The following is a 288,358-nucleotide window of genomic DNA, read 5'->3' as shown; positions in this document are numbered from 1 at the left end:
GACACTTTTTGTCGTCAGTAACCCAGTTTAAATCTGCTGCGTGTGGCCAGGAAAAGGCTTTCCTAATTAAACAAAGGTTAAGAAAATATACTCGGGTCAAAATAATAAGCACCTTTGTGTACAGTCCTATAATATCAACTGGTAAAACTCATAATGTGTGTTTTTCTGCTCTGTGAGACAGAGTTGTTGACTTAATTGCTCTAACTGTTTGTTGTACTGATGTTTCTCAGGATCTGCTTGTGGCCGCTCCTCCTCCTTGCGAGTCTTTTTTAATTATCTTGGCATATGTTGCGGTGTTGTTGTTGTGTCATGTTTAATTTTTGCTGCACATCCGCAATCTCGATAAACGGTGGTTTTGAATAATCTTGAATAGATTGAAGGGAAACTTTTGGGCCTTGAGTGGGATTTTTTCAGCACACTTTCTCCTGGGTGTCAATGTGAGGTTTGAATTTCGCTATGGACGCCTGAAAAAACCTGTAACATCTATTTTAAACATGGCAAACACCAGCCACAGAGTCCATCTTCAAATCTTCACAACAGTTTTGTGCTCCATTTGTGCTCAAACTGGCTGTGGTTTGTGATTTTCTGTTATTTAATGCCCCCACTTTGTCTTAATTTTAGAGGAAGGCCGTGACTGGTGCCTCCCGGGTGCAGAGTCACTGTTCACAGACAGGCTCTACTTCAGTCTAATGTAATAACTGTCAGCAGACATTTTAACTCGGTTAGGAAGGACGTGATCTACATTCCTCCTTCCACACAAATCCGTCTGTGGTCCGATGTTAAATCCATCTGTGGACGGCGTTAAGGAGGACTGTTCACACCTGGAGTTATGATGTGTCTCCTGTGACCCTGTGACAGTCGGTGAATGTTAAAAGTCCGATTTTAGTCTGACTAAGACAGTAATTTGGTTTTCTTAACGTCATTTGAACACGTTAGTCCGAAATAGAGCAAGTCTTAGTTGGACTAACATACCTTGATAATGTGATTCATAGTCTGATTAATCCTGCATGTATACGCTTAGTCGGACTGGAGTCAGACTTGGCGTTCTGCACCAATATTTCCTCCCCGGTCTTTGACCCGGAGGCGACGTATAAACTGCAGTACTGTTGCCGGGAAATCATACGTGGCGGCGTCTTTGTTACACAGCAACCACAACCGTCCATCTCGCCGTTCGCTGTTTGTTTAACTGTGACGTAAAGGTCAATAGGAAACGGATTCAATAAGCACAAGCTTATAGAGGGATACAATTACAGATACTAGATACTAATTTAACAGCTTCAGGGTCATTATGATGGTTGAATGTCTTCTTGTGGGGAGATTGTGGGCTGTATCCACGCCTCCTACTGTCTGTTAGCAGAAAACCAGCCTTGTGAGTTCAGGACCCGGCATCCTCAGAATCAGGAGGTCTTGCAAGGTCTTGGTTCTCACGAGAAACACTTATTGCTTCATGGCACTGCACACACACACTAAGATCAAGGATAGCGTTATTTTAGACATTCATTGTGGCAGAGCTGGCAAAAAAGAAGCAGCGAAAGCGAGGAAGAGGAAATGTCCGTCACGAGTAAACATCAGACAAATGACGAGAAATGAAAAACACAGAATCATGCAAAATGGAAGAAAAGGATAACATCCACTGTGGATGACTTTAATAGCCTGTGTGTTGCGTTCACTGTCCTGTTGTAAATCGTGAACCCCGGTTCTAAACAAAAATACTTATCAGTTTGTACTTTTAAGTCACAAATGTTTTACTAGTTGTAACTGTTTATTAAATGTTTCCACCATATTTTTAATAAAGCAGTTGAATTCACCATTTAAATTCACTTTATTTTACTCAGTTTCACTAAAAGAACTTTAAATTCCGATGTTGCATGACTTGACCAAACCCAACCTCAGCCAGACGGGGTTTATGTGTTTTTGACTGTGAGACGAGAGTTCTCTGAATGCAGCGTTTTCATTCTCTAACGCTCTGTTTTTTTTTTTGAAGAAACTCTTTGGTCCAAGTTAATATTGTGTTTCATTTTCCTTTTTTTCCTTCCTGTGCAGTGGAACTTGGTTTGCAGCGACTACTGGAAAATCCCTTTGCAGCACATCTGTTTTATGATGGGATGGATTCTGGGATACATCCTCCTTGGTACATTGTGTGACTGGTAAGTAATTCATTCAAATTTTTTCCCCTCTGATTTCAGAGACGACGGCATGTGTCATGTGACGCTGTGTTTTCAGGTTGGGCCGTCGGCGCGGGTTCCTCGTGTCCATCAGTCTGTCCAGTGTGTTGGGGATCGCTGTGTGTTTGTCCAACAGCGCTGTGGTGTTTCTGCTGCTGCGTCTCTCTCAGGGCGCCATGCTCGCCGGAGTGTTTTTGTCCTCGTACATCGTCCGTGAGTATCCTGCAAACACATTTGAACTATGGTGGTTTGGAAAAGGAATCAGCTCACTTTCTCCAACACTCAATGATATTCTGACCGCCTGGATTTATTTTGATTTTATGGCTGTAGAATGTCCAAAAATCAATGAGCTTCTGCCCTTTTTCAAAATCGGGGTCAAAATTTCAGCACGTAACTTTGCGTCTTTCATCTGACAACAGGCTTGTCAAGCAATACTATCAGACCTGATAGGGGCTGCATCATCCCTATAGAGAATTGTTATGAGGACATCAAGTGCATTTTAATGCAAATGTCTCCTGTCTCTCTATCTTGGCCCCATAAATAAGTTTGGTTTGAAATTTGAATTTTAATATTGTCCAATATCAATATTGTGTATCGCTATTGTTAATCACTGTAACAAATTTCCCTGGAATATCATGATGTTATTTTAAGTTCACCCTCACTGTCCACATGTCCACAGTGCAGGACATGCTGCTGCTGCTGCTGCTGCTAAAGTCATTAGCACATTAGTCCTTTCACCTTATGTAAAAGTTAAATAACGTTAAAGCGATTCCCGGTGTATCGCGCTGGTTGTGTACATGAAGGTTATCAACGACTGCTCGTCCAGCAGGACCTTTGTTTTTTTTTGGGTTTTACCGTGATAAAACCACACAACATTCAGAGTGTGATTTAAATATTGATTATAAATGACTGACACAGGTCTCTCTTTACCTAACCTGCTGCTGAGTGATGTTATCAGGCGAAGATAAGAGAAATCCCAGTGTGTGCTTACAGAAGCAAGTTAGAAATCCACGCTTATCTTTGTTTTGACCTTATCTCGTCTTTACTCCAGTAGACATGAACGAATACATTCAGACTTTTGTAAATGCAGAAGAACTGAATAAATGTGGTTGAAGCAACCACATTTTTACCAGTGAAAGCTGAATCTATTGGCCTCCTTTGCATGACTTCTCCTTGTTTTATACAAAGTTTCATTATAAATGGGGCCTTAACGTCAGCGTCAACATTATTAATCCCATTTTTTAACATTTTAACAGATTATTTATCATGTTGGCTGTGATCTCTTGCCATCTTTTCCTCATGTGACCTTGTTTGTGTTTTTCCCCCGATTTTTTTATTACAAATTTGAGCCTTCATTAGAAAAAAGAAAATTAAATTAAAATCCTAAATAATATAAGTCGGATAAATGGCTAGTTTAATTATATTAAGGCTAAAAAAAAATTGTGTCGACCTCAAAACTGTTTTCGCATTTTAGATCCATTTTAATTAAACTTTTCTGCTAAATATTCTATAGTCTATCTTTTTAATTCTATAGTCTAGCTTTGCTAGTTGAAACCAGGAAGTAACAAATATATTGATTAGCCACCAGGGGGTGACAAAATAAGTCTGTTTAAATGGCAAATTTATAGTAAAATGAGCCTATTGCTCACTTGATTAATGGTCGTAATAGGATGTTGTGTACTTTTTGTCAATTATTTTCTTAAGAAGAAAATAGATGATAAAGTACGGCTACATATGAGTGGACACCAGTGTGATTGACAGGTGCTGTCGTCCAATAGGAGTCTGATTGAGGTGACGACCGTGAAGCTGGTGACAGGAACGTTTGCTACTTGACTTTAACTTCATTTAAAACAATCTCTACACCAACTACCACAACAATAAATGTGTGCGACTGCTTTAGTATTTTTAACCTCGTCTCGACCCCGAGACCTTGAATCAATGCCAACAGTGAGTTGATCTGATTGTCAGGCACAGAAACCACATCCTCCCCTGAGAGACATATTTTTAATTGTGGTAAAGCAGGAGGAAAGAGTTGGGGTCCCAACACCATGAGACATTAGCTTTTTCCTCAGCACAAGGAAATACTTCAGTCATTGGAGGGAATTGTTAGACGTTCAGTTGAAAACGACTGGTGTTTTGACCTCTTTGGTCTCATTGTTGTAGAATGAGGTCAATATTTATCAACACAGGAATAGTTGACCTCTGGTTCCATGAGATACGAGGGAGATGGAAGGAGAAATATGTGTGTGTTGAATACACCAGAAATAAAGTAAAAAAAAAAATTTTTAAATCATAATATTCTTTATTTCTTACAATACAACAATATTATTATTTCTTCACAGGAGAAAAAGAGGTGTAACTTAACTTCCCAACAACAAAAACACCAACAAGTGAAGAAAATAATCTTAAATGAGGAGCCAGGGGAAGGAAAATATTAATGCTAATTACATTTACATACATACAACTCATTATTTTTCAGTGTCATTGTCGGTGTTTGTGTGCAGATATGTAGTAAATAAAATGGAAGTGTAGGGCTCATTAGTCATGATGTTGCCAGAGTGTTTGTGACTGTGTTTGTGTGTGTGTGGGGATTTCAGCGGATGACTGTGATGAAGTGTGTGGTGCTGAGCTGTGACTGACAGCAGGCAGCTGCTTGGGGTTTGTTGTTACTCTCGCCCTGTCACATGTCTTCAACTAAACTGCTGCCCAGGCAATTTCAAACAAAATGGACCCAGCAGGCTCGAAAATGCCAAAGTAGCCCGTATGACAGGTGTGCCTTCATTCACATGTATTAATTTTTGAACAAAAACACAGTAATGTGGATGTGGCCATAGACTGCAAAGGCACAAATGGCGCTTTTCCACTAAACAGTACCAGCACGGCACGGCTTGACTCTACGCGGTTTGGTTTGGTTTCCATTACTTCATAGTACTTCCTCAACGTGGGCGGAGTCAAGGCGCCAATAGTCTCCACCCACGGTTCTCAAATTGTGGTACTTGTACCAGCTTCCTCTGCAGGAAAATCAGAAATACTGTTCTACTGTCTATACCAGGGTATGTGATCGGAGTGGAGCTTAGGTATTTTGATCGGACTGTGTAGAAATGAAAAACAAATAAGATAATAATAATAATAAATGAAATAATAATAATTAGAGTCACCTTATAAGATAAGATAAGATAGAACTTTATTAATCCCAAAGGAAATTCTTGTTCCAGGTTGCTCCAAAATTGCAAAAATTACAATAATAACAAAGTACAAAATAATAATACCAATATACGATTGCATGCACCAAAGTTGAAATATAAAATAAAGTGTCAAAAGAGTGGTGCAAATGGAAAGGCATGATGTAATCTAGAAATATTGCACATGATAGTCAACATAATAAAGCCAATAATATCTATTATCTCTCGCTCCATCTTAATCTAATGTCACTATACCTGTGTGTGAACTATATGTGAGGAGGAGGATGGTAATAAATCTGCCTCCTGTGAAAAGTCTGTAGCTGACTTAGCTTGGTCTATTTACACCACTGTATTTTAACGTTGTGATAATGGTGTTACTTCAAGAGGGCAATGTTTTCTCAGGTGGTATTTGGTATAAAACGTTTGAAATCCACTGCTCGTGACAGAAATGGAGACCTTTTGAAAACAAGGCAACAACTCAAAAACTCCATTCTAGGTGTCGTTTGACCTAATTGGCGCTCAAATAACAGAAATCCTTGCTCTTCTTCTTTTGTCCTTAATAGTACTTTCTGAAAACTATGCAAACATCAGCTTCCTCTTTACACCAGCACTCATTAAATAGCCACCAGGGGGCAACAAAATGGAATTTAAAAAGAGAAATAAGTTTAAATGGAAGTCTATGGAACACTTAACTTTTACTTCTCACACACGATGTCCATTTTCTTCTTCTAATAATAACTAGAGTTACTTACAGGTGTAATGTTGTCTTCCACAGTTCTTCTCATCCTATCTTCTTCATCTCATCCTCTTCTCATCCTTCATTCAATGCAGTTCCAATGTCAGTTTTGTAAATTATGGTTCCCATTGAGAGGAAAATGGACGATAAAGCATGGCACATATGAGTGGACACCAGTGTGACGGCTTATACGAGCAACCCTGGTTGCATTTGACATCTGTGAGTGAGTCGTTGTTTGTGCCCCCGCCTATCCACCTATGTCAGCTGAGACTGGCACAGCACCCCCGCGACCTCATGTGGAGGATAAAGTGGTAGAAGATGGATGGATGGTTTCAAACTTTCTTGGTGCCAGTTAAATGACAAATCTGAAGGCTTCTAAACAGTCCTTGGTCTGGATGTAGATCGTTTTTGTCTGGAAATGCTCTTTTTAAATGAAAATGGCTTACAGTAGTGTAGATGTGGTCTATGAGCAGATGCCTCAGGCTGGTACGGGGGACTTGGTGTTTCCCTATCGACTGTGTTATGTATTTTTTTCTAGAACTGTCTAAAACGAGAGTGAAGCAGGATGAGGAATGTAATTACATGAACATTGTTAAAATAGTGTACATTCCTGCGAGGGAGGAGGTAATACTAGGTAATAGAGTTACTGTGGTCCCATCTGGAACACACACACACACACACAGGCATGGACTGGCTCTGCTTTTAATATACGAACACACTCCCACATTCCTGTGAGGTCAGGGTTAGAGTGGGTCTTCATTTCTCTTTAGATTAGACTGAAGTGGAGCTGAGCTGGACGACAGCCTGACAGAAATGTCAGTGATGGTCCTGTCGGCGTCCGCTCGGCGTCCGCTTCTCCACAGAGACGAGAAAACAATAGCAGGACAGAAGCGAAGGCGAGGAAGTGAGCCGAAAGTAAAGCTGCTCATTTTCCAACTCCCCCTCCCAGTCGACAGGGAGGATGTGGAAACAGAATCCGAGCTGTTGCCGGGGCAGGAGGTCAAAGTTCTGGAGAAACTCTTTACGTCAGTGTGCCCTGAGGTTATCTTTGAGCTTGTCAAACTTTGCAGTTGTGTTTTTGAACATAGCGTGCAGAGTCCCTCTTTGATTTAACCCAGAAAATTGACTCTGACTGTGGGAGATTTTGGTTATCGTGTTTGCATGAGGGTCCAGCTGCAGATACATCAGGGGTTCCTGCATATACACACCTTCCCTCATTCTCCGTTCCTCCTCAGCCTCCCTCCTCTCCATACCTCCTGTCCGTCTGTCCACAAAGGGACTCAGGTCATTCAGCCGTTCTGCCCCCCCAACTCTGGAATACACTCCCACAACCCATCCGAACAATATCATCACTGTCCACCTTCAAATCCCATCTAAAAACTTACCTTTTCAGATTATCTTACCTTACATCATGACCATCCCCCCACTATCACCTTATTTTTGCATTTTAAATTCTACTGTGTTGATCTTGTCCGTTTTATGTCATCTTAACTTTTACCTTTAACTATTTATAATTAGTCTGCTTTATTTGTTCTTAACTTAACTGTGTGCTTGATGTATCGTCTCATTTAATATGTAAAGCGACCTTGAGTGTTAGAAATGCGCTTACAAATAAAATTTATTATTGTTATTATTATACATATGTATTGTTTATGTTCCCATTTAGTGGACACCAGTGTGACAGCTTCTTAAAGGCAGTTCTTCTCACTCTACCGTCTCCTCCTCCATCTCGTCCTCTTCTCATCCGTCTCCATTGCAGTTCAAGTGTCAATTTTTTAAATTATGTTTCCATTTAGAGACATAAAGCGTGTGAATGAGTGTCCGGTTGCATTTAGAAGACTGTGTCCATTTTCTATTTTATATTCAGTCTCTGGTTTGGACGCAGATCATTTTTGTCTGAAAATGCTGCCTTTGAATGAAAATGTTGCAGTGTGGATGTGGACTATGAGCAGATAAGGCTTTTAACATCAGTTTAAGTACTTTCTACTAACATGGTTAATAATTTTACTTTAAGTAAAAGTTAAAATCCAGAAAAACTATACAGGGCAAAATTGTCTTATTTGTAACTAGAGCCGAATAATTTGAATATCTAACCTACAGTAAGTGTGATTTCAATTTGATTTTCAGTTAAAAAAAATGGTTTCTAAGGCTTAAGTTTAATATTTACTGTGATATGGAGCCACTGTACTAATTTAATTTGAGAAATTTGAAGTTAGGAATTGTTTTTAACATACATATGTATATATTACATTTTTTTTTTAAATAAGCAACAGTTAAATTGCTGAAATTATGATTGTACTCACCAATAACAGAACAGGAACCTCATTTGAAATATATATTGAAACTAATGCACTGTTAAAGATGATGACTCATCTTTCTCATATGAAATAAATGCTGTATCATTAACCACAAAGCTTTAAATTCCTCCTGTGTTGATGTCATTTGTCATTTTCTCTCAGGGTTGGAGCTGTGCGATCCTCCCCACCGCCTCATGGTCGCCATGATCAGCGGCTTCTTTGCCGTGTTCGCAGAGCTGCTGTTGCCGGGTGTCGCGGTCCTGTGCCGTGATTGGCCCATCCTCCAGGCTGTGGTCACGTTGCCTCTGCTCCTGTTGCTTTCTTACTGGTGGTGAGTCAGCATTTCCATACCTGATACACTGTCACGTCACCTCATCACGTGCGTGTTTGCTGAAGCGTCAGGTGCTTGATATTGTGCTCTAACATCAACCTGACATTTTATACCAGCCACACCTGAATTCATGTGTAAACACAGTTATGGAGAAAATGCAAATTCCAAGATCTCTGACTCACAAAACAAAATGACAAAGACTGACTTTTGTGCAGATACAGAGTGTGTCATCCCATCTTAAGATATTTCAGCACAATCGGTCCCTGAATTTGAGGGAAATAGTTATGGAAAGTCCTTAAAAAGTCTGTGAATTTGATGTCAACCTAAGTGTGGGAGCCTTTACAATCATCTCTGAATATGGATCACCTCCAAAATCATTTCTACAATAGGCCACACCTAAATCCAACCTTTCCTTTCTTGTAATTATGCTGCTATACAGCAAAATATATGACCTCTCTTGCACAGGTAATAATTAACATTAAAGCAAGACAAGTTACTTTAGTCTCAGTTTACATGTTTGAACCAGTTTGAGAGATATTTAGTGAAAAATAATACAAATACAACTAGACAAAGTACTTGGAGAGAACAAACCCCTGCTCAGTTTCCAATATCCAATCCAACTTTATTTGTAAATCACGTTAAAACAACCACAGTGGACCAAAGTGCGGTACACAATAATAAATAAATACAAGGCGCAATAAATAAAAGGCATAGAAGCTCACGTGAGGTGATAGGATACATCTAAAACAACAAAAATAAATTAAAAGTAACATCCAAACAATAAACCACAATAAAAACAAATCAAAGGTCAAAGGTCACTGAAAGGAGAAGAGGCCTGTCTGATGTGCCAAGGCAGATCACAGAGCACTGTTTCAGGCCACTGGCCACTGACCCCCACATCACGTGCATTATTACAGTAATCCAGTCGAGAGGTGACAAAGGCGTGGATTACTGTTTCAAAGTGCTAGTGCGACAGAAGTGGCTTTATTTTGGCGGGCTGCCTCAATAGAAAAAAAAACAACCCTGATCTGACTGTCAATACACTCACCTACTTTTATTTCACCTATTTGAAAAAAATGTCACCGATCCAGTTCTGGATCACCACCAAAATCAACTCTTCCTTGTGAATATGTTCAATAAAGTAATGAAGAAAAGCCATTGGAATTCAGCCTGTTTTACTACGTGAGGGACCCAGGCAGAGCTGGAGCCAATCCCAGCTGACATAGGTTGAAAGGTTCGGGGGGGGGGGGGGGGGGTCACACCCTGGACAGGATTTGTATGAATGTGTGAACTCTGTATCTCACTGAGATTCTTTCCCTCAGTTTTGGCTCAGTGTTTCCTGAGTCTCCTCGCTGGCTGCTGGCCACGGCTCAGATCCCTCAGTTCAAGCAAAGCGTCCAGGGATTCTCCACCAGGAACGGAGTCTGTCGGCGTGATGAGATTTACCCTGGAGAAACTCTGCTGTCAGGTACTTACACATGAACCTGGAGTTTAATTTCCTGTCAGATAACTAAGCTTTAATCTAAATCAGAGCTTCTTAAATTTCTACCACCAGTCATTAATAAATAATCTTAATCTCAACATTGGTAAGCATACTTGTGATTACCATTTTGGCCATAACTAAGAATCCATAGGTTGTGTTTATATAAAAACACAGCTTATATCATAAATATGTGAATAACAAAATCATCAGACATCATATTTTTATTAATTTTTCCAGAATAAAGAATATTATGTTTTGATGAATTTGTTCATTTTCAATTTTTCACAATTTATGCATCCATCTAGGCCAACTTGCAATACCTCCATTGTCCACTAGTGGGCTGTGGCCCAAACTTTGAGATTTGGCATTGACCTGAATCATAAAACCTTTTATGTCTAGCAGGTTAAAAAGGAATTTCTCTGAAAATGCCTTTTTGAAATGTAAATGTAGTTTTTTTTATACGTCCTTTGTCTGTTTTCAGAGATCGACTCAGTGTACGGAGAAGACTGTCGCCCGAGTTATCACTCAGTCCTGGAGCTGCGTCAGACTCGTGTTATCTGGAAGAACTGCCTCATCCTCAGCTTCACTCTGTGAGTGAATGCACCTGAAAGCCACGGGCAGTTTAAGGCCTCGTCCACATGGAGACACAACTTTACCAACGCATGTTTTTCTTGGTCGTTTTTAAAATGGTATTGTTTCAAGAAATGTCTTCGTCCATCAGAACATAAGTACACATGCCCGAAACAAAGCTTTATTCAAATAAGTATACATTACAACCTAAACAATCACCGAAAGAGAGACAGAATGACACAAAACTAATGAAAGGAAATAAGTTGATAGGACCTGATGTCAGACTCCTAAGAATCTCCATTGGTGTCTTTCTTCTTGAGTGGGGCTAAAGCTCTGAGAGCTTAATACGATGGATAACATTTATTTATATCCTGGGCCAAATGTTAATCACTTAATTGGGGGTCATCAAGTGGGCACCCTCCTTTCATGGTGTTTCATTGATAGATCCATAACACATAAAGCAAATTGAGGCTTTAACCCGGGAGCTCTCAGTTGCACAATCTCATGGTGCAAAGGAAAAAACTTAAAAATCATAGTTGTGAAAACTCTTGCCAGCAGAAGAGGGGGCATGTGTGCATATATGTACAGCATATATGTGTATATGCATGCATATATGTTCATAAGAACATCTGCTTTCATCTGTAACAGATTATATATGTCGATTATGTTCTTTTTCTTTACAAACCATCACGTATGTATTTCTGTGTGTGCATATGTGTATGCATGGATATGTCTTTTTGTTGTCAACACTATAATGAACATAAATAAAAAAAAAATTTCATAAACAAAAAATTGACCAAATAATCTCCACAAACACAAAAGGTAGACGAGGTGGGACGATGACATCATCATTTTCCCAAAGTAGCGTAGTGGTTGTGTACAGGAAAATGCAAGGGTGGCATTTTTCCCACTCTGGGACCTGTTTTCCATAAATAGTGTTTCAATGTTCCCAAAATGCCGTTTCCATGTGGAGAAAATATGATAAAAAAAAATAAAACTTCAGCATATTCTCCTGTGTGCGGCCCCTAGAGAATGATTAACACACAGTCTCCGTCTCCAAACTCTGTCGCATGTTTCTCTGGTTTCACGGATGCTAAAGGTCCATTTTTCCTCCTGTGCAGGTTCATAGGAACAGGAATCCAGTACTGTTTCACCAGGAACCTCCACAGCTTCTCCACAAACTTCTACTTCAGCTACTTCCTCAGAGTGATCACTGGAGCGCTGGCCTGCGTCTTCATCTGCGTGACGGTCGAGCGCTTCGGTCGGCGCGGGATTCTCCTGCTCTCTGCCATCATCACTGGACTGTCGTCGCTGGTGCTGCTGGCCCTCACTCAGTGTAACCCTACATCTATATAACATATTTATTTATGCTCTATTTCACGACTTATTTTACTCCCTTTTTGATATTTATGCCTCAAAATAAGACAAAAAAAAGACAAAACTGTTGTTATAGGCGTCAGCAACTGGAGGCCCATGGGCCAAAACTGGCCCGCCAGCATTAACATTCGGCCCTGGATATAAATGCATTTTATCAGTTCTATTAAATTCTCAAAGCTTTACTTGAGACCGCAGCGCTTTAAGCTTAGAGTGACAAAAATCCCTTTATAAAATGTAACAGGCCATATTTACATTATGATCTGCATGAATATCAAAATAATAGCCACCTTTTCAGGATTTCTAGACTAAAACTCAAGTCATAATTTGATTTATATATACCCGTTTTATGTTTCACAACCTGAAGTTTGGTGAAACTAGCAAACATGAGAAACTAGTTGACATATTTTCCAGTAAATCAGTGACTTCAGGTCGTTTTCACTCTAAATAAATCAACATAGCTAAGCTGCAGCGGAGTTGTCGCAGCATCTCAACATGTTACATTTAAATTCATATCTGGATCAGATCAGATTGTCATATACATATTTTGTTCTAATCTCGTGGGTTTTGACAGATTCTAATCTAAATTTAATGAGGACATACTTTGGTGATCCCATCACAGCCAAATCAGGTCAAAAACTGTAAACAGGAAGTCGCTAAAGGGACAAATTTACAGATTAACCCACGCCGATGAAAACAGAATCTCCTTGTTGGAGGTAATGAAGGATTATAATCTGTAAAACAGTTTCTCTTGGGGTCAACATGGAGTCACTTGTTCACAGATAAATTGAAGATTGAAGTCTGGTTTGTTGGTCTTTCTGTGTGTCAGATCTGCGTGGAGGTCTGGTCCTGGTTCTCTCTGTCGTGGGTCTGCTGTCCTCTCAGGCTCTCGCGATGCTCAGTGTGTTCTTCGCCTGCGAGGTGATGCCAACTGTGGTCCGGTAAGTGTGAGGCGGTTTGTAAATCCATTACTGTGGAAACTTAGCGTTGTACTTCAGTGATTGTTTTTGTGTCAAAAGCTCTGTGAGTTGGTTTTGTGATCATATTCTTTTAGAACTGCTTCACATTGTTGAGTTAATCTTTAAAAAGACCAAAGATTGTTTTTTTTTGTTTGTTTAGAATTAATTTGAATGATATTTTTTATATTTAGACAAAGTAACTAATACAATCTTTTCTTACAAAAATATCATTATGGCAACAACAAGAACAACAAATAGCGTTGTCAGTATTAGTTTTAACATATTTTCATTAAGTGAAATGGTTTATAGTACATTATATTGCAAGGATAAATAACTTTGTTTTAACATCTCTGGTTTGACAAATATAAATGTTCCTCTTGGATTATACTGACTGGCCCTCGTTTTAAACCACCTCTGAATATCAATGAGCACAATGTTTTCCTGTTGGTTCTGGAAGCTACGGTGCTCAGGTGTTTTTGGATTTTTAATTAGTTTCAGTTTTTATTTAGTTTTGACTTTTTGTTTTTAATTAGTTTTTAGAGTTTTTCTTATTTTTAGTTTAGTTTTTATTCAGTTTAGTGTTCGTTTTTAGTTGTTTGTATATTAGCCAGGTGCTAGAATCAAAAAGGTGAAACAATAAACCCCATAAAAGACTGGAGGCTTGATTCACTTAGATGAACCAACTCAACCCAGTTAACTAGATAACAAATGTTATGTTTAATTTGCATAGCCTTATGTCGCATTGTAAACAAAAACAAATTAAATTTTTTTTATTATGATTGAATGAAATCGCTGTCTCAAATAAAACCTTTGCTGGCAGAGAAAAAAAAATCCCTTCATATGAACCCAAAAGGATAATATATGAATTTAATTTACAAAGATGAAAATTAAGCACATTTTTGCTACAAGTTTAGTCTTATTAACACACAATTCAGTTTCATTTAGTTATTGTTAACTATAATAACCGTGGTAGTGTCGGCTCATTCTACTTGTTGATGAAACTCTCTCTCTCTGTCAGAGGTGGATGCCTCGGCTTGGTGATGGCGGCGGGTTGCGTTGGCATGGCCGCTTCCTCCCTGATGGAGCTCCAGAACAACAGCGGCTATTTCCTCCACCACGTCATTTTCGCCTCCTTCGCCGTCCTCTCCGTCCTCTCCATAATGCTCCTGCCCGAGAGCAAGCGCAAGCCGCTCCCCGACTCTCTGAAGGACGGCGAGAACCAGCGGCGCCCGCCTCTCTTCCTGTCCCGGCCAGACAGGGTCAGCCTGCCTCTACTGTGCACCCGCCCCCCTTTGTCAGCGTACAACCCCGAAAACTACTCGCGCTTAGTTTCTGCCACAAGGAAGATGTTGACTAAAGAGAGTTTGCCTTACAGGATCTCTGCGCCGGCTCTTTCCCCTCTGCTGTCAGGCAGTGAAACACAGGAACAGGAGAATGAGACCCAGGATGGATACGTTCGAAGAACCTCCTCGTCCTCGTCCGTGACAAACTTGAATTATCCCTCTTCGGTCTTCTAGACAAACTGCATCTCTGACAGTTCACTACAATCTTAATTCAGTTACAGTCAGTGGCTGCTCATAACTCTGCTTGGACGCAGTGCACTTTAGAGCCAAGGCTCCAAGTCTGTCAGTCGTCAGGATTATTATTATTATTATTTTACACTTGAAACTGTAACCGTTTATTTTTTTTTATTTTTTTTTTGTCATCCAAAGCTTTGTGAAGGCTTGGAAAATCCCCTTTGTGTTGTGACGTCGCATGTTGTGTCTCGTGTCAAAACAAGCTTTAAACCCCGGGGCCATGACCTACGACCAGGCTCCTATTGGACGATACCAGCTGTCGATGCCACTGGTGTCCACTCACACAAGCCATGCTTTATCATCCATTTTCCTCTGAAAGGGAAGATCAATTATTGACACCATGTTCTGCTGGGGAAGAGTGGAAACTCATGGTTAAAGCCATTAACTCCTCAGGAAAATGTTATAAATCATGTAAAACATAGACTTCCATTCAAATGGAGTTCTTTCTGCGATCAGCGAGTTAATGGTCTCAGTCACTAGTTTCAGTTCTTCTTCGATATCACATTATGTCAATTTTGTAGATTATGTTCCCATCATAATGTGAAACTCAAATTCTTAACACTACACCCACTTTTTATATACAGTCCTTTATTCCCGTGGAAAATGGCCACACACACACACTCGTTTGGACGAATTCAAACCAAATTCTTTTTTAACGCTGGTTCCAGCTGCTGCTGCTGCTGGTTGGTCATGTGAGCAGCAGCCCCGTGTCCGTTCATTAGTAACTCGTGCACTTTTCATTACGTCTGTTGGTGTCAGTGCTGAGAAGAACCCAGTGACTCACACAGGTCTGGTTCATGGCGTTGTGTTGTGCCCGTCGCGCACACGTGAGGGCGCTAAATGAAGCACTGTCACACAGAGAAAACGCCATTCATGAGTGCTTAATGGTTGAACCACTTGCAAGAAATACTCAGGCTGTTAATCTGAATATTACACTTACGCACAACTGTTATTTACTAATTGTTTATTTTTTTTCATTTACAGTGTTCCAAATATGAGAAGCATCATGCAGACAAAAGGTCACAGCTTTGTGTCCTTGGAGAATTTGGATTTACCAACACAACAATTTATTCATTTTATTTGATTTTATTATTTAAAAAAAAAAAATGCTTTTATTACTTTAGAATTTAACAGAATCGGTGACGGAGGATGAGTGGTGGATATTTTCTTAAGTGCTTCAGCAGGATGTTGAAGTCTTCAAGGTTGTCTTTTGTGTGTGTGTGTGTGTGTGTGTGTGATAGATTTTTACTTTTGTTCATATGCTCTTTCTAACCTGCGTCTTATTTTTTATAATGTCATCAGTTAACAGAACCAAATCAACTTCTCAGATCTTAAAACACGTGATCAACAAACAACAACAACAGTGGCATTTTGAAAACAATCAAATCAAACGCACAACCCGTTCTGAACACTAGATGGAGCACTTCCACTTTGGAATAGGGAACACTTTGTGTGTCTTTGTTTATTCACATTACACTTGTGTGACTTTTATTTGTGTTAAAAACAAGATGACTCAAACCTTATCAAGCCAAACGTGACTGGACGTGATTATTTCTATTCCACTGACTTTATTGTTGTCTAAACTTTGTTACTAAACAGTGTTTACATGTAAAAGTCAATTAAAGTTAGATATGAATCAAGCTGTTAGATGTAAATCGAGGGTGTCTGACGGGGCTAGACATTTAAGACTGATTTTTTTCTTAAGTATTCATAAGCAAACTCTTGAGTTGCACATCGTCAGCCTATGAAGCGGCTACTGTGACGAGAACCTGCAGTAGCAGTGTGAGCAGCAGGGCCAGAGTGCTGAGGGAGTGGAAATGTCCAGCGTCCTTCACGTCGTACCCGTAGCTCGTCCTGCACTGGTTCTCCTTCACCTCCTCATATGGAATAGGAACATCATTTGGAGCCTTGTCTATCAGACTGTCACGGACCTGACACAGAATGAAGAAGACTGTGTGAGTCGAAGGTTTTCAGTACTGAAAATAGTTACTTGAGTACAAATGCAACCAGCTAACTGCTTTTGGTTCCCAGAACATTCTGGGAACGTTCCCTGAAGGTTCTCCTGTGGTTGACATGGAAAGTTTTTGGTTGCACATTTGGTTCCCCGAACGTTCCCCTAATGATCAACCTTCAGATACTTAATAGGAAATGACTTTGGTAGAAGTTGAAGTCACTTTACTTGAGTAAAAGTCTTCTGATATAAAATGTACTTAAGTTTTACAAGTAAAAGTAAAAGTTTTAAGAAAGTAAGGAGCTAGAATTGAGCGACGGTAGCTCAGTCTGCGGTCAAACTATATCTGACACTGAATTTTAACGCCTGCCCTCCAATGCATCAAGCTGATTTTGATGCACTGCGTTAGTAGTTCCTGTCTTCACTGCAACCATGCAAGAGAGATGCAAACAAGGGGCACAGGCAATAAAAATGTGAGTATTATTAATTATTATTATTTTATGATGTCTGCCACTTATCACGCATGGCATTACTTCAGCACAGACCTGGCTGTGGCCAAAAACGTTATCAGGGTTAAGTCGTTTCAAATCGGTCAATATCAACAATTATCGAAATTAAGTGTCACATCATTAAAGATTAAGTTTTGTTCCTGTGAGAAAGTTTAAGAAAACAGTGCAGAATAGAATTGAATGTTTGTTGTATTGACCTTTTATATAAATTGTTATTGAGTTAATGCCCCAGCTTTAAAGTGCAGCATCAGACCTTCCCTGTCTGGTCTATGTTCATATGTTTTACAAAACTTATTATCCTCAATATTATATTAGACTGTGTTGTAAATTGCAATATCTAAATGAAGATAACCCTCAAGGCCCCGTCTTGACAATCTGCACAGCTACAAATGGCAGCATGAAACTGTTCAAATTCTATCATCAGATCTTGATGTGTAAAACTAAAAATAAAGATGCAAAGATGTTTCTTTAAATGTTTTTTTATGGATGGACATGCAGTTTGGTTTGATTTAGGTTAGAATTGCTGTGTGAATGTCTGTTCTTTACCATCTCAGCCTCTTTCAGAACCCGGAGAAGATTATTTCCCAGAGCAGCTTTGACCTCCTCATCAGTCCATCCTCTTCTCAGCAGCTCAGCCACGAGGTTGGGCACCTTGGACACGTCCTCCAAACCCTCTGGTAGTCTTAGAGGATGACACACAGGAAGGATGATTTCACTTTCTAGGTCTAGGTAAATGGTTCTGTATTTATATTTATTTTGATGACCACTCAAAGCTGCTTTTATAGCACATTTCCTATCACTTATCTTTCATACCCATTCACACTCTGCCGGCACAGCTGTCAGGAGCAACGTGGGCTTACAGTAAGTGTCTTGCCCAAGGACACATCGGCATGTAGACTAGACCGTCCCCACGCTTACTAGTCTATAACTTTTTATCTCCTCTCTGAACGTTAAAGCTCTAGTGCATAAATTCTGTTGTCTCTTTTGTTTCTACGATACTTTTGGTAAGTTATGTATAGTATATTTGCCTCTTAATGGTAGCCTTACATGTCTAGACTGCGTCTAAGAAACCTGGAGCTGCATGGTGCAGGAACAGCAGCAGCAGTTGTTGGAGCATGTATTTTTAATATTGGAAAAATGGGGTTTATTATTGTCTAAACTTTGAAGAGAACTGCAGTAGCAGTGTGAGCAGCAGGGCCAGAGTGCTGAGGGAGGGGACACATCCAGCGTCCGTCACGTCCACATCGTACCCATAGCTTGTCCTGCACTGGTTCTCCTTCACCACCTCATATGTATATTTGTCTTTTAATGGTAGTGTTACTTGTCTAGACTGTGTCCAAGAAACTTGGAGCTGCATGGTGCAGGAACAGCAGCAGCAGTTGATGAAGCATGTATTTATAATATTGGAAAAATTGGGGTTCATGATTGTGTTTAAAATGCGACAGTGCAGCCGTACTAAACGGCTAAAGGTTTAACTTTTCATGGTTGCGTCTCTAACTGTATGCAGCTGTCATCCTTGAGAAGTGTTATGTAGCTGTTCTACTTCTTGGACTGTCAAAGTGTAACACACAAACACTGCTGTACCAACAAACACAGAACGTTGTGTCGAGCTGATTCATCACAGATCAACTAAAAGCGAGGATGAAAACACTAGAGCAAAGTTCTTAATAACCACAGCTTATCCAAATTAGTTATAAAATGTGCATGTTGGTGTCAGATGTTGCTCAGGGCTTTCAAAAAAGCTGAAAATAATCCTTTCAAGCTAGTGTTGGCACTGCTTATACTTGCCTGGTAACTCCGTCATAATCCCCGCCAAATCCGATGATATCAGCCCCAGCCACTTTCTTTATGTGGTCAAAGTGATCTACGGTGACAGCAGTAAACAGAGATTAAAGTGCATGAATATTGGGGTAGGTGTGTTGGTGCTGAGGAAATGATAACTGTCATGATCGTAGCAGTAATTTACCAGCGACGTCTGAAAGTTTTGCAGTGTGGCTGCAGGTCACATAGTCATTGTAGAAGTTCACCATGACGATCCCATTTTTTGCTTTCTGGAGAGACATGTTTAGGGTTGGTTAAGTGCTTGGTGTCCTTGAAAATGCTTGTGTTTTCAGTGTTTTTACAAAGCACTTAAAAACCCTTGAACCATAATAACTTTCACAACACAGATATTTGACTGAATAGTCTGTTCATAAGATGGAGGAATAAATGAAGCTTTGACGCAGCTCGTGCACTTGATCACGACTTATAGAACAATATTTTGGTCGTTCAGAGCACAATTGAAAGCTGCGAAGTTGCACGTCAAACGGCAACATGTGGTTATTACGGTAATGTCACTCGCGCTGTCGCAGGAAGCCGGCAAATCGGCAAATGTTACTTTAAAAATATTTCATACGGTTTAAATTTCAAATTCAACGCACAAAATCTGGTGTTCATGTACAACTACAGTTTTTAAATGAAACCTTTTTATTTCTCTTCATTTTAAATTGTTAATGCACTATTTTAACACGCAGAAAATTGTAAATAACTGCCCAATCACTCACCGGCCATTTTATGGTTATAAAAGTACTTGAATTTGACCTTGAAAAGGTTGTACGAACCCTGAATGTTGGTCAGAGAAAGTGAAGAATGAGATGTGATTGAGGCAGAATGACAGGACCTGAGCCAAGAGATGCGTTTATCCTCTCTATAATCTAAGGGTATTGACCTCTGTTATCTGTTGGCAGGCTCCTGGTTGGACTTTTGTTTATCTTGTTTATTTTACATTGCTGCACAATAACCTTTTTTTATTGCCCTGAACTGGGAAACTGTCATAATTATATAACGCGCAAGGCGACACAAGTCGCCGATTCACAGCTGCTTTTAAGCCCCTGGTGTCATAAAGACCACAGTTTTATCTTGTTATGTCAGTTTATCTGAGATAATATGCAGGAAACAAGTATCCAGGACCAGTAGTCAGTAACATTTGGTGACCCAGCACAGGGTTTCTCAATCCCACTGCCCTGCATGTTTTATAACTGTCCTCGCTCCAACACACCTGTTTCAAATTCTCAGGGCTGTGGGTCCCCAAACCCTCATCCAGCCTTCTGTTCTTGCGTAGAGATTTGAGTTATTCCTATTTATTCATAACTAGATTCCAACAGGAATTTTAATGGACCTACATCATTTGACACTCATAATCTGTTCGTTTTTCAGATTAAAAATTCACATTAAAATGTGAAAAATACTGTGTGTTTTTCTACATACCTAGTTTCTCCAAAAAGACGCTTTCAGTTTCATGTAACGAAACACAAAAAAATGATCAAATATTAGAGATAGTAAATGTAACTGAGGTTTAATATGGCTTTCGTTGGGAGTTAAGGATGAGTAGTTGATTTTGTTGTTAATAGAAACTTAAGATGCCCACATGTCCATATGTAGCGGGTGAGTTTGGAGTGACAGGTATAGTCAGGTATAGTCTGCATAGCGAGAAACCATGCAAGTGGATGATTAGTCTGCAAAGGTCCGCTAGGCTCTATGTGACGCATATTTCATCATCTGCCCATTTCTGTGGTGGTCTGTATGGACCCTTCACAAACAAACGTAAGCACACCTCCCGTTTGAGGCTCAGTTTGACTGTACGTACAGCACAACAACCCTTTCCAGGCACTCGTTTCGCTCAAAAGAGTCAATGACGAAGACACTAAGTGCTGAAAATTGCAGTTATATGAGGAAGTCTACTGCTATCCACACGTGTACTACTCAGGACAGACAGAAGAGGGTGAACCCGCTACTTGACTGCAATGTGAATCTCTCCTGCCAGAGAGTATGACCTTAGACGGACCTAAGTCTAAGATAGGAGTGACCCATAACTGGACATGTATAAACACCAACACACACATAAACTCACAACTTTCTTGAGAATGTCATCGGGGACGTTCCTCTTATGTGGACAGACACTGTAGGCGGAGGAGTGGCTGAAGATGACGGGAGCTTTGGACATGTCCAGCACCTGGTTCATGACCGCAACTGTCACATGAGCCAGGTCAATCAGCATCCCCATGCGGTTCATTTCCTCAATTAGTTGCTACTCGAATGAAGAGAGAATCATCAATGGAACATGAAAAATCAACACTAGGATGAACACAATAGACAGAGGCAAAATGCCATCACATGTTAATAATAGAAGTGGAGTAATTCTAGTGTTTCTAAGTGGCTTTAGTCTGTGATGCAAGTTTGTAAATGTTGCCTAATGCGGCTCATAGACAGACCTTGCCAAATGGAGAGAGGCCATTGTGTTGCGATGGCTCTGATTCTGTGTCAACAAGCCAGTTATCCGCCCTGACAAGAAAAAGGAAGAAAAAAAAACACAATAAAACACTGATAATGTCAAAGTCAAACTGATCAGTGGATGGAACTCTGGTTTGGACTCTTTTACAACAAGGTGTCACATTTCTACCTTGGGATTTCCATTGGGTGGCTCACCTGCAGGAAACCACCACACTCTCCACAACACAAGCTTAACGGAACGTGACACTGAGACACTTCATGGATGGAACTGAGCCAAACTGACAGTTTGAGGGTGAATAACGACAGAAAATCCCACAGATGTTTATGTTGAAATATTTATCTCTAGTACCTTTTCAAGTGTTGCACTCAAACATGCATTTTTCCTTACTTTCTTTTTAAAATAAAATAAAATAAAATAAATTACAGTGGCCACACAGCGAAGTAGTGCCTAGCACTTTGTGTGACTTTCAGACGATCAGCCTTTCTCTATGGAGTCTGCATGTTCTTCCCATGTGCTTGTTGGTTCTCCAGTTTCCTCTCACAGTCCAAAAATAGGCAGGTGTTTTTGGACTTTGAGAGCTTTAAAAGCGCTGTATAAATTAAATGTATTATTTATTTATTTTTATTTTTTAACCGGGCGTAACCCTTAAATTGATTGTAGGTTTGAATGTGTTTTGGGCCTGCGATGTGGTCTTCTACTACTGAGCTTTACAATATAGCATGATATGATATTTTACACATTTCTTATTATATCCTCAGTGTATGGAAGCACATTGCATTCACTTAAAATCATTTTTAAAAAGGCTCTGTTTTTTCCGAGATTTTTTTTCCGGGTATGTTTTTACGAGATCTTTTTTTGGGTCTGTTTTTGCAAGATTTTCTTTCAAGTCTGTTTTTGCAAGATTTTTTTTCAGAGCTGTTCTTACAAGACTTTTTTGCGGGTCTGTTTTTACAACAATTTTATGAGGGTATGTTTTTACAAGATTTTTTTTGGGTCTGATTTTACGAGATTTTTTTGGGTCTGTTTTTATGAGATTTTCTTTCAAGTCTGTTTTTGCAAGATTTTTTTTCCAGAGCTGTTTTTACAAGACTTTTTTGTTGAAGTGGAGAAAACTTTAAGGTGATGTATGGTTTGAAAAACTTAGTGTCAGGTATCTGGATAAGCTCACATGGTTGAGATGACTTCTCTATCCTGTCTTATGAAGGACACAGATATCTTAAAAATGTTCACTGCGTCAACCAAGAATGAGGTCAAACCTTAAAATGACATCTCTTATTCAAAAAAATAAATAAACCATAGGCAACAACAATTACTCAATTACACACACACAGGTTTGCACAGCTCTTCTTAGGAATCTGCGTTATTCCTGATCTTAACGATGACTAGTTAATGCTTAATCTTAACCTTGTGTGTGTGCACTTTTTTAGGACCCTTTTCTGTCATAAACACTGACCTTGTCAGGGCCAGTAGTCCTCACGGAGACCACAACCTGGTCCTAATGCGGCAGAACCTCATTTCTGAGGAACTGGTTAAGTTTAGGACTAAGACTGGAATTGCGGTTCAGGTTAAGGTTAGAGATGACACTTTGTAGCTGTGTACACCTGTGTGTGTGTTTTGTGGTATGAACTCTGACCGTGTGTGTGTGTGTGTGTGTGTGTTATTTCCTGTGCACATGTGCTGCTGGATCTTACCACGGTGTGTTGCAGGAGTGCGTGAGGGTGAGGTATCGAACCCCCAGATGGTACATGATGCGCAGGGTGGCCAGACTGCTGTCTATGGAGTGACCCCCCTCCACCCCAATTAGGCTGGCAGTCTTATTCTTGCGGAAGGCGTTCAGGATGTCTGTGTGGTGCAGACATGGGATGGCAGGTGATTCAGCTGCTATTGCAGACAGAGGCAAGTATGAAGTACTGAAGTCTGCAACATTACATCTGAACGTCTCACCTCCGCTACTGACGGCAAACTCGAAGAATTGCGGGTATTCTTTGCAGATCCTGTGAACCACTTCGATCTGCTCCAGTGTTTGTCTCACTGCGTCTTTGTACTGAGTGTCACAGGGAACATAGGCCGACCAGAACTGAGAGAGGAACAAGAGGGTGGATGAGTTGGGTTGGTAGACAGCGTGCTTTATCACTGAGCTTTACAAAGCAGCAATGATATTTTACACATTTATTTTTATATCTTCAATATACGGAATGTTTTGTATTCATGTAAAATTTTTAAAAAGGCTCTGTTTTTATGCGATTTTTTTCGGGTCTGTTCACGAATCTTTTTTTTTGGGGGGGGGGGGGGGGGTTCTGTTTTTATGAGATTTTTTTGGGTCTGTTTTACAAGATTTTTTTCACGAGATTTGTTTTTCAGGGTCTGTTTTTACAATACTTTTTTTTCGGGGTCTGTTTTTATGAGAGATTTTTAGGTCTGTTTTACAAGATTTGTTTTTCGGGGTCTGTTTTTACGACATTTGTTTTTCAGGGTCTGTTTTTGCAATACTTTTTTTTCGGGGTCTGTTTTTATGTGATTTTTTTGGGTCTGTTTTACAAGATTTTTTTTACGAGATTTGTTTTTCGGGGTCTGTTTTTATGAGATTTGTTTTTCGGGGTCTGTTTTTACAATATTTGTTTTTCAGGGTCTGTTTTTACAAGATTTGTTTTTCAGGGTCTGTTTTTACAATACTTTTTCTTCAGGGTCTGTTTTTATGAGAGATTTTTTTCGGGTCTGTTTTTACTTTTTCTCTGGTCTGTTTTATGGGATTTTTTTTGGGGTCTGTTTTTACGAGATTTTTTGCGTTACGCTTCCATAGAGGAGAAGCTCCAGGAGGATCATGTAGCCCACTATACCTCCTGCCCAGATGGCCTGCCTGACTGTGTTCTTTCCCTCTGACCGACTGCGCAACAACAAGTTGTGCAAAGTCAAAGTCGACAAACTAATAACAATCCAGTTTAAACAAACAGTTTAAACTGGTTTAAACTGAACAACTGGGACATCTTTGCTTTCAATTCAACGATCAAGATGGGAAGCTTCTCTGCTATCTCTTTCACTCAGAAAAACTCATTCCCACACATAAAATCTCGTTTAAACAGACCCTGAAAAAACGGCGTAGTCCTGAATCTGATATGCACATGTCAGATTAATGGAGGATTTGGGTTTACATGCTCAAATGTGGGTCACACGGTGGAGTAGTGGTTAGCCTTTCAACAAAAAGCCCTTTTTCTCCAGGTTCTCCAGTTTCCTCCCCCAGTCCAAAAACATGCAGAGATTAATTGAACATTCTAAATATAGAAAATGTAGTTGTGAATGAGAGAGTGGGAGTGAATAGTTTGTCTATGTGTTGGTCCTGCAATGCACAGGCGTGTCCTGTCCAGGGTGTGCCGCGGTAGAAGATGAATGAATGAATGAATGTTTGCAAAACATTTTTCTAAATTTAACATCTTTAAATATGACGCAGTTCCTTCTGCAATAGTATCTGTCAAGATAAGATCCCGTGCTCAGAAGTTAATGTATCATTGATAGTTCCCCTTTAATTATTAACTTCCCAGTCCATCGGTTCCATACCTGTGCTCCCAGTCGTCCATCCTTGATCTTAGGGATGTTGGTGTGTGTTGTGTTAAGGGTTTTAAGATCCACTTTGTTGAGCTGATTGTTGAATTGCTTTCGAAGTTGCCAAGGCAAGTCGTTGTGACTGAAAGATCACAGGGTAAAGGTCTCACACTGTAACAAAGCTCCCGTGACTCAAACAGGGAGGAAACCTACAGAGACGCATTTGTGTCTTTATTCAACACCATGGTTCTCAGTTAAAAGCATTGTTTCTTCTTCAAAACCCAGAAGAGCTCTGGTTTCTGCATAAATAGGATTTTGCCACCAGAGAGGAAAGAGTTGGAAAAATGCCTGTACATAGTTTCCATTATTTGGACATTGAGACAAAAGCTCAAACAGATGTTTTTATTAAATAGGTTTTATACTGTTCGCATTTCAAATTGAACACGTAGACTCTGGTGTTCATGTACAACTACAGTGTTTTTTCTCAATAAAACTCAATTGTTTTTCTTCATTTTAAATTGTTAATACACTATTTTAAGATGCAGTAAATTGTAAATAACTGCCAGATGTAGAAAGTTATTCTGGAAAAATGGGCAAAAGGACTTACTCACAGGAAATTTTCTGGCCCTTTTATGGTTAAAATAAACAAAATAAAACGTCCTTGTGGATGTTTATTTATTTAAATTCATTTTATTGAATTTATTTCTATACTAATTATTTATATCATCGATTTTTCTATTGACATTTTGTATAATTTTTACTTTTTACTTTCTTTATTATGGAGGAATGTTCTTTTCGGGAAGTAATTGTGGACAATAATGTCTGATTTGGTCATTTGATTAATTTTCTGCCCGTTACAAAAACGGGCAGATCATCAGATTCCCAAAATTCAGAATGCATATATTTAGTATAATTCCTCCACTTTCTATTTTCCTCTTAAACACAATATATTATCAATTAGTGCAATTAGTGTTATTGTAATCCTGTTCGGCCTTGAGACTGAGGGATAAATATTGAGACAATGAATGATGACTAATGTTGAATTTCTTTTCACCTGAGATAAACACATTTTGAAAACACTTATTTTTTTTATTGTAAAATGTATTTATTAGGACGAACCTCTTGACATTGACTACAGTGATTAAATAAGCCGTTACGCAGATGTGAAAAGCTGGGGAGGAATACAAAACAAATGAATTAGAGACTGAATCATAGCAGAGAAAGTGCCGTTGAAATGTCCAGATTCACCCCCCCACATCTGGTGTTTACGTGTTTCCCTGTAACTTTTAGTTTGGGCCTGTTTTTATATGGTGATGTGTGGGAAAAGTGCCGCACATAAACCTCTACTCCCTTTGAAGCTGCCGGTGCCAGACACTTCTGAGCAGGAGCAGAGCTTCTCAGCACACACGCAGACGCCATTACTCTCGAGTTTTGAAAGAAAACACACACAAAGCTTTTTGCCTGAGATCATGTTATAATTATAGTGCTGTCGTGCTGCAGCTACACCACCGTTAAAAGCGTCACACAGGCTCCACATTATCCATAGTACGCTCCACATTTCCACTTACCCGTCAATGAGCGGCGTCTCAGACATGAGCTTCAGAGCTCTGGTCATGTGTGGATCCTCAGCAGAGGTGAAGACACAGGAGCTGATCCACGCAGCAAAATGCACAGCCAAGAAAACCCTGTACAGCATTTTGTGACCCCTGCACTCGTAAGCTATGATTACAGCGTTTCTTCTCAACTTCTACAAAACACACATGTAAACAGAGTTCTCTCTGGTTGGCCGGTTTTTAAGAGTTTGTTTGTGTCTCCGTGCTATATCTGACTCTAATCGCCTCTTCTTTTCCCTTCCTAATGTGCCTTTAACCAAACATCAGCATGTTACTCCTCCTTGTGTCGGTTTTTCTTTACAGCATCAGCGCCAATAAAACCATCAGAGTAGCTCCAACACCCTTGAAATCTCCACAGTAGTTAACTAATAAATGCTGGTTAATGTATAATGTAAAATGTATGAAAAGCAAGTGCTTTTCTAAAGTTCACTTTATTATCGCCGAGTTTTTTCGTCCACTCGACCGTGAATCTTAAAGATATTTTCTCTCAATTTTAGCATTGTACAGTTAAAGTGCACATATTTACAATGTGTGTCTCTTTGTCGCTCATGCTGTTAAACATGTAACTGTCAAACGAGTTTGTACTGTGCATGTGCATGAGACCACAACGATTAGTCACACTGCTGCCCAAATATTTGCTTTTGCTTTACTGTCAAATGTGAAAAAAAGAGTATTAATCCACTACTGAAAATCATCTTTAGAAGAAATATCCGGGTGCCACACCCACACTGTGTCAAAATATGATTGTTATAATTCTTATTTTATACTATAATAATAATAGAAATTGACTTAGTAAGTCCGAAGTTGAAGTTAAATTGAGATTGTACATTTTGCCTGGATTTAAAAAGTTCCTGTTCATCACATTAAAAAGAGTCACTCTGACAGTTGCTTCACTACATTGTTAAAATAAACATTGCATGTTTTTCTCTCTCAGAAACACGTCCAATCAGCAGTTTCCTCACAAACTGTGGACTGTTTGCTGTGTGTATTGTGGGCTTATCCAAACAGAATTATCTGTCTTCTGCAGCTGGAAACAGTTCAGAACCAAAACAATACAATGTGGGGCTGCAGTGAGAGAAATACACAACTCCTTATATGGACATCCTGGGGATTGGGGTGTGTGTTTATAGGTCACACATTCTAACTTTAAAAAAAACAATGTGGTTATGAAAAGTTATAAATCATTTAATATTGCACTTTTAGTAGTAACGTAAAGTAGCAGTGACTGTGCAGAAATCACAAAAAAGATTTTCTTTTCTTTTTGTTCCAAGTGAACTTTGAACTGTGACGTATTTCCAAATTTCCCAATTTCAATCCGATTTTGAGCATTTTGAGGATGTTTTGCTCAGGTGTGAAAAAGAAAATGTTTCATCAGATTGTGTAAAAAAAGAAAGGATATAAGACACTCTATATTGCTATTCTTATAGCCTCTCTATATACTGTACGTTTTAACATAGTAATGGAAAAAAGCATGAGCACTAAGGGTTAATGAAGAACTCTGCTTGTGTTTTTTCTTTGAGTATTTTCCACTGTGTATTTTTTTCCCACCTGCATCTTGTTTCTCACTGTGTGAACCTTGATGACTTGGCACCTGAGCACCATCACTTGTTTTTATTCTCCCGAGGAGGTCATGGCAGAGCATTGAGACAGGTGTCGCAGTCAGCTCTAATGAATGTCAGCGCTGAGTAGAAAATAAAATCTAATCAGCATGTCTATAAATGATATCACCGTGCACCAGAATTAGTAAAAAGGTTAATTTGTTGCATCTGTGGAGAGAAACAACTCCCTTTAACAGGAAAATCTCGGACAGAACCGGACTCAAAGATGTGCGGCCATCTGCCAAGACAGGTTGTGGTGAAAGGAAAAATGGGGGACAGAGGTAGAGACAGAAGAAAGAGACCAAGAGCAGATACACTACAATTGTATTAAGTTATAGGTTTAGACAAAACAGTTCTGAGTCAGTGATGACATGTTTTACCTCTCTGAGCTTCTCCGTCCCTACGCTCCTGCTCGGTGTCTCAGGTCAGCTGACCAGCTGCTCCTGGAGGTACCGAGGTCTAAGCGGAAGCTCAGAGGGGAAAGAGCCTTTTCCATTGCCGGTCCCAAACTTTGGAACGTCCTCCCGCTCCACATCAGACAAGCCCCCTCACTGTCCATTTTTAAAACTCATCTTAAAACCCATTTTTATTCCTTGGCTTTCAACTCAGCATGAGACTCTGCTCTTGTTTTTAGTGTTTTATTGTTTTTATTCTCTTAATATCTTTATTGTTTTAACATTTTTGTTGTTTTTATTGTTTTAGTATTTTTATTGTTTTACTTTTTGTTTTATTTCTTTTCACTTTTTGTTTTATTTCTTTTCATGTACAGCACTTTGTCTCAGCTGCTTAAAGCGCTTTATAAATAAAGTTTATAGAAGAGAGGAGAGAGAGAGAGTGAGTGGACGGAAGGAAGGAAATACACAAACTAGGGCGGAAAGAACAAGGTTAATGACATATAATGAAGCCATGGGGTGGAGAGGTGGAGTGGCTCAGTGGTTAAGACCGGTACCCTGTGTGCGAAAGACAGCATGGTCGCAAGTTTGACTCCACCCCTGGCTGATTGTATTCAATTCCTTTGTAAGTCTGCTAAATGACATGTAATGTAATGTAAAAGTCATATTCATCCCTAGCATTCTAGCTAAGAGATGGTTCAGGTTTCCCTGAGCCAGCTCTAACTATAAGCTTTATCAAAAAGGAAGGTTTAAAGTCTAAATTTAAATACAGAGAGAGTGTCCGCCTCTCAAACTGTCACTGGGAGCTGGTTCCACCGGAGAGGAGCCTAGTAACTGAAGGCTCTGCGTCTTATTCTGCAAGTAAGCCCGTATGTTGGCACCAAAGTGATCTGTTAGGATGATAAGGTGATCCATTAATAATAGTGATAGACAGAAAACTATTTCTATATTTTTGATCTTGAAGAAGCAAAACAAACAACATAAATGTAGTTTTACTTGTATGAGTACAAGGTTAATACTAATACGGTGCATTAAAAGACAACTGTAAGTTCTCCTTACTTTTAGATTTGCAATAATATGTCGGTGTCATCAGCATAAGGATGCGACTATTCCAACCGTTCATTATTCCAGACGGAATAATGTCATAAATATAGTGAAAGGGACTGGGCCCACAATGGATCCGTGTGGCACACCCTTTGCTCAAACAATCACACTGAGCATCTCTCCACTTCACATGTTTTAAGATGACACTGCAAATCAAAGCTCTGTCAAAGTTTCCTTTCTGGTATTATCAACCTGTTGCTCTTTCCTCTATATAACTTTTGATATGATCAGTCCACTGTGGTTATATTTCCTGTGCAGCTCTCTGCACTCTGCCCTACTTAACGTGTGCTCTGCATAACTCCATCCTTTTTGCTACTGCTGTTCAAGAAGGCAACTACGTTCTGTCTGCTACTTCCTAAAAAAAAGACATTAACCAAAGTCAGTTAACATAAAAAGTGTATAACTCATGTATACTAATAATACTGGGTAACATACAGTTAATTTATGTATTAAAGAATATTACTTGTTGATCTTCCACTAAGTTGCAACACTTAGCAACACAATATTCCTAATTCAGAATAAACTCTTGATAATATAATAATATAACATAATAATATAAATAATATTGTACAACTGTCTTCCAGGATATATGAATTTCAATGTAGCTCCAAAGGCAGGGAACCTTCTTCTCAACCACATCTGATACATAAAGTACATAAGGATTATTATTATTATTATGGGGTTATGTATCTGCACACAAGCCATTTAAAGTGTAACACTCCACTCTTCTGTCACCAAAACGCTGCTAACATCAGATAACTCACTCTGCAGGTCACAGGCTAATTGCTAAATGATCCGTTGTTTCCGTTGTGCTCATTTCTACGATGATGCATGTGATGTTTAGCAAGCAGCATTGCAACAAACACATCCCACAGACTTACGAGCCACATTGTCATTTCCTCTTTAGGTGCAGCTGACGAGTGTCATGGTGTCATGACTTCATCCGCCCACAACTGACCACGGAGACATCGGTCAGAGAGACAGACACCAACAGGCAGAGGCACAGGAAGGTAGACAGAAAAACAACAGGAGGCTAAAACAGAGACAGACAGTAATACACTGTAAACTTATACTGAGGTTAGACATGGCCCGGTTGGATGTTCAGGAGACATTTCATGATATTTTATTTCCTGGACACCTGCACACACAGGAGTCGTTGCAACGTGCCGTCAGCTTTCTGTTTCAGGACACGGATATTCTCATCGTCTCTTATCCAAAGTCAGGTAACTATGGAGAGGAGAATTCATTCGACCGTCTGACACCTGCAGTGTTTTTGAGTGTAATACAATAATCCTCATGACTAATTTGCCGTCTAAATGTGTTGTTAAACTAGAACCTGACTAAGAACCTTTTTTTTGTGAATTATTTTAATGAGAGTTCGCTCACAGATGTTTCTGTTTTCCCTCAACAGGTACCACATGGATGCAGGGAATAGTGAGTCTCATGTCCCACAGAGGAGACGCGCACATTAACCAAACTGTGCCAAACTGGGCCAGGGCTCCCTGGCTGGAACAATTCTACAGTGCCGCCATACTAGAAGCCTCAACCAGCACACCGCGAGTGATCACCACACACCTGCCTCATCAGCTACTCGGCCCTGCCCTCCAGGGCTCCAAAGCTAAGGTCAGAATTATGTGTCGATGTGACTTTGGAACCACGGCGTTGTTGTCAGCACAGTTTTTTAATGTTACTATTCTGCCTCCGTTTGTTTTTTTGCGATGTAAATGAATTTGTATGCGGGAGCATTTGTGTGTACAGATGTGGCAGCACAGGGGTAGGCGGGGCAAGATGTTTAACCCATCAAATGATGGCGCTTTTCTAGCACTATTCGATTCCAGTCGACCAGGTACCAGGTTCTATCTCCAATGGAAAAGCAAGAAATAAGAGTTGAACCGAGTAGTGCTAGAACTGTATATTAGAAAAGTGGTTCATTACTGAACTACTAGTTTTTTTTAACCATACAAATAATCGTACTCCAAACTGTTTTCCTTCGTCTCGCTTTACTAGCACAATGTTGCAACAGAATGCTGCTGCACGCCTTTTGATAAGAACTGCCAGACATGACACTGGCGCCCAACGCACTAGAGGATCCATTTAAAGTTATTATTGTTTGTGTACACGCGTCAAAATGGCCCGCCTTACCTCTCTGACTTTACTCCAGCTGTAAACTTCTCACGGTCTCTGAGATCAGCTGATAAGCTTCACAAATTGTGAAATGGTTTGCCACTTATACACATATTTGAAAAGTCACTTCACTTCCTGTTTCTAAAACTCATCTCTTCTCTTTTTGGCTCTCACCTCTTGTGTGTGTTGTGACTCTTTTTGTGTTTTATGTTTGTAAATTAAAGTTTTACATAGTGTTTTAATTTTTTTTCCCTGTTTTGTCGTGTCTGTGATGTCAACCGCGGGACTTAATTGTGTTTGCCATGCAAACAACCTATTATGGCCCTTTAGTAGAGGCTGTGCGATGATATGGTGAAGTTATCATTCAAACTGACATTGTGGCTCTGTTTCATCTCACAGGTCATATATGTGAGCAGAAACCCTAAAGATGCTGTGGTTTCCTTTTACCACTTCCACAAAATGGCAAACTTCCTTCCTGAGGCTGGCACGTTTCCAGAGTTTCTAAATAAATTCCTCAAGGGCACGCGTGAGTCCATGAGGAAAATATAGTTTCCACCCCGTTTCCACCTCCTTAGTTAATTATTTGCAGCTGTAAGTGTAATTAGATCAAAATCACTTTTAAAACCTTTTTTCTTTCAGTCTCTTATGGGTCCTGGTTTGACCATATTAAGGGATGGACCAGTCACATGGCAGTTATGGACAACTTTCTTCACATCACCTATGAAGAGATGTTAATGGTACAAAACAAGTGATTTAACTTTTCTTGTCGCAGCATATGTCCACAAACTAACATTATTATGGTCTTCATTCTGCGCTCAGGACCTACCCGGCACCATAAGGAGGCTCAGCTCTTTCCTACAGTGCCCCCTAGCGGAGGACGAGGTCAAGAGTTGTGTGCAACACTGCAGCTTCAGCAGCATGAAGAATAACAAGATGGTCAACTACACTCTCATCTCTGAAAACATAATGGACCACAGCAAAGGCTCTTTCATGAGGAAGGGTGAGGCCTATGCAGATGAACCAAATTATGTCTCATAATGTCTAATTCAAATATATATAAAACAATTAAGATTAGAATGTGCTACTAACCTAAAAAGTACTGCAAGTCAGGGCTTTACAAGAGGAAATTTAACAGACTATTTGGTTGAAAATTGAAATTATACATTAGTTTATCCAATGTCCACCACTTTATGACTTTTTTGTGACGTCACCAGACTGCCAGCCACTAATTGGTCAGTGTCGTCACAAGAAGAGACGTCCGAATCAAGCCGAACAATGCCGAACTGAACTAAAAACCGTGGGTTAATCTCCAACAATTACCAGGGAAATGTCTTAAATCGTAATATTTAACAGAGGAGTCTGGCGTATTTAGCGACAGCACTGCTGACCCTAACCCTCTGTGCTCTGGTCATGGAAGAAGTACTGAACAAATCTTTTTAATGAACTGATTCTAATGATTCAGTGACACTGAGAACTTTATTCTGATATAATATCAGAATATATTCTTCGATGCGTTCACAGGTCACATTTACGGGAAAGCTTATTCATTCAGAATTCAGTGTGGCTGATCATATAAATCTGACCAAAAGGGGATCATTTCATTACTCTTGTTTTCAAGAACAGGGTTGGACACAGCTTTTGTTTCTTCTATTGTAATTAAATCAACTTTATTCATATAACACCTTCATTTTTTAAATCTTATGTCTAATGAAAGTTTGTCCCAAAGTTTCAGTGTTAAATACTTAAATATTATGGTCTACAGGGGTCTACTGGGACCATGGACCTTATATATCTGTGTCTGTTGAGCCCACATGTACTGATGATGAATACATTAATTCTATAGTTTTTATGTAAAGGAAACTGCTGGCTGTAGCTTCATAATAAATAATACAGGCATGACAGTAAAATCAATCATTTCATATAATGTATGGCAGGAAAATCTAAAATCTTGTTTATGATGTACAAATATGCAAAATCCAATAACGTAAATAATATTTAGACGTTCATATGTATTGATTGACATGTAGTGTTTCACTTCCTGTTTTCTTCCTCTGCAATTCAGGTAAGACTGGCGACTGGAAAAACATGTTCACAGAGGACCAGAATCAATATTTCGAGAGCGTCTTCAGGGCCAAGATGCAGGACTGCGCTTTAGAGTTTGTGTGGGAGCTGCAGGACGAAGAGGAGACGCCCGAACAAGAGCAAATCCCACAGAGGAGCACACTGGACTGTGAAAAAGGCTGTTCAGGCAAGGAAGTTTGAAGCCATGGTGAATGTCGTATGTGGATTTATTGAGTGTTAACAACAAATAATAGTATATAATAGTATGCAAATCAGAGTTTTTGGCCATGCAAATGTCACACTTGAATGACAGTACTCTTTATTAATGTCTCAGTGTGTGATAACGTGTCCAGTCCAGTATAATAAAGGTATAATCTGCCCTTTCATGGTTGACATTGAACAATGATATTCGATTCTTTGGTGCAGAACTGGTGGCATTTACTGTATGTATGTAACAGTCACTAGGGTGTGTGTGTGTGTGGGGGGGTCACCCTCATCGTCTAGTGACCATTTGGCACCTGACGCAGTACTACACTGCAAAAAAATAATAAATGAATAAACTTAATCAGATACTACAGCCTACTTTAAGCTTTAATTACCAGTAAAATGCTAAAGACCATGATTCTGTGTGTCTTTGTTGTGATAAGTGCAACTGTTTTCTGTCTACTGGGAAAAAAGTGGGAAAAACCAACAACATGAGCTTAAAATTATAGCACAATATTGTGCCATGATATCACAATAAACATAATCATGATCATATTCCACAGAATTTCAAAATAAAAGTCCTTGATTTGATATGGAACGATACAGTAATAACATATTTATTATGCTAAATAAATCTAGATGGATAGATAGATAGTGCACTTTTGTTACACAGCATGCATTGCAGTGCTTTAATTTTTTTCTGCTTTAAAACCCAACATATGGAACAGAGTGTACAGAACACATGGTGCTCTGTGACCTTTATGGTGGAGAACTGGGCGAAAACACTGTGATCAAATAAAGACTGATAAGAGTCTCTGCTTTTATGCTTTATGCTTTTGTGCTTTTTGATTGGGATTGAATTGGACCACAAATAGAGTTTATAGGTTATACACTTTGTCATCTTGGGGACTTTGTCTATTTACTTTGTTGCCAAATAATGCAAGTGGTCAATCATTTGAGATGTTTATGAAGAAACAGGATCTGATATTCATCGAGAATGACTTATTGTCTAGTTATAAATGTAATCTAACGTCACAAAAAAGAGGAAATAAAATAGGGGAAATGCTCATGGTGTCATCTGTGATGAAAATAAAGGCACATAAGCACATGTTAATCTGTAAAATACGACCCATGAGACATGATAACCTGATATGTTTGCTGTTAGAACAATAAACCTATGAATATATGTTTAATTAAACCTAATCTATGAATCCATCTTATACTGTACAAATAGTTCTTATAATTTATGTTGTTCTAACAATCATGTTATTACATGATACTGATCTGGTTTTATTTTAACTGTGCAAATCCTGATGGGTTTGCCAACCCGCCTTTTATCACAGTCTGAATGGTTATAAAAAAATTAAGTTAAACGAGTTATGACTGCGATCTTAAGGCTGAGCCTTGTAAAAACCAACATAAGACAAAACTGTTTTTGACAGCTGACTCAGCTCAACATACAACAATAGGCAATAAACATTTGCAGAAGTATAACTGGTTGGTTTTAATGGATAATTAGAGTTCAACTGTGACTGATGACACCACCTGAAGAAGGTTGAGATCTATTTACTTACTTACAACCACTGTCAATGGTAAATTTATCAGAACCTTAGACACCAAATGGGAACCTGGTCATGACCACAACCATACGAATCTGATTTTTACTGACTCCAAACCCGTGATTAAGACGATCAACTCAGCAGGAAAATATTTACATCATGTGGTAATTTGGCTTCCAGTCAAACAGACTACTCTTCACAACTCGAGGACTCGCCCCCTAGTGGCTACTCAATATATGTATACCTCTGCTTTGGTGTCCTTGGGAAAACCGAAAGACTGCATCCATTTTTTCATCCATGGTCTGTTGTTGAAAAAAAAATGTATGGACATTGTCTGTGGTTAGGATTCTCACTTTGCACCTGCACATCAGGGCTTTTTCTGCGTGACATTTTCTGTTCGACCCTGAGAGGGTTTTCTTCAGATACTTTGGAGACCAAAGACATGCAGGTTTGGTTGACTGGAGACATTAAACTGCCAGTAGGTGTGAAGAACGAGTGTGAATGTTTGTCTCTATATGTCAGCCTGCCCATTGTCAGCTGATGTTAGCTTTAGCCCTCCTGTCACCCTTCAAGGACAAGTGCCATCACTAATGCATGTTTTAAAAGGTCCAGTATGTGTGTATTTTTGAGTTGTTTTTTTTCAAAAAATTGAATATACTACACAAACGTGTGTTTGTCCCCACCAGTCCCCACAACAAACCGTATGCCCTTGCTTACCATAACAATCTAAGCCATTTATTGGCGAAAACAAGCACTTTTTATGGATATAACTCAGAATATCGCTATAAGATTGCACTGTGGGTTAGGGTTAGCGATCTACTGGACTGACTATTAAATTTAATGTTGTATGAAAGTACTATTCACGTACACACCCACATTTATAATCTTAGGACCCAGGTGGAAAAATACTGGAATACCCTCAAGAACCATGGCGCGGTTCCAAAAGAACGGCACGCAAAGATCGCGTAGGGTGCGCGTTGACAGCACGTAGGGTGCGCGTGGTCAACTAAATTTCCGCCTCAATGGTAGGTGGAGTATTAAGCCCTGTACACGCCCACATTTATAATCTTAGGACCCACGTGGAAAAATACTGGAATTCCCCAATGAAATAAAATTTTCATTACCTCAAGAACCAATGGCGCGGTTCCAAAAGAACGGCATGCAAAGATCGCGTAGGGTGCACGTTGACAGCACGTCGGGTGTGCGTCGTCAACTAAATTTCCGCCTCAATGGTAGGTGGAGTATTAAGCCCCGTACACACCCACATTTATAATCGTAGGACCCACGTGGAAAAATACTGGAATTCCCCAATGAAATAAAATTTTCATTACCTCAAGAACCAATGGCGCGGTTCCAAAAGAACGGCACGCAAAGATCGCGTAGGGTGCGCGTTGACACCACGTAGGGTGCGCGTGGTCAACTAAATTTCCGCCTCAATGGTAGGTGGAGTATTAAGCCCCGTACACACCCACATTTATAATCTTAGGACCCAGGTGGAAAAATACTGGCATTCCCCGATGAAATAAAATTTTCATTACCTCAAGAACTAATGGTGCGGTTCCAAAAGAACGGCACGCAAAGATCGCGTTGGTGCGCGTTGACAGCACGTCGGGTGTGCATGGTCAACTAAATTTCCGCCTCAATGGTAGGTGGAGTATTAAGCCCCGTACACACCCACATTTATAATCGTAGGACCCACGTGGAAAAATACTGGAATTCCCCAATGAAATAAAATTTTCATTACCTCAAGAACCAATGGCGCGGTTCCAAAAGAACGGCACGCAAAGATCGCGTAGGGTGCGCGTTGACACCACGTAGGGTGCGCGTGGTCAACTAAATTTCCGCCTCAATGGTAGGTGGAGTATTAAGCCCCGTACACACCCACATTTATAATCTTAGGACCCAGGTGGAAAAATACTGGAATTCCCCAATGAAATAAAATTTTCATTACCTCAAGAACCAATGGCGCGGTTCCAAAAGAACGGCGCGCAAAGATCGCGTAGGGTGCGCGTTGACACCACGTAGGGTGCGCGTGGTCAACTAAATTTCCGCCTCAATGGTAGGTGGAGTATTAAGCCCCGTACACACCCACATTTATAATCTTAGGACCCAGGTGGAAAAATACTGGCATTCCCCGATGAAATAAAATTTTCATTACCTCAAGAACTAATGGTGCGGTTCCAAAAGAACGGCACGCAAAGATCGCGTTGGTGCGCGTTGACAGCAAGTAGCGTGGTCAACTAAATTTCCGCCCGCTCATCAAGCAGAAGAAAAAAAAACATTTCGGGAGGGAGGGAGCTGTAGTATCGTTCTCTTCTTCTTTGGTAGGAATGCGTCCTATTCCCTGCGTCCAGACTTCTACCGCCACCCGATGGTGAAGTCAGATACTACAGGACCCCGACGTGTGAGTATACCAGGGTTATACCTGGGCCTTTAGAAAACACCTTTTACGTGTACTTTTGTAAGCATTGTTCTGTTTCTGTTTTTTGAAGCAGAAGTTTACCACACAAACGACAAGAACAAGAACATCCTTTGTGATTTGTGAAGGCCACACTTTTCCTGAAGCGCTTTGTCTCACCATGAGATATCACACATTTTAAAAAGAAGAGACACTCATGTATCCTTTTCTCGCTCAGTGTTTTGCCAAACAGCGACAGATTCAATTTGTCAATTTGAATACACTTCTTTCTCCTTCTCTTCATTCACATTTTGTCAACACACTCATTCAAGGCTCAGTGTGTGTGTGTGTGTGTGTGAGGAGTCACTTCACACCTCCCTATATATCAGACCCAGCTGAGGGGAAGGAAGTTCAAGGGTGATGCCGATGTCATGACTATTAATATGACTGTTGACTGCCACGAGTAAAAAAAAACTGCTCTAATTATTATTTGTAAAAATGACTCTCACTTTTACTGTTACTCAGGTTTCAGACATAGTTTTCACAGAGAACACAGCAGGAGGCGTTTCCTAAAATGTCTACTTCTGCACGGGGAGCTTGAAAGATAGAAAGTAAGAAAGAAAGAAAGAAAGGAAGATATATTTGTTTGTTTTGTGTGTTTCTGTAGCAGCACTATCCTCCCCATTTGTATTGGAATAGAAAAATAAGCATCCAGGTAATGAGGTAATGAGACCTGGATATAGTTGAAAGCAGCTGTGGCAGGCGGTTTTGCCCCGGACAAAAACAGGTGTGACAGTCGTGGCATTTACGTGACATTTAACGCCCGACGAGTTCTCTCTAGAACGCACACGACGTACACACAGGTCTGCAAATCCTATCCTTCTTAGGACACTGTATTTACTTCCATTCGTTTAGAACAAAGCTGAACCTTAACCTCTGAAATGAGGTTCTGCCTCATTGGGACCAGGTTTTGGTCTCCATTAGCCATAGCTACCATAGCTACCAGTTACCATAACTGGTCCTGACAAGTTGTGTATGCCACAAATAACAAATACAAAGGTAACTCCCCTTTAACAGTGAGGATCTGGATGAATCTGAGATTAGCAGATTGCGTTTTGGAAATTGCGAAATTCTCAATTATGTTTATGGCTAACGCACATAATTAAAGTGGTGGTGAATAACTGACCTGTCCTTGGAAATAGTGCCTGCTGCTGCAAGGCATACATCTCTTGTTATTCTTCAGCGCGTCTCTTCTTCTTCTTATTCCTCTTCCACCCAAAAGTTTGCTGCATAACGGGCCATGAGGGACTTGTACAAAAATCGGCCTCTGTGATATGTAGCCTCCATTAGCTCAGCTTGTAAAGAGCTAAAATTTGGAACATGATTCTTGTGTTTGAAACCAACCTGTGGTGATCAGAACTTTTATGCTTTTTCCACTCCTGCTCCTGGTTTACATTGACATTTAAAAATGATAATTGTGACAATGAAAATGTTATATTAATTAAACTGTGCATTCGTATGTAAAAGTTACTGATAAAAAAAGGTGTGAAGTGACCGTTGGCCCCCGAACATCTTCACAGATCAAATCGGGCCCTCGTTAAACAAACATTTGGACACCCCTGGTCTAAATACTTTAGTTTTAAAGGTTCAAAAAATCAGCACCAAGAAGCAGGCACGATCAAAATTTCGCCGCTGAATTTTCTAGTAGATGTTTGCTAGGGAGTTCTGACTAGAATGCCTTGCAAGAGCTGTCACTCAACTATGACTTCTTTGTCTCATTTTGGACGACATACGATATACTATGACGTTTTTGACTGATTTTGGACGACATATTATACTATGACATTTTGGACCGATTTTGGACGACATACTATACTATGACTGTTTGAATGATTTTGGACGACATACTATACTATGACGTTTTTGACAGATTTTGGACGACATACTATACTATGACTTTTTTGACCGTTTTTGGACGACATACTATACTATGACTTTTTTCACTGTTTTTGGACGACATACTATACTATGACATTTTTGACCGATTTTGGACGACCTACTATACTATGACTTTTTTGACCGATTTTGGACGACATACTATACTATGACGTTTTTGACCGATTTTGGACGACATACTATACTATGACGTTTTTGACCGATTTTGGACGACATACTATACTATGACGTTTTGGACCGATTTTGGACGACATACTATACTATGACTTTTTTGACTGATTTTGGACGACATACTATACTATGACTTTTCGACTGATTTTGAATGACATGCTATACTATGACGTTTTGGACCAATTTTGGACGACATACTGTACTATGACGTTTTTGACCGATTTTCAGACGACATACTATACAATGACATTTTGGACAGATTTTGGACCGATTTTGGACGACATACTATACTATGACATTTTCGACCGATTTTGGACGACATACGATACCATGACGTTTTGGACTGATTTCAGACGACATACTATACTATGACTGTTTCACTGATTTTGGACGACATACTATACTATGACGTTTTTGACCGATTTTGGACGACATACTATACTATGACGTTTTGGACCGATTTTGGACGACATACTATACTACGTTGTTTTGGACCGATTTTGGACGACATACTATACTATGACGTTTTTTACCGATTTTGGACGACATACTTTACTATGACATTTTTGACCGATTTTGGACGACATACTATACGATGACTTTTTTGACCGATTTCGGACGACATACTATACTATGACGTTTTGGACCGATTTTGGACGACATACGACTAAAAACGACTATGACTTTTTTCACTGTTTTTGGACGACATACTATACTATGACATTTTTGACCGATTTTGGACGACCTACTATACTATGACTTTTTTGACCGATTTTGGACGACATACTATACTATGACGTTTTTGACCGATTTTGGACGACATACTATACTATGACGTTTTTGACCGATTTTGGACGACATACTATACTATGACGTTTTGGACCGATTTTGGACGACATACTATACTATGACTTTTTTGACTGATTTTGGACGACATACTATACTATGACTTTTCGACTGATTTTGAATGACATGCTATACTATGACGTTTTGGACCAATTTTGGACGACATACTGTACTATGACGTTTTTGACCGATTTTCAGACGACATACTATACAATGACATTTTGGACAGATTTTGGACCGATTTTGGACGACATACTATACTATGACATTTTCGACCGATTTTGGACGACATACGATACCATGACGTTTTGGACTGATTTCAGACGACATACTATACTATGACTGTTTCACTGATTTTGGACGACATACTATACTATGACGTTTTTGACCGATTTTGGACGACATACTATACTATGACGTTTTGGACCGATTTTGGACGACATACTATACTACGTTGTTTTGGACCGATTTTGGACGACATACTATACTATGACGTTTTTTACCGATTTTGGACGACATACTTTACTATGACATTTTTGACCGATTTTGGACGACATACTATACGATGACTTTTTTGACCGATTTCGGACGACATACTATACTATGACGTTTTGGACCGATTTTGGACGACATACGACTAAAAACGACTATGACGTTTTTTACCGATTTTGGACGACATACTATACTATGACATTTTTGACCGATTTTGGACGACATACTATACTATGACTTATTTGACCGATTTTGGACGACATACTAAACTATGACGTTTTTGACCGATTTTGGACGACATACTATACTATGACGTTTTTGACCGATTTCGGACGACATACTACACTATGACGTTTTTGACCGATTTTGGACGACATACTACACTATGACGTTTTGGACCGATTTTGGACGACATACTATACTATGATGTTTTTGACCGATTTTCAGACGACATACTATACAATGACATTTTGGACAGATTTTGGACCGATTCTGGACGACATACTATACTATGACATTTTCGACCGATTTATGTCGTCCAATACTATAACGTTTTGGACCGATTTTGGACGACATACTATACTACGTTGTTTTGGACCGATTTTGGACGACATACTATACTATGACATTTTGGACAGATTTTGGACCGATTCTGGACGACATACTATACTATGACATTTTCGACCGATTTTGGACGACATACTATACCATGACGTTTTGGACCGATTTTAGACGACATACTATACTATGACGTTTTGGACCGATTTTGGACGACATACTATACTACGTTGTTTTGGACCGATTTTGGACGACATACTATACTATGATGTTTTTGACCGATTTTCAGACGACATACTATACAATGACATTTTGGACAGATTTTGGACCGATTCTGGACGACATACTATACTATGACATTTTCGACCGATTTATGTCGTCCAATACTATGACGTTTTGGACCGATTTTGGACGACATACTATACTACGTTGTTTTGGACCGATTTTGGACGACATACTATACTATGACATTTTGGACAGATTTTGGACCGATTCTGGACGACATACTATACTATGACATTTTCGACCGATTTTGGACGACATACTATACCATGACGTTTTGGACCGATTTTAGACGACATACTACACTACGTTGTTTTGGACCGATTTTGGACGGCATACTATACTATGAAGTTTTTGACCGATTTCGGACGAGATACTATACTATGACGTTTTGGACCGATTTTGGACGACATACTATACTATGACTTTTTTCACTGTTTTTGGACGACATACTATACTATGACGTTTTTGACCGATTTTGGAAGACATACTATACTATGACGTTTTTGACCGATTTTGGACGACATACTATACTACGTTGTTTTGGACCGATTTGGACGACATACTATACTATGACGTTTTTGACCGATTTTGGACGACATACTATACTATGACGTTTAGGACCGATTTTGGACGACATACTATACTACGTTGTTTTGGACCGATTTTGGACGACATACTATACTATGACGTTTTGGACCGATTTTGGAAGACATACTATACTATGACGTTTAGGACCGATTTTGGACGATATACTATACTATGACGTTTTGGACCGATTTTGGACGACATACTATACTATGACGTTTTGGACTGATTTCGGAAGACATACTATACTATGACGTTTTTGACCGATTTTGGACGACATAATATACTATGACGTTTTTGACCGATTTTGGACGACACATGATAGGATGATGATGTGATAACAAGTAGAACTTCAAGATTGGTGTAGTGGTTATCACTCACGCCTTTAATGCAGAAGATCGGGGTTCAAGACCTGGTTTAAGCAAAAAAACTGAGCAGTCAGGAGTTTACTTTTGGACGATATACTATGACTTTTTTGACCGATTTTGGACGACATACTATACTATGACGTTTTGGACCGATTTTGGACGACATACTATACTATGACATTTTTGACCGATTTGGGACGACATACTACACTATGACGTTTTTGACCGATTTTGGACGACATACTACACTATGACGTTTTTGACCGATTTTGGACGACATACTATACTATGACGTTTTGGACCGATTTTGGATGACATACTATACTTTGACTTTTTTCACTGTTTTTGGATGACATACTATACTATGACGTTTTTGACCAATTTTGGACGACATACTATACTATGACTTTTTTGACAGATTTCGGACGACATACTATACTATGACGTTTTTGACCGATTTCGGACGACATACTATACTATGACGTTTTTGACCGATTTCGGACGACATACTATACTGTGACGTTTTTGACCGATTTCGGACGACATACTATACTGTGACGTTTTTGACCGATTTCGGACGACATACTATACTGTGACGTTTTTGACCGATTTTGGACGACATACTATACTATGACGTTTTGGACCGATTTTGGATGACATACTATACTATGACTTTTTTCACTGTTTTTGGACGACATACTATACTATGACGTTTTTGACCGATTTTGGAAGACATAATATACTATGACGTTTTTGACCGATTTTGGACGACACACGATAGGATGATGATGTGATAACGAGTAGAACTTCAAGATTGGTGTAGTGGTTATCACTCATGCCTTTAATGCAGAAGATCGGGGTTCAAGACCTGGTTTAAGCAAAAAAACTCAGCAATCCTGAGTCAGGAGTTTTCTTTTAGACGACATACTATACTATGACGTTTTTGACCGATTTTGGACGACATACTATACTATGACTTTTTGGACCGATTTTGGACGACATACTATACTATGACTTTTTTCACTGTTTTTGGACGACATACTATACTATGACGTTTTTGACCGATTTTGGACGACATACTATACTATGACGTTTTTTACCGATTTTGGACGACATACTATACTATGACATTTTCAACCGATTTTGGACGACATACTATACTATGACGTTTTTGACCGATTTTGGACCGATTCTGGACGACATACTATACTATGACGTTTTGGACCGATTTTGGACGACATACTATACTATGACGTTTTGGACCGATTTTGGACGACATACTATACTATGACGTTTTTTGACCGATTTTGGACGACATGCCTTCTTTGACCGATTTTGGACAACATACTATACTATGACTTTTTTGGGTGATTTTGGACGACATCCTATGCTATAACTTTTTGACCGATTTTGGACGATGTACTATACTATGACGTTTTTTACCGATTTTGGACGACATACTATACTATGACATTTTCGACCGATTTTGGACGACATACTATACTATGAAGTTTTTGACCGATTTCGGACGACATACTATACTATGACGTTTTGGACCGATTTTGGACGACATACTATACTATGACTTTTTTCACTGTTTTTGGACGACATACTATACTATGACGTTTTTGACCGATTTTGGAAGACATACTATACTATGACGTTTTTGACCGATTTTGGACGACATACTATACTACGTTGTTTTGGACCGATTTTGGACGACATACTATACTATGACGTTTTTGACCGATTTTGGACGACATACTATACTATGACGTTTAGGACCGATTTTGGACGACATACTATACTACGTTGTTTTGGACCGATTTTGGACGACATACTATACTATGACGTTTTGGACCGATTTTGGAAGACATACTATACTATGACGTTTAGGACCGATTTTGGACGACATACTATACTATGACGTTTTTGACCGATTTTGGACGACACACGATAGGATGATGATGTGATAAAGAGTAGAACTTCAAGATTGGTGTAGTGGTTATCACTCATGCCTTTAATGCAGAAGATCGGGGTTCAAGACCTGGTTTAAGCAAAAAAACTCAGCAATCCTGAGTCAGGAGTATTCTTTTAGACGACATACTATACTATGACGTTTTTGACCGATTTTGGACGACATACTATACTATGACTTTTTGGACCGATTTTGGACGACATACTATACTATGACTTTTTTCACTGTTTTTGGACGACATACTATACTATGACGTTTTTGACCGATTTTGGACGACATACTATACTATGACGTTTTTTACCGATTTTGGACGACATACTATACTATGACATTTTCAACCGATTTTGGACGACATACTATACTATGACGTTTTTGACCGATTTTGGACCGATTCTGGACGACATACTATACTATGACGTTTTGGACCGATTTTGGACGACATACTATACTATGACGTTTTGGACCGATTTTGGACGACATACTATACTATGACGTTTTTTGACCGATTTTGGACGACATGCCTTCTTTGACCGATTTTGGACAACATACTATACTATGACTTTTTTGGGTGATTTTGGACGACATCCTATGCTATAACTTTTTGACCGATTTTGGACGATGTACTATACTATGACGTTTTTTACAGATTTTGGACAACATACTATACTATGACATTTTCGACCGATTTTGGACGACATACTATACTATGAAGTTTTTGACCGATTTCGGACGACATACTATACTATGACGTTTTGGACCGATTTTGGACGACATACTATACTATGACTTTTTTCACTGTTTTTGGACGACATACTATACTATGACGTTTTGGACCGATTTTGGACGACATACTATACTATGACTTTTTTCACTGTTTTTGGACGACATACTATACTATGACGTTTTTGACCGATTTTGGAAGACATACTATACTATGACGTTTTTGACCGATTTTGGACGACATACTATACTACGTTGTTTTGGACCGATTTTGGACGACATACTATACTATGACGTTTTTGACCGATTTTGGACGACATACTATACTATGACGTTTAGGACCGATTTTGGACGACATACTATACTACGTTGTTTTGGACCGATTTTGGACGACATACTATACTATGACGTTTTGGACCGATTTTGGAAGACATACTATACTATGACGTTTAGGACCGATTTTGGACGACATACTATACTATGACGTTTTTGACCGATTTTGGACGACACACGATAGGATGATGATGTGATAAAGAGTAGAACTTCAAGATTGGTGTAGTGGTTATCACTCATGCCTTTAATGCAGAAGATCGGGGTTCAAGACCTGGTTTAAGCAAAAAAACTCAGCAATCCTGAGTCAGGAGTTTTCTTTTAGACGACATACTATACTATGACGTTTTTGACCGATTTTGGACGACATACTATACTATGACTTTTTGGACCGATTTTGGACGACATACTATACTATGACTTTTTTCACTGTTTTTGGACGACATACTATACTATGACGTTTTTGACCGATTTTGGACGACATACTATACTATGACGTTTTTTACCGATTTTGGACGACATACTATACTATGACATTTTCAACCGATTTTGGACGACAAACTATACTATGACGTTTTTGACCGATTTTGGACCGATTCTGGACGACATACTATACTATGACGTTTTGGACAGATTTTGGACGACATACTATACTATGACGTTTTGGACCGATTTTGGACGACATACTATACTATGACGTTTTTTGACCGATTTTGGACGACATGCCTTCTTTGACCGATTTTGGACAACATACTATACTATGACTTTTTTGGGTGATTTTGGACGACATCCTATGCTATAACTTTTTGACCGATTTTGGACGATGTACTATACTATGACGTTTTTTACAGATTTTGGACGACATACTATACTATGACATTTTCGACCGATTTTGGACGACATACTATACTATGAAGTTTTTGACCGATTTCGGACGACATACTATACTATGACGTTTTGGACCGATTTTGGACGACATACTATACTATGACTTTTTTCACTGTTTTTGGACGACATACTATACTATGACTTTTTGACCGATTTTGGAAGACATACTATACTATGACGTTTTTGACCGATTTTGGACGACATACTATACTACGTTGTTTTGGACCGATTTTGGACGACATACTATACTATGACGTTTTTGACCGATTTTGGACGACATACTATACTATGACGTTTAGGACCGATTTTGGACGACATACTATACTACGTTGTTTTGGACCGATTTTGGACGACATACTATACTATGACGTTTTGGACCGATTTTGGAAGACATACTATACTATGACGTTTAGGACCGATTTTGGACGACATACTATACTATGACGTTTTGGACCGATTTTGGACGACATACTATACTATGACGTTTTGGACCGATTTTGGAAGACATACTATACTATGACGTTTTTGACCGATTTTGGACGACACACGATAGGATGATGATGTGATAACGAGTAGAACTTCAAGATTGGTGTAGTGGTTATCACTCATGCCTTTAATGCAGAAGATCGGGGTTCAAGACCTGGTTTAAGCAAAAAAACTCATCAATCCTGAGTCAGGAGTTTTCTTTTAGACGACATACTATACTATGACGTTTTTGACCGATTTTGGACGACATACTATACTATGACTTTTTGGACCAATTTTGGACGACATACTATACTATGACTTTTTTGACCGATTTAGGACAACATACTATACTATGACTTTTTTGACCGATTTCGGACGACATACTATACTATGACTTTTTTCACTGTTTTTGGACGACATACTATACTATGACGTTTTTTACCGATTTTGGACGACATACTATACTATGACGTTTTTTACCGATTTTGGACGACATACTATACTATGACGTTTTTTACCGATTTTGGACGACATACTGTACTATGACGTTTTTTACCGATTTTGGACGACATACTATACTATGACATTTTCAACCGATTTTGGACGACATACTATACTATGACGTTTTTGACCGATTTTGGACCGATTCTGGACGACATACTATACTATGACGTTTTGGACCGATTTTGGACGACATACTATACTATGACGTTTTTGACCGATTTTGGACGACATACTATACTATGACGTTTAGGACCGATTTTGGACGACATACTATACTACGTTGTTTTGGACCGATTTTGGACGACATACTATACTATGACGTTTTGGACCGATTTTGGAAGACATACTATACTATGACGTTTAGGACCGATTTTGGACGACATACTATACTATGACGTTTTTGACCGATTTTGGACGACACACGATAGGATGATGATGTGATAACAAGTAGAACTTCAAGATTGGTGTAGTGGTAATCACTCACGCCTTTAATGCAGAAGATCGGGGTTCAAGACCTGGTTTAAGCAAAAAAACTGAGCAGTCAGGAGTTTACTTTCGGACGACATACTATACTATGACGTTTTTGACCGATTTCGGACGACATACTATACTATGACGTTTTTGACCGATTTCGGACGACATACTATACTATGACGTTTTTGACCGATTTCGGACGACATACTATACTATGACGTTTTTGACCGATTTCGGACGACATACTATACTATGACTTTTTTGACCGATTTTGGACGACATACTATACTATGACGTTTTGGACCGATTTTGGATGACATACTATACTATGACTTTTTTCACTGTTTTTGGACGACATACTATACTATGACGTTTTTGACCGATTTTGGAAGACATAATATACTATGACGTTTTTGACCGATTTTGGACGACACAGGATAGGATGATGATGTGATAACGAGTAGAACTTCAAGATTGGTGTAGTGGTTATCACTCATGCCTTTAATGCAGAAGATCGGGGTTCAAGACCTGGTTTAAGCAAAAAAACTCAGCAATCCTGAGTCAGGAGTTTTCTTTTAGACGACATACTATACTATGACTTTTTGGACCGATTTTGGACGACATACTATACTATGACTTTTTTCACTGTTTTTGGACGAAATACTATACTATGACGTTTTTTACCGATTTTGGACGACATACTATACTATGACGTTTTTTACAGATTTTGGACGACATACTATACTATGACGTTTTTTACCGATTTTGGACGACATACTATACTATGACGTTTTTGACCGATTTTGGACGACATACTATACTACGTTGTTTTGGACCGATTTTGGACGACATACTATACTATGACGTTTTGGACCGATTTTGGATGACATACTATACTATGACTTTTTTCACTGTTTTTGGATGACATACTATACTATGACGTTTTTGACCAATTTTGGTCGACATACTATACTATGACTTTTTTCACTGTTTTTGGATGACATACTATACTATGACGTTTTTGACCAATTTTGGACGACATACTATACTATGACTTTTTTGACAGATTTCGGACGACATACTATACTATGACGTTTTTGACCGATTTCGGACGACATACTATACTATGACGTTTTTGACCGATTTCGGACGACATACTATACTATGACGTTTTTGACCGATTTCGGACGACATACTATACTATGACGTTTTTGACCGATTTCGGACGACATACTATACTATGACGTTTTGGACCGATTTTGGATGACATACTATACTATGACTTTTTTCACTGTTTTTGGACGACATACTATACTATGACGTTTTTGACCGATTTTGGAAGACATAATATACTATGACGTTTTTGACCAATTTTGGACGACACACGATAGGATGATGATGTGATAACGAGTAGAACTTCAAGATTGGTGTAGTGGTTATCACTCATGCCTTTAATGCAGAAGATCGGGGTTCAAGACCTGGTTTAAGCAAAAAAAACTCAGCAATCCTGAGTCAGGAGTTTTCTTTTAGACGACATACTATACTATGACGTTTTTGACCGATTTTGGACGACATACTATACTATGACTTTTTGGACCAATTTTGGACGACATACTATACTATGACTTTTTTGACCGATTTAGGACGACATACTATACTATGACTTTTTTGACTGATTTCGGACGACATACTATACTATGACTTTTTTCACTGATTTTGGACGACATACTATACTATGACATTTTCAACCGATTTTGGACGACATACTATACTATGACGTTTTTGACCGATTTTGGACCGATTCTGGACGACATACTATACTATGACGTTTTGGACCGATTTTGGACGACATACTATACTATGACGTTTTGGACCGATTTTGGACGACATACTATACTATGACTTTTTTGGGTGATTTTGGACGACATCCTATGCTATAACTTTTTGACCGATTTTGGACGATGTACTATACTATGACGTTTTTTACCGATTTTGGACGACATACTATACTATGACTTTTTTAACTGTTTTTGGACGACATACTATACTATGACGTTTTTGACCGATTTTGGACGACATACTATACTATGACTTTTTTGACCGATTTTGGACGACATACTATACTATGACGTTTTTGACCGATTTTGGACGACATACTACACTATGACGTTTTTGACCGATTTCGGACGACATACTACACTATGACGTTTTTGACCGATTTCGGACGACATACTACACTATGACGTTTTTGACCAATTTTGGACGACATACTACACTATGACGTTTTTGACCGATTTCGGACGACATACTATACTATGACTTTTTTGACCGATTTTGGACGACATACTATACAATGACATTTTGGACAGATTTTGGACCGATTCTGGACGACATACTATACTATTACATTTTCGACCGATTTTGGACGACATACTATACCATGACGTTTTGGACCGATTTTAGACGACATACTATACTATGACGTTTTGGACCGATTTCGGACGACATACTATACTATGACTGTTTCACTGATTTTGGACGACATACTATACTATGACGTTTTGGACCGATTTTGGACGACATACTATACTATGACGTTTTGGACCGATTTTGGACGACATACTATACTATGACTTTTTTGACTGATTTTGGACGACATGCCTTCTTTGACCGATTTTGGACAACATACTATACTATGACTTTTTTGGGTGATTTTGGACGACATCCTATGCTATAACTTTTTGACCGATTTTGGACTACATACTATATTATGACTTTATTTAGTTTAGTATGTCGTCTAAAAATTCACCAAAATCACGTAGTTTAGTCAGTCAAATGAGACAAAAATCACATAGTTTAGTATTTCGTCCAAAATGAGACAAAATATCTCATAGTTAGACCACTCATTTTAATTACAGTCCTTTTGTATAAAAGTTAGTGTTAAAAAAAAGGTGTGAAGTGACCATTGGCGCTAGAACATCTTCACATTATCAAATCTGGCCCTATCTAAAAAAAAGTTTGTACACTCCTGTTCTAAAAACTTCAAGTTTTAAAAGTTCAGTCCACCCAAAATCGGCAGCAAAAAGCAGGTACGATCAAAATTTCGTGGTGGAATTTTCTTGTTCTATATGAACATCTCTTCAATATCTGCTAATAAACAGATATCTTTGAGTAAGTCAAGCCACGATGATTAAAAGGCAGCATCAGCGGCGGAAAATGATGCATCAGCAATGATTCATCAGCTTATACAGTTCCATGAAAAGCTGTGTGTATGTGTGTGTGTGTGTGTGTGAGAGAGAGATAAGTACAGTAAATATGAGGGTGGGTGATGATGCTTACTGAGCTTCAGTTTCCACAGTTACACATGGAGACGAAGGACATGGCAGTTGTTTATACAGTACAATGTGTTTTCAGACTGCAGGAAGGGTTAGAAAGTACTGCTGATGTGTATCATTACTGATGCGACAGATGTTCAGGAGAAGACTGGCCTCATCACTGCATCTGTGTTTAATGCAAGACAGTCAATAGTGACTGCCATTTTGTCTGGATGGATGAACAGAGAGCGTCACATTTTATGGATCACAAAAAATTCCCTTCCTCTTCCTCCAGACAATGCAAAATAAATATATGATAAAGGTGTGGTGTGATATAAAAGTATGTATAATAGTAAATATCACTACGCCATTTCCCATTTACAGTATACTCCTGTTGCCTGCTGTTGTATTGTTTTGTAAAGTGTCCTTGAGTGTTCAAAAGGCGCTTATAAATAAAATGCATTATTATTATTATCACAACAAAACTGAGAAAAACTCATGATGGTGAAATTCACAAAATCTAATCATTTCTTCCTCAGGGGGAAAAGCTACTTACCAAGAAAATGGAATCTAAATCCACCCTTTACATTTTGAGTTATGCTAAATGCAGCCATGAACATAAACAGAAATCATTCTTCAGCTTGTATGTGTTGAGAAAACCCCGTAGGACGACATGCGACCTGAGATATGAGACAATATCTCATCCTCCGTGACATCTACAAATACACAACTCTCATCTCACAAAGTACTTCACACGCAGGCGGGTCTATCACTGCTTGAATCCACTGGAAGACAGCCAGACCTCAGTCAGTGTTCTGCAGGTGGGTGTGATGGAGTCAGAGAGCGTACACTCTGAGACTGGAGCACAGTAATGGTCTTTGACAGGGATATAAATATTTCAGAGGGCAAAGGAGAAACCCTGTGCACCCTGAAGCCGAGCTGCTTAAAAGTACCTCTCACTGACTGCTCCTACAGCCTCATCCTTCGTTGTGTTAAATGATGGGGATTAGAGTCCACAAAGGAGCAGTTAATCTGACTTAAAATCATTTTCGAACGTCAATACGATATCACTGATCATAAACAGAGACAACACAATATTTACGCGGTGGACCGTGATGGACTCATGACGTGCTTCTCTCAGATGAGAGGCGTTTGTGTAAAAGCAGCAAAGACTGACTGTTAAGAGCAGTGGTCAACAACTGGTGGCACGTGGGCCAAAACTGAGCCGCCAGCATTAATATCTGGCCCGGCAGATTCAAAAATACTTTGTTTATCACTTATCAAATTTAAGCTACTCTTTTCTCTTAAATTTGCCATTTTTGTACAATATTGGACAAATTAAATTAGAAGAAAAAACATTGTTTTTGACCAATTGCTTGGAAAAATGTTGGCTCTCGACAAATTTACTTGCCGAACCACTGGTTTAGAGTACTTGGGTTCAAACTGTCAAAACCGTAGATGAAATAAAAAGATAAATGAATGAATTAATAAATGCCTTTATTGTCAGTTGTAATAGAGTTATGGGATTTACACTTTGAGTTGTCACCTTGTGGGCACCTGTAGTAAGGAGTCGTGTCACTTTCCATAAATAAGACAAAAAAAAAAACAAGAAATAATCTAAAACAAGAGCTGCAAACATAGACTGTTGTTGCTAAAGGAACTCCCATTTTGAAGCATCAAAATTTGCATTTGGACAGTTTTTGAAACTGGAAAGTTACCTGCAACCAAGCTCTTATTGGATAATACCAGCTGTCAGACAAACTGGTGTTCACTCACATGTTTCTATTTTCCTCATAATTTACAAAGCTGACATCGTGTTTAGGGAGACCTGAAAATAAGAGAATATTTACAAATCAGGTGAGAAATAAGAGCTTCATTCAAATGCAGATCTTTTCAAGAGCAGCTGAGGCGCCCCCTGGTGATTAACTGCTACTTCACTCCTACTTATACAGACTATGATTGCACATGAGAGAATGACACATTAGAATAATTGCCCAGTTCGCTGATGACAAGATCCAGTGTATATGAATTCTAATGAGTTTGCTGGCGCTTCCCTTTGTTCACTTTGCACGGCTGAGGGCAACAGAGGCACGTTTGAAGACAGGGAAGCAAGTCATTTTGAAATGTAAGAACTGTCCATGATTAGCATTACTAAATTAAGTCAATGTATGGTGATGGTGGCTGTCAAACACATTGAGATGTAAATCGGAGGTCCGTACAATGACGTATAATTAACAGTGTAAGTTCTCCTGTCCTGTCTCAAAGCATCTGCATTCGTAATGTTCCTAAATTTTTTTTTGCCTCTCTGCCTGCCTGACATTTTTAAATATGGATGACATGACAGCACTTTTGCCTTTGCAGCAAGAAGACCTAGGTTTGCAACCCGGTTAGAAACAAGGGACTTCTCCCGGGTTTCATCCCACAGTCCAAAGACATGCAGATTTGGCGATTAGTCAAATTGGACACTCTAAATTGACCCAAGGGTGGATGGTTGTTTGTCTCTATGTGTCCCTGTGATGGACTAGCGACCTGTCCAAGGTGTATAAAGATTGGCACAGCTCCCCCCGCGACCCTCATGTGGAGGATAAAGCGGTAGAAGATGGATGAAGACATGACATCTTCTCAAATGGGAGAGCATTTCTGTTACCCCCTGTTACCCTGGTCCTCAGGGAACGCTGCCCTGCATGTTTCAGATGTTGCCCTGCTCCAACACACCTGATTCAAATGGTCAATGAGCTGTTCTTCTGAATCAGGTGTGTTGGAGCAGGGCAACATCTAAAACACTGGTATAAGTCATGCCACCTAAAATATGAATTAAAATGACACAGCATACTGTTACTTTAAGCAGTTCTTATTACACTGATGATAATTTATTATTAAATTTTACATTTAATAGGCCTTTAGAGGCTCAAAAAAGCTGGGGCGGAATGTCATGACATACGTTCCACACAATTTCTGACCAGTCACGAGTCAGAAGAATGACTCCTGATTGAATTGTTGGGACTTGATAACATGGTTCCTCTCTGCAGTCCCCTTTTCCACCATGGTCCCAGCTCGCCTCGCCTCGGCACGGCACGGTTTAGGTTAGTTTTCCACTACAGAATAGTACCTACTCAACGTGGGCGGAGTCATTGCTGCGCGGCTGCATGAAACTGCCGTGACTGTGTTTTCCATGCGACACACACAAACGAGTGACTAGTGACTTGTAAAGCAGTTGTTTTCAGTGTAACTGAATCATTAGAATCAGTTCATTAAACGCAAAATAATAATAATAAAGACTTTAAATTACAGCAACATCTGGGCTATTTTTGAACGCAGAGACATGCTATCCATCGCCATAATCTAAGGCCTAAAACATAAACAGATTTCCATGCTTGTCCATTTTCAGATGATTTAACATTGTTGTTTTTTAACAAGCACAATCTCATTCGCCTCTGCTTTGAAAGCTCAAGTAAGTGAAGGAAATCAAATGAAACGTACAGCACATGAGGGTCAGCGTAGGGGAAAATGCAGGAGACCATAATTTGATGTTGTCCAGGGAATCGGGATGCTTCATTTTAATTTATGGATTATATGAAAGCTGTCCGCAAAATCCTGATAATAGCTTGTATATATTATAATGTTCAGAATATTATATAATCTATTTTCTGTCCAGACATAAAAAAAAAAAAAAATCAAGAGCCTTGCACTTTGATTTTTCCTTCCGTCTTATCTCGTATCAGCTGGACAGACAGTTGTCGTCATCTCATTGATCCGGTGTGGAGAACAGAGTTTGTGATGGATGCAGGTGCATCCACTCTGCCACACACACCACTGCCTTTGAGGTTACAAAAAAAAAGAAGAAGCAACATTTGGATTTTCACATGATGAAATATTGAGTTAGAAACAGTAAAAGCAGCTTAATTCCTCCAAATTAAATAAGAAACTATATATTCTGGAGCCTCTGTTAGCAGGATAACATTTGTTGTGGCCTTCAGGACTATAAAAACACCTTAACCCTAAACCTAACCTGATTCCTACCTATTGTTTGCTTTTTATTATTGCTTCAAACAAGCACTTTGTAATCTTGTTTTATTGTGATACAAATTAAGTTTATTATGATAAGTTGATCATTACCAAACCATCATAATGTACCTGTGCAGTTCATTATGATAATGTTTTGTGTTTTTTTTTTTTTCCCATGTGATTCAGACCTCACGTAGTTTGCTGCACTCTCTCTCTCTCTCTACCTCTCCCTCCCCTCTGTCTTTTCCTCTCCACTCATCTCGACTCCCTCCATAGATAGTTTTTGCTACCATAGAAAATACCATTTATATTTGTCATTTTATGTCTAAAATGATGAGTTTGTTCAATAAATGTGAATTATTAATTGGGTCATTTTGTGCCGTTTGGTCTCCTATTGAGCCATGCTTATATTCTTTAATATAACAGCATTAAACTACATTTTCTTTTTCCGTAGCAGACAACTTTAGTAACCAATGGCCTTTAGAATGTATCCATATGTATTTTAGAAACAAATAAAGGAATTAAACTTGTTAAAAAAAAAAGTAGCTGGTTTTACAGCAATATAATATAATAAACCTCCTACTTATTGTTATAATTTCCATGGCTGTCAAATTGGACATATACAAATTTGCTAGATTTACTTTTTACTTTAGTCACACAACTTTAAAATTCGAGTGTGTGACATTTAGGAGAAAGTATTGACAGAAATTGAATATACTACCAGAATAAGCTTTTTAAATACGTTTTTTTTTTAGCTTTTTTAAGCAATAGACAAACTAGCCATTGTGAAGGTGAAACTTACGATGCAAACTAAGAACAACATCCTTTCAGGCCCCTGTAGCTTGGAAGAGGAAGGAATGAACAGGAACAGAGGAGTTTTCTGTTTGTTTCAGTCTGTAGTCTCAGTTATTGGTAACACAAATGATCACACACTGGACTTTCAGGGGCAAACAACAACTTTAGTTTAATTACATTTAAGACCCTTTTAAAAAGCCTGAAGCTCTACAGCTGCTGCTGCTGCCAGGAATACATTTTGGACATTGCACCAGTGCGCACAGCCAAGGATTTCTCTGTGTCTCCCCTGATGACACTGTGAATCCAGGGTAAATATGACGAGACCTTGGTGTAGACACCGTACTTGTGAGTGCCGCAGGCCTTGTCGTAGGAGAGGATCCCTGCAGCGTAAATGTCACCAGTTTCAGGGTGTTTGACCGCCAGAGCACCTCCCGCATCACCGAAACAAACGTTCTCCCTGTCCATTGCAGTTGCTGTGCAGAACATGTTGTCGTCCACATCTGGCGCGAAAGCGTTACGCTCGTATTCTGCTTTACATTCAGACTGATTGGCCAGAGGGAGTATGAGGTGTTTGAGTGATGCAGCGAGGCTGAGGTGGATGCCCCATCCCCAGCCGGCGATCGCCCCTAACCCGTCCGCGGTGTTGTCCAGGTCCTGTCCTCTCTCAGGCAGGGGGATGGGCGTCACTTTATTGCTCATAACCACGGGCTGCTTCAGCTGGATCAGAGCCAGGTCATTGTCCCAGTCGGAATGATTCTGGAAGCTTGGATGGAGAACAATCTGCAGGAGAGAGGAAGGTTAGTGTTAAATCTTTGGAATATTTTATATTCCCATATATCTTCTTCCTGTTTTCTTACCCATAGGTTTTAGATACATTACATTACATTAGTTCTTTGTTTCTGGTTTTCAGTTGTCCTCACGCCTTGTTAGTTACCTGTTTGTTGTGTTTTTTTGCTCTCACCCTCTCTACTGCGACCTCTTTGGCTGCATTTGCTTCTGGCCGCCCTGTGATTCCCAGGTACACTTTAGGCATCACGGGCTCTTTGCCCTGAATTTCCTGTCGACTCTTCCTGACAAACAGGTTCCTGCCAGCCGTCAGAACCCAGCGGTCAGAGACGAGAGCGCCGCCCGCGTAGCCACCGTCCAGCACGGAGTCAGAAATGTAGACCATGGCCTGCCAGGGGACATGAGGGGCCAGAGTGCCCCCAACCATTCGCCTGGAGCGCAGCGACGCTAACCTGGAGGCTGAAATATCATTCCTATTTTAATCACTTAGAAACACAAGTATACTGCGTATCTTTATACTTTTTTAAAAGGCTTCTATTTTGGATTGATTACAACCATCTACACGTGGATTAATATGGGATTTTTATTTAGCCAATTTCCTTTTTTCTGATAAGTTATAACTGTTTAATGATGACAAATGATTCATAAAAACTGCTTAACTTTCGTACACATGCATCGAACAACACTTTTAGTCTGACTTTCGTATGTAGATTTTTTAAACTAAATATTAACAACATGAAAAAAGTGATCAAAAAACTAAGAAAATTACACTGTTGGTTTTAGTGACTTAGCAAGAACAAAAATGTCTAATTAGTAATAAATGGTAATTATTATCAGATTTATCTATCTATCTCCATATCTGGTCTTTATGGTAAAAAGGTGTTCCACAGGGTTCTATAATAGTTCCCCTACTGTTTATAAAATATATACTGTATATAACCGTATATATAAAACATGGTAATATGATTTCCTCATTGAGCTCATTGTGAGATTGGCCCTTAAATGGAGCTCAGTTGTCAGAATTATCCTTAATAAAAATGTGCCTTGTTCAGTGGTTGAATACACAAATGGCTGATCGTTTTCAAGTGCAGTTAAATGAACAAAAGACAGGATATTATAACCTTACAACCCAATGAAGAACAATAACAGAAACATGCTGTAATAACTCAGGTCTCTGATCCAGTCTGTAGAGTTACCTTGTGAATACCAGCTCTCAGGGAGCTGAGTCAGTGCTAAACAGCAGCGGACATTTGAGAAATGGAGCCTGTGGTCACTTGGATCAATAGAATGTGTCCTGAATATAAATATAAATTGTCTAAAGTACGTTATCAGGTTCTACCCAGGATAAAACACAGCATTCCAGTTGCTGCCTGTCTATGCACTATAGCTGTAACATGATCAATTATTTGTAAATGATAAGAAAAGCATGTTTATCACCGCAGACATGTGTTTGTTTGTTACCTGCGACAGATGTTTCAGTGAGAGACACGTGCGTCTGTGCAGCCAGGCAGAGCAGAGCCAGAGAAAACCTTCAAACAACATAAGCCACATGATTTTTTTCTTTCTGTATTTGTTATTAGTTTAATTCTGTATTTTATTGTAATTTTTTCTATTTTGGGGGGGCTTCTATATTTTGTATAATGCATATTTTGAAGGTAATATTTGTGACATCTTACATTGACTAATGCACATATTCAACCCTTTATTTACTACCAAAACATCACTGCATAAGTATTCATTTTATTTGTTTTAATTGTAGAAGTAGGTAGTTATTAATAATGAACAAAAAAAAGATATATAAACTCACCACATTTTGTTGAAAAGGATCATTTTCTGTCAATAACCTTGAGTGTGTCGTATGTTGCGGAGCTGCAGGTGGAGTATTTATATTCGCTGCTCAGGGACTTGTTGCTCAAATGTTTATTCCTGGATTGTGAAATAAAATCACACTGGGTTCAGGACAAAGAGCATGATTCAAATTTGGGGTCTGTGGTTCCTTGCATGATAAATATTGAACATTTATGCATGTGTACAGCTCAGTCAGTGAGATCACTTAAAGAGAGTTTTTAATGTTTAAATACTTAGTTTTGCTAATCCTGTGTTGTTGTTTTTTTTTTACAGTTTCCTTTAGCTGTGGATCTTGTGTGAGTTATATTATAATTGGATGTTTTGCAGTAAAGTAATTATTTTTTTTCCCCAAGTTACTACATTTCAGAATTTGGCAAACACAACCGTGACTGAAAATGTATTCTGTTTTTTATTGCAACCTACAAAAAGACTTTACTAAACACCACTGACACACAGTATTTGTAAGGTTTTTTCTCTGATGGACGTGCAGTAATAGTACAAAATGTGCTGCTGAGTCACACGGTGTCTTCAGAGTGTTCTGCCGTGAAAACAAACACACATTTTCATCTAATTCCCAGCAGTAAATAGTTAAATGTGCAGCAGCAGTAGCAGCAGCAGCAATGAGTCAGGACTGTGCTGCAGAGATGAAAGTCCATGTGTTACTGCTGCTTATTTGGGTCACAGAAACATTAGAGGTTTGTGTGACCATGATGAGATGTTTAATTTGTTAACTTCGCCGCCTTGATTCAAGATGTTGCAAGTCTTCAAGTCTTATCCCTACAATTTCCAATGGTACATTCACTTGTGTTGTAAGACACAGTGAAGTGAACATGGTCTTAAATAAACAGTGCAAATGAACATCAAGTGTATGGATGATACAAAGGATTTCCAGTGCACGCCTGACACGTCTGCAGAGTGTAAATACTTTATCAGTGAAACATGAAACAAGCCCATATCTTAGACTTTCACTGAGGGGTAACCACATCAAATTGAAGTCATTTCATGGTGATTTGAGTCAAGTGCACCTGTGGAGACATTTGACACGTTTTGCTCAATGCTGCTCAAGTCTTAGTACTTCAGTGCAACAACTCGCTCTAACCGTCAACTGACGGCAACGGTGTTCTGAAAGCTACGAAGTTGCACTTCATCCATCCATCCATCCATGTTCTACTGCTATATCCTCCACAGGAGGGTGGCGGGGAGGGTGCTGTGCCAATCTCAGCTGATATACCACCAGTTCACCAGTCCATCGCACAAACAACCATCCACTCTCACACCTAGGGTCAATTTAGAGTGTCCAATTTACCTCATCCCCATGTTTTTGGACTGTGGTAGGAAGCCGGAGAACCCGGAGAAAACCAGCAGCCCAGCGGATCGTCATCTTTTTCAAATGTCAAATTTAAAGCCCACATAGACCGGAAGCTCCAATTAACGCTGCGTCTGTGTGTGTATCTGCGTCATTACCTCGTTTATGAAACCCTAAAGTTTCAGAACAAACAGTTCAGCCACTGCTGAGAAAATAGGGTTGTATTGTTTTCCTGGGCTCTGCGAAGCGGATCGGCACTTCCTTAATTTGATGTCGTCATCAGAAATCCTCATCACCGTAGCGCCTCCCGGTGCGGGCACTAGTCCGGGCACATCCGGTTGCGTACATTCAACCGCAGAAGAAGAAGAACTACTCTCGTTGTAGCTGCTGAGATGCAGAGCATCCACCGTGCCAGAGGGGGAGCTGTGTATCTGAGAGCTGGCCTATCTATTACGTCACTTCCAGGTACCTGGCCAATCACAGGACAGTGGGAAAGCTCTCGTTGGCTGGCCAATCACAACACAGTCCACATTCTGGGGGTGTGGTTTTGGTCTGAAACGAGAGCGTCAGTGAGGAGATATTTTGATCGGCTCGTTTGCAGCGATTAGAAGGTTTTTAATCATGAAAACAAGTTAATATATGTAAGTAGACCTCCATAACCAACATATATGTGTGATACAAGCATTCTATGTCGCCTTTAACACACAAAATCTGGTGTTCACGTACAACTACGGTCTTCTTTTTAAATGGTTAATACACTATCTCAACATGCAGTAAATTGTAAAGAACTCGCAGATATTGAAAGTTATCCTGGAAAACAGGACATTTTCTGGCCCTTTTATGGTTAAAATAAACAAAAAAGTCCAGTTTTAGCTGGAAACTGACGTTTGTAAACTGCTCTCACTCTTGCACCAAAGTTCATACTGTAGAATCAGGCAATAGTGTGATTTATTAACTAAGCCTCATCTAAAATCTTTAGGAAAATAAACGACTTTTAAATGATGAACAGGAACTGTCACCTTTAGAATCATTTATATAAGAATTATTTTATACATCTGACTGGAGCTTGTGACAAACTATTTGGCAGCAAAGAAACATGTGACACGTGACTGAAAAGTGCAATGAGCTGCAGAAAGGTCTGAAAATCTCCGAGTGGTCTCACACTATTGAATCCCCCTGTGAATGAAGTGACCTTTACTATAATAAAGTAATAATAAGAAAAGAAAATTCAGCAGGCTTACAAACCTCTTGAGCAGTGGAGGACAGAATCTGTCCTCCACTGCTCAAGGGTTTGTGTTGTGTACATATGTTATGTACACAACAAACATACGTACGTGTTTATTTTTGTTTATTTTATTTTTTTTAAGATTTTGGGCAGATGACTAGCCAATAAATAAATACATTTACATAAAATGACAGATAAATCAATGTGATGTGGTCAAACGGAGCAAGGTTATAATAGTTTTGTTCATGAATTTCTCATTAGATTAAGTTTTTATTTAGTTTTGACCCGGTTTGAGTGCGTTTTAATTAGTTTTTTAGAGCGGTTTTGCTAGTTTTTGTGGCTTTTTATTTTTTTGTAATATGGAGTATTTGCCAAAGATGTCATTTTAAAGGTTTATTGGGACACATGAACAATCATCCCTGAATCAAATATAATTATAATATATAATATATAATATACAGTCAGTGTGACAGATATAAATCAAATAGCCAAAAAAACACATGAATATAACATAAATAATAATAAATAACCCTCATGAGACACATCTAGCTTTCAAAACTGACAAATAAATACACTTAACATGAATTTAAAAGGATTATACAATGAAATAAGACGAATACTAAGCAGTTAGTTACTAACTCTAATTTTTATTTTAGGCAGTCTCCGCTGCCTGGGCCCAAGAGAGGGAACGTGACCTATGACACGGTCAAAGCTGGGAATGCTGGACGAAGTCATCAGTGGACAGAGAGGATGGATGCGTTCTAACCCCCTCCCTCCCTCCCCCCCCCTGCCTTTACTGTAATAGCCACCTCTCATTAGCACAGTCTCTACAGTGTGTCTCTGTGTGCGCCATCCAAAGCAACACGACTGAGTCCCAGTGACATAAGTAAAGGGAGATCAGTGTGTGTGTGTGTGTTTGTGATGGAGAGAGAGAGATGCTGGGAGAGGTGTGAGAAACCAGAGGGGGTGAAGATGAGTGGGGGTGTGTGGGGGGGGGGGGGCAAACGGGGAAAAGAAAGCGTGGGAGTGAAACGCTGCTGTGGACTTTACCTTGAAGCTCTAGGGAAGAGCGTGTGCATGCGATAATGACTGCAAGACACGCAGTGGGTGACGAGAGGACAGGAGAGGAGAGGAGAGAGGAGAGAGGAGAGGAGAGGAGTGCTGGAGGTTGAGCAATGCAAAGAATAAGAGAGAGAGAGAGAGAGAGGGGGGGGGGGGGGGGGGGGTGGGTGAATCACATGGATGCACAGAGTGGAGAGAATGTCAGTGTGCTTCAGAGGAAAGGAATGATGAGAGGACCCGCCGCTCCACTTTCTTCTTGGAGGACGTTACCCACACTTTACACTCACTAAGAACCACAACATTGACAATAGTGCTGGATTCTGTTGCCTTCATCTGCGCCTGTGTGCGTAAACTGCTCTCTGGTGCAAAGTAAGACCGTCGTTCCATTTCATTTTGTCTTGTGTTTGTGGGATGTGTAGTATTTAATACTACACATCAAATACCAGCCACACAAGGAGATAGAATGTTTCTATATTTGTTTCACTTTTATTGTCAAACTTCTGAGAATGGACGTCATTAATCTGCATATGAATAATTATGAATAATAGTTTACATTTATTCCAATTTAAGTAGTATTTATATTGGGAGTAAAATGATTATTGTTGCCTTGTTAAACCAGTTGAAAGACATTCGGTGACTCATAATTCTAACAATTATTTCCCAAGAGACAAAGTCATCTGCAGATTTGTGGCGATGTAACAGGAAAATATTACAGTGCCTGTAATAGATTATTTCTTATTTCTTGTTTGTACTGTTGAATTTGAATTGGGCTGGCAGTCGCCGCAGGTTAATCAGGAGGAATTATGTATAATGAATGAAGACGAGAGCTGAGCATCAGGTGTTTCTCACTAAGAGATGAAATAAATATAAATAAGACCTTTCAACCTCCGCTGGTTTTTTCTTACTTTCCCAAGCAAAGTCTTGCGAATGCACCTTCATAAATAAACATAAGCGATAAGAATGACAGTGCAGAGGGGGGGGATTCCCGCCCACTGTCTCATCCAGTCATGCAGCTGCTGTTGACTGAGTAAACGTGAAGTGGGTGTAACGTCCAGATTTATCCTGGGAGTTATTGGAGACAAACACACAGACAAGATTCAGGGAATAAAACAAAAAACGTTTTTGTTTCTAGTACAGCCCACAAGCTAAAATGCCATTATTTTGTACAGTTTTGTTCTAAATTAACTACATTTAAGTTTTTAAATTATAATTCCAGTGAGCAACAGAACAATCCCTGTAGCAAAATATGAGAAATTAGTATATAATAATTACATATTGGAATAATTATTGCTACTTATGAGTCTGCATGTGGAACTATAATAAGCACCGAGGAGGTTAACCCTTAGTGGTCACGCGGCACACATCTGTACCGCAGGTGCACCCATGGTAATTTGCCATGGGGATAATACACAACTCCTTATATGGACGTCCTGGGGGTGTGTGTGTGTCTATAGGTCCCAAATTCAGGCTTTAAAATGCTTTTTTTCAGTCAAAGTCATTTTTAGGAGTGATATACATTAAAGTAGTGATAATTGTGCATGTAAGTCACAAAATTAGACCGTTTTTTTCTTTTCTTTTTGTTCATAAAAACGAGCAAAGTGAACATTGAACTGTGACGTATTTCCAAGTTTCACAAATTCAACCTTCATTTTAAACATTTTGAGTACTTTTTGCACTCAGGTGTGTTTATATAGTTGAAAAATAAGAAATAAGAAAATGACACTCTATATATTATAGCCTCTGTATATACTGTTCCCCTGTTTAATGGCTAATTTTAACAACATTAGTATTTCTGTTTTCTTTCACTTGTACTTACCCAGTAACTGAGGGATTGTACATGTAATCTAAAATATAAGTATTTATTTTATTTATTGTGGTGAAATTGCGATATGAAAGCTGAGTTACAGCAAAGCCATTGTTAGCGGGTAAAGTAAAGCAGGAAGTCAAAGAAAGTAACGCTGGCTACATCCATGCATTTGGATTCCTGTGTATGAATTATGCGCAAATTCTGTGACAACCACAAGGGAAACAAACAGCGACAGAGTCAGAGTGACAAGAAGAAGTCGTCTTTCTGCTCATGTGCTGTGGCAGTCGGCCTCGGGCGGCCGCTCTGAGCCGGCCTGTCCCCGGTTATTGCACATGACCCCTCTGTGCATTGGGTGACCCCGGCCTGAGAGCTCCGACCAAGCCCCACGGTCTTCCCACATACGTCTGGCCTGTCACTCAGGGACGCAGCCCTGTCAAAGGAAATTCCCTGCGTGCACATACAAGAACGCACACATGTACGCAGCTATTCTTGTACAATGCTCTTGATGGCATCACTGCAGTTGCTTCAAGCAGTTGTTTGAGCGACCCATTGCACTACAGCATGACTAAAAACCAAATGACTCACACATATACAGCCCCAGGGCCAGATCTGGACTATGGTCTACCTTTATCTGGCCTGTCATCATTAAAATAAAACAAAATGGACCTCAAATGTCTCGTTTGGTCCACGAAGCAACAATATTGGGGTAAAGAAACAAGAAAATATTCATATTTAAGAAGCTGAAAAATAAGTGACCTTATCAAATTATATATATATGTATATATGAAAAACACTATTATATAAACCAGGACAATAAGCATTTTGTCACATCTCTTTTTTCAGTATAACCGGTAATTTACTTATCTCAAGGAAATCACTCTACTTCATCAGATAAGTAGAGTAATTTCAGATTATATTCAGATTATTTTATAAAACTGTTTTATCGCTTATCTTATCTTAAAAATTAGGTTCTGCTGCACTTTTTCTTTTCTCCAAGCCACAGGTGTGTATATTGAGTATATCGAGTTTCCTTTTAAATCTAACTAAAAGTAACACAATGCAATCGAGTGGGTCAAACACACTAAAGGAAATAATTACAGTAATTACAGGAAGTGCAGACTGTCCATTACTGCTATTTTTATGTAGCACAAAAGACTTGATATCAACATCTGTTCTGAGTGATCTGCACTCAATATACCACTTACTGTATATTCTTGGCTGTAGACCTGACGTGTTGCTGCAAGGGAATAATACAGTATTACAACTGGTTCTATGTCAAAAGCGAATGTAATCTGGCAGAAAAAAATGCTCCTTTAGAATTTTAATCCTTCAAAATCATAATTTTTTTGCTGAGTGACATGCGCATCCATACTTAAAATGAGTTACGCAGGCTTAAGCTCCTTTTTGGATCCCAAACGCTTTCTCTCCGTGTCGTCAAGAACCTCTCTTGAATCTCACACCGCTGACATCACAACTCAAGTTACTCACACGCTGTGAACCTCTTCACGTCAGGGGATGAAGAGACTGAATTGAGTTGGTTCTTTGTGCTCACTCCAAGGTCTCCTCCTGTGGATGGTTCTGAGCCTCGAGCATTTATTCACTTTAAATGATTGTGTCTCCTAAACATAAATGCCGTCAACTTTGCAACTTCCTCTTGAGCAGGGGTGTCAAACTCATTTTTGTTCAGGGGCCACATACAGCACAATTTGATCTCAAGGGGGCCGGACCAGTAAAACTAGTAAAATAATAGCATAATAACCTATGAACAACAAGAACTCCTTTGTTTTTTCTCCTTTGTTTTACATTTAATGAAGGATATTTTTACAAAACATGAAATTTCTTGCGAAATTTAAGTGCAATTTCAACAATATCATGCCTAAATGTACTATTTACACAGCACACTGGATCTATAAAGGCACAAACATTTAGTCACGGGTATCTGGAGCATTTGACATTATGTTTAGATTAGTGTGAAATTTTAACAAATTCATCCTGTGGGCCGGATTGGACCCTCTGGCGGGCCGGTTCTGGCCCCCGGGCCGTATGTTTGACACCCCTGCTCTTGAGTAAAGAGGAGACCTGCTGTCCCTGGCTGCACAGCGTTAGTGATCCAGACTCACTTCTATAAACATACAGAATACTGATGATTGTTACTGTTTCTCACAATCACATGTGAGAAGACACACACACAGGAGCTCAGGAGCTTAAATTAAAGTGTGTGTGTGTGTGTGTGTCAGCTGCTTATCTCATTTAGCCTGAGGTCTTGCCACAGGGTTCACTTCCACCTGTCATACTCACTCAAGGTAAAGGCATGAGAGCCCCTTAATGAGGTTCATCCAAAAAAACATTTCCTTTTCTTTCTTTCTTTTTTACCACACAAATAATAGCAAAGGATAACCTGTGTCTGACTCTTTTTTTCATCGCCTTTCTCTCCCACATTTCTCAAGTATTTTACAAGTTTCTTTTCGAGGTCGAATGGCCTCCGAGTTATAAAACCGTATTTTTCTTGCTGCAGCGGCGTCTGAATCACAGTTGTCAGGCTGTGCAAAGAAAAGCAGACTTCACCATGGCGGATTTTGTGAGGGAGCCTGAGACCTGGACACTCGCTGTCACTGATGACACTGTAGCTGTCAGATTGGGCAGGAAGGACAACTTCACTTCACAAAAAACTCTAAGTCTAAGTCTACAATTATCTTAAGACAGCCTTATCCAGCTAGAGACTGAAGTTTGTCATCCCCTCACTCTCCTGCACCAAAGTCCATACAGAAAATCAGCATTTTTAACAGAGGAGCTGCTGCTCTGCTGCTGCCTTGTTTGTTAAGTTTGAACTTAATGATGGCGGCAACAGTAGATCAACAACTGTTGTGTGCCGTGATTTAAAATAGCCGATTTTCTCCATGGGATTTGGTGTGGACTGAGGAAAACGTGGCAAAAATCTGTTTTTTTTGCAAAAAAAAAAAATTCATACAAATGACAATGTGAAAGACATCATGTGACTATGTGAAAGGAGTTTCCTAGTGTTGAACAAAGCCATTGTTTCAATGTCGAGCACCAACTTCACTGTGTGAGTTCAGGAGTTCAAGAAGGCCGACACCAAGTAGTTCACAGACACTTGCAACCAGACGCCTACTGGACTATATGTTCATGTTCTACTGTAAAAAACCTGATTTACTGATGTTGTAAAGTATAAAGGCTCATTTCCCCACCGCGTTTCATTCAAACGGAATTATTTTAAAACCAATGAAATCGCCCCCTTTGGTTATTTTTACTTCAGGATTGGCTTCAGGGAAGAACACAGAAGACTACATGATAGGGGGACAGTGGTTAGCATTGTTACATCACAGCAAGAGGGTCACCGGTTCAAGTTCCCGTTTCCATTTCTGTGTGGATGGGTTGTCTCTGGGTACCCCAGCTCCCTCTCACAGTCCAAAAACATGCAGAGAGGTTTGTTTCCCCCCCGAGGTTTGCTGGGATTGGCTCTCCCCTGGGATCCTCATGTGAAGGATAAAGCAGTAGAAACAGGACTAAAACTGCCCCAAACCACACGTTCATTTGGGAAAAGACAGGCTGGAAGGTCTTCAAGACAGTAGGGACCTGCTATGATGTATGGCATGGAGACAGTGGCAATGTCTCAAAGGCAGGAGCTGAAGCAGAGCTGAAGATGCTCAGATTCCCATTGGGAGCGACGAGGATGGACAGGATTGAACAGTTTGGAAATAAAAGAAAAGAAACAGGGTTGAGATGGGTTGTTTGTCTCTATGTGGCACAGCTTCCCCCGTGACCTTCATGAGGAGGATAAAGTGGTAGAAGATGGACGGATGGAAGGTTGAGATGCTTTGGTTAGTGGACAAAGGATGTTGACGACGGAGCTGCCGGGCAGGAGATGAAGAGGAAGACCACAGAGAAGGTTCGTGGATGTTATGACGGAGGACACAAGGGAGAGGACAAGATAGGAGGCTGACGTTCCGCTGTGGTGACCCCTAAAGGGAGAAGCCAAAAGAAGAGGAAAAAGATTATTGTCTTTATAACAACGAGATACACATATATATATATATATATATATATATATATATATATATATATATATATATATATATATGATGTATGTATATGGAGCCCTTTGGTATTTGACATGCACGATTACCACAGGAATCCAACACAACGGAGAAACCACACAGCACTTCTGAGGCAAAGATTGACAGGAAAGCCCTGGTTTCTAATCATTTAAATTATTTCATTATATACAATAAAAAATATCAAAATATCTTTAATTTAATGGGCAAAAAGAAATTAATCAGTGTCAAAAATATAGCTTAAAAACATTACATTTCAGTACAGTCACAATATGGTAATAGTATATATTTTTTAATATGGTATGTCATATAATTGTAATATTATTTAATTATTATAGTAATCACCAATCAATAGCTTGGTAATAAGAAGTGATTATTACACTGATAACTGGTAATAATAATAATAATAATAATAATAATGATCTATTTAATTTAAGTTTCAGAGCAGTCAAGGTCACATGATTAAAAGAGCAGTAAAAATAAATCAAATACAGGCAGTAAAAATACAATATTCAACGCTGAAACTCTCAAATCAATTAATTATAATGGTAACTCTCATTATATCGGAAACACTGTAACATTACTACAATATTATCTCCTTATTACCGCACTATTACTGTAGAAAAATAAGATGGAGTTAACATACTATTACCATGTTGTTTCTGTACATTATTACACTGTAAAAGTGTATGATGCAATATAACATAACATATGATTTTTTTTTTTTTATTAGCAGCAGATTTGAACTTTATGTGTGGAATAAAGAAGGGAATCTAGATTTAAAGGAACCATCTATATACAGAATTTCCCCCTTTGTCCAATTCCAAGTGTAAAGGTAAACCTTAATTGGCTGAGATGTAAAAACAAAACAACTCTCTCTCTCTATAGAGACGTTTTTTTGTCCTGTTTCTTCCGGGCTGTTGTCCAACACACTGCACATGAGTCCACCAAAGGCTAACAAATAAATAATTATTGTCTCCATACGCGATTGATATTCATGGAATTTTGTGCCTAGTAATAAACCTCAAAGAAACTTAATTACACTGATCTGGAACAACGTGCCGGTCACGAAGACGTGTTTTCCCTTCTTATTATTTCCGAGGAAGAAATTCAGTTAGAGGATTTAAACTGTGATGTTTCGTTGACTGTGTTTCAAGCTGCTGAGGACACTGGACTCGGGTTTTCGCGCTGGTCTGAATACGTCCAGTCCAGTTACTCTCCGTCGTCTCGGACGCACGTACCTTCCTGCTCTCCGGTCCAGTGAGCAGCTTAAATGATTGAAGGACCTGCGTATTTTGTTGTCAGCTGAGAGACGTTTAGTCCTGCACCCGCGCTACTGATAGCACCGAGGTGCTTCCAACAGTGTTAGGCCACAGAAGAAGCGCGTACTCTGTATTTGTATGTTACTAATCCTACCTGCTTTGAAAATGGCATGTATTTTGGTGGCCACGTGTCTTCACATAGTTATAGCCTTCCTTATTCTCACTGAGTGCTGTGACACAGTATTACACCAAAACAGCCGATTTTTCACAGTTTTCTTTTTAAATGGTCTATGTTTGCATTTATATGTTATGTCTTCTATGATATAAGCATGATATAGATGTAGAGGAGCAGTTTAAACAGCAGCTAAATGTATAATATAAGCTGCTGTGGAGGGTCGCACCACCCCTGGAGGTTGAAGCTGTATGAATGGTATGGGGTCACTACAGCAGACCACCTGCTTTTGGGCATTGGGGGGGTACACTGGATGTGGCTCACCCATTAAGAGTGTCCAATTAACCCAATTAATCCAATTGCCTTACTCCTTTACTTACTACCTGTCGGGATTTGATCCGGCAACCCTTTTCACTCAGCCATTGGCTCCCCAGGCATATACATGACTGACTCAATTTATCATTCATTCGCTCATCTTCTACCACATGAGGGTTGCGGAGGATGCTGGTGCCAATCCCAGCTGACATAAGGCGGACCAGACCAGGGCCTGACTGAATTTTTTAGTCATCCAAAACCTTGATTTGGTTTGTGGTACGACATTTTATGATGGAACAGAATTGAGAAGATTTGCAGCTTTTTGTGGATTGATCATATGAAGATGAAGCTTGATGACAAAGCAACATCTGCAATGACTCAAAAAACAACTGCAGCATGTCATCAGAGATTAAGCTACATTGAAATACTGGACTTCACTGATAACAATAAAGTAGTGGGTTTATTTGCAATTTAAAACGCCTGCAAATTCTGTTTATGGTCATATTATGGAAAACGTGGTGTAAGAGTAGCTCCTCATGGATTCTTCTTTCAGTTGGAGAAGAGGGAGGGACAGCAATACTCTCCAATGAATCGATTATTCATCGATTACTAAATGAATCGACAACTATTGTGATAATCGATTAATCGGTTCAAGGCTTTTTTCATGATTAAAACAAGATTTCCGATTGTTTAAGCTTCTTAAATGTGAGTATTTTCTTTTTCTTTTTTAAGGTTTTCTGATATTTTATGGACCATTGAACGATTAATCGAGAAAATAATGGACAGATTAATCGATTATGAAAATAATCATTAGTTGCAGCTCTACTATCCAATGTACCTGATTTAAACTTTAGTTACATATCCCTATAATGATGGCTTTGCTTGCACATTTCATTATACAGACTAAGTACCTGATTACTCTGACAGAATAACAATTGAATTGATATATTCTGTGTGATTTTTCTTTAATTTCTTTTAAGCAAAATGATTTAAATGTGTTTTATTCAACAGGACATGGTTTCCTGATCGGCTCTTCTACCACCACATCCACAAGGACACACCAGTCCGTCCTGGGCCATGACTGCTTTGCTTCACAACGTCAGTATCTCCAGCGGTGCAGCGGCGCAGCTGCCGATCACAGACAGACCATTGAACCTGACGGCAGCACCGGGGTCAGGACAGACCCTGGCCCCTCTCTGCACGCTCTGCTGCTGTGGTTTTGTCAATCGCACCCTGACCGTGGTGTTCATGGTCAGCCTGGCGTTTGCCATCGTGGTCGGAAATGTGGTCACGCTCACTGTTTTTGTGCAAACTAGGCAGTCGAGGACACCACAGGGATACCTGAAAGGTGAGTGATGGGAACTTTTTTACCATCCTTTTTTTTTTCCATTATCAGCAGTTGATTTGAATGAATGCAAATCGGTGCTTTTCTTTCCACTGTGACAGCAGACAGCATAAGCCTCCTTCTTTTGACACTCACATTAGATGAATTAATAAATGCAGAACATGCTAATTCTTCATGTTTGTAATTGGATTATGACTCACAGGAAAAAAGGAGTCGGCATCTAGATAAATAATAATACATTTGGAATTATCTAAAATGAATGCCGACATGTTGGGTGCACAATGACCAATATATGAATATATAAATATTGTAATGTCACCATGATTTCACTTCATTATCGTAGTTTTACAATGCTGTGATGCTCAGTGCCACTGAGTTTGAATGAGGGACTGAAGATACAAAATAGTTAATATGACTTTAAGTGTTTAACACCTAACTCTCAAAATGTTGCTTATTTTAACCATTAATAAATCAAAAATTAAATGAAAATTCCAGAATAACTTCCAATATCTGGCATTTATTCACAATTTACTGCATGTTAAAATACTGTTTTAACAATTTAAAATTAGAAAAACACTGCAGTTGTACATACATACACAGATTTTGCATGTTAAATATGGAATTTAAAACAGTATGAAACATATTTAACATAAAATGTATGTCTCTCAATGTGCAAAAACAGGGGGAAAACTATGTACAGGTGTTTTTCCCACTCCCTCCTCTTTGGTGACAGAGACACCGATTTGAGGGAAATTACCGTAATAACCACATGTCGGCTTTGGCGCGCAACTTCTCAGTTTTTCGAAACTGTTGCGTAACTACAGTAATGCAAAGTGCGCGTGTGCAAACGTGTCGTCAGCGATACACTCGGTTATAAAGGGTTAACATTGTCACTGAGCGCCGTTGTGTTGTTTTCTTCTTCCTCCAAATGACTGGCATCAGAAAAGGTGTCAGCTGTCACCAGAGGCTTAATAGTGCAGGAGGTAAATCAACGAGGAAAAAAAGCTTGACTGTTTCCCCTAAACTCTTTTCTTCTCCCCCTCTTTCGACAGTGTCTCTGGCCATAGCGGACATGATGGTCGGTGTCCTCGTGGTTCCTTTCTCCGTCTACACGGAAATATCGCTGATGGTGACGACCACTCCTCCCTCATGGTACCAGGGTAGTCCTACGTCCCCGGCATCCTCCTCCTCGGTTGGTGGACTCGTGAGTCCCTGGCAGCCGTGCATGCTGATCGGCCCCGTGTTCGCCGGCTGCACGTTTGTCTCCATCAGCACCATTTTCCTCATGACCCTGGAGCGAAGTGTCGCCATCCTGTGGCCTCTCCACAAAGACGTCCTGGTGACGCGCAAGCGGACCCTGCTCCTCATCCTGCTCTCCTGGGCCGCTAGCTTCCTGCTGGCTCTCGCGCCTCTCACCTTTAGCAGGAACTTCATTTTGGAGTACAACGAATGCAGTCGCATGTGCAACTACACGCCACTGTTGTTTGGGAGCCAGCCGCCACCCGACGCCTACATTTTGCTGTTATTCCCAGCATTTGACTTCACGCTGCTCGGTGGAACGCTGGCAGTCAACATCTTGTCTTTCACGAGTATCCGACGGTACTCGCGCAAACGCAAACTGCTCTCACAGGGGAGTCTGAGCGATGGCAGCAGTGTCGGAGGAGGCGGCTGCTCGCACAGACCCTCCTTTTCAGACATCAAGGCTGCCAAGACGATTGGCATCCTGACATTCGCCTTCACGGCGTCCTTCTCGCCCATCGCGGTCTTTGTGTTCGGGAACGTGGTGGGATACACCTGGTGTAACTTTTCCTTCATTGCCTTCTGGATCCTGACAGGAAACAGCTGCTGTAACGTGATCATCTACAGTGTCAGGGACCACCGCTTCAGGAAGGGCATGAGTCTGCTCTTTCAGCGAGAGCAGTCACCGCCGCACTGCGAGAAGTCTTGAGAGACGTACGGCACTGTTCTAGCACGGCTTAGCCCGACTCGGCTTGGTATCGGGCACGTCATTTTCCAGTCCTATAGCACCTCCTCAACGCAGGCGGCGATGGCTGCATGAAAGTGTCGTGATGAGCAAAAGCAGTTGTTTTTGGTGTACTGAATCATTAGAATCAGTTCATCAAAAGGAATCGTTCAGGACTTCCTGTGTGACTGGAGCACAGACTCCGTCTGAAACAGTCACTGAACTGAAATACGGATTTGGCTCAGGATCGCCGGCTTTCAGAGCTGTTGCTAAATACGCCAGACTTCTGTGTTAAATATTGAGATTTTAGAAATGTCGTCGCTAACTGTTGGAGATTAACGCACATTTTCAGGATTTTTAAGTCTTTTTTAACTGATCTACAGTTTGGCATTGTTGTGTTTGATTCTTGTGTCGCACGTCGCGAGCTCATGACTCCAGTGTCATCACATTTTCGAGCCGAGCTGAGTCATGCTAGAACTTGTTGCCCATGAGGAAATAAGCAAATCTCATTTGTCTACAGTAAATATGGCGCTGGAGTCTGTAGCTGCACGGCTAGCATGCCTTTGACCAAAAGCAAACCTTGTAAGCGCTGAGAGTTCCCGCTTATCGCCAACAGAGAATCGTCTGCTGTGCTTCAGATGCATGGTGTGAGTGAAACTGGAGCGAGACGGAGTGAGAAATAAGTTCATTTTCTACACTTATCTTTTCTTGGCTGAAGCTCCATATTTACTGTGCATCTGTGCGACGTTCGTCACCTTAGCTCGTTATTCTCGCTACCGAGTGATTTGTCTTTTTAATTAAAAGAGTAAACTCAATGCAAACGACAACAAAAAAAAGGTCTTTTAAATGCAAAAGGATTGCAGTACGTTACCTAAGAAGTGTAAATATAAACCAAGTGATTTTTGGACAGTGAAACCTGTGTCGATGCACTGCATGATTAAACAACAAAAACAAAACGCTTTCAGATTGGACCAAACGCACAAAACTGATGTTTCAGGAGCTGGACTATCTGAAAAAAAGAGAAACTGCAGGTCTTTTATAGCATCTCTTCTGCCACAACACACTCTCTCCTCATCTTGTCTCTTTGCAGAATCTTTATTAATGAGAAGGCTTTTATAATCCTCCAGAAGGCGCACTAACAACCATAATAACCACATGGTTCATCTGCTTGTTTTTTTCATGACTTTGTTATTTATTCATCTATAACCGGGGGTGTTTTCTTTGCGTGTTCAGAAACCCTGCTAATGTCTGCTCTTTTGACTAATGTGTTTTAGTTAAGGGAACATCCCATAGATGTGATTCTGTGGTGATACAAACACTTTTCAGCGGCGTCTACTTTTAGTGAAAACTGCCTCATGTTTCAGAAACGCACTTTATTCAGTTGAGCCATTTGCATTTTTGTTTTCAAAATGTTCTTTTTTGAGAGGTATTTTGTATCATTACTTATTTTAATTTGACTAAATGTTAATTAAAGAGAATGATCTAAACATTTGTGCAAATCCAAATATTTATTATATATATATATATATATATATATATATATATATATATATATATATATATATATATATATATATATATATAAAATAATTCAGACCATCATGCTGTGCATTTCAGGGTGTTGTGTGTTTATTTTAACATAAAATGATGTCATCGGTTTGTCAACTTTGAGTCTGGCGTAGTGTTAAAGTTTAATCCATGATAAATGCTTAGCTAACTGACAGGTCTTAAGGGTAATAATTCAGGAACGGCGTTAACAAAACAATGTTTTTCCTGCATATTTGCCTAGAATTGAATATATTTTAGATTTAATTTGTGAAAAAAACAACAATATCTAGTGTAGGTCAATCTACACCAAAAGCATAAATCCAAAAACTGTGAAAATGTGTCCATTGTCCTTTTTACCATAAAGTGCCAATTAAAGGAATACTTTGACATTTTGGAAAATGTGCTTATTGGCTTTGCCCGTTAAACACAAAGCTACAGCCAAGAGATCAACGGATAAGTGGCTTAACTTAGCACAGACACACATTTTAAGGATATTTCCCAAAGTGTCACATTATTCCCTTAATGCCAGCTGACTGACAATCCAGTACATGTTCATGAAAATGTTTTTTTTCTTTAATTAATATCAAGGGTGCTTACAAACATCAGGGATTTGAATGGTCAACATAAACAAAACAAATGCTATCTGGTTTAATATGTCACCTGGGAATGTCAGTGAATGCATTGATGGATATCTAATGTGTAGCATCTTATGTGTAACTTTGGTATTTTCCAAACAAAGAAAAAAAGTGTCACCGTCTGGAAAAAAGTTACAGGTTTGAAAAAGATTCAAGAGTGTTGTTGTGTCGAAATGCATCAGGTAGGTATAATTCAATAATGGCGATTGTGTCAGATTTGGTATTAATAAATGTTTTTTGGAAACAAGAAAAATTGACTCCATTTTCAGAATTGTTTGTGTGTCTTTGTTCTGGGGAAAAATATACAAAAATGTACAGTACGTCAAAAATGACTTGAAGAACGTAGTGCCTTAGGGCTTCTTTGTTATGGCCAGTAAATAATGAATATATTTAAATGTCCAAATTATCTGTTCATGTCAAAGCAGCAGATGTGGACCTCTGAAGGTTTGCAGGCATTTTAGGTGAATTCAAGCCTCATGTGAAGTTTTAGTAGTTGGATGCAACTGATTTGACCAAATGTGTCGTTTAGAGAGACACTCGGAACCCCAGTGATCCAAATTGTCATTTGAAAAGTGTCTAAATTTGCGATTTAGAGATACGAAAACAGTATTTAAAATGATTCCACAAGAGAATGATTGCCTTTTTCTGAGGTCCCTTTTGCCCCTTTCCAAACCGCATCAGGGAACTCTAGTGCATACTAGTACAAATGTTGTTCATCTTCATTTGCATATTAAGATTAAAGACAAATTAAGATTATTACGATTAAAAAGAGCTTATGAATACATTAAAAAAGAGTGAAGACAGCCATTGTAAACAACAGGCGAGTGCTTTTTATGAATAAACATTAATAAAGTGAAACATGTGTGTGAGTCATGCCACCTAATAAGTGCTCCTGCACAAAATGGATGCTTGCAAAATATTGCCACACAGCGCCCCCAGTGGTCAAAGACCTCCACAGGGTTATCACTATAGTAGATTGTACTGTAAATGAAAATGATAAAAGTAAACTAAAAGTGTAATTTCACATCTTAATTTATCAATACACCAGAGCACAGAACATTCAAATTAAAATTTAGAAATTGAGTGATCCAACTTGTGTTTGGAGGTATAACATACAAGATAATACACACGTTATTTTGTAATAAAATAAAAGAAGGATCTCCAGCCCGAGAAATCCAGCCATGCTGAATTTATTTGGCAAACAAATAAAGGTTGCCACAACCATGCCATGTGTGCAGGACTGTGTCATAACTGCGTGCGGAATATTGACGTTAACGTACACTCTTTGTGGAGTGGAGACATTTGTAGAACATCTGTTCAATATAATGCTGGGATTAAAAAAAAACACAACAAGAAAACCCAGTCCCTTAAACACGTTGACTGGACCATAAAGGTGAATTTGCAAGTAAACAAACAGGCGGACGCTGTTTATTTGTTAGTCAGAATCATTTAAATATGGAGTGAGTGTGCCGGAGTCACACTGCTCAACCATGGTTCGTAGAGCGAGAAATAAAATGAAGTGATGATAGTGGAATGAATGCAATGGCATGAAACAACACCTCACCACGCCCACTACAAACACACACACACACACACACACACAGTGGTGCCACCAGCAAGAGACACTGCAGAAAAAGCCATAGCAAGGTTATGTATTGTTGTCTGTCCTACATATCTTCTCCGTCCTCCCTCATTTCATTGTCCTAATGCATTTTTAATTATCTCTCAAAGCTCTTAGGGCAAGAGATGTGTGTCAGAACCGATAAAGCACAGAGACCACCTGTGGCTGGTGTCTGTTTTTGGCTCCAACAGAGGGAAAAGGGCAAAGGCAGAGATGGCTGAGAGGGGTGACGGGGAGGGGTTGTGTTTGGAAAAGAGACGGTGTATTCAACCACTGTCAACCACTGTCCACTCCAGGGTCACAGGAGTCCAAATAATCTGAGGGATGATACTGATTTACAGGGGATAGCTTTATCTAAATCCCCGTACATTTTTGCATTTACCTAATCAGAGATAATCCTTTCCCTGACAGTTCAGACCAGGATTAAGAAGGTGATGATAGCACTTGTGTTTTACAGCCGTGAAGTATTTTTTGTAAAATGTTCCAGTGTATTAATCTTAGGAGGGTTAATTGGCAGAACTTGAAGTATGTTTTCTTTGGTATATAACCTTCTTTTATAAAGCTTATAGTAAGGGCTGGTTCAAGTGAACTCTGAACCATCACTTTTACTTCTGCTGCCCCTTATCTGGCCTTCATCCGCTACGTGTCCTTTTTCTGAGCTGGAACCAATCCCAGATGGCGTTGGGGCAAGAGGCGTGATGTCACACCAATAATAGTGACGATGATGATAATTGTCATTAATAGAATTAATTTTTGAAAATGCTCCTGGTCTCTGTCTTCTTCTCTTTCCTCTTTTTGTAAATGTGATGTTTTCTTTATAACCTGCAGAACTTGTTTCTGTACGTGTGACTACTGTCTGTCCCGGAAGAGCCGTCCCATCCTCTGTGGTTTCTCCCATTGTCCCCCTGTACAAGGGTTTTTCCTCCCTCAGTGTAAGGGTCTAAGGACAGAGGGCGTACAGACTGTAAAGCCCTTGGAGGCACATTGTGTTTGTGACTTGACTTGACCTTAGAATAAGCCTTTTATTTGTATTTTGTTGCCTGCATTTCACGTTCTGAAGGAGAAACTTACCACACAAACAAAAGAAGAACGTCTCTGCCGACATAATCCATAGACCATAGTTGCCTGACATACACGGGTGAGCAGAGGAGTCATTTGTTGCAATCTGCAGTCACGCCGTTAGATGTCACTAAAGGGGGACTCGAATGTACATGGTGGTGGCATCAACGCCGTCCAATTTGAGCTCTAGGTTGACACTTTCCTGGTGCTTGTGTGGGACAAAGTTCACTAGACAAAGGCCGACATCTCATCACCACCAATTTAGCAACACTGGCAACTGTTGCTATGGACTTAACTAGGACAAACGCTGCTATGCTAAAGGCCCTGTTATACTTCCACACACATGCCGCGCACGCGGACCCTGGTATACTCACGTGTCAGGGTCCTGTAGTATCTGACTTCCCCATCGGGTGGCGGCACAAGTCTAGACAGGGAATAGGACGCATTCCTACCGAAGAAGGAGAGGATGATGCTACAGCTCCCTCGGACACTGAAAGGTCCGTCGGGCAGGGGAGTTCCGGCTCGAGGGTCGTTAGGTCGAGGCTCGGATGACTATCCTTGGTAGAGAGGCTTAATACTCCACCTACTGGTGGGGCGAAGTTCAGTTTATGTCATGCGCTGTCCATGCGTTGCGCGTTGATGGCACAAGTCGCACCATGCGCACGATGCGTGTTTGGTATACCAGGGCCTTTACTTACAGCATAAAGCCCGGCCCCCGACTGAGTCTTACACGTTTCACGTCCACAGAGAGCCGCTTTGCATTTCTGCATATGCGCACAAGTCTGTGGTTCCACAAGTGTCTGCGTCCGTCTAGTATTCCATGCATCCGTCTTCTATATTCCATCGCAGCAGCGGCAATCTCTCACCAGGAAATCGTCCTCATTTGGATGTCCTTGTCCTCTTTTGGCCCCGAGTTGTACACGTGTGGGTACTGGGTTGGCAAGTTTCCATGGTTACCATCTTCTTTATTGTGTCTTTGGACCAAAACAAGAGCTCGCCACCAATGGGACTGGAAAGTGTTGTGCTGTGGGAAGAACGGTGCAGTCCACACAGACTCAAACTGGAGGTGTGCTCCCATTTGTGCGTGTATAGTGTTTGCATGGACAGAAAATGGCAGATGATAACATTGACACCATGTGGACTCCAGCTGACTTCTGAGCCCCTCGTATTCAGAAAATATGACCCAGGCATAAGGCAACGTGTATGAGTCATCCCCTCCATTATTGCACACTGGACCTTTGCAGTTGTCATGAATTTATTAAGCATGCAGACCACAATTATGAATATATGAACTCAGATTAGAATCTCTCCATCTGTCGTCTAAACAGTATCTTCTGCAGAGAGAACTGCTTTTCTGTTTTCCTCTCGCGCTCATTAATATTACATCATGTAATTTCATTCTGCCGCTGAAGAGCTGTGCATTAAAAATTAGAAACGTGTGAGGCTTTCGTGATTAAAGCCCTCCCTCCGTTTGTCCAATATCTCGCCGCTCTTCGAGGACATAAAGGAAAAAGAGAGAATGCACAAAACGACCATCTGCCCGTGTTGTTCGGTCCCACATCTCACCGACACGTCAGTCAGATTATTCAGCCATAATCACAGCGAGGCCCCAGAGATGCCACCTGCCCGGCAGACTGAGCCTTTGTCGGGTTGGTGTCCAGATTCTCCGCTGACACTGTCCGCTATAAATACGCACGTCGTTCAGCCACAATAAACTCACGATTGCACTTAACTGAAGTGGTCCTGTCACTGCAGCCTGTCCTCGGGCAGAGACGTGGCTCTGTATTATTTATCAGCGGGGTTCCTCTGTATTTGAAGAGGGTGATATCGTAGGACAACAGCTATCACACTTTAAGTCATTGGTTTTCACAGAGTTTGCTTAAAAACAACAACTCCCTACTGACTAATGAGTACATGCTGTACGTAGTCTGTATATCTCTAAATCACATAAATGTATTTACTCTTTATGTTCTCATGATGTCAGACACACAGAGTTGGGTTTTGTGCATATAATCTGTATTGTGTGTGTATTTAGCGCGTGAATATGGCTGGGTAAACACCAGTAAACGGTAAAAGGCATGAAGTGTGACCACTTTCAGGGGCGGAATGACGGTTATCTCTAATGCCTTCTCAGCCTTCTTTCACGCCGCTGTGGGCTAATGAGAGTTAAAGTCGCACGTGGCTGAGGTTAGCGGTCGAGGGAGAGTGGGCGTTTGCTTACTTTATTAAAAAGTGTGAATTATGTAAAACCTCAAACAAGTATGAAAGGAATAAAAACTAGATCTGGGTCTGCATAACCTATAAAATGTCTATATTTTGACCATGGCCTAGTTCCCCAGAAAATTACTTGCAAATGAATCCTGTTCTTATTGTGTTATTTAGCTCCAAAACAGAAAAATAGACTTGCTTTTGTCCAGAAAAGCTTTTAGCATTTCTTGACCTTTACTGATTTGTACGGACTCCAGCCTTCACTGGGAAGAAAGTAATGCACCTAACCTTTCATGAGTTGTTTTTTTTTTGTGCTCACTCATTTTATCTTGTCCTTTTTTTCCACTTTGGAGTTATACAATTACAGACATTTTTGTAAGCGCTTTGATTCCCTTTTGAGTCCACGTTTAAGACTTTTGCTCTGAAGCAATAAGACAAAAGTAGGCGACAAAAACGAGGGCCCAAAACTCACCAGTCACCAATCACATTTTTAACTTCAACTGACAAGGCCTGCTTCAAAATGACACAACTTTGAAATTAAACACTTTAAAGTGAATAATTGTTATGGAAATGGATTTACAGTGACAAATCTATTTCCTGTAATAACACATATTTGAGTGTGGGCCTCATGGTGTGTGTCATTTATTGCTTTGTTTGCCTCCATCACACCTGTGGCCAGAGCCGGAGGCTGCAGGAAGTCACCCTGGCATTAACGTCGGCCCCCCGAGTGATCCAATCACGGGCAGGTCGTGCTAAGTTCAGGTCTCACATCAGGATGGGTTAGATCAGGGTTACCCGCATTAGGGAAAACTATATATCACTATATGATTCCTATTTTCTAATGGGTAAAATTTGATCTTGTGTTACAGCAGTGTGAGTAGCGCTTTAATTCACTCCGGCTTCTTTCGTTCTCATTGTCTGTTCTTAACAACACAACTGACATGAGAAGCATCCAGGATGAGAATTTGAGTTAATTGTTGGTTTAATTATAAAAAGTTACTGCAATTATTCGTAAAAAACACTCAAAAGGTACAAAAAATGTTTTATCAATTACTGCATTTATAAAAATAAATCTTCTCATGTGTGTTTGCAGAAGTGACTACATTTACGAGGTTTCTTGAATGCACCCTGAAGCTTCTCCTCCAAGTTCAACACACTGCAGACCTCGCAGAAGTGCTTCAATTTACCAGGTCTTTGAATGCATCTTGTTAGCTCAACATGCTGTACACCCAGCATGACTTGGGATGACCCATCCCGAGTTAAGACCAGGTTTAAAACGGGGCCTTCCTGTGTATCTTGAAACATGACTCCACTGAGGTCATCTCAGTGCCACCCAGCTCTTATTTGCATTAAGTTCAGTGACGTATAAATGTCAAAGAGGGCGTGGTCGCACTGTAGCTCACTGTGGGTTACAGTGTAAAAAAAAAAGAGAAAAGAAACACAACAAGGATGACTTTGTTTGTCGTATTAGCTCTCCCTTTAAATTTGAACAAACATACATTAATAAGCTAAAAATCTGTGTGTACTTGAGAATTTGAGGAAGCTTAGGAAGGAAGAGGAGGTAATATGTATGCATGTAGAAATCTGGCAATAAATTGATTGAGTTATAGTAAACAATAAACACTTTTCAAGATCCAACCATTGTTTACAGATTTATCCCCTACATGACGCTCACAGAGTCAATCCCAGCTGACACAGGGCGAAAGGTGGGGTCTCACCATCACCGACAGGTCACGAGACCATCGCGGGGCAAACACAGGGACAACAAGACATTCACTCTCACACCTATGATCCGTTTCGAGTGTCCTATTGACCTCTGCATGTTTTTGAACTGAGAGAGGAAACTGGAGAACCCAGAGAAAACCCAAGCGGGGAGAGAACTCCAAACTACATGCAAACTACATGCAGAAATGCCCTTGCTCCAACCTCTCATGGCAACAGCTAACCACTACCAAACCCTGCGTCACTCTGTCCAAGTTTATTGATGTAAATCCTTTTTATTGTGCTGTCATATGAAAAGCAAAACACACTCCTAACTTTCTTTTAAGAGTCTTTTAAGAGTCAATTTCACCTCCAAGGAACGTCTTTTGGGGGTAAAAACAACCATCAGGGTTCAGTTAGAGGATTTTTGCCTTCTAGGTTGACCTGACCTGATGTGCTCACAGCTGTCATTCCTCCTCCTCCTCCTCCGCCTCCTTACGGTAAACAAACACATCAGACGGCACCTGCAGCTCCACAACTTACATAATCACTGATCTGCCTGACATCACACAAACTCCACGTCGATATGTTTAACCCGTTTCTCAGAGAGTGACACGTTCGGGGCGCTCGCTTTCATCCCAGACCGGAACATCTCCGTAATGGCGTGCGTCATCGATATCGCACAGGCGTTTATAAAATTAGGCGCCACTAACGACTGGGGGGGCTGATAGTGTGTTTCCATGTTCACTCTGTGTCCTGCCGTGATTAGGGAATGTGGAAATGAGTATCAGCAGTTACATCTGCGTGTGCGCTCATGACGCCAAGTGTAGTAACAATGTTCTGCGCGTAGTCAAACAAACAGGATTCATGGATATCTACCAGTTCATTGCATTGTAATGTGTTGTTATTCCATGCCCATGTTCTTGAAATAAAAATTGACTACCTTCCTGGTTTTCAATAAGCCAGCACGACTATTTCTGGTAAGCCGTCGGCCAAAGACGTGCCGATGTTCTACAATTAGTGTCTGTAGACGTTACTGCACACAGAGGGATGCAGCAGTGCAATGTCTTTTCCATTTTAGGTCATGTTAAATCCCTCAGCGCTAACTACTATAACAACAGTCAATCCATATTGGAAGTTTTAATCCCTAATGTTACTTTTTCTGTAACATTAGGGAGAGAATGAATAAGAATATTCCCTATAAATATGTTAAACTTTTTTTTATAACTAGTGTTGTCAGTTAAACGAGTTAAGTGACTTTTTTTCCAATATAATTCTGTCTAATCCGTGCATCCTTTAATCAATATATATAATATTTACTTCATAATTCGGTGGATTTCACAAATGTAGAATAAATTTGATGATTATCAATGCAACAGCCTTTAAAACCATTAATATAGCTCAGTTAAAGTGTATAGTTAACTTTTGGTATGTGTACTGTTGCGGTTTCAGCTTTAGTTGTGTTAAAATATCGAAATGCATCTACATTGGTGCCGACAGGACTTTTTTTTTATAGCTTTAAAATAAACCTTTTATCCGTACCTTAGACGAGGGCCTTGCTTTACAGTAGCTGCCATAAAGAAGAAGCTTTCTACACAAACAAAGAAGAATGACAGAATTACATCTAGAGCTGCAACTAACGATTATTTTCATAATCGATTAATCGTTCACGTCTCATAAATGTGTGTGATTTTAACGGTTACGTAACTGTGAAAGAACTGAAATGAAAATCCTTCATCCTTGCTTATTCTTATTCTCTGTCATCTATGATCAGTTTTCCCCTCTCATCCTTGACTGGTGGTTTGGTAAATATGTCACATGGCAAAACATGTGACTGAAGGAATCTATACAGTTTGTCAAATCGCTACAAAAAAACCCCATGGAGCTTGAAATCACTGTGAAGGAGTGCCGTTATGGATGAATGAACAGAGAAATGAATGCAAATTTATATACTATTTCTCAATAGTTTATTTTAATTTTACTTAATTGAATCTACTATGTTATAGGTTCAATTATTTAGTTACAGGTCTCTGTTTGAAGCAAAACATGTTGGCTGCATCATCTACTGACTTATATTGGGGCGTATGTACGAGCTGCTCTCGGCAGACTCATTTGTATTCCCTAGGCTCATAAAGACTTTGGGATTTTCTCCGACTTCCACGCAGAATTGGTTCGGCTCTGTCAGGTTGGCTGGGTTTGCTCTGTGAGCAGCTAAATTCAAGCCATTTCTGCTGCTTTTCGACGTGATTCAGGTCGAAGAAGCTTTGGCATCTGGCAAACCGAGGGTCATGCATGCAGAAAGCCACTGAAAAACAAGATTCTTCACAAAGCTGTGAACATATTGAACACCCACCCCACACACAAGTCAAGGAAATTTACATGTGTAAGAATATTCCCTATAAATATGTTAAACTTTTTTATAACTAGTGTTGTCAGTTAAACGAGTTAAGTGACTTTTTTTCCAATATAATTCTGTCTAATCCGTGCATCCTTTAATCAATATATAATATTTACTTCATAATTCGGTGGATTTCACAAATGTAGAATAAATTTGATGATTATCAACGCAACAGCCTTTAAAACCATTAATATAGCTCAGTTAAAGTGTATAGTTAACTTTTGGTATGTGTACTGTTGCGGTTTCAGCTTTAGTTGTGTTAAAATATCGAAATGCATCTACATTGGTGCCGACAGGACTTTCATGGAGTTGTTATGAAGTTATTTCTTCATCAGAATTAACATAACCTCATCTTCTTTCACTGTAACGTTGATTAAACCTCCTCGACGATGCAGCCATCTGCACACTTCACAGTGCTAACGTCATTAGGTGGATAACGAGCTGTGTGCTCAGCTTTCACCGAAAATCTGCTCTGAACTGATAAAACCTCTTTTGAACAATTCCTCTATGGATTTTTTTTCCATTTGTTTTGTCAATTTCATGTTTTATTCATATACAAATGTTTAAGTCCACTGATGCACCAGTGTGAGTTACTGTATATACACATCCCTACATCTGCTCCCACTGCCAACAACAATGTTTGGTTACATACGTTTGTGGCTGTTTACATTTGAGTTCCATTGCATTTGTTATAATAAAAATCAAGCCTTTAAATTTGGAGTTGATGTAAATCAATAATAATAAAAACCATTTACTGCACCAGTCGTATTTGAAAAACAAGGATTTTTACATTTTCTACCTGTGCATCACTAAATCATTAACTCCAAGTCATTTGCATACAATTTATGGAGTTTTAGCTAAATGTCTGCATTTTTGTATTTTACAATATGTTAAGTCTCAATGAAATGCAAAAGAAATCATGCAAAATGCAATTGGAAGCATAACAGATTGAATATTCTTCAATTCTGCTTCATAAAAACAGTAATCAACAGAGAAGGAAGTCAGATTTTACCGTCTTCTTTCATCTTACTGACAAAATGACCCAAAAACCTTCAGCTGTGACATAAAATTCAGGGCTGATTAGTTTTCTGACCAATGACCAGAAAGACCAGAAGCCTAAAAAAGTCACCGAGTTGTAAGAAAAAGGGATTTATTGGCTTTGCTGCTCCATATTACAAATAATAATAATAATAATACAAGTGTCGCACCAATCAAAAGAGAAGGGAACAAAACAGCATGTTCTTGTGAACGTCACCAGTAAAAACACTCACCGCCTCAGAGTCTGAATGTCAAAACAAATGTTTGGACCTAGAACAGTGTGTCTTCTGAAAGGACTGACTCACCGCCCGCACTGACACACTGATTCCTGACACAATGACTCTCGTCTGCACATGTTTGACAGCTCTAATGACAAATAAAGAAATAACACACCGTGAGAGACAGACAATTGTTTCACACGCGAAACACAATATGAATCAATTAATTTGAGCCCTGAGAATTCACAACAGAGAGCAGTATTTGCTGTGTGATGAGTCAGTGAGGTAAAAAGCCGGGAAACACAAATCATCTGACGTCAGTCCGTTCACTTTTCCTCGTCTGTTCTTCTGCATTTGCATCGCTTTGAAAGCTAAATACAATAAATGTCTTTGTTGAACAAGAAATCGTGGTATTTGCTTTTTTTACAGGCATCACATAATTTGGCTTATGCGTTAAGTTACTCAGTGTAAAGTGCCCACAACACTGCAAAAACCGAGCACTTTCAATTGACTCAATTGTCTATATGGCTTAGCTTTTAACTTTCTCAAGGATCTTGAATTTTTCTTTTTAATTCACAAACTTCTCAGGATTTCAAGGACCCATGGGAACCCCGGAGTGTATATCAGGGGCGATTGTAGCTTAGTGGAAGAGCGAGTTGTCTTTCAACTGGGAATGTCTACTGTCTAATGTTTACCGTTTATATTGAATCGCCACTAGGGGGCGTTTAAATGGAAGTTAATGGGAAAATGAACCATCTTCTCACCTGATTTACAGCGTCAGTCAACATTTTCCTAATGAGTTAATGGCCAATCGTTAGTTTAAGCGCTTCCTCAACAGCACATGAAGACACGATGTTCCCATTTAAAGGAAAATAGTGTGATTGACAGGTGTTTTTGTCTAATAGGAGCCTGGTCGCGTCAAAAACAGACGTGGAGATTCTTAAGTCATGACTGGTCGCACCTTTAACCTCTTCCTCCGCTCTTAGCTTTCATAATGTAATGTAACGTAGCTCAGGCCAAACAAGGTTACATGAGGAGAGGATGCGTCTCAGTCGCTTTCGAGGTCAGACCTCGTCTTCATTACCATCCCCATATGGGAGACGAGCCAGTTTGGACCTGGCCTGAGGACAGTGGAAGGAGGCGCTTGGCAGCACACAGCTGATCCTCACAGGACTGCAGCATTCCCTCACGATGTCTAATAACTTGTTTATTCTGGCGTGGACAGTCTGTGCCGTTACTGCCTTGAAAAGCAATTGCAACGCGTCAATGACTAATTATAACAGCCTGCACCAAGGGGAAGCCATAATCACAACAGCTAATAAAAGGAAATTGGACTTGAAGGGCTTTAAAAATAATACAATCAACAAGAAAATTGAATTTAAAAGGTTCAGTGTGCCACACAGTGGGAGTTTGTGAGGTACTGAACTTAAGCTGTCCAGTGCAGTATACACAGTATAAACCTGCGCTGGGAAACTGGAGGCGATGTATGGTTATATACATCACGATGTATGGATGACCAGACACTGTTACACTTCTACGTCTTCTTACACCTTGCTATGTTTATATTACTTAAAACATGTTGTAATTTCTGGCTCCGTTTGCTAGTTTATTCTGTGTGAAAACCAAAAAAAACAGAGTTTATACTGTGAATAATGCATTACATATGTTTAAGATAACAAGAAAATGTGAGAAATTAGAGAATTTCTGTCAGACTTAAGCTGACTTTTTTCTGTTTTCAGAAACAGAAAAAAATGTGGGACTGTTTTCTTTGTAACTTACAACCGTTTTTAACTTCAAGTTCCCTATAAACGTCCCTGCTACTAAAACACCTTTACCTTGTTTGACTGGACTTTTGTACCGTATTATCTCTAATATTGTTGCAATGTGCTATTCATTTATGAATTATAAAATCGTTTATAGATCGGCAACAAATGCACATTTCAACTCATGATTTAGATCAATATTCACTTCATTATTTTAAAGTAAAGACAAAATCTGATGTCTTCACCACTTGTTCGCCTCACCGCCGATACTCAAAATATGATATTTAACAACAGCTATCACAAATACTAAACATCCATGTCAGTTCAGGACAGAGTAGTTGATTTCAGCTGAGCCTGGAGTTTATGTGTGCACGTGTGTCGCCTCTTTCAGCGGCTTCTGCTTACGGGTTCCCGCGTCCGCTCCTCTGTGATCCGCCCCCACTGCCTCGGAAACGCTGCTGAAACCTTCGTCTCTGTGAAAATCAATAGACGCACTGAGTTAGAAGCAGCAGCAACAACATAGTTGTTGTGATTTGTTTAAATGTGCCTGTTGGCTGGTGTGTGCCAGTCATTCACGGAGAGACGGAAATCTGGGATTTAATAGTGGGTGAAAGTCAGAGGAAGATGAGTTTTTACACAGCTGAGGACTGATGGAAACCGTCCTTTGAGAAACATGCTGTATGGAGCTACTTGAACGGTCTCATTCAATTTGGAGTCGCAACGTAACATTTTATTCCGCCGTACCTTTTTTGATTAATAGCTCCTCCTACTTTTTCACTCCATTTCAACATTAAACGGCGAGCTATGGTATAAAGTGAAAGGTCTTCATGCTTTTTGAAATATTGAGCTTTTGGCCAGAGCATGGAGTGGCATATTTATAAAAAAAAATTTTTTTTATCTCTCACTCTGTGCCACTTCAACTTCACTCACAGATCCAAGAGGAAGAGATAGTAATGAAAAACTAATGTACAAACAATTATAAGTTAGTGTCGAATTTACACCTGCGATGACTCATTCACACACTTCATTAAAGATTAATTTATAACCATAATCGCCTGTCGTACACGTGGTGTAGAGTGCGTGTGTAAAAAAACGAGCAGCGAAAACTGACTGGAGCGGTTAGCGTTGGAATTTGTTGCAAAGTCTTGCAAAACAGTGAAAGGAATCACAAAAATACTCAAATAGGCACTGACGTCCGGCAGAGTTTCATCCAAAAGAGTTCATTTCTTGTAAGAAAATAAACCCTATCCTGGGCACTGCACGTCTATATGCACTATAAATCCACTCCGCTTTCCATGCAAGTCATTGCCCGCCTTCAAAAATTGATGTCCCATAGGTCTTGGAAATATAAGATTCAGCAGTTTTTTTTCTTTTACCTTATCTTGGTGTCAGACTAGGTCTAATGGTGTGGAGTCCCATACATCCTGCATGTCCTAGGTCTGAACCCAATCAGCTGCCGTTTCTTTTTTTGTTATTATTGAAACCGCAGTGTGCTTTAATGTAATGACATGGATTGATGAGTATACGCTTTTACAGAGAATAGCTGGGCTGCATAACGTCACCAGCGGGACATTAAGGTGTCATGTGACCAAGAAATGGTTGCTAAATCTGATGGAATTTAATCTATTTGATTTCCCCGATAGCTCAAAACTAATTTCCTACCTATAAATAAAGTATTATTCAAAGCCTGTACTTACTTGAGAAGTTGCTCCAGTTCCCGCTTGACCTTTGTCACTACAGGTGGACCCTGATAGGTCAAAGCCGTGTACAGCTGAACCAACGAGGCACCAGCTCGGATCTTATCCATAGCATCCCGCCCACTGGCCACGCCGCCAATACCCACAATTGGAATTTTACCTGCAACCACATCAGAACGTTTCATTTATTTAAGAAGCTGGTGCGGGTGCTTGTTCAGCATGTTTTTAGACAATACCTTTGGTGAGAGAGTACATCTCTCGTACAGTGCTGGTAGCGAGGTCTTTGAGCGGCTGGCCACTCAGCCCGCCGACCTCAGACTTGTGTGGATCTTGGAGCGTCTCCGGTCTGGACACGGTGGTGTTAGTCACCATTAACCCGTCCACTCCCAGCTGTGGTACAGAACATACCACAAGGTGAGGACAGGAAGTGACACACAAACACGGGTTAAGTGAGGTAAAGATGACAGAAAAGCCTTTTGGACTATGACAAAGCTCTCATGTGAAGTGCCCAGTTACTAAGTGACAGGAAACACTTGATTTCTCTTTCCCTCCTTATTGTCTCTTCCATTCAGGTTTACCACCCGTTTGCTCTAACGAACACAAAAGCACTGCTCTAAAATAAGCCTGCTGATGTCACGATGACGTTACCTGAGACAGAGCAGAAGATAAGAGCTTTTTACAAGATCTAAAGTCTTTAAAACAACCTTTACCGTTTGCTGTTTAAAAAGGTGCAAAATACAAAATTGGGTGTCAAACCAAATCAAGCACAAACATAGGCCAAGCCTCCGGCCGGGCAATATATCAATATTAAATATAAATTATATTGTGATATGAGGCAAGTTATCGCTTTAGATTTTGATCATACCATAATAAGATGTACGTGATTACTTTTTTTTTTATATTGAATTATATTTTTATATATATTGAATAAATGTGTGAAATACACTAAATATTATAAATTAAATATTATTTATGTACTGATTAAAGAAATACTTGGAATGGAAAAATTTACATTCAAAAAAAGGTCACTTAATAACACTTTCATTTTAAGCTTGATTATTTTTTATTTTCATGGATTAATAAAAAAAGTGGATTAATGAATAAAATTCTTTAATGTTATTTTGTATTCTTTTCATATTTGTTTAACACCCTGCTAATTTATTTGCTTAATTACGTTCCACGTGGAGTCTTCAACCGTATTTGTCTGTTTGACTCATTTTGCGCAAGAAGGGTCAAAAACTAGAGGAGTGATTCGATGTCTAAAGACATTAAGATTAGGAGTTGTTTTTACTATATTCTTGCTGAGGCAGGAAAAGGTGATGAAACACTTAAAATACTTCGGATTGGAAATGAATTCAGAATGAGAAAGAAAATATCGAGTTCTCCCACAAAAAGGAATGCATTTCTATATGAATGAAACCTGGAGGTTATGAATATAACCAGTAATCCCGAGGGAAACGAGGGAAAACTCATCACTATGGGGATTGCGTCCTCGAGAGACCAACCTGAAGAAACTTCTTCAACACGCCTGTCAAGGCCAATGAAACTGCTGCAGGCAGGGCAAGACCCGCCTTCCCTTGGGGCTATAAATGATCCTGCACATGTTTCACCTCCTCAACCGAAACTGCACTTCACCGAGCCATAGGCGGTGAGGGGCTACATTGTGTTGTGCCTTGTTTCCTTCCCTCGGGGAACATTGGTTATATTCATAACCTCCAGTTCCCTGTGGGAGGGGGAAAAGAGGAACAACACATCCGTATGAAGATCTAGCCACATCACACCAAGTCTCCAACGCACGCCACTTTAGTGGTAACGGTTTCTTCAGGTTGGTCTCGCAAGGACTCAATCCCCATACTGATGTGTTTTACCGAGTGTACTGACCGAAAGGGAACAATACACTGCTAAAATGAATCAAATTTAACTAAAAGGAGGCTTGGAAATCAAATGAAAGGACACGACGGCTTCCAACCTCAGTGACGACATCAGCAATGTCTCGTTTGTCCTGCGCAGTGAGGTCGGGAGCAATCTTCACCAGGACAGGAGGCTTGTGTTGTCCCTGCAGGGCGTCGCGCTCCTTCAGCACCTGAGCAGATAGTGTGAGAATATTCTATAAGCTGTGACTACTGTACTATAAGGCTCATGATTATTCTTATTCTCCTTTAATCTGTTGGTTATTTGTGTCAATGGTGTTTCCAGAAGATTAATTTGATGATGTCTTCAAATGCTTGCTTGTGTTGTCAATTTTCCTTTAACAATCATTAATAAATGAGTAATCGTCGGACCCCGATTGTGCTTTTAAAAGCCTCTAAAGCCTCAGAAATGTGGAGTCTTGCAGTTTTATACTTGCGTGCCTACTTTCTTGTCTGTTGTGTTCAGTAGAAAAGTTCATTTTAATAAAAGCATGAATGACAGAATGAATGAATGCATGAATGAACTCCCGGTAAACTAAGTTTGACTGACAAAAAACATGAAAATCACAAACGTGCACAAATTTACACACAAACGTGAAGTCTAACACTTTTTTCCAGACTTTTTCCAAGATTTTCACTTAAAGTTCCAGGCTTTTCAAGGTCTGGAAACAGCATTTTCTCGCTCTACCGCTGAGCTATTGTCACCTTTACCTTTAAGTGTAAAAGAAGTATTTCAAACAATCACTTTGGTTTGTTTTTTAGACATCAGTAAGTCTTCCTTTACCTTGTTAAGCAGTTGGCGAGCTGATAAGGCTCGTCACCACCTAACGTCAGGTGACAGTTCTGAGGAAGGCGGCAGATACACGCCGAAACTTAGCGTTATAAGACATAATGAACTTGCTAAGCAAATCAGAACTCAATCAATTTGTTTCATTCATCTATAAAATACAAATATAAAAAAAACCCGTTTCAATTGCACCTAACACTTAGCCACAACCCCATGACATTGATTAACTGGCCCTGACTCATTTTTCTTGCTTAGTTGAAAAGAGAAAAACACATTTGATTGTCAGAGGGAGTGAAAAGCTTTGCAGGAAATAATGACAGTGGTGAGAAATCCATTTTTCTTAATCAGTGGAATTCAACAAAAAGAAAAAACCCCTGTAAGTGTGAAACATCAATGCCTGCTACAGACAAAGAAGACCATGCCAGTGGGTGACATGATTTAAGACCCTTTAAACCAAGTCTGAGGGACGCTTCCAGACTTCTGTGGGGCGGTCCTCTGGAATAAATGCTCGACTTTACTTGAGTCTTTTCTGCATAACACCGCTCAGGTGTTACGTTTCTTTGCAAGGAAATAAAAACTATATATTTCATTATTCGCCAACAACAAGCAACAGAGAATTCCCACAACAATTTGGTGTCAGAAGTGGAATCTCGCGAGTGATCGTCTGGGATGGAGCACGGACAGTGACAGGCAATATTTCCAGCCTCCAACCTCAGATTTTCTTCTGAGAAGGGAGGACTGACCGCTGACACCCCAGATCATCACCGCTGGGACTCCACAAACTCACGTCAGTGAAATTCATCTGGTGAGCATTGAAATATTGACATTCTAATCATTTGTCTTTTAAAATTTGGGTTCAACTTGATGTAACATTTCCATTTTCTGAGTCAGGGCTTTTTAGTGCTTGTAGCAGGGACGATACAGGGTCTGTATAGTCATTTTCATGCACAACCTCCACATCTGGACACACCCTCTTCCCTGCTGTATGCCTGTCAATGGAAATTGAAACAATTTGAGGTTTCAAAAGCAGGGAAGCCACGTTGCAACAAGACGGATGCAACAGACTATCTGAGACCGGAGGACCTGCACTGCGCCTCTCATGTGTCACCAGGGCCTGATGAGCCATACGAGGAAGGTCGGTTTGAGACCAGAAAATTGATGAACTTTCACTAACACAACACAGATATATCAGTGCAAAACACACATCAGATAATTGGACATGATTTGGGCCCATTTATGAATTCATATCAGCCTGCGGCCGATTGGCAAGTAACATTGGAGAGATCTGTTTTTATTCAAAGAGCAATCCAGCTGGTGCCTCAGAGCTGCAGCGATTTCCACTCTACAGGAAGTCCCTAAGACACTGTGGGCTGTTAGTAAGTATCATGTTGGCCTCATCAAAGACTGTGAGCCTGTTGTGATCGCTCCAAAATCAGACTTTAGACCTTGCATGGCTCAATATCCACTCAAACAAGAAGCCATCAATGGCATAACCCCAGTCAGCCTTTGAGTCTCTTAAAGCGGCAGGAGTAATTGTTCCCTGTGGAGACTCTCCAGTGTGCACACCTTTAGGTAAAGGTCAGCCAATAATATGGCGTTTTGTTCAGGATCTGCAAGGGGTAAATTATAAGTGGGTTGCTTTCCTCCAACAGGTTTGCTCCCCAAGACCAGACCTAAAATAAACGCCATTGACTAAACCTGATTTGGTTCTTTTTCCTTAGCTGCATCTGCTTCACACATTTTGCTCCCAAACTCAACCGCTCGCACCAACAGCACAGATTCTGTTTCTCAGGGAAATGCAAGAGCTGAGGCCGCTGCAAAAAACAATAACTTCATTACTAAATTAATCGTCAACTATTTTGATAATCGATTCATTGTTTTGAAGCTTTTTTTCCATGATTAAAACAAGATTTCTAAATGTGAATATACTCCTTCGCTCCTTTGCTCCATATAACAAAGAAATCATTAAACGTGAATCATTTTGGTTTGTGGACAAAACCAGACATTCGAGAACCTCATCCTTTCCAGGTTTGATGTTTAAGGCTTTCTTGCAGTCTTTTGCCACACCGCAGGAGAAAACGGTGTGGGTGGGAACACGACAACAAACCCCGCCTGCCAAAACATGTCTTCACTCACTTTGGAAGATTGACAAATGAGTTGGACCAGGTGAAATAAAAACTATTTCAAGTAACACAGCAAGCTGTAGAAACTGGATGGATGGATGGATGGATAGTAGAGATAAAGCGTCCAAGCGTGCAAAGTTCTGCCTTAATTAACATTCACACACTCTTACTATATTTAGGAGCTTGTGGAGCTCAGCTTTCCCCTGCAGATCTCGCAGACCGGGCGTATTAGGACTGCTGATGTTAATCACCAGGTAGTCCGCCAGTGGGCCCATCGTCCTCACCCCCTCCAAGTAATCTGCCCCCGCGTCCTGGGACAGCTTGTTCTTCCCCAGGTTGATGCCCAGGGGAAGGCCAGCTATAAACACACAGAAACAAACAAACATTCAGAGAAATACAGGCAGACGCTGTGTCATCAGACATGCAGTATGAGTCAGCTCGGGCAGAGGCTGCTCATGCGACACACGGATTCAGACACAAACGAATGTGAGACAATGACGGGTCAAGATCAGTAAAACAAAACAAACTGAACCAATTTGGGTCATGGCTTTGATACAAATTAGGTCACAAGTGAATAATACATGAAGCCAGACTTTGACTTCTTGTTATAATAAAAATAAGATGAAGTTTGTTTTTTTTCTTGCAATGAAAATCATATCAGAGATCAGATAGTAAAAGATTGTTTGTTGAAAGTAGAAGAAACAAGTAAATTGTGGTTTTAAACACTTGAAAGACAGAGAAACAGTTCAGATCACATCAGTTGATCCATTGCACATTTACATTAACCTCTACAGAATGCACCTTTACTTTGCTCTTGTTGCGTTTCTTCTCTCGTCTTCAGCCGCTGCCGTGCTTCTGCCAAACCACAGCTGTTGAATCCATATCTGGACACACACACACACACACACAAGAAACAGTTCAACTTCAACACTCATTAATCAACAAAAACTGAAAATCAAGTGCAATAAACACTGTAAACCTAATATGAAAATTACAATGAAACGTGAAATAATTGAGTTAAAACTGCCTCACGATGCTTTTAATGTACAGATAAATTGTTTGTTGAAAGAGCGCATGAAGATATTATTTAAAGTTTCATGTGTTGATCATATTTAAATCTGTATCACAAAGACAGCAATGAAAATGAGCCAATCCAACTTCGCTTTAAAAACAGCAGCTGAAACAATAGAGATACATACAATATAGAAACATAAGACCTAAAAACCAACAATAAAACAATAAAATCCTGTAGAAAAAATGAAAACAACACAAATAAGAACAAGTCATACAATAAAAACAGGTAAAAGCAATGTCTCATACTGGGTCAAAAGCCAAAGAGTAAAAATGGGTCTTAAGAGGCAGGAGTGAAAGGACGAAGCAGCTCAGAGAGGTAAGGCTGGGAAAGACATTTAATTGACACAAAGCACAAATCTAAGCGGAAAATGTGATAAGAGATAACTAACAACAGAACAAAAATTAAATGTGGGCATAATACAGGATAAATAATATAGGATAAATAATAATAATAAATAACGATATACAATTTATAATATTAACACTATAAAGTTGATCGACCCCATTTTTGGGGTTAGGTTTGAGTGTCTGCGGGTGGCGCTAAAACAAACTAAAGGACTATAGCTTTTAAACAAACAGAAATCAGTTGTCGTTTAGAAACCATACCTGTTAATGACGGCATGATCTGTAAGAAGTCGGAACACGCGTGGTTTGGGGTTCCCCTCCTGAGGTTTGGGAGTGATTGTGCCCACTTCAACAAAGCCAAAACCCATTTTGTACAAGCCGTCCACAGCCTCTCCGTGCTTGTCGAAGCCCGCTGCAATGCCAATAGGGTTTTTGAACTTTAATCCCAGAGTGTTTACTTCCTGTAAGAACACACAGACAAACAGAACAGCGTCTTCAAAGCCTGAGATTTTTCTGACGCAGAAACGAAGTGTGACGCTCCCTGAATGGGCTGTGAGGAAAACACGGGCTCACCAGTGATGCAGGGTCCTTGTAGCGATTTAGAGGAACCAGACCCAGACCGATCATCTTCACTGCCAACACATGTGCAGCCTCTGCTCCCACAATCCTCTGCAGCAGGGGCATCAGTTGGTTGGCATAGAAACGCTCATCCCCAACCACAGTCAGGTAGGAGGCAAACAGAAGGCCACCTGAGCCGAGGACCTTGACTGCATCTTTTAACTGCTTCTGTTAACAAGAATATCATAACAAAATGAATATATAACAGTGTTTTCGCAAAATGACTCAGTGTCCATTCACCGTGAACAGACTGGATGCCTTTTATAATCTTTGCAATGACCCACTTTCCACAATAACAAGAGTTTGCATCCATGGTTTGTCTAATAATGAGGTCAATATCCATACAGGACTTGACATTTTGCGTACACCTTTAAAAAAGAGACACAAAAGTGACAAAGCTGCAGAAAAGACACAAATATACACGAGGGTAGAGCTGGACAACACGGCCAAAAATGCTCTCGGGACAAAAAGATCACTCCGTCACAATCGTTTGATACTGATAATTATCACAACAGATGTCAGATAGTTGATTTCTACTGATTTCTGCTCTTGAGTGAAAGTTAAAAACAACAACTGTTAATTACGTCTTTACGGACAGAGAACACACACATTTCACAGGGTGTCTCAAAGTGTGTTTGCATAAATACAGTGACCTTTTACTATATTGCTTTTGAAGAAATACATACATATAAACAGACATACATACATACACATATATATATATATATATACACAGTATATACATACTGGCATCACAAAATAGCTGCCCAGTGCCCACAGAGGGACACAAAATGACAACAGAAATGATAATAAAAATCGTCTCTTGAAATACAACAATCAACACTGCACCCTCTTGAAAGGCAAACCATCACATCTGTCTTTATGGATGTTTTCAGTACAGAAACCGCCTGAAATGTAGACGTAAACCCCACCACTGAGGGAACGACAGGGACACTGAGGGAACGAGAGGACAAAAACCCTCTTCTTCGTCTCCTTTTGAATGACTTGTTAACAAAGTGTTCAACGTTACCTTCAGGTGAGCCGCCATGGACGCGACTCTGTCATTTCAGAGGACACACGACTGACTTTCTTTACATGTTACACAAACACATGTGAACACTACCGGTGTTTCTTCTTCTTTCGTTGGAGCGCGTGGCAGACGAGACTCAAATGCGTGGTGCTGCCCCCCTCAGGTCATTTGTAGACTTATCAATTCAATTCAAAAAATTCAATTCCAAAAACTTTATTGATCCCCAAGGGGAAATTCAAGAATATCACTCAGTGTTGCTGCTCGGAAAAAAAGTAAACCCTGCTTCTACGCCCAATGTTTTTGTCATTAATGTGTTATTTATTGCTATATTTTAAAACTATGGTTACATTTATGCTTTGTATTTCAACTCTTATATCTTTCTACATGTTATATCTTAATAGTTTGTGCCTTGTGCCTTGTGTCCTACATACTGTAGGCTAAGTCTCATTTTATATTAAAGGCTACATAGACCGGAAGCTCCAATTAACGCTGCGTTTGTGTGTGTGTATCTGCGTCATTACCTCGTTTATGAAACCCTAAAGTTTCAGAACAACAGTTCAGTTTGCAGCGATTAGGAGGTTTTTAACCATGAAAACAAGTTAATATATGTAAGTAGACCTCCATAACTAACATATATGTGTGATACAAGCATTCGATGTCGCCTTTAAACTATTGTAAACTGACAACTGTCACAATGATGCCATTTATTCATGTATTAAGGTGATTTAGCTGTTTTTTCCCTTTAAAATACTTTTTTTTTGCTGTATTTGACTGTAAAGAAAGAAATCACACCTGAAATTAGAGTGAGTCACACATCTGATCGTTTCACATTAAAACACAAAATTGAGGGACTATTATCAAAATTAAAGCCATCAAAATCCAGAATTTCCTAATTTACAGTTTATCTGTCTTTTTGACAATTAGAATTTCTGCTAATAAATTTGAAGTGGCCTCATTTTAAGCTTACATGTTGTGTGGAGGCGTCTTTCCCTGCACAATCTGAATCTGAGGCACGAACATTCCTACTGCTTTATGTTCATCATCAGAAGCCATCTGTGTACATTCTGCGACCAAATCTGTCCAATTGTTTTGAAGATGACTATTAATTTGTGTTAATAAAAATGTATGAGAGATCATCTATTATATTATAAACACCAACCACAAGGTATAAACAGGTTTATTCGACAAAGTTAGTGAGAACTAACACCAAATATCACTGAGAGTCAAATAATGAATCAAAAATGAACTTTTAAAATTATTGTTTAAAATCAAAATAGAATTGATGTTTAAATTGGATTACAAGGCACAATGTAAAGAAGGGGATCTTTAAATTTACACTACATATATACATATATATATAGCCCACTTTAGATCAGTTTGTTTCTCTGTGATGTTGTGTGGTCTACAGAAGAATCTTTTAACTGTACTTCCTGTGTTCTACTGCTTTTACTAAACTCCTCCTCCATACTTTGCACCCTGCATCTCTCAGTGCTCCTCCCGCAGACACAGATCAAGTATCACAGCTCAACAACTTGTTTTCTTTCTCCTTTGTTTAGTCTTTTTAGGTCCATTATGTTTCAGTATTCCCGGGGCAGCACAAGGGCAAACGGGAAGGAATTGTAACTGGAGGGTTGCTGGTTCAAATCCACACCAGGTCAATGTGTGGGTATACCCCTGAGCAAGGAACCCAATTCCAATGCTCCACAGCCAGCAGTCCCAAGCCTGGAAGAATGGGAGAGTTGAGTCAGGGAGGATATCGGGCGTAAAAGTCTCTGCCAAATGAAATTAAATACCAAAATGCCAAAATTTGTGTGACTATGAGAATATATTATATTATAATATACATGTTTTTATGTTTCCATTAAACATACAGATACAACCTAGGGTCACGTTCAGCAGAAGATGGAAGGTTTATCCTGTGTGACTTTTGGTGACATGAAGTGACTCCTTCACTTTGCATCTTGTTTGTGTGTCTGCACTGCTTTTCCTAATGTATTGAGAACATATGCAGTGTTTTCCTGGAGAAAGCTCCCTGATTTCCATAAGACGGGTGGAAGTGACTCTGCCCAGGCGATGTTCTTTAGCTCTGTTTGGTACAATAACCATGGACATGTTACTGCACACGTCTGTCTTTTTGTGGATTTCAGTCGGATTTTTACTTGCACCTCAAGGGTCAGGGGCCAACGCGCTGTCGTCCCAATGTGATCTTGTTTTCAGAAATGTCTGTTATGAGTTTGTGGAGGAATCGAGAAACTGGTCTCAGGCCAGGAGCGACTGTGAAAAGCGAGGAGGGGAACTCTTGAGGGTCATGAACAGCCCGGTCAAACTGTTCCTGAAGAACGCGACCAAACAGAGAAACACGAGCAATTGGACGTGGTGGCTGGGAGAGGGGGTCAAGGGGGAACCCAGCGGAGGTGAGTAAAATACACACCGTTTCATTTGTTGGTGTGTTTTGGTTTTTTTTCTAAATCAAGCAATGCCTGTTTGAAAGCCAGTAATACTTTCTCTACATGCACAGTGGTTCACAGTTAAAAGAAAAGTTACAGTTTGCTGTCTTGATTTATTTTGTGAATTGAGTCGCGATACTTTGTCATATTTAAAAAAAAGTAAGTCCTCATACTTAAAAAAAACAAAAAAAATATATATACAGTATATATATATGTATACTGATTAAGACTATATGAAGACTTAAGACTATATGAAGGAGAGATAGTCCCTTCACTCAGGAAACTGTGGTTACACAATCATGATTGTATCTTCTTTGATGAAATGATTGACAAAATGGATCAATGGTTGCACCTTGATTTCCTTTTTAAGCAAACAGTTTGAGGTAACTGTTCTCAAAGCAATATGTGTGTGTGTGTGTTTCAGAGCACAAATGCACATACATGACTCTGAATCCTCTTCGCCTCAACACAACATCAGACTGTAAACAGAGACGCAGCTTCCTCTGCACCCGCAGTACGTCACAACCGCACCCTAATCACTGCTTTATCGCCTTCCTTTTTTTGTCTTTTCTTTTCCTCTCCTCAGCAACTGACTGAAGTTGATCACTTTTCCTTTTTTTTTTTTAAGATTTGCCGTCTTCATCGAGCACTGTGGTAAGAGATCATTACAACACTGGCAGACGACCAAAGACTTGAAAATATCAAGTTGACATTGTCGTGTTATCTTTCTAGAACACAGCAGTGTCCGGTCATGCAAGCAGAGTTCGTAAGTTAGCCTGAAATATTACTATTTGTTATGTTTTACATTATTAATCAATTCAATTTGATTTGTGTAGCACCAAATATCAACATGCACTGTACATAGTAAGGCAGAGACCTTTAGAAAATGATAAAGCAGAGGTCTTCAACAGGGGTCTTTAAGGTGTTGCAGGGGGCGGGGCATTATCTGAATAGCTTAGTATTGAGTGCACAATAACAAGGTGCGTTTATACAGGGCACTAGGCCCAGTTTAATAAAAAAGGGGTCCCTACTCAACAGTTCACACAATGAGCAAGCATTAGGCATCAGTGGAGGGACAAAAAAAAACATTGATAGAACCAGACTGAAAGATGTGCAGCCATCTGCCTCGACCGATTGTGGTGAAAGGAAAAAATTGGGGACAGAAGAGAGGTGGGGGACAGAAAGGGGGGAGTAAAAAGGAAAGAAGGAGGCGAGGTAGAGACAGAAGAGAGAGACCAGGAGCAGATATATAACCCTTGCATTAAGTTATAGGTTTAAAAAGAACAGTTCTAATTCACTTATGACACATATTATGTGTTTATACTACTACGATGTCATTAATGCAAGCAGTAGCATAGATTTTTTTATATATATATATATATATATATATATACACAAATATAAATATAAGCTATTAATTTAATTAATTGAATCCTTGCAAAATAATGATGAAAATACTGCTACTGCTAATGATAATACCAATAATGATAATGATAGCCTCGCAACTGGATCTGGATCCTGCAGCCAAGGGGTCACTTGCTTGATGAGGACACAGAGAGAGACAGGGAGGGAGGGAGGGAGGGGACAGGAAGGAAAGGCACAAACTAGGGAGAGAAATAATAAGGTTAATGAAACGTAATAAAGTCATAGTCATACCCTGAGTGTGAGGAAGTGAGTTGTGGAACATTATGCATCCGTGTGTCTGTTTTCCTCTTCTTCTCAAACACACACTTTCAGGACCCAAAAGGTCGATGGCTTCATCTGTCTCAAACATTAACAAACTTCTTAGGGTGAGAGATGCCTCATACATTTTACATACACACAACAGCGTGAATCATGAAGACCATTTGACTGTGCAGTGGAAAAGTGTTGCTAAAAAGGTTATATGTGTACATGTTTTGAGACAGGAAGCAAAGGAAGAACTGTGGAGGATGGAAACGACAATAGGGGAGCCAACAAATCCATCAAGGGTGTGTTCCTTTACTTCTCTAGTCTAGCATTAACAGCATTGTTATTATAAAATCTCTTTATTCATGTCTATATGTCAGAGCATGTTAAAAGATGTCTGTTTCTCCCCCTCAAAGGACGACTTTGTTCGGTACTTGTTGGAAGGAACTAAAAGGCTAAAATTAGAGACTACTGTACCCAATAACAACACCATCTGGAACATTGTGAACTGTACCACTGGCATCTATTTCCTCGCACTTCGAAAATGTGACATCCAGACAAACCCAAACGCTGTAGTAAGTTCCAAAGCATGCGTGACTGTAGCACAGAAGCAATAACACGCCCTCGCTTGTTTTTACAGTAACCTTTTGCTGTCCAGTCTTTCTTTGAGCAGGTTTTTGAGATCTTCGTGGTTATCGCTGAAGTGCTACGTACATCGGAGAGCTTTGTCTTTTGGCACCGAACAGGCACCGTCTATCAACGCAGGTTGGCCTCTCACCTCGCTAATATCCCACCATCTCCCACAAAGAGAAAGGGAGATAAATGGAGGGGGAGCCTTGCAGTCTAGAACTGACATATAAATGGGAGCAAACACTTGGGAAGTGTTATATAACATTCTAGAATTGCAATATTGTAGAATTCTCAGATTACATTCCGGACCTGAATCTCTGAAATATAAATATGACATAAAATTCAGAATAATATAGCTGTCAGGACCAATTGGGGTAAAGGGAATATTTCACTGATTTGCATTTAGCTTTGTATTACTAAAATAGGGGTAATATTTTTGAAAAACTGTGCTTCCCAACCTCAGAAGTATAAATAGAAGAAGAAATATCTTCATTATTTTTTTTGTTGCGTGCCCACCAGTGACACTTGGTCCTGTTAGCGTAACTGTTAGCAAAGATGGCGGACACTGTTTACATTCTGGGAATGAGGTCCCGCCCCCAAGGCCTAAAAAGTGCGGAATTAGCGTGTGCAGTATCAAGCCTCGGACCAAGTGTCACTGGTGGGCAAGTAATCAAAAAAAGAATGAAGATATTTCTCGACTGAGGTTGGGAAGCACAATTTTTCAATTTGTACTACCCCTATTCTAGTAATACAAAGCTAAATGCAAATCAGTGAAGAATTCCTTTAATTGTCTTGCTAATTGTCTGCATGTGGAAATTGCCACCCAAACTTACATCCATTCTTCATTTCCCTCCCCCACAGTTTCAAACAGGATGAGATTGGTGATCAAATATTGGGTTCACAGGCGGCTAATGAGTTTGTCGTACTCCCTTCATATTCTGCACTCCGAGCGGACGTTGAAAACTACGACACAATCACCACTCAGGTGTGTCTCTGTGTGTGTTCTTGTAGGGGTGCCTTTGTGAGGACCAGAAAACTTGTAAACCATAGGGAATGGGGACATTTTGGGAAAGTTAAAGGAGCTTTTTGAGGGTTTAAACTTGGTTTTAGGGTAAGGGTAGGAAGTGTGTTTAAGTTAGGGTATGTCTATCAATTTCCTCACTACAAATGCTGCACAAACGTGTATGTGTCAGGACCAGTAGTCCCTTACAGAGACCAGAGAGAGAGAGGGAGATCATCATGTGAATTCAATTGTCTTGTCTTTTCTCTTTGTTAGATGATTACATTCAACGAGAATCCCCATCCCTATGATGAAATCACAGGAATTGTCTGCACTGTTATAATAAGCAATGGAGACGAAAGAATTAAGGTGGAAAACCTGCCAGAGATGATAGAGGTATAACCAACTTCAAACGGCAATACCAACATTAGGAGATTATTTTCTGATATCTGCTGACATTAAACACACCCTAATAACAAATATCATAAGTGCACATTTGGTATCATCCAAAATAAGTAAGAAATGATATCACATTTTCCATAATGTTATTGGCTAACCAGTGATATTTGATCTCCGTTCCATGTATAACCCTTCTTATAAAAAACATTGTTAAAAACACATATTTTATTTATTAAAGACTGATATTCTGTCTTTGTATCGTAACCCCTTTCCCTGTTTTCTCCAGATCTTTTTGCCGCGTACAGACGTTGCAGTTCTGATGAATAGCACCGCTGTGTTAGAGGAAAACACATTCTCACTGACCACAATCAACGTCACAGACCCTAATATGACCATTATCTTAAGCATGCAGCCAAATGTACAGGAGTCACTAATACTTAAACTGTCCCAAGGGTCACCTCCTACCAGCACATATTTCAACCACTCAACCATCCTGACCCCAGAAGGTAACCAACCATTTGAAAGTGTTGATCTACAACCTCTGAGTTTAATTACTTAAAAAGTCACCTTTTGCTGCTTTTTGTGACAGGAGCCTACCGCTGGTTGATAACCCCTGAGATGTTGCAGCAGACCTCTGGAGTCTGGTACATAGATGCCAGACACGTTAATAGCACATGGGACTCGAACATGACACTGGAAATAAATTCTTTTATGAGCAAGTGCCTTTTCTGGCACGTAGGGTGGGAGACGTGGACGACAGATGGCTGCGAAGTGAGTTCCTCCACTTTAATCATGCATGCGCAGAAATGTCCTGGTCCTCATATCAGACAGTGATGTGCTGTTGTTGTCTAAGGTTGGCGAGAAGACCACTCCTTATCTCACACATTGCCGCTGTAACCACCTCACTCTGTTCGGGGGCTCCTTTTTTGTGATGCCAAACCACGTGGACGTAAGTCGTACAGCGGAGCTGTTTGCCACCGTGGATGAGAACTATGTGGTGCTCGTACTCATGTGTGCCTTCTTCGCCCTCTACCTTCTCACCCTGGTGTGGGCTTGCTTTGCTGACCGCAGGTCACGCCTTAAGGTCAGTCTCACCGGATAATCATAATGATAATGCATATCTGATCTGGGGTCGCTTCAGTGGGTCAGGTCAAGGTTCAGCAATGTTATGGGCATAATCCAAGACAACATTGCCAGGATTTATCGTGCTCAAATTGTGAAATAATGGTTCAGGGAGCATCATTTTTACTCATGAAGAGGTCACCTCAGGGTCCAGACCTTAAAGCAGAGCTCCCCCTACAGTTTTGGAGTAAATATTTATTCAAAACAGTTGACAACGGTTTTCTATGCTCTGCCATGATGATCTTGTAGCCCGTACCTGGCTAACTCCGCAAGACTTTCTGATTCTGAGGACTTGTGGGTCGGTGGCTCTGATCTAGCAAGGCTGGTTTTCTGCTAACAGGCGGTAGGGGAAGTGGAGTCAGACCCCAAAATTCCTGCATAGTTCCCGCTTTAACCTCATTAAGAATCCTTGGGACGTGGTGGGGAAGACTTAATCAAGCTTAACACCTGCATTACTGTAATTATGTGACAGTTTGTGCTATAGGAAAAATTCAAAACCAACATGTGGTTATTTCGGGTAATTGCAGGAAGCCAGCAAATCAACGTCTTTGCCAAGACATTGAAAGTGGTTCTGGAAAAATGGGGAAAAAGCACTTACTCACAGACATTTTCTGGACATATTATGATTTAAATAAGCAAAAAAAAAAAATGTCCATTCAGACATTTTGAGGCTTAGGTGTTAAAGGGTTAATTAACAGAATGGTCTAACCCTCCAAAAAATGGATGCAACTGTTGAATCTGAAGAATCTGAAACCTAAATCCTGAGATTTGTGATATGGCCGAGGTTTTACAAATAGAAAATCACACTTTTTACAACAGTGGTGTCACCCCCTGGTGGCTGTTCATTAGTTCATTACTTTCTGGTGGGCTTTATTCAACACATGTAAACTCTCTCATATGTATGCCCTTTAAAGTGTGGATGTGGATTAGTGATAAAGCTGACCAGTGCTTAAATCCATGGCTCCACTAGGCCACTTCCTAATATGTGCTTGGGCAAGACGGCAAACACATTTGAATGTGTGTAGATGTAGACATGTGACATAAAAAGATCTACAGATGTACTGTATAAATGGGTTTGAATTGGTTTGAAGGCATACCTGTGGTGTAAAGTGCTTTCAGTAGTGTCCAAGACTAGAAAAGCACTTTATGTACACTAGACCATTTACCATTCTGTGACTTAAATGCAGAGAAAGATGACTCTGCTGGAGGACAACCACCCAGGTGCTCATTACAACTACCTGATCAGTGTTTACACTGGCAATCGCAAGAATTCTGGGACGACTGCCAATGTAAGTCATCTTTCCTCTCCTTTTTAAAAAAAAATAACTCACGTTATTCCACTTTCTCTAAGGTCACCATATACCATGGCCACTGTAAAGTACAAAAAATACATAAATTAAATACAGAGATAGTGGCTGAGAAAAAAAAAAAGGTTTGAGGTTGGATTTCTAATTTATCAATCTGGGCGTGATTTGGCTCTGATTTCAAGGAAATCTCAAGGATTATAATTTAAAGAAGTTCTTAAAGGGTCAATATGTAACATTTGGCTAAATTACTAATTGGTGTGTTTTTATAAGTGACAAAAATATGCAATTTGGGTTTTTAAGTATAAGCTTACTAGGCACCCAAAGAGGCACAACATCATTTCTGGTATGTGAAGGCCACCGTAGTTTCCTTCATGTTGTCACAATCTGCAGCCTCACCTCATGTAATAATGTTTTTATGCATCGGTTTAGAAAATGGGGGAATCAGCTTGTAATGACTGTGGAGTGGAATCCTCTACACACGATAACGTCACTGCTGTGAAATCTGCGCCTGTGCTTTTCTGTAGGTCACAGTGATGCTGACTGGCTCAGAGGGAGAGAGCGAGACACACAGTCTCGAAGATCCCGATAAGCCCGTGTTTGAGAGAGGAGGGGTCGATATGTTCCTGATGGCCACGCCTTTCCCACTGGGAGAAGTGCAAAGCGTCAGGCTGCAGCACGACAACTCCGGAGGTCAACCATCATGGTACCAGAGGCCGACACTAAAGCACACAGTAGCATTAAATTCTCTGCATTCTCAAACTCAAATAACCCAGGGGACAGTGAACTTCTAGTGTGGTCAGGACAACAACTCAACAAAAGTCACATTTCACAACATTTCAGGATAAATCAACAGTTCAGTAGTGATCATCCATTATTATATTGCGATAAAAATATTCAGGATGATATTGCGCCTCATTTCAAAATAGAAGCATTTGTTTTGGGATGTATGGAAGAGGATTAGGGGGAACAATTTGAGTTCTGACTCATTAAACTCAGAATTTCTGAATTTAAACTCAGAATTCTGAGAATAAAGTCCGAAATTCTGAATTTAAAGTCAGAAATTCTGAGAATAAAGTCAGAATTCTGAGTTTAAAGACAGACTTCTGACATTAAACTCAGAATTTCTGACTCTAAACTCAGAATTTTGGCTTTAGTCTACTCAGAATTCTGAGAATAAAGTCAGAAATTCTGAGAATAAAGTCAGAAATTCTGAATTTAAAGTCAGAAATTCTCAGAATAAAGTCAGAAATTCTGAGTTTAAAGACAGAAATTCTGAGAATAAAGTCAGAAATTCTGAATTTAAAGTCAGAAATTCTCAGAATAAAGTCAGAAATTCTGAGTTTAAAGACAGAAATTCTGAGTTTAAAGACAGACTTCTGACATTAAACTCAGAATTTCTGACTTTAAACTCAGAATTCAAATGTTTTTTTTTTCTGTTGCCCTAATCCTCTTCCGTAGGAATGAAATATAGTTTACAAAAAACATTTATGATGCAAAAGTCTTCCCTTTAAGGGTCGCTGTCAAGGCCGTTACTCACTCAAACACAGTGTGGACCCAAATGCACAAGGCGGAGGCAGAGATCTCAGCCCAAACAAAAAGACTATTTTAACAAAGCAAAGTCTTACTCTAGGTCAGGTAACACATCCAAACAGGGGTCAGACGAGAGCGAGCCAGGCACAGGGAACAAGACGAAGCAGACGTGGGAATCACACAAGATGCACTGGCACAAGACAGAGGGAGCGTGAGCTGTTTAACACCAGGTGCAGACAATCAGGGAATCAAAGACAAGACAGATGAAGTGCAGACAGGAAGACAGAAAAACCCTTCACCAAAATAAAACCAGGAGTACAACAGACGCAGACTTAACACGGGACATGAGAGTCTTTTGTGACACCAATTGTCCTCCATGAACTTTCTCTGTGCTCTTCTTCTTTTCCTCCTGGCCAGCAGCTCCATCTTCAACATCCTTTGTTCCTCCTCTGCACTCGACTCTCTTCCTTTACTTCCAAACCGTTGAACCTGAGCCGTCCCTGGATTATGTCCCTCATTCCTAATCCTGTCCATCCTGATCACGCCCAACAAAAATGTCAAAGCAAAATGAATCTATAAATTCAATATTCAGATGCAAAATGAATTTATAAAAACAACCAAACAGAAAACTTACTTCAATAATAACATTTAGACAATTGTAATTAAAAGACAAGATAAATAATAACCTGAATCTTCATGCCAATTGTTAACAAAACTACACCAGCTGTCAATCACATTGGTGTCCATTAGCTCCAAATGGAATCATAATTCACACATTTAATTTACAAATGAACTCCTCAGGAAAAGGTGAGGTCTGAAATTAAGCCGATAATGGGTTTCCACCTCACCCACGCGTGTGCTCTACTTTAATTTATTATTTTCCTCCGATGTTTTAATAATAAATGTGCGAATAAACCAAACCAAATCAAAAGGAGAATACACTCGTTCTCCCATTAACGTCCATTCATATTTTTTTCTTTTTCTGCAACCAGTGGAGCTGCAAGACGACATCGATTATTTATACAGTCTATAATTACTGCCTTCCTCAGTTACTTCTCTTTCCTTTCCATCTTGTCCCAAATTACTTCCGCTACTACCGCTTTTTTTGTCACCACTACTGAACAGAGTAATGTAAAAATAAGATATTAGAACATTAAGAATCCCAGACTGCTTCCAATCAGATGCTGAACCTCAAGTAGAAATTCTTTTGAGCATTTTCATTAGGTAATAATTTGATAGAGGTTCTTAAAATACTCATAATCAAACATCAAAACACCTTTCTTTCTTTCTTTTTGCCCGTTGCACACTTTTATTTTGTAGACAAATAGAATCTGCAAAATCTCCTTCCTCTCAAAGTCACTGCTGACACATGATGACCTTAAAGATTATCACTGATTATTATTATTGGTCAATATAAGGCACTGAAGTTCTTCCAATAATATGACCATACACATGGGTATAGGACTCTCTTCTGTTTCTATTTAGCTTATATGTGATGTTTGCTTTCCCCATAACCATGTGACCGTGTGAATGAATGTACGACTTTATGAAAGGTATGTCAACAAGGTGACGGTGCAAGACCTCCAGACACAGCACGTGTTTCACTACTTCTGCGACTGCTGGCTGAGTTCTGACCACGGAGACGGCACGACCAAGAAAACGTTCCACGCCGCGAGGACCGACGAGATTGCCAACTTCAGGTCAGAGAGGGTCCACTGCTCTACCATGCACCACAGCAGAAATCATGACACATTGATGTCCGTTTGCTTCAGGTACATCTTCAAGAACAGGACGTCGACGGGCTTCAGGGACGAACACATCTGGGTCTCCATCGTGGATCCTCCGTCGCGCACTCCGTTCACGCGCGTGCAGAGAGTCTCCTGCTGCATGTGCCTGCTCCTCTGCACCATGGCCATCAACATCGCCTTCTGGAACATTCCTGTGGACGAGAGCTCGCCAGTCATTTTAGTGATAGGTGAATGAGATGTTTCACCTGTGTCTAGGTTTTGCTCTCCAGAAGAGTTGAGTTTTACTCAGGAGGGGAAAAACTACACATTATGATAATTTCATCATTTGTTGTAAGCTGTTAATCTTCTTCTTTTCCTTTCGGCTGCTCCCTTCAGGGGTCGCCACAGCGAATCAACCTCCTCCATCTCACCCTGTTCTCTGTATCCATCTCTCTCACACCAACTAACTTCATGTCCTCTTTCACTACATCCATAAACCTTCTCTTTGGTCTTCTTCTGGACCTCCGGCCTGGCAGTTCCAACCCCAGCATCCCTCCTCTGTACATGACCAAACCATCTCCTTCTGGCCTCTCTGACCTTATCTCCAAAACATCTAACATGTGCTGTTCCTCTAATTGACTCATTCCTGATCGTATCCATCTTTGTCACTCCCAAAGAGAACCTCAACATCTTCATCTCTGCTACCTCCAGCTCTGCTTCCTGTCTTTTCCTCAGTGCCACTGTCTCTAGACCATACAGCATCGCTGGTCTCACCACTGTCTTGTATATCTTTCCTTTCATTCTGGCTGATACTCTTTTATCACACATTACCCCTGACACTTTTCTCCACCCATTCCAACCAGCTTGAACACGTTTCTTCACCTCTTTTCCACAATCTCCACTGCTCTGGACTGTTGACCCTCAATACATAAAATCCTCCACCTTCTTTATCTCCACTCCCTGTAGCCTCATGGTTCCACTTGGGTTCCTCTCATTCCCACACATATACTCTGTCTTGCTGCGACTAACCTTCATTCCTCTCCTTTCTAGAGCATATCTCCACCTCTCGAGCTTTTCCTCCACCTGGTCTCTGCTCTCACCACAGATCACAATGTCATCTGCAAACATCATAGTCCATGGAGATTCCTGTCTAACCTCATCTGTCAGTCTGTCCATCACCACCGCAAACAAGAAGGGACTCAGAGCCGAACCCTGATGTAGTCCCACCTCCACCTTGAACTTGAAGCTGTTAATAATTAGGTCTATTATATTCAAACCACTCCATGCAATATGGGGACCGACCCTCATGTGGAGGATAAAGTGGTAGAAGGTGGATGGATGGATGGATGTTTCTGTTCACCAAGACTGCAGCTGTGCTGTTTAGTCCCTGTCAGTGTAGAACAGCTCTGCACGGCCGTACAGAAGATGGTGTCGCCACCTGCAGGAAACAGAAAACAGAAAACAATTACACTGGGTTTAGGCTGTTTACTTTTGTGTTTGGATTTGAGGTAGCACATTTTACACACTGACAGCAAAATTAAATGTTACACTATTCATTCACCTCGTCACCAGGCCAAGTGGAAATTAATTTGTTTTCTAATGCTTTCATTCAATAATAATTCGCTTCAGACTGTGCTGTCACAAGACAAGTGTATGAATCAGCTGTGAAACTGAAATCCATCCATCTTCTACCACTGTATCCTCCACATGAGGGTCGCGGGGGGTCACAAACCTGGGTCTCCTTGCTGCAAAGGCAAGAGTTCTAACCACTACACCAACCGTGTGGCCCCCAAACATGAAATCACCCTATAAATTGATAAATTCCTTTAATTATTATAATTTCTTTTTTTTTTGTCTGTTGCACACTTTTATTTTGTAGACAAAATAAAATCTCGACTCTAGACTAGACGATCACTGACTGTTTAATTTTTGCATGTGCGCAGGTTCGTTGCAACTCACGTGGCAGAACGTCATGGTGGGGATTCAGAGCGGTCTCCTCATGTTCCCAATCAACATCCTCATCATCACCATCTTCAGAAGCATCCGACCCCGCAGCGTCGCAAAAAAGCCTAAAAGAGAGGAGCAGAAAATGGACGCCGTCACCGTGCCAACTGTCCTGAAGGTGAGAGGGACATGTTTGTGCATCACTGTCACACATTTGCTGCTTTCAGATGTGATGTTGCAGACAGTTTCTGTGTCTAATACGCACTCTGACCTCTCGTAGGACATAGGGGAGGTTGTTTCTTTGGCGAGCAAAAGTCCGAGGAACAAGATTTCAGAGACGCCGAGGCTGGAGTCCATCACTGACCTCTGCTCTACCTTGGACACGGTGCATGAATTCATCCAACTTATGCAAGGTGCTTTTTATTTTTGAATTCTGAATGAAGCATTTACAGAATAAGGATGTTGTATTTTAAAAAGAATTTCAGTAGTCAAGTGCATGCCACTGTGTTGCTTCTTGAAAGTGACGTTGACATAAAAATTCGACATTGTTCCTTTAAAGCACTCCTTCTTTCACTGACTTGGTTGGAATTCCAGCCTTTAACTTTAGAATTATTCAATAACATAATAATAAGATAAATGAATCTAGTTTGTAATATCTGTCTGGTTTCCTCCCACACCCGCTTAGGATAAAGATAAAGTAGTAGGCAATGAGTGAGTGAGTGATATTAGGTATGTTATAAATATTATTCTATAGTATATATTTAGTACAAATTGCCATAAATGGTACATTTTGCACAAGTATGTATTGCAGCACAGTGTCATCTATATAAAAAGTGTTCACAGCACACGTTTTTATGCACCTTTAATGACCTTTCTCTGACACATTAACCCTTAGAATACAGCAATTTTGCTTTTTTTTTTCCATTACTATGTTTCAACATATAAAGTATATATTAAAACTATACTATATAAACACACCTGAGCAAAAAGTACTGAAAATGTTTAAAATCGGATTGAATTTGTGAAATTTGGAAATACATCACAGTTCAACGTTCACTTGCCTTGTTTTTTACGAACAAAACGATATAAAATGACTCATAACTTTGACTCAACGACACAAAAGAAGCGTTTTTTAAAGCCTGAATATGTGACCTACAAACACCACAGGAAGAAACCTCATTGTGTGCGACACAAATGTAGTAAGACGCCTGGTCTATGTGTGATCCCGTCACAGGAGAGTGTGAGAGCGACCCGCACTGGGTGTACTGCAGCAAGTTCCTCCTGGCAGGTCTCTGCCACCTCCTCATGGACCTGGAAAAACTGGACGGAAGGAACGTGCCGTGTCCCCACGATTACCAGCAGGCCCTGAACGTCGCCAACGTCCTGGTCCGCAAGGCTGAGATGGTCTTCAGCTGCCACTTGGCCTCCTGGTCAGGAAACACACACACACACACACACACACACACGTCCGTGTAGAGTAGAAGCATCGGTGGTTTTATGGTATAATCTCTCATTCCTTCCCTCTTCTTCTTCTCGGCGCAGCCCGCCCACCGTGACGAAGCAGAAGAAGAGCACTGCGAGCTGCTGGCTTCCGTGGTGGTGTGTGTTCCTGGGCTGGTTCCTGCTGCTGTCCATCAGTGCCGTGTCCACTTATTTCACGCTGTTATACGGCTTTCAGTACGGCAGAGAAAAGTCCATCAAGTGGGTCATGTCCCTGGGCCTCTCGCTGTTCCAGAGCATCTTTATACTGCAGCCTCTCAAGGTCAGAAAAGATGGAAAAAAGCTTACGCATTTGTGCTGAATGTGTCAGGTAAACAAGACTGACTCTGGGTTCACGTTTTTGGTCACAGGTGATCGGCATCGCCGTGTTCTTCGCTCTGCTGCTCAGACCTGTGTCTGCGGAGGAGAGCGACGAAGTCAACCAAGTGCTCATGGGTAAGAAAACATGACACGGCGCCCCTCGTGTCCTCACTTGAAACTCAGGAAAGAGGACACTGAGAGGAAAAAAGGAAAGAGAAGGTACCACTTTGTTTTGATAGTCCTTTGATGACTCTCGTCTCGTAATCACCAGGCATTCAGCAGCATGTCAACAGATAATCCACTGTGTCCCCTTTAATTAGATGCTTCTGACACACATTTTCAGATGCAAGAGGCTTAAAACACAAACACTCTCTCAGTCAGGTCTGATAGTTTTGCCTGTCAGACTCATCATTTCTGTTCACTGAAAGCCACGCGCTGCAGCTTTAACGCGCCGACCGTACTCTTTATAAATGTTTCATCGCGCAGACGTATCTATGAAACTCTTGTTTCAGGTTCGACCACAGAGAGTACTATCAGAGCTTCCTTCTATCCTTCCTTCCTTCCTGTGACTCAATCTGTCCTCTCTGCTTCTTTCAACAGGGCAACGGGAGAAGTGTAAACGGTTCACTGGCAGGGAGACGCTGTGAGGAAGCTGCATTTCCCAGGACGCGCTCCATCACTTTTTGCACTTATTGGAAGTTTTGCTCTTTGAATGTAAAAATGCATCCCATATTCTGGTGTACAGAACGTTGCTCTAGGTAATTTACTATCCACTCACGTCGTATTGGGTCGCTTTAAACTTTAATTATTGGGGATTTTTTTTTTCTTCATATGTGAATCATTTCTTATGAAAATACACATTTATTGGATTCCACGAAGCAGGTTTTAAAAGTCGCAAAAATGAATCACAAGCTAAACGTGTCAAATTATTGACTGTCAAAAATATTCATTTAAGTACCTGTGTGTCATATTTATGGTGGACATTTAATGTAAATATGTTTGAATAAGTGCATGATCTCTTTTTAAAAGATAGGATAAGCCTTGCGTTACAATGTTTACGATAACTGCAAGTTACAATGTGCGGTCTCACCAGTAGATGTCACTAATTCTTACACATTGGACCCTTATATTGGACAACCATTCTCAAGTAGAGTAGGTTTTCACATCTCTGTATCTCCGAGTCGGGAATTGAAGCGACAACCTTCCAGTTGAAAGACAACGCGCTCGACCACTACCTACCGTGTGACTAATTCTGTGAGATTTACTTGTCGGAATCTCGTCAGCGTTCTGTGATTCCCGGCTGTTGACGTTACTAACGCGGCCTTTCACCCTCAGAGAGCTGCGTTTATGTAATTGCACTTACGGGAGGTCATTATTAATTGAGCAGTTTTTTGGGCATTTCACCATCACCATCAGTGTGATCCATGCTAAATGTGACTCAGTCACTTCCTCCCTCTCAGTGAGTCAATGATTATATAATAACGAGAGCACGATTACATAATAGACGTCACCATACTCATTTCCGTGCTCTTGGTTTGGGAATACGCGCAGTGCTTTTATTCTCTCTGAAATAATTGTGTGGGTTTTGTTTTTTTTTTTTCCATTTATTTATTAATTCTGTACGTATTTTAAAGAGTGCAGACATAGGCAACTGGAATTGCTTGAACTTCGTTGGACTAAATTTAATTCTAGTTAAATAGTTAATAAACTGATATGAGCTGCAATCGTGTGGAAAGTTCATGAGTCTGCACACCTGACAACATTAATTTATGTATATTATAAATTAAACAGGTGTTACATCAGGGGTCCCAACTCATATTAACTTAAAATGATGTCACGATATTCCATCATGATACAGCGATAACAACATTTTAACACATCATTTCCGCATAAAGGTGTTTGTTTTAAAGCGTAATGATACAATAATAATAAAAAAAATAAAACTCCTTATATGGACATCCTTTTACGTCGTCTTATGTGTTGTTGAGTCAAAGTTATGATTGATATAATTTTATATCACATCTTTCTAATAGAAAAAACCCGAATTGTTTTTATTTTTCTTCATATAAATGAACTTTGAACTGTGACGTATTTCCAAATTTCACAAATTCAATCCGTATTTTGGACACTCTAATATTGCACATTTTCATAGCCTCTGTGTATACGTTTTAACATAGTAATGGACAAAAATAAACGACAATAAAAGACAAGTTCAGTTAATCCTCGTGCAACCTTTAAGGGTTCCGATATTTAAAATGCAACCACTTAATTTTTAAGACAAAAAAGACATTTTATTATTTTTATTTTATTGTTTTGGAGGGAAAACCGAAACTATCAACCATACTGACTCTATATTTAGTTTTATTATCTGCTGTCACATATAAATAGCAAATAAACAACAGTTATTTTACCTTAAATTAGTTTACAGGCGAATATGAATAGTCCTCTACATGTGTAGTATGTTAATAACCTAATATAGAGCATATTTTATTATATATTTGCTGTGAATAGTCTGCAAAAATTTGTAATTTCTATATAATATAATAAAGATCGGGGTCCAAGAGAGAATATAATATAATGTTCAAGTCGTAGAATTAAATAAATTCTTATTTCTTCCAAACTGTATTTTGTCTGTTTGTACACATTACATGTTTGAATTAAATACATAACACAAAAACAGCTTTGATCTGATGAAGTCTTCAAAAAAGTACATGAGATTATTATGGATTACCATGAGAAATGAATTCAATCAACACCGTGGTCACTTCTGAATGTGCATCATTTGACCTAGTTTACCAGGTAATGTACGGCTCTAGTACACATAACTACCGCTAGCTGTGATTGGTGCCTTTGTAACCTTTAACCTTTGCAACAGACAGAGAATCTTAATCTTAACATTGCGAACATCTCTCCTGTTTCATAAGTCACCCTCGCTTTCTTCACTCCAAATTCCTTGGCCCACTTTCACGTAATCTCAGTCTCTCGTCTCCTAAAGAAGACGATGAAGATGCTGTTGTCAAGGTAACAATCAGCACTGCTTTTCGAGGTTGTCTGTTAATTATCGATGATGCAACAAAAGCAAAATATTTACATAGAATCTGTTAGAATCACTGTTCCACGCAGTTACTGCACATAAAGACTGTCATAAAATCTGTATTTTTATTTATTTTTATGAAGTTTAACATTTAGTCACAGGTATCTGGAAGTGAAAAATATAGTATTTCACATTACCATTAGATTCTAAATCATAACAAATTCATCCTGTGGGCCAGATTTTGGCCCGGGCCATGTGTTTGACACCCCTGCTCTAAGTATTCCAGGTTAGATTTTGGTTTGAACGTATTAAAAAACTTTTTTTTTACCATTTGTTTGATTTAATGTATACATTTTGCCTGCTAGTTTGTGCCATCTCATGCTGTGATTTGATCCTCGATTATGCAAATGAGCTGTGTGGTTCCCCCGCCTGTCATTGGACCAGGTGGGCGGAGTCTCCGTATGAGCGGGACAGCGATTGGTGCGGCGAGGACGTATTTCTTCGATTATTGTGCCACAATTTATTTTGAAATTAACGCATTTCTCTTCTTTTTTTGAATTCATTTTAACGAAATTAACATCACCACCTCAGTCACTGAATTCACTAAATAAGGCCTCTTTTTGAGCTAAAGAAAACATCATGATATATCTGTGTGATTGTACACTGAAAAAATATCACTATAATGATTTTATATTCAATTTCTGCCAAATGCTTTCACACTGGGCCTTTACAGAATCTGTCTTTCTAAGTGTAGTGTAGTGGGAGTGGGCAGGGTGGGAAGTGGCTGTTCAACTTGCCTAAGGGCTTATAGGATTGATCGAGTGTTTCATATTTTAACGATAGACTGAATATTGCAGGGATTCTAACTCAAAAAGACAACAGTGAAGCTGCCAATAACCCCCAAAGAAGAAGAATCCATTAAAAAAAGCTATGCGCCATTATTTACCTTTACACTGAGGACCTCTGCTGGTTACTGCTGGACATTACAGTGTTACACTACAGGGGACTTTTTGAGTGAGTGTAAGCGTAAAACCCTCGCCAGTGTTCACTTCTAAATAATCATTTAGTTACTATTTTACTACTCCTTATTGTGTGTCAAGTGTTTGCATTAAAAAGAACAGTTCTACTGTGTTCATTTCACATTATTCCATGTATGTCAAACACCCAGCTGGAAAAAAACATTTTTCCATGTAATTTCCAGAAGTTAGTGAATGTTTTTTTTAATTGAATTGAATTCCAGGCCACCACTAATTTGTCATTCATGCAAGCAGAGCTCAGTGAGGTAAGGTTACAGCGCGGTGTCACGTCTGCGTCCCGTCGCAGCAAGAAATTGGAACCTTTTGTGACACATGACATCCTAATTCAGTGACGTAATATTATGCAACACCATCTTATTTTAATACAATAGCCTATCATAAAAAATGAATAGTGCGGTAAAATAGACACAAAATTGTATGGTTATTAGAGAAAACTACCCACCACACAACTAAACATAAGGGTTACCTTTAATTAAAAGACTGTGTGAAACAATAAGTCAGGGAGGATTGATTTCTACTGGGTAAATATCCATGATCCCCAAGCATTTACATGTGAGGGTATTATGGGGATTTTAACCTTTATTATATACTTCTTATTATTTAACTTTGAGGGAAGGTGTTGCATAAACCCCCTAAAATGTCTTTTCCACCTCCTAATAAAAAAAGAGTGACACACAACTGATGTGTAAAGCAAAGCATAATCTTAAAAAACAGACTCAACAAAGGTAAAATATACAGTTTATAATGCTAGTGCAGACTGACAAGGCCTCTGATGAGAGTTAGTAACCAAGGCAAATGCAGTGGTGAACACACGGTTTGAGATATGGACACTGGAGAACACAGAAAAGCACTCACCACTACTCTGAGCTCAGTATTTCTATCTGTGTGACCTGTTCCTGCAAATTAAAGACCTGCTGGTTAGAAAAGTAAAGGTATCTGGTGAAACTGACATTAAAAGAGCAAAAAAAAGAACTTTATTGGAGATTTTCTTTTTCCCTCTGTACAGTTAAATCATTTGCATTAGTGGATCCATCTATATCATGTAAATGAACTATATTACAGATTTCCATACACTGTTTTATCACTTTACATATGTGCACCCTCCACTCCTGTAACAGATAAAACAGAATAGTGTGTCACCAGAAGCTTCTCATACAGGTTTGAGGCTACGTTCACTTTACCAGACACATTGCATGCGTCAGTGTGTTCCGTGTTGAAGTGGGAAACGCACTTGTATGTAAATTTGTAGGTAAGATGTAACTCTAGAGGAAGGCACTGTCGTCCATTTTTGTTTCGGCTTTGACGACAACACTCATTATGCATATAAATAGGCAAAAAGCTGCATGGGGTGGGGCCAATCCCAGCTGACATGGGGCGAAAGGCAAGATATACCCTGGACAGGTCGCCAGTCCGTCACAGGGCCACATATAGAGCGCATTTTTGGACTGTGAAACACGTGGGGAGGAACAACCGTCTGCCACATGGCGACATATTAGATAAATATCCAATCTAGGACCACATACTAAAGTCTGATTTGAATTTTGAGTTCTGTTTCCACACATTCCAGTAATAGGGTCACATTCAGCCTGGTAATGTGAACGTAGACTTAGAGGCTCAGTGACTGACTGAATGAGTAAGGAGTGTTTATTTAAATGCCTTCGCCTTGACAACACTGAAGGACTGCGTTAACCACTGAAAATAATGGATTCCGTCTGTCCTTTTGTGTTGGGTACTGTACCCATGCCTTGGAAACAATGCGTAGACTTCTGTTAAGTGTGACTGCCAGCTTCCCTCCTAACTGGGCTGGCCGGTCAGACTTGTCAGACCAGTCTGAGCTAATGACGGAGTGACGGTGGCAAAGATCACTGGGAAACAGTGTGTGCAAAAATAGATTCAAAGCAGGGGCATTAAATATCAGTCGAAGCCTCAAAACCCTGGGAAACGCTACAAATAAAATCTAACTTTGATTATACAGTGTATCACGCGGACACATAAAAAAGATAAAAGTCAGTGTGATCGTACATGAAATCAACATGATTGTAAGAATTTAGACCAGGAGTCGTAAAAGGCAGAAATTAAAGTGTATGGTTGTCACTGGTTCTCCCAGAAATCAGATATCTGATCACTGACGAGGCTCAATGATCAACCAAAGCTTGTCATATTTATATAAATGAGGTAAAAATACATGTATGTGTGATTACTGTGGAAGGGGGAGGAGAACTATTAAAATCTGATACACGGCCTTGAGCCATTTTCGATTTTCCTGTTCCGAGCTGATGAAACAGACCTGTGTGTGAGTGTAATTGTGTGTGTGTGTGTAAACCAAGAATATAGAATTTAAGTCTTCTTCTTCAGCTCCTCAAACCGCCGCGTTAGATCGTCAAAGTCGATGTCATCCGTGTTGGTGCTGACGCCGCCAAAGGAAGACGTGGGGAGCGTGTCAGGAACGGAGGGGAGCTCTGGGAGAGTGTCAAAGTGCCGAGGTGCAGCCCGAGGACCTGAAGAGTACATGAAGAATATAATATTACAATTATAATAATAATAATATGTTGTAAAACAAAAATAGCAATGGTCACGTTTCACATACGCTGTGGGAAATAAAGTATTTATAGGCAATTAACCCACAAAGTGACAGAATAAATAAATATCATTTGAATTATTAGCAGTTACGTCTCATGCTGAGGCAGATGTGTTGTTTAAAACCACATAAATAAGTCACAGATGACACTGGGTGACATGTGCATACATTACAAGTAATACACACACACACTCGAGTTAAATAGGAATTAGTATAGATCTATCTAATTAAAGCACCTATTATGCACATATGGGGAAACATATGATTATACTGCACATATGTGACCCATTCTTTAAGGGTTGTGTCTTCCAAATGAGCTTGAGGCTGAGAGTCACAGATATTGAAGGGAAATGGAAAACTACACATAATGTCATTGGTTGTAGTCTTTACATACAATCATATGAATCAGTCAGAAAATACACAAATACTGTACATCCCGAGTGTGCGTGTTGGTGACTGTGGGCTGAACTCACCTACAGCCTGGGAAGGAACAGAAGGCGTGTCAATTATGTCATCAATCTGAAACAAAGACAAAATGTGTAAAGGGCTTTGTCCTTCTCCTACTGAAATATAAAAGGTAAGGGTTTGTAAAAAAAGAATGAATCACATTCAAAAACGTAACGACAAAAACAAACAGTAAGAAAGGAATAATGGAAATCAGGAGGGGATTCTTGAAAAACCATCACCTTTAAAACTCAACTAGACTAAGCTTGCCCCAAAATGCAGTTAACCCACTTATCTGTTCATTTTAATCCCACCCACAGAAAGTCATGGTTAGTAGAGCCTTTTTAATGCTTCCCATATCCATGTGAGTGAAGCAAAAAACAAACGGTCCTATGCAGAGACATAGTGTAAAAGTGTTGACAGGGAAAAACTGCAAGGAAGCTGAATGAACTGCTCTTCCCTGATTGTTGCCCTGCAATGCCCTGTCCGTCTGTCCATCTGTGGGAACGGGGGGGGGGGCATGGATGGGAAGGGTTCAGTCACTTACGGACTCGTATGTGGGGGGAGAAGTGGGCAGCTGAGGGGGCTGCCCTCCTGCCATGGGGTGCTGGAAGTTGTCATAGGTTCCAACAGGAGCATGAAACGGTTCCTAGAGGGGGAAAAAAACAGTCAAGTACAAAAGTGACGGTGGTAGAGATGGTTATTGTTTAAATAGAATTTCTCTTCAGGGTTTGCCACAGTTTGAGTAAACAAAGAAAATGCTGCTGATTGTACTTAAAAGCTTTTTTGTGACTTAAGTGAAAGGCACTATATGAGGTTAGAAGAAAAAATATAATTTACTATTTAAATATATATTAAATCTCTCAAGTAAGATGTGTTCAAACCTAACAATAATTAGAATAAAAGTAATTGGTTTCCATTAGTATCCCGGAATGATAAATAAGAGCCTTTTCTCCATTTCCAGGAAGTCAGACTAACTAACAATTTAAGTGGATGCTGTTATATCTTGGTGGACCAATTTGTACAAGTCACATGATTTAGAGAGCTTGCAGCATTCGACAAAAATAACATTTTATCTCAGTGCAACGGCGTTATTCATTACAATGAATCTGCGCACATAAAAGACACTACACTTGAGCAGCGCCTAATGTCTTTATCATATCCATAATTTATGAAGAATAGGGTCTTTAAAAATAAGTACTTACGGCTCCTTTGGGAGGTGGATAGTTGAAAGCTGTCGGCATTGGCATTGGCATGGGCATGGGCATGGGCATATGCATAGCACCAGCGGGGGGGGCAGTGAAACCACCACCTCCTCCTCCTCCACCACCTCCTCCAGGCTTCCTGTCATGGTCCACGTCAATCAGGTCTGCCTCCTCTCCTGGACACACTTCAGGCTGTTCAAACACCACGGTGAAATAGTGATAAATAAAACAGAAAGCATGACGACATCTCGAAGGGAGTGATAAGAGATTCTTAAAATGCTCACCTGGACCATGGCGTCTGGTTCATAAGGCACATTATAGTTCTTAGCGATCTCTATCAGGTAGCGCTCCACCAAGATCTTGGGTGCGGCCTCTAAGCCCAGTTTGTGCATCAGCTGCAAACAACAAATAGTTGATGAAAACGTTTCTAGTGTGCAATCTTGAACACACTCGAGTCTCACAGTCAAGGGGGTAAAAAAAAAATCCCTACTCGGTCATTGACGGTGCCAATCTGGTTTGTCCTGCACAGCTTGCCATACTCCTTGCTGTATTTTGCACATAGCTGCTCAGACACCTGAAACAAACAACCGGAGATAAGACCGTCAAGATCTGTCCATGAAAAATAAAACACAAATATTGTGGCAATACTACTTTCACTGTGTTATATTTAAGAGTACTTGCAGTTTTTAGTTCATTCACTTCTGCCTGAAGACGAGGTGCTGCCCAAATTAATGTGGACACTGCTTCCTGTAAGCCTGGATCCAGTTCCCTACATTGCAGATACAGAATATGTATGCAGAGTACTGTGGAATAACTGTATAAAATAAGATGAGTTGATAATTTGTGTACACTGAACATGTCCGGTTCTTTGGGACTCACTTCATAGACTGAATGAGGCCAAAGCGAGCCAGCAGCAGGTCGCAGTAAAGCTCCAGGATCTCCATGGCTTCCACCAGATAGTCTTCTCTGATAATGTGCTCCACGCGAATCCGTGCACGCTCATCCTTTCCAGATGACAGGTAATCTGCGATCTCCTTCCTCGCCTTTTGAGCAAGTTCAGCTTTTGTTTGAAATTTGTGAATGAGATTGGGGGGGAAAAGATAAACTGTCATTAGAGGCAGGAGTGGAACAAGAAGAGTGAACAGCTGTACTCAGCCAATGACTCACTTTTCTTTTTCTCAAGAAGTTTGAGTCGGTTGATGACCAGCCGGAGATTCACTTTTAACTTGTCTGCTTTAAATCCTCCTCCTAGCATGATGATGATGATTGTGGTCGTCTACCTGTGAGCAGGAGAACACGCAAGAAGCGGAATTGTTCAATCGAAACCAACTTTAACAGCCCATCGAACGTCAAACCCCACCTCTGAACGAGTGACTCACGCAATCATGTGAGCGTGGTCAAACCCTCGCAACAGAGTGACTCCGCATATTTACTCCAAACAAATAGACAACAAATACTTAACAAAACATAAAACTGGGAAAACCCCAAGTTAGCCCACAACTATGTGGCCTTGTGACAGTTAGCGTTAGCCCGACACGACGGACAACTAAGGAGGCTACCGTTGCCGAGCTATGTCAAAGTTGGCCATATTTCCCAATGTATTTCTAACGCTAAAATCTATAGATTTAACTTAAGTATTGAGGGTATTTGCGCAAACGCAAAACATAGGTCTGAATAAACAAAAACCGCCTGTTAGCAACCCTGTGCTTTGTTAGCACTCATATCGAATGTCATGTTTGCTAGCTCAACGTCAGCAAAGTGAAAACAACTTGCGAATGAAATAACATGAGTAATTTACAAGTCATAATGTGAAACAAAACAACAACAACTTACAGGCAAATATAGATGAAGAACGCACAGCAACTTATTTGTTTGTCTGTTCCGACTCACCTCGTTCACTTCCGCGAACAGTATCGGCTACGTCATACGTGGGACGTTCCTATCGTGGGCGGGGCTTCATACGTCAACATTGGGCCCCGAAATTGTTTGTTTTTGAAGTAGTTGTGTATAAACGTTTCAGACGTTCTTGTTTTGATGTTTAATACAGCTGTATTTGCTGTTTTGCTTTAATAATCAATATCATATGCAATGTAGTATATTCAAACTAAATATTTACAAAAAACTGAAAAGAAAAAATGTGCCCCCACTTTGGTGCACATTAGTGCATCACCAGCTGGTAATTTTCATACTTGCTGATGTTCAGAATAATTGATGTTAAGATTTATTACTGTTCTTTTTTACCACCGTGTGCCGATTTTCCTTTCATCTTGTTTTTAAAAAAATGATCCAGACCATTAAATGAATGAATGCAGGCTCCCAATGGCTTAGCTAGTTGTTTGTAGTTTAACAGCAGTTAAGCAGTTAGTGAGCAGCCTAATTCAAACTGATTATCTTATGTGGATTTGATAATGGACAGTTGTTTCAGTACGAAGATATAAAACAATCAGTGTTTTCAATGTCCAGTGGACAGGCACTTCAGGGTACCAGAGGTGAGGAGGTTAAGGATATTCAGCAGCAACATGCAACTTCACCAAGAAATGTTGCTAAATTTAACATATTGTACCTTGAAAAGAATATACCCTAATATTTATTTTTTATTTGAATGTTTTAACACCTGGTGCTGTGCTTATTACATGCACATGTCGTGGGCACCTGCATTATCTTAATAAGAAATGGAAACACCTTACAAGGATCATCAGATTTAATACATATACTTCCGCTTCTTGAATAAAAAGAATCTGTACAATAACAACTTGATCTTACACAACAAAACCATCACAGTTATTACAATTTAAGTTTGGTGGCAGAGAATTCTTTTCGCTTCTTGTTCTTTGTAGACTGGTCCTTTGCACCTTTGATCTGACTTTTGACCTGGTCCTGCAGCTCAGAGAAGAAGGCTTGAGAAGACCGTACAGCTTTGTCTTTTCCCTCATCCTGAAAAAAGAGGAACAAAGGGTAAATTCGGTCACTTAATTATGTTCATGAGGGACTTAAATGTTATATAGCAGCAATGTTGTGCATCCTACTTTTCATCTATTTAAGCTTCACACATCTATAGAAAAATACGAGGAACAAAAACATCGGCCGACAGTTGGTTTGGGTGTAAAATTAGATTCATATTAATGACCGACTATGGCTGTCAAATACGGTAAAGCAAAAAGTACAAAGTTAACTCTGAAATCTACAAGTAAAAATTGAATAGGAGTGTGGACACTCACCTTAAGTAGAGTGGCTTTGCCTCCTTTTGTAAGTTTCTTCAGGTTTTCTGTGACTTCGGCCTTTGACGGCTTTTTATTCTCTCCACTTTTATTGGCCTCTTTCAGTTTCTGTCTCTGTTCTTTCTCCTTAATCTTGAGACGCTTCACCTTCTTCTTGTGGCGCCTATCGCGCTTCTTGTCTGTCGGCGTCTTTTCATCATCACCCAGTAAAGCTCCCGCTTTGTTCTTCTCCTGCGTTAGAAGGTCGTATTATTAGACATAGACAAAATGTACCGGGATCAAACAAAAATGCGTCAACTCGGATGGCAAACCTTGATTTCTTCTGGTGCGAGCAGAGTTGCATCACTAACACTGACTGGAGCCACCTCCTCCATGGAAATGGACGGTAAGTTCGACACCACTTTGACTTCAGGAACAGGCTGAAGAAGAGGGACAACATGAATGTGGTTTTCAGTGACTGCAATGGTTTGAGAGCATCTTTAAAAACACATCATTTGTCAGGGATACGTGCAACTTATCAATTTAGACCATGTTTATACATGTGCTTTATGTTGTTAGACATTTACATGTTTTTAAGTCTTTTTTATTATGTGTAGATTTGCATTTATTCAGGTCATAGTTATCCAAAATACAGTGAATCCGTACCAACTGGACAAGAAAACTACAAGTCCAGTTGCTAATGATTCACTTTTTTTTGGATGGTAACATCAACCACAAAAACAGTTAAATCTGGATTAAAAACCAAAACTAATCATTTTGCTAAATTAGCCTGCTATATAAGATGAATGCCGAGGCAAGTAAAGTCAGTCTCAGCATTTTAGTCATCTCTGGTGCCATCAGGTAAAACTCACTGGTTTAGGTGTGAAGTGGAAGTTGGACAGTGCGTCCAGTTTTAGGAAGAGCGTGTCCATAAGCTTCTGAATTTCTACGTGGGCAGGGTTTTCCACCTCCTCCGTCTTTTGCTAAAATTAAAATAAAAACATCAGTTGGTTACAGCAAAGGCTCATAGGTGTTGACACATCAGTGAAAACATTAATAAAAGTCAAACCTGAGTCTGTTTCAAGAATTCTTGCTCATAGATTTCTGCGAGGCTCTGCTTGCTCTTCTCATGGTCCAACGTTAGCCTCTTCTTGTACTCAAACACATTCTCTTTTGGTTTTTCCTTACGGACCACGTCATCAAAAGCCTAACAAAAGCAATACGTTATTATCGGTCAATGTTTTTTCCAGTAAATATTAAATACAAGTTTCTGCAACTGACCTGATCTTTGATTCTCTGTTTGATGATGTCTTCAAGCTGTAGTGTGGTTTCCTCAGTGATACCGGGGGCTGAAAAACACAGTACGAAATGTAATTGATAGCAGGGGAGAAAATAAAAACACAGCCTTTTGCTCACCTAAGAAGGTAAGAAACAGGCAGAGGAATCACTCACCCGCCCTGGACGTCTGCTCAAACTCCACATCTTCCTCGAGCATACTGTTCTCTGGACGAGTCTGTGCAGTCACCTCTCCAGATAACTGCCATGGCTTCTGTGCTAGAGCTGCTTCCTCCAACTCCCCGATCTTCTCTGACATCTGCAGGTCGGAACAACAGCAGGATGTGACAAAGGCCATCAGTGGGCATCAACCTAACTCATGAACAACACATGGGTTTATATTGGTGGTGGTGTCTCTCCTCAGGTGCCATGAGACATAAAACACTATGTCCCATTAATTACAAGTCCCATTTAAGCCGATTATAATACGTTTAAGCCTATTTCAGACATGCCATCACGGGTTGTCGCGGTTATTATCGTACCACAGTTGCACTGTGAGGTCACAATGACCAGAGTCAAAACACACAAACACGTTGACAAGGGAGATGATGGTATATCCAAGCACACAGTAAATAGCTGTTCTATTGTGATAATTGCATATAATTATTTTACATAATGGTATAGAATTGTTTTGCCGCCTTTGGGTAAAACCAGCTGCTGAGACTAAGATGTCTCTGCACTACACTTCTCCGTGATTCATATGGTCATGATTTAATCCCGCTCAGCTTTAAAGACGCTGCAGTGTTTATCACTTTCTGTTGTGCGTGACCAGAACCAGCTGATTACAGATGGAAGCGTACTTTCAAATTAGATTTGAGTCTGGTTGTCTATTGCATTTGCTGGGCTTTTTAGTGTATATCTATGTGTGTATTAAGCATAATTTACACCGAACATGCCTTTAATTAGGGAAAACAAGCAGTGGCCATGCAACAGTGATTCAGGGTCAACCTCTGAACAAAGCCTTCATCACAGACTGACTGGTTTACACTGACAAAGCAAACATTACAATAAAAATAATGCAATAAAATGTAAACGTATATAAATTATTTACTGAAACTAGTATATTGTTTTTTTTAAAGAACATAAAACAGACACTTATTACACAGAGAAATTATTCACTTATCTGAGGCAAAACATTTAAAAGTTATTGTGTGACTGTGAGTACAATCCATCAAAAAAAAAGCTGTTTGATCTTTCAAGATATTGTGTTTTTTGCTTTTTCGCATGAAGACAAATAAGAAGACGTGATTTTGTTGAACAGAATCACAGGTTACCTTTTCTTGCCGTTTCTCAAAGGACGACTTTGACTCAGATTTTGCTGCGCTTTGAGTTTTTCCTCCAAAAATGTCTTCCACGTCCTCTCCTTCACTGTCCTCATCCCCAGAGAGGTCAAAGGTCACTTTCTTTGCAGATGCTTTAAGGTGACTTCCCTCTTTGTCTCTGAAAAGGAGTGGTCACAAACATGGTTGAATAAACCTAGCATGCTCCTCCTGCACAGTTTGGGACACTGCATAATATTAAATCACACTTACTCATCATCACCGTCCTCTTCACCATCGTAATCATCTTCGTCATCTATTTGTTCTTCGGTTTCATCCATGTCGTCATCCTCACCATCTGACTGTCCATCTGTTTGAGCTGGTTCACCATCCACACCATCAAAGAAGTCCTTGTACTTGAGATTCCTGGAGGTGCTTACCTGTGAATATTCACAACATTTCATTTTTTAAATTCTTGTACCAACATGACACAATTAAATGAGTGAGAATAAGTGACAAAAGACATACAGTTTTTTTCTTTTGCTTTTTGGCAGAAAGTATTTGATCCAGACTGAGAGATTCATCCTCGTCAGAGGCCAAGTCCTGAAAATAGTCGACGCCATCCTCCTCCTGACCCTCCTTTCCCTCTCGCTTGTCCATATCATCAAGAAATGTCTCCATCTCTGACAGCTTGAAGAACTTATCATCAACTTCGGAGGGAACAATTTTTAGTTTGGAGCCTTTCCTTCCCATTTCCTTCTTCTGTTTTTCTCGGTTTTCCAGAGCATCCACATCGAAATCCAAATCAGAGTCCTCGTCTGTGTAATCCTCAGTCTCAGTTTTTTTCTTAGTCTGCCTTTGCAGTTCCTCCTCCACTTCCTCCTCTTCTTCTTCTCCCTCATCATCTTCATTGCCAATCTCTACCTCTGCTTCATTATCATCCTCTTCCTCCTCCTCTACGAGCACAGTTAACGAGCCATCTGACAATGCTTCATCGACGGCGCTTTTGAAACGTTTCAGGACAGCATCGTTCTGCAGCTCCAGCTCCTGCCAGATCTGCTCGTCATCAAAGTTCTCCACCACCAGCTCTGCCAGCGGGCTGCCTTTATACTCTGCAGGCTCCTCAGCTTTATGGAGATCATACAGGGTCTTAGTGAGAGAGGTGAAGTCTGTTGCTGCTTCATTCTGAAGGCTGCCAAAAGAAAAACACAATCAGTACAGAAAGTCTGAGATATTATTACAAGCATTTATTTGTATTTGGCCAGAAGTGGTTTGCCATCTTCATGGGCGATGTATGAACACTGACCTCCTAAACGCTACACAATGTAATACATTCACATAAAACTAGTACCAAGAATGGCTGTTTGGAATAAACAATGGAATAACAGATTCAGGATTGCTTCCCTGCAGTTGTTTATTATAGATTTGGTTTCTTTACTTTAAATCAATATTTTACCTTTGGTAAAAGCAATCGTATTAAAACATACAACAAAAGAGCAGCCTCTGGTAAGGGCCCGCTGTCACAGATGTCTTTTATTTAAATCCTGCACTCCGCCATTTCTCATTTCATGACTTCACATAATCGCAGCAGAACTGGTGTAGAAAACATTTTGAATTGTCATGTCATTATGATTCTCTTTTATGCTTCATTAAAGAGTCAACGAGGTTTTATTGGTGTTTCCTGGCATTCTACACTCTTGATGATGCAGCATTGTCTGTGTTATCCATTCAGAACAATGTCAGACCATTTATATCAAACTCTTGCAGACAGAAACATGCACAATTATAATGTTGACATAACACTGTAAAAGAACATTTAAAGGCCATTAGAAACATTACTTTCAGCTCTGTTAAAATCAAAGACATTCGTGCAGTAGACAACTAAGACATGACATGAAAAGTCACTGAATAAAAAATAAAGCTAGTAAGTGCGTATTGTACAATTTATTTTAAACTATGCTACCTTTCTTTACAGTACATGTTAGTTTATTTAAGTGGCTAAATACTTGTTCGTGTTAGCTGTAGCTAGCAATTGAGCTAACCGAGTCTCCTCGTTTCTAAAGTGCGTAAGCGGCGACGCAACAACATTTACGCTCTCTTTCACCAACAGCCGTACAGACAGCAGACACTTGCCTCAGAAAGTTCTCTAGTTGTGCTGTGTTGGTGATTAATTTCTTCTCACAATCCTCCAACACGTTCAACATTTCTCCACTCGCCATCTTCGTCTCCCCCACATGTGTGACGGACGCGGTCTGTGTGAGTGTCGCAGGTAAACATGCTCGCCGAGAAACTGTTGTTCCGTCGCTGCTTGGTTCCGACGTACGTACCAAAAATGGCGTCCGCAGCGCTGAAGGTTGCAGGTTGGTTTATGGACAATAATGTTGTCACAGTCACATGTTTTTTTGCTTTAACGTCACCGCGTTTTTATTTTTAACAGAGTAGAATTCCAAACAAGACTGTAGCCTTGTTGTACATGCACTGTTTGTTTGCTGCTCCGATCTTAGTTTGAGAACACGTTGAGGTTACATCATGAATTCTCTATGCAGCGTTAACTCTTCGCGTTTGTTTGTAAAAAAAATTAATTATAAAACTTCTTTTATATGGCGACATGGCACAATAACTGCACAAATAGTTTATATAGTCCGTTCTTTTATGTACCACTGATGTATTTTTAAATAATCCTAAATATGTAAGATTAAGTGTTGGGACTCAGGTGAGGGATGCACATTAGCCTTACATTGATAACTGGCAACGTGAAGGCCAAAGCAAGATGATTCAAATTATCTTTGTCTTCTTAAAATCTTCATTTACTTTCTGTTTTCATCCTGTGAACAAAAACACCCCACCCACCTCAGTCTCAGGGGATAGTACATGGAAAATGGTTTGTCATACTGCTGATAAAGTTAGACAGTATGGACAAAGGTGATTTAAGTCTAATGTTCCAACTTGAGCTGCAACTCTCGATTATTTTCACAGTTGATTAATCTGTAGATTATTTCCTTGTGTAATCGAGTTTTGTCCACGAACCAAAATGATTGTGTTTTAATGATTTCTACTGTGTTTCTTCAGTGGCAGGTCTCTCCAGATGTTCTCGCCTGTCTCTGCTGAGGACACACTCAACAACGGCAAACCTCGGGCAGGGCGTTCCTGGATCACTGTGGAAGCTGGGGAGGTTGAACCACATTGCCATCGCTGTTCCTGACATGGAGAAGGCCACAGCTCTGTATCGGGACGTGCTGGGGGCCACGGTGAGCGACATGGTGCCCCTGCCCGAGCACGGCGTCTACACCGTGTTTGTGGAGCTTGGCAACACCAAGCTGGAGCTGCTCCATCCTCTCGGGGAGAAGAGCCCAATCGCTGGGTTCTTGCAAAAGAACAAGTCCGGAGGAATGCACCACATTTGTATTGAGGTGAGACAACATCTTCTAGACCTGGCCAAGAAGATAGTAAAATAAAATAAGCCTTAATTTGTCCCACAAAGGGAAAATTAGCATTGTTACTGCAGCCAAGACAGTCAGGTTAATAAATAATAAACATGCATTTTCACATCTATGAATATACAATGCAGAAAAAAATATTTACTGATAAGATACCAAAAATGTAGTATAACGTTTGCAGTATAGACAGTGAGTTAGCAGAATATATACAGCATGTACAGTGTGTATTTACAGTGTAAACATTGCACATGCGATATTGCACTTAAATTAGACAAAGGCGGCATATCAACATTAAAATGGCACAAACAAACACAAATACTGAACCCTGGAAAGACATAAAACAAAAGAAGATAAAGATAAAAGAAGGCATGATATTAAGAACAAGTACAAAAAACATTTGCATTGTCCAAAAGTGCACATTTTTAAAATAAAAATTCTCCCAAATTGCAGTTTTAATGGAGTAGACATGTTTTTTTTGTCAGAGCAGAAAAAGCACAATGGGCTTTTTCTCTAGTGAAAACATTTAGACTTGCAATACTAGGAAAAGCATTGGTGTTAAATAGGTTTAACTAAAAAATAAATGAACGAAAGGATCCGCACAGGTGAGTTTGGTGACATTCAACACAAGGAGAGCACAGGTGTGAATAAAACATGAATGACGGGTGAGATTTTTTCCAATGGAGAGTAAGTGGAACAGCGTTGTCCATGAGGTCCAGTGTTACAGCTTTGGATTTAATCAATCCAAAAAAACACAAAACAGTTTTACACCAAACTCTGAGGACAAGCTCCTTTGTTGGTTTATCAATAAACATCGCTAGTAAATCCAAGATGTAACGTGCCAGATTAAAGCAAAAATGGTACTTTACATCTGCAGTTTTAGGGGAAGGTAATTAAATAAATATACTGACATAATGCATAAAAACGAACAAAACAAATAAAAAAAGGAGACTTACATTAACTAAAATGTATTCTATGTATCAGATCCCATTATTAAAATATATTTTATATATAATCTAAATAATCTAGTATTAGCTTGTTAAAGACCGTGCATGAGTAACAACCCTTGAAGATGTCAAAAGAAGATGTTGTTTATACGCAATAACACAGTTTGTCCACTAGAGAGTGTCCAACTGCTCTCTTTTGTTTATTCTTGTAACAAAGTGGCTTGTGCTTTGTGTGCTGTGTGTATGTACACGCATTTATATCTGTGTGAAGTCCAAAAGGTCCTTGTGGGGACATTTTGACTGGGCCCCACAACTTTAAAGGGCCTTAAGACCTGGTTTTAGGATTAGAATTGGTTTAAAGGTTAAGCACTTGTCACGATTAAGGTTAGTTTATGAGTAGTGTCTATGACAATGTCATCATTTGACATATGACATCATTTGTGTATGCTTTCTTGCAAATACAACACAAACAGTAGTTGTTTTTTAATGTTGTAGGTGGACAACATCAACGCCGCAATAGCCGACCTGAAAGCGAAGAGCATCAGAACTCTGTCAGCAGAGCCCAGAATAGGTGCTCACGGGAAACCTGTGATGTTTCTTCACCCTAAAGACTGTGATGGCGTCCTGGTGGAGCTTGAAGAAGCGTGAAACGTGTGCTGTCAATTCACATTTTCGACACTAATATTGTTCCTTAGCTCACTTTTGTTCAGAAAAGGTGCCTCAAAGGTGTTTCACATTGAATAAATTCCACTGTGGTGTGTTCATCAAGTGTACAGTTCATCAAGGAAAATGTTATTGGCAGACATTGAATATTCTACCCACAAATATATTCATATAGGTGTAAAATCCATTAAAACAATGTTTTTGTTTGTCTGTAGCTTTAGAATAAGCCTTTTTATATGTACTTTAAGCAAGGGCATTGCTTTGCTGCTCACTGCTTGTGTATGTGTTTACTACTGGTGTGTAATCAGGATGGGTTAAATGCAGAGGTCAAATTCAATACCACTCATTTGTGTGTGTGTGAAAATAACTAATTGTAGTTCCCCGATGGCCTGGCTTGGGAATGATGTGGCCAATTGAGACACGTTGAACCTTTAAGTGTCCCATGACACACCTGTAGTACAACGGAGGAAAGATGGAGTAAAATAAGACTTGTTTAAAGTTTTTGTAATCATGTTTGATACAATTTACCCTGACTGATCTATATTTGTTCAAATTTCAAAATGAAGGGCTAATTTAGACAACGATTATGTCATCTTTTGGATATATTATTCCTGTATATGTTTGAAAATAGGATTTACTCAAAGAAAAATGTTAATAAACTAGATCTAAAAGGTGCAACACACAAGCAGACTTGAATTTGGAGTTATTAAATCCCTGACTCCTCCTCATCTGATGTAAATCACATGTACTTATGGTTTAGACATAAAAGTCCCCTTTTTTGTTGTAATTACAGACCGTTTTAAAACCTTTTCAGAGCACGGCGACATTTTATAATCATTGTTGACCGCAGACACCGCAACAACAACCTTTAACCCAGATACAGGAAATAAATCATTGCCAAACAGGGTATTGTGAGGTGACGCATGTTCAATTATACATCCAGCAAAACATGTCTAATTTTGAAATCCTGTACATCCTCCAGATATTCAACATAAAAAACTAAAAGATACGATCTATCCAGTAATTAAAAAATTCATTGGAAATATTTAATCCCTAAAGAATACAGTCATTGTGGTCTTCTCCTTCAGATAAAAATAGCTGTTATTTTCGTGATTACCCGTCTTTTGGAGTTTCTGTTCTGTAGAAATCGTTTAAGTTCCGTTTTCCCTGGCAAATGGAAGTGAAACAGCTCATTTTCAATGCCTGTTTTGTAGTCGAGATTCTATTCAAATTGACTTCTGCTTTCTTTTCCCCCCCAGGTGTGACATCAAACGAGACGAATCAGAATCCAGAGGGTTCGGTTTATTTGATACGAGTGACAGCTCCTGGTTTTAAACACAGCAAAAACATAGCAAAAACAGGAACGTAGCCGATAGAGTATGCTAGGTGCAGTAATGGGATATTAATATAAAAGCTCTTGGGGTTTTCTAGTAGAATTTGGAGAGAATGGCAATGACATGAGCAATAGTAGCTCAAATGACAACTACAACAACTACCATGCAGATGGCTTTAGAGTTTTAAAATATTTCCAAGCGAGAAACGAATATACAAATGAAGAAGCTTTAGTGCTCATGGGGCGGATTTAGCTGCTTTCTTTGCCCAGGGTGTGCTTGTCAAACAAGTACTCGGCCATGCCGTTGGAAGGAGCACCCATGCGGCGCAGGTTGGTCACCCAGTCTGCCAGTTCTTTGATGGACTTCACCTGCTCGTCCAGGTAGTGCGTCTCGATGAAGTCGCACAACTGAAACAAAAAGGAATTCCATCAAACTTGAGCTGAAATTCAAATGAAAAGGATGTAAAATAATTTAGAGCAATGCAAATAAATAAAAAAGACACACAAAAACTACAGAGGAATGATGTACCAAACCAGGTTTAAACAGTACGGACCGATGTGGGTCATGTTTTTAGATTCTGAACAGCTGTCTTCCTGCTGTATATAAAAAGACTACAAACACATAAGTGACGTGGGGAATGATGCGGTGAAACCAGGCTTAATTGAGGTCAGTTTTATGTCTACAGGTCACCTGCCGATCATAACTGGATTTGGAGTGATGAGGTGCGATTTGCCAAAACTCATCAGCAAGCAGATTATCAGGCTGAAAATCTTGTAGCGTGAAGACAAAAAAAACGTGCAACCGTGGCTTAGTACTTACATGTGGGTCATTGTGGGTGGAGGCGAGCTTGTGCATGTCCAGCAGTGACTGGTTCACACTCTTCTCAAGCTGCAGGGCAGATTCAAGAGCCTCGACCCCACTGCCCCACTCATCTCTCTCTGGCTTCTGCAATTTAAAAAAAAAAAAAAAAAAAGGCAGATTGAGAGACCAACGACACACTGACTCAGCAAATCAGAGGTAGAAGGCCAATAATGAGCGGCAAAGTGGGTTTGTGTAACGTTTAACTCCAGCTTGTTTGCATGTCCAAGAAAGATAACCCCCAAAGCACACTCACACCCTCACTATCTCTGTGGCCTCCTGTTACCCTCCCAACATTAGAGATAAGGACAACCAGGGAGAAGAAATCTTTCACAAGATTGTCAAGTTCAAACACACATTCGATCAAGCATGAGCTCAACGTACCCTGACGTCTTGCAGGAAGATCCTTCCTCCCCTCTGGTTCTGCACTTTCATCAACTTCTCAGCGTGCTCACGCTCCTCCTGTGACTGGTGACTGAAGAACTTGGCGAAGTTGTGCAATGCCTGGTCATCCCGATCGAAGTAGAAACTCTGCCAGGAGGAAATGGGGGGGGTTGTTTCATGTGTTTTCATGTGTTTTCAATGTTTCATGTTCAAGTGAAACAAACAAAACATGGAGCGGTGCCTGAACGATCACCTGGCAGATACAGTTGTGATGCAACCTATAAACAACCATGTGGGGAGGGTGTTTTTATGATGTTAGTGATAAAATAAAACAATGTCAATGCGTTCATGAACGTTTCAGTCCAGTCCAATATGGAGCCACATCTTAGAGTTGCTTCACACTTTCCATTTTATTCTGATCCTTTTTAGAGCAGGCACATACAGGTGCAGGTATAAAAAGTGTTTAAGATCGATAATTCAAAAGGCACAGGGAACACAGTCTGCATTTTCTTTGTACATTCTATAATCTCAAAACGAACATCGACCTTCGTTTAAGTACTAAGTCACACAACATTAACTTCTCGGGATACGGACAACTGAAAACATGTTTGCCGATTTAAGTTGAATAAACCACTGTTTGTTTATTCAAACAACCTCCGACGTGCTTTTATGTCCATCTAAAACCAGCTCACTCCTAACATTTGGTGGGTACGTGCACAGCAGTTAAATAACCACAGAAAAAAAAAAACAGTAAATCAAAATTAAGTCTCCGTAACAATAAGCATAAGTGGTAAACAGTTTCCCTGTACTCTGACCACAACTACCTGTATTTTCAACTGTGTCAGCTCAGTTGTTTTTGTCATGTCGAAAAAGCATCACGCTATCCATCACCCACACTCACACACACACACACACTCACTCACTCACCATGGACAGGTAGACGTAGGAGGCATACAGCTCCAGGTTGATCTGCCTGTTGATTGCAGCCTCGCACTCCTGGTTGAAGTTCTGTCTCACTTGGGAAGCCATGGTTCTGAAACACAAACAAACAAAATCCTGACTAGATAAACAAACACATATCACAACTACTAACACATACTGTGCATGGTTAGTATTAATCTTAACTGACAAAAAAAAAAAGTATTGATTAGTTAATGATCAGTCACAATAGTCAAGCCCTTCAAACGAAATTATTTTTTAATAAAAATTATTTGACATCACCTTGGGCTCTGGAAAAAAAAATGGGATTAATAAATTATCATCGAACTAATCCAAAATAAACACACTATGATCCGTCCCGATTACATTGGGGAAAAGCATGCATGGACATTGAAGTACAACATGTTTATCTTTTAATCTTTGTAAAAGGGTCAGTGACAGAAGGTGATGTCATCAAGTTGGAATATTACTTTGAAGTTCTGTGTGGCAATGATTTATCAAATTAATGTATGTGCTTAAATCACAGAAAATCCATATATAAATCTGTGGAATAAAGTGGAATGTTTCATAATCATAGATGTGAATAGTATGTACGTCATTGCAACACACGCATGGTGCAATGGGATCAGGTTTCCCAGATGTCCTTGGAACAATTTGATGAAATACGGTACAATAATTTGCATAACTGTGTGCGTGATTGCACTGTTTTGAGGTTAATGAACTTGTGTTTGCTTCTAATATTACATTTAAATGTTGGTTATTTTCATGGAAGCAAAATTCAAACAAGAAACAGACGGACAATGACAAACAAAATGGTGGTAAACACAAATGAGAATCCGGGACAATGTATTTTTGTTTGTTTATTTCAAATATATATAAAAAAAAGATAGTTAATTGACATAGTTCTGACAAAACTATGATAGTTAGTTGTCTGCTCATATTAGTAAACAGACCAAAGTTGCACTCTAAAATAGCAACCAGTAAATTATTAACTCAAGGTGTGTTTGTGTGTTGTTTTTTGAACCAAGCCCAACATAATGGCACGGTTGTACCAAACGTCGAATTAATGCACAAAGGGACTATTACAATTGCGAACATACACGACACACATGAGCAAAGGTGGTGCTTTACAACGACGGACTGGCGACCGACGTCACATTTGCGCCCCAGCAGCACAACAACGCCTACGCAGGCCAGTCGAAGGTGTTGGTCCGTGTGCGACGTGTAAACACACACATGTCCGTAAATACACATACAGAATATATCTAGAATAAACCATTACACAAAAAGAAGACAAATGTGTTCTTACCAAATGTCAGTGGCGGGTCTTTTCTCGCGAGGAGGCCGAAAAACGGTGGCTTGTGTTGGCAAAACAGTTCGCTAGCTGTCAAGCTAAACGTGTTTACGTTGCAGGCTGGCGCTTGAAGGAGCGTTGTTTTTCAAAAGTGATGAGATGTTTCTGGATGGAATTGAGATAAGATCGGTTGGTCCCGTCCTGTTGTGTTCGGAGACAGTTAGAAAGGTTGCCGTTCAAGCACTGTTGAAGCAGGTAACCTTCACCGTCCGCTTACGAGGTGATCGACTGAATCCTCTGTGTCAACGTCCACGAGTTAACTAGTGGTACGAGCCGTGACGTCACAGGGCGCGCAGAGGTGGGGCCGGGGAACAAAGGCTACGTACAGAGGCTGCGCAGTGAGCGATTTCAGGCGGTTTTGTTTACAGCGCCACTAGTTGAACACGGAAAACACGGAAAACAACGCCTGATAATATTATTCTAATTACACAGATTGCCCACAACTCATACATTTATCATTAATATTATTATTATTATTATTGTTATTATTAGCATTTGGCTGGAATAAACCTTTAGAACTAAGTAGTTAGCCAAAGGTGTTATTTGGTTCTTTTTGTTACTATAATTTGGGTTCTTTTTGTATATATTTTTAGTTTTTTTTGCTTTTTTTTTCAATTCATCCAAATCATTAGGTGGCGCTGTTAAGGAAACGTGTGGCTGCCTGAGACTACTGTTTCCGGTACTGCAGAGACTGTTGCGCATGGAAGGAAAAACATTGATTTTTAGGCTTCCATTTTCCAAGGATCCTTCCTAATATACTCAACATCTATGAAGTATATACTTACAGTGTGATTTACAGATATACAGTCAGTGTCACTATCAGAGGTTATTGAAGAAAGGTTGTAAATCACATTTGAAAGCAATTGGGCTACAACGAGGAAGTGTCTTCAAAAATGTGTATTTTCTTAAAAAAGAAAGTGTTTTTCCTGCTTCAAATATGAAATGTGTTTTCAACCAGCCTACACAGTAACACAGACACATATAAGGTACAACATAAATACAATTGCATACATTTTTTAACTGTTTGACTGAGAACAACCTTATTACGCATGACGTAGAATTGTTCGTGTATTATTCTTTATTTTCTTTTATTCGGAATCAGGTTCATGTATTCAGGTCTCCACCAAATTTGATTTGAACATTTTTTTTCTTTGGGCCACAAACTGCATCTCCAAATTCTACATTAAAAAAAGGAAAAACAAAATCAAGTATGACACAGGATTCAGACAAATCTAATGACATCATAACACCATGTATTTCCTTTTGGACAGCTCAGCATGATGGTAAGACTTACTTAATATTGTCTCACAACTTCCTCATTTAACTGGACCTTAGAAGCAATTCTCAAAACTCCGTTTCTGCATAAACTCAAAAACCCTCAAGTGTCTTAGTCATAAGTTGAAAGACATGCGTCACATACATTGTTGCAACACCACACCACGAAAATGAATACAAATGTCCTCCTTCATCGCCTGTTCAGAGCAATTAAATGTCCTTTATACTAAAAAAAAAACCCAGTGTTTCCCAAACCTTTTTTATTATGATCCACTTTTTAAAGATAGCAAGGTGTCGGGAACCAAATCACAATATTTTACAAGTTTGTGCATAAAGTAATAACTAATTTAAAGCCAGAGGTGAATTGATAAAGTAAATATTTCCAAGAGATGTTTGAATGTAAAGGCATTACAATATATACAATATATAACATAAATCTTAAAAATTTGGTATAATTCAGCAAATTTGTTTGGGGACACCAAAAACAGTCTCCTGCGACCCATCTATCAGCTTTGAACCTGTGTTTGGGAACCACTGCTGCAAATTACTGACTGAGCACTATATAATATAAAACTAGATAATATAATCAGAGCTGTTTTATTCAGTCTGGGACATTTTGTAACACACTGTGCGACGTGACACTGTATCGTTCGGTTGTTGTGGGCAGACCGTCAGCGTTAACACTCTGTACTGAGATCAAAAGTTATATGCTGATGTTGCAACGGCTGTGAAATATTGGAAGATTATAAAGACTCATATAAAGACTGAGGTCAGTTCTGTGTTGTTCGCTGATAACGGCAAGCACCACAAGGTGACCTTTGAACCTGAATTCTGAGGAATTACCATGAGCTTTGAAGATTTGTCCTCAGTTTTTATTGGTTTCGGTTATTTATTTAATGATAGTTCACATTAAAAACCACAGACACGAATGATTCATTAAACGGCTGTTTTGTAAAGAATTGTTTTATTAGGCCCTTCATAATTCTGGTCAGTCACTGTAACCGGATTTTTGTAAACCAACATTAAAAATGTTGCTTTTCACTCAAATAGTTTACTTCACTCTGCCTGGAATTAACTGTGTTTGGTTTCAGCATTCCCTTCTGATGAGCTTAACTCAAAAAGTCAAGAACAGATTTAGATTTAATTTTCTGGTCCAAGGAAATAATTATTAGATTCTGGAGTGTTTGACACTGTGGGTACCTGATCAGTCACGCTGTGCTGTCTCTTCTACTTGTCACAGGAAACTTGTTATGTGTTAAGCAATTTCACTGCAGAACCTTGAGATTCATTCAAGAAAATGTGATTTTTATTTGATTTAGGTTATATTTTTACCAGCCTTTTGTTTTTGGGTAGCACAACTCGAAAAGGTAAGTATACATTTGAGATATTTTCTGGGGATTTGGGGAAGAAATGGATACATTTTGGTAGCGATATGTGATCAGAATTTTATTAAGACCTGTATTAGCACTTTGGGAACCAGATAATCTTTGATGGAGGTTTAGACTGATTACCAGCTTTCAACAAGCCATCACTATTCGTCATCTATGATTCAAGGATTCAGTGCATGCTATGAGCATGATTTAAAAACACACAGAACATAATGAGGGAGCTTCTGCTCCCAGTGTACCATAAAGGAATTAGCAGCACCACCTTTCGTACAAACCACTCAATTACATGATGAATGGGCCAACACTGAGTTCAGAGCTGAACTATGTCACGTGGCAGGATTAACATTGTTTAAATGTTTTTCACTTTCACATTTAAAAATAGTGAAGTAACTGAAATTCTTCTATCTATTAAATAAGTGTTGAGTTGCCACAACCAGAAATCTGAAAATTAAAATACCATTTCTCTTTTCTTTTTTAGAAACTTTATTGTTAGGAAAGATTTAGTCGAAGAGACCGAATCCCATGTCGTCATCGGACTCCTCAGACTCTTCTTTCTTCTCTTCCTTCTTCTCCTCAGCTGCTAAAAAAGGACAAATTGATATTAGTTGCTGCTTCATGTGAGGTCACCGTGGACCATTAAAATACCAATTACATATTCTCCAAACTAGCCACACTAAACAACAAATGGAGGAAAACAACTTAAGCGGGTAAGACCTTAACTCTGTCTACTTTGATGTAGATTTGCCAAATGTAATTATTTGGGAAAAACAACTTATTCTGACTGAAGAATTTAACCTCATGTTATTGTACTAACATACAAGGTGAATACAAAGGCACTGCGTGCCAAGTGTTACTGGTGCTGACTAATGAGGTGCTAAGCAGTAATGCTCACCTGCAGCAGGAGCTGCGGCTCCACCTGAGCCACCAGCTGCAGAGCTGGCAACGGCCACGGCGCCACCTGCTGGCATGCTGGCCAACTTACTGTAACCTGAGGAGAGACAGATTGGCAGACATTAAGCAGGTGATGGCATCAACACTCGGTAGCCCAGAACAAGACAGAGCTCAGTGTCAGTATGTGCACATCACAAGATTCAACACAGAAATTGTACTGCAACAATATTTGCCTAATATTCTCTTTGTTGTTACAATAGCTGGACTTATTTTTTGCAGCATTGGTCAACTGAACACAGCCTCTGACAGCTTTACATTTATAGTAATAACTACAGTCAAAAGACATGATATTTAACAGTCAGTGTAATCTGGCTTGAACAGACTCCATTCAGATACTCTTTGAAAAATTAAGGAGCAGGATATCTCCCTAATCGATTAGCAAATTATAATGGTGAACATTATCAGATTCGTAGACTGATTAAATAATTCACAACAGCATCATGTGTTAATTACCTAAAATGTAAAGCCATTAATGCAGCCCAATTCACAAAAAGCAAAAATTATAGCTGCTAGTCTTCAATGAAATTCTGAGATATGGTTAATAAATCAAATTCAACCTGGTGTTCCTTTAACTGAGAGTCACTGGGATCTATCAAATTCATCACTGAACACAGTTAAACTTACCTGTTGCAATCACGTCATTCACATTCTTGCCCTTGAGCTCAGCGATGACCTGTAGAAAGAAAGGCCAAATTACATGTGTATCATAAGGGCAATGACCAGCTGCAAGTGCAACTGAGGCCACAGACAATGCACTGCAGGCAGTTTTTGTACCTTGTCCAAGCGTGTGCTATCGGCCTCAATGCCAACACTGTCCAGGATCTTCTTGATTTCCTTGGCCCCAGGGTTGTCATTGCCACTCAGGGCAGCGAGCAGGTAAGCAGCAACGTAACGCATCCTGAAAAAAAACCAAGGGGATGATTTTTAGCGTCAATTGCTGTGTTCAACTCGACACAGCATAAATAAGGCCTTATGCTGATGAACAGGCAATTGCATTTTTGGCACCTCAATCTGTACATCAAAATACAGAAAATCAAAACGTACAGAAAATGTGATATACTATTCAACCACTTTCTGGTTTCATTGCACCTTAAATGAATAGCTTTGATTTAATGGCATATTAATGACTTATATTGAAATTTGGGAAAAATCAAATAACATTTTGTGGACCACACAACCTTTATCAATTAACAGCTTAATCTATTAAGAAAATGGTCGTTAGGTTAAAACCCTTTTTAAGACAATTAGCAGTTGTATATATTTTTTAAAATTGACAATCATAGTTGGCTAACTAAAGCTAAAGCTTAAAACACATTTGTTTGGTATAACTTTAATGATGAAGCAACGTTAAAACGTTGAGTCGAATTTTCGCTAACATAACATTACAGTGACCATGACTTTTCTCGATGTCTAAATGATGAGTGGCGGCTGTTCAGTACAAGATTTAAGCTCGTGTTTACTTAAGTCCCGAGTGTCACTAAACACTTTGTTGTTCAGCCTCAGGTTCAGTCAAGTGTTACCAAACTGTATAAACTCGGACAAACGTATTTAAAACGGTACAAGACCAACGACACAGCTGCAGCTTTAACGCCCATGTGGCGGCGTGTGCTTCGGTCCTGGTGACGTTAGCTAACGTTGGCTACACGGTGAGGAAAAAAATGATAAATACGCCCTAAAATGTCGCTTTTAGTGTCTTTAAGTGAACGGGACCGTGACTTTACTTTCTTATTTCGCCAATAAGGGTGTTTCTCCACATATTACTGCGTTAATTACATTACAAAAAAGCGACTCACTTGAGCTATACAGGCGAACGCGTGTTCTCTCCGAGGTTAGCGGGCTGAAAAGGAAGCACCGCTGTCAAACGGAAACGGAAGAAGCCTCTTCGTCTTCGGTGACGACCACGGCGACAATACACACAAGCGCCACCTGCTGGTTAATTACTGAACATCTATTTTTCCAGGAAAAATACAGCTTCTTAGTGTTTTGACTTCTTATCCTACTGAAAAAGAAGTTTATCCAAGACAAAATTAAGACAGTTTGCTAATTTGTGTTATTGTATTCAGCAGTAAAATGTGTTTTTATGTATGCCGATTGTTTTAATTTTATGATTATACAATATTACTGTTCTTCTTACATTCACTTCTGTGGATGTGAGAACATTTTGAGGGCGCACCTCCTGCATGACCTTTCCCCTCTCTAGTGGAGGAATCCACATCGTTATTTACTGGAGGATTTGTGTTGTTTTGTACACATATTGTCAGATTAACTGAGACTGCCTCTGACATTGTTTGTGGTCGGTCCCTTTTCCAGAAGCAAAACTCAAAGCAGACATTGTCACTGCACTTTAATCGTCCCAGATGGGAAAACTGGCCCGCAGTCAGACGAAGTAAAACAAAACACAAACATTCTGATACTGAAATTACAAAAACAACTGACTACCACAAAAACAAAAACAAATAAAACATAAAATAAACACTAAAACTACCATAATACTAAAACAAAATCTACCCGTGGTTACACCAGCACTCACGATTATACTGTGGAGCAAATGACTCTTGGTCATTATCTCTTGTTTTGTGTGTTTCAGCATTAAAATCTGTTTCTAAATTCTGTTCGGTTGAGTTTCCACTGCTGTTTTTCATTGTAAAAATATTTGACAATACTTTCACAATAAATGACTGGTTACTAGTTGTATCACGTACCTTATGGGTATATTTACAGTAAATAACCCTGTCTGTAGGTTAATGAATGAATCATTTCATGGTAAATTACTGCAAACTGACAGCTGTAAATGTCACAGTGACCTTTAGAAATACTGTATTTCACTGGACCTTCACAGCAGTTACATCATACAGTACATAACTGTGATTTAGTGGTATTTTCCTGCAGAAATACTCACAAATAACTGTTTATATAGCCACAATAATAATAAATAAAATAATAAAATAAAATAAGTATGGTATTATATTGTGAATTGTCAGATAAAGCCTATGGAATTAGAATAAGGTAATGCATTGTGACATTTACAGCTAAATCTGGTTAAATCCTGGAAATAAGAATTAGATAATTTAATGTTTATTTTGCATAAAATAAGAGTGTGATTCGTTTACCAAACATTTGCAAGGTCATTTAATAAGGTTGCAATGGTGTGTTGACGTATAAAAAGTTAGGAAAACACTGGGATTAGAGTTCCTCTTCCTCCTCGTCAGCTCCTTCTGCTGATTTCCGTGCTTCGTCCTCAGTCTCTGTCCTTGTTTTTTTTGCTCCTGGCTGTGATTGATCTCGGTCGCCAGAAATGACAGTGAAGTCAACCTCCCGCACACGACGAGTCTCTGGAGTGGATCCGACCCGCACCACGAGGAACCTGCAGCTGTTGCTCTCTGGTCTCCAGCTGTAAGTGTGAACAAGCAAAACCTCTGTCGAGCCTTCGTCTACCACTGCCTGATTTCTAAGAAATCAGCATCAGTGATTATTAAGTAATCACATGTAGATTTAACTTTGCATATTTGTATTCACAGAACCTTTATTTGTCTGTTGCTTTGCCTTGCTTGGGATGTGTGGCAGAATTTGAGTTAATTAAATCACGTTTATCTCTTTAGCTCGAACACTAATAGCCCCAAACTGAGCTCTCAGATAAGTCAGCTTTGTTTATGTAAACAGCCTGCTGATAGTATTGCTTGACAGAGCCTGTTTTCAAGATGGACTGACCACACGAACCTATTACATCATGTTTATCCTCCACATGAGGGTCACAAGGGGCGCTGTTGCCAATCAAGGTTATAATAGTTTTGGATTTTTCATTCATTTTAGCTTTTATTTAGTTTGGACTTTTTTTGTTTTTAAATGAGTTCATTTTTAGAGCAGGTTTTCTAGTTTTTATTAGTTTTAGTTTTTTTGTAATATGGAGTATTTGCCAGATGCAAAATGCAAAAAGGTCATCATAAATATTCAGTCATAAAAAGTGCAAAATGTGCACCGTACAGTGTCAGGTAAAAATCGAATAGCCGACACACTAAAGACACACATGACACATAATGTAAATAATAATAAATAACCCTCATGAGACACATTTAACTTGCATAGCCTTATGTCACACATTGTAAACAAAAATTCATCAAAAACTAGCTTTTAATACAAGCTTTCAAAATTGCCACACTTCAATTTTCAATTTTCAATTTCACACTTCATATGAACTCAAAAGGATTATTTATGAAATTAATTTACAAAAAGTAAGCACAACAACTCTAGTTTTTATTTTTATTTCAGTTAATGAACAATTTTAAATTAACTTAAATTAAAATATTAAATTGTTATATTTTGACAGATGGATGTAAAAAAAAAAAAAGCCCAAAAATGTGTATTATATTTTAAGCAATCAGCTTCACTGATTTCTATAACAGCATCAGAAGATGAGTCTGAGGTGGCAGAAGTTCAAACTGTGATTGAGATCTTGGACTGTGGGGGGCAGCGTTGCACCTCTCAGTGTACAACCTGCTGGAGATTTACTGGAAGAAGAAGAAGAAGAAGAACATCTTGGTTGCCTCACAGAATCCCACAAAAGATAAAGTGATTGAGCCGCTTAAAATCACAAGCCGACAGGCATGATAATAATGATCTTTAATGTTTTTCCGTGAAATCTTCGTCTTTCCTGGTACGAAGAGACACAGACAATGAGTCGTGTTCAAGGATATTAAACTGGTCTGGAGTTCTTTTGATTTTTGATGTGTTTTTTTGATTCCGTAGCAGCGTGGCCAAAGTGTTATTGAATTTTAAAAGCAATAAATGAGAATGAGGTTTCAGTTGGCGTTCAAACAGAAGCATGAGCGAACTCGGATTATGTCTCCGCGATGTTTGACTCATGACTCGTGTGACTCGAATGTTCAAAAAGGCCAAAAAAACTTTGACCGTCAAAATATAATCGGCTCATCCTCCAGTTTCCACTAAATGTCAAATTTGAATGAATTTCTTCAAGATGTTCCAGATATATCTCGTATATGAAAAAAATAAAAATAAAAAACTATGGCATAAAAAGGAGGAAATGACTCTGACACTGGCAGGTGCTGCTGGGTGTAAATCTGAATGTCTCCACCTACTTGAGGACACATTGTTTTTGACCATGAAATTGTGGGTTTAAGAGAAACACTTGAACTTAAGTCACTGCCAAGTCTCTGTCAGCGCCCTTTTTTCTCTCTGCTGAAACATTTTTCTCGATGGAGCCACACACACACACACGTAACACATCGGCATGGCAGACAAGTCAGAAATAACAACTCTCTCAAAAGCCCGAGCGTGAGGGGTTCACACCAGGTTCGTCCAGCAAACATGTTTTTCGTCCACTTCAAAAGGAGACGTGTCTGTGCACCGCGGCCATGTTCTCAGTGTCCATAAAACGTGTGCCATATGTGACAGTTACTGTGAAGCGGGGGAGAGACGGTTATGAAACTGTTCGACATGATAAGAGGGACACGCCCGTAAACATCTTGTGTGGATTATTAAGGAATGGGATTAGACTATTCCCGCTCATGTTTTTCAGCCTCAAACTGCTGCGTGAAAGAAATGACACCAAGCACACCGAAGTGTCACCAGTGGCACCTGTAGATCATCATCAAGGATTGAAATGTTGTGTTCTTTCTTTTTTTTTACATAGAAACAGTGTAGAAACAGGCTCTGTCGAGCAATACTATCAGACCTGACCAAGGGAGCGTTTGTGTGTATATAGCAGCAGCACAAAGAACTTCAAAAAGGACAAATCAATTCGACCCAACCATGTAATAAAGTTCAAAAACACCAACAAAAGTCACCTGTTTTTAGCAATATTTATTTATCCTCCAGTCTGATCATGGTTCTACATCACATTTTACATTCCACATCAATGAAACACGGTAAATTAGATAACACAAGATAACACGACAAGGTCTACAGATATTAATCCGGAAACAAGCACCGACTAAAAGATTTCAAAACGTCCACAAATGTTGCAAGTTTGGTTTTACTGTACTAAAAAGAAAAGATAAATCGGTTCGGGTCTCGGAAAAGAACATGCTCACCGAGGACATTATTATTATTCACACGTTCTACATCAGTGCAGCTTCTCAGAGAGGCTCCGCTGATACGGCCCTGGTACACCAGTACCTATTATTATTATTACTAGTATTATTATTATTACTATTATTAATCCTGGTATTTGACTAGGAAAAAAACACTTATAAAAATTGAGAAAAATATCAAAACAAAACTATTATAAAAAATATTTTTATAGACCATTCCAATATATAGAAAATGAAAACTGGTAGAAAGTTGAGGAGTACTTCACAAAATGATGAGCAGTGACATTCAGTGTGAGTCTCATTACATTTCTTTTCCTGGAATTACTATACATGAGCGGTGAAGATAAATATCTACTATTGGATAAAAACAATCTACAAACAAGGGGCAAACTATACATTATATTAAGACATTTCAACTTCTATGTACATACCCACTTTATTCTGCCTCAACGTAATGGTACGCTCAAAGAAAAGCTATGGCGTCGTCTACTGCTAATCACACTTTCACAGAAGCCTGTTCTTCCACATGCATCCGCACAATCATGAATTAAGAGAGAAAGGCTGAAATCAAACGGCGACGGCGATCAAAATGAGCACGCTGCGACGACGGACACTGAAAATGCCTCGTCGTGCATCGTGTAACTCCTATATTTCATAACATTCTCGAGGAAAAACAATCGGGTTTTTTTGCACCAAAACAAGAGATTTTCAAAGTTTTTTAGATGATCTTGCATAGATAGTTGATCTGCTTCGGACAATTCAGCAATTTTTTACAAGATTAAAATGGTTTAAAGGGGAGCACACCGAATTTATCCGCTATTTTTTTTGCAATATTTAATTTGCTGGCATGTTATTTTGTGAACATAGTAAAAAAAAAAAATCCGACTCAGTAGCTATGTTTACATGGACACAAGTGGCCGGTGACTTCCTGGTTTGGTGACATATTTCCTTTTTGCTACTGCGGGAAAAGGGAAGAAAATTCAGACGCGGAAGGAAGAAGAGGGGAAAATGAGGCGGATAGCGGACAGTGAAGGGACGAGCGGACACGTGCAACAACGGGGGAACGAAGCTGTAAATGCCAGTCGGAAAATAATCCATATGGAATGCAGACATTTTCCACATGTAAACATAACTAGTGATAATAAACAGCCACCAGTTAATGTATGTTGACTATAACAGAGAAAAATAAGACAACTTTTTGCTGTACTGACACAAAAATGACTGACTAATCGTCTTGTGGGGGGAAAAAAAATTCAACGCACTGATAATAATAATAATAATCGTGAAACAACATTTTCGATAAGATAGTGGGAAAAAAACGACCAAAATGAAAACAAAGAATAAAAAGCTCTGGAGTAACTACAACACAAAGTCAAATGGAAAGCATTAAGTGGACCTACTTTCAGATGTCTGGGTCACGACAACTGTACAGCCGTTTATGGTCATTATATCACGTCGGGTTGAACAAAACACTTGCAAAGTGACACACTCGACTGGATATGATCCATTTAACAATATACTGCATTCAAAGAAAAAAAAAACATCAGAGGACATGTGAGCAGGAAACTCAAAGACAGACTGAAGAGTTTTAGTTTTACAAAGAAATTGTGTTTTTCTCCACCGCTGATTTAAATTCCTCACCAGTTAGATAAATAATTGTTACCACCTTCCTTTGTTGATCCTGAGACTGGACAATAGTATGGCTTACATACTGTAGCTAAAGCCTAGTGTATGTGCTATATACAAGATACTGCATCTACCATGGAAACTATACATTAAAAAAAAAAAACGCTCTTCCCAAACACTGGAAGACTGAACGAGGAGGGGCTTCAACACACAATCATTACACTGAAATGGAAAAGCAAGAAAAGCAATCATTAAATATCGTAGAGAAATCCGTGTCCATGCTGAGGTGAGTGAAATACATGGAATATCAATACAATATCAATTAATTCTGCAAACGCACATAAAACTTTGTTTACATGCTGTTACGTGGGATTGTGATACAGTATTATTGAGGGTTATTGACACAGGTTTGGCATCATATCAGCACTGCTAATGACAGTGGCAGTATTCAGTAATAAAATATCACGTGTCATTATCGCGATTATCTTAATGCTATTGTGTGCTTTCTGTGTAATAAATGTGGAGTTACAGGACAATCAGTGGTTCTCTGGGGTAAAATTCATTCATTAAATGCCTTCATTGTTTCTTTAAATTACTTTACACTTGAACAATTTATCACCAAATTACTCTAATTCTAAATCATAAGGTGGTCCCTGGAATTGTTTTTAATCTTAGATAGGAAAATAATGCTCCACTAAATCAATGAAATGTAGCCTTAGTTTCGTCTTTAAATCTTAATGCTTACACAAGGTCTGGTCTGATGGGTGCAATTATTACTCGTTAATAGTATATTAATGATTCCAGGATATAAAAGTACCAAAAGCTTCATAGGTTGCATGTTTTATTTTGAGTAAGACGTGGAGTAACAAAATGGCAGATTTACAATGCGATGCCCTAAAAACGCCACTTCATTCAGTAAAGCTTTCATCCAAGTCACGAGATACGACGCATGTCTTACTTTGCTCTGCACTAAATGATGCGAATAATATGAACAAGCAGTTTTTCTTTTCTTTCTTTTTTTTTAGCAAAGAAACTGACTTGTCCAAAGTACCGTTGCAATAACGGAGCGGTAATTCCTGATCTGTGTCAAGACAAATAAATCATAAAGGTTTACGACTTCCACAAACGTAAACATGCGAGTGACTGACGGCAGGAATTAAGTCGACAGTTAGCTGAGACATTAGTGTTAGCACCTGCTGAATTCTTTCATAGTGTGAAAACTTTGCCAGATACAAACCTTACAGACAATCCACGTCCTTTGATTTAGAGTGACCTTACAGTGGTTTCCCTTATTAAACATATTTCTTTTGGACAATTCAACATCAGCTCCTCCAAAGCTCTCAGCTACTCTGTATCTGCATGTGCAGTGGCCATAAAAATGACAATATTACTTGAGAGAAATCATGTAGTAATCCCTGCCACAGCCATTTAATAACCGGCATTTGACTTTAAACCATTAAAACAACACACAGAAGATAAATGTGTTTGCCCTGAGGCACTTGGTAGTGTCTGTGTTTTTTGTTTTTTTACAAACACTACCGTTCCAGTCACAGGAGCTCTGCAGATGGCCTCAGAGTTGCATTCAAACTGTCCAATTCAAAAATAATGCACATGTGTGAGAGACCGCCTACACTGGCAACCATCATCAATGATCCTAGTGCTCATGGAGAGTCCTAGTGTCTAGTATGGTAACAATGGTGAATATTAAAAAGGCTACAAAGATGAGCAGAGGCATAATGTACAGAATGTGTGAGCGGCAACTACTGTTTGAACTTACATGTGCTGTGGTTTCGGGCGGGGGGGGGTTAAAAAAAAAAAAGAGAGGTGGGGAGCCGGCCACCGATGGGGACAAATCCTACTTGGGGAAGTTGTTCTGTTGCCGACGCTTTGCCGACCTCATTTTCTCGAAGCGTGACTCCATTTCCTCCAGGACTCTGGGCGTGTACCTCACGACCAGCTTGACCGTGCCCTGAGCTGCTTTGAGGAGTTCCACCGCTTTCTCGTGGTGCTCACCTTCGACGCTCTAAGAAACACAGAACGTACAGTAACATTTTTGGTTACAATCAAACAGCCGTTTATCTAGAGAAACTCAAGGCTACGTTCGATATGTAGTGTCTTCAGAAGAAACAATGAACCCAGTGTTTTACAGGAACTGGAATGAACGCGGTAGCAGCTTAACCCTGCTTAAAAAAACACCATATAAAGCATTTTCATTTGGCCATTTTAATGAGAACAACAATAAAGCAATAACCAAAGTCAATTGGATGATTACGTGCGGCTGATCTCGAATCTTTTTTTAACAATCTCTGCAGAACAGAGAGAAACTGCTGAAGCCTGTGACTAATGTGAAAGAGCCTGAAAGATGCCCTGCAGGGTATTTTTAAAACCTTGAGGCCTATTAAATGTGATGAACGCATTTCCGTTCTCATAAAAGATTTCCAGAGTTAATGTCCAGGCACACCAGAGGCCTACATTGTTTAAATCCACATGTGCCTGCGAGCAGCCTCCGTCTGGATGCTAGAATGTCAACATTCATGTTTAGAACAAGCAAAGACAATGACTCATGCTGGTGTCCTTATCTGTCCTAAGTTTTCCTTCCAACCAGTCTTTTCCATTACACGCAGCACAAATGCTGCACTTCTTTGAGACTGGATACAGGCTAGCTTTCATTTCATCTTGTTTCTGCAAACAATGAGAATGTTGAATGTAAACTTTCAGAAAAGCAAGTTCTTTGCTAAAAATACTGGAGGCGTATGATGTCAAGTAACATGAAAAGAGGAATTGCTGTAACAAGTCTTCAAGAGGAAATATAAAGAGTCTCAAGCCAGTAATATGAAAAGGCACGACCTCCCAATCTGATGGACACGATTGCGTTTTTTTTTTCAAACATTGCAGATGGTTTTAATGTTCTCCTCCATAAACAAAATAATTAGTAGCATACAGACGGGTGTCAGGGTTATAAATCCTCGGGACCTGGCGGCTGCAGTTACTTTTGTCGAGAACGTTGTGATTGTGTGATTTTAACATACCACCCCATTAACAGAGAGAAGCTGGTCGCCTCTCTTCAGGCCTCCGTGGCGGTCAGCGATGCCTCCTGGGATGATCCGCGAGATGTAAATCGGGGAGTTTTGCTCCTTTCCGCCCATTATGTTGAATCCCAGGCCTTCTTCTGTCTTGGGCAGTTCCACAACACGTGGATGTGAGTGTCCCTCACTCGCTGCAAAAGCTGCCACAGTAGCCTACAAATCAAAAGAGGGTGATCTTAAACTGCTGTGTATCATTTAATTTACTGGATTACACGTGTAAATTTACATGAATGTAAGAATAAGTAATCTGATTATGACACGTGTATCAAGCGTTAAATCAGAATAAACGGTTTTGACATGTGCAGGGTTGTCCCATTGTCTTGAAATAGAAGACGATTTACGTGCACTAGGGCTGCAGCAATAATATCTGGATTAATCAATTAGTAGTTTGGTCCATTAACAGGTCAAAAAAGTTGATAAATGTTGATTAGTTATTCCAAACCTCAAAATAATGATGTTCTCTTGCTTTGTCCATAAACCAAAATGATTGAGTTTTAATAATTTCTTTGTTATGCAAGGCAAATAATGCAGAAAATATTCACATTTAATCAGATAAACACTAGAAAACATTAATCAATTCAGTAATCAATCAATCGTTGCAGACCAACTGTGCAATTGCCCATCGCATTTGTCATTTTTGTTTATTTTTTTTAAAATGGACCAACATCATGTTATTCAAACAACACTTTTGTTTCTTCAGTTCACTATAATGAAGCTACAAGATCAGCAGTTCATACCGCTAATGTGGTTGATGAACAGAGAGAGAGAGGGCACAAGGACATTTACATCAATCCAAGTGCACTTAAGTTACTGCCCCACAATCCAAAATTCTAAGGAAGTCTCTAATTAGAAAACTGTGGCGGCTCCAGACCATTTATTTATTTTGTGCTCTTGCTATGTATCTATCCATTTCCAGCAACATCAAAGGGAGAAATATGTCCCAATTAAGCAGCGCAGACACATGATAATACAAACCAGAATGATCGCAGTAACAGTGGAACACAAAAACTCTTGATGGGAGTAAAATTTCTTTCAGACAACTTGTACATGCGTGTTTACATTAATCAATGATTATTTGTGTCCATGTAAACATGGCTAATGTGAAAAGTTCAAGTAGAGCACATTTAAAAACTCAGAGTGGAAAACAAAGATGTGTGCGTGAGTGAAATGTTAAAGCTTTTGATGACTTGGGCTTACCTTAGCTGTGGCATTGGCCCTGACCTCCGGACTGCTATTGATGTCCACTGTTTCATACACGTGCTCATAAACCTGAAAAGACATTGTTGGACAATATGTACATTTTTCAAAAGATGAGCAGACAGTAATGTCACACATCAGAGGAGAATAATAATGACTTTACGATATGCTTTAAGAAATCTCACTTCTCTGACAGCGTTACAGAATTCACTCTGTAAGACCCTCTGCAGTGCCTGCAGCTTCTGAGGAGGCACCTCTCCTGTCCTCTGGAGCTTATCAAGCAGTTCAATAGCACGGTTTATGTCTGCCAACAAGAACAAATATGACACCATCAAGCTTTATTTGTAATGATATCTGCAAAAACATACATTAACACTGGCAATAACTTATGTGAATGTCAACTATCACTGATATAAATCTAAAAAACAAACACACACCTGGTGTTACCACTTGAAAAATGCATACATTAATTGAGCTGAAATCATAATAAACCTGCTGCTTATTAAAAAGTTTTTAATTTGTCTGAGACTGTATTTACCTTCCCTTGCACTGCATTTGTTTTCATTATAAATGCTAGTATGGAAGCATGATCATTATCTAATGATAAACAAACATTGTTATGAATCTACATAACTCAATTTGGCATCCTTTAATATATCATGCTTCAAAACAAGCCAAGGTGGTAAATGATACGCTGCAACTAAAGTCAATTTTAGTGCTGTTATATAATTACTTCCTCGTTACCTCTGCAAAAGGAGGTTATGTTTGCCGGCGTGTCTGTGAGCAACATAACAAGTTTTTCCGTGATTTTTTCTAAAAATGCAGGTTATAAGCAAAGGAGTGACTAGATTTTGGTATTCATACTTTTATAGATCTGGAAATATTAGGTTTGACACACGATATTTGTCATTTTCTGTTTTAAAAACATTCCTTTCCTTAATTTCAATGTTTATGTCATGAATAAACTTTGATTACATCCAGGTGCTAGTAGATCACTCACAGAAACATAAAAAACAAGATCAAATGCAAAAAAAAACCACACACTGAACTGACTCTTCTTACTTTTATTTGTGAACAAACTAAGTCATAAAACTCTGAAAATGGCTTCAATATGCAGTGGTTTATTAACTTATGACCCCAAAATGTGGGTTCCTTTTGTTCCCACCTGTGCAACGGTTTCTGTCAGCTCAAGTCAATACTCTTCAAGCTGTTTTAGGACTGTTGTAAACATATTTACCAACTTGAGGCATCAGTTAGTGATTTAATTTTGGTTCTGTCCAACATCACAATCAGCACTGTTAATGCTGTCCCAGCTGTGGAGACACTGGAACAGATGCCTCCTTTTAAGAATGAAGACATATATATATTTATTAGATACTGGATACTATTATAAACTAATTTGAGGTCTTGGACTTCATTTATGTGTTGAGTAGCTATTCCATATGCCACTTTTATTATTTCACAAGAACAGGAGTCCTTGAAGAAGTCTGAAACTGATTGAATTATACTATGCACATACTATGCGATAGTTTGAAAGAAAGATAACAACTACAGAAAGGCCACTGCACCTTTACTCTGAAGACCTTCATCATGCATATCAGTAAACCCAACAAAGAGGAGACTGTACATTTGTCGAAGTATAAATCAGTTATATTCTCTTCTGTCCCGTCGCAGTGTGTTAGCAGGCGGTAATGTCTGCGTTTTAATAGAACAAAATATTAATGTTGAATAAAGTATGTAATGTAAACTATTCTTCCTGTTCAACCCTATATATAGTCTATATAGCAAAGTGTACACAGGAGTGTTTTTCTGCTGATAAAAATGAAACCTTTATCAAAGCAGCTCCATCACTCCCTGTTGTAACCATGGTTCTAACTCATATTACCCTGTAAGCTAGTGCCCTAGGTTAACCAGTGTAGCCATAAACACCTTTGTTTATTTAGCTCGGCGACAGAAACATATACACAATTATTGGAGAATAAACAAAAACTATCCACACTTTATTGTTAGTATGACATTACCCAACTACAGAAGAAAGCTAGAAGCCCAAAACTACAATCACAGCTGTGGTGAGCTAATGCTATCTAAGCTAGGCTAACGCTTCCCTGGGACCACAACAAATATTTCTAAGCTAACGTTAGCTAGCCAATTAACTTTACCTCTTTCCAGTCGCACGGGCTCCCCAAGCGATGCCATTTTTGTGCGGAGTGGTTGTTCGGCGTCAGGTAGATAGTGTGTTAAACGCTGGATGTGGAAAACTGAAATTTGATAATCCTGGCTCACGTTACGTGTGCTTAACTCAGGCGATAAATCAGATTAGCAAAAGTTAGCCGGCTAGGCTAGCTGCCAGTGTCATGGTGCGTTCACGAACCCTTGTAGAGGTGGGAAAACCCACCCAGCACAGCGCGTTCTTTTCCTATTCTTTTCCTCTGAAAATTGTCGTCCGTGAATGCGTCTTTTCTAACTACACCTTGAATTACAAGGCGATTTCAATTATTTTTCTATCATATGAATTCCAACTGCAAACTATAACAAATAGAACTAATCAAATATCTCTTTAATACTATAAGCACTTCTCTAATCCTACAAATGTTTCTCTACATGTTATGCTATATCAGAATGTTGTAAATTGCACAGTAGTAGATACACATGTCTCTCAAAAATGTAAATACTGCTGTGGCTGAGATTTAACTCTAAATTAAGACAGTGTTTACTGGTGACTTGGATTATTCTGAATGTGAGGTGCTCATATTGGGCCTTGTGTGTGCTACCTGATCCCATCTCCATGGTACTGATAAATAATAAAATAAGAGCAATACAACGTGGGCTATTCAATTATCATACACCCAACATGGATGTTCATAAATCCAGGAGTTGTTACGTGATGTGCTGCGGTGCAACTGGAGCAGGAAAAGTGTGTTTGCTGACACCTGGGAAGGATGAGACTCTCTACTGTCCTCTACTGGCCGGCTGCTGCAGCGCGTCTTGTGACTCCCATACATGATCCTGCAGGGAAACTGCTGCAGACTGCTCTCTCTCTCTCCCCCTCTCTCTGAACATTCAGACAAGACTCACTTTTGCTCTGACCACACCCAAGTGGTGATGGCACTGTCTGCCCTTCGACAGATGATGAAACCTGCCCTCTGTGTGGCATCGCTGTTTGGAGTCTGACCTGAAGAAGCAGCAATTCCTGGCTCTTTTTAAGTGAACAATGAGCCCATTTTCCCTCCTCTGTCTTCTTGTTTCATGCATTAAAGCTTGAAAAGTGTTAAATCATTGTTAAAAAAGTACAGCATTACTATCTGGTGAGAGAAAAAAAAGTGAATGTGGGCACTTTGCACCGACTGCTGAATTGGGATGTGCTACCATTCATACCTTTATGAATGTACTTGCTATTTTGGGGGTTTAGCACTCGGCTGAGAAGCCCATTGTGGAAGCGCGACCTCCTTTTTCATTGTGAAATCATACTGTAAGACTTACCAACATGCATGATTTATGATCGCCCAAGCACAATGTGGGCCGGCCTGTGAACATACAGTACAGTAGATGTAGCCCCGGCGTAAACCCAGCTGGTGATTTCAGAGAAACTAGGTTCATTGCTTTAATTTAATTGGAAGACGGAAGTTTTCTCTCGCTTAAGCTTTGCTTAACAAAAATAGCTCGAGGTGTCCGCTCGTGATAAATGGTGCAGTTCAGATAACTTGTACACACATCCCAGAGGGTTTGATTCATTGTTCTGCATTCTGCGCGGGGGGAAAAAAGTGCAATACAACTGCTTTTCCTCCCAAAGGATGAAATGACTTAGGGTAATAAATGAATTCATTGTGACTTGGCTTGTTAGGTCATAATGAGAAAGCTCAGTTTTGGATGACAGGTGATTTATGCTATGCTTGTCTTAGACTCTCTTTTTAATCCTCAACTTGCTCTCTCTCTCTCTCTTTTTTTTCTCTTTCTTTTTCTTACATATAAAAAAGTAACTCACAGCATCTTCATCAAGCTTCTCTGGAGGATCCAAGCCGAGAAGAAAGTGGAGCATCTTTTCTCTGCTCACAGAAAAAAAAAGTTTTTTCCTCGATTCAGCAATTTGTTTCTCCAAATCTCAACATGCCATTTCTGGTTCTCCGCAGAGGTCACACTTACCTTCAGGCGGATGAAGACGCAGTAAAATGAGGTGGTTTGATGCAAACAAACGTGTATTCGAAGCTTTGGGGTGAAGTTTTTTTTCATCCTGTATATATAGAAGTGTCTCATCCATCCGAAATGTGTTTTTCAGATTTTATTATCTCGCTATAACCTTGAACAATGGCAGCCAGACTCGGTGAGTGAAAGGTAATTCAATGCAGTGAATTATCGCCTGTCGGAGGGAATGTTGACATGGAGCCGCGGCAGCCGTTTAACCCGGGCACCGCGAGGCTTCACCTTGTGATCACAGCTGCATATAATCTGCAATGATTGCTCTTTTGTTGTAGATTTCAAGACGGGATTACCGTGCACCAACAGGAGCATGCTGGCTGTCATGTTTTTTATGTACACAAATGTTTGTGTGTGTGGGTGAATCCAGCCACTGTCATGCAACTGTGGCGTACTTACACTTGTCTGCACTTGTGTGTGTTTTTTAAACTCGTGATGCTAAATCCTTGTCATCGCGATGTTTCACATGTGCATTCATGGGAGAACGAAAAACATCAAAAGCACAGTCGTTTGAACAAAGTGTTCAAATGAATGTGCTGAAGCAGGAAGTGGTTTATAAATGATATAATTCTCCTCCCCCCCCCCCCCCAATATAACACTGAGTAACACCCAGAGCTGGTAAATATACGTGGTCTCCACCCAGAACGCTGTCTTACTGCTGTTCCAATGCACTGGAAAATAAATGATTTCATTACAGCCTGTAAAAATGTATAACAACTCCATTCTTTGTTTTTATGGAGCAGTGTGTGTGTGTGTGTGTGTTTGTTTGTATTTCCTCTTGAGGACCTTGTGTCAGGACCAGTAAAACCTGGTCCCTACTGAGGCAGAATCTCACTTGGACTGGGGTTGAGATTTGGATTGGCTGTTCAAATGGATGGAGGTCAAGGAGAGTCCTTAAAAGAACCTCTTTGTGTGTGTGTGTGTGTGTGTGCGTCTGGTTTTCCTCATGTTTTGGGGACCTAAATCTGTTTCCACAGTCACATTATGGGGACTTGTCTTCCTTATGGGGACAAAAATCCCCATAATGTAAATGAGTACATTTTAAGGTGAAGACATGTTATGCTGAGGTCAGGGTTAGGTTAAGGTTAGAGGTCAGGGGTCAGGGTTAGGATTAGGCCTATAGTAGTTATGGTTAAGGTTCGAGTAAGTCCCCAGGAAATGAATGTAAGTCAATGCAATGACCTCTGAAGTCATGAAAACCAGTGTGTGTGTGTGTGTGTGTGTGTGTGTGTGTGTGTGTGTCTGGCGTCCTCCCTGCCTGCCTGTATAATAAAGTTTATCTGGGCCTAGAAATGCACTGTTGAAACTTTATCGACATTGGTTTTGCTTTTCATTTGCCTATAGTCATTTTTATTTCTTCAAATATTTCAGTTTAATATTGCAAACAACTTCACAACATACAAAATGAATAATATTAACCCAGAAACATGTCAATGAATATATGTATATATGTATATATACATATACATATGTATATGCATATCTATATATATACTTTCTTTTTATATATATATATATATATCTTGTCCTCTGGTGGGGATAAAAAAATAAACAGCAAAGCTTTGACAACAGCACCTTGACATAGTATGTAATTTCAACATTACCTTGAGAAGTTTAGAACAGTAAACAGATAAATTACTTGAGAGGAAAGTTGTTTTCTGCTGAGAATGTAAACGGAATGTTTTTTTTTTATTGTTTTTTTTTGGTCAGCATCATATCCTTTTTTTTTTGTTAGTGGAGGATTTCTCAATTCACAATTGAAGCAGCATGCAAGCCTTTGACGATGGAACTGTCCTCTCTCTCGCTCTTTTCCTTGCCTGGTTTTTTTTTCTCTCCCTTCTCTTCCTTGTCTCTCTCTCTTTTTTTTTTGTCTAATTCTTGGCAACGTAAACAAATCACAATGTCTTGAGGAATGTGATATAGTAATTTAAACTGGGCGCAAATGACTGATCAGATTTTTTTTAATTGTTTACAAGGTCATGAATATGTTCAATAAATAGACTGTAGTATCACTTTTACTGTATAAACTTCATCTTTTTTTACATGCAGTCCATAAAATTTTCATTTGACGGAATAATTTACCCTGTTATGTATATATACAAATAGATATTTTCTCTTTATTCTCTTTTTTAAACTCTTCAATAAAATCTATACATTTTATACACTATCTCCCTCTTTTAATGGTCAATGTGCATACACATGAAGTGTCTATCCTTATAAACCGCCAGCCAATCTTCTTTTTGCTATCCATGGTAAGCGCTCGCACGTAGGACTGGGTTGTCCTGCATTGGGAATTATAATGCCGCTTGTCTATTCCTCTGCAGCCGTCCTTCGTGTACCCCATGGGGTTGCATTTGGTCTCATAAAAGTATTGCTTCAGTTGGCCATTGGGGACAGGGACCTTTTCCATGACGGTAACTGTCTGCCCAGACATGTCTATTGCCGTCTTTTTATCCACAGCTGTCACCCACTGGCTAATACTGTCACACACGCTGAGCTCTCCGCGCCGTGAGGGATCGGAGTGTCGCCGCACCCTCATGGACATATTAGCGGCATCCAGATAGTTTTTGTATTCCTCCAGGAGAAAGAGCAAGGGCGGCTCCAAAGGCACTTGGTTGCTGATCATCACCCGCGAGTCGTACAGGTTGACATCCTTGTTCTCTGCGGTGACCGCAGAGGAAGGGCCCCCGCCTCCCTGGCTCATATCAGCCCCCTGTCCCAGCTGCGCCGCCTCCCCCTCCACCTCCAGCAGCTCCTCGATCACTTGCTCGAACGTGTCTGTGAGCGAGGGCAGTTCCCCGCGCTGGCCGGGCCCACTGCCGCCCTGTGGAGTCCCGTGGCCTCGTGCGGCCGTCGCTGCGGCAGCGGCGGCGGCGGCGGCAGCGCCCAAGTAGCCTTCCGTCCGGTGGCCCCGCATGCCCGGGGCGTCTCTCAGGGGCGCAGCTCTCATGCAACTGAAGTATGAAATAACCATAGTAAGGAACAGGATGGTCATCACTCTTCTAACCTGGTGGAACTGGAGGGGGGAGACAAAAGGGAGGAGACAGAGAGGGGAGGAGAGAGAACAAGACAGTTAGTCATTTTCAATCCACGTTTCTTCTCAACATCTCGTCTCATTTAAGCGCACTGCTCTTCCTTGGAGAGAGAGGGAGAGCTTGAAATAATCACAGACTCTCTTTTATTAAACTGATATTGGCACGGCGTCGCCCGTGTTTGCAAACTGTAATCGTTCTGTGTCGATGTGAAGTCTGGCGTCGCTTTTTATTGTTGTTGGCAGCGACGCACAAAAGCTGTGTTCCCGCGGCGTCAGAGAGATTGTTTATTACTAAAGATAAAAGAGCACAAATAGATGTCACTACATCCTCACGGGCTTGCTATCATTTACAAGCCTCTTCTTGTTTGTTTTGTTTTTTTTTACTCGTGTGTTAAAGTGTAAACAGTTTATCTCGGCAGGATGTTACAACGGCCACTCATTTACAACCACCGAGTTGTGAAGCTCATGTGTTCCCCACGTTTTATGAACTTGGTTTGTTGACACGCTGAATGTTTCTATCAGAGGCCGACCGATGCCCAAACATGACAGAACAGGAGTTCCTATTCTGCCTCTTTAATCTGACTCTGTGTCCAAAACCACATGAAACAGAAGCCTAAACTTTGTTTTCTGAGTTTCTGAGAACAAAAATGTTCTAATTATTATATTCTTACACGTTGTGTGTGGGTAAAGGCCTTACAGGCAATCGTTTTAGATGCATAATAAAAGTGACAGGTGGCAGATAATGGGCCTTGTGAGCCAGGTGAGCAGTGAGCTGACAGCATTCAGAGAGGCGCTGTGTTTACATAAGGACTGTTCCTCTGTTTGTTTTGTTTGTTTGAAGAGCTCATGTATTATAATTTGACTATAAAAAAAAAAGGTCACTATAGCAACACCCATGCACCCATGGGAAATGCCGTGTCTGTGTCACCACTGACAGTATTATGGTCTGGTGCTGGTGAATCACATCGGATATGAGACCCCTGCACTCATGAATGGGAGGAAGGAGTTTGTTGAGGGACGCCGTTTGTCTTTGGCAGGCGGACGGCGGAGGGTGACACTAACCGGACGTCACGAAAAACAAGACTCAATGACAGAAAGATGCGTCACACTGTGCTCCCCGAAGCGCTGAGGCTCAAGGCTCCGGAGAGCGGCGGCACCACGCTCGTCCTTCCACCGGCAAATCAACCTGCCTGAGTGCACACACACACACACACACACACGCATCCCTTACCTTTGAGAAGCGCTCAGATTCGCAGCAGTCAGTGAGACATGGGTCGGCATCCAACAGCCACAGACACACAAGCAAGCATCATGAGAAGGAAACCTGGATCTTGCCTTCCACTGGGGCTCATTTAAAAATAGCCGGACCGAGGCTTTAACAGCACGCCGCATGTCCCGACCTGATACAGGAAAACACACCCGAGCAAACACGCTCACTGCCCCCACTCTGGACGGACATGAGGAGGACCTCTCCGACGGGGAGGAGCAAAAAACCCCACCTTAAAAGCATTTGTTTCATTCTTAATTGGTATCTGGGGCCGTGGCTGCAATTAACCGACACCACGGCGACTGCCATAGAGGTATCTGGGCTAAAAATAGATGTGCTGGGAGTCTCACAGGCTCTATTCAAAATATCACATCCTTCTTCTTAATGAGCCGCTCATTCCCCAAGCTCTGTGACGTGCTCCCTCCACAGTGAGTGTGAGTGTACGTGTTACATGGGGGGGGGAGGAGGGCGTGGGGAGAGGCAGCTTCTATGTGTTTGCAGGGAGAGATGGGTGGGGGGGGGGTATTTTTCCTCTCATCAACTAAAACAACAATGAGGAACAAAGCCAAGAACAAGGAGTTAATAATTACCACTGTCAATAAGGCATCACAGGCATTAACCCTACAATGGTGGGTTCCAAGAAGAAGAATCTTCTGTGAGGCTTCCCAGCACAGAAAATCCTGTAGGTTTACGGGACAGAGGCCCAGTCATGAGCTTTATGTGTAGGATGCATTTAGGCTGATATTATTATCAGCATCGAGCTCAAATGGTTCCACTTCCACATGAGGGAAATGACGGCAGAGAGCTGATTACTGTTAGGCGTCAAACTTCATGCTGGAAATGGTGCAGACGAAGAGTGCTGCATCTTCCGTAACAGACCACAGGGGTAATATTGCAGTAGCAGGGGGTGGAGAGAGTGCCGGCGTCATTTCGCAGCATAACAACCACAGATGACGTCTCTTCCAGGTCTCCATAGGGGAGAGAATGGAGGGGAGGAGGTTGCTGGGGGTAATGCCACTCAACAGTGTGCAATTGCATGCCGTTCCCCCGGGTATCCTCACACCGGGAACAACAAATGATTTTATTTCTATCTCTGTGATTTCCTGTTTCCATCAGGACAATCAATATGGCTTATGCTCTCAATCAACATCCTGTTAAAATGCGATAAAGCCAATGAATCATTTAATTGCTATGGGACTGGTGGAGAAGCTCTGGCTTGTATCAACCAGAGGCTAAATGTGACAACTGATTGGTTTTGCTCTGGTTTTATACATCCAGTGAACGAAGGATTTTTTTATGAGGATTTCGCAGTTAATAAAAAACGCGGCCTGTGAGTTAACAATAATGAGCATGAATAATAAACCAAGAGAGGAGCTTCGTCTACTTTTTTTTTTTCCTGCAGAATCCATCGTCGCCATCGCAAGGGTTTTTCCTCTACCTTCATTATACACTTCTAAAATGGAATACACGGGGTCATGTGAGTGTAATATGATCAAAGCCGTAAGTCACTCCCGCGATGAGTATACTGAGCTAATAACGCGGAGTGGAGATGAATAAAGCCTGCTGCAATAACTGCTTTTCAAACACGGCTTTATGCACACGCCCGGAGCATGAAACACCCAGGACAATAGGGGCAGGTGAGTGCGTGGCGCACTGTTTGGCTTCGGCATCTCCAGATGACCACCTGTTCGTCTGCTTTGAGAGGCGCAGCGCCGTGTGACAGCGATATGTAACTTAGCCCCTCGCGCGGTTATTCTCCGCGCCAGGTGGGGATTAAAGTGATAAATGTCTCCTTTGACAGACGCTTGAAAAGTGCCTCCAAAGCATGAAAGGGCTAGCATGACTCGTATTATTGCACGGCCCGTAATGTGCCCCCAGTCTCCCCCCCCCCCCCCGCGCACATGTCAACACACTTTATGGCTTCATCTCCGCTAACGGCGCGCGAGACGTCGCGGGGAAACCGTTAGGAGGGCGAAAACAAGCAGGTGAACGAGGGGAATGTGCCCCGCTACATTTGAATAGAAATGTGTGACCTATAACAACATTTCTTTCCCTTGCTCCCTCGTGGGCACCTGTCTTTGTTCAGAGCTGTGTCAGGCCTGCGCGAGCTATTTACCCCGCGACATGTTTTGTCATGTTCGCCATGTAAAGAAACAGATGCAGCACAATTTTTTTTTTTAACCCGAGGACCCCGTTCTGCAGCAATGGCTGACACATGTGGAAGCTTGCTTCTCCTTCCAGATCTGTTTTTCACGCAGACACAGTTTGAGTAAGAGACGAGCATTACTGGAGGATTATACCTGCAGCCCGGGAGCCCGACCGCAGCCACTGCCACAGAAAGCCCCGGCATTCAGAAAGCTGCTGAATGATCCCACTCACACACACACACACAATAATCACATTTAAAGCCCCAAACATCGTTGATATGCAACAGTTTTTAAGTCAGTCACACGTGTGTTGTCTTAGCAAAAGAAAAAAAGATGGTAAAAAAATCAACGTATGACTCCTTTAAACCTGAAAACTAACCAACAAACACCAACAGACCTGCAGGTTCAAAGTGACAGCGCTGCAATACCAGAGTCTGTGCACTAGAGGGCGTGTGAGACCGTGATATAATAAGGGCTCCTTTTTTTTTTCTCTCCCTTCCTCCCATCTCTTCTTTCTGTCTCCTTCAGTCAGACAGACAGACAGACAGACAGACAGATAAAACAAAGTCAACTCCTTTCCCCAGGACGCACGGACCACCTTCTTCTTCCCTCGTGCGTAATTGTAAATAGGTTGTAAACTTCACTTGTATGGCATTCAGTCACAACCTCCGAGCAGGAATTTGGCTCCACTTTGGCATTTTTCGGAAAGAACATCACTAACTCATCATGACACCATCATCCATTCATCCCAAACTCGTGTGCAGCGAGATATGCTCACATGAAAGAAAGCTGTTTTGTTTTCAGCCGCGCGCCCCGGCTGTAAATGAGACTTTTTTTTGTTTTTGTTTTTTTTAATCCGTGCTCATTCTGTCCAGGAGTTCTTCAACAGTGTGTGTTGGCCGGCCGACGCTGGGCGTTTAGGTCTCGAGTTTCCTATAAAGTCTTAATGAGTTCATCAAAGTTTTTTTCTTCTTCTTCTTCTTCTCCCCACCTTTGCTCCAACCAACAACCATACAAAAACTGCGTGTGTGTGTGTGTGTGTGTGGTCACAGGGTGTGAGGTCAGATGAGCAAACACAGCAACAGAAAAGAGAAGGGGGGGTGGGGGGTGAAAAAAGAAAAAGTTTTCGGTTGAGCTGTTTATGAGCGTGGAGTCGCACTTATTAAAACGCACAAACGTGGCTGACGCATGAAGTGCAGAGGCACGCTGGATTCTCTCCAGTCCCAACAACACACACACACACACACACACAAAAATTCTAATAACCAGTCACATTGCTCAGACTGCTGCTCTCATCATGATGAAACAACATGCTCTCTCTCTCTCCCCCTCTCTCTCTCTCTCCAGATTACATCTGCTGAGCCTGTGTTCTCTCCACTGGAAACCCAATCAACATAATAACTCCCGTTTTTTTATTAATGAACGCCAGGATAAGGTTACGCATATCGGGCTGAGGCGCTGTCTGCGCGCAGGACGACCGGACTGGATCACGGTACTTGTTTTCCTTTTTAGACATACACATACAAAACTTGCTCATAATAATAACACCGACAATGGTTGTTATTATAATAACAATAATAATAATAATAGACATACCTTTCACTGCCCAGTCGTAAAACAGACCATTCAACAGGACAGCAGTGTCATCTGGGATGAGTTGTCGGACAACTCCCTGAGTAATTGACTTAAATGCGGGTATATTTCCCCTCTCTGTTCTCTCCCGACAAGCTTCACGATATCTCTGTCTTCAGCTTTGGAGCAAATAGATTAAATTATTGATGGTGGAAATTGCATGGCTGAGGTAATGCACTCCCATGGCTGCTGCACCGCGGCTCCTTTGGAGAGATCGTCTGAAACTGAAGTTGTCGCATGCTGAAGAAGCGCCACAGCGGCACAGCACCACTGGATGAGAGAGAGAGACACCGAGCGAGAGGGAGGGAGGGAGGGAGAGAGAGAGAGAGAGAGAGCGAGAGAGAGAGAGAGAGAGAGAGCTCTGGAACTGAAATGAGGAGCCTCTTCGCAATACAGTAACTTTACTACACAATGACGCTGCAACATGTGACCTGCCGCTGGCTGACTGGTCGCCACCAAACTCCAGCTCCAACAGCCCCGAGGCGGAACTACATTCATGCGCATCCCCCCCCCCCGCCTCCCACCCCTCTGTTTGCCCGCATACGAACGGCGCAGCCTGCACCAACGCCGCGCACACTCACGTCTAAGCAGCAAAAAGCTACAAGTCAAGCCAAGTCCGTCCTCTTCCGTATTGGAAGCCCAGAGAGGTGTCATGCACTGTGTTTCAGTTTCAGACTCCAGGTTCTGAGTCGTGATGCACACATGGGGCCTATTTTAGTCAAACAAGGGTGGAAAAAAAACGCATTTCTTGCACCAGTGCTGCATATAAATAGGAGTCTGGGTGTTTTTTTATGTCAAACACATCTTCAGGAATGAAGGTATTTGAGTCTTAAACTATGCACCTCTGTTACAGTGTGTCAGTTCAGTCCTAAAAGTGAGCTAAGATGAGGGTTTTTTGTTATTTTTGCTGCTGTGAAGACATCCGGGTGCCACCAGAGTCTAACAAAGATGTGATCTTCTTGGAAAACGCTTGTGCAATTCTGCAAGTGAGCCGTCTCCACATAACAGATGGACGACATCCCCCTGCAAAGTTGCTCTGCGGTGTAAAATAACCCTACAGCTTTCTCAGGTTATAAATGTTACCAAATGTCAGCTACACAGGAGGAAAAAAAAAAAGCATCTGAATATCCAGAGATCCAAGCATGCTTTGCTCTGTTTTCCACAACAAACTGGGAACAATGAATCCCCCTTTTTCTACTGTCGAATTCAAATAAAGATGTCAGTGGAGCCGCAACCTTTCAACGGGTGATGAACGCTTTGGAAACTCCACCTCTGATGAACACAAGAGTGAGCAATAATGGGGGAAATAGCAGCTCATTATCCCACCGTGACTTGGCCCGGGTCCAGAGCAAAGATTTATTGTGATGTGTTTGCTATATTGCCACCATGATTCTTCCCCCTGCACGAGCTCGTGGAGCCGGAGCGAGCTCTTGTTTGGCATGTAGCAGTATATGGGAGGTGGATGCAACACACCTGCTTAATGAGTCACTCCCACCTCCAACACACCCGGGGACACACAGAGATAGATATAGCCCTCCCCGAAGGCTCACAGGAGGTGAGGGCAAACTCTGGATGACAAAGAGTTGCATCAGCAATCACTGAGCGACATGACTCCAAAGAGGATAAAAAAAAAAAAATGCACACAGCACATGGGGGCTGTTCCAAACAAGTAATTCATAAATAAATCACTTGGCATCTCATTAGAGGAGCAAAAACAACAACATGGTCCCTCTCATTTCTGCAAATACAGCACAGCTCAAGGGGGGGGGGGGAGGCCTGCAGTGAATGAAGTTGTGAATGAAATTGGTGAAAGCAGAGAGGGAGCTGTGACAGTTCAGGGTCTTCGGGGTCAAACACGAGCACGACAGCAGCGGCCTTGGCTGCCGACTCCAGAGTCCACCCCGAAAAGTGCTGGAGCACCATATGTCATTGGAACTGAGGTGTAAGATTTCTTTAGGTTTAAGATTTCTCCATACGACGCCAGTGGCAGCGACTTCCGCCGGTGTTGGTTGAAAGCGCTCGTCTTTGCCATGTTCTGTGGCAGATTCCTGCAGGTTTTAATCACCTCGTCGGTGGCTACACATGTGATTCACAGTAACAGTTGGGAAGTTCTCTTCTCACATTCTCACATCACAACATTTTCTCTCTTTTTTTGGTTGGTTGGGGGCTGGGCTGGGTGCTGTTTGTGCAGCAGAGAGAAGAAACAGCCACACACAGCAGCTGACAACACGACACACTTGTATAACCTTTCAAGGCTCCTCTTGCCAAAGGCAGCACGACGCTGACAGGTCGGCACCGACGAAAGCTGCACTTAACAAGTGGAGTTATGCCTCCTTGTGCAAGAGAGGAACCCGTGTAGACACGGACGAAATGACATTTTGTGAAATGTCATTTTGGCTGGGGACAAAGGGAGGTGATGCGGGGATTCTGATGAAAGGGAAATTGCATTCCTCCTTGAGCAATAAAGGAGAAGGAGCGCGTCAGCTGAGGGAACATCTCGTATGAGGTCTGGTGACGTCAAACTGGGGGGATGAGGCTGAGCTTGGACGGGAGCTGAGAAAACTCCAGGCTGATGAGTTTAAACTCGGTGCAGGTCGCTCATAATCAGACGCCGGTGTGAGGAGTTAATGCCATCCCTCCTGTGATGACAATAACCTTTATTGTAATCATCAGGCAGACACAGAAGACCAGGCTGCTAAGCTCCAAATATACGCTCCCTCCTTTTCACATCCTCATACATATCTATAGTGGCACAGACTGAGAATCACTCCACAGGCTATTAATCCTCCCTCTGTCTCTGTCTGTCTGTCTTTTTTCCTTGGCTTATACCCTCCTCTCCTCTCCTCCTCTCCTCCCCTCCCTCCATCCTCACAATCCAATATCAGCACAGCATCAATAACCTTTTGCGTGGTTATTGAATGCTGCTGAATGAAAACACACCAATCACACACACACACACACACACCACAGAACACAGCCCACATGCAAATGTCCAAATATGTCCTGCAAGCAAAATCAAAAAAACACCCATTTTTACCCCATTATACACGTTTCCAATAACATATACTATATATATGATGTATATATAGATATATAGTATATATCTATATATAGATATATATACATATGACGCACGCACCCCCACGTATACGCACGCAGCCCAGAGCACATCATCATCATCATCATGAATCCCTGTAGTCCCGCAGTGGTCCGACATATAAGACAAAAAGTCCTCACACTCAGATCAACTATTTCCACACACGCGCACTGATTATTAATAACGTGTCGTGGGCATCGTCACTGTGAAAAAAAACACAACACACACACAAACCTACCCCACATCCACGCCACTGTGACGAATAACTGATAATTAAAGAGTGGTGGGGGGGGGGAGACACGAGAAAGAAAAGAAAGATTCCTGCCAGAACTTGTTTAAACAAGCCTGTTAATTGGATGAAGGTGTTGAAGATGATGAAGAGGAGGAGGAGGAGGAGGAGGACGGTGGTGGTGGTGGTGACTAAAGCAGCAGCAGCAGCAGCACTGGTGGTGAATGGCGGCGGTGGCGGCGGCGCGCGACGTATATCCTAATCATGATTAAGGTGATTAATTCAGGCTGTGACGTCCACCTACAGGCGCGCGAGACTCGATTTCCGCCATCGATAAAGCACCAAAAATAATCAATCGAAACCTATTTATAATTGACACGCACACACACACACACACACAGAGACCAGCGTGGGTAAATAAGACATTTCATGAATGAAAAAACGTTGAGGTAAAGTGGGCCAGCACAATCCGAAATACACATTTATTATTATTATTATTATAAAACACACACACACGCGCGCGCGCGCGCACCCACACACACACGCGCACACAAATACCTGTTCTTTTAAAGAAATGAAATGAGGTGAAAATGTAAACGCTCTTAATCTGAAAACCCCAAATCCGTGTAGTCCCTAAAGTGCAGAGGAATTGATCGCAGCGGAGGAAACAAAAAAGAAAAAGAAGAAGAAGAAGAAGACACACAAAGGCCAACGTGAAAAAACAGAAAAAACACATTTAGCTGAATGAAAAAAATCTACAATATCATTATTATTCTCTCTCTTTTTTTATTATTATTATTGTTATTATCATTATTACTCCCTTTTCCCCATGAAATAAAACAGGCCTACCGAAAGAATTTCATCTGATTTTTGCAGAGAAACCTACCATCAGGTTTGTTATTGACGCCCACCCCAACTCTGCAGAGCTGAGAGTGCAGACACACACACACACACACTCACTCACTCACTCACAGAGATGGAGGGAGAGAGAGAGAGAGAGAGAGAGAGGGGAGATTCTCGGTAAAGATAACACACGCGGAGACGCACGCACACAGGCGCGCGCGCGGGCGGACGCACGCCCGCACACAAGCGCACGCAGCCCCATTTATGGAGTGATCCGCTGACGTACATTGCAGAAAAGTGCTATAAAAAAACCTTCATACATACAAAGTGTGTCGTGCCACCCCACAGACCCCTCCTAAACCGCCTCCGCTCATCCCTCCTCCTCCACCCGACGCGCCCACGCCCACACCATAATCCCACGTCTCAGTATGGAGGGGGAAAAAAAAAGCATCATAATAATAATAAAAAATACCAGAAAACAGGCATTTTGCAGGGGAAATGCAACATTTGTGACGGAATTAAAACACACTGCAGCAAACAAAGCGCACACAATAAAAAGGCCATTCTTTCTCCCTGTTTCTGTTTTAAATACACGCACATTTTTGTGATGTGAAAATCCTTCACTGTTTTTTTGTTAGATCACTCACTGATTGGCTTTCATTGTTGCGTATATGAGCCTGGGAAACGTGCGTTTGCGACGCAGCGTTTATTCAAGGATCGTTTTTTTTTTATGAATGTCGGGCAGCCCATAATGAGGAATATGATCTATTTTGGTTTCACTGTCATATAAAAATGAGGAGTAATGGGGCTGTAATGTGTAGAAATTGATCTACAAAAAAAAAGGGAAAAAGCAAAGGAGGGGAAATAGGAAAGGAGCCAGCGGGGGGAAGTCTGTATAATTCATGAATTGGGATTTTTTTTTTTCACCTTTTCGTTTTGGGAGAATTTATTTGAAAAATGCAGCCGATGCAAGAGAGGACTCGGCTGAAACAGTGGGCGTTAGGGGCTTTTCTCTTCCAGTTTTACGCGATGTGAAATATCTGATGGAAGAAAGGGGAAAAAAAAGAAGAGGAGAGATGGAGACAGGGTGGGAAAGGAGGAGAGGAAATAGAACAACATCCACCGCTCCTGCATCGGAGCGACGTGCGATTTCTTTTTGGAGGCAGCAATAACGCACACACACACACACACACGCACAATCAAATCACCCCAATCACCAAAAATCATCACATCATACACAGACAGCACTCCTGTGTCACCTCGATCATCGCAATCTGACGGGCGTCACGTGACACCGCCGGCTTCACGCGCGTTCCCACACCACGGGCGCAAAAAAAATCAAAAAAAATAAATAAAGAAAGAAAGACGCCGAACAAGTGCATATCAAATCAACGCACACGCGCACACTTATGTGTCAGTGGAGGCACTTTGACCACGCCCATCTTTATTGTAATATTTCAACACGGGAATAATGTAATGCTGTGAGAGAGAGGAGGCTGAAATTTAAACACAATCAAGTCATAATGGCCTTGTTTTACATATATATATCTATATATGCATATATGGATATATATATCTATATATATAGTCTGCATTTGATACAGAGCCGTGTAGAGGGGTGGGGGGTGGAGGGGGGGGCAGAGAGGCAGGTGAAGTGAAAAGCACCTTATGAATGAAACCGTGGAGCGGTCGCGTAGTAAAAACACAAGTGATTTGATGGCGATGACGGGGAATGGGGGGGTGAAAGAGGGATGGAGGGGGTTGGAGGGGGGGTAAAAGAGTATGGGGCTATTTTTGGTCGATAACAAAATCCAAGGGGATATCAAACGATCAGAGAAGAGATGGATAGATAGATAGATAGATAGATAGATAGATAGATAGATAGATAGATAGATAGATGGAGCAGGTGCAGGCTGTGAGGGGGAAAAGGATCACTGCAGCGTCTTTAAGTCCCATATTGGGAGCATGATGAGGCACAACGCAACGATTACGCAAATCGTGTTGCAGCAGTGACAGCGTTCGGAAACTCCACAGAAAAAAAAAAAAGCAAAGCAAAAAAAAAAAAGAAGCTTATTAAAAAAAACAAAAACAAACAAAAAAACCAACAATCCCCAAAAGCAACGACAACGAGTCCCCAGTTTTACACGTCGCACAAGAGCACAGCACGAATACCCACGCAGATGTCGCCCGTTTTAAATGAAAAACAAACGGTTAACTTCAATCTTGCAGGGACAAATGAAGCAATAATTCAAGAATAATGAAGAGGATGATGGTGACTTGGATCCGGCTTCATGTTCGGAGTTATTTCGGTCTCTGATGCCGACACTAAAACACTATGAATAAGACCAACTTCATATATATATATATATGAAGTTCCTGTATCTATCTATACATATAGATAGATATAAGAAAAGGGGGGCAGTAGCAGAAGAAGAAGCGCCTTAAGAAAAAGAGTGACATGAACAATAGCTCTTACCTTTCTTTTTATTTTTTTTTAACAAGGTGTTGGAAACCACTGAGTGCGTGGTCAGATCTCCGCGGCGAACACTTGCATGTCCAAAAGTTTAAACGCAGTGTGGGGGGGCTTACGTGTTAACCGACAATCGACCAGACGCCCTAACGTGGAAAACTTTCGCGCTGCTCTGTACGAACCAAAAAAAAAACCCAAAACATCTACATCTTAAAGCGCACGGCTGTTTTTTTTATTTCCTGTCCTGTGCCTTAGAATATTTCTTTCCAACCTCTTTAAAATCCCGTCAATTGTGTCAGATCACACGGGGGGGGGGCTCCGGGAGAATGAGCTTACCAAAAGTTGGAAAAAAAAACCAGTCCCAGTTTGGTCACATAGAGGAAGAGAGGAGGAAGAAGAAGGAGAAGGAGAAGAAGGAGAAGAGTTGGCGTCCACTTGTGCGGTTTTTTTTTTTTAGTCCATGCACGACTCCAGTGTCTCTGTCCAACGTGCTGAAAGCTCAACACAACCAAGGCTTGGAAGTGAGAGAGACCAACAACACATCTGCTACTGTAGATCAGCTACTTTTCTGTCTGTGCCCACTTTGAAATGTTTTTTTTTTTTTTTTTTTTTTGCTCCTCTCTCCTCTCTTCAACTTGTCACGTGTATTATTTTGCCCACACCATGCAGTCCTGTTAATATATGATGACATGTAAGTCGGACATTTCCTTCCACATAACAGCACCTTATAGCCTCATCACCACCATCATCACCCTCAGCAGCAGGAATAACAATAATAATAATGATAATAATAATAATAATAACGCCGGTCCAATTCAGTGCATAGTCGCACCCCCCCCCCCTAAAAAAACAGAAGAGAGGCTTCACTCTCGTGTCAAATGACAACCAGCATGAAGGCTGATACGGATCCCCATTGTTCTTATGACAAGTGTCACAGACAAGAGGCACATGTTGCTGCTGCTTTTTTTTCTTTCTCATTATTAAACACGAGCACTTCAAAAAACAGAACATACATCCCCACACACACACATACACAGAGAGACTGTATCCACACATTTGCGCACAGACACAATGTAACATTTCCTTACCTCTCTCCTCCTCTCACTGTACCGGCATATCCTTCTATCAGCCACGAAAAGCCACACAATCTTTTCCTTCCTCACACCAGCTTTGTGTCAACAGCAGCCTCAGCAGACATTTGCTCTCGATACACTGAGTTTCTCAAGTGTAGCCACTGAGTCCAACCCTTTCCTTTCCTTTCCTTCCTTCCAGCAGCAGTAGCAGCAGCAGCAGCAGCAGCAGCAACGCCGTGCAGACAGACCACATCAGCAAAGCACTGACTATTTACCGGTAATCATCCCCCTTATTATGCTGCGTGTTTTCCAATTGCAATCTCACTTACCATTTTGCCCTACGCTCTTCCTGGAGACAGAAGTGTCTTAATATCCACTCACTCCAACAGATGCTGGTAGGTAATGTGTCTTGTTTGAAGTCATCATATGAGAACTTCTGCTGTGCTCAGTAGATCGCCCACCACTTCGCTGACTTGTATGAATCTAATAACCCTTTGCAATGTCGGGCAGGCGTGCTTAAACTCTCGCAGGCAACAACAACAACAACACCTTTTTGGTGGGAGATGGTGATGGTGGTGGTGATGGTGGTGGCTCTCTCTCCACAGTCAAGACAAATATCAACAAGGCTGCGTTGTCAGAAAGAGCTTGAACAGATATGCGTAACACCCGCGGTCGGACAACGCCATTAGGGGGTCTTACGTGATTGAAATAAGCGACGGCGGTCCAAGTTTATGGAGAGGGACACACACACACACACACACACTCTCACACACACACATTATAGTTCCTGACTAATCTTTACATCCAATGATGGAGACATTAAATAAAAGAAAGAGAGGGGAAAAAACCAAAAAAAACTTCACACACAAATCCACTTGTTTGTGTTGACTCCCTCTTTGGCGCAGGGCCACAAAGGCTTATTACGCATTTACGCACAACTGCATGGGCATTTAAATGCAATTTCATCACACACACAAACACACATATGCACACACGCACGACACCAATATCACATGAACAGCAGCCATGCATGTGTCAAGTTGTTGGCGGAACTTGTTGCTGCTCAAAATGCCCCCCCCCCCCATACCCCCCTTTCTTTAATCCTCCACCCCACACACACACACACACACACGCACATTAAATACTTACATTGTCAAATTATGTCAAGGAGTGTGTGGTGTCTGTTTCGGACAGATGAGAAATAACAATATCTATTATAATAATAATAATAATGATAATACTACTACTACTACTACCAATAACAATAATAATAATAATAATAAAGGGTAATCCACCTTCCTCCAGAGTCGTAACTACACTGCCAGGAGCGTGTGAAGCAAAACAAAAAAAAGGAGAATAGAAAAAAAAAAAGAGCTACTTTTCGTTGGAGGATATACGCGCAAGTTCAAAGGCGAAAGTCTTGTTTTCAGTAAAATTCCATCAGTTGCTCTGCTGCCAAACACTCAGCCATCTGATTGTTATGCAGTGACGACGCGCTGTGCTTGCAAGTGAAGCCCCAAATGTACTAAGTAACATGAGTAATAGGTGATATTTGTCTGACTGTTTGCCAGCGCACCAAAAACTTTCCAAAGTGGCATTCTCTTAGTATAAATTTTTTTTTTTTGTCATAGTTTATGGAAATCACGCAGCGTGGGCAGTGCGTTATTGGAACCTTGGAGAGGCGTGCGTCTGCGAGGAGACAATGTGGAGGGGAAAAAAAAGGATAAAATAAAGTGTTTTTTTGGGGGGGGTAGAACTTAAAGCTGCTGCTGCTGCAGCTGCAGTGGAGGATTTTTAATACATTTAATCAATTGAACTTTCTGTATCATCATTCAACCCATGTATGACGTCAAAGAGGCTGCACATCATTACATTATAATGTGTCAAAGTTAAAAACACAGGAATTTGAGTTGGAGAGGGGGGAGGCACAGAAACATCTGCTTCTCCATGACACCTTGTTGGTTCTATAGTCACACTCCCATGAATTAGTCCTTATCCAAAGTTTTGTGAAGATGCATGATGGGGCAGGAAATACAGCTGAGAGGGCTAAACCCCCAGCTCATCTGTGGCCTGTGAGGCACTGATTTAACTGTTCTGCTGCTTTATGGCTGCAGGAAGAGAGAGACAGTGAGAGAGAGGCAAAAAGATGTAAGTATAGCCTTGTTGTCAGTGTCACTTGTCAATATTGCAGCAAAAGCATCTCACACATTCAAAAAAAAAAAAAAAAAAAAGAGGAGCCTTTCTTGGCAAATACAGTTGATTCTAATTTGGTCTGACTACGCATGTACTCTGTCATCTCGCTTGTAGAGGCGGCGGCCAGGAAAACTTCTTCTCCTGCAGTTTGACTCAATACATTTCTGTGCTAAAGACACAAGATGGCATAATCAGATAAAATTAGGATGATTTATCAGCGGTGGTCGTCACCATTTGTCCAAGAAGGATGTACTTTTTTCCCTTTTCTTTCACTCTTTTTTTTGTTAATGTGCCATATAGCCAGCACATGCTGGACGGGGAGTCACACATGGCTTATTAGCCTTGAAATCGCTCCCTTCTAAATGTAGGCTGGTCGCACAATGGCTACTCATAGCAGGCGACAAATGAAAAGGAGTGACGTAAAGAGAGAGGTAACACATATGAGCTCGGCGTGGACAGCATGCTGTGGATGAACAATCCCTCCTTCATTTGCTTGACATGATTAAACGGTCAGGATATACACTATGTGTCCCATCACCTCTCTGGCTCCTACCATCATCCTACTCTCAGTCCTTTTTGCTTCCTGACGTGGTAACTTGACTTTCTCCTACTTGTGATGTTGTTAACACTTCCTCTGCTCCCACAGCTTTTTCGCAGACTCTGTTACTGACTCATGCTCGTCCCTTTTCCACTATCCGTGCCCTCCCCCGCACTCTTCACCACAATATCTTATGGCAGAGTCCGAGGTCGCAGATCATACAGTTCATCCCCTGGGGTTGCGTATGATTGCATGGCATTTTGCTCTGGGGTCTGCCAAGATACTTCACCGCTTTCGAGCTCACTCCTGGAACTTCGAATGTGTTGAGTGGACGGTATTTTGGTCCAACCGCTGCTACTCAAATGTGGAGCCAATGGTTTGCAATATGGGTATAGAATTCGCGGATGAATGGATCTGGCTAGCACCGTTGCCTCACAGCGAGAAGGTCAACGGCGCGGATGCCAGTTTGCCCGAGGGTCCTTGTGTGTGGAGTTTGCATGTCATGGGTTAAATTGGCTCTAAATTGACTGTAGGTGAGAATGTGAGAGTGAATGGTTGTGCATCTCTGTGTTTTTGCCCTGTGATGGACTGGCGACCTGTACCCCCAATGTCAGCCAACCCTATGGGATGGGATCGGGATACGGCAATAGCGAGGTACACCCTGGACAGTTCTCCAGTCCATCATAGGGCCACATATAGACAATCACAATCATGGTCAATTTAGAGTTTCCAATTTACCCAATTTTGCATGTTTTTGGACTGTGGGAGAAAACTGGAAAGCAGGGTCTTCTTGCTGCAAAGGCAAGAGTGCTAAACACTACACCAACTACACCAATAGTACTACATTTCTGTATTCCAAAGGTGGACTAACACACCCAGACAATTACTGTTCAACTGGACCGAGGAAGACACGACAGGCACAGTTTTGGACTGATATAGAGACTGAATTTAATAATTACCCAAATTGAAGTTCTTGGATGGATGGTGGAAAGACACGGAACGGCACTCAACATGTTAGCGACTCGCTGCCTGCTAAAGTTATCAGAAGTTGTGAGACAAGCGGTCAACTTGAGAACCCCTAGTGTCGTGGAGTCGGAAACACTTTGTCCCGTCAAAGGGAACTTGACTTGTAACCGGAGGGTCGCAGGTTCAAATCCCCACCTGGCCAAAAAGGGCTGGGGTACCCCCGAGCAAGGTACCCAACCCCCAATGCTCCCCGGGCGCTACTCAGTGTGGCAGCCCACTGCTCCTAATTCTAGGATGGGTCAAATACAGAGGAATACTTTCCCTAAGGGGATTAATAAAAAAATTAAACTTTAATCTCTGCTAGCGCTCAAATACTGCGACAAAGACGGTCGTCCAATTAAATAGCACAGTTTTACGTCACTTACGCTACAAGACTTAGGTGTACTATTTTCCTTTTTCAGTTCATGCATCGCGTTTAGGTGGCTTGAGTTTTGAGGCTCATGCTTCAAAACATGAACCACGTTGTGTTGCTGTAGAAACATGGCAGCAGAAGATGGCGGACTTTGTCAAAGCATGACCCGAGCCTAACACTCATATAAGATGCTTATGCTAAGGCTCTGAAAGCCAAAAGCTCTTGTGATTACACACTTCTACGAACATACGTATAGGTTAATATAAATGTTCAACACTAGACCTTTAAAACGGGATCCTGTGTGATTTAAATCAACCATTCCTGTGAATGACAATTGTACAGAATCACTGAGATCACAAAGTAAAGTATTTTTTAAAGCCATTTCAGCACTGAATCAACATACTTGAATGCTGCTAATCACATCAGGGCCGTGACCGGTCTCTGAAATCATTACTAAAATGTTGAGAGCCAGCCTAAAATTCTGAGTCTATCAGCACTCCCCCCTTCCCCCCTTCCCCCCCCCTCGCTATAATGACAACTATTAAGCAAGGATGGATCCAGTCGAGGCTGTGTGTATCATTACTCTGTCTTAATCTTTGTTCCATAAATATTGATAACAAGAGCCCCACGTCATGTGTTACTAGCACCTGCAGTTAAAAATAGAAGGCCCGACTGATAGCAGGTTTTCTCTTACTGTCAGATCCCAGCACATCTTCCCCTCTCTACCTCTTGTATCTACAGGAAGTTGAGCTCGGGGATAAACAAAGAGCAGACAGAAAACAACAAATACTCTGATTACACAGCAGTAAATCAAACGGCTGGTGTCTTTTGCACCATTTTTCTAACCTGCAAACAAAGATAAGCTGGTAAAAAAAGTCAGAAAATGAAATGGCAACCTATATAGAAGCTGTTTACATATATATAGATATAGAAAAGTAGATAAACATGTATATCTACTTATGTATTGTATCTGTTATTTGTACTTTTTTGTAGTATTCTTTTGAAACATTAGTAACATAGTATTTACCATTACAACATTTTGTAACATATTTTGGTAATTGTCCACGTATTTTTCTATTATATGTTATAATATATATATATATATATATATATATACACATATGTATATATATGTATATACAGTATATACTTAGGTTTATTATTAGATTTATTTGTTTTTGTAATTTGTTTTGTTAGCATTTATTTGTCCATGTATTTTGCTATTATATGTTATAATATATACAGTATATATACAGTATATATACATATACACACATATATATGTATATACAGTATATACTTAGGTTTATTATTAGATTTATTTGTTTTTGTAATTTGTTTTGTTAGCATTTATTTGTCCATGTATTTTTCTATTATATGTTATAATATATATATATATATCTTTTTGGTGACGTTTCTTTGGGAATATATAAAGATAAATTGATCGTTTTCTCTGTGGCTTTCAGAAAATGTCTATATCCCTTTTGGCAAATGCACAAACAAATGGAGGTAAATTGTGTGCAAAAGTCTCTGCTTATATTTAAGTATATAAATCATAATTCTTGCAACAATTATTATTGCTGCAGTAAAAACATACCAAGCTAATACCAGTATATTACTACATGTAACCTAATATCATCTGCTCATATTATAAGGAGTAATATTACCAAGCCGGGAATTGCATTAGAAATAAGACAGTATTACTGTAATATTACAAAAATAATTATAATGTTACTTTACTGTAAAGCGTTACCAATTATTTTGGTCAGGATAATAGCGCCAGGAAATGTCCATGCCTACATGATTCATTTACATAAAAACACAATTTTCTTCAAAACAAATCCTGTCTTATATGAGGGCGTCACAACAGTTAATCCAGTTACTCTGTTGACAATGTGCTTCATGCTGTACATCTGTCATTCTGTCGCGCAGCTTCATAATATTTCTGTGGAGAGTGGAATTAATTATCAGGTTCAGTCGGTGACTCAGAGCTCAGGTCTTCAGAGAGTAATGCGGCCCGTAAATAATCGCCCCACTGCCACCATATTTCATGATGATGGCAAGCGCTGCATTTGTGCTAATTTTGCTGTTCTATCTATAGAGTGACGGACAGTGTCAGGATGGATGATATTTGGGTTGCCCCAGTGGCTTAGCAGGCTGAAATTGAAGGTGGTGTGATATTGAGGGTTTTCTATCTGCTCCCGCATCAGCCGTCTTTTACCAGTGAAACACAGGGTGACTATGTAAACTCTGTCTTTAGTGCCTGAGGGGAGGAATGTAGAGCTCTGGGTGTGACATATAAGTGCATTGATCTCCTAACTCTGACTAACCTCCGTCTGCTCGACGGCCCAGAGTGGCGGATGCTGCGTGTCTGCCATTAGCTTTATGACTGCCTGGGTGAGACAGGTAATCTGGGCCTGCCACTGCACTGCCAAACAACAGTGAGCAACACAAGGCGAGCCAACGTCAAGATTTCACATCCACTTGTGTTAAAATACAGTAGCAAGTTTCGTTACTTAGGCTAAAACAATACACAAACACAGAGATATGGATCCAACGTTGGCTTGGATCAAATGTGCTCCCAGGACAGAGACTTATTCATGATTAAAATGACCGTACATGTTTTGATTCTGCAGCAGCAGTGCACTGAGATTAGACTGTGGCGCTGAGTCTTCCTGTAAGCTCAAATGTGTATGGAGTGGATGCGAATTTGAATAGACGTATTTGCATCTTGTTGCTTAGCCAAAGGCATTATTGGTTCCCAGAGGTAGTGACCTGAAATTTTGCATGCGTGGCAACTCTGCACATGGTCGCCCCTTCATGATCGGCCAAACATTGCGCAGCAGAGGTACGAGGCACTGACCTTCAATGCAGCACATACATGTAACACACGCCGACAGAGATGTTCACATTGCATGGTTGTCTCGTCGTCCCAGATTCTCAGCTGATCTCTGTGGAGAGAAGGGAAACAATAAAAATGTATTAAAGTCAGTCTCGCAGCTTGGTCACACCCGTGATGCTTGCATGCACACTTTAATGGACAACTTTACTTGTACCAGTATACGAGCACTGTGTCCAACACTAGTAATCAATTCACCTCCGATACACTAGGTGGCGATATGCCCTCTACTGAGCTTGTTAGTATTAGGTCATTCCCAGTTTAGCTAGCAGTTAGTTGTCCTGAGACTGTTCTGAGTTTTCCTACCATCTATGAACTTAAAAATAATAAATTCGGTCCCATCATCAAAAATGTTTGTCGCTGTTGTCTTCTTCTTCTTCTTCTGTGTCCCAGGAAATTGTAGGACATGTGCAAAGGGACTAAGCCAGCTAGTCTGATTGAAGGTCGCATTATCTGGTTGTGCTAATCCGACTTTAAGAAATGTGATGTAGTACAATGTCAGTGCGACTACCATGTTTACACGCATTTTAAAGGACCTGCTGTACATCCATCGTCTCCTACACTAAGTCCGACTCCAGTCTGACTAAGAGTATACATACAGGAGTAATCGGACTATGAATCGCATTATCCAGATATGTTAGTCCAACTAAGTCTAGCTCGAGTTTAGTTGGACAAATGTGTTTACATGACATTAAAAAAATCAAATTATTGCCTTAGTCTGACTAAAATCAGACTTTTAACATACATGTAAATGCACTGACTGACTTATTGCAATATTGGACTTTGAGCCAACAACCCTAAAGCTAAGCTACATCTTATTGTGAAGTTGGACAGAATATTCAGTCAGGGTAGGTAGTTTCAAATTTTTTCTAAGTTTGGTCGCATTCTCTGGGCTGTGGGTTGTTTTTGTGAAGGTTACAGTTCCAATATCCATCGCACATGTTCAACAACAAGTGTCACACTAGAGCAAGAGGAATAAAATGTAAGTAAGAATCTATATTTCAACATTATTATACATTATTATACATTAATCACAGGAAATGTCAGGAGTGGAGTCTGGTCTGTTCTTCTGCTGCTGAAGCTAATCCGCATCGAAGTTCACCATGTTTGTGCGTTCATAGATGATGTTCCATATGTTCAGTATATTCTCTGTAAACACTAGAGACGGTTGTGTGTGTGAAAATGCCAGTAGATCAGCAGTTTGTCTGGCATGAACAACCATGTCACGTTCAAAGTCACTTAAATCTCCTTTATTCTGCATTCTGATGCTTGGTTTGAGCTTCAGCAGCTCATCTTCAGTTGCTGCCATGTTTAATATGTATAATAACCGTATTTAACAACAACATATAAATACTAAACTCAATTCTACAATAGCATTACAAAACATGCAAGAAATTAAAGCTGCAGGGCTTAAATTTTGGCCTGTTTGATCTTGAAAATAAGCCATATTACATTATTTGTATGCTGTGTCATTCAATTGAAGACAGGCTCTGTCAAGCAATACTATCAGAGCAGCAGAATTCACTTCTCAAACTTTTTTGTGGGCGCCTTTTTTAGCCATTCTATTGCGTGGAACAGTACGGTACGTATTTTTCAATGGGAATAGTACCAAAATAATCTCCCTACCGTTCCATTTTTTGGGAACCCTTCCCTGACTGCTTCCCACAAACCAAGCAGTCGTCATGCTACATATCTAAAAGTAAAGGTACTGTTCTCAGTCGATACGCAAGCCTGACCCAGGGCTTTACCACCCCGAAACGTACCAAACCAAACCGTACCATGCTAGAAACACATCAAACGTGTTTTCAGTCCCTCCAACCTGTTTGCATTACTAGCACAATATTGCTGTTGCCTCTGTTTTGCCTCTTTTGACATAACGCCGCTATACTGAGAAACACAGAAGAGAGTCTGACTGTGTGAACTTATTTGACACTGGTTTGAATGTAAAGAACATATTTAAAATAATGCACCACAGGTTAGAAAATAACTATGACCTTGCAAATGATAACAATGTCAGTCAGTTAGTCATCATCTGCCGCTTTATCCTCCACCAGAGGGTCGCGGGGGGTGCTGTGCCAATCTCAGCTACATGGGGCGATAGGCAGGGTACACCCTGGACAGTTCATGATAACAATGTATTCCTGGAAATAAGGTTACACAACCACCAACCATTGTAAATACATTGCTGTCAAATCCAGTCTAAGCAGTCTAGGTCAACAACCCCACCAAACTCATATCGTCATTGCCAAGGCTTTAGAACATAACTGTTTTTTTTTTCCCAATGTTTTTATGTAAAAGCCCTGTTTTCTGACCCCCATAAAAGTCACCAGGTGATTACAATAATCTTTATCTGCTTAAGCACTTGTGGGCACCCAGGAATGGACAGGTCAAGAGTTTTAGCTGTTTTAGCGTTATCTGATATAAAAAAAACAGCAGCCGCCGCTGCCGCCGCCTGCAGAAGAGGTGGAGGCTCGTGACTTGGAAGACGGCAGTCGAAAATCTGTCTGCGCTCTGTCTCAACAGCAACTGTCAAAGTGCTGTGGCACCGATTCACTAAAGTCCCACCTGCTCGACAACAACAGCATGAGACCGTGACAGTACACTGGGCAGCTCCCAGACACGTGAACTTCCTCTTCACCTTGTCTGGTTAAATTATTGATTTTAATCAAGTTTATGTTCGGAATTACAGTCAGGGTTGATAGTTTGCTGATCAAACAGGAAGCAGTGTGTGTGGGGGAGTTTGGAATGAATATTTTAATCTTCATGTAAAACCTACTCACACATCATTCTGTCATTCTGAAAGTCAAACTTCTATCAAGTTCAAAGTTTATCCATGACCTTGGAAACAGACTGTGGAAACAACCTCAACATGAGATTAATTTAGTAGCTGTTTCAAGTGCTTTTGATGACATCATATGACCTTCATTGGCAAATGGAGTTTGCCCAGAGCTTATGGAGAACAAAGTGAGTCACGAACGCACCAGCACAGCTACTAATTGGACCTTTTGGACGTTTTCTAAACCCATTGTTTTTTTTTATTCATTACAAATATAGTAAATGAACCACATTATATTTTGTAAATTTCTAATAAATGAATCCTAATAGTCTTCAGCACCATTTTGAAACAGACATAAAGCAAGAAAATGGATGGGATTGTGCACTGTAAACCTGTGACATGTGAGACTATTCTAAACTGTGCCACCACTACGTTGCTTGTCATGGGTATTGATAGGTTGAAATTGACAACCTGTTATCTTAAACGGTGTTTAAACATAATGGAAGCAGAAAATTGAACTGAATTAACATTTATATTGATCCCCTATACACTTTGCTGTTATTCTCTTGGCCACTTGGGGGGGGGTTTCCAGGACTTGACTTTTACGGCACAGAGGAATTGCACTATTCTGTGTTCAAACCAATGAAGACCAAAGCATTCGCCGTGTTTCTAAAATGCTTCTCACCCTGGGGTGCTTATTATGACATTAAACTGGCTCTGAGGAAAAGGGCCGGTGTCCTTACCTGCGTCATGCTTCTGTTACGTCTTTGCGACAGTGATTACACAGGAGCCCAGAGGGACACAGAAGTTGTTGGTTGCCAATTTAAAACCAGAAATCCCTTTGGTGCCCCCACCACCCCCCCATTGTTATGGGTCTATGTAATAAAAGGCCTGATATTGATTATTGGAGTTTTTCGCAGACAGTGAGTAAGATTAAAGGTGTGTTCACACCTAAGTATGCAGGTGTTGCCCTCACCTTCTAGCAGTGGGTCGACACCTTTGCCGTGCTCCAGGGCAATGTGGCTAGCAGGGGTAAATGTGCTAGCGTAAGTGTGGAAGAGGAATCGAAGAGTTGGGATGGTCCGTACACAGAGTCCTCAGTTCTGACTAACAGCAGTTCTCCTCCCACTTCTCACGTCTCCTCACTAAGGGATGTGGATGAAAACACCAAGGCTGTAGCTGCTCCACCACATCCACCCACAGCCACCTGCTGGCCTTCAGGGCCGCTGCTTCAGGGCTTCCTGCACATCATCAACAGAGCTGCCTCCAGCACCTCCACGGCCAACGACTGAATGGCATCAACATGCACATGACTTAGCCTGTGTGAAGTCTGGCTCTCTACCAAACCAGATGACAAATAACATAATATATCCACCTTTCATCAGGCGCACACCAATTAAGCAGATGACTAGGTGTGAAAATAAGTAAACATACACACCTTTCCGTCTAATTAAAACATTTTTTTTTCTGTATGCTAAACTAAGCTGAGCAAGGCTAGGCTATGCTAACTAGTTGAATTCACAGATTTTGGTACACTGCTAACCGCTAATAGCACTTCTGCTATATTAGTTTTACAACAAATCAGCCGCACGTGTACTGTCTCATTTTTAATCTGAAGACATGTTGCTACACCAAGGGTCTTAAACTCAAACAACTTGGAGGCCCCATGAATTTCTGGTAAGGAGGGGGCCAATTAAGTAAAAAAAAAAAAAGTCACAAAAACAACTGTCCAGTCGGGGACATTATTTTAAAATGATATCATTATATTCCATCGTGATATAGCAAAAACAAGACTTGTGATGATATTTTTACATCATAATAAAAATTAAAGTGTTTGTTTTGATTCGTAACGATGTGTAATTCACAATAAATATTATGCAAAATTCGTCTATAAATATCAAAAACTAACATTTAGGTGGCGGGCCGCTAGTTTGAGACCTCTGTGCTACATGGTTTTTGAACGTCACTCCCAATTTCCGACGCAGCTCCAAATTTAAAATGGAAGGTGGATTAAAACAGGAGTGAATCGAGCCTTTTCAAACATTTATTTTCTGTAGGCCAAGCTAAGCTATGCTAAGCTGTGATTTCAGAGTAGTACTGGTCTTATCTAACTCTCAGCAACAAAGGAATTGTGTGTATTCAGCCTCTGAATGTACCTTTAAAATGTAAGCTGCAATAAAACTGGGATGAATCACCTGAAGAAGACTTTCCAAAGCTTTTACGAACCTTTCTTTTCAGTACGGTAAACTAGGCCAAGCTACGGTAAGCTAGATAGTTACTAAATAAGATAATTAGCTGAATAGCTGCCACTTGGAGTTTACAGGTTTTAGAGTGGTACTGGTCTAAGGCTCCAATGTCTATTCACAGCTCCGAGGGTGAAACTGGGGTGAATCATCTCCTGAAGAGGATTTTTTATAACACCTCCATTAAAGCTTAATAACAGGCCTAATAGACCATATGGAAAGATTGATTGCACTGTTTTTCGATTTCACAACAACCCGATATCAAAGGTATGGACGTCAAACGTGGTCAATTACTTAGGAGACGCTTTTCATATCTGAAACTGCGTGACCCCAACCTGTCCCCCGCCCTCACCTGGCACAATAAAGTCAAACGAGAATCCCCATTACAGTTGACAGACAGACAGTAGGCACAAAGTTTGAAATAAAGGTCTTAAAGGGAATAAAAGCTTTGCAGTTGAATGGTGAGGGAATTGTTAAGGATAATACAAAGGAGTGGGATTTCTTGTGCGTTTGTCTGCGAGGGATAACCCAGCCAAAGTTTCTCTATACATCAAAGGGCCGCCGCAAATAAAAGCACACTTGTCAGGGGCGAACAAACTGCCTCCTTTGTGCCTTCTACCAGCCAAATTCAGACGCACAAAGCCTTCGGATGTACGACACTGCAAAGAAGACATACTATTCACATGACATGCTTTGCTCTCTGGTGGTTTGCTGTGTGCTTTTGTCTCCTCAGACCAGAACAGATATATAATATCACTGGATCAAAATCCTTTCAGTGCCTTTTACTCCCTGTTAAAGACTCCCGTTACACTCCCTCCCCCATTTACGCTCTTCCACTATTCTTTCTTTCCTTAAACAAAGTAAACTTGATGCAGCCAGATAACACTTGCAGCCCTCAGGCCTAATGTCCAAAAATGAGTCTCAGGTTCACTCAGTTTCTTTTTTTTTGTTGTGGTCAGACAGACTGGACACGTTTTACTGTTGCTTCAGGAAATCTTTGTCCTCTTTGGTTTCCCCGTTTCTTTAAACATCTGTCGCTTGCATCTTTTACATGCCTGTGAAATAAATCACTATCACGGGGGAAGTTTTCTGTTTTTTTTTCCACGCCAAAGCAGAAATGCAGAGAAAGAAGTCTTACTGCCCACACACTGACATGACTCACAATTACACACACACACACACACACACACATGCACAGGTTCCCTCTGTGAAATATTATCAATATCAACTATTTTTCAATTTGAATGATTTGGGGAATGGTTATTTCAAAATTAGGAAATCTTTATGATTGTTTTTTTTTCAGTTATTAGTTCAAGGAGAATACATTTAGCATCATTTGTGTAAAAAAATAAAATAAATCTGTGTCAGTTTATTGTAGCACAAATTGATGTAATCAGAATAATTTTGTTTAATTAAGGATCCAGAACGGAAAAACTTCTTCACGTGATATTTGGCCATTTTGGATGTATTATTACAGTGGTATAAATGTAATGTTTTCCCTTATTTATTTTATTAAATGTTATTGGCAAACAGCACAAAAGGGTCTCAAAAATAAACAACATAAAGCTCTTGTTTTCAAACTTGTTTCTTTTACTTGACATTTCTGGATGTTTTACTGATTCGGGACACCACAGATTATTCAAAAATAATCTAATCTTGTTTGAAGCATGGTTGAGTTTTATGTTATGTTAACAGCTGATGATCCGTTTGTTTTTGTTTAAATATCATATGCCGTGAAAAGGTATAATGGTTTCCACTGACAGCATAATCAGTATCCCAGAGTTCTATTATTCTTCCTGCCACTCTTCATTATTGACTCTTTTGGTGATAATGACACATTTACCTAATTTCTGTGGAATACCGGATTATTGATTGACTGGAAATAATATATAAAGCCTAGCATGCACACAGTGTGTGAGACTAACAAAGAATGGCTTGATTCGACTGGACTTAGGTACTATTTTTACTCCGTTTTGTTCTTTTTTATTTGAGAGAAACGCCAATTGAACACCTGAGGCACCGTGGCGAGAACCACTGCATCACTTTGCCTTAAGAGATTTCAGTGTGTGGAATAAAGCAAGTCTCTGAGTGAATGCAATGACTCATCACCAGGGTCATTTGCCTTTCACTGCAAATGAGTGTGGGTGTCTGACTAACTTCTAGTTATAAGCTGGATATTGTTTTTTAATCATTGGAGATAGAGAGTGAGCGATGGCGAGGGGGGGGGGGGGACGAGAATGGGTGACAGAGAGAACTTGTGTCGTGTTCAGGACATGTGTGTGTGTGTGTGTCAGAGAAACAAAGAGTGAGGGTCATTCTGAGTCTTTCTCAGATGCCCGCAGCCACGGTATCAAGCCAACGCTTCAGCCTGGAAGTGCAGTTTCCTGTCATCTGGCAGAGAAGCCCTCTGTGTGTCAGCAGTGAGGTATGCCTCGCTCCCACATGCGTGTGAGGGAGAAGCGTGCACAAAGTGGGAGGAGATATTATAAGTGTGGTTATTTGTGCATCTCATGACTGAGTTCTCAAAGTTAAACTTCACAGTTGTTAAAGTGTTTAAATCATCGCAGCCAGATCCAGAATTAGACGGGTATCCTGTGATACCCGTCAAGAAGTGGAGAATCTGGTGTTTCATAAATGACAAATAATTGAATTCTGATCATTTCACCTGCCACTCACTGACCGGCCTACCTGCGTGATTCATTATGACAATGCTCAGTGTTCTCTCACAGGTGATTCAGATTCATGATGTCGTCAGCATCAGTGAAGCCATCTTCACAGCCCTCTCTCTCCTCCACTCTCCTCCAGGCAGTGCGTGCTCTTGTTTTGAGGAGAATTGGCGGGACAGGAGGGGGCGGGACGTAGTGGTTGCAGTGTAACCTTTTTCAGATGTGGACAACACTACATTTTTTTTCCAATTTTTTTCATCCCAAAAACAGTTTCGTTTATCGATGGCTATAAGGGTGTGGAAAAGAGTTCCAAAAAACGGCATAAAAAGCAAGCCACATGGCGGAGTAGTGGCTAGGACTGTTGCCTTAAGGCAAAAAGGACCTAGGTTCCCAACCCGGTTCGAACGAGGGCCTTTCTGTATGAAGTTTACATATTCTCATGTACATGTACACACCAGAAGTTGCAAATTTCGCCGGCTGGGCCATGGGCAGTCCATTGTTACAGCATTTGAGTTGAAAATGTCCAACTTTGGCAACGCTATGATGATGCAACTACGCGACGCTGGATGATGGAACGGTGCCCAATCAGCAGTGAGATCGTCCGGACGACATCCCGTACTTGCTGGCGGTCAGACTCTTATCAAAATGGAGGAAAACATTTCTTGTGTGGACAACACAAGGCACGGCAAACGGTTAGCGAAGAAGTCGATAACGCTGGTGTCTCAAGCTCGGGCCAGCCGGCCATTGATGTGAAATGGTTTGAAATAAATTGCAAACCAGTCTTGAGGGTGTTAAAAGTGCAAAAACAGTTGCAAAAAGACTGACTGAAAGTGGTTTTGTTGTCTAAATCGACACTTAATAAGAGACGTCACTAAGTTTGTCTATTCCTGGGATTAAGGAGTAGCCTACAACTGTGTATGTAAAACTGAGACCACTCAGTTTCCCACAATTTCAATAAAACATTCATATCATGCAAGATTGACAAAAACAAATATGGCTCTGGTTTGTCTTCCTTGGGCCAAAACCTACACCTGGATTTTGATCAAAATCCATTCTTAACTTTCCGAGTTATAAGCATCTCAGTGGACGTAAATAAAGTTGCATCAAAGCTTTTCTGGCTTCAGAGTGACCTCCATGAAGTCTGATGTTGTTGCCAGTGAGTCAGCACCACTTGAGTCAGCGTCACTTGAATGTGAAGATGACACATCTGAAAATGACAAAAATCTGGCGGCGCTCGAAAGACGTGAGCTCCTCAGACCTCTGCAGCCAGCTCTTCATCTGTGAGTGAAGCCACATTAGCTGCTCGTAGCATCATACACACACACTAAGCATCAAGTGCACGGATAGTGGCCGTGTTGCATCGTGGGTAATGTAGGCACCGCATTTTAAAGACACTTTTGAAAGTCCTTTTAAACAGTTGAGATAATTGAGACATGTCCCCATCAATTTTTTTTTTTTTTATTTCCCACAGTTGCCTTGGCGACATGGCTAATTTGAATGTTTTAGCATAGAACAGGAAGCATAATTTACAATGTCCAATCTTGCCCAAACTTTATGTTTGACATATTTCAGTCCAGGGAATCTCCTCCCTGAAATGGTTTGACTAAACGCCAAGTGTGTGGTCCTGCGTCTCGACTGGATCGCCTCGTCTGTGCTTTCTCGGGATTAAAACATTGAAAATCGGTGACAGAGTTCGTGTGTCTGTGGCCTCCCACGTTTTTATAATCAAGTTTAAAACCCTCTAGTGTGGGGCAGGCTTAAGAGCCCTGGCCTCAAGACATTTACAAGCCAATAGTCATAGCGCCACCTCCTGACAACATAAATGAAATCCTTTAATTCAAATGTGAGTTTCATGGCGTGATCTACACTTTCTACGCTGCAAAATGAGACAGGGTTAGTGTGCGTTCTTCACATGCGAGGAAGTGAGAACTACAGTACGTTAGTTAGCATCCTGCCACAACCCTTGATTTGCATGAGGGGGGGAGGGAGTCAATGCAGTCGATGCTTATGGATCAGTGTTGCGTCTGCGACTGGTGCTGCTGTGAATCTCGCTGTGAATGAGTGTACACAGGTTCCAGGGCGAGTAGAGGGCCAACATTTTACATGTGGTCAATTTACAATCTTGATGGGTCATATTGGTAAGCTAGTAAGCAACAGCAACATCAATATATTATAAAGTGCTTAATTTATTGAAACTTTGGTGGCTGTTAAAATTGATATCTTACTGTATTGTCTGGCTTTTGAACTAAGTATTATTTAAAAATGTATAATCACTTCACATTGTCAACTCAGTACCCTAAAACTTTACAATCATAATATCATCACACCATGACACTTTTACTTTTTAAACGTGATTTGAAACATGTCTATCTAGAGCCATGGCTTTCAAAACTGTGGTACGTGTACCACCAGTGGTACGCGAGCTTCCTCTGGTGGTACTTGGAGGAAAATCACAAGTACTCTTCTACTGTATATAGGATATACGCCCACTGCTCCGTTTGACCCCCAGAGAAGCTGAGCTTCCCTGTAAGTTTTTGCAGCATTTGTCCAATCAGCTCACCGCAGTGAAAATAATATATTCTAGAGAAAAGTGGAAGATGAGTTTCAAGTGGTTTTAATGCAGAGGCTGCTACGGGAATACGTTAGTGTAAAGTATTGAAATTATACACACTGTGATATAAATTGGCATATCTGGCCTCTATGGTCAAACACCAGCTACTGCATTCACTTTCGTCACCCTGTTGTCCAACCAGCACAAGGCTTGTTGTCCCAGACTCCTCCCCCTTTAATTTCGCTTTGTCACAGGGTGCAAGGTCGTCATTACCAGACCATGCCCCCTACACTTAGCTCTCAGCCCACTTCCTGGCATATTTCAAAATCAGACATTGGTTAGTTAGCTTCAGAAGAGGGGGTTTAGTTACCATTTAAGGGTTCTACACATCGCCCTGATGCCATCCAATGATGAGAGACACCACTGTGACTGGCTATTTATCTCCAGCCAATCAGAAGATGAGAAGATGAGGAAATGATTAGGCAAGCAAATGACTGCTGGTATACTGTATATGAACCACAAGTTCCACCAAACTATCTGTTCATCTGTGTAATGACAAGAAAAACACACACTGCAGTTAACTTAAACAGGTCTTCCAGTTTCTTCTTTTTTTAAATCACAAATACAGACTATCGCCACCAGCTGGTAAAGGAAGTATTGTATTTTCCCCTCGTACATACTGACTGCTCACTGATAGTGAATGTGAGTGCATGTAAGTGCAACTTCATTCACCAACACATGCCAGTCTGAGGCAGTATCATGGTTGGCTGTCGTCCCAGGCCTTAATCAATCAACTCCTTGTTTCTAGGTCAGTTCTGGACGACATTGCTCTAAACTTGCTGCAGCTCTTTTTCACATCTAACTCGCTGAATGACTGTATTCACAAACACCAGACATTCATTCACAAGAGACAGAAAGCAACAATAAGGATTTCTAAGACGGGAATATGATTAGTAAAATGAATTGCAATGAAATCAGTAGCAGAGGTTGATTGCTCAAAGACGGAAAATATCATAAAATACAGTAAATGGTCCAGTGGAAGCCTTTTTCACTGTGGTGAGCACTGATTGGAAAGATGCTGCAAAATCGTCACTTCCAGGGAAGCTTGGCGTCTCTGGGAGTCAATGTGGCTATGTAGCTGATGCATGATGATTGGAGGAACTGTCTGAGAGGCGGAACCAACCGCGTTGTAGAAATATACACAATCCCTGAGCCTTTTCTATCTAAGTAAAGTTATAAAAAGCAGCCGGTTGTGTGCCATTTATGGACGATATAGCCCATTTACATTTGTCAATAAAAACACCTTCATAGCATTTAACTATATATTTAAAACATATAAATAACCGGGCCTAAAATGAGCCACCACTGGTCCAAAGCAGAGAAATGACTGGGTCGAGATAACAAAAGATTTGTTGGAAATTCTCGATGGGGGTAAAAATACTAAGGCAACATACAGCGTTCTTCCACCCTGTGACCAAAGGATTTGTGTGTATTACTAAGAACAGCAGAGGTGTGAAGTTGTACTCGCGGAGCAGGCACAACAACAGCAGCAGCAGCAGCAGCAGCGACGTGAGAGAGTGATGCAGATGTGAAGCACGGTCTACACAGTCCACACCCACACAGTCCTGAGAGGAGGTCTAATCAGGCCAAACAAGTGAAAACACCCGTGTGGGTGTAACGAGGATGAGTAGTGACTCCGGCAGAAGAGACAAGGTCTGAATTAAAAGTTGTCAAGAGGAATAAAGAGTCAAAAGTGCCAAATATTTGTCTTTATGTTTACTTTTTGATATTTTTTCTTCTAATACTAAGCCTCTGAAAAACAAGAGGTTTGGACGACTGTAGATCAGTGGTAGAGCGAGTCGCCGTTTAACTTGAGAGATGTGGGTTCGAATCCCAGCTCAAATAATCTACATGCAGACGTGTCCTTGGGCAAGACACTTCTGACAGCATGTGAATGGGTATGAATGGGTGAAAGGCAAAACTGTAGTGTAAAACAGCTTTGAGAGGTCAAGTGCCATTTAAATGTAGTGTGTACATTTTAAATATCAACAAATATCCATTAAATACCCATACCCACAACTCTTTCTGTATTTCTTAGTACAGCGGTGTTTGCGTCTCGTGTCACCCGGCGACATTCCGGCACTGCACACAGGAAGTGATTTGTTTCACGTCAAAGTCAACAGATGGAGGCAACAGCAACATTGCGCTAGTAAAGTGGAGTACGACTGAAAACGCATCCAAGAAATGACTCAAAATTCAATTCTACTGCCTCTGTATACACACAAACACTCCCTCAGTCAGGTCTGATAGTATTGCCTGAGAGAGCCGGATTTCAGATGGACACAGCAAACAAATACTATGACATTGTTTCTTTTCATGAAGATAACAACAAGTTAACAAAGATAACAAAGTTACAGACTACAGCTTTAAGCAACCTTTGGTTTTCAGTGCCATTGTGATGGACGTAGCTTTTTTTTAAAGGGTAAAAATGTTTACAAAAACACAGCTCTAACAGCGTGGCTCATTTAAATCTAATCACTGTAGACGTTCAGTAACACTCAGAGATTCATCACCGCAGCTCCGCCGTCGCTGCGCGGAGAATCCGCCCATCGGTGACAGACTTAGGAGATGAACAAAACTCTGAGACAACAGGATGCTGCAAAGTGAATGAACAATCGGGGAGCGTTTACGGCGCGTTGAAAAGGAACAGGTGTGACGAGCTCCTGGGAAAGAGAGATCATTTGAATGTCTGCCTATTCCCTAACCATCCTAAAGAGATGGAGTCATCCATCCACTCAGTGTGCAGTGTTTCCTGGAAGTTGCGGTAAAGGGTAATGAGTATACACTCATGCACTGTAACACCAGTAGGTGTGGGACTTAACCCTGTCTCCATGGCGATTGCTGCAATGATGACAAATTTGCTGTTTCAATAACATTAACACGGGAGGATATTTTACAGTGTGTGCCATGCAGACGGAGGAAAACAGAAGTGGCTTGTCAGAGTTTGTGTTTGCAGTCTGCGGCTTCAGACTTTAAGTCAGCAAAGTACTTCAGTGCACTCTGCAAATCGTGAAATGTTTATTTGCAAGGCTACCTGCGCCGTGCAGCTCATTCTCCTGAGGATGAGTCATCCGCCGGCTACATACGCTACGTTTGAGGTGGGCTTTGGATAAGCTCCTGGAGGAGAATGTAGAGGGGGCAAAGAACACTGCTGAGCCATCACAGCTGTACTGATTTTCTGTCACATTGTTTCACAACTGGAGACATTACCTGGTAAAGGAAACTGTAAATCTCTCACACACCATCCCACCCCCCCACCCCCTCTGTAACCACTGCACATGGTCCTGTCATCAGTCAGCTGCTGATAAAAGAGAGCCGGGTATTTGCTGCCACATTGTCTTCCTACAACAACAAAAAAAAGAATGTGTTTGCTGAGCAAAACGCAGAGGGAGCGGGTCGTATTTATTGTAAGATCAAATTCGAAAAATACTGGTCCGACTGATGTCTCTTCTCTCCTGTATGTGACAGACTGTATATAAGTGCACGGAACGTCCTTGAGGACTGACGTTTGAGTTGACCTCGCTCCTTAACCTCTCCTTTTTATGTTTGTATTCCATAAAAAAGTGGATGAAAAAAGGAGTTTGTGTAAAGCTGCTTTTATAAAATCAAAATCTTTATTATTAATCTGCCCAGTTGGTTTTAGCCCATATAATTATTAAAAAAAGTAATATTTTAATTTTCCTGATTAATCAAGTGATCAATAATGTTGAAAGTGAAGTTCTCAAATGTCTCGTTTTGGTCTACAAACCAAAAAATGATTCAGTTTTAATGATTTTTTTGTTAAATGGAGCAAAGAAACCCTAAAAAAAAAAAATCACATTTAAGAAGCTAAAAACTTGTTTTAATTCTTTAAAAAAACAACAACACTCATCCATCATGCCACTCTAACCCTTTTAAAAAGCAGCACATGCGCTTCTCTGCCGACGACTTATCATTTCAGGGCTTAAAGACAAGATACGACGGCCTACCTTCTCCAGAATTACAGCTTCCTCGCCTCTCGAGCTGTAAGTAATCTCCCCAAACGTGCTCCAAATCGCCCGCTTTTTATTTCTCAAGTCGTGTGTCGTCTATTCCTTTTGCTCCCCCGCAGTGGGACTCACTGGACACAAATGTATGTGGTGTAAACAACAATCTACGCGGCCCTGCTTTACATACCGAACCCAGTGTGCATCCCAGGAATTTCCATAACCCCCATATAAACAATTTGCATCGAGCATCACGGGACGGGACACTGTGCAGAGGCGGCGATCTCGTGCCTCTCGTACGAAGCGGACGCTCGGAACTTGGAAAACTTAAAAAAATAACAGATTTTTTTTGAAAAAATTAATTAGAATTTTCCTCCGACTCCACCGCATAAAAAAGAATAGACACCTAAGGAGAATTAATTGTCATTTTCTAGCATGTTCGCGCCGACACAGTGAGAGTGCACACCTACATTCAGGTGACATTTACATATCATTTTTAGGCGAACAGAGGTGAAAGTAAAAGCCAACTAGCAACACCATTAGTGGCAAAAGGACAGACAGTACTGGAGGTCAGCTTCTCCACGAGTCATTCCACTGTGACATATTGCTTTAAGATATCAGGTCATCTAATTAGACAGGGGACGAGAAGTTCACAGCTGTGACGCGCTGCCTTGTGGGAGTCGGGAACATTGTAGGAGGAATCATATGCTTTTATTCGTATGTCACAGTCTGGGTCTCTGTTCGTGGCCATGAACGTATAAATAGAAAAAAAGAGAAAAGGCTCTTTTCAAAAGCTGCTTTCATGAAGAAGAAACGCTGCAAATTCCATTTAGGTCAACGCTTGTGGTTTCTTGAATCCCAATCATAAGACGGGATTCTAATTAATTGCATTAGTGCTTCGCCTGAGTGTGTTAATGTGATTGATCGTGTGATGTGTGGCAGAGTAAATGTTGTAAAATGTGTTTTTAGCAGTGTTGTCTGTTTGTCAGTGTTCATTACCACTCATCTCTCTGTCTCTGTGTGTGTGTGTGTGTGTGTGTGTGAGATTCAATAAAAGATATTTTGTCCTGTAATCAGGAGCAGAAACAATAAAAGTGTTCAGTCAAAACCCCCTTGACAGCCACATGTAGTCAAATATAGACGATACCTTCAAAGCAGCTCTGTCTTGAGGGCAAAATGCCATTAAAGTCAGTGTGATCTCTGTTTAACAATAAAGAAAATGGAGTTAACAACTTTGTGACGCATTAACACCGAGGCTGTTTTTTTTTTCTTCTCTCTCTCTCTTTTTTTTTTTTTTTTTAACGAACAAATCACAACACATAGCATGTAATGTCTCTCATGGAGGCAAGATAAAACAATGGGTCCGACATGATCTGAGATTCTACCTGCAGTTGCTAAGCAACACCCACCTCCAACCTCTCAATCTGTCCCATTGGTCAGCAGGAAAAACGCACACGGCGCCCCATTGGCTGAGAGAAAGTTAATAAACTTTAGCCAAGACCTGCCTCCCTGTGTGCGCACACACACACACACACACAAACACACACACACACGCACCCCACCCGCCCCTCCCTTCTCTCTCACACACGCACACAATGAAGAGATTCTTGTGAATGAGAGCATGAGAGGGTGTCAGTGCTTGCGCAGTACAGTGCTGATATATGCATTGAGCTCCTGAGCTAAAAATAAAGATCACTGAAACGCTGTGCCACTGAAAGTTGCAAGACTGAATTCAAAGTGACAAGTCTAGTTCTCTCCAGACGGAGCAGCCAGGTCCCACCCTCATCATAGACGCATGCAGGAGGGATTCTTTTATTTATTTTTTTTGGTACAAAGCTTTTTTTAGGAGAGAGAGCGAGAGACAGTTCTAATAAAAGCTTCTTTTTTTTCCCACCCATTATTCACATTTATAATCAGGAGGAACAAAAAAAAAAAAAGCATAAAAATAAAAATAGTTCAGAGACACAGTTCAAATGTGGTGTTTGTCAGTGGTTCCCACCGTTTTTTTTTTAGCCGAAGCATCAGCATGTGGCAGGTATTGTCTTCATGCTGTGAGTCTGTGTGTGTGTGTGTGTGTGTGTGTGATGCTGGACCTGCTGGAACAGGAAGTACCTCAGAGGCGGACAACAGCCGAGACACGTGTCCTCTGTGCGTGCGGGTGTTGGTCTGTGGACAGACTGGACAGGGACACGCAGACACAAAAGTTCAACACAGGTTCGTTGAAGTCAGGGGTCACGGTGAAGTGAGAGCCCGTGAATATTAAACATTCATGTAATAATAAATAATACATTAATACGTTATTTGACACTTTTTGATTATGTCTTACTGTCTAATCGCTAAAAACTATACAGTTTTGTGATTTTGAAAGGACAAGAATGAAAATTTGGGGGCCACACGGGGGCGTAGCGGTTGGCAAGAAGATCCGGGTTTGCGATCCTGTTGGAACAACCTTGGGTTTTGTCTGGTTTCCTCCCACAGTCTAAAAACCTGCAATATTTTTTTAGATACTTTATTAATCCCCTTAGGGAAATTATTCTCTGCATTTTGACCCATCCTAGAATTAGGAGCAATGGGGATTGGGTACCTTGCTCAGGGGTACCCCAGCCCTTTCGACCTGGTGGGGACTTGAACTGGCGACCTTCCGGTTACAAGCCAAGTTCCCTTTCCACTTGGCCACAGGCTGCCAATATGAGGATTAGGTAAATTGGACACTGTAGATCAGAGGTGTCAAACTGGCGGTCTGCAGGCCACATGTGGCCCCCCAAATTGATTACCTGCGGCCCAAACATGGCCCATGAAAACACTCTCCTTTAAACATAGTTGGCTGAGGTGATATAGAATAAAGACTATAAAAATAAATGTGCTTAATTTGTCATTAAATGTATTACAGCCAACATTAATGTACATATATATCAGCTCGTATGGTTGTCCATTTTATTATTTACTCCATTTTAGATTTATTACTCTGTTTTTGTAATTATAACAGATTTATTTTGCGTCATAAATATGTTATTAATCGAAACAAGAACTTTTACTTTGAAAAGCTGTGAAATATCATCATGAACATCTTCATGACGAACACTTGCTTTTTCCCATTTTTTTTCCCCCATAGACCGGCCCCCTCATGACCAGTCTAGACACTCATGGCCCCCAAGTCGTTTGGGTTTCACACCCCTGCTCTAGATTGCCCTGAATGGTTGTTTGTCTCTTTATATGTGGCTCTGTAATGGACTGGTGATCTGAGATTGACACCGGCGACCCCTGCGACCCATGTGTAGGATATGTTGTTGGATGGATGCACAAAAAAAAAATCCCATTTGCATTGTAAAACTAAATTGACACATTATTCTATGTCCTTGTTCCGTTGTATTGGAGCAAGAGTTAAATGATGACCAATAATTGCAAATGAGGGCTTTTGAATTATACTCTGCTTATCTCATTCCATCTCACAACTCATTTAGTTCTGGTTTTATAGCCAACATATATATATATTTAGAGCAGAATAAGTTGCAAACAACATGTTTTGTCTTAATTATTGCAAAAGAAACGTATGCGTATTATAACATATCGCACAACGTCAAGCTCACTTCACATTTCAGTGACGTTGAAGCTACAGAATATCTATCCCCTCCTGCAAATGAATCATTATTATCTTTAATGTGGCTTAAAAATCTATTCAGCACATTTCAAATACAGTAGATGTCTAATTCTTTATTATTATTTTTTATTCTTTATCTAATTTTTTTTTTTTTTTACCTCTGCCAAGGACGTTATGGTTTTGTTTGTGAGCAGCATAACTCAAAAAAATAAAGGTGGTATATTGAGTGAATTTCCTGTGGATATAGGTTACGGCCTATAGAAAGAAATACTTTGCGAGACAGAGGACTGAGGACAGAGAAAAAAAACACCAGTATTGCTTTAAATCAGAAATGTAACGGCACTTAATACGTCTGTGTTAGTGTAGTTTGGTCCAAATCCTGATTGTGATCCGGATTGTGGAGCTGCAGGAATTTGAGCAGCTCTGCTTTCAAAACAGGACAGAAAACTTTGCACATCCACTTCTCAGGACACATGCGTAGAGAGAAAATAATAAATTAATCATCGAGTCGCGAGTAGACTCTCACACGCTGTCTGAACTTGCAAAAATGCTTTCATTACTGCAGCGTTCCGGTATTAGACCTTCTTATTTTCATCAGGTTTGTCTGACGGAGGTTCAGACAGTGTGCGAGAGTCTACTCACTACTTGTTTCTCTTTTAAAAGCTAAATTTGCATATTAATTTTATCCAAATATCTTAAGATTTTGCAAACTCCCCAACCCCCACAGAGCTCGGCCAATTTTAGTTGCTGTGGGTAGAATATTTATATATTTTTTTTAATCAGAAATCTATTTAAATTTTATTTTCGACAGGTCTCGGCCCGCAGATCTGGCAACCCTGTGTGCAGTGGACATATTTACACTTTACACAAGCTTTTTATACCAAGAGAAAAATATCGAGCTGACAAGGTAATGCTATTAACGTTAAAAAACACTGCCATGTACCACTGGTGGTACACGCTCCACAGTTTGAGAACAATGGTTATAGATTGTCAGAAAATGCTCTAAACACTGTAGCAGAAGTTCTTTTGAAAAGTTTTCTGTGCAAAAAGAAACAGGTGGATAAAAACCCACACTCTCATGAAACGTAAAGGACTAATTAGCTATTTTCTTTCTCTTTTTTTTGGATTGCAGATGACGCATCACTCAAACCTGGAGGTGGAGTTTGTCTTCTTTCTCTTTCCCTTCCAATTTTCACCTTCCCCGAGACTGTTCGACATCACATTTTGTCCTCAGAACTTAATTAAAAAAAACACATTCACGCTCACTGTAACGCCAATAAAACCCAGAAGGAAATCCATTTTTTTGATTCGGTTACAAAGAGTTTTCATTATGAAACCTCTACAACCGCATGTTGTCAACTGTACAAGAGGAAAGGATTGAATTAAAAACACAAACTGCTGTTTTCAACAGATCCAATCTCTCCTGCAGCCATAGCTCCGGCACGTCCCTGATAATAGCTGCCACAGGAAACACGGTCAACGACCACACTGACCACCGCTCTGAAGAAAAACTGCAGGACATAATTCAAGCACACGACACCGAGAATCCACAGGAAACGTTTTATTTCTCAGCATTTGTTTTGAAGAATTTAAAAAACATTTTAAAATCTAAAAGTGGTTTAAAAATGATACAGATTAGTCCAACTGTCAACACAATCGTCTAAAGAGATAAACCATAATTATATACAATATTTACAGTATAAACAGTCAGGTAAGATTTTACTGCATTGTGCTGCTGCATTAAAAGAGCATAAGACAACAACTTAGACATTAGATTTATTTCTACTGGGGTTAAAACTGACAACTGAACAAATGATTAAAACAATGAAGAGTTTGGACGGAGGGGCCATGTTTTTGTGTCAAGGCCTCGGGTGTGAACTTGATGCTTCACATGCGCTTGGCCGCATTTTTGATCCGCTGAGATGTCTTATAAAAAATGGACCTGGACTTCTGAGGTTCCAGGAGGCTGAGGTTCCCTTCGGAAACGCTCCTCACGACTCGACGGGGCCTGTTCTCCTCGGAACCTGAGGGACAGACACCGAACAGAGGAATCTTATCAAGAATGAAGAGAACGCAGACGTACAATATACACAGAAACGGTGACTTACAGACATTCTTCAACCCATAAAACCAACCATAACTTCTATTTCACACTAAACTTTTCATTTTTAAGGCTCGATTTAATACTTTCTGCATCAGTGAGTCCACAGAGTTCCATGTTGGTATGTATGGATCGTAAGCGTAGGTGTACGCAAGTAAACCGACATCTTAAAACCATGTGGACCATACTGTAAAAGCTGCAAATTAAGTGATTGTTTAATGACAACTTTCATATCTTTGAGTTCTCATCCTTGCATTAAATATTATAGTAGTTTTGATGTTATCTCATGGGCTAAAATCACAACTTCAAGACACTCAGGCTCCATGTAGCACAACACGTTTTGGTCGGAGGACAATGACAACAAAGAAGATGATAACCCAATGCTCAAAGAATAGACAAAAAAAAAAAAAAAAAAAAAAAAAAAAAGAATAGGCCAATTTTCCACCACTGGACAGCAACGCGAGCTTGTGTACACATGCATATAATACTACCCTGTCGCAAACCCTCATTTCAGTATGAATGGAGCCGTGTACGTGCAGGTGGACATGTAATATGACATGTGATATGACTCTCTGTGGACACATGACAAGGAAAGCGTGGAGGGAACCTTCCCAGTCCATCCATCCACACTTGGTATCCCATAACAACAAAAATGAATACATTAAACACATGTCTGTATATGTATTTAAAAAAAACTAACTAACAAACAAAGAACTTAAACCTGACAAAAAATATTCACACCCTTATTTCAGGACTTTGCAGAATCCGCTCTGGCACTAATAACAGCTTAGATTCTTCAGGGATTAAGTCTCTACAAGATTTGCATACCTGAATTTGGTATGGACCTGCAGTTTATCTCATTCTTCCTGGCAGCCTCTGTGCTTCTTCAGAATGGATGGGGAACATCTGTGAACTTCAGGTCTCGTCACAGATGTTCTATGGGATTTAAGTGTGGGGCTTGGGTTTGGCACACTCGAGCACAGGCAGACTGTCGACGCCAGTGTGGTCTTCTGGTCATTGTCGCACTGAGAAGGAACCAGTGAGTGCACTGGAGCAGCTTTTCTTCAGGGACCTCTCTGTATTTGGCTGAGCAGTGCCATCACAGCATCATGCTACCATCTCCATACTTCACTATAATGAAGGGATTAGGTGATGAGCAGTGCCTTCAGAAATTTGTCTAAAGGGGTGATTTTTTTTTCTCTCCTTTTGTCTCATAGCGATACTGATACTGCTGACTGATATATATCGGTACTAATCGATACGTGTTGTGGTGAGCCGTGAGGAAGAGTGTACTTCATACGCACCACAAGAGGCGAGGCCTTCTTTTTAAACTAATGGACTCCTCTGCAGTGAAAAGACTTTAACTCTTTTACAGTAAATGGGACAACAGCCCTGTGACATCAGCTGTTTTTTCCCCCTGAGTCATGTTCCCTCGCTTTGACCAACTTCTGTGGCTGTTACTTATGATGCCGTCGATGGAATTATTTAGCACAAAAATGCTGAGTTCTTAAAAAAACGATGCCAACAGTGTCTGTAGTAACTATGTAGTTAACGAGAACATGCCTTTCCCTCTGCCTTCTATTAGAGTCAAAGCTGGCGAGCTGCAGTTCTGTTAGTAGCAGCCACATGTGGGCTTTGCTAAAGCAGTCGCACGGTGCACTGCCTGATATTTATACTGTTGTATTTGTTTGTCATGTGGATGAAGGGGTGAATTACATTTTTACACAATAAAAGTCAAAATTTCTCACAAAATCCTGCAAAGTGAGCCCAACATTTTGAGCCAAGTAAACGGCGCAGCTTGGGGTCACATGGAATCACCCGACAGTGGCAGCTTCATTATTACACGATGGTTGGAAAGCAGCAATTTCTGATTTCTAAAGAAATTGGCATCATCGGCAAGATATCCATATCAGTACCAGATACGGCTGATGACTAAAAACAATAGGCTGAATAGACAAAGCAGGTGATTTGCTGTGGTGACCCCAAGAGGGGAAGAAGCCAAACAAAACTAAGTATTGGTTTTTGGTTATCAGTCCAACTTCTTCTGAGATATATCGGCATATCGCAAAAAGTCCAGTATTCTGCACCCCTATTGGTAGCAACATCACATTTTAGGTTATAGATCTTTTCTTTCTGCCACTGAGTGTTTGTAAATGACTGGTTCCCTTCCAACTCTTCAGAACACATTAACTTCATGCTTTCATAGTCCTAGTTGCTAATTAACACAAATTCCAAGGTCTGTCATGTCGCTTACACAAAGCATCATCTGATTAGCCTGGAATGCTGCGCGGCAGAGGACTTCTGAAGCTCTGTAGCAGTAACTGCTGGGTTCTCCGTCACCTCCCTGACTGACACTTCTCAGTTTGGCAAGACCAAAAGCTCCATCAAACAACCAATGAGTCCTCCATGCTCCAGGGAACAAAAAGCTTTGGAAATAGCTTTACACACTTGTCCTCTCTGCCCTACCACACATCTACAGCAAGTCCCTTGGACTCACAATCACACAGGTTCAGTTCAGTTCGCCAGAGGTGAACTCCGATTAAGTTGTTAACACGTGAATAAATAAAGCAGTGGTTTGCAAATGATTCAGCCTCTGGGACCCACATTTTTCCTGAGTCAAGTCACAACCTAAACTTTTGAACTGCTTCTATTTATTCCTCAAAAATAGTACAGTAATAAACAATGCCTTCATTTACTGTTAAAAAAAAAAAGTAAACTAAAGAGCAGAATGCAAAAAAGTGCTCATGAGGCTAAAACCCATTGATCTCCAACTCCTGAGATGATGGACACTGCTGTCATGACAATGATGAACGATCAGCGTGCGATCAAACGGTCATGAGAAATAATGTTTTTTTCACCCACACAATGCTCCACCTTTGAGTCACGTGCCATCCTTTCAGAGAGACAGCATTAAAGGTCCAGTGTGTAAGACATTGTGACAATTACCAGTGAGAGAACGGAGGACTCTTTCGCTCACCCCTACCTTTACAGAGATCAGGGAACTACAGTGGCCTTGGCCGCGCAGAAAGGATGTAAATATGCCATCACACTTCTTCTTTGTCAGTGTGTGCATCAGGTTTGTGCGTGGTGGAGCCATTCTTGGTTTTTCAAGACATGAAAGGCAAGTCCATTTGGACTGCTGTAGAAACATGGTGGCCTCAGAAAAGCAGACCCTTTGGATAAAATAGATTCTACGGCTTCTACAAGAACCAAAGGATTTGTTTTCATTATTATAAAACATTGATACTCTTGTAAACATATTTCTGGGTAGTAGCATATTCACTTCTTGCCAATAAACCCTCCTGAAAAGGTCCAGTGTGTAACTTAAAGCCAAAGAAGTACACATTATATGCACCCTGCTTGTTGCAGGATCATGCCGAGAAAAAGCGAATTCCTGATGTCATGTCAAATTCTGCAGAGGACAGGAAACAGCTCATGTATGTTTTAACAGTCCGCCAGTCTGCCTATGATGGACAGGTCAATGTTTGTGTGAGAGTGTGTGGGTGAGAGGGAGCAAGTGGGAGAGGCTACTGCAAATTGCTCTACACTAATAGCTTGGGTGAACCAAGCCGATTCTGCCATTGATTTGCTTTCGCTCTGTAGAGGCGTCTGGCGAGGACGCTATTTTTTTCCAACAATGGAATCTCCCAAAAAAAGGGGGGAAGCAATCCCAAGTGCCACAAGTGATGACACTCTCTGTGGTCTCACATTTTAGTAACAGCTCAGCTCGCTTGGTACCTCGCCAGAGCAGGTGCCCAAAAAAGCAACAGGTACCAGGTGAGTTGAGTCGTGCCATTTGATCTACGTCTGTTGTTACACCCTTTCAAGACATACATTAAATGAGAGTAAAATGCAGTCCGACATCAGCCAGGCTACCACACGATAACAATGTCACAAAAAAACCCACTCCAATTTGTTTATCATAAGAATATGGTGGGCTTCCACAGCGAAGAGATTCAATTTATGGAATTGAATAAAACCACAAACATTACTAAAAGCATCTTTTCAAAAATAGCTACTTCATCATTTTGTCTCAACAGATAATACTTGTGATACTTTGTGATCTACCATTTCCTTCCAAGATATTTTTCACATGGGTCAAAAATAAAATGCAACAAGCTTTTTTTTTTTTTATCTCACAAAACCAAATCACTTATGTTGCACAAATGATAGTCATTATAAGGTAAGGTGTTTTTCCTCTTAAGTGTGTATGTGGATGTCTGTCTGTCTCTGCTGCTGACACTTACCGGCAAAGCGATGCACTCTGAGTGGTCTCGGGGCCGCGGAAGGGTCTTTCTTTATACGCTTTGGTGCAGGGAGACCATGTGTTATCTCTTCTCTGATGCTGCTTCAATGAGTAAAGAGGGGGAAATAGAACAAGTAATCACACACCAACCATTATGTCAAAGGTTCTTCATTATCTGTAACAGAATTCCTTCATAAAATACTTCCTTATACAAGTCGCTCACATTTTAAGTCATGAATGTATCTGAGCACAATCATTTAATCCCCTGCCAGTATATTAAATGATGTACATGTCAATGAACATTAAAAAAAAAAAAGAGTCAGTGAAACAGTACCGGTTAAATGCACGCTTCCCTTGTGCAGCAGATGTCATTTGCATGTAGGTCGGCTTGGCTCTTCTCGTTTCTTGTAAAGTCTGAATCTGTTGCCTACAGAGCAAAGGTTCATGTTACAACGACATTTCCCTCGTCAATCAAAATCAGCTTATAAGTGTAACAATTTGCAAAAACTATGTGAATACTGATCTAAAACCTTTACATTTAAAACCTTCATCAGCACTCTCGCCTTGCAGCGAGAAGACCCGGGTTCGAGCCCCGGTTGGAACAAGGGCCTTTCTGCATGGAGTTTGCATGTTCTCCCCGTGTGTGCGTGGGTTCTCTCCGGGTTCTCCGGCTTCCTCCCACAGTCCAAAAACATGCAATGTGGGGATAGGTAAATTGAACACTCTAAATTGACCATAGGAGTGAGTGTGAGAGTGAATGGTTGTTCGTCTCTATCTGTGTGTGGCCCTGCGATGGACTGGCGAACTGTCCAGGGTGTACCCCGCCTATCGCCGATGTAGCTGAGATTGGCACAGCACCCCCCGCGACCCTCTGGTGGAGGATAAAGCGGTAGATGATGACTGACTTTACAATTTTGACCATTTCCAGCTAATGTGGCAGTGCACATGGCAGTAAGTTGTCTTTTGGCATCTCCCTGAACAATCAGTTTGTAGTTTAAAATCCATTAGCAGGTTCATGATAGTTCAGTTAATTCAAATTAACAAGCATAAGAAGTGCACGAGTTAAGCGATAAAAGTCAGAGTCTAATGCACCAAAGTCACATGGCACAGACATTTCAGACGGATAAAAAAAAAGGACAAATCAGGACAAGAGCAACTTTCGTGCATCATGAAGCGACTAATCGACAGCCATATCTGCAACACTTAATATAACACCTTATATTTCAGCAGTTACGGCAAAGAATTTTGATTTTGAGATAAGACTGTGGCAATTTCTTTTATCCACAAAAATAAAAATGATACCCTCTCAACATTTAAAATGAAGACTTCTCTGCTGGGACCATCGTCGCCAACACAAACTCTTTTTTTTGCTGTTATAGCTTAAAATGTTCCCCCATTTTGTTTCAACTTCCAGCTGAAAATAGCCAAGAGCTGCTCAGCTGACTTAAGCCTCTTGAGTGTTCCAGTCTGGAAACATGTCCCCATCTCCGTCTTGTTTTGAATAAAGTTTAGAGGATTTACCACTTTTGAAAGGTTTAGTCACAATCCAGATTTTAATGCTGAATTCGTTGGGTGCTGTGAAAGCTTCTCCTGAGCAACCAGAGAGATCGTTTGAGAATACCTGTCTATGTTCCTTTTGATTGAATAATGATTTGTTTTCTTGTAATTGAATAAACGCAATGTCCTTCATACTAGGGCTTCAGATCACAGGAGGTGAAAATTACCAAAAACGTTCAGTTATGCTTTCAAAAGGCAATGTTTCATTAAAATGTGTGGTCCAAAAAGCCGTGAATATTAAGCCAAATTCAAAAAATCACACGTTCGTGAAGAGTTTGTGATTTAACCAAGATTAGTACATTAAACAGCAGGAAGAATGCGTGCAGATGTCCCTGACGTTTTTAAAATCCATTGAGAGACTAAATGTTACTGAAAGCTTAAACTCAAAGATTCCAGGTGCAGGAATAAATGAAACACTCCTCCTTGTTAGTTGTGACAAAGTAAAAGCAGCTTAATCCATTTACTTAAACATACTCGTATAAATCTCTGCCAATTAAACGCACAGAGCCAAAGACTTTGTAAAGGATTTTATGCTCTTTTTTTTTTTTTCCTTGCCACCATAGCTTTTGTGTCTTATTCACTTGTCTGGACACGTGCAGCCCAGGTGAAAGGATAGAAACCTAGGTGTGTGTGTGCTACATTAAATAGCAATTAATGTTTGTGAAAAACATAAATACATACACATTCTTTGGTAAACAAGAAAGTTAAATAATTGGTTCTCAAGTATTGTTTTCACCTACACTTTTTTAGCAGTCTCTTTTCACTTACACTACAGCTCAATTTAGGCTTCCGTAGTTCATAGTGGTGCAGCCCTGCAGCCCCAACCCCCGGTTTGCTCAGAGAGACGAAAAATATAGCTGCGAGCGGTGAAGAGTCTGTTCCTAAAAATTCCTCAGCGGCATGGAACTGGTTTGGTTTTGCAGTGTCAGAGATCGAGCAAACCGCTGCCCCCTGCTTAAATGCCATTGCAACTAAAGGCAGCAGGCAGGTTTGTGTTCATTTTTTATTCTCTTTTAAAGTTTAACAGTTAAAATTAATGCAATCTTGTTTTGAATAGTTTCTTTGTTGTTCGTATATGTCAAAAACAAGTAGTTTAATAGTAAAGCATGAGTTTTTTCTCACCTTTTGGTGGGAACCTGCTTCCCCTCGTTGGCCTTGAGAGGACGGTGTAATTGGCTGTGACCTGATGATAAAGCTGCAGGCTCCAGTGCTTGACAGGGACTCCCGCTGCTTATTATGACGGTGGCATTACTCGTTTTCTGATCATCACTGTCCACAATTTCAAAAGTCATGTTGGGATCCATGGCAGTGGACGAGGAGAGCGGCAGGACTTGAACAGGTTTCTGAGCGGGCTCTGGAGTGTGCTGGAGAGGGAACACTCCCTCCTCAAACACTTGGACCTTGGCGACACTCTGTGGGCTTTGTGGCGGCAGTGACGCAGACAGATTCCTCTTGATGGGCCTTCGGGGACGTGATTCTGCCTGGCTTCCTTCACCTAAAAATCCAAACCATCAGTGAAACATGAATATAAGCAACAATAAAAAAAAAAAAATGAACAACATAATCACAACACAATCAATTAATTCATTGACATATACCAGGGTTCCCACACATTTTCGCCAGTTCATTTTCAAAAACCTTCTACACTATTTTGACCAACTTCCATGACTGAATTTATTCATTCAACAAAGGTAGGCTCCTATAGTGACCATAGGGCACAGTAATGAGGCTCTTACTTCTATGTGCTAACCCTATCGCAGGCTTTGAAGAAAAAATATAAGTTTGGATAAGATCTCTTTTGAGCCGGGTCTTATATTTGACATTCGATCACACTTGCCTGGCTGTTCTGCCAACTAGCATCGCAGTAGAGCTTGCCGACTTCACTTGAACATAATGCGTACTATGAGGATCATGCAACTTAAGTTGCAGCTTGCAGTCCTTTCCCAAATGTTCACTTAATTCCAAACCGCCTGGAAAACTGTTCTTTTTAATTACAAAACTTTTCCAGGAATTTCATAACCATGGAAACCCTGATATACATAAACATTGAATGTCTGCCACATGTAAATACTGGACCTTTAAGTGACCAAAAGTATATTAACATTTAAAAAGGTTTAAGCAGAAATTGAAGATGCAACCCATGAAAATAGTTGTGTATAATCGCCTTAAAATAAACATTTTAGGTTTTTGTAGTCTTAGAATAAGACTTTTACATGTACTTCTTTGTGCTGCCGTGTTTCTACAACATTCTGAATGGACAAAGCAGCGAGCGCATGTTACACCTTTGAACATATAAACAAGGAACAACAACATATTTCCTTCCATTTTCTACTCCAGCTTCCTCCCACAGTCCAAAAAACATGCAGATTGGGGTTTTCGCTAATTGTATACTGCAAGTAGACAGTAGCAGTTGGTGTTAGCCTTTCACAATCACCTCGGATTGACTCCGGCCGCCCCCGTGACCCTCATGCTGAGGATAAAGTGATAGACGAGTGAGTGAATGTCTAACAATTTAAAATATTTAGGGGCTAGAGCACCGTGTGTGAACTCAGTCGAGCCTGCCAGCGATTTCATTCCACTCTGCTGACATGTCTGGCAAGGATGCCATGATGGTCCACTTCAGAATCGCCTAAAAAAAGGGAGCCAATCACAAACCCCTGGTGTGCTACAGGCGGGCTTTACACAACGATGGCGACAGAGAAGTGGCATCCGACAGCTTTTTTATACATCCAGCATGGCAGCCACTGAAGAGCAGCAAACTAGCACTTGTTGACACGCTCTCCGTCGCTCTGCATACGTTATTCGGATCATTGGTCTGATTGGTTGTAGGTCTATCCAATTCCACACAGAGACATTTTTCATCTACTTCCTTTGGTCATGCCTCTTGAAAGTGGGAGGCGGCTACACCCTTTCCAGACTCATACAAATGAGATACAGATGCAGTCTGGTGTTCGCTACATGGCAGAAGGAACTGTTTAAGCAAAACCTCTTCTTCATCAGAACACTTTGTATTCCACATGCCGTTTCTTGTATGTATGGTCTTACATATAATATAATCCCTCTGCAAACAGATTTGCGTTTATGGAGCCACATATTGTGTATGCATTGTTTGCTTTTCAAAATGTCACAGGATATTGTGGCCAGGAAGTGGTATGACAACAGTGTTACTATGATAAGGAACACAATCGCTAACTAAATAAGCCTTAAATAATCATGATGTCTGGTTGTTAGAAGTGTCAACAAACCATTTGATCCATTGTCAGGCTACACACAAGCCTTTGACTTTTCCCTTTGGTCGCCGAAAAGTAATTAACACAGCGTTATGTTATATAATTTCAAGCCTTGTTTTCAGTTGTCAGCATCTGGAACAAGCCATCATTGAAAAGTGTTTATTAATTCATTGTTTATAACCGAGGGCCTTGAAAGCGAAAGCAAATCAAAGCACTTTATAAAGTAAGCAGTGCAACATCGGTCCCTAAATGATGCCGTCCTCCGTATTTCATCAATAATCAGTGGTAAGTGCTGAAGTGCCAGCCTTAGGCTAAACAATGCAATTTAAAAAATGTCATAACAGAAAAATGAGATGGATCGCACCCTTAAGTTACACAGTGTGATCAGCACTGTTGGAGATATTGTATTTGGCAAAAATTATAGAGCCTTGATTGCGCATATAAACATAAATTTTACAAAGCCAGACTGAAACTGACAAAAGCGTAGTTTCTGTGACATGCACTCCATTTTATGAATGGAACAGAACAGAAGATTTTTTTTTTTTAATTATTATTTATTTATTATTGTCTAATGTTATTGTACTGGTTATTATTCTATTCTTTTTTTTATAAAAAAAACCCCAGATGAAAACAAGATGCTCAAACACACGACTGTAAAGTTTAATTTATGTGGTAATATTAGCCATAAGTTCTATATCGAGTTGCATGAGACTCAATACTTCAAGTATCTTGCGTGTCCCCATTTGTGGTACTCGTACAGGTAATTGGATTTTCTTGTTTATGTCCGATATCTGATGCGGTGATTCTGACCAGTATTGGACCGATACCGATACCAAGTATCAGATCGACTCATCCCTAAATTCAGCTGACTGATTTTCCAGTCACATAGTATCGACTACTGACTGCTAACGTGAGAAGAAAGCAGATAAATCCAAAGAGATAATTTTCTTGGACCTTAATTGGTTGAATTAATCACAGCAAACATTACATTATCATAGCAAGACATTTGTAATCCAAAGGCAAAGTGAAGTTTGCTTGCGGTTGAAATGATAATAAATCCATGTGGAATTACTAAAATGGAAAGAACAAATTACATAGTATAATACATAGAAATGATATGTACTGGTTGATATGTGAGACTATATCCACCAAGTTCTTTTTCCTCGTGATTTTTCATTTAAAAATGCCAGCAACAAATAAATTGCACAGACTGCAGAGCAGAATGAGGTTAAATCACGGTGTCTGCATCATGATTGGAACCATTAGGAATGGCATTTCCCGCAGAGGTGTGGGGGTTTATATGAAAAATGCCAGCACATAAAGCAAGTGAGAACACTTAATTCAAAAGTGAATGACTAATTTAAACATGACCCCAAATGTGCAAAATGCAGTTTTTAGAAAATGTGTGTTAAATATGTGATAAATATCCCTGTGGCAGAGGACTTGTCCGTTGCAATATATGGCAGCAGACTGAGCAGAGTTCCTTCAATCACATATTTTTGGCTTGTAGGGGATTAATACATGCATGAGTTGCTATTTCTGGTGGAGGCTGCACTGAATTAGGGTCGCCTGGTTGCTGCTGCCTGTTTTTTTATAGCGCGCCTTTTCTGGTTGGTGGAGCAGGGGAGTTTACGTCTGTTGACGTTTTTTCCTGCCCTGCTGTGGATCTGCATTTTCATGAATGAAGCTCAAGAGGGATTGGGAGGGTTAGATGCTAGACAGACAGGAGGAAGGGAGGGAAAGAGAAAAGGAAAAAGCCAGACACACAGACGACTGAAGCAAAAAGGGAAAGGCAAAAATCGGGAGAGGAAAAAATAGAAAAGAGAGAGGTGAGGAGCAGAGGATCAAACAGGAATATAAAAAGAACAGCAAAGAAGGGAAGAGAGGGGGAAAAAGCTGAATGAAAAACCTGGAGCTATTTATAGATGCTTGTGTGGACACGTTATCAACACAGAGTTGTGAAATGCTTAAATGTTCCATTAAAGCGATCACTTTTTGTGTGGCTTGCTATTATTAAACAGTCCACGAAGAGTTAACGCTCCTTCACAACCCCAGCCCTCTCTAAAACCGATGAAATTTGATTGGCTTTGCGAGCTGCAGGGTGGTGCCATTTCTCATAACATGCTGCAGTGACTACCATTAAGAGCAGGGGAAGCAGTAAGGGACTGACAAACAGCATCAGGATAAGATCAGAGCAGTTTGTCCAAATGCAAAGTTAAACACCACACTGAAATGAAAACAAATGTTTGATTACAACTATATAGAATTACAAGTAAATAACCAAACAATCAGCATTGCTGATAGTGCTGCACAACAACTACAACACTGTCCTAAAATTAAAATGGACAGGGTGGTTTTCAGTGATGCAGGTGTGAGTCAGTGAATGCATAATAGAGGAGGATGCACAGTTATGTTTTTTTTAGAGAGGTTAGTCTGTGGCTGCAGAATCCTAATAATGGAAAAATAGCGATGCAAACAAAGTTATAATACAAATTTCATGCACGTTGCACGGTGCTGATGCAGGATGAGTGCTAATAAAATTTATATATGTAGCCATTACTGTCATTAGCAAAGGGTGACAGCGGCACAAAATAATATCCTGATATTTTTAGGATTTTGACAATAATGATAATTAGTTGATATTTAAAATGTTTTGATTTTAATTATCCAAGTCATTGTTGCTTAAGGATTATATCAATGGATGCAATGTTTCAGAAAACAACTCTTATTTTATCTAACCTTATAGCTTATAGCCAGGGCTGCAATGATTATTGGATTATGCATATATATAAATATATAATTTGCATATCTTTAAAACAGCAATTACAGCATTATCTTAGAAATCTCGTATTATATCGATAGATATTATATGTCATAATGTCAAAATGTCAAAAAGATATACCAAAATATTGTACACATGATGTCCAATACCAGAGACGGTACACTGTTACTTTAAGTATTTAAAATTCATAGTTTATCAAAGGGTTTGGATTAATTCAGTATTTTTATGCCCTTCATCATTTCTTGTTTTACATAATTAGAACAATAATCAAACAAGAGTAATCAAGGTACTCTTCAATGAGAGGGGAAATATTATTTTTCTGATAACTGATTTTTATCAAACAAATAAACAAATCGTACACGACACTCATAACTGGAGTGAGTGTAAGTTGTGATCATGGTAAAATGCTGCTTTTATTCTGACAACAAAACAAAAAATTTGTCTTGATTTGTCTAAAAATGGCTCAGACAAAATGTAGGAGTCTTTTTTTAAAATCACGAACGAATCAAGAACTTTCAAAAGGTACTAAATACTAAACACAAACATCAATGTCGACTTATTATCCTCAGCAATGAGGATATGTAATAGCAGTGGTGACAAACTTTGTGGCGCTTTCATATTTAATTTCCATTCCAGGGATTCTCGTCATCTGGAAGAAGTATTTACTTCAAAAGTTTAAATTTCCCACAATGCGCTTCAGTGAAATGTAGACCACCTGGAGTAAATATCATTACAGCCAATTTGAACTGCAATATTTCACAAAGGCTTTTGTATTATATTTCCCCAAAGGTTCCCCAAGCACAGTTTTCCCTCTATTAAACCGGTTGTGAGTATTCACATTATTTTATTATTCAAGTTTTGGCCGGGACAGAATGTCTGCAGCACGACTATAAATCAAATTATATTACATGTCTGATTTTTATTGTGTATATGACTACTCTGAACAAGTCATTTTAGCTCAAATGCTACAAAGGTGTTCAGCAAATAAAAAGCAACACGGCGAGGAGAGAATTTAGTCTTATGCAGAACCATTTCAAATTTATGTAGCTCATTAAAAAACAAATCTGATGTGCGCGTTCTGTTTCAATAAAACGAAGCACTGTCTCCTGAAGTGTGTTAGTGTAAGTGTGATGAATTGAGTGAAAGGTGACAAGGAGAGAGCAAATAAGTGAATGATTGAGGGCTGGAAGGGATTTACGTATGGAGGGGTTTTAGATTAATGACTCCAGCATGGCTGTAAGACAGAGGAGAGAACAGTACATTTACCTTTTGGGGATGGAGCAGCTTTGCACAACGACGTTCTTTTTTTCTTCCCCTCTGCACCTGACAAATAAAAAAATGATATTCAAGGAAAAGCAACATCAACACATAACCAATAAAACACAACGGAGCTAGAAAAAATTTCTATGGACCCGATGGTTGCTTTAACATGAAACATTTTGTTATTTCTTTTCGTTACTTGTCGGGTTGTAAATATCAAAAAGTGAACCTGGAGGGTTCTGGGGTTTTATACAAACAATTCTTTTAAACTGGAAACTGACACTAAAACGTAAAAATCGTTTTAAAATAATGGAGGAAAGGGACAGATGTGGTTTACTATGTGAGAAATGACAGACACCATCATTGCACTGCTGGCGAGTGAGGTTTTTTTTCATGCTCCACTGTCCGTCATGGCTTATATGTCACAAGGGACTGGTGCTGCTAGGTCATGCAGAGATGACAGTTAAAAATGAACCGTGCATTGTTCGACCTCCTGGGATCCACAATACACACTAGACCTGGACTAAAGCCAAATACACAGGGCCCTCATTAAACTAGCTTAGAGAACACCTGACTAGTATTTCAAACTAGTGTAGCATTAATCTTGAATGCAGGTGTCACATGTGTGTACTTTAATCTCATATTTTAGGCCTGTCAGAGATCAAATGGGGGAAAAGGGGTCAGGAAATCTAAAGGGTGACAAAGTTACATATCGGCACACACACTTTCAATTTGCTATAATGGTGTAATTTTCATTTTATATGCAAAACATTCCCGGAGAAGTGCTCAAAAAAACAATTATATCATTAGTGTTTCAAAAGCAGCACCATGTGCTTAATGGGATACTATTCACATATGACACAGACTTCATATAAAAGGTCCGCTGTGATTAATCAATGACGCTGACCCTGGAGAAAAAAAAGGCAGAATGGTCTGGCTGCACTTATTACCAATTTGCTATTGTGGGGAAAAACTCTATTCTTGGCTTGTTTGTGTTTCTTTGAACCAATCACAGTTTTGTCAGAACTAAGCAAATGATGCAGAACCTGTTTTGGTGAAGAGTTTCGTTTGTAGGGGAGGGATTTATGTAATTAAAATTGGATTGAATTCTGATTAAAGTAAAAGCCACAAAAAAATAGTTAACAATACATCTATATACATATACGTGACTATGTGAACATGTGATCAAAATCACGTACAGGTCAGTGTGTTGATTGCTGTATGTTACTATTTTTTCTTGTAATGTTTTCTTCCTGAATGGGTTCAAAAAAGGATTCATTCACTGTGAAACGTGTCTTTGATACAATCGTCAAGTGGGAGGGCTGAGCCTGTCACATGAGGGAAAAAAAATTATAATTAGTATGTTATGATTAAGGCTGTCTACTGTGGTTAGGTTTTCCTGTATTTATCAAATCAACTAGCCATTGACCAATCTAATAATTGAGAGTAAATATTGCCACAATTTAAGCTTTCAATTGTTTTATGAATGAAAAATACCATAACATTCCCTTGGATCGCAAATGGGACCATTACCCAAGTCATAGACTATCCATCTGACAAAATAGGCAGTTTCAGGACATCAAAGTGGATGCAAGGACAGTGTGACCTAAATTTGCAAGCATTCACTGGTTTTGTAATTAATCCCATACAAATCTCATCTATATGCATGCTGAATAAACAACAGAATTATTAATAGAAAGAGTATGATAACTTACTGCAGGGGCTACTCTGGTGGTAAAGCACATGTGAAAAAGACAGGAGAGGTGCCAACTCGCTGTGGAGCCCAGTGCTTCCCACCTCATTTGTCTTCTGAGATTCCACTCCAGTCCCTTCACCTTTCAGCTGCTGTCCCACCCCCTCCTGGTCTGCCCAGACCACGCCTCTCTCCCTCAACACAAGGTGCTCTAGTTCATAGTTTTCCATTTCATCTGCAGCAGAGATCAGGCCAGCTCCATGCAACGACGACAGCTGCCGGCTGTATGCTGGCAACAAGATATCCACCATTCTGAAATGTGACAAAATTATAGTGAGCTTTTTTTCCCCCCACCCTTCTCCAGAAAGTGAGGCAAAGTGCAGTTTATTCAGCTGCAAAACAGTAACAGTTAACCTAATGGGAATTCACAGTGGGCATCTTCAACCTACTTCTGTACGCGCTTGTTCTCCTGGTCCTGCAGTGTAGTGAGAACAACCATCTGCTTGATTTGTTGCTGGAGATCACTGACCTGCAGCTCCAGTCTGCGGCTGTGTAGTTCCTTCTCCAACACCTGAGCAAATTGACGACGGTTGGTCAGAGAGGAGAAATGACAAAGCAGTTACCTCGAACATATCAACACCTCGGATAAGGACTCAGCGTGGCAGAATTATAAGTAACAAAAGAATTGTTGGGGGTCAGGTTCGTAGAGGTAAGATACTAAATTCTGTTTTCATCACACCTGCCATGTACTGGTGGGTAAGGGAGGGAGGGGAAAAAAACAAACTCTGACGTAAAGAAACAACAGCAGAGAGAACATTTGACCAGTGGATGCGTCATAGTTCTGGGTCAGTTCCTGGAAGAAAGGATAAAGAAGGAAAAAAAAAAATAACATGGACATGGTTTTAGGTAACTGGCTGCTGTGTGAAGGATGAGTAAATGGTATTGATTTATTCTCTTCAGTGATCCATGAGTGAGCTGGAGAAATAAAATGAGCACGGTTCTAATTACTGGGAGAACAGATGGGAAGAAAACAAAGACAGTCACGACACCAGTGGAGACATGGCCTAATTTACAAAATAAACAAACAAACAAAAAAAAAGAGGGACATTAGTTTTGATGTGACATTATTAAATGATTCTTTATATCAAGACAATCGTTTGTCTTCTTACATGAAGCCAAGCTGTTTCTTGCTGTTAATTTATGTAATTAGTATATAGTTGAACTCACTGTTCACCTCTCCTGATATATTATACCGACACAAAATTTGGCGACAACAATTATAATTAGGTAATACTAACAGAAATGACAGTTTCATTTGAAACAGCTTTTACATGCAGTTTTTTTTTACAGTTAGACAAAAACGAGAAGAGTTAACGTTAAGGGTTAATATGTTCTTCTTACCTCTAACGTCTGACCGTTCAATTTCAGCAACTTCATCTCGTTCTCGACGCGATGAAGCCAGCCGTCGTTTTCCTGGAAACGTGCTTCGGCGTCCTTCAGACGTTTGCAAATGTGTTGCTGCTGAGTGCGCAGGCTGGCAATCTTCCGCTCGTGCTTACAAGTGGCCTATTGAAAATAATATTGTTAGTAATGAAACTTGAAAAATAATTATAGACAAAAGCAGCAATGTAGCAGCCAGAGTGAAGTCCAGCAAAATACATGAAAAGCTTCAGTGTTAGGAATTATTTGTAGAGCTGTAAATCTGGAAGGAGCGTGAAGATTTTAGGTACATTCAAAATGCAAGCGTCGCTTTTAAGAAAAATGTTAATTTAAGAGGAGTGAAGTGTTGTGCAAAGTTTGTACTGGAAGTAAACTTTTCATGTGGCGCATTTGGCAAAGTTTGGTAGGAAAAAAAAGTAACTTTCTGTTCTTCAAGTGGCATTGGGAGTGGGACTAACACTCAAATAGGAGAGTATAGTCAGGACCTGGGGAGCAGTGACCCTGTCCCTGCAGTGGCGTAAATGAGAGGCTACGACGACTATAGAGCACAGGGAAGTGAAATGATGAGTCAGCAGCTGTTTTTCTGCGGGGATGGTGGAATCTGTGGATAACAGCGGAAGCATCAGCTACCTTCTCACTCTTCTCTTTGGCACAGAAATATTGGACCTGCAGGTTGTCCTCTTCGCTGTAGTGTTGGCGCAGCTCATTCTCCTTCAGTTGTCTCTCCAGATCCAGCTGTTCTCTCCTGATCTGGGTCCGACTCAAGAAGATTTGCTGCAGAGCGTCTGACCCCCTAAAGGGACAAAGAGATAGATTGTGTTTGCATATTACAGTCTAAAAAGGGCAGCATTAAGAAAGAACGCCAATGACTTAGTGATTTAAACTGTCTAGACCTCACTATATATGACATAACAAATTCAAAGGGTAGCATATTGTGGTCCAAACTTTCTTGCTATTAAAGGGACCATCTGTTTATTAAGGTCTGTGACTAAAGGGTAACAAGGAGAATCAAACTTTTAAAATGTGCATTGAATTTTTATGGTTAAATGTTTTAAGTATCTAAAAAGGCACAGTTTGATGCAACTAGGGCTGCAACTAACAATTGTTTTCATAATCGATTAATCTGTCTATTTCCTCCTTGATGCTCCACTGTGGCCTTTGTATTATAACATACTGGAATGTGTTTTTATTTGTTGTTATGTCCTCTCTGATTCAGATAAATGAGGTGGAAAGAATATTAGAAACATCCCAGTTAATGGTTTCTAATAAAACATCACCACAGGGAATCAAGCCAGATGTGATTAGAAGGTCCTTTGCCACAATTAAGGAGCAAATTTAATTTATTACTGTGCCAAGAGCTCTTGGTTCAAGCACAAGTATTTAACACATCCTAAAAAGATTATGGGATTCACTATTTTGTCAACACATTTAACTAGTTTAAAACACATCAGACGTACTACTATTAACTATGTATAAATTATTTTCATCAAATGTTTGCATGATTGATTTTATTTTACACAATTAATGATGCTTGTAGTATCATCTTTAAAAAAAAGTCTGTTCAGTATTTAATATAATATAAAGCTTCCACAAGTCTGTTGGACACTCAGATGCACAGTCTCACAAGACTGAGCTAAAAAGATATTCTTAGCTCGGTATATGATGTATACGTGTTATTTTTAGAACAGAGTTAAGGAAACGAACGCAAGTGGCTGTCTTGTTGGATTAAAGCAGGAGGAGAGGCAGGAGGGAAATGCAGGTAAATAAGACTGGAGAGCTGTCTCTGAAATGTGACTGCACTCTTCAATGCAACTCCAGTGACGTAGGAGTCGTTGTAGCCCTGCTAGACTGCTGAATTTTTAATAGCGTGAGAAGCGTGCAGTCTCTATTTAGAGCCTCTCACTGTGCAAGTTGTGAATTCTGATGCCAGTGAATGAAATGTGTGGGAGCGAGACTCATTCAGCTTTTCCGTGTGTCCCCCCGCCCCAACCGTAATACCCCCACAGATGCCACCATACACATATACACTGTATATAAACAAGCAGGGCCATGTCACCTTTAGACAAAAAAGTCAGAGATTAGTTGTGGTTGGTGTTTTTTTGTTAAGTGTCTAAAAACGGCTCTGGGGACATGGTGAAGGGTTCAAACAATCAGAAATAGACTGGAGTTTGAACTCTTGCTCTTTTATGTTGAAAGGAGCCAGTTGAGAAAGATGTAGTGTCCGATTAAGATGCACCAGGACGTCTCCCTGTAGAGGTATTTCAGGCATGTTCAGCTGGGAGGAGACCCAGAGGCAGACCCGGAAAACAGTGGAGGAATGACATATTCCATCTGGACTGGGAGTGCCTTAGGAATCCTCCAGGACGGGATGATGGACAAAGTGTGGAGAGAGTCATAATTTTGTCAGTGATAAGTAAATTTAGTCTTCTTCTTAAGATAAAGTCAAACACCCTTGACCTATGACTTACACAAGTCTGTTAAAATATTGTCAGATACTAAAGTATTTTTAGGGATGCACGATATTGGACATTTGCTGATAACCGATGTTGATATGTAGGTTTTTTATTCTCTTCTGCAGTGAAAATTAAATTATATTTTGCATACTTGGTATAACATTTCACCATGATGTCTTGTACATTTTAATAATCGGTAGATGTTTATTTAAAAGTCAACAACTTCTGAAATGTGTACAACAATAAAGTTTTATGTGGTTTAACATGGACAGCCTGTTGAAACGCTGTAATAGCACTTGTATTTTCAGCCCATATATGGTTTGTTTGAATGGGTAGGATGTGTGTATAATGCAATGCAGTACAATTTTGTTGGTGCAACGATACAGGCACACAGTATACCGTGCGATGACACAGGCACACTGTATATCGTGCAACTACCTATGAGCTTGTTTAAGAGCAACATGATTTTGAAGTCAAGTACATTGTGTTTCTTTATTAATTGTAGAAGTATGCATTTTTAATTGCACACTGTAGGCACTTGTTGGGTAATACAGTTATTTTTAAGCACTAGTTGAGAGGACAAAGGAAAATAAATCTGAAAAAGGCTCACTGCTGTAAGTTAAGTTTAAGTTTTAACTAGAAAGAGCAATAAATAAATAAAACAATAAAAGAGACTATTTGGATACAGCTCTTGATTCCTGTATCTCAAAGCTATACCACCACACCTAATTAAATCTCTCACTGCTAGATCCACTTCATTATAAAATGTAATGAATCTAAAGCCAACAGAACCACTTGCAAAACCACAAGTCCCATGCAACACAATATTACAGGCAATTATGGACCATGAGCTCTTCCTGACTTCTGTCAGTGGTGGTATTATAATTACAATGTTTATATCGCATAAAAACAGCTGCTTTAGGTCTGTGGCTATATTGCGAATGGCTTATGTTCTTGCTTACCTTTTGAACTCTGCTTGTTGCTTGGATGAGATCATGTTAGAAGTGCCAGGCACGGTGTTCTTCTCCTCATAGTCTCTTAGTTTCTGCTTCAACTGTAGAATCTATAGAAATGCACATGAAGATTGAAATACATCAGAAAACGGTTTCATGTATGATTACTTTACAGGAGATTTTCTGGACACATTGGATGTTTCGTGTTACCTCTTGCCGTTGCTTCTCACATATGACGGCATACTGGCCAATGTGACTGTCGAGGCTTACAACATTACTCTTCAGCTGAAAGGAAGAAAGCAAAAATGATTCAAGAAGAATTCTATATTTACATTCAATAATGTACAGCAGTGATATCACAGTTAATAGTAGAAAACAAAAGCAACAGTTTACACTGACCGTCGACTTAATCTCCTTGGCTCGGTTGGCATATTTAAGTGTGTTGTGGATGTCGTCATACGAATTGGATGATGGGCTAACGTTAGCAATCATGACTGTCCTGCAGTTGCCACCCAAGGAGTCCTTAAGAATCCGCGTCAGCTTGCTGTCCCTGTATGGTATATGAGCTTTCTTACTCTGAAACCAATGAGAACAGGGCAGATTAGTCAAAGCTGCAATAGAATGTTGACTATTTGGTTTAATTTCAAGTGAAAACAACCATGCAACTAAGAAAATAGTTGAATTTTAAACAAGAAATAAAAGGTTAGTCTATAGCACTGTTCTGGCATCTCTGTGCAGTCAATCTGTGAGAACAGCTTGGTCTATGATGATAGCATTAGATCAAATACAGCTGCTTAGGTGAGTCACAGGTTGTGAGTTTCACGCCCACACAGTTGTCATTTTCCTGTCCGGTGTCCACGTTGTTGTAATGAAAAACACAATAGTGTGCATCTGAGTGTCTGTCGGCTGTGAAGGTTTAAATGTTGTGGTGGTCACACGACACCTGCGAGTCTATCTTGATGCACTAGCAGGCAATTAAATCTTTAACTAGAGGTTGACCGATATTGGTTTTGCTATGACAAATGCAGATCTTTAGAAGTCAGGGCAGCCAACATGATGCCAATATTTTGGTCGATAGGTTTTGCTACATGTAGAATATGCAAAAAATTAATAGGGGATCTGCAAAACACATTTTGGGGTTGTTCCTGGACATTGCCAGATATGTTGAGGATCAAATCCTGCACACACCAAAGGCTGAATCTACGAAGAGCCACACTTATTCCCCTTTTCCACAGCATAAACATAAACACAATTAGTAGGCTGTACATAAAATTTAAACACTGGCTGTACCATTGTTGGCTGTGAAACCAGTATTTCAAATTAACAAATTAACTGATGACATATTACGGTCCTTTTATGACTCCGTACAATAAACATTTATTGAGCACTCTGATCTGCATTTAATATCTGCACTCCAATGTCCTTAAATTCTGAATAAAACAATGCATAAACTCTGATTAATCACTTCGAATTACATTGGGATGTAAACATTTTATTAGTTATCTGCATTTATCATGATTCTGAGAACAAATGTGAAAACTTACATCAATAAGTAATAGTCTGCTGATGTAATCCATAACATTTGGTTGTTCACATTTATTTAAATAATGGCAATAACAGATTAATCTGTTTATCTCAACTATTAGGAAAATTGGCCTGAATACAATATCGCAGTCTTTTACTGTTGTTTCAGGGGAACTTTATCAAGATAGTAACATGAACCTACATAGGTAGGTTGCTACACACACACAAACACAGAGGGTCTGCTTGTCCACAGAGTGTCGATGTTTTCTTCAACACCCTTGAAAATTGATTGTTACAATTATTAGTTTCATTACATGCCATTATATTGTTAATTGGCCAAGTGCGAGCAAAACTGGGATTTAAAAGCAATGGGAGATAGCACTCTGATTAATATGCCTGAAAACTCACCCAAGACTAATAGAGTACACACAGCCCTTTTGAACCATGTTTGGCACAGCAACCCATTTTCCCTGCTCCTACACTAGCACAAGTGGACTTGGACACACCCTAAGTGCTCTTGTGCTATATACTTTACACTATGTGCTTAGATCATTAATATAAATCCCACAATCTCTTGGGAATTGAGATGGCAGAAAGTCAAATTCAAAAGTTAAAAATAACAAGTGTAAAATGATCTCTTTTAGCATTTGAAGCTCCCTGAAAAAAAATGCCAAAGAAAGTCCTACATCTAGATATAAAAAACACTTGCTGTGGATGTCAGAAACATTTAGTTTTTAGGATATGTGCCAATAAAATATAGAAGTCAACTCTATCAACAGTCAGGCAACGTAAATGTGAATAAATGTGGCATTTATGTTCCATATGCAACAAAATATTAATAAAAACCTTTCCTCAGTGCTTCACAAAGTATGCTCCCATGGGCCTCTCTGTAGACGGACGGATACAAGTTTACAGAGACTGGGAATATTAAATGTATCTACTGTAAAGAACCAAAAGAAATATTCAGAAAGCCCCATTTTTGTGTGTGGGAAGAACGGACCTAGTGTGGATGGAAGGCCAGAAGAGAGAGAAAGGATGCGTTGTAAAATGTATCTGCATTAGCTTGGCCATTGCCTCAGGCAAACAACTTTCAACAAAAACCTCAGTGCAGCATAGCATGAAGATGACATACTGAGAAGAGCAAACAGAAGCGGCAGACATTCTTCTCAACTCAAACGAAAGGCATGTAAGCCCAGACACAAGTGGGGACTTTTTTTCCCCTGTAAACAATGGTCACAACGTGAATTCCTCCTCTGCCGGCATTGTACACTGGACCACCAATAATCATGTGGATAGGGTGGAGAAGAAGTGGGATTAGTGACGGGCGTTGGCGCCTTGGCAGATTAAACTATGCCAGAGTTTATGACTGCAAGAATTCAGTGTAAACAGGGAATATTATTAACAAGACAGTGGGCCCATGAAAGAACAGTTTTACCTAAAGAATGAAGTAACCTGTTGAAGGAGGATCACATTTCAACATGGCTGTGGTACATTTGCAAAGCACTTTGGAAATGCATGCGGCCTGCTTGCGCCTCATCCCTTGAGACTGTGTGTAAAATGAGAAGACTGCTTGACAGGTTAATGTATGCAACTAGAATGAAATAATACCCAAATACTGCGACTGAGACTCTACTCTCCAGGCTTTCTGTTTTATATGGAGGCTAGTGATTCATTTTACCTACCTGTAACCACAATTATCTTAAGAGCATAGTTCGGGCTACAACTATTAATCGACTGTTCACAGATTACTAAATTAACCGTCGACTATTTTGATAATCAGCAAATCTGTCGATCTGTTTAGGCCACAAAATGTTGAAAAATGGAAATGATGTTGAAATGTTCTCAAATGTCTTCATTTGTTCAAAAACGAAATTATCTTTAATTATTTCTTTATTGGTTATGGTGAGCAATGAAACCAAAAAATATTCATATTTAGGAAGCTGAAAAATAAGGGAGCTTGTTTTATTAAAAACAATCAAATCGATTATGAAAATAGTTGACAATTAATTGATTGCCAATTCAATTATGTGGAGAAAAACATTCAGAACCATATAACTTAAAAAAAAAACACTCAAACCAATTAATCGTTCAACAAAAAAGTTGCCAATTAATTTGGTAATCGTATAATTGTAATAATCGATTAATCATTGTAGCCTTACACCAGACATCTCAGTACCAGTTTTTTACACCGGTTGATCACAGCCAAGTTTTTGGATTTATCTAAGAATTAATCTATTAGAAGCCCATTAATCATTTTGCGAGATTTACCCGCAACAGTACAACATTTTAGAAACTACTTGAACTTTGTCGATACCTCCATGAATCGCATACGTGATTGCTTTAAGGCTTTCTCCCACCATGCGTTTGTTATCTAGAGTATGTATAAGAAAGTACAGGTTGCTATACACTCACCTTTGGGTCAGCGAGGGCATTGATAACATTTCCTAGGGCGAGGAGCGAGCGATTGATGTTAGCACCTTCCCGCAAGCGGGCCCCTTTGGCGTTGGTGGCACTGGCTCTTTCTGAGCCTGCCAGATCGATCAGGCTCAATTTGGCAACACAGGCATTGGGATTGAGGCTGGCCGTTTTGTCCTGCTGTCGTAAATATATCTGGAAAAAGAACACAAAATATTTCAATATGATTTAAATTGAATTTTTCTATAAAATAATACTAGTCATTGCACCAAACAGTACGACGTAATTTGCTGTGCGACACCCAAGAAAGCACCATACATGAACATTCACACACATCTAATAACAAATGTAGAAAAATAAACACAACATTTAAGACATCAAGAATACTGGGTTCCCAGAAACACTTACAAATCTAATTCAAGCATTTCCAAAAAAAAAAAAAAGACTTTCAATGGCCCCACTCTTCACATTAATGAACCACCGTGGCATAAATTGAGACAGAAATTAAGGTGAATTGCAGGGATTTTTTATGAGAGCTACAGGCTTTGCAGGGATTTAAAGACAACAATTAAAAAGAGAGACTTGAATGTGTGAACACGTCACAATCGAACTGTGTTCATGATGAAAAAATGTGTGGTTTCCAGACTATTTAAATAAGTCAAAAGTATAAAGTTTAAAGGGAACTTATTCATGTTTTAAAAGGCGAGATATGTCAGCAAATAGACTGCTAACCAACTTTTAGAAAAGAATATATTGAAAGAACTTCAAGTTTTTACTTTAGATTAAGCACAGCTTTTCATAACAACATATTCACAATAATTTCAAGGTCCTGTGAAAATACCTCTACGATGTTGGTGACTGCATCATAGAAATAATGGAGTGAATACGATCTGTAGTTAAGCTTTTGCTTTTTGTTTCTTTATAGCTTGAAGTCATAAGATCATGCCTTCACAAAATTGTCAATAATGATTGCTGAGAAGACTGAAGTACCTGAAACACAGCATGGGACCGGGAAGAGGTGGCATTCATATCAGTTGGGTGCTGTGTTCTGTTTCGATTGCCAGAATCCAAAGCCTCTAGAATGTGCTCTGCAGATTTGGGCTGACAAATAAAAAGACATGGATGGTGTGTCAGCGAGCCAGTAAAAGGAACCCATTAGACACAACAGCAACAGGCAGCACAACACAAAGGTTTTTCCATTTGAAATCTATTTATACAACACATGAATTCAATAATACTTAATGACTTCAGTAGCAAATTTGCTATTTACTTGAAAAAACTCTCTCTACTGTATGTAATCTGTATAATTGATGACAACTACAGTACAAAATCTACACATAAGCTTTATTAACAGAATGAAAATTGTCCGTCTTGTATTGTTCTTTTCTACAGACTTTAACTATGTTGTAGGTAAAAACAATCTCCATAATGTATCGTAAAACAAGTGAGGGAAAACTGATTTAAACCATCAACCTTTTCGTGAGGTGCAATGTGTGTGACATATGTAGCTACCAACCTTATGCAATGTGAGGCCCTGAATAACCACTCCTTTAGAACTGTCCTCTCTCACTGCAAGAGGGCCAATGTTAGCCAACAAGTCTCTGATCTGTTCATTGTAAACCTGTAAACAAACAACAAAGAGCAGCAAATACATTACAATTACCCCAAGAAATCAGACAAGACTAAACTGTATGGTGAACTTATGGGTCTCTAAGACATTAATAAGACTCTCGACAAAAAAGCAATGTGGTTTTACAAAAGAATACAACAAAGACCGACAATGATTTCAACACAAAAATACACTAATATATGACAAAACAACAAAAGGGGAAAATAACAATAAAGACTTTAATACTAACCTCAAGGTAAGAGAATGCCACAGCAAACTCTTTCTCCTCTTTAGCATCTTCCATGCGGTTGAACAGCTCTTTCATGGTACGGTACATGACCCCCGGGTCATTTTGGGAACCCAACATGGTGTGGGTCTTTCCTGCACCAGTAGCACCATAGGCAAACACTGGAAGTGAAACACATTTCAATTAACACAACAACGACATTGAACTTGCTTTGAGTAGAACATGACCAAAACCTAATGCAAAAATCTGGCATGTAAACATTTGAACTTATTTAATGCATTTAAATAGCATTTCAAAGCTTCAAACTCGCACCACTAGTATACACTTGTTTTCTAGTTTATGCAAGCTAAAACTAATGCAGACAAGCAATGAATCCTACTTTTGTCAAGGTCCTCATATCACTGATGGTTGGCTAAATTACAGTGAGATAAAGAACTAGCTTGTTAACCTCGCTCTCAACACTGTGTTGAGGACTGCTGTGATCATGACTGTAGCCACAGGATGATATATGCAGAGATGTTTCGTGAGCAGGGAAATGACATGGTTGTCCTGGCTGAGGGCTGTAATGAAACTGGTGTGTTCTCCTTAACTCCCGTTGTGTGTAATGGTAACACGTCCGTCTTGTGTGATAGAAATGGGGTGCATTCAAATCCTGTGGGGCTTAACAATGCTTTCTTGGTTGTTGTAATAACAAAACAGTAAAGCAGTGGTCACAAATCTGCTACTGCAGCAAGGTTTGCAGCACTGTCAGTCGAAGGAATGTCCATATCACAACCACAGGATCAACAATCACAGTCATATAGGAGTAGATGCAGTCAGTGTGGTATGGAAGAAGAGTAATGAGCAATACATAACATCCATAATATACAGAATTACATAATCTTCTCTTTCAGTTTTTTATAAGAGTATTTATTTAAATTGTTTCCACCATGGATAAGGAGGAAAGCAAAAGCACTGTGGTAGAATGAAACATTAAATGCGAGGTATCACAAAAAAAGTAAAGCAAAGTGAGATAAATCAAGGTGACATTAAAGTACTTTGAGGGGGGAAAAATCCCCCATAACCCTTTTGAGTGATCTATGCTTAGTAAAATATGAAAGAGAACCATAAAACTGGAAGTGTGATTTATGTTGTGTTCTCTAAAGAGTAATTCAGATGTTAAATGTAAGGTAATTTTTTTACAAGGGCTGTATATCATAGCCGTTTTATTAAATCCTCTAATAACAGACTGTTTGGGGCAGGTGGATGCAGTGGAAACATGTCGTCAGTTCATGTATTACCTGTGCAGTTAAACCCGTTCATTACGCCATCCAACACTCCTTTAGTGGTGCTCTCAAAGATGTCGACTTGAGTGGAGTTCTCGCCAAAGACATGGTCAAAAACAAACTTAAGGTCCTTGTTAGCCCGCCTGTTGATGTTTCGGTTTCGTACTCTTTGAGACCCAAAACATGATGTGTCCTCCTCTTTTGGGTCAAATATGAGCATGTGGTTATCAACGACCTGGACCACATTACGACAGTTTTCTCGCTTCTCTTTGTCATTGGTTGGCCTAACCCGGATGACAACCTTCACATGGCTGCACACATCATTTGCCATTGTGGTCAACCTGCTTCACCTTAAGTATAGCTATAAAAAAAGAGAGAATACATAAAAGGTTAAATAAATTGTGTTTTTTTCCCCTCACAGCCTATACAAAGTCACAAAACATTTTAGGGATGAGCAGATACAATACTCAGTATCAATACTGGCCAAAATCACTGAACTGTATATCACAGAAAAACAAAAGTAAGATGTCCAGTATCAACATCATGTGAACAGGACATGAGCATAAATATAGTGAATTACTATTACGATATAATTTACAAGAGATCCCTAAATTATTTTATATTAGCTTGTTGGCAGATTTGACATATCATTTTTATGTTCTGTTATATAAAAATGTATAGGCTTTTAGTAAAAAGAACGTAACAATTTGACAACTGTGTACACACAAAATCACACTGACAGTGTTTGATATCTGCACTTTCTGTGATGCAAAATATGATCCCCCTGCTTTAACATTACACAAGCTTGAGGGCAGTTTCTTTCCTGTTAAAATTCTACCTTGGAAACAACAGCATTACAAACTGATATTTCATAACAGTAAATGACAACTAACTTGGGTGTCATTTTAGATGTGAACATTCGGTAAATATTTGAATTTAAGCACACGTTGCAATATCCCTGTAACCCAAAAATCAAACAAACCAATAATAACAGACTGTATTATGGCAACACAGAGAATAATCGCAAACTGCATTTGAACTTTTGGGGTATGAGATTTATGTCAAAATGGGACCAACAAAGGTTGCTTTTGGAGTGAAAACCTTGGCTTAAGCGAGCTTAAATGATAAGCGGTACAGTCTGATCTGCCTACTATTGAATGTGGGTTTACTTTTAACAGCGCCTAAATGACAAGCTTCAAATTCAGATTTTAAACACAATTTAGTGACATAATACATCTGGCATAATCTCAGTTGCCAGTTTATTGGGTTCACCCACCTAAAGCTAGTGTGGTCAGGCAATAATCGCCTACTTGGTCAGGGTCTATTTATATACATTACAACCACATAGACTTTTTTGTGTTAATAACCAACGAACTGGCTGATTCTGACACGTGTATTTTGAGGTAGTTGAATTCAGGCACACAATGCAAGGCTTGAACTGAATGAATAAAGAGCCAAGCTTCCTGACTTTCATTCCTTCTTGTTGTGCAGGTTGACATAGTTGACCCTCTCTTAACATATCACAATTTCTAGCCAAAATAAACACACCAACAATGACAAGCAGTGCTGCTTTACGACAATACAAAGGGAAACTAAATTAGCACGTAACAAGTATTGTGTTTGAATGCACCATGTGAATAAATATGATGGCAAACTAGAAGTTTCCGAAAACCATACTTACTATAGGATATGGCGGTGTCAAACTACGTTAACATATTACATACTAAAAAAGTTAAATGTGAAAAAAGGGCTAGGGGTCTGTGTTAGCACGGTTGGCTAACGCCTACTAGCTAGTTCATGCGTACGGTTTCCAACGGTAGGTTAGCATTGTTATTCTTGTCGGTTACATGAGGTGGAGGTTATTTAAGGCTTACCTTTGTATCAACAACCGTTAGGGCACGTTTCATAACCGCGACAATGTTATAAGCAAAAAAAAACTACTTCACATTCGTAAATGCGATGCAATGGAGAGAAAGTCTCATAGAAGGTCGTGGCTAGCTAACTGACTAGCACAACAAGCGCCAATAATTTGAAAAACAAGTCTTCTTCCTCTTCCGCAGCAGATTGGATGTGAGCCGCTGGTCACGGGGCGTACCGCAGTGACGTACGGCAGTGACGCAACAGGCATGCTGCCCTCGGAGGAGGGGCTATGAGCTGGTGCGCTACGGTAAGCTACTGTTAAATCTTCCCTGATGTGAGCACACGGTTGTCTGGTGGTTATCCAGAGCGAAACCTTTTTAAACCCATCATGTCGTTCCACTGTTGTTGTGTTCTAACTATATGAGTGTTCTATTGCATAAGTGAGTTGCTAACAGTGCGTGGTCCTCAAACATGTCAGTTTTGAAATGCCCAGTCACTGCGTTCTGTCAATGTCACAGCGAGTACACGTTTATTTAACAAGAAAGGGTAGATTAAAAGGCGAGATAACGCGTATTAAAAGTGGACTGTGTGTGTGAAACTGCACCGAATCACACCTGTAACCCACAGCCATTCATTCACCCAATGCTAGCTCTGTCTTAGCAAGGTAGCACAACTAGTGTGTGCTTTGCTTGGCTCAACAAACATGTCAACAAAGCAGCATGACAGGCCTTTGGTTAAATTGAATGAAGTAATTTTTCAACAGCTATCAACGACTTAGTGCTGTTGAGTTGTGCTATTATGTCAATTAATGTAGCAACTAACAATTATATCCGTTATCAATTAATCTGTCTGTTAGTGTCTCGATTAATCGGTTGGTTGTTGTCCATAGACTAAAGGTATTCAGTTTACAGTCAGAGATGCAACGAAAACAGAATGTGTTCATATTTAAGAAGCTGAAATTACAGTGATTATTTTTCTATCATGAATCTTTTAAAAATAGCTCTTTAAATTAAATACTATTTCTGGGATTCTTATGAACTTATTATCCTGCAGAGGCGTTTTAATTGAATCATTCAACGTATAGAGACGCACAACTATTCACTCTCACATTCACACCTGCAGTCAATAAATAGTCAATACCTCCTTTTAGATGTAGCAATTGACTGTCCCATAGTCTGTAATGTCACGCTGACATGCCAGTTTATTAGGTAACTGCTTGCCAATCGTGTCAGCAACGCAATGCATCAAAACTTGGCAATACATGGCAACAAAAAGCTGCTTAAGTTCAGGAAAAGTGATTTAAATGACAGACTGGTGGACAAGTTTTTCAGAAACTCTCAATTTACTGGGCATGTCACACTCAACTGTCTCCAGGGTTTACAGAGAATGACCAAAAAAAGAGGAAATATCTAGTGTGCGAAAATTCCTTGTTGACCCCAATATGGTCAGATTGGAAATCAAAGAAAAGACAACAGTAACTCACACAGCCACAAGATTAGGTTTGCTGTTTTGCTTCCTGTGTGCCTAATAAAGTGGCTGATGAGTGTACACTCTAATATCAGGAATGATACACACAATGTCACTTTTACAGCTCGTTCTTACAGCATATACAGTATATATAAACACTTCTAGGCCAGCAAATGTTATTCATATGTCAAAAACTTTGATTTGAATTCCTATATTGCAGGTATGACCCACCATTTGACAGCAGTCACGCATCCTCACTCAGTGCATTAATTGCCACCTCTTCAAAAAACATTCCACGATGCAACTATCATCAATGTGGCACGCAAATGCTCTCAGCTCTTGACCATATGTCTATTCTATTAGAATCAGGCATCATTAACTGAGTTCTAATTTTCAGTACATGTTGTTGCCAGGAAACACCCAAATACCTTTTTAACCATGAGGCTCACTTTGGTGCCGGGAGTGGGTGGTATTGTTCATGTAAAATGTCAAAATGTTTAACTTATCAGCCAATGATGTCCTTACTCCTCCAGTTGGTGATTCAGTATACGAACTACAAACATGTTTTTTGAAGGGTTTGATCCTATAGAGTGTTTTCATCTAACTTTAAATTTGATTGGGCCTCCCTGCTCATTGGAAATCAGGTGCTTAATTCAAGTCAATTATAAAATAATTTAAACCATACTTAGGGGCCTTATACTTGGCAACTAACAGCGCAGTAACAACAACTTATAATCAGTTATTTTAAAATCAGAAATTACATCTCATCCCCCTTAAACCTCCAAACTATACAGCAGTATTACAAAACCTACTTCATTGAATGGCGTGAACACTTAATAATCCTGCTTTTATGTTCTTCACAGATAATTGAAGGGATCATGTTCTGGCACTCCAAACCAATGTTGCGGAAAAGCGGCCTGACTGTGTGGAGATTATGGAGGTCATGGAAATTAAGCCTGAACTGGTCTGCAGTGAGAGCATCCTCTGGTCCTGGTGCCTCAGACAGATCTGAAGAGATGTCACCTGTTTCAACTGAAAAGCCTCCTCACATACCTGTCATGCTCAAAGAGGTGCTTCATTATTTAGACCTCCAGCCTGGTCAGGTATGTTTGCATCTTTGCTATTTATAATAGCTTTGCTATATCGTCCTGTGTGTAAATTTCTTTTATTTTTTTTGGCAGACATTGAATAAATAGGGTTAACATTGGAAACTTTCCAAGGGAATTAACAGGGTTAAACTGCACATTTACAAACTTGAACTTAAATGTATGGTAAATAACATACTATAGCACATACTCTCGATTCAAACAAAGCAAATAATACAGTTGAATATCAATGCTATTCCTCAATCACAGGCACATGGCACACTCAGTGCTAAACTAAATTTCTCTTGTAAAAGTTTCTGGAAATGCCCTGCGATGGACTGGCGAACTGACCGGGGTGTACCCCGCCTATTGCCCTATGTCAGCTGAGATTGGCACAGCAACCCCTCAACCCTCCAGTGGAGGATACAGCTGTAGATAATGGATGGCTGGAAATTTACTGGGAATTTTCCTCCTCTTTGCAACCCTAGTTTGTATAGTGTTTGTAGCCATAGACTAAGCTTTTAATATGTTTTTTAAGCAAGGGACAAACCACACAAACAGAGCATGTGTATCAAATTTTGGAGCATACGCTTATTACGAAAATGAAGAAGAACAACATCCTTTTTTTGTTAATCCAGGCCACCGTAGTTGTCCTGACTTTCTTGGGAAAGGGTGTAGTGATAGGGGCAGTTTTACGTTTGTTACTGCAGACTCACCATTAGATGTCACTACTTCTTACACGCCGGACCTTTAAGACAGCTGATATCTGTTAATGTGGTCGTGGATATGTAATCAGTGTCATGTGAAGGCATTTAACCAAAAAAAAAGAAAAAGTTCAATCTTACCTCTCCCTTAGATGTACTATTTATAATCAAATGTTTTAGTCAAATTTAAGTGTTCAGACAGGCAACTCTGAAGTGTGACTAAAATTAATCTCTTCTGTCCACACTGATATTTGCAGTTGGGTGATGAGTTTGTATTTGTATTTTTATTTTCAGTCACTATTTTCTGGCTGGTTGCTGTGGCAATGGCATAGGCATGCAAACTCATACTTAGAGGATTCTGCAAGAGAACTGCAATCAGAAATCTATAGCAGAAATGAGGTTTGCGATAATTCATGGCCTACTAAATGAATCCCCAATTATTTTGATAATTGAGTGTTTATTTAAGTAATTAAAAAAAAGTTTCTTTCTTTGCTCCAGATAACAAGGAAATCATGAAAACATGGAATAATTTTCTTTTATGAACAAAACATCTAACTGATTAATTGAGTCACTAATAAGTAGGTTAATAGATTATGAAAACAATTGGCATTTGTTTTGTACTGCGTGCATTAAATAAAATAATGCCAGTGTTTGAAATCTAAAGGTAGTAATTATCTCCACACACTGCATATCATGCATCGAAATGAACAGTGTGCCAGTATCTTGGCCTTCGTTTAATGTATGTACTACCGGGGACAGATGGACATGAGTCAAAAGCCTTCTGCCGTTGCAAGCAGCAAAGGAGGACAAGTAATGCTTTCCCCTCCCCAAATAAAATGCACGGTCAAGACAGGTGGGTGCCACGGGTCAACAAGTTAGTCAGGAATTGCGCCACTGTAAGGCTGTTGGCAGGACAGAGGGTGCTTCATCGCTCCTTCCTGAACTTTAGCACCTCGAAACTCCTCCGCTGTCCGCCCATTTGCCAACTGTCCCAAGACAGCTTGCCAATCAGAATCTATTAAAAACACGTTGATAGATTTTTTTTTTTTTGTACAGTACATGCTGTAGACCTCAGATATTTGATATTTTCTTGGAAATGTGGCATGGCTACTTACAGAATATGTGTTGTTTCACTGCAGATGTTTTTTTTTTATTTATGAGATGGCGAGTAATGTGGCAGTTTCACTGGTTATATTATAACCACAGCAACATGGCAGATGTATTATGTTGCTTGCTTGTCATATTACACACTCGTATGGTTAGTTTGTAAATCTGCGGTGACGGCCTCATGTTCTGTCACTCAATCGGCAATCAGAATTCTATTAGAACCGACTGTCAGAGCTGCCGTCGAAGCGGACGAATCTGTGGCGGCCACTTGATGCTGTCACTGACAGATCAGTCGCTTCACAGAGGAAACCTTACACTTCATTTCAGACAAATGTCCACTAAAATCACAGACTGCGGTGAAATATATAAATAATATGAATGGCTAAAATAATCGCTAAAACGTAATTGCACTTGTCAGCTGAAGCGGTATGTGTGAATGAAGTACTTAGCGAATGATGGGTCTCAGAGCAAATACTGCAGTTAAACCAGTGTGTAAATGGAGCCTTTTAGTGCCATGCTGTCTCCCACACAGGACATTTGGCTGTGAATGTGTATGCAGTGAGGGAAAATGGCCATCGCACATGTTGGATCTGACTCGATGCTTTGTCATATGTTTTCCACGGTTTAATGCGTTTCTATATAAAGCAGCTTCGAGGAACGCCACTCCCAACCAAGCAGCGCGGCTACAAATGTCTGAGTTTAATGGGCTGTCATTCTGTCGGCTGTCTGTGAAACACAAAAGGAAAGTATTTTTTTTCAGTGGGTAAAAACATGTCAAGTCAGTAGCTATATGTGTACAAGTGGAACGGTACAGTGCGGTATGTCTTTTTTTGCCTTTCCACGAGGAATAGTACCAAAACAACTAGCACCAACCGTTCTATTCTTTGGCACCCTTTCTGTGGGGTAATCAGTCAGCTGATTGGGCAACAGGAAACCACCACTCCCTTGCGATTGGTGTTCATATCCCATGGACGTCGAGGCAAACACCTGCAGTTTTGTTGCCGCTAGTATTTAGCAGAACCAGCTGTTAGCCGCTCAGCGGTTAGCCGCAGATTTTGGCTCCAAGTGCACTTAAAACACATCTGGGCTCTGGTCTCCGGGGTTTCTGGTCTCCTGTTTTCAGGTTTCTGTTGTACACACCGGACGCCGGGTTTCAGCTATCAGCTGTCAGCTGAGCAGCCAACTGGTGAGCTTGCGAGCTAACCGGTTTTGTTCAAAATATCGTTATAATATCGTATATCACCATTTGAACAAAAAATATCGCGATATCAGTTTTGGTCCATATCTTTCAGCCCTACTGTACTGTGCCGAATCATACCATGATCGAAACACAGCAATAGAGTCAAGTAATTGGAATAAAATATGTCATGTAAGCATGTTATGACTTCCTGGTTTGGTGCCACCACGTGGATATATTGAACCAATAATCTCTGGAATTGGCTCCAGTGGCCCCTTGACCCTCGTGGATCGAGGATAAAGCGCTAGACAATGAATGAATTTTTAAAAAAAAGGTTATAAATTTGGTTTCTACACTTTGCTTTTTTGGGTTAATTCCTGTAAAGCAAAAAAGTAATTGATTCACAGTTCCTGGGTTGAGTTTTTCTGCGTGATAATATTTCCATGAAGACTCTTGAACTCGGTAATACTCGCACTCAGGATGAAGCATGAGGAATCCTCGACTGGTGCAGGCTGCTTGAGCAGTGGACCTCCTCTAGAAAAGATTAATGAGCCATCAGCTGTTAGTCCAGGGGAGAAACCCTGTGCTGCTGTCGAAAGAGAAACCCGCTGCCTACTCTTACATTTTAGTCTCACCACACTCCCCCTTGTGGAATTAATGGGGCCATATAAATGTTAAACCTACTTTTTATTAAAGCACTATTAGTTTTTCAACTATATTTTGAACTACTGTTTATTAGATTATTTGGAGAGTTACATATTACACTCTGTACTTTTTGGTTGATCAATCAATGCATATGTCATTTGCTGATGCAAAAGCAGATTTCTAATTCATTAAAAAAAGTCAGGCGATGCGGTAGTGCTACAATAAAGTTTTTAATGATGTACATTAGAGCTGAAACAATGAATCCATTATTAATCGATTACTATATTGTTTTATTATTTTATGGACCAAATGATTCATCGAGAAAATAATCGACAGATTAATCGATTATGAAAATAATCGGTAGTTGCAGCTCTAATGCCACTAGGCCAGACTATACCCTGCTTGTGTAAAGAGGTTTTCATTGTATTTACACATTGAATTTACATTGAATTACTTAATTGTTCAACATTTTATCAGGGTTTCAGCTGTGTCATGTAAGTGAGAAAGCTAACTGACTTAAATCTTGAAATAAGACCACAGCCTTGAACACATAGACGTTTATTACTTCAACCATGAATGCCCCTATCAGTAAAAATAAAAGATTACTACCACAGTTCTCAGTAGTGTTTACACATTAAAATAAAAGCCCAGGCTCAAAACAGCAAAATGCAATTGTAACATAATTTTCAATCAACTTCACTGTTCATAATATGATAAAAGTCAAAATATCCTGAAACTTCAACTTCTAAGACTAGCAAATCCTTGCTACAATATAAATATAATATTAGTGATTATACTGTGTAAATACAATCAAAATCTCTTTACACAAGAGGGGTATAATCTGGCCTATACCCCAGGTATAGTTTGGCCTAGGACAGTTTATTTCCTGGGTATAATCTGGCCTGGTCTATACTATACCCAGTTTTATTCTGGGCAGGGGTTCATTTGGTCCTTTTACACTTGTAGGCCAATGATCTGGTCAAAAGGGGGCCGGTCTAATAGAAAAAAGGGGGTGGTCAATATGAGTGTAAAATTATAACACAACAAGCCATCAGGATATTGAGATAAATATATTCATGATGATATTTCACCGAATTTCAAAGTAAAAGTCCTTGTTTTTATATGGAATCATGTTTACTTAACTTCATGATGTTTACTTTACTTTACTTAACAGTTAAGAAGCCAAATAAATCTGCGAAAAACAGAGAGGTAAATCTCAAATTAGGTTAATAACAACACGGACAACTGTAATTAAAAGCTTATGTAGTTGAATGTAATAACCAAAAATCTTAATATTACTATTTTACTACTATTTTGTTATATTCTGTCTGTATTCTATCATCTTGCTGGCAGCTGTGCCTCAGCCTCACATGATGTGTAGGAAGAGGAGGTCGCGGGCCATGTTTTCATATTATTTCATAATACGATATAAAGTGGTGGGCCGCATGCGATCGGTTGGGGGAGCCACATGTGCCCGTTTGACACCTCCGCTCTATGGTATACAATTATTTTTTAAAACGCGGACACATCATGTGACGCCGAAGGCAACATAAGAGTTGAGAAACCAAAAAAAAAAAAATGTGTAAACAGTTATTTTTAACCACCAAACAGCTGTAATTTTAACACCGGGGCCATCATGAAACTCATCAGAATTAATGCCATGTGCTTATGCTCAGTGCAGGTGGCCTGCCTGTGCGCGGCTTGCACATCATAAATAGCATGAGCTTGACGCATTGTTACAATGGGAATCTTAGCGCAAGAAATACAGCAGGGCAGACGAACCGCAATTCACAGGTGTTGCGGCTTGTGAAAGGCCCCCCGAAACATGGCAGACTCGCACTTTCGCTGTTATTTGGGTTTATTTGGCTCCGGACTTATGAAGAGGCTCACTCAACCAGCTGCTGCATCTCAGCGTTTCTTCTTTTTTAGATTTCAGATGGAACATGGAGTAGGACAGCTGCAAAGTCGCTCATTTTTACAGTAAATTGTGCAGCGGCGGAGAGCACACATGTTTTTTTTTTGTGTAATGCAATTTGTATCGGAGGTTACTGCATCAGTGTCAGTGCGGGATCATTACTCCAGATACTGAGGGTAACAGCTTGTGAAGACGAGAAGAGATAGGGTTAACATGATGTTATCGGTTTTTAATTAGAAGTAATTAGTTTAAGGTCAGCTGGATTTTGGGCCAGTTGAGGTGAGAAATGTCTCTGTTTACACTACAGGGAGTGTTGTGTACTTAAGTGTGTCTACAGAAATTCAATTTTGAAAGCAGAGATGCACACTTTTTCTTTGTTGTGTGCAAATGTGCAGGATTTCAGCTCGTGTGGTTTTCTATCGTCATCTTTTTCTCCCTTACATTCCCAGCTCCAACCAGGTGAAGCGCTGCTGTCAATGCAAGCACAGGGGGGGTAACATGATCTCGTCCCTTCAAATTAGTTAAAAAGCCCTTGCACTTGCTGAATGGAACGCACAACTAAAGTCAAGAAACAGCTTTGCCGGCAGAGGAAGTGCAGGGAGTCACAGGCCTCGAGGTGTTACTTTACATCCTTTGTTAAGAATTTTGTAACACGGATAAGACAGTTTAACTGTTCACTGTTACTCATTTAAATCTACTTTTGCTGCTGTTTCCTCGTAAAAAAGGTTCTATTTTAATTTACCGCGTCAGTTATGTATGAGTTAAATGTGATATGGAAACTTTTAAAAGCTCATTTTATTTTATGTTCATCTCATAATACCGGCTTAGCTCATCCGTCGTAGTGCAAAGAATAAACGGCGTCTATTATTTTTAATTTTCTCTGTACTAAATTTGCCTCACAGCAACTTCTCCTGGGTCTTGCCAATTTTTTCTTTTTTTTTTTTTCTTTACACTCCTTTTTTGGGAGCACTGAGTAGTGAAAGAGGAGGCTGGTAAATAATTGATCCTTGTAATTAAACACTCCAGCCAGGGATGCTGGGGCTGATTGACGGCCAGATATTAGGCCCTTGTCTCGTAAGGTTGCAAGTTTAGTCTGAGGTTATCAGTGGCCAGAAGAGTCGTTCTCCCTCCCTGCCTCATTACTTTCATGAGTAGGACATTTCATAGTGGAGCGGTGGGGTGGGGGGTGTGGTGTGAAGACAGTCTGGGACTTCATTAGCCAAATGGGGTGCCTCAGTCTACAGAGCACCAAATCGTTCAGCCTTGCTGGGCAGACAACCCCTTTGCGGGTGCTGCGGCACACTGTCCCGGGGAGTCGCTTCAGCCCTTTAAGCTTCACAACCTAAAAAAATACAGTATAGAGAGTTTTCCCCCGCGCTTACCTGTCGATGGTGTTTGCCAAAACTTTGGTCAGGTAACCTCACGACCCCCCCCCCCCTTCTCTCAAACTGATCTTACTGACTGTTCAGTTCAAGTGAATTTACAGTAAATAACTCCAACACAGAAGTACATATAATGAACTGTAAAAATATAGACAGTCAAAATGAATCAAAATACAGTATAGTAAAAAAAAACCACATTAAAACATGTCAGAATCAGATTAGGGATTAGCGATTACTAAATTAATTTTAAATTAAAGTTTCTTGTCAATAATTAAAATGAGCTTTCGGATTTTTCGGCTTCCTAAATGTGAATGTGAAACTGAATCATTTTGCCGATGCAAAAGCAGATTTATAATTCAACATATTCTGATATTTTACAGATGTAAAAATGTATGGTACTCATTGCCAAGTCTATTTATAGCCATGTCTTAAAACAATCTGCACTTTTACACTATTAATGTGTCATTTTATAGAATTGCTAGGTTTAATAGCATCACTGTCATGTGTGTGCGTGTGAGAGACTTCTCTTTATCTCTTTTACTATCTATTATGTATGCAAATGTAACTTCCACGAGTAAAGAGGCTGAGCAGACAGTGGAGAATGTGCAAATGTGCCCTGTGCACAGCAGCCATTTTGACAGGTCACAGTGGGAACGGCGCAGGTGTAAATAATCACATGAATGACGGCCGCGTTCCATTGAGCGTCCTCAGTTTCAGGGCGCATGCCGGGCTCGCTGTCACGCGCTCCTGAGTTACAGGAGTTGGACGGCGCCCCTTCGTCAATGTGACGCGCAACACCTGTGACTCTGCTGCCACGGCACGTCAAAATGGCTGCGGCGGCGGCGACAGGTGCGCCTCCAGTTTCTGTGTTTTTACGGGGGCTTGATTCGATCCACGTGTCAGACACCAAACAGATCAGAAACGCAGAATTACATCATTCCAATTAGGGCTACAACGGTTAATTGAAACTATTCTGGTAATTGATTAGCTCAGTTTGAGTGGGCTTTTTAATAATTAAAACAACCTCTCTGAGTTTTCAGCTCCTTAAATGTGTAACTATTGTAGTTTTATTGCTCCATGTAACATTTGTGTTTATTATGTTTTGTTTTATGGACAAAATTATTCAAGACGGCAATCGACAGATTACTTGAAAAACGAAAAAATTGCTCTGATCTGAAACAATTACTCGATTCATTTATTAATCGAGTACTAAATGAATCGTCAACTATTTTGATCATCGATTAATCGGTTTGGAGCTTTTTTCATTATTAAAACAAGATTATTGATCGTTGAAGCTTCTTCAATGTGAATATTTTATTAATTTCTTTGCTCCAGATAACAAAGAATTCATTAAAAGTGAACAATTTTGGTTTGTGGACAAAACAAAACATTTGAGAACATCATCATTTCCAGGTTTTCTGACATTTTATGGACCAAACGATGACTTGATTAATCGTGAAAATAATCGACCGATTCATCGATTATGAAAATAATCGTTGGTTGCAGCTCTAAAATAATCCATACCTTTTTAACCTGCTGGGATTAGAAAAGTCATAGGGAAAAAAAGGCCTTCTGTGATTTTTCTAATTCCAGAAGGTTATTAAAAAAACAAATAGTTATGTATAGCTTGTTAAATATACGAGTATGTTGTTGAAAAAATGCTAATGTGCTTTCTTTCTGATCTGGCTGGTGTCTTGGCCTGCAGACAGCTGGCTCCATGTGTCTTATCAAACCCCCAGATCATTTTGGTGAGACTCATTATCCATGATTTTTTTTTTTACGAGAAATATTTAAGTTCACGACCATCGCTACAGAGTAAAAGTTCTTTTTGTAAAGACGCAGCTCAGTTCTTGTGTAGTGCATCTAGATTTCAAGCAACATTATGCAACTGATATCAGCAAAAAATCACATTTTTGACCTCCTGCGACGCTTGACTAACAAATCAATAGATCAGTAAAAGAAATGCAAAATCCGGATTATCATATTCAGTGAATAAAGTTTTAAAATATCAAACATTTTAAAAGATATTTGGCATGTTGCGGTTGGGGATGATGATCAATATATACTGTTTGGATGCACTCGTAACACTTCACTTGCAAATCATAGGCTCTGTTTCTGCTCTGAGCAAAAGGAAATCACCACTTGTGGCTGTAGAAAAGGATGGAGCTCAGCTCAAGTCAACATTACGTTGCTTCAGGTGCTGACTCTATGTTAACATGCATGCATTGTTAGTTAAATATGTTGAAACCGTTCGTTTATGATCAATTGATAAAGCAATACTGGAGGTTTAATTACAATATTTACATCTGTTTGTGGTGTATCGCTCTCTCTCTCTCTCTGGGTGTGTGTGTGTGGTGTGTGTGTGTGTGTGTGGTTATGCTAATCAGTCAAATGCCCTGTGGACAGCTGGATGGAGATGACTCATTCCTGCAACACATTATTTGGGTGGTCTTTCTTTTAAATATGTTCAGGTCAGTTATGTAACAAAACATCTCTCCTTTTTGTCTAATTACTATTATTTACTTTGACAGTTTAGGTGCCTTTTGTTTTTTCCCCCCCCCTACATGTTACATTTATACTGTTTATTTCCTCATTTTTCATGACTATAAAAAAAGAAAACAAAACGCCTTTCCTTTCACTTCACACTTGCATAAAAGGGCATTTTCAGAACACTTCAATTACAAGTACTGCAGTTCCCTTTTGATGCCATAAATGGTGTAATACATGGACAGACTTGCTCTCTCATTCGTCTAATGGATTATGTGTTGCTGTGTTTTACAGAGCCGGGCTTTAGTAACATGTGTTACTGTAGATTTTCACACCAGCACGTGTGGTGATGATTACGGACGAAAACAACGGCAAGCTTGTTTGTCTGTGTAGTGTCAGCGCGTGTCCACAAACCGCTATCTACAAAAGTGACTTGTGAACGCGCAGTTAAACAACTGAAATTGTACTTTTTACTCCGATGCAGTATGTGCTCGCTCTGATCTTCCCCCAGTATGAGCGTGTGCCCCTGAATAAGTTTTATGAAGCCGGTGTTGCACCGTCACTGATAAAAGTAAGTTGCACTGACCTTATCTGTGTACCTGACTATATTCCCAGCAGCAGCAGCAGCAGCAGCTTCCAGATGAAGTGCTCAGCTGGGTTGCTCCCACTCCTTGCCTAGTCTGTTTCCAGATTAATTTGGCAGGGGCAGAGCATGTCTGCTCGACACTGGCACTACTGACCTTAACAAGTAACAGAGGTTTCCTCGCTTCCCTCACACAGTGTCTACCTCCTGTTAATCGGAGTGACCCTGCTCAGGCTTATAGGTTTTATATAAACTATAGCTCACAGAACACACATTTTGACGAACATTGTATCAATTCTTAATAAATCTTATGTTTTTGCCCCTTTTAAAGGCCTGCAAAATTACCATAAAGGCTATAGTCCACAGCAAAGCAACAATCGCTCTCCCCGATGCATCGTTTGCATTCCTGGCTTGTTTTCTGTAAAGTGTGTACACCATCTATTAACGTGCAACATAGTTTGGGCTCGAGTTGCTTTGGGGCGGAACGGATGCCAATCCAGCTGTGTTTTTCAGCTGATCAGAAAAAACCCGGGTGGGCCAGCTGTCCAATCAGAGCGCGCTTGGCAATTCAGGAGCCGAGCCAAGACCTGAAACGCAGCGTTTCAGACTGGGGGCAATAGGAGGAACGTTAGCAATGTACATTTTGAGTGTGAACGTATTCCAGTAAATTAAATGGCACTTCAATGCATTGGATACAATTTTTTTTTTAGTAGAAGAAATTGTAATGCCATGTGTGAATGGGATATATGGCTTCTGAGAATTGCTATTTCCAAGGCAAAAAAAAAAAATACATATTTATAACCAGGAGCTGCCTGGTGGTCATTTGTCCCAGTGGCAACTCAAAGCCCCACCTTCCCTCATTTATGCAACTACTTTTCTCAACTACAGTCTCTGCTCTTGTGCCTTGAGCCAAGGGAGGGGCAACATACATGACAATAGAAAAGTCACATTAGTTGCTATAAATAATACATTATAAAGAACCCTGATCAATTGCTCCTTTTCTGTCTTGATACTAAAGATTTTTTAAAAGTCAACCATTGCATTTATTCATTTATTAAAGCATATTTATAATGAGATACTATAGTTTATTAGCATCTAAAGATCTTTTCTAGTGTGTCCTCGTATTATAATGTTGCCGCTCTTGCATTTTACTTACAGTTTGTGCAAAATGTCTGTCGAGCAGGAGTAGATTTTATGAGGTCAGCCTTTTGTTAAGTGGCTGAAATCTGTTTTCCCTTCCCTCCCTGCTGGCAGCCTTGTTACGAGTATCAGTGAGCGTGAGTGGTCGGGGCTCCAAGGCTAGTTCGCGCGAGGGGCGGCACACTTGGAGTTGATAATGTGTCAATACCTAATACACACACACACACACACACACACATAAACTGAACTATCCATTTAAGGAAAAAAAACAATACAATTCATGCTGGTGTTTAACTGCCCTGAAATGTGTGGCCTTTACACCTCTGCCTCGTTTTAACAGGTACAATAAATACAACACGTTTATGGACAGATGATGCCCATCATGGAAAGGCTCAGGGCAACTTAATCAAAAAATCAGCACATAACACTGTACTACAAAGACGACCCCTCCTTCCCCTAAGACATCTCCAAGGTTTCCACCCCATTCCCTAGTTCCTTTCATTTCATATTGTATTGTCAACCCAGGCTTCAAACTCCAAGAAGCATCGTCTTAAATGCCTCTAGATGTCTTCCCCCTATTACCATGGCTTCCACCACAAGGCCTTCATTTAGCTTGACTTCTCTTTGCACTCCCTAATGGACTTGGCCCTGTTCTTCTTTTGTCTTCTTTTCGTGCCACGGAATTCACCTTCGGGAGAGAAAAACCCATCTTTTTTGATGCTTCTTTACATTTTATGAATATAGTTAGATGACTCCAGCCGCCCCCCACTCCCCCGTCTGCCGCCTTCTCTCGGGCTTTATATAGTTTGCATTGTTTCCCTGGTGCACTGTATTGACGTTAATGTCACACTTAACAGAGATCTTTCAGAGCAGGCTCCAATGAAGCGCGTAATCGTCTTGAGTAGATCCACTGCATCATATTTGACCCCGTTTTCTTGTTTCCTGTTAAAACAAAGAAATATCCATTGGGCTTTTTTTCTGTTACACTGCCATCTAGTGGAGTAAGCGGCATGTTTGTTAGCATGTCACAATAAAAACACACATGATTCTATACCGATGGGAAAGATTGCAGATTATGGACTATCATATTGTGTTATTGGTAAGTCAAAACTAATGTGCATTTATCCATAATGTCCATCAATACTCCTTCTTTTACTATACTTTACCTGGGGAAAAAAAAACAAAACGTGTCAACAAACGTGGTTGTTGGCTACGTAGTAATGACGTCAAGTGGCTTTTGCCCGGGGGCAGCTGCTTAAAATGGAAGCAACAGCCAGGTCGCCATGTTGGATGTATACAAAAGCTAGAGGTTGTGTTAAACCGGCCTGTAGTGCACCAGGGGTGTGCGATTGGTTTCCTTTATTAGGAGATTTCTGAAGTTGGCCAAAACTGTGTCCTGAGTATTATATTTCTTGGAATAATATTTTGTCTCTGATCCCCCAATTCTGAAACTCATTCAACTGCTGGACACATTATGTCTTAGTTAAGTTAATTCTCAGTCTGTGTGCATGGGGTCCAATTTATGTCCCTGCATCCCATTTGTTGTAAGTTGTCTCCTGACTTCCACAGGAGCTGTAACGTCACAAACACACACACACACACACACGATTTAAAGTGAGCACAGAGCAATGTTTTGCCTTCAGCAGATGAATGAAAAAAAAAAGAAAAACACTCTTCTAGCGCCAAGCTCTGCACATGCATCATTCTGCATAGTGAAGGTCAAACACATAAGTAAAGTGAAAATAAGCAAAACACATTTTAGCGAATGGAACTCCAGTATTGCAGCAGTCATTTTGCCAAAGTTTATTTTAGTCTTACAACTGTGAGAAAAAAATAGGTCTGTATTAAAACATAATTCCAAATAATATTAAAAAAAAAAAGGATCTTGCTCTTAAATACCATCTCACATGAGGCAATTGTAAATTGAATGGACTAATCAAACATAACGAGGAGGGTTTTCACTCACAGTAAACCTCTTACCATTGTTTTCACCCCTAAATTAACCCGCGAGACAGTGGAAAACATTAATTTAATTATCATGAATGGTTGCCTCCCAAAGCTACAGAGCAGAAATTAGAGTAGGTTGATTTACGGATCCGACAGCCACTAGAAGTATGACAAGAATCAGTTTAGTAGATTGGGTACGTGCAATTTTTCATACATTTTAATTAGTATTAAATCCTCAGTTTACGTTGTATTCAGCAGGAACTGTATCCTACAGTAGAGCTGCAACTAACGATTATTTTCATAATCGATTAATCTGTCGATTATTTTCTTGAGGAATCGCAAACAATTTTTTTTGGACTTTTAATGATTTATTTGTTATCCAGGGCAAAGAAATGAAGAAGATAGTCACATTGAAGAAGCTTAAACAATCAGAAATCTTGTTTTAATCATGAAAAAAGCTTCAAACCGATTTAATAGTCGATTAATAATCGATTGATCGCTTCAGCTCTGTCCTACAGTGTAACTGCGTATGTCTATAATCATAAACGGTGCCGTCCTTTGACACTGTTACACTCGCAGTTAACGTTAAACACTGCAATCTTTTCTTTTTTTTTTATTATTGAACACATTAATATTTAGGAGCGCTCGCAATAACTGTAAATGCATTTTAGCAGCTTGTGGGGGGGGGGGGGGGGGGTCATTGTTGTAAAGCTGCTGCAAATTTTTGCTCATGATATTACTCACTGTAATCTGCTGGTTATGGTCTGTGTTCAGCTTTATGTGAAATTGAATCGTTCCAGCAGAGAAAATGTAGCTCAGTAAATCTTCAACCTGCAAGACAAAAACAGACAGTTTGGGGGGTGTGGGGGGGTGTGGAGAGTGATGACTCATGCTCACAGTAGAGGTCCCTCCCTTTCCATTCCTTCCAGTGTCCAATCAGTTCTCCCGCAGCTGTCAGTCATTGCCTCCAAATCACTTCCCCACTATGTTTTTCACTCTGCCCTATAAATCACACGCAAATAATTAGAAAGTGCAAGTGTGTAGATACCATCGACATCATTTGGACACGCTGATTGTTGCTCCTCTGCATCCGTGATGTTTCAGCCATGAACTAATCCTCCGGTATTTGAGAATTGAGTGGAAACTTTCCACGTTAAGTGTTGCCGTTTTAATTTCGTCAGAGGAGGGGAAAAAAAAAAGTCTCCGCACAACTAAATTGATGAATCAAGAGTATACGAGCAGCCTCTAAGACTAATCATTGCCTCGGATTGCCCACGTACAGTAAATATTGAGTTATCGGCTCATAGTTCCAGAGAGGAGACAAGTGCCTGCCATGCCCTGTTCCTCCAGGGATCGCCTCAGCACCACTGTGGTGTAAGAGCTAGTCTCAGGACTCACTGGAGTGGGTGGGTGCTTGACATGGGCTTTATGAGCTTTATGGCGAGGAGGACAGGGACCAGGGTTTTCCTCTTTACACTTAGTTTTTTTTTATTTATTGAAGAATGTCAAAAGCGTTGAAGAAAGCCAGAGCTGGTATAATGTAATGTGAAAATGGTGGTGATGGGGGGGGGGGGGGAAAGAAAGGACTAATGTAAAGAAAGGTGCTTGGGACCATTCATTAAATTTAAGTCCTCTAGCTTGGCGGCCTACTTCAATGCCAGAGAACCTAAATGGTGCTAATGCGATCAAGTAGTTCTGTGATTAAGGCTTGTGATTGATCGCTGGCCTCTCCATACTTTGTTTTCAGTATCTGCTCACGCATTAATGCCCTCGGTTCCATTCATGCTACAATAATAGTCCATGACAGTGTCGTGTACCGTGCATGCATACCTTTTCCCACATTCTATTCCGTTGCAATACACAGTCGATGCATACGGTCTGATCTGTCACAAAGTTTTTGGCTGCATGCGGGCGCCTGTGTCTTCAAATATACGGACAGACTCACAGGGACTTCATCGTAGTTGTATAAACGTCCAATTTAAAGGAGGATGTCGATGATTTTGAGGCTTTTGTGTGCGCGTCTTCTTGGTGTGGAGTCATTTCCTGCTCCGTCAATTATGTGTCATTTCTCGTCTTCTGATTGGCTGGATTTGAACAATCAGTCGTGGCGATGTCTCACATTGACGGATAACAAAGGTGATTGAGCGCGCTTAGTCAGTCGTAAAAACCGCTCCTATCGTCGCCACCTGGAACTGACAATGTGAAGAAGAAGAGGGAAAGGGACGGTGACCGACCGCTGATCGCCAAGGCAGTTAAACCGACCTTAGTGTAGCTTAAGCCCGCCCCAAGTCAGATTTGGCTGGAACCAAATCAGATTTTAAAAACATGGGAGACCACAGACAATGGATTCTGTAACTGATTTTCAATGTTTGAATCCTGGGAAAGATTAGATGATCCAGTCAAGACCCAGGGCCACACACTTGGATCCAGGGATTTGCGATCTCACAGGAACCCATTTGATTTAACGCGACTTCCGAATGTAAACAGAAGTTGGGAAGATTAAAATCACGTCTGTTGACCCCTTGCTCTACAGGATAATTTGACCAGACCTGTTCAAACCAGCCTCAAATTGGAAGGCCCCCACAATTGTATATGTATAAAAGTGTCCATAAGTGACCAATAGGGTGATAAAACTTGCCGATTACATTCCTCCTATTCTCTACCAATACTCACCAAATATTTAAAATGATGGATCTGTTGAGGAGACCAGTGGCAACCTGTACTTAGTCATCTGGAATAAGTGACCAATGCCTCAAGGCAACTGAGCAACCGAGAGTTTGAATGTTTGTGCGAGTAGACTGGAGATGAACAGATACCAGAGTAGAAGATCCCATGGAATGTGTATTGCAGTATTTATGTTGCTGTCCCGAATAGATACTTTTTGCATGCACTGGGTTTCTTAGTTCTTTCTCGTGTCGCCGGGTGACATTGTCACGCAGAGCATGGGAAGCGATCGATTTTACATCGAGGTTGGAGCATGGCTGCAAATGCTAATGTTGCAGCGGTGGATTCTACTGCCAGGCAACCTGACATTCCTTTTCTTCAGAGGTTACACACACAAAAAAAAAGTGAGTCAAATGTTTCACATTAAAGATGTAGCCTTTCAAAATGATGCGCTTTGGATTTTTAAAGGAGAAGAAATGTCGTGCCTTTTGTTCAAGAATCCGCTGCTGCCACTCTGTCTATTTAGAGTCGGTTTATATTATTTTACCTCAACCGAGGGAACGGCAGATCTGCAACATTATCATCTGCCGCAATCATACTCGGGTGGACAATTCATGATTGCACGCCTATTTTAGTAAATCAAGAGGCAAAGTGTTTGTTGAAATGAAGCTATCTGGTGGCCAATGAATTTGTGTTATAGTTCAGTCTGACAGGTGATGAGCTAATAGCGGTGGCTTATTGAAGTAGCTTTCAGTTCCGTGTTCTTTCTTTCTTGGATATTTATCAGATCTGGTCACACAGATCCGAGTTTTCACCCCTTAGACCACCATTTCACCCCTACACAACCTTTTATCTAATGTGTTATTAAAGTTTATGGTTAGTTAGTTTTTTACATCTCATATATTTGGTTAATATCACTAATCCACAGACACAGTTAGCGAGCTGACTTATAGTCGTAACCTTATTCATCTTTTCCTGAGCTAAAGGCAAGGTGACACCAACAGGAACAGGAAGAGACTTCTCCATGCACCCAGAATGTGCCTGAAAGCTGCTATATATGGTGTGTGTGTGTGTGTGTGTGTGTGGACACACTGTGACAGACATACCAGCCAGCTTCCTTCTTAAATTGTTTAGATAGTTTTCCAATCGACCAATGGTCTATGTTCATTTGTAGCCAACCCTAAAAAGGTATGTCTCAAGAAAAAAGGAAAAGTAATATTCATTTTTTTAACCCCAAGCAAAGAAGTCAGGTGTAGAAACATGTGTCACTATATTATATTTAAAGTTATGTACATCAAAAAGTTTGATTTGACCCCCCTGATCTTTTGCATTTAAGATTCAGTAGCTGACATTAAAATCTCTGTGTCATTGTGTATACGGCTGTGCAGTAAATCATGTACATTTACTACGGTTAGTCCGTGACTCCTCAGGCACTCTCTCCTGGTGGAACAAAAAAAAAAAAAAAAAAAAAGCAGTGTGAAAACATCCCTCTGGGTCTGGTGTATTCTTGGGAGCATGAATCATTGAATTAATAATTAGTTTCAATTTTAGTTCAGTGTGAACTCCGACACGTGAGAACATGTCATTTGGATTTATATAGTAGCCACACATGCGGCGTCATGCTCACAAACACCGTGGTGAGCTCCTGAGCCGGCAGTGCTAACTTTTGTGGGCTACACTGACGAACAACGTATAGTTCTGTCTCTATCTCATTAAAACGGCAATAGTCAAATGTTCCCGTGTCTAGAAACAGAGATAATAATAAATAATAAATAATACTAACCTCAACCAGATGCCAAAACAGTCGTGCAAATTGAATTTACTCACTCGTATTTGCTACCTCCCATGTCTTTGTGTGGGTTAACGTATATAATTTGTACGCCACCTGCAATCGCCATGGTAACCTTCACCAAATGAGAACGGATCCTCTGAGGAGTTTGAATAAGCGCCTAATTTCATTGCGGTAATCCGTGACATTATGTGATACGGGCCAGAGTGATGGGCCATCTGATTGATGATAATGGCACGAGCTAGCTGCTACGACACAACAGAACTGTGCCATTTTTGTTTCTTACAAATGAAAAAATGACTCAAATACTGCCCAAACCTCTATGCAGGTGTGTTGTGCAGATGTTCTTGAAACATAACAAGTCTGCCCCTTACCTTTCCTTTTTTTTTTCGGTCTCACTCGTCTGTTTTTAAACCCTTATTTACCTCCATTCATCCACCTGGCAGGGTAAATAATGTCATTTGGAAAGGAGTTGACCTACATCGGAAACATTTCAAAATGGGACGCGAGCGAGGAACCGCTCCTGTTACGCGTGTGGACGTGTCTCGTCCTCCCGAGCTCAAATACCTCCTCAGGTGCCTTTTATTCAAACTCCTGCCAAAAAGTCTGCAAACATCAGTGAATAGATGAGGAATGAAAGTATTTGTTGTAACTTTGCGGCATTCCTTTGACAAAAGAGAGATTAGCTCAACATACAGGGAGGCTTTTGGCAGGAGCCCTCTGGCGAAGAGTTTTGTCAACATTTTTTTCCGCCTCCTGTATCACTTGTTCACTCGCTCACTCACTTATTCATTCACTCACTCACTCTCTCTGCTGCTCGCTGACACACAGGGGGGGTATGTTTAGTACACTTCAAAATTTGGGCCATGTGCATCGCAGACGTCGCCGATCGCCATCAACATAATCTCTTGACAGAGTAATTGCAGGAAGCTTTCATGCCTTTTGACTATGTCTGCTCTCACTGGCCATCTGTTTTCTGCACTCCCCCCCACCTCCACCACCACCTCCACCGCCTATTTGCAAGACCAATGCACACCTATTATGTTTGTTTAAATGAAGTGACTTATAAAGCTGACGAGAAACAGACTGGACCTATAATGAGGACTTTGAGGCGGCGAGTGTCTTGTTAAAAAGTGAATTCATTGCGGGATTATCTCGGTACGATTTGAGCACGGCAGCAATTTCAAGTGTGAGATTTTATATCCGCTGTCCACAAAGGCAGCAGCCAGGTTAGTCAACACTTTATTTTCTCTCGGCAAACGGCACGTCACTCTTTCCAATCCGTCCGTCCGTCCGTCCGTACTGTCTGTTCACATATGCCACGCTCTCTCGCGCCGCAAGAACTGGAGAAATTCATTCGCATCTCGCCATGAACTTTGTGTGACAGAAGAAAGAAATGCAAACCGGTTACCTCCACTCTTGCCATGGCAACGGACGCGACAAGAAAAGCGATCCTCTACCTGTGTATCTGTCTCCCTAATGGTCTGTGTGTTAGTGTAACAAGATCTGTAAAAACTCCCTTCAATGACATTTTAGAACCCCCACTGTAACTGACCTGGGCTGGGGAGTCACAAGTAGGATTTAGGTGAGTACTCAGGCTTCTCTCAGGTTCCTCTTCCCCTTTTCCTAATGAATTCAACCATAAGAAGATGCGAGATGAGGCCCTTTTTTTTTTTTTTCTCCATATGGCCAGGATATTATTTCCAATAGTATGAGCTGTGTTTATGTTTGCAAAAGCTCATGAAAGCCAAACAAAATGATGCAGTTTCTGATCTCAAACTCTCTTATTAGTTGCTCTTGCCTACTTTTTGTTGGTGTAACACAGGTTCGACAGCGTGTTAACCTTTTCCTTTTGGGTCAAAAAGCTTGCAATAAGAATACTGTTGCCGAGGCGTCCTGCATTATAGCACCTTGCAGCTTCACCGATGGACTGCACCACTTGGGCCACTCCTAACTCTCCTATTCCCTCTGCTGGGAAAGGCAGATATTACACACACTAATCAGAAGTCCAAAAACAGACCAGAGTATGCTTTAATTTTAGTGTCATCTGTGCATTTAGAGACACGTTGAGTTCTAAACTCCGGGCCGCAGTTTTCTCTGGGAAGGCCTCGTCTAGGTGAGAACATCGCTGACACTCCCCTGTATGAAATATCAATGTGAATGACTCACTCCCCAAGTTTGGTGTCAATCATCATTGCAAATGCCAAGGCCATTATCACAGAATCTTACCCAGAAGTCCCTTTGTCCATGTGGTGGCAGAAGTGGAGGATTTTTAAAGCAGCATTCAGGGATTTGCAATTTCAATTTTTAGTGATTGCTGTGTGTTTTTTATGTGTGTGAGTATGGGGAAAGAGAGAGGTATGATGAAATTAGAAAAACTTCATGAAGATGGATAATGTCTTTGCTCAGGGCAGCGGCAATGCCAATTTGAATAAATATATACGGTATTTTTCCTTTCAAGCAACAACCTCTAACGACGCTGAGAATCTGCCGGCGGTCGGAAATAAACAGGCTTTACCTTTGTTCTTTTGGCCACAGCTTCCTAAAGATGTGACAAAAGATTGTTGTGACAAGTGCTGCCCACTCCAGTAGAGGACCAGTTTGTCTCCTGGTGGCTTGTGTCAACCGCTTCAATAAAAGCCAGCCTACTTTGCTGTTTGTGTTTCTGTTTTCCTTTTCCTTTTTTTGTATTGAATAGCACAACAGGCAAGTTCATTATGCGTGTGACTCATCCCACTAGCCCACACCCCCTCCCCATCTGCTGCTGTGCGCTGGAAAGGAGAGGGAACCGCCATTGATCACTTCTTCCCTCACACATGCACGCACACACCCCACCTTCAACGTCACTATCGATCGGCAGGTTTAATGCTTTTTGTTGGGAATAGCTGGCATTTCCTTTTGTGTCATTTTACATCTGTTCCCCACCATTTGCTGACATTATAATACATCAATAAATAAAAAATAAAAAAGTAAAGCATAATCCGGCCAATTATTCAACCAGGCTCAGACTGTTCAGTCAGTGCAGGGCTGGGAGTTTTTATGTATTTTTTTATTTTTTTTTATTTATTTTTTTTGCCAGTCTGTATCTAGCAGCGGCAGTGAACCAATATAAGACATAAGGAAATATGCCTGGACAGGAGATGTTTTCTACTTTGCAAGTCATATGCCACGGATACAGCAGAGTTAACAGCTACCTGACAAACAGCAGAGATGATGCAGAATGGTCGGCAGCTATAGCACATTTCCTATTTCTTACCCTTGAATAATAATATCTCTACATTGTAACACAATTAGACTCTATTCATCAATTACTAAATGAATCGCCGAACTATTTTGATAATTTTTGGTTTGAAGCTATTATTAAAAGATTGTTTCAGCTTCTTAAATGTGAATATTTTCTTCACTTCTTTGCTCCACATAATGAAAGAAAGTGAATACTTTTTGTTTGTGGACATTTAAGAACATCATCTGGCATTTAATGGACCAAAAATGTAAATAATCAACAGATTAATCAATTATGAAAAAATAGTTAGTTGCAGCTCTAAACACAATATATTTATTAACACATATCCAAACATATTTGATTTAAACCTGCTTTTCAACCTTTTTACTGACTAATATGTCACTGTTTTTAAGTAATTTTACCCCACTCTATGATTCAAGAGCATTAAAAAATTCAAAATATTCTAAATTGGCAATATTTCACAATACACGTGGTCCAAATTGTACAAATAGCTTGGAAAATGATCACCTTCACTGTAGTGAACAACATCCACCACCAAAACCACCACGCATGGAAGTACCAATTCAGAACTGGTGTCATTTTTCCTGTGGGAAATCTTTCTTAGGATTATATAAAGATTGTAGTGGTCTCGCTACCTTGTTGTTGTTATCTTTTACCGTCTTGCTTTTCCACTTGTTCCTGGCTGACAGCGTAACACTAGAACAATGTTTTTTTTCTTGTACAGTAGGTGAAACTGTGTTAACAAAGCTAGCAATATGTTCTATTTCTATTTTGGCATTTTGGGGTTAACACATGAGAACAGAGGACAACGCCTGAAAGTGTGCGTGCGTGCGCGTGCGTGTGTGTGTGTCCCACTAAAAGCACAAGAGTGGCAGGAAATGTCATATCACATCGCACATTCACTTTGACGTAATTAGTCAGCAGCATGTGGACAGTATCAGGACATGAGAGGAAGTTTTTTATAGGTAAAAATCGAGGCCAAGTCAGTCCATTACAGGAGGGGATGAGAAAGGAAGAAAAAAAAACACACCAGTGTACTGCAGTGTTTGAGATCAGCACGTGTCCCCCATTCACTGCTGAATGTACGCACTGGATTTGTCAATGGTTTGAGTCAAACTGATGGAGATTGATGAAGACGGATGGATCGCAGAGTTAAGGAAGATTACCACGTTAATGACTTGTATAAGGGGATTTTAAGATTCAGTGCATATTGTAATATCTTTAATATTGTGTGTAAAGTTTAATATCCATACCCAAGTTTTTCAAAAAAAAACCTTCTAGATCCAAAATGACTCAATCTTGGTTAGTCTGCGTGCATGTGAGCTGTCGCAGGAATCCTCTCTGTCTACAGATCTACAGTTAATTTTTTCCTGCCACTGTGAATCATAAGAGAATTCCAGCCATGTACGTCACACATCTGTGCCAAAGATTTTTCTTCATATGGGCCTGCATGCATTCATGTCATCCATATGTTAGTATGATTACATTAACAGTGAACCATAATCTTTGTCAGATAGGAGGCATCCAAGGTGCAAAATCAAATATATTTACTTGTAACCAAAGTGTCCGCCGGCCAAGCATCAGTTTTTTTTTTTCTTCAGCCAAAATAATAAACTTAATTTATGTGTCACATTATGTAAATGTGGTATTGATATAGACTGAAATCTGAAAGAGATCACAACATAATTTGAAGTAAAATTATATCATATTTGAGTTCAAATGTAAAAGCCAGATGTCAAGATGTCTTGATCTTGAAATTCTGTTGAATATATTTGCTAAGTGAACGTCGGGGACAAAGGCAAGAAATTTGAAATACATTGAACCATGTTTGTCTGACTGAAACTGTACAAAATGTAATTTCTCACAGGTTAGCAGGTTGATTAGCACTCTTAGCTTTGCTTTGTTCTGTTCAGAACAAGTGTCTATTTTTCAAGGGCCTGTTTTCTCCGGGTTCTCCGGTTTCTTACCACAGTCCAAACACATGCAGATTTGGGGATTAGGAAAATTGGACACTCTAAATTGGCCGTGAGTGTGAGAGTGGATGGTTGTTTATCTTTATGTGGACTAGTGACCTGTCTGGGGTGTACCCTGCCTTACGCCCTATGCCAGCCACGACACTCATGTGGAGGATAAAGCGGTAGAAGAGTGAGTGAGTGAGTGAGTTATGGCCCTTTTCCACTATGGTCCCAGCTCGCACGGCATGACACGGTTTAGGTTGGTTTTCCACTACAAAAATAGTACCTACTCAATGTGGGCGGAGTCATCTCTGCACGGCTGCATGAAACTGCCATGACTTCGTTTTACACTTGACACACACAAACGAGTAACTAATGACTTGTAAAGCAGTTATTTTGTGAATCGTTAGAATCAGTTCATTAAAACGATTTGTTCAGTACTTCCTCCATGACCGGAGAATAGACTGTCTGTCTGACAGAGTCACTGCTACAGTTCCCACTGCAGGGTTATACCCAAAAATAACGACGACCCTGGTACACACATACAAAAACGTGGTAAAATTTGTTTGGACTGATGAGAGAGGAACAGATTTCATGCTTAAAGAATTGGTTAATTTGACTTAATGGGTGGTAGAAATACATGCTAACAACTAGCTGGAGGCCAAACTAGAAGATGCCTTATACTATCAAGCTTAAAAAGGGGGCGTTTCACTGTTTAGTGGAGCATAATTCAATAAATCTATTCCCCACTCGTGCTTGTATTCTGGGACAAGGGCAGTCGTCCAGTTGAACGGCATAATTGAGGCACAGCCATACAGTAGCTCGACTCGGAAACAGCAATTCGGCTGTTGCTCCTTTTGTCGTTGTCTCTCATCCTTGCAAATATCACCTCATCACTTTTAATTAGCTGCGTTGTGGTGAGTGGCAGACTGAAAGCTGAGGAAGGAATTGATAGTTGCCCATGTTCCCCTTAGTCTGCCTCTGATTGGTTGAGAATTACAAAGATTGTTCCTGTCTTTGCAGACATTGTTGTAAAGCAATGTTTAGCACAAAGTAAAATGTGTACATTTGTAGGGAGGCCTTTATAAAAATGAACTCTTAACTGGATTTGTCTGTACATATACTCACTAACTTTAACCATTTCACATTTGGCACTTGGAAGTGTTAATTTGGTACCTTTTGAGGCATCCATATTTGTCAGATTAAAATTCCAGTGCCTCAGTGATGATTCTGGTCATAATAGTGAATAAAAGTATTGAGACTAAGGGTGCAACGATTAGTGGAATACGTTGGTTACACCATCTTGTCACGGCCCCTGAAGAGTCAAAGTCTCTATTGCATCATCTTCTCCAGCAGGCTCATTTATAGAGAGCACCTAGTGCCAAATGGTAGTGACGTCACCCATAAGACTCTCAACTTGTGTTTTGAAGCCTAAAGATTCACGATTTACCCAGCACCTAGTTGAGATTTTGCACAGACATCACCTGCAACCAAGCCCCTATTGGAAGACGGTGTCACCATTTATGTGCCGTGCTTCGTCTTTTTTTCTCTGAAATGTAAACGTGCTTTTCAAAATGGACATCACCGCGCTATTGAAGAGGCCAAAAGACCATTTACTCCTCAGGAATATGTTTACCGCTAATTTTCCCACAGACTACCATTCAAACTGAGTTATTTTTGCAATCTGCGGAGTTGTCCCCTGGTTGCTATTCAGCATTGGCCCTTTTTGTATTATATCTGATGGTCATTTACACTGTACATGCCTGGGAAAAATGAGCAGTGACCAAATGATTCACAAATGCGCTAAGCCAGAAGAAATCAGTACCACATATGACAGTCCTAAGAGAGCAGTGGGAAACTGAAGAAAGCTGTTGGCCATAAAACCAAAACAATGAGCAGCAGAAGCTAGAATGCTCCACAGAGCTGAGGGGATAAGGAGAGTTGGGTGATAATTCTCAGTGGGCATGAGCAGTTCTTTTTAGATTTCACTTAGCCACGTTTATGTCTGCCATCCACGCAAAAAAATTCCCAAAGTGGAGAATTTTGGAAACACTGGTGGCCCGATTTTCACTTAGAAACTCAGGGTCTACATTTTGGTCCCTCTCAAGACATTTCAAACAGACGGCTGAGTCTCAGTAGCCGTGTTACTGTACATATTTTTTAGCGTTTCCATTAGGAATTAGGGAAGTACCAAAATAATGAATTTATTTGCACCCTTTCTTTAGTACCAGAGTTAAATGGTATGGTAAGGTCAGGGTGGAGCTAAACTGTGAGACAGCAGTCTCACTTTACTAGCGCAATGTCACTGTTGCCTCCATCTGTCTTGACGTAAAACAAATGTGTGCAGTGCAGAGAGAGATTTGTGTGGCCTGATCAGCACTGTGTGAACGCATAAGACGACGGTTTGAAGCTAATGTACATTTGTTTGTTTTCACGCACTAGTGTTTTAAGACTTTTGCTAACAATACACTTCAAGAAATCCCTGCTTTGATGGCTCGATGAGGCTGTCAAAGTTTGAACATGAGTCTTGTTTTTATTTTGCCGTTTAAGATTATTAAAGGGGAGAATGAATAACAGTTGTCGGCATGCAGGCACACTGCTGTGGTACTTGAAAATAAATCAAAAGAAATAACTGACATTTGCCAGAAATTTGCAAGACAACATAGTTAATTGAAAGAATCATTAAATAACTACTGGCTCTGACATGTTTATCTTGTATCAGTGGATTTTTTTTTCAGATGAACTGTTCCCACAATAAATGTTTAATTTGCCAAAGCCTTTTAAAATGCAAAGGGGAAGACAACATAAAAAAGAACTTTTAAAGGATTTGGAAATGCACAGTTAGCATTTCCATTCCATCCATCCATCCATCCATCCATCCATCCATCCAGGAGGGTCGCAGGGGGGCGATAGGCAGGGCACATCTTGGACAGTTTGCCAGTCCATCGCAGGGCCACATATAGAGACTAACAACCATTCATCCATTCACTCTCACACCCACACCTATGGTCAATTTAGAGTGTCCAATTTACCTCGAATCCAGGTCTTCTTGCTGCAAAGGCAAGAGTGCTAACCACTACACCATCCTTGTGGCCCATTTCCATTACAAAGATTACCAAAATAACCTGACCCAACCGTTCCCTTCTTTGGTACCCTTCTCTTGGTGTACCATAGCAAAATGGTAGGGTTCGGTCAGCTGATTGGGCGACAGAAAAGCATCACTCCCTTGCGATTGGTGTAAACATTCCATGGAAGTCGAGTCTATTTGCATGACAAACAGCCACAAACTTAGCAGGAAAAAAGAGTTGCTGGATGTTGTCCGTTGTTGTCCGTTGTGTCGCTTTCCATGTCAACGTTTGTTGTCGTTGGTGTGACATCCCGCTATGTGGCCATCAGGCACAGCCCTCACCCCGTATGTTCTTCTCAGTTGAAACGCAAGCCTAACCCGGGGCTAACCCCTATTACCCAGTACAATACCATACGGTACCAAATTGAACCATACCATGATGGATGAAGTAGAAATATGTTGATATGAAATGCAACTGAAAATCTGTTTTATTGTTAATGTTAATGAAAGTGGTGACAGTTAATATAAACATTTCTTTTTCACTTCACTCCCAAACTTACAAGCCCATCATAATGTGTGCCGAGACAAGACAGATTGACAAAAGTCTGATTTGAGGTGACACTTGCCAGCGCACCACTGTGAACACTGAAGAGCTAACATTGTGATGATAAGATGATGAATCATGTATATGGAGTCCCCGTTGTGAGAAGAATGTGTTGTTGTTTTCTTGCCTTCTCACACGTAGGTGGTCCTGGACATGACATTTGGAGGCGGCGGCCATAGCAAAGCGATTCTAAACACGGCTCCTGAAGTCACAGTCCTGGCCTTGGACCGAGACCCGACAGCATATTCTCTGGCCCGGCAGTTAGCGAAGGAGCACTCGTAAGTGATTTAATGAAAAACAGCAGCCAGACCAAAACACAAGCTGAAGTTACGATGTGCCCAGACAAATGTTTATACTTCATCATGGCTTGTGTTTTACCATAAGTTTTCACTGTCACAGTTGACAGCGTGACCATTTTGAGCAGTGTTTAGAATGCAGCCATTATTTCTGAAAAACATGCTGTAGGTGTGACACGGTATTGCTGTTCTCCCTGTATTTCTCCCTTCTTGCCTGAGCCCGATCAAGTACTGCTCACTAAGATGCAGCCCCTGAGTTTCAGCATCCAATCAAATCCATTCCTCCTTCTTAACTTAAAGCTTTCTCCCCCCCACGCAAAGCTGGTGGGCCCGGCATGTCATTTGTCAGAGTAAGGGCCCACGCCTGCAGTGTGAGGGAGATGCTGCCTCCCACGGAGGATCTATAAGATTGGGGGGAGAGGGAGGGGCTGAGAACAGGGAGAGTTGAGGACACAATGTGTGTGTGCGTGTGGCGCAGGAGGATGAAAATGAGATGTTCCTAAGACCATGGCGTGGGAAGGAATCCTTTTACGTAGATTCTGGGGAAACCTCTCTCAAGGGAATCTGCCAGAGAAATGTGCCTGTGAGCGGGGAATGACAATTAAGAGAGAGAGAGAGAGAGAGAGAGAATGAGAACACTGTATTCTGTCAGCAGCAATATACCCCCGCTGTAAACCCTTCCACGCCTACTCGTGATGCAAGTTGAGAGAGGATGGAGAAATCTAGCAATTAACCAATATTATTGGAAGCCTGAGTAAAAGACCCTGGCTGCCTACGCAGTGCATCCACACAACAGGGTTAGAGGATTTTCTCTCTTCTCCACTCCCATGTCTTGAGGAAAGTATAACCTCGATGCAAACTGTTGAGTGTTAATGTGAAGGTGAAAGCCCCATTTTTTAATGTGCATTTTAGTTAAAATCTTTAACTCGTGAAAGTAATACTCTAAATTCTATTCACCCATGTCTTCGGTGGGATTTTGTCTCCCGCGTGTTGAGCCTTGCTGTGTTCTCTGCTTTTCATCGCTCTTGTTGCTATGACTTCCCTGCGCTTGAAGCACTGCTGCAGTTGTGCCAACAACAAATGTTATAAATATGAAGAAGGCGCTAAAGAAGTATTGGAAAGCCATGTCGGACTAACACTGGATTTACATGTGTGTGCATGTGGGTCACACCGAGACTGATATCAAATGAGATAATAACTGTTTGTATGCGCTATGTTGCATACAAACGATGTTGGTTTTATTACCTCAGCCAAGCAGGTTACGTGTTCATCGGTAAGTTTTTGACCGAAACATTATACCTTTTGTGATTCTACTCACTAATGACGTCACAAAAAATATTTTTAAGCACATAAAGCTCACAAAAGCACATAACGCTCAGTTAAAATGTAATGTTCCCTTGTCTTTCTTCTTCATTTGTGTTTTTGAACAAGGTGGAGGTAAAGTTTTCAGTGCTCTTGTAATTGCTTGATTTATTGGTGTTGGCAGAAATTTCATGGAAGCAACATAAACTTGATGTATGTACTAAAACTTAATAGTTTTAGATATAAGATATTGGAGACATCATCTTGGCCATCAGGCAGTCAATGACCTGGCGTAGCACTCGATGTCGGTATGGATAAGAACCCCTGACGGCGGCTTTGCGGTCAATTCAGCATGTTGACGTGGCATCGGAGAGTGATAGAGCGATCTCTGTGATTGGCTGTTTACCAACCAATCAGAGACGTGTAAAAGATGAAGCAAGGCAACAACTATGGCAACTTTTTTTTCCTCCTTCCTTTAAGGAAACACCAAGGGCCAACAACACCAGATCTTCTGCGTAGACATTGTCAAATTTGACGTTGCTGTGCTATCAGGAGTCTGTCCGTCTGTGTGTTGACTGAGTGCAACTAAGTGTGCTCACAGCGCCCATCATGGCTGTCAACGGTACTGCAGGGCCGTTGCCGGATTCAACCCATCAGAGTTCCCTGCACACTTTAAGTCCTTAATCCAGAGAGTCAATGGTCTGGAGGGATACAAATGGCTGGAATCTGTCTTTGTGACAAACATTTAACTCTGGAGTCTATCAGCCAGTGTTGATTTCACGTTAGCATAATGTACCATAACGTTAGCAATAGTAACAGGCAGTGTAATGTAATTAACTGCTCTGTTAGCGTATGTAAACGTTGCCGTGCAGACTTTGTATGTCAGCTAGACTGAGTCCAGCATTTACCAAGGCTGTGTTTCCCTCATGGTGAGGTTCAGTGTGGTACAGTATGGTATGGTTTGGAATGGTAAGGCCCTGGGTCAGGCTTGTGTTTGGACTGAGAACAGTACCTTTACTTGGTAGGCCGGGTTGTGGGCTGTGCCCGATGGCAGCGTAGCGTGATGTTGTACTGGTGCAACGGCAACGACCAACAACGTTGACGTCTGTGGGCGTTTGCCTTGACTTACTGTATATGGGATTTTTACACCAATCAGTTTCTTGATCATTAGGGATCCGGTAAAATGCTCTCCCGTTAGCCCGTTTCAGCATCCTGAAGCACAACAGGTTACACAACAGATTTATGTGTCGTACCTTAGTAGAGGGGGCCACACGGTGGTGTAGTGGTTAGCACTCTCGCCTTGCAGCGAGAAGACCCGGGTTTGAGCCCCGGTTGGAACAAGGGCCTTTCTGCATGGAGTTTGCATGTTCTCCCCGTGTGTGCGTGGGTTCTCTCCGGGTTCTCCGGCTTCCTCCCACAGTCCAAAAACATGCAATGTGGGGATTAGGGTAAATTGGACACTATAAATTGACCATAGGAGTGAGTGTGAGAGTGAATGGTTGTTTGTCTCTATCTGTGTGTGGCCCTGCGATGGACTGGCGAACTGTCCAGGGTGGTAGATGATGACTGACTGACCTTAGTAGAGGTGCACAGCATCGTTGCCTACATGTATCGCTGAAACGATTAATCGATTAATCGATTACTAAATTAATCAACAACTATTTTGATAATCGATTAATCGGTTTGAAGGTTTTTTCATGATAAAAACAAGATTTCCGATTGTTTAAGCTTCTTAAATGTGAATATTTTCTTCATTTCTTTGCACTGGATAACACATAAATCATTAAAAGTTAATCATTTTGGTTTGTGGACAAAACAAGACATTTGAGAACATCATCATTTTCAGGTTTGACGAACACAGATCAACATTTTACAAGGTTTTCTGATATTTACGGACCAAAACGATTAATCGAGAAAATAATCGACAGATTAATCGATAATGGAAATAATCGTTAGTTGCAGCTCTATCAACATGTCCCTTTTTTCAATGACAAAGGGACCGTTCACGTGCAGCATCGCATACATCGTAACAGATGTGCCTGTGGTATTTGAGGGTGCAAACAATCCATAATATAGACTACCACAATGTTGCTGCTAAGGAAAGTAATGTCCTTACACAGGCGCAGAATGTATGTGTCGGTTTCTTGTGAGCTGTTTTTCTTCACCAAAACATGTCAATCTGAGGCACCATCATGGAGTGCAATCATTCATTGCGTTGGGTGACCTTTAGGGCAGTGTCCCGGGCTTAAGAGAGCATTTCTTTCTTATAAGCATCCACCCATCCATCCATCCATCCAACGTTTCTACTTATACATCCAAGGAAGTGTTGATTTCAGCTGCTGTAAATACAGAATTCAGTAATTACCCATCACCCGCAGTGCAACATTTCCCATATCTTCAGCCAACTACCTTGTGAACCAGACTTTTGAATGCATTTTCATTAAAATATAAGTGGAGAACCAGCAGAGAAGCATTAACGCTTACCGAAGACTTGTGCATGAGACTTTGATAATGCCACAAACGAGATGCAAGCCGTCTAGTTTCAAATTCACAGACTTCCTGTAGCTATAACAGTAAATAAATAAGTCATTGAGATTTTATTGCCATGGAAGAAATTAAAATGTTGATCAGAATGCTTTATAAAGACCAGCCCGGGTGTGCTTGTTTCTTCTTTTTCTTTTTTTTCCCTTCATGGGACTGTAGATATTTTCACCACTGCTCCCCTGCTGAAAGCAATCAATCAGTATCTTGTCTTAGGCTTCAGTGACGCAGGTAAAGGAACTGAGCAGGTCAACACGGGAATATTTCAGGCTTGATAAGTGAAGAGGCAGCACCATGTTGAATGAGCATGCACTCAAACTGAGGCTGTTGTGGAGGCTGTTGATGTCCCCACAGAATGTACTCTTATTCCAGACAGACAAGTTCATCCAAGGCCATATTTAGACAGGGAATGGCTTGTGAGGAAATAAAAAAAGAGGTATATTTTATGTTATACGTAAAAATAGGTTGCATTTTATGTTTTAAGTAAAAAAAAAAAATGTTGACGGGTTAGGTGACCTTAAATGTTACATAAAGGGAGAATAAGTACAACGAATAACATTTTTCATTATAAGGACGCAAAATCTAAAAAAAGAATGTTCATAATAATGTATAATTTTGTATATAATGTATCATTTTGGTGCTTTTAAACCTTATAGTATCTGCTAATCTTGTGTATCACTGAATAGCAAAAATTGTTAGACCCTTGCTTTTGCCGAATGTCATAAAAATATATCACATAAGATTGTATATATATATATATATGTATATGTATGTATATATATACATACTGTACATATATATATAGAAATATTAACATGCAAATATTAACATGCATTTAAGTGGCATACTAGCCCTTTATTAGTAATTATTAAGCACGTATTAACACCTTATTCTACATAGCCTTATTCTATTACGACGTGAATTAAGATTAATCCCGATTCAGGTGTTAATACGTGCTTAATAATTTCTAGTAAAGGGCTAGTATGCTAGTTATATGCATGTTAGTAAGCATCTAGTTAATGGTGAATATGTGTACCGTAATACAAAGTGTTACACTATGTATATATGTATACATATATATATATATGTATATATATATATATATATATATATAAAACATGTCCTTCATTCAGGAAATTATGGGCAATTAGCCACTGTTATGTTTACAGCTAAGTCCGTTTAGTCATTTAAACTTGTTAATAACTATTTCATGTTTTTCCACATTTCTTTCCATGCTGAAAATGTACAAAACCGCGATTTCAAAGTCAAGGTACGCGCAGAACGGTCACTTTTGCGTACCGTCACAACCCTATATATCTAATAACTGCAACAGACAACATCACTTTTTGTTGATGGATACAAAACTGGATAAAAGTTTTTGGATGGATAAAAAAATATAAGACATCAAATAAACATAGAACCATAAACAGAAAGAGAACTTTGCAAGGTTTCCAATCCCCATCGCTCATTGTTAATTGGACTCTCTAAATTGGCCCCAGCCATGTCTCCATGTGCCGATCACAAGTGCGGATAAATGGGAATGTTGCGTCAGGAAGGGCATCCGGTGTAAAACTTTCTGCCAAATCAAATATCCGCTCTCCCTAGAGAGGGAGAAGCATTAACAGTTCAAAATTGCAAAGATCTGACACAATAGTGCGCGTCCACGCACACACACACACACACACACACACAAGAGAATTGGGCTCGTTCTCATTCAGAGAGAAATACTTTTAAGGCCTGTTGTTTAGTTTACAAGTGATTTCCTGGGCAGTTGTTATCACGACATGCTTGTAATTCTGAATACAAATCTAGGGTTTGTCTATGTGGGATCTCGGAATATCCGAAAGATTTGCATGATGTCAATGTTGTGGGGTGCTACAACTATAAATAGTGCAGATCTCTTAAGCAATTATGAGCCCACACTTGGACCTCAGCACATACACCACTGAAACTTGTCCTCCTGAATAATATAAGAGCTTACATAAGGCATTTATATCTCCAACTCTGTATCTAAGCCACATAAAGAAGTTAATAATTTAGAAATGTTATGTAACTGTTTTGCATATTTTTAAATCCTTCAGCAGCTTACAAAAACATGTCGTAGAGAACGTTGCAGTGTGTTGTGCACGGTACGTCCGTCACCTGTGTGTGGGTAGCAATCAAAAAGAAGAAGTAATACATATTTTTATTCTCCAATATAATGTAACGTCATCTGATCTGTGGCAAAAATCTGTTTAAATCAAGTTTATTTGCAGCCACAACCACAATATTAACACTGGTCACTTCCCTCTTAAGCAAATACAGAGATTATCCTCTTTGCACATTATATATGTTAGGAAATTGTTGCTGAGAGCATGTGAAAAAATTACAACCATGGAGTAAAGACTGAAAACTATTTTTCTGCAGCTTTTTTTACGGGATTTTTTTTTGGCTCGATGACGCACAGGAGCCAAAGTTAGCATATCTCCTCCTCAAACATTATTAAAAAAAATCTCTTTGCCCTTTATTTGCATTTACTCATTTGTGTCTTACCTGGATGCAAAACCACACAGAAAAAAAAACATTATATTTAAAAATCCTAAAGATGAGTAAACTAGAGAAGAAAAATAATAAGACGAATCTTTCACCTTGCATCCCCTCCTCTCACTAGACTAAGAACACTGTATATTGTTTATCAATATTACATTGATTAATTAATAAAGAAAAAAACACCTTATATCTCCTTATAGTATCCCACTATATCACAATATCTCGTATAGTCACCCCGGATATGTATTGTATCTAGTAAGAATCTTTCACCTTGCATCCACTCCTCTCACCAGACAACGAAAACTGCATATTGTTTATCAATATTACACTGATTAATAAAGAAAGAAACACCCTATATCTCCCACTATATCACAATATGTCGAATAGTCACATGATTATTGCCCTAGTGGTCACAGGAGACACATGCATACAGGATGCATTTTAATACCAGGTGTGAACAGTCATATCCAAGGCTGTTTGACTGTGGACAGATGTTAATACCAGGTCTGAATGAGGCAGCACAGGCCCCTCCCACAGCAAATAAAGCTACGTGGTGTCGCTCAGTCCTAAGCAAGCCTCTTGTCTGCCTCCCAGCTCTCAATCCTCTCACACTAGTTAGTGCACTAGTTGTCAGACACTAGTTGTCTGCAGTCGCTCCAGAGAAGGTTACCAGCTCATGTTCTCTCTATTCCCCAAGTTCAACTTTTGTTTTATTCAGCCCTGCTTTGTGTTACGTTCATTGTAAAGCTGATGCATACATCGGCAGACACTACCATTGGGTAGAGCTCTGTCCCTTTTCTCCTCAAGCCGGGATCATTCTCTGCTTCTGCTACCACGACTGTGAGGAAGTCGTTTTAATGTATGTGGCAAACTGTAAGCCTCTCTTTAGTGAAGTCTCGTATAATAAGGGGCCGATGTTGGCTATTCATTCATGAGCTCTATCAACATCTCCACATCCATGACCTCAGTGTATCACTGCTCAAGCAACTTATTTGCAATTACTGACAATGCCGTATAACTGCAAATACAAGTCATTGTATCAAACTCTCACAACCAACTCCAAGGCAAAGACCGTGCATGCTCACTACTTAATCCGTGTTTCCACCGAGTGGAGTGGTTCGGTTCGGTACAGTACAGTCCGTATTTCTTTGTGTTTTCATTAGGAAGAGTACCAAAATGATCGACACCAACCGTTTCATTATTTTGCCACCCTTCCCTTGGGGTGCCCGAGGAAAATGGTATGGTACAGTCAGGGTGGAGCTAGACCAGGTGCACCCACGACTGTCAGCTGATTGGGCAACAGAAAAACGTCACCCACTAGCGATCAGTGTAAATATCGAGAGGTGCACTGACAATTCGGCCACCCAAATATATCGAAAATGCGTTTTTTTGGCCATTTTCGATTTTCGGCCGAAAGACCTTTAACACCGGAAAAGGAAAGGACGAGGATATTGTGATGATAAAAACGTGCCTGTCTATACCCGCTTAGAGTCTGTCCAAGATCAGTTTGGGACGCCAATAAAACGGTTCCAAAAAGATGTGAGTACATGGTTGAACGGCACCTATTAAATGCTGGATTGTCTTTTTGCGCAAAAGCAGATTATGAACCCCCCCACTTTCACATTCACTCGGATTCCCTGCACTTTATCGCGACTGTACTCGATCCTCGTCTTAAAGATCATTACTTGGAGCGCATAGATCTAGGCTGCGTTGGATACGAAGAAGTGCACAGTGCAAATAAAAGAAAATAAAAAAGGCTCGCCTGTCTGCACCCTCGTTGTCTGATATGTTCGATGAGATCCTCCTAAATATTTTCATGGATTCTTAATTGATTTATTCTTTGAAGCATGAATAATAATCTATACAATTGCAATGCCTTGACTTTAGTGAGGTAAGTTTGGTGTTTTGGTTTTCTGCCAACAATTTTCATTCCGGTGCATCCCTATAAATATCCCATGGAAGTTGGGATATGCAAGCCAGACCAACAAAATCATCAGTACACAACTGCTTGATTTCCCTCCGTTTGAGTTGGGAGGGTCCAACTAGAATCAATTAGGTCGAATAAAATGTAAACACCTCCCCAAAAGGTTCCTGCTACAACTGAATAATCCAGAAAAAATAAAAATTGAGGAGGTGGATATGGGTGTTAATGAGGAGACAGTAACGGAAACTGATTGTGAATGTAATGGGAGGGAACAACAATGCCCTTACTATGGATTTTTCAGCTAATTAATCACTGTGCAGGATAGTGGATAACGGCAGCAAAGCAGTGGAAGGCCCTGGCAGCGTGGGCGAGGTACTCCCTTGCTGTTTTTGTCGTCAGTGGGTTTTGAGATGGAGGACCTGCCAATTTATGTGAATGCCCCCAGTGAAGCTTGAGTGAGTTGTTATTGTATATACATGAAAGAGGCTGGCTTCACATTTGGAGAAAAACACCTGACAAAGGAAAGGTATCAATACCTACACTGGGGTTCTTAAAGTCTGAAGATGCCATTGGAAACTGTGTTTCCCTTCAGATGTTTTTTTTTGTATGCACAAATCAAAAAAACAGGCTCATGGTGAGAAGCATTCACACCAGTCATGTTCTTGTTGTGCTTATAAGAGCATGGACTGCTGAATTTTAAAATACATGCGTCAGACTGTACACATTAAATGGGCAGTTTGGAGAAATCGATGGTAGTATTAACAAAGGTTAATACCATAGACCATTTATAAAAAAGTGTACATAGTCTTCCGGGTTACTGGTTGAGGCTAACCAGGAAGTAAGAATATATTAAATAGCCACCAGGGAATTGAGGGAATTCACTGTTTGCAAAAAGACCTGGAAGTAAATGGGAAAATGAGCCTTCTCACTTGTTCTTCTCACTCGTTTTCTTGATGAGCAGAAGTTTCCATCCATTGTGTACCGCTTTATCCAAACCTCTCGATGTTTACTCTTGTTTGGCCCCTGACTCGATCGGACGTTGGTTTCCTCTTCCTCGCTTCCTCTGACAACGGTTTTCTCTGCTTCTTTTTCCCCGGCTCTGCCATGATGAACTTAATAGCACTATCGATGCCTTGATCTTGATGGGGTATGTGCGTAGTGTCATGGAGACCTCTTGATTCTGAGAACTCTGGGTCGTTAGCCCTGATCTTACAACGCTGGTTTTCCAGATTTGGGGGGGGGCAGACAGCCCCTAATATCCCCGCAACAAGCCATTTAACCATTACAATGACTCTGAAGCTGTTAAATTATGCATATTTCCGCTTTAATACCACATAAGTAGCCCATTTAAGTGTACATAGTCTTCCAGCTTGCTGGTTGAGGCCAACCAGGAAGTAAGAATATACTGAATATCCACCGTGGGTGAATTCACTGGTTGGGAAAATGAGCCTTTTCACTTGGAACTAAATGGAAACTAAATGATAAATTGCATCATACAGTATGAGTAGATGCCAGTGTGACTTACTGTTGGTGTTAGTCAAAGAGGAGACTAGGAGTTGCTAGTGATGCCCGTTGCAAAACCGTTGCATCTTGGTAATACTGACAGCCGTTACAACTGATGTTGTAATGACATGATTTCAGCTTTTTCAATTTGTTCTGAACATCTGGAACTGATCTTAGTGTCAGTACAGAACATGTTGCGGTCCTATTATGATCTATTATCCAATATGTAAACGGTTGATGTAATCATGACCATGACATAGTTGTATGTAACACTTTAGACAAAACTGAGGGTCCTTGCCATCATGAATGGAGGCTTTGTCACCTTGAGCTAGCATATCTTTGCGTCTTTGATACACAACATTTATTTTAGTTTACCTTTCAAACACGGTCAGGTTTTTTATGTTTGTCCACTTTTGTTGAAAATCCATTTTCATATCTCGGAACCAGATGGGCGGAGAAGCCGGTAATGTATAGATTCCAACTTCTGTTGCCTTCTTCTGGCGTCATCTTTGTTCACACAATGTTAAAGGTCACATGAAAAATGCATGAGTGCGGCTGGAGGATCTCACTACTCGTGCATGAAGAGGTGCGTGACTGAGTACATAGTCCTGTCACAGAAAAAGGAGGGATCTCAATAGGCTAGCGAAGGCATCGAGTTGGCTTCCAACCTGGTTTTTCCACCTCTCCGCAATGTTTACACGTATGATGCAGTAAACATAAACCATTATCTATGCATGAAAGAGGAGGCTGTACCGAACGTTTCTATTCAGCATATGTGACGTAAGACCGGACGATGGGAAAGAGCAGTGGTCTTCCTCATTACCCTCGTGTCGTTACACGGACTAATGTGTCCTTGACCGCAGCGACTCACCGTCAAACGGTTCCAGTGGACATCAGAGTGTGGTTGTACCAAGCACTCAAGTGTCGTATGGCATATTCTTAAACTTGGCTGACATGATGGCCAAAATCAAATGGTAAACAGGAAATGCACGTCGCTACTGAATATTTATTAAGATAATGGGCTTTTAAATCAACTAATTTATTTAATACTGACCTTACAGATTAATAAACATTTAAATATGTAAATAGGCAGGCAGGTTAATGGAACAAGATAAGTCACAATAACAACAAAGTAGCATACGCTGTGATATAGACAAGTTATATAGTTACAAGTCGCTTGAGAAGTGTTTCACTTGTTACACGTTGGATTATTTATAATATAATATAATATAATATAATATAATATAACATAACATAACATAACATAACATAATATAATATAATAAAGTATAATATAATATAATATAATATAATATAATATAATATAATATAATATAATATAAAGTAATATGTGTAGGTTCCAGTTCATTTCTATGTTTTTTGATTTGATTCGTTCTTCCTCTTTAACAACAACTTACCGACCATATGCAATATACAATTGTTTGCGTTCGTGCTACGCTGACACAGCAATCTACTCGTGTTAACCAAGTGTTAATGTGATTAAATGTGCTATCTAGTATGTGTCGTTGGTATGTGTTTTCATTCACATGTTTTTACTGTCAGGTCAGGGCACATTTACATTTTTATCATCAAAAAATGGCTCTTTTTCCTTGTTATTGAACATATTGATGCAGTCTCTTCTCCACAATTAAGTTGGACTGAATACTGTGTAGTTTTATCCCAGTTTAAAGAGAAAGAGCCACTCTGTGTCATCAAGCTCCATAAATCCATTCTGTTTTATGTTTTAAATTGAGGAATGAAGCAGCAAGACTTCACACAGTAATTTAACTCATCACCTGTGAATGAGAAGGGCTTTTCTTTCTCCTCCTTCTTCCATTTCCTCTTTAATATTTAATGTTTGTGGGTTTTTTTTTGTTATTCTTGTCTTTCTTTTTGTTTCCATATACATTTTTTTAAATGATAAGGCATTGTGTCATATCCATTGACACATATCTCTCTCTTTTTTTTTTTATTGTAACCCTTTCTCTAGTGGTCGTGTGAAACCATTGCTCGGCCGATTCAGTGAGCTTGAGGTCCCGCTGTCTAACGTGAACATTCAGCCAGGCAGCATTGATGCTGTCCTGGTGGACGCTGGCTGCTCCTCCATGCAGATGGACCAGGCAGAGAGAGGCTTCTCCCTGAGCAGAGATGGGCCCTTGGATATGAGGATGGATGGAGCGAGGTAAGAGATGTGCAGTATACTGTAGAGCTGGAGGTGCCGGCTCACTGGTGCCTTAAAATTGTTTCAGCAACCGCTGGAGCAGTAACGTCAAAGCGGGGGTTAATAAAAACTAAAAGAATAGACAAGAGGGCGGCAACTAACGGTTATTTTCTCGATTAATTGAGTACTTTGGCAGTAAAATGTCACGGAATGCTGAAACATCTGTCTTATTTTGTCTACAAAACAAAATGATTCAGTTTTAATGATTGGTTTGTTACAGAAAACCTGAAAATATTCACATTTAAGAAGCTGAAAAATTAAAAAGCTTGTTTTACTTATACAAAAAAAAGTATTCAGACCAATTAAGCGATGATCGGAATAGTTGACGGTTAATTTAGTAATCAAATAATGACATTTTTTATTATTTATTTATTTTTCTGGTAATTGTCTAAAAAAAAAAAAACAGAAATGGATTACTTTCACAGATGAATAATGTTTAGACATTAAAATAAATTATTAAAAATGTTAACATTATACATAAAGACGCATTATGTCATTTCTACTGCTATGGGTCTCGAAACAATAACAGAAGATCTAGCCTTGGAATCATGGGAGTTGTTGTCCAGAGGCAGAAAACACAGCGAACAACGAGTGACCGTGATATACATGGAGGTGTGTGTGTGTATACGCTGTAAAATGCAGTCAAAGTTCTACTTTTACAAAAGTAAAAATGGGTAAAGAGGGTGACGTCAGTAACAGGCGACCACAATGAGTCCAATATATTCAACATAAATGCGGATTTTTATGGATTTGAAGAGTTTTGGGTTTGTTTTTAGTGCACTACTCAAAAAGTGTGTTGTTTTTTATGTATTTTAATGCAGAAATGTTGCAATTTATATTATTTATAAATCAATTTATATTTAATTGTGTTATAATTTAAATCATGTGGTGTGGTCTTGCACCATAACCTCATATCACTTAGGGTTGATGCGTACGTTTAATGTGGACATGTTAAGCAAAGTCATGTATCCATTTCTGTTATTAATCAAGTGTGTATGTGTGTGCATATTTGCACCTTCAAGTATAGACACATTATTTTTGAAGTGTCTTCATATTGTGCACAGAAATCATCTTCATTTGACTCTCTCGCACTCGGTCTGCTCGTAACTGTCAAACATGAAGGTTTTCAGCTGCATCTCTCCGGATTGTCAGGATTCAACGCTGTCAGCAAGGGCGTGACGTCAAGCGGCTTAATTGGGCTTCTCTTTGTGCGTAGGTACCTCGACATGCCCTGCGCTGCTGACGTCGTGAATACCTTGGATCAACAGGCTCTTGCATCTATCCTCACTGCATACGGGGAAGAAAGATGCGCCAGGAAAATAGCTTCAGCCATTGTGAAGGCACGCCGTGTCAACCCCATCACCAGGACACAGCAGCTGGCCAGCGTGGTGGCAGGTAGCTACACACTATACTGATTAATCCCCCGCAGCATTGTTGAGGCTGTAAGGGAAAATAAAACACGAGTGGAGTTATTAAGGTTGTCTCCCGGTGGGATGTATTCGTCTCAGAAAATTACGTGGACTGTGGTCTCAGTCGTCATCACTGTTTCCTGCCTCGTCTTCGCTGTGTGCCTGTCTTGCACACCTTCCTTTGAGAGATAAAGAGGCAAAGACAAAGCTGGAGGCGGCAGGATCACAATGTGGCTAATGCCTTGAAAACAAATACGTAGTAAAGTCCCTCTCCCTCTTTTTTTTTTTTTTTTCCCATATTGCATCCTGCTTTCCCTTTTCCCCTCTCTCCTTTCCCCTATGTCTCTGCTCACAAATACACAGACACACTTGACACAAAATGCAAACACCCACATATGCTCACGCACGACACATTTGTGCATAAAGCCAGGATTACATTGTTTGTCTTCACTGATTGTTTTTTTTTCTTTCGTTTTAGCTGTATGCCTCAAGATTTGAGCTGCTGAAGGAGTGAGATGTCATTTCAGTAGTTATTGCACAGAGCAGTATGTGCGTCAGTGTCACCCTGGGAGAACAGGTGTGAGTAAGAGCAGCAGTTTGATCTTTTTTGAAAAGCAAAGCACGTCATCAGCGCCGATGTTTATTTGGAACAATCCAAGAGCTCTTGATTTAAGAAAGTTCCAGGTGTGGCTCTATTAGCAGTTGAGATTCTGACAGAAATAATGCACAGTTATAGGAGACATGATGGAGGGGAGGGGGGGGATTTTTGTCAAATCAGATCTTTTCTATCAGACTGTCTGAACTGTTAATTCCAAGTACTCAAATTGGATTTGTGTCCTAATATAACCATCCTCTCTGCATGGGTTGCTCTGGTAACGATGTAGGCGTAGTCACGTTTGTGGCGTGGCTTTGAAACACAGATGCAGGAGAGGAAAAAAACAAAACAAAAAAAAAAACAACCGAGATGCATCGCTTTGCTCTCCAAACAACCGCCCTGTCAAGTCGTGGTGCAAGAACTCCATCGCAAAAAAAAGGCAGAAGTGCGATGGAGGAGTTCTCCTCCACAGTCTCTGCTGCAGCATGAGTGAATATTAGCAGGGTTTTTGCTGTGAGTTGTGTTAAGAGTGACGCAAAAAAAAAAAAAATTCAGTTTTGAATAACATTCTACTAAAATCCGAGTCTTTTTTTTTTTGCTATCCAGGCTTTTAAATAGTCGAGAATGTGAAATATGAATGAAATATTCTGTAATATATACACTTAAGTAGCTAAATTGGCTGACTGGCATTGGCAACAGCGCCCCCCACGACCCACATGTGGATGTAAAGCGGTAGAAGATGGACGGATGGTTATAATATTAGACATTGCACAAATTCAATTGTATTTTAATTTTATGGTTGCGTGACATCGATAACCCTCAACAAGGATGAGCAAAAATGACCCCAAACCAACCAAGCAGGAAAAAAACACACGTTCCCACTGTAAATTATGCAAAACAAACAGACAAAAGCATGTTAGATTTTCCACACAGGAACATGGATCAAAAGGGACCGTGCTGCGACTCACAACTCACACACACACACACACACTTGAAACCAGGCAGTGGCATATGAGAGACTCAGATGAACCGCGGCTGATGTGGAGATGTAAAGGCGAGGTGAGCGAGAGATTAAAAATAAAACATCATTAATATCGCGTTTGTTTATTTTACCGCCGGAGTTTTGAAGCACTTAGTGGAGCCGTGCACCCAGGATAACTGGTGCTGTCAGAAAGTCAAAGGGTGGTCATGTTTACTGCACTCGGCATGAAGTTAACTAACAACTATTCCTAGCATCCTATTATTCGAACCATCCTCACTGTATTTATAGCCTGAAACTTTTGCACAGCACCATCTATGTAGAACATTTTTCTTGTGTTTGAGCATCAATCTGAAATCTGACTCTTTACTGTATGTTTCATCTACTATTTCCAAACCTTCTTGTATCTGTAGGCATTCAAATACTCCTATAGTCACTCTTTGTCTCCAGCTGGGATTTCTGTACATTTGGCAGTTATATTTTTGGCTGTTTATCCAGTGTGTTGTACATACCAACCCATGTCCCTCGGAGGGCGACTGATATTGGACGATTCTGCAGAAAACGGTCCGAATGTGTTGCCAGTGTTCATTGTCAACACAGAAGGCTGAGTAATGTTTGTGTTGTACTGCTCGAGGAAAAGAGTGTGTGAAGGAAGGCTGGTCGGGTGACACAAAAAAACAAGTTTGAATGAATACGACACGTTATGCCTTCAAAGAAAAGCCTTGTTTTGCTGCCTGTGACGCCACTTTCACCACCTATCTCAGGTGGCGCTAACAGCTAAGCTAACACTCAAGCACGCAGGTTTGTTTGTTACTTTGTTATGGTGAACTAACAAGTTGTGGCCTCCATTTTCACATCAAAATGACATAATGCCCCGGTTGAATTTTTCCGATGGCAATAACTGTCTGATGTGCTTTTAGGCTGTATATTTCTAACTAGTATTTTCAGCTCCCGCTACCCTCTTTTAAGTTAGAAAGGTTTCAGATTAAAAGTAAACACCCCTACTCTACTGTGTAATACAGGGGCCTCATGCTCAAATGACCTGGGGGCCACTGAGCATCTGTTGTGGTCAGGAGGGGGCCGGTCAAGTGGAAAGAATCATGATTTGTGACAATCTTTCTCAGAATTTCAAAATAAAAGCATTTGTTTTTGATATGGAACAGCACACAATGAGAAATATGTTCATGATGCAGTATCCATAAATAAATAAAAACAGGGGCAGTGCATAGCCAAGAAAAAAGGGATCTTGGCTTTTAACCGGAGGGATGCGGGTTCGGGTCCCCACCAGGTCAACGGCTGGAGTGCCCCTGAGCAAGGTACCCAGTCTCCATTGCTCGTTGTTAATTGGACACTCTAAATCAATAATCTAGTCTTCTTCACTCTAGCTCCACCCTGATCTTACCGTACCATTTTACTCTGGTACCCCAAGAATGGAACGGTGCTGGGGCTAGTGATTTTGGTACTATTCCTTACATAAATAACGGAAATCCAATCCAACTTTATTTATAAAGCACTTTAAAAACAACAGCTGAAACAATGTGATTTACATCATAGATAAGTAAAATATAGAAACATTATATACCTAATACATTACATGTCTTAAATGATGATTTGAGAACCTGGATGAAGAAACAACATATCTCGTGGCCCATATACACTGGTTTTCACCTGGAAAAAAACAGGGGCCTTAAAGTTCAAGAGATTTAGAAACACATCAGAGACAGCTATTCAGACAAAACCATGTCTTACACCTGCAAGACAATAAAAGTCCCACAGCTACTAAATATGACAAATACAGAGGCCTGTACAGTGTGAGACGTGTGATTAGCGTCTTGATTTTACTAAACATTGGACATGGGGAAAATGATTTGTAGATGCACTGTTATTCTCCCTTGAGTGATTATGCATGCAAAAAAAAAAATCACATTTGATCCATTAGCCATTATAGAATAGAATCAGCTTTATTTGCCAAGTATGAGTGCACATACAGGGAATTTGACTCAAAAAAACAAAAAAAGAAGACCCGACAAGGACAGTAAACGGGCAATTGAGCAGGGAGACATTTTAAATGTAATATAAATATATACTGTACACAGTGTATTACATGTAAAACTAGCAGAGCATCATGATTTTATGAAGCAAACATTAAATCATTCAGCTCTTCAAACTCTCTGGTCGTCAACGCTTAAAAAATACTTAGGGCGACAGGCGTGATGCAAAGCCAGTGAAGAAAAGTTGTGCGACATCGATTCCGTATCCGTTCTGTGCGACGCACTCAGCTCCTGTTTCCTCCTAACTACCCGATTCCCACGTCGTGTACACATCCTAATCTCTCCTCGCCTCGGCGGATTTCGTCTCCAGGACCTTTTGAGAGATGAATTAGAGGCGGAGAGCCCAGGGTGTGGTGAGGCCAGAGCGGGGCTGGTCCGTGCTGTGCAGGCATGGTATTGATTGCAGTGTGAGTCACACCTTGGGCTGTTTAGTGCAGGAGGAGAGAAATGCCACATCACTCACTTCTCTATTTTATTGCTGTTTCTCCAGCTCTATACGAGTCTCTAGTTCTTCTGTCTGCCGTGCGCTGGTTATTTGATGATGTGAGGCTTCTCTAACTTTACTGTCCTTCAGTTACTGCTTTGACCCCTAACCTCCACGCGACCACGTTATTGATCTTGTTTAGTGCCTTAAAATCCCATGCATGTTATTTATCAAACAGGTGCTTGTCTCTGCAGTTGGCCAAGCCTTTCTTCTCGAGTCTAAGTGCATTTCGAGGAGGAGATATGCACGGAGAACCCTTCATGCAAAACCGCTCAGGAATATTAAAGAGTGAGGGTTGTGCTGAGGGAACGGAGAGACATAAATCACCCTTCATTTTACAGACAGCGGGTCATGACTGAGTGCACCAGCCACAAGCGATAACAACAGCAATCACTGCTCAATAGTTCAGTGTTTTTCTTCCTTAACAGTTTAACGGGGCGCGAGGAGAAGTTGTTGTGCATTCAGTGAGATTTATCTTGAACTTGAGAGATCACGGGAGACGTCTGCTTTTCACTCGACACACGGAGCCTCCGATGGACCCGTCTCATCTTCCTTTGTCCTTTCTTCTTTGTTGTCTTTACAAATGTGTTTAATCGCTTCTATTCACACTCAAATGGCTCTGCTAATCAAGCGAGTTATCGGCTTCACCTCCTATCAGTATTAGTGGGAAAAGCAAGACCTGACATGAAGACGGTGTTGGGGAATTTTGCTATCGGGGTTGTTTTTTTGTTTTTTTTTAAAGGAAAAATGAAGAAGGCTCTTCAGTCTGTGACGAGTTAAGGTTAAATTCATTTATCTGACGCAACGTGGAGACAGACGTGTAGGAATCAGTCGTCAAGATGACACGTATCATCGTCCGTGTCATGAACTTTACCATTTTTCATTAGAAGCAGGAAGACGCTCATTTTCGACTTGTTCATTATCGATATTTTTGTTTCACTCTGCACAAACAACATGTTCTAACAACTTATAATTGGCTCTGTGTTAATATTAAGCAATATTTAATAATGCTAAAGATGTGGCACCAATGCCTAATGTTTGATACTACAATATGCGTTCATTTTGAATGTTTGTAGTGGAACTCACTTCTAGCAACTTATTTTTTGAATTTTATTATTTTTGATCAATGGAGAGATTGATTGAAAAGGTAAAAATACAAAAATATTAACCACAGTAACGTCGTCACTGAGCTGCATGGCGGTGTTGTTTTCTGATTCCTCTCATTTTTAAGCATTTTTACTTGGATTCACAAATCCTGGCTCTACCTGCTCATTTTAGTGATAGATTATAGATTCCAGCCCTGCAATTTGTAATTATTCTCAATTAGGGAGAAAGAGAAAGTCGCCAGGTAAAAATAGTATCTGGTACCAGGTACTATTTTTAGTACCTGCTCCGCTGAGGTTCCAAAACCGTGCTGAGTAGGTACTATGCGATGATTGGTCAGTTTGCCGGCCACTGACTGGCCAGAGTGCCGTCACAGGAAGAGACGTCCCACACACTGTAGATCACTTAAAAACTACTCAACAATCCTAAAAACGTGGGTTATTCTCCAACAACTACCAGGGAAACCTCTATTTAGGGACAGTGATAAAACGAAGGCACCACAGTTTCACCCACCTGTGCCGTGCCGTGCCGTGCCGTGCCGTGCCGTGCCGTGCCGTGCCGTGCCGAGGTGAGGTGAGTAGAGCCAGTGGAAATACGCCACAACTGGACCAGTAAAGATTTCAACCATTTCCGCCTCTTTAAGTGTTATTCACACGCTGATAATAACACCTGTAGGACAAAAGTCAGGGTATTGGTCGGTGTGTTTTTCAGGTTTTCCAGCAGCTAAAGTTTAATTTTAGAAATTGCTTCTGGAATTAATCCGTAGAACAAGTTAAAAATTGATACTGTTGAACTAAATTTAACATCATTTTTGTCTTATTCCTTCACCGGCCAAACTGTGTGAGGCCTTCTTTCTCCAGTGAAAAAACAATGACTTGCTTTTGCATTTGTCCCAGCACTGCTGCTGAAGTTTCTGTCAGAGTAATTCTAAAATGTCTTAATTCTGTGGCGCTTGCATAGTTCTTCTTCTTTCGAGGGGGAAGTCCACGCGTGAAGCATTCTTTTCATGTAGGCACACATGTTAACTGATAAAAGTGACCACACTGGTGCACATGGAGTCACATGTGTTTCATGTCGGTGAAAAATGATCTTTTTTACCACTTTTCCGACGTCTATATCTGTCGCTGATGTCACAAACGCAGCACGTCAAAGTGTTTCCCTGAATTCAGTCTCTCTTTCTTTTTTTTTGTGAATAAAAGATGAAAGCAGGAAACCTAATTTAATACCCTCATTGAACAGCGTCTGAGTCATTGTGGTAATTAAATAGCTTGTTGTGGGGAGATTGCGGCCTGTCTCCACTCCCCCCCCTACTGTCAATTAGCTGGAAAATCAGCCTCGCAAGATCTGGAGTTGTAAAAAAAAATATGTCATCCAAAACTGTAGGGGGAGCTCCATAGAGATAAAGGCAAAGCTTGCAAAGTGCCACTTTAATTTATGCCAAGTTTTAAAAGTATATTTTTATGATTTTCACAGGCCTTTGTCCTCTCCCTTGTGTCCTCATGTCCTCCTTCACAAAACCCCTAGACCTTATGTGTGGTCCTCCTCTTTTCATCCTGCCCGGCAGTCTCCATCTTCATCATCCTTTGTCCAATAGAATCACTGTCCCTCCAGCTCTGACACCCGAGAGAACTAAGAGACCATTGATTACTTTTTTTGAAAATATAACTGAAAAGTAAGTACATTTTAAAAAAAAACACTTACCCTAATAATCTAGAATAATCTATATTATTCTAATATCTTTATTTTAGCCGGAAATAGTAAAGTAATCTTTGATCTTTGCGAAGTCTTTTATTGTGAAGTCTATGTGTTCAGGGTTGTGGTCTTAAGTCAAGATTTAAGTCACTTAGCCTTCTCACTTAACTTACAGCTAAAACCCAATTACCCAACTAAAACAATTAAGCCATTCTTGTGTAAATACAATTAAAAATAAGGAAAAAAAAAAAGGTCTGAAGTGACCTTTGGCCCCCCGGAAATCTTCACACTATCAAATCCGGCCCTCGTTAAAAAGAGCGTTTGTAATTTGTCTTTACTCTAAGGGGCAAATAAGGAGGACGATGTCCCCTCCTATGGCAGAGAAGAGAGAGAGGACATGAAATAAGACATGTCAGTTAATGCCATAAAAAATAAATTCTTTCCAGACCATTTACTGCATGTCACTCTCCGATTCCCCATACTTAAAAATAGTTTGGGTATGATGCTTAGCATAACTAGCTGACTAACAACAGCAGTTGAAGTTTATTACTGCGGACAGGCAGCAACCTTCCACCTCCACTGCTTGTGTGTTTGTTTTTTTTTGTGTGTGTTTTTCACCCTGCACTCGTACCAACGAGAATATAAACGAACCATGTTTCCTGAGTGACAGGTCAGTGCCGGCTCCTGTGGCTGGAAGACGACGGTGTACAGTTTTCCTGGGATTGAACTGTGAAAAGTGACGTTTTTCCTAGTGTTTTTGATTGGAATTTAATTTTTTCTGATTTAGTTGAGTTATTTTTGACTTGTCCCGTTTTCTTTTAAGTCGTATTCACACCAGAAACCTCTAACTCACGAATACTAGTTTGTTTGCTCGGAAAGTCCGGTTCGTTTGGGGAGGCTTTGACATTTTGCACTGTTGGATCTTAAGAAGGTTTTAAGTAGTGCTTCAAAATGCAAAAAGAAGAAATTCTCGTGAAATTTGAGTAAGCAATTTATTGCAAACAAGCAATAAACTGAAATAGGCTGTTCATCAGCTGATCAAAAGCCTAAATCTTCGCAAAAATGTGGATTCAGTGCCATTTTCTGTCAGGTATCCACACTGTTATGACCTCCTGAAGGACAAAGGCAAAAAAAACTTTCTTCCACCTTTCAAAAAAACTTGTGCAAACTCCAAACGAGGCCTTTGAAGACGTTTTTTTGTTCTTAAAACCCTTCTCTCGCAGATGCCGTCTAATGGTTATGTTCTAGTTCTATATTTTGCTTCTGTCTGACTTTGGTTTTATACATTAAATGGATTTTTACCCCCGTGTTGTCCCGGAGAACTCGCTCACTCGGATGTCATTCAGAAATTTGAACAAAGGCAGCTGGGCAGGACACGGGAAGAGGACATGTGAATTCTGATTTCTTTCAGGAAAATAGCCAGAGTTTTCTCTAAATCACTGTCATGACGTCACGGTGGTTTCACGAGTAAGTTGAAATAGCTTGTTTTTGCATTTCCATGTGTCAATAAAACAGAAGGAGATATAGAGTAACCGTAAATCCAGTGCTTCCGACTTGATTTGATGACTCTTTGATGATTCGTTTGTCTCTAGGATCGTTTCCCGCCGCCGTCGCCGCCGCGCACACGGATCGTCTCCACAGACCGGCGCACGTGGCCACGAGGACGTTCCAAGCCTTGCGCATCTTCGTGAATGACGAGCTGAACGAACTCCTCGCCGGCCTGCGCGCCGCCCGGGCGCTGCTGCGACCCGGAGGACGTCTGTGCGTGATCACCTTTCACTCGCTGGAAGACAGACTGGTCAAACGTTTCCTCAAGGGAGAGGATTTGTCCAAGCTGGACCACTTCAGCCCGCGCAAGGAAAGCAAGAGGAGGGAGGAGAAAGTGGGGGATGGAGAAGGAGACGGCAGAAGCGCTGATTGGCTTCCTCTGCGAAGGAAAGTGATCACCCCAGAAAAGGACGACGTGAATGAGAATCCGCGAGGACGCTCCGCTAAACTCAGGGCGGCGCTCCGATGTTGATGCAGACGGTGGTGTAAAGTGGTCACAATGATCACGACTGTCTTGTTTTTGTTGGTAGGAAGCCAGTAAAGTTTGCTGTCCTCTTTTATGCATGACTGACTCTTTTCTCTTTGTTTGTTTCTCAGGGCACTGATGGGTAAGGAATAAACCTTCCACACAATAATGCCACTGGCTCAGGTTGAAGCAGAACTTCACTTTTTTTGACGTTATCTCTACGGAGCTCCCCCTACAGTTTTGGAGTATATATTCCGTTGTAAACATCATCCATTGGCATATATATATATATATATATATATATATATATATATACATATATATATGTCTAAAAACAAAAGTCAGAACCTAAAAGTTCACTTGCGTCGAGCATTCGTTTACTTTCAGTTTCTGTTGATTTTATAAAATCCCTGCTCTGACTTTTCACAATTGCTGTTTTCTCGTCAGCAATACTTTCTGAAACTAAACAAACAACTAGGTGCAGATCTTTTCGTTTTTTATTTTTCTGAAGACACCTTTTTTTATAATCCTGAACCTATCCGTATTTGAGCCACAACCAAAATCTAATAATTGCATGGGGTGATTAATCCACATTATTATAATTTTGGTTATGGAATTAGATTTGTGTCAATATTTTCAAACAACACTTTTTTAAGAAGCCAATAAAATATAGATTTATTCATTCAAAAATATTGTATTTTATTGTTTGAATTTTTTTTTGATTGTGGGCGGGCCTTAGGAAGCTGCCTGCTGATTGGCTACTGAGTTTTGGAGCGACAGCTCAATGGACCGGAAGTAGTCACAGGCTTGGAGTCGCTGTCCGTCTGGAACTCCTTCCCCAAGTTTTCCCGGTCGACATCCGACGAAAATGTAAATATCTTAACAATTTTTTTTAATTATAAACGGTAGATACTTACAATTATTATGTAGTGTATTTTCAAACAATAAAATACAATATTTTTGAATGATTAAATCTATATTTTACACAAACTGACACAAGTCTAACTCCATGCAACCCTAGAACATTTCATTCAAATCTGTCCTTTACTTTTTCTATTATTTACATTCAGTACAATTCAAGTACACAACCAAAAACATAACCTCCATGGTCGAGGTTATGAGAAGAATTATACTATAATATGCTTGTTTTAAGTCTTCCTATAACTTTGCCTTAGCACACTCTAATGTCAACACAAAAGTATATAAAATCCTGTTAAAGTTTGCGACGTTTACATAGATGTGATTGTGTTTTCTATGCCAGAATAAAAGTGTGACTGTTTTTTTTATTTTGCTGTTGCCTCTGTTGTTTGTCCTAAATGAATGAATATACAGAGAATTATTAACAGGGTTTAAATTGACTAAAATTCGGCTTTTCCTTTACCAACTCCTCTGGTTTGATCCCCACTTTTTATAGATGGCAAACTATCGTGACCAAAATCAAGATGAGAGCTAATTTTACAGCCATATCTGTAACACCTGGTGTTTTTTTGTATTGATAAATTGATAAAATAATTGCCTAAATGATTTGAAACTTAATTTTACGCACGGTGTTTAAAACATAAACACATGAAAATAGTTTGGAGACCTCAAAAAAAATCTCCCGTGACCCATATGTGGGTCCCGACCCAGTCTTTGGGAGCCACTTGATAAAGCCCTTCAATAATCCTGTAACAGACTGTGTTCCAAGTTCACACGCTGATCATTTCGGGGCAGAATAAAAAACCAAAATGTCCCAGTTATTTGATTTCCCTGCTCGTCGCTCTCGATTTCTCGACACAGACGACAACAAAGCGTCTTCGTTCACTGACGTCTGTGTTCTCCCTGAAACTGCCTCCTCAAGTGAAGCCTCTACTATACTATGTGAATCAGTAAGGCCACTAAATACTGAATGACGCAAGTGTCAGAAGTGGTGCTGAATGAGCTGGATGGCTGTTCTCTCGCCTTCAGCTGCACTGCAGCGGCGGCGCCGCCGTCATAACGGCCGCACATACGCGCAGATACACGTGTCGCCGACCTTCTCGTCTTTACTATTTGACTTTGACTAATTGTAATTGCTTCATCAAGATTGTTAACACTTTTTTTTTATTTCTTCTGTCTCAGTTTAGTGCACTCTAAATATACCCCCGGCTTGTTACCTTGGAAACTAAGTGGCGCAAGTAACATTTAACTGTGTCTAAAATTATATGCCGCTTTAATCTAATATGAAGTGAAGCCACGTCGTGAGTCGAAAACGTTCCTCCCTTTCTGACACGTGTGGATGCAAATTATAGATGAAATGCATCATGACATTGATCTTTGGGATACCTTGCTTTTTCTTTTTCTTTTTCTTTTCCCCACTGCTATAAGTGCTATGCTGTACCTTCGTGCGTCAAATGACAAACACGTGTGGGAAAATGAAAAACTTAATTGCCCACTGAAGCGTGACAGTCTAATATAAGAGACTTTTTTTTTTTTTACACATTCTTTATAATGAGCACATCTCTTTCTAAACAATTCCAAACAAACTTTTTTTTTTTTTATATATACACCGTAATTCGGCGTCGTCAGATTCCAGGTTTTTGCCTCGTCGTTGGACTAATGTGTTCAGTCACTGTTGAAGTTGCTTAATATAGCTTTAATTCTAATGAGTCATTAAGAAAGTGGAGTGTTTACAGTGTAGCGTGCGGCCACGTGTTAATGGAATGTACATAGCTGAGAACGTGTTGCGCCGTACTGTAATTAAAGGACAATTGCATGGACGTAAAAGTCTAAAGTAACCCTTCATTTAAAGTTGGAAAATGAAATATGAAAAAATTAATCTGGAGGTTGCGGTACATAACTTTTGGCGCTTTTCCGTTACGCAGTTCCGGCTCGGCTCGACGCGACTCGTTTGCTCTTCCATCAGCGACAGTACCTGGTACCTGCTCCTGTTTTCGAGCCCAGCCGATGCTAAAATGTGACGTCAACAGACCGCCGGCCTGGTCCGAGATTGCCGTCACTGAAAGAGTCATTAGCACGGCGGCCCGACACGAGAATCAAACTGAACAACGCCGAACTGTAGATCAGTTAAAAATCCTGAAAACGTGCGCTAATCTCCAACATTTAGCAAATGAATCTAAATATCGAACAGACGGGTCTGGTGTATTTAGCGAAAGGACTGCCGCACCCCAGTCGTATCGATTCTGTGAACAAATCTTTTGAGTGATACTGATTCTAACGATTCAGTTACACCGAAAACAACCGCTTCCATCGCCGCTCGTTGTTTGTGTCGCGTTTAAAAGGACGTCGCGGCTTTTTCGTGCTATGCTATGCCATGACGACCCCGCCCACTTTGAGGAGGAGCCTGATACTAAACTGAAGCAGGACTGCGTAATGCTCGAACTGCATAATGGAAAAGTGGCATATGTATACAGCAGCAGAGCAGGGATGGGGCGGGACAGGAAGTGTTTAACTTCCGAAAACCTTTCATGGACACTTTAACCTGTTTGCAGCTTTACTAGCGCAATGTTGCCCGTCGCCCTTTGTCTGTTTTAACATAACAGACGTGACGGATCACTTCCTGTGTGCAGTGCAGACATGTGGCTGGCTGACACGAGATCTAAACACCGTCTGCTGTATGAAGAAACACAGACGGGGTCATGTCATGTGACGCACGGCTTTATCAGCAAGTGTGTGGACTCGGTGACTCCGGTGTGGGGACGCAACAGAGATTTGTACTCCAGTTTTAAGAGATACCAGACCTCTGTAGTGCTGCTCCTCACACGAGTAACATAGCCTACAAGGCCTGTGTGTGTGTGTGTGTGTGAGGGAGTATATATATCACCCTGTCTGCTGTCTGAAGCAAGAAAGATAAAGTAGTCTATCCCAATTTGAACTACAAAACCTGATCTCAGAGCAACGAGGCCGAGGCACAGTTGTATTATTAAGTAGGCAGGTTTTGTTACCTAATGATCCAGTTGAAATAATGCCAACCGAACATCAGTCAAGAGCGGCGCAGCCTGGACTGCGGCGGCGAATCCGGCGACTTGTGTTCCGCCAACATTCGGAGGAAAGATGAGTTTGCATGCAGAGACGCTTTCCTCTGTTCAATAAACCCAAACACATTTACCTGACATAGTAGGAGACTGCATGCAGAACTATCACAGCAATGTTTGAATAAATGGGTACATGTATTTAAAAAGAGAGAAAAAAAAAACAGTGACGGGGACAATCGGCGTTATTATTTGCAAATTCTCCAGCTCCATGGAAACAGTGGCCTCAGATATCAGTAGATGTTCTCCAACGCTTATTAAACACTGGTATCGATCCATATATTTATTATACTGTGCACTCGGCGTCATTTAAAGGGGTACTTCCGCGTTTTGACGTGTGTGTTGGAACACACGCGGCTGTATCTCTACGTTAAACTCCCTTTTTTGACTGGACGGCCGTTATTCTTAAGATCTGGTCGAGTTAAGCTGGGGGAACCTTGGCTGAAGTGGCTGAAATCCGTCCCTCTGTCCCTCTGTCCCTCTGTCCCTGCTGGCAGTTACCAGTGAGAACAAGTGCCTGGATGTCACGCTGGTTCACAGGAACAGTGTCGTGCTCGGCCGCGTGATCAGTGAACACACACAGTGTCGATAACTCATTCGTCCAAACCTTTACGATCCGTGTTCTGTCCCCCCCGCAGTGAGCAAATACGTCAACAAAAGGACGGCTCTTCATTTAATACCGGAGCAAACATTCACACAAAGGGACGCGGCACCTGTTTAAGCATCGGTGCAGTTTCCGGACGAGGTGACGTCATCGGCGGGTTGCGCTGTATCTTTTCCTCCTCCAGTGGGATGGATGTATTCACATTTTTGCATATTTTCCTATTTCCCACCGCAGTTTCTTCAGAAATTGCCTCCTTATACTAAATAAATATCCATTTCAGGCACTCATTAAGAACCTAATCGCTTCTATTTATTGTTTCGTCAAAGACGAGGAGTGAAGCGAGAGGAGATGAGGAGATAAGGCAACCGAGGAAAATCAAGCGCACAAAATTAATTTGCGATAGCGCCGAACAATTGGAGCCGTAAATAAATCAATAAACAATTGTGATGGTTGTTTAGTGAGTAATTCACCTCATGGGGCTTATTTGCTTCTTATATGTAGCCTCTGAAATGGGCCTATACTTACATTCCTGAGGATTTTTAATTGGAGTTTGTCACTGGTTACTTGCTGAAGTTTGGAAAATGGTTCTTGGGACGATGGCTGTAGATCTCTCCATCATCTGGATTAGAGGATAGAGATTAAAAAATATTTAAAAAACATGCCTCTTTCTGGCTCTTGCTTTAAGAGATTTGTTGTATTTTCATCACTAAAAAAAAAAAGACGTAGAATAAAAATCTGCATCACAGAATCCACAAAATAAAGATACTATATGAATATTCTATCTCATCTACTGAAATACTTAATCCTTAATTTGCCCTTTGAGGCAATATGATGATATGTCTTCCCTGCTCCTCCATTAACACATGTATTAGTACCTAATAGCACATAAACAATTGAAATCATTTGTATTTACAGCAAAAGAATAGTCCACGATACCAATAATATCGCGATACAACGATATTATTGGTATCGTGGACCATCAATTTAAAAAGTGCAGGATTTTTCCGTTTATATTCACAACATAGAACATTACAAATTGCATGAAGTCAATGTGTGTTGGACGTGGGCGGAGCAAGTGTTAGCGTAGCTTCCTCCGCCGCTATAAACTTCCCTCATTCATTTGAGCAGCGCCACCGTGAGGAGACATGTGGTATACATTTAGTTTACTAATATATCTTAAAAATTTGGTCTCTGATTTGTGTTTTTATTTAATCTAGAGACTCGGTTTGTTCTGCCCCTGCCTTAATTTACCTTAAATACCTAAAAGTTTCAAACTATTTTCTTTGTTTATTAATATGCTATAATAGAGTATACATATTTAAATATTGTGAGGCAAAATATTGCATACTGCAGTCCATTATGATTCAATTATACCTTTGAATTTCATCTAAAAACTCTATATTTCAATTGAAAATGACACATTTTTCATCCATATGTAACAGTAAGAGTAAATTCTGCCTGGTGACAAGTAAAAGAGAGGATGATTTAAGGACAAGAACACGACAAACAACAGCGGATGAAAGAGGAAAAATGTGTTTTACAGCCTGAAGCAATAAGTCAATCTTCTCCCCCCCCCCCCCCCCCCCCCCCCCCCCAAAAAAAAAAATGAATGACTGCGCTCCACCTCTGGATAAACATCTACCCCCAGCTTTGAGGTGGAGAGGAGTGAGTGCTGTGACCATTAACTCTCTGTGTGAGGAGAGAGACGTGCGTCAGCGAGTGGCTCCCCCTCTGACAGACTGAAGGGTGTATGAGTTTCACGGCGTTAGAAAACAGATTGAGGCCGCCTCTGAAAACTCATTCCCGTCCACATCTTTTTTTTTTCTCCTCCCCTCCCTCCTACTCTCACTCCCCGCCCATCCCTGCCACTCCGCCTGCTATAAAAAGAATTCTCGCCGCCAAAAAAACAAACAAAAACAAAAAAATAAAAACCCAGCGAGGTCAAAGCCGTTTTGAATGATTTTTTTTGTGATTGACGCGGGGCCCTGCAGGTCTCACGTGAGACACATCCAGATATGAAAGACAGCAGTTATGTTGGATAACAGCGCAAGTGCACAGCCAGCGGGCCACCACCGCTCTCTCCTCGGCTTACAACTTAGTCGCAGAAGTTTAAAGCGGTGATTGCAGGTGGGGCTGGGTCACTTAGGTCCTTATTCCTGGAGTTCAGGGGCCACATAGAGCACAATTTGGACCAGCAAAATAACGGCTTAATAACCAATAAACAACAAGAACTCCAAATTCTTCCCCTTGTTTGGTCTTTTTTACAAAACGTGACATTTCTTGAAAAAAGCAAGTGAGATTTCGCAAATATTAGGCCTAAATTTACCATTTACACAAGTACGCATTACAAAACGTGTCAAACTGTTGGCCCGGGGGCCACGTGTGGCCCTCCAATTGATTACATGCGGCCCGCCCACCACTGTGCGAGGTGATGGAATAGAGACAGATTATAAGACTAAATGTATTTGCCGGCAATATTTCTATAATAGTAATAAGACATTCGGTTGTAATCATTGCTTTATTAAATGTATTACACTCAACATAATAATAATAATTGTTTTAATCACAATTATCCCCGTCATTATTTGCTAAATTTTCAATTTAATTCTCCGTTTTTATTGTGAATCATTTCATATCAAAACAAGCACTTTTATTTTGCAATTCTGTCTAATATCATAATTAATATCTTATATTGCCCACCGGCTACTAAATAGTTGTTTTTTTCCACTTTTTTTCCTCTATGTCGGCCCCCGCTTGACCAGCCTAGATGCTCATTGGCCCCCAGGTCATTTGAGTTTGACCCCCCTGCATTACAACCTATCTGGAAGGCAAAATATAATATTTCACATTACGATCATAACAAATTCACCTTGTGGGCCGGATTGGACCCTCTGGTGGGCCCACCGGCCGTATGTTTGACACCCACAGCCCCAAATAAAGCGGTATTATTCGGACAGGATTCAGTTTACATGGAGAGGTCAAGGTAAAGTAGTTATAACCAGAGATTTGCATGTAAATTAAAGACCACATTTCCTCCAGTTTTGTGTTATAGGGATTTTGTGCTTTACTCTAAAATTTTATTCTAATTTAAGAGGAAAACAACATTGTCGACTTTTGCAAGGTTAAAGGGAACTGCTTCAGTTACGTGTTTTAGAGATGGGGCAAAACTCTTCGTTTCAGTGAACTGAATCATTCAAAAGATCCGTTCACTGAATCGTTGAGTACAGCTTGAACTGGTCACGGTTCGTTAGAAACGTCCTCGTTAAATGTTGGACATGACGCTGCTCTTGGAATCACTGGATGTACCAGTACACACACACACACACAGCGTTTCCTCGCTCACTGGGAAAGTCTGTTAAAACGACGGGGGAACTAGACATCGATGTTCCCGCTTGGATGAGGAAAAAAACTGATGCTAGAACGTGCACTATAGTATATATATGTATATATACTCATATCTTATGTTTATTAAAGGAAACTTTGAAAGTTTCAGGAAAAAAAAGTCCATTTATGGCTCAAAGGTTTGTTTCAAGGAGGAAAATTGTGTTTTACCTCATCAATCCTTCTCTCATCACCATTTCAACTATTTTTTCCAGTGATGAAAAAGAGACATTTTCCCACCTCTTTAGTGCCCTCAGCTCCACTTTCACTAATTTCTCCTCTCTTTTTTTCTTTTTCCGGCCCCAGCTCTTCAAATAAACTACTCTCATATTAGCAGGTGGGCGTACCCTTTACCAGTGTAAATATTGTCCGTCCACTTTTGATTAATTTGCCGTCCTTTTATTGCCCGGCAGGCGCGACTGTCGAATCCCTCACCTTTGAAATTCATCAGAGGTGTC

The 288,358-nt window shown here is 40.3% G+C and overlaps 15 protein-coding genes across 26 annotated transcripts in view; 6 read left to right on the top strand and 9 right to left on the bottom strand.

Annotated features, from left to right (window-relative positions):
• The window catches only part of slc22a31 (solute carrier family 22 member 31), a 22,508-nt gene extending 6,311 nt beyond the window's left edge, over nt 1-16,197 (top strand). The window contains exons 2-9 of the mRNA XM_058630042.1: nt 2,044-2,147; nt 2,224-2,378; nt 8,543-8,711; nt 10,034-10,179; nt 10,676-10,784; nt 11,886-12,100; nt 12,968-13,079; nt 14,116-16,197. Coding sequence (XP_058486025.1) covers nt 2,044-2,147; nt 2,224-2,378; nt 8,543-8,711; nt 10,034-10,179; nt 10,676-10,784; nt 11,886-12,100; nt 12,968-13,079; nt 14,116-14,614 — 1,509 coding nt within the window. The 3' untranslated portion in view covers nt 14,615-16,197. The remainder of the gene's footprint in view (nt 1-2,043; nt 2,148-2,223; nt 2,379-8,542; nt 8,712-10,033; nt 10,180-10,675; nt 10,785-11,885; nt 12,101-12,967; nt 13,080-14,115) is intronic.
• dpep1 (dipeptidase 1) lies at nt 15,622-26,841 on the bottom strand. The gene is made up of 10 exons (XM_058630043.1): nt 26,510-26,841; nt 24,957-25,083; nt 23,349-23,481; nt 23,096-23,246; nt 21,385-21,454; nt 21,024-21,200; nt 19,101-19,185; nt 18,923-18,998; nt 17,681-17,816; nt 15,622-16,605 (listed from the first exon to the last, which is right to left on the bottom strand). Exons 1-10 carry the CDS (start codon nt 26,635-26,637, stop codon nt 16,417-16,419), a joined length of 1,272 nt encoding a protein of 423 aa, XP_058486026.1. The 5' UTR covers nt 26,638-26,841; the 3' UTR covers nt 15,622-16,416.
• Nucleotides 26,842-30,430: 3,589 nt separating this feature from the next.
• sult5a1 (sulfotransferase family 5A, member 1) lies at nt 30,431-35,005 on the top strand. Its single transcript, XM_058629829.1, has 6 exons — nt 30,431-30,871; nt 31,060-31,271; nt 32,172-32,298; nt 32,412-32,509; nt 32,592-32,772; nt 33,835-35,005. The coding sequence occupies exons 1-6, from the start codon at nt 30,733-30,735 to the stop codon at nt 34,032-34,034; spliced, it is 957 nt and encodes a 318-aa protein (XP_058485812.1). The 5' UTR covers nt 30,431-30,732; the 3' UTR covers nt 34,035-35,005.
• Nucleotides 35,006-56,929: 21,924 nt separating this feature from the next.
• On the bottom strand, nt 56,930-97,779 carry LOC131459488 (dihydroorotate dehydrogenase (quinone), mitochondrial-like). Of its 3 annotated transcripts, none has more exons than XM_058629379.1 (11): nt 97,669-97,779; nt 96,594-96,806; nt 96,282-96,481; nt 95,403-95,485; nt 94,772-94,959; nt 91,751-91,864; nt 90,018-90,171; nt 89,782-89,941; nt 88,490-88,557; nt 57,693-57,976; nt 56,930-57,511 (listed from the first exon to the last, which is right to left on the bottom strand). In XM_058629379.1, the coding sequence occupies exons 1-11, from the start codon at nt 97,684-97,686 to the stop codon at nt 56,939-56,941; spliced, it is 2,055 nt and encodes a 684-aa protein (XP_058485362.1). In that variant the 5' UTR covers nt 97,687-97,779; the 3' UTR covers nt 56,930-56,938. The 3 variants fall into 3 exon arrangements, with proteins under 3 accessions (XP_058485362.1, XP_058485363.1, XP_058485365.1); XM_058629380.1 differs by having other exon boundaries at nt 95,409-95,485; XM_058629382.1 differs by lacking the exons at nt 56,930-57,511; nt 57,693-57,976 and adding an exon at nt 68,286-68,745.
• On the top strand, nt 71,410-73,954 carry LOC131459489 (trace amine-associated receptor 13c-like). Its single transcript, XM_058629383.1, has 2 exons — nt 71,410-71,935; nt 72,985-73,954. The coding sequence occupies exons 1-2, from the start codon at nt 71,665-71,667 to the stop codon at nt 73,878-73,880; spliced, it is 1,167 nt and encodes a 388-aa protein (XP_058485366.1). The 5' UTR covers nt 71,410-71,664; the 3' UTR covers nt 73,881-73,954.
• A 1,946-nt stretch (nt 97,780-99,725) lies between the features above and the next one.
• On the top strand, nt 99,726-115,147 carry LOC131459834 (polycystin-1-like protein 2). The gene is made up of 23 exons (XM_058629953.1): nt 99,726-100,082; nt 100,540-100,629; nt 100,744-100,769; nt 100,848-100,881; nt 101,853-101,905; nt 102,023-102,085; nt 102,200-102,358; nt 102,442-102,548; nt 103,275-103,398; nt 103,690-103,809; nt 104,099-104,318; nt 104,402-104,583; nt 104,666-104,896; nt 106,122-106,223; nt 106,766-106,944; nt 109,325-109,471; nt 109,544-109,746; nt 111,442-111,620; nt 111,723-111,855; nt 112,677-112,872; nt 112,985-113,204; nt 113,293-113,377; nt 113,843-115,147. Exons 1-23 carry the CDS (start codon nt 99,773-99,775, stop codon nt 113,887-113,889), a joined length of 3,210 nt encoding a protein of 1,069 aa, XP_058485936.1. The 5' UTR covers nt 99,726-99,772; the 3' UTR covers nt 113,890-115,147.
• Nucleotides 115,148-118,264: 3,117 nt separating this feature from the next.
• Nucleotides 118,265-123,494, bottom strand: ist1 (IST1 factor associated with ESCRT-III). Of its 3 annotated transcripts, none has more exons than XM_058628658.1 (10): nt 123,431-123,494; nt 122,708-122,820; nt 122,420-122,600; nt 122,222-122,309; nt 122,031-122,114; nt 121,825-121,935; nt 121,541-121,732; nt 120,883-120,984; nt 120,365-120,410; nt 118,265-119,811 (listed from the first exon to the last, which is right to left on the bottom strand). In XM_058628658.1, the coding sequence occupies exons 2-10, from the start codon at nt 122,793-122,795 to the stop codon at nt 119,651-119,653; spliced, it is 1,053 nt and encodes a 350-aa protein (XP_058484641.1). In that variant the 5' UTR covers nt 122,796-122,820; nt 123,431-123,494; the 3' UTR covers nt 118,265-119,650. The 3 variants fall into 3 exon arrangements, with proteins under 3 accessions (XP_058484641.1, XP_058484642.1, XP_058484643.1); XM_058628659.1 differs by having other exon boundaries at nt 123,374-123,458; XM_058628660.1 differs by lacking the exon at nt 123,431-123,494 and adding an exon at nt 123,399-123,417.
• Nucleotides 123,495-124,223: 729 nt separating this feature from the next.
• On the bottom strand, nt 124,224-129,619 carry mphosph10 (M-phase phosphoprotein 10 (U3 small nucleolar ribonucleoprotein)). The gene is made up of 11 exons (XM_058628657.1): nt 129,465-129,619; nt 127,860-128,523; nt 127,605-127,771; nt 127,347-127,512; nt 126,190-126,331; nt 126,019-126,086; nt 125,807-125,944; nt 125,610-125,720; nt 125,070-125,177; nt 124,759-124,989; nt 124,224-124,474 (listed from the first exon to the last, which is right to left on the bottom strand). The coding sequence occupies exons 1-11, from the start codon at nt 129,548-129,550 to the stop codon at nt 124,325-124,327; spliced, it is 2,031 nt and encodes a 676-aa protein (XP_058484640.1). The 5' UTR covers nt 129,551-129,619; the 3' UTR covers nt 124,224-124,324.
• Nucleotides 129,551-132,476, top strand: mcee (methylmalonyl CoA epimerase). The gene is made up of 3 exons (XM_058628661.1): nt 129,551-129,691; nt 130,401-130,741; nt 132,208-132,476. Exons 1-3 carry the CDS (start codon nt 129,607-129,609, stop codon nt 132,358-132,360), a joined length of 579 nt encoding a protein of 192 aa, XP_058484644.1. The 5' UTR covers nt 129,551-129,606; the 3' UTR covers nt 132,361-132,476.
• Nucleotides 132,477-133,656: 1,180 nt separating this feature from the next.
• Nucleotides 133,657-137,502, bottom strand: fth1a (ferritin, heavy polypeptide 1a). Its single transcript, XM_058628663.1, has 5 exons — nt 137,200-137,502; nt 135,879-135,984; nt 134,952-135,098; nt 134,529-134,654; nt 133,657-134,116 (listed from the first exon to the last, which is right to left on the bottom strand). Exons 2-5 carry the CDS (start codon nt 135,978-135,980, stop codon nt 133,958-133,960), a joined length of 534 nt encoding a protein of 177 aa, XP_058484646.1. The 5' UTR covers nt 135,981-135,984; nt 137,200-137,502; the 3' UTR covers nt 133,657-133,957.
• A 2,301-nt stretch (nt 137,503-139,803) lies between these two features.
• On the bottom strand, nt 139,804-142,762 carry LOC131459076 (large ribosomal subunit protein P2-like). 2 transcript variants are annotated; one of them, XM_058628491.1, is made up of 5 exons: nt 142,652-142,762; nt 141,633-141,756; nt 141,483-141,531; nt 140,800-140,895; nt 139,804-140,487 (listed from the first exon to the last, which is right to left on the bottom strand). In XM_058628491.1, exons 2-5 carry the CDS (start codon nt 141,753-141,755, stop codon nt 140,408-140,410), a joined length of 348 nt encoding a protein of 115 aa, XP_058484474.1. In that variant the 5' UTR covers nt 141,756; nt 142,652-142,762; the 3' UTR covers nt 139,804-140,407. The 2 variants fall into 2 exon arrangements, with proteins under 2 accessions (XP_058484474.1, XP_058484475.1); XM_058628492.1 differs by having other exon boundaries at nt 139,804-140,484.
• A 3,898-nt stretch (nt 142,763-146,660) lies between these two features.
• Nucleotides 146,661-155,181, bottom strand: lin7c (lin-7 homolog C (C. elegans)). Its single transcript, XM_058629865.1, has 5 exons — nt 154,974-155,181; nt 153,000-153,118; nt 152,815-152,886; nt 151,561-151,770; nt 146,661-150,554 (listed from the first exon to the last, which is right to left on the bottom strand). The coding sequence occupies exons 1-5, from the start codon at nt 155,008-155,010 to the stop codon at nt 150,387-150,389; spliced, it is 606 nt and encodes a 201-aa protein (XP_058485848.1). The 5' UTR covers nt 155,011-155,181; the 3' UTR covers nt 146,661-150,386.
• Nucleotides 155,182-158,948: 3,767 nt separating this feature from the next.
• bdnf (brain-derived neurotrophic factor) lies at nt 158,949-179,843 on the bottom strand. 2 transcript variants are annotated; one of them, XM_058629039.1, is made up of 2 exons: nt 179,770-179,843; nt 158,949-160,021 (listed from the first exon to the last, which is right to left on the bottom strand). In XM_058629039.1, the coding sequence occupies exons 1-2, from the start codon at nt 179,821-179,823 to the stop codon at nt 159,170-159,172; spliced, it is 906 nt and encodes a 301-aa protein (XP_058485022.1). In that variant the 5' UTR covers nt 179,824-179,843; the 3' UTR covers nt 158,949-159,169. The 2 variants fall into 2 exon arrangements, with proteins under 2 accessions (XP_058485022.1, XP_058485023.1); XM_058629040.1 differs by lacking the exon at nt 179,770-179,843 and adding an exon at nt 173,127-173,571.
• kif18a (kinesin family member 18A) lies at nt 179,767-228,506 on the bottom strand. 5 transcript variants are annotated; one of them, XM_058629036.1, is made up of 19 exons: nt 228,314-228,505; nt 226,455-226,800; nt 225,178-225,335; nt 224,835-224,939; nt 224,309-224,419; nt 223,316-223,513; nt 219,779-219,955; nt 219,590-219,664; nt 219,389-219,489; nt 216,604-216,766; nt 215,935-216,099; nt 214,983-215,104; nt 214,556-214,845; nt 212,847-212,903; nt 206,691-207,063; nt 204,346-204,438; nt 204,013-204,113; nt 196,179-196,243; nt 179,767-179,857 (listed from the first exon to the last, which is right to left on the bottom strand). In XM_058629036.1, the coding sequence occupies exons 2-19, from the start codon at nt 226,768-226,770 to the stop codon at nt 179,813-179,815; spliced, it is 2,715 nt and encodes a 904-aa protein (XP_058485019.1). In that variant the 5' UTR covers nt 226,771-226,800; nt 228,314-228,505; the 3' UTR covers nt 179,767-179,812. The 5 variants fall into 5 exon arrangements, with proteins under 5 accessions (XP_058485019.1, XP_058485014.1, XP_058485015.1 ...); XM_058629031.1 differs by lacking the exon at nt 179,767-179,857 and having other exon boundaries at nt 196,008-196,243; nt 228,314-228,506; XM_058629032.1 differs by lacking the exon at nt 179,767-179,857 and having other exon boundaries at nt 196,008-196,243; nt 204,013-204,110; nt 228,314-228,506.
• Nucleotides 228,507-228,523: 17 nt separating this feature from the next.
• On the top strand, nt 228,524-280,968 carry mettl15 (methyltransferase 15, mitochondrial 12S rRNA N4-cytidine). Of its 2 annotated transcripts, XM_058629038.1 has the most exons (7): nt 228,524-228,606; nt 230,630-230,869; nt 257,403-257,539; nt 269,347-269,538; nt 270,794-270,972; nt 279,484-279,919; nt 280,037-280,968. In XM_058629038.1, the coding sequence occupies exons 1-6, from the start codon at nt 228,589-228,591 to the stop codon at nt 279,909-279,911; spliced, it is 1,194 nt and encodes a 397-aa protein (XP_058485021.1). In that variant the 5' UTR covers nt 228,524-228,588; the 3' UTR covers nt 279,912-279,919; nt 280,037-280,968. The 2 variants fall into 2 exon arrangements, with proteins under 2 accessions (XP_058485021.1, XP_058485020.1); XM_058629037.1 differs by having other exon boundaries at nt 279,484-280,968.
• The last annotated feature ends 7,390 nt before the right edge of the window (nt 280,969-288,358 follow it).

Source organism: Solea solea, chromosome 5 (assembly GCF_958295425.1).
Source record: "Solea solea chromosome 5, fSolSol10.1, whole genome shotgun sequence".
NCBI lineage: Eukaryota > Metazoa > Chordata > Actinopteri > Pleuronectiformes > Soleidae > Solea > Solea solea.
The sequence above is the reverse complement of the archived record's forward strand: the minus strand, read 5'-3'. Positions and strand labels throughout refer to the sequence as shown.

Bases quoted from the DNA above. Each gene is read 5' to 3' on its own strand.
- sult5a1 (XM_058629829.1), top strand. From the start codon at position 30,733: ATGGCCCGGTTGGATGTTCAGGAGACATTTCATGATATTTTATTTCCT. The intron at 32,510-32,591 runs GTACAAAACAAG...TTCTGCGCTCAG, and splicing joins CCTATGAAGAGATGTTAATG to GACCTACCCGGCACCATAAG. The intron at 32,773-33,834 runs GTGAGGCCTATG...TCTGCAATTCAG, and splicing joins AGGCTCTTTCATGAGGAAGG to GTAAGACTGGCGACTGGAAA.
- bdnf (XM_058629039.1), bottom strand. From the start codon at position 179,823: ATGCAATGTGAACATCTCTGTCGGCGTGTGTTACATGTATGTGCTGCA. The intron at 160,022-179,769 runs GTCAGTGCCTCG...TCCCCCCTCCAG, and splicing joins ATGTATGTGCTGCATTGAAG to TTCCACCAGGTTAGAAGAGT.
- kif18a (XM_058629031.1), bottom strand. From the start codon at position 226,770: ATGGCAAATGATGTGTGCAGCCATGTGAAGGTTGTCATCCGGGTTAGG. The intron at 223,514-224,308 runs GTACTTCAGTCT...TTCTTTTTCCAG, and splicing joins GGTCCCATGCTGTGTTTCAG to ATATATTTACGACAGCAGGA. The intron at 215,105-215,934 runs GTAAGAAGAACA...CAATTTGCTCAG, and splicing joins TGAACGGTCAGACGTTAGAG to GTGTTGGAGAAGGAACTACA.
- mettl15 (XM_058629038.1), top strand. The intron at 230,870-257,402 runs GTATGTTTGCAT...TCTCACACGTAG, and splicing joins TAGACCTCCAGCCTGGTCAG to GTGGTCCTGGACATGACATT. The intron at 257,540-269,346 runs GTAAGTGATTTA...CCCTTTCTCTAG, and splicing joins CAGTTAGCGAAGGAGCACTC to TGGTCGTGTGAAACCATTGC.
- ist1 (XM_058628658.1), bottom strand. From the start codon at position 122,795: ATGCTAGGAGGAGGATTTAAAGCAGACAAGTTAAAAGTGAATCTCCGG. The intron at 122,601-122,707 runs GTGAGTCATTGG...TTCAAACAAAAG, and splicing joins ACTTCTTGAGAAAAAGAAAA to CTGAACTTGCTCAAAAGGCG. The intron at 121,733-121,824 runs GTGAGCATTTTA...GTGTTTGAACAG, and splicing joins AACCAGACGCCATGGTCCAG to CCTGAAGTGTGTCCAGGAGA.
- mphosph10 (XM_058628657.1), bottom strand. From the start codon at position 129,550: ATGGCGAGTGGAGAAATGTTGAACGTGTTGGAGGATTGTGAGAAGAAA. The intron at 127,513-127,604 runs GTAAGTGTGATT...ACTCCTTTTCAG, and splicing joins GAAGAGGACGGTGATGATGA to AGACAAAGAGGGAAGTCACC. The intron at 125,721-125,806 runs GTTTGACTTTTA...TTTTAATTTTAG, and splicing joins AATTCTTGAAACAGACTCAG to CAAAAGACGGAGGAGGTGGA.
- dpep1 (XM_058630043.1), bottom strand. From the start codon at position 26,637: ATGCTGTACAGGGTTTTCTTGGCTGTGCATTTTGCTGCGTGGATCAGC. The intron at 25,084-26,509 runs GTAAGTGGAAAT...GTGATCTTTCAG, and splicing joins GAGACGCCGCTCATTGACGG to TCACAACGACTTGCCTTGGC. The intron at 19,186-21,023 runs GTGAGTTTATGT...ATGTCTCTCCAG, and splicing joins ATGACATTCTCAAGAAAGTT to AAAGCAAAAAATGGGATCGT.
- LOC131459834 (XM_058629953.1), top strand. From the start codon at position 99,773: ATGGACATGTTACTGCACACGTCTGTCTTTTTGTGGATTTCAGTCGGA. The intron at 104,319-104,401 runs GTAACCAACCAT...TTTTTGTGACAG, and splicing joins AACCATCCTGACCCCAGAAG to GAGCCTACCGCTGGTTGATA. The intron at 109,472-109,543 runs GTCAGAGAGGGT...CGTTTGCTTCAG, and splicing joins GACGAGATTGCCAACTTCAG to GTACATCTTCAAGAACAGGA.
- mcee (XM_058628661.1), top strand. From the start codon at position 129,607: ATGCTCGCCGAGAAACTGTTGTTCCGTCGCTGCTTGGTTCCGACGTAC. The intron at 129,692-130,400 runs GTTGGTTTATGG...GTGTTTCTTCAG, and splicing joins CGCAGCGCTGAAGGTTGCAG to TGGCAGGTCTCTCCAGATGT. The intron at 130,742-132,207 runs GTGAGACAACAT...TTAATGTTGTAG, and splicing joins TGCACCACATTTGTATTGAG to GTGGACAACATCAACGCCGC.
- fth1a (XM_058628663.1), bottom strand. From the start codon at position 135,980: ATGGCTTCCCAAGTGAGACAGAACTTCAACCAGGAGTGCGAGGCTGCA. The intron at 134,655-134,951 runs GTACGTTGAGCT...TTTAAATTGCAG, and splicing joins TCTTCCTGCAAGACGTCAGG to AAGCCAGAGAGAGATGAGTG. The intron at 134,117-134,528 runs GTAAGTACTAAG...TTTTTGTTTCAG, and splicing joins CCACCCACAATGACCCACAT to TTGTGCGACTTCATCGAGAC.
- LOC131459076 (XM_058628491.1), bottom strand. From the start codon at position 141,755: ATGCGTTACGTTGCTGCTTACCTGCTCGCTGCCCTGAGTGGCAATGAC. The intron at 140,896-141,482 runs GTAAGTTTAACT...GTCTCTCCTCAG, and splicing joins GAATGACGTGATTGCAACAG to GTTACAGTAAGTTGGCCAGC. The intron at 140,488-140,799 runs GTGAGCATTACT...GTCCTTTTTTAG, and splicing joins AGCCGCAGCTCCTGCTGCAG to CAGCTGAGGAGAAGAAGGAA.
- lin7c (XM_058629865.1), bottom strand. From the start codon at position 155,010: ATGGCATCGCTTGGGGAGCCCGTGCGACTGGAAAGAG. The intron at 153,119-154,973 runs GTAAAGTTAATT...TCTTGTTGGCAG, and splicing joins GCCCGTGCGACTGGAAAGAG to ACATAAACCGTGCTATTGAA. The intron at 151,771-152,814 runs GTAAGCCCAAGT...TTTGATTTGTAG, and splicing joins GGGCCAATGCCACAGCTAAG to GCTACTGTGGCAGCTTTTGC.
- LOC131459489 (XM_058629383.1), top strand. From the start codon at position 71,665: ATGACTGCTTTGCTTCACAACGTCAGTATCTCCAGCGGTGCAGCGGCG. The intron at 71,936-72,984 runs GTGAGTGATGGG...CTCTTTCGACAG, and splicing joins ACCACAGGGATACCTGAAAG to TGTCTCTGGCCATAGCGGAC.
- LOC131459488 (XM_058629379.1), bottom strand. The intron at 91,865-94,771 runs GTAAGAGTGTGT...CTATCTGCTCAG, and splicing joins TCCACAAGCTCCTAAATATA to GTGCTGAAGGAGCGCGACGC. The intron at 57,977-88,489 runs GTAAGCAGAAGC...ATGATATTTCAG, and splicing joins AGGAGCGGACGCGGGAACCC to CCTCCAGGTTAGCGTCGCTG.